This window comes from Pan troglodytes, chromosome 2 (genome assembly GCF_028858775.2).
Source record: "Pan troglodytes isolate AG18354 chromosome 2, NHGRI_mPanTro3-v2.0_pri, whole genome shotgun sequence".
NCBI lineage: Eukaryota > Metazoa > Chordata > Mammalia > Primates > Hominidae > Pan > Pan troglodytes.
In genome coordinates this window covers 92,638,341-92,926,698 of record NC_086015.1, presented here as the reverse complement: position 1 = coordinate 92,926,698, position 288,358 = coordinate 92,638,341, and the positions used below count along the sequence as shown (strand labels likewise).

The 288,358-nt window shown below is 35.4% G+C and overlaps 1 protein-coding gene and 1 pseudogene across 2 annotated transcripts; both read right to left on the bottom strand.

Annotated features, from left to right (window-relative positions):
* Positions 1-127: 127 nt before the first annotated feature.
* LOC100610815 (NADH dehydrogenase [ubiquinone] 1 alpha subcomplex subunit 5-like) lies at positions 128-467 on the bottom strand (annotated as a pseudogene).
* A 138,630-nt stretch (positions 468-139,097) lies between these two features.
* On the bottom strand, positions 139,098-273,755 carry CSNKA2IP (casein kinase 2 subunit alpha' interacting protein). 2 transcript variants are annotated; one of them, XM_054680818.2, is made up of 3 exons: positions 273,507-273,742; positions 206,684-206,894; positions 139,098-141,601 (listed from the first exon to the last, which is right to left on the bottom strand). In XM_054680818.2, the coding sequence occupies exon 3, from the start codon at positions 141,329-141,331 to the stop codon at positions 139,130-139,132; it is 2,202 nt and encodes a 733-aa protein (XP_054536793.1). In that variant the 5' UTR covers positions 141,332-141,601; positions 206,684-206,894; positions 273,507-273,742; the 3' UTR covers positions 139,098-139,129. The 2 variants fall into 2 exon arrangements, with proteins under 2 accessions (XP_054536793.1, XP_016797009.2); XM_016941520.4 differs by lacking the exon at positions 206,684-206,894 and having other exon boundaries at positions 273,507-273,755.
* Between the last annotated feature and the right edge of the window lie 14,603 nt (positions 273,756-288,358).

The window sequence follows — 288,358 nt, the reverse complement described above, 5'->3', positions numbered from 1 at the left end:
GTCTCCTAAACATTTTCTATATCACTTTTCTTGATTGTAAAATGTCAATAATATGGACATACTCTTAATATAACAGAATATTTAAATTACATCAATTTCCCATCAACCCACCAAAGTCATTCAATAATTATATTGGCCATTTCCACTGATGGGCAGGAGGCTCTTCCACTAATGGCTTCCATGTTTTCCACTGCATCATTTGTCTTGCCAGACTTAGTTCATTTTTACCCAGGAGAATCATCTCTCCTATTTGGCCACCTTCAAGTTGGTCTTCCAATTTTTGAACATCTGATTCCACTTTGATCATAGCCAGCTTCCCATTAGTAATCTGTTCTGTATATGTTCTGTATGCTGCATTTTTAGGGATTTGCTCAAGAACATCAAATATTTGTGTACAATATTCTTGGCTTCTCATGTGGACTCTTGCATACCGCAAGGCCAGTGGTCTTCTTCAGCACACTCGCCATGACAGCCAAAAATGTATATGAAGTTTGATAATCAATCCGGCACCTCTCAAATTACACCATGATAAACTACTTTCTAAAAACCTGAATAATTATAATACTAAGTAATCTTAATAAACAATTAAATGTTAAAATTTAAGAAAATATTCAACTAAACATTATAATCAAAACATTAATATAGAGAAAAAATAGGATATCTAAAGAAATATGCAATAAAATACAGGATAGAACAAAACCAAATTTTTTTAAGTATTAGTAAAATTTGATTTATTTTGGTTCTTAATGTTAATAGCTGTCCAATATTCATGACATGGATCTTATACAACATCAATAGTTTGGAATTATCTTAACAAAGATTTGGTTCAATTATGAGTAGTATAATAGAAAACTCAAAATAACAGTACCTTAAGCAAGATAGAAATTTATATTTCTTATGTAATCCAAACCAGTCTAAATCTAATATGAAAGTTTTATAATCATCAGGGTTTTTCAGATTTCTTTGCTAACATTGTCTTGTGATCCTCCCCATACATCATGTCAAAAGAGCCTACTTGAACTCAACCATCACATATACATTTCAACATATGCATTTTAGCCTAAAAAAAGGAGACAAGGATGAAGAAGAATGTGCATTTCTTTAAAGAATACTTATCAGAAATCACAACATTCTATCGGCTACCACTGAGTCACCTGTACTCACCTAGCCATAAGGGACTCTAAAAATTTTGGTGTTTATTTATTATGTCCAGCAAAAATCAGGATCCTATTACTAAGAAAGAAACTGAAAGTAGTTATTGGGCAACAACTAGCAGTCTCTGCAATAAGGTCATAATCATAAGTTTGATATTTCAACAGAAAATCAATCTTCTAACTTTCTTCAACAAAGGATGGAAATGTCACAATTTAAGCCAAGGTCAGAGAATGACTTCTAGAATTTGAGTGAGATCTACAAGATAGGAACTGGGTTTATCTTCAGAACATAAGAACTGGACTTATGTTCTGGACTTTCGTCATGCTCTTAGCCTGAAGCCAGTAGGGCAACTGGTCAGAGCCTGACAACAGGGCCAATGGAGAACCAACATATTGATCTAGTAATGTCGCCTGAAATTTGAATCAAATTGTGCCTGGAGCCATTTCTATTTATATGTGTCAGTAAATGTGCTTCTTTGGTATCCAAGAAGAGGTTAAGAGAAATAAATACATAAATGCATAATAAAGAAAGAAAGAAAGAAAGAAAGAAAGAAAGAAAGAAAGAGAGAAAGAAAGAGAGAAAGAAAGAAAGAAAAAAGAGAAAGAAAGAAAGAAAGAAAGAGAGAGAGAAAGAAAGAAAAAAGAGAAAAAGAAAGAAAGAAAGAAGGGAGGGAGGGAGGGAAGGAGGGAGGGAGGAAGGAAGGAAGGAAGGAAAGAAGGAAGGAAAGAGTTTGTTTCCATAATGATAAGTCCATTTTTGTCAATATTTTCAAACTACTGCTAGGCACAATACACACAAGATAGTGCCCTATATTCACAAAGGCAATGCATGTCTGCTTGTTTATTTTAAATACTTTCAAAGTTTTATATATTAAGGTGATACATATTTGCACAATCGCATCAGATCACAGAACATTCACATAAAGAAACATATAATTAATAAAGTTTTAACATTTCATTTATATATTCTAGACGAATGCTGTCTGGTATAAGCACAATGCACACCACAAATGTGAGCCACATGTATAATGTAAATTTTTTTCATTAGTCATATTTTAAAAGGTAAAAAGAGACATAAAATTAAATAATATATTTTATTTACTCAACCTGTCCAAATATTAACATTTCAATCTGTAATCAATACAAAAGTATTAAAAATATATTACATTCTTTTTTTTCATGTCTGCAAAATCCAGTATGTTCTATATGCTTGCAGTTCATCTCAATTCAGACTAGACACATTGCAAGTGCCCTATCCACATGTAGCTAGTGGCTACCATATGGAATGGCACTGCTCCAGGCCAAGTTAATTCATAGGGATAATCCATTACATAAAGAGTAGAAGTAATTCATCTATAAAGCAATTGGATCTTATAAATTTGTGTGTGAAAGAATGGGTACATGTGAAGAAGTGTGATTATACCTCTTTAGGTTTTTGTAAATATATTTTTATAATTTATTTTTTCCTCCATATAGAGCTGAAAATTTATTGGCCAAAAGATCATATAACCTAAAAGATCACTGGAGCTGTTTTGGTTAAAAGTGACTAAAAACCTCATTTTAACTGACTAAGAGGGGAAAAGAAAAGAATGAATTGGATTGTGTAATTATAAAGTCCGTGGGTAGTGTCAGATGCATAAAAGTTAAGATCTAGGAGCTCAACTCTATTATGATCTATGTTGGCTTCACTTTCAATAAAGTAGGCTCTCTTTTTGTGGTAGCTCCACAGAATGCTAGATTTTTGTCCACTTGGTTCAAGTTCAACAGAAAAGAACATGATTTTCCAACTATATCCATAAAACATCCCAGCCTGATCCCTATTGGCCTAAACGGACTCACATGCCCAATTCCTGAAGCAATTATTGGGGCTGACATGGAAATTTGAGTAAATTGAAATGATTTATTATCTTAGGCCCTATGTCAATACCTGGAACTGATGACAGAAACTGTACCACCCTGAACCAAGTGTGGACAATGGGCATTTCTTCAAAGAAAAATTGAAACAGATATAAGAATGAAAAAAACAAGCAGCTGGTATCTGTAGGCTGTTAGCCCTACAGTTCTGGAATCTCAGGGGCAGCCCTACCCCCACAGCTCTACTCTGCATTGCCTTAGTGAGGCTCTTTGTGGTGACTCTGTCCCTGTAGCAAGGGACTGAGCTGTCTAAGATGGACAGCCTCAGGGCCCAGGTAGAGACTTGCTACAGGGAAAACTAGGTGGAGGTAGCATTTGCATTCTGCAAGCCTACATAGTTAGTGCCACATGGACTTTGCCAAAGCTGATAGCTTATGCCCTCTGGAGTGGAGGTTCAAGCTGCACCTGGGTCCATTTGAGCTATTACCAGGGTAGTTAAGAAGCACTACACCAGAAGGCAGAGAGCAAATGTTTGAGAAGACCCTGGGCAGTGAGCATAGATGTTCCTCGTGTGCCCTGGGCCTCTCCCTGGAAATAATTCTGTTCTCTGGAGTCTAGCACTCTGGTCCTGTAATGGGTGGGACAGCCCCAAAAGATCTCTGAAATGCCTTTGGGGTCATTGTCCCATTGTCCTAATAAATAACACGTGGATTCCTTCTATTCATAATAATCTCATTAGCAAATGGTCTCTTGGCCACACCCTTGGCTTTCTCCTCAAAATGCCTTTTTGTTTTCTTTACATGGGTAGGCTGAGAGTTTGACAACATTACATTCTGTTTTCCTCTTAATTTAAAATCTATCTTTAAACTGTTTCTCTCTTCTCGTGTTTCAGAATACACCATTAAGAGAAGACAAGTATGATCCTGATACTTTGCTGCTCCGAAAATTTTTCTACCAAATATCTTAGTTCATGACATTTAAATGCTGCCTTCCACAAAGTCCTGAGATATGGATATAATTGATATAAGTTCCTTGTCACTTTCTAACAAGGGTGGCCTTTCCCCTAGTTTCCAATAAGATATTCCTTATTTCCATCTAAGACCTCATGTCCATATTTCTACTAACATTCTGTTCACAATCACTTAAGTAATCTCTAGGAAGATTCAGCTTTTCCTACAGCTCTCTCCTTCTGAGCCCTCACCATATTCACCCTTAATGTTCATGGCAATACATGCTTTTTCCACTGTTCACTTCAATTTCTACCTATTACAAAGTCTTTACTTATTACCCAGCTCCCAAGCAACTTCCACATATTTAAGTATTTGTCTGGCAATATTCCACTTCTTTGATGCCAGTTCCTATATTAGTCTGTTTGTGCTGCTATAACAGAATACCTAAGACTGGGTAATTTATAAAGAAGCGAAATTTATTTTCTTAGGATTCTGGAGGCTGGGAACTCCAACATAAGGCACCTGCATCTGGTGTCTGGTAAGGGCCTTCTTGCTGTGTCCTCACATGGCAGAAGGGAGAAATATAAGTTAAAAAGCTAGACAAACACCTCATGATGCCTCTCTTAGAAGGGCCTTTTTCCCATTAAGGAAGGGGGAACCCTAATGACCTAATCATCTCTCAAAGGCCCCACTTCTTACTACCATCACATTGGTAATAGTTAAATTTTGGAGAGGACACATTCAAACCATAACACTTGTGGTGTTTTTTTCCAGTTACACCCATAGTTGCCTATAATTTCAGTTGGCAGCAGGAAAGAATTTGAGGACTTTTACTGCTGTGCTGAGTCAGATAATTATTTTTCCCATGTCTGATGTGTCATCCCAAAGTTTGATTTAGCCCTTCTGTTCTGAACATTAACATTAGGATACTGCAATGGCAAATGCTGGAATTAGTTACAAATAGCTATTTTCATGTTCGATTACATTATTTTTATCACATATGTTATTTCTTTGTTCTCTTGATTTTACTAACTTTTTACAATAACCATATATAATGCTATAGCCAGAGAACAGTAAATGTTATTTTTTTTAAAAAATTAAGTACATTCTAAAAACATTTTCAGTTATCCAATAATACAGTCTTAGTTTGTAAATATCCTCTTCTAGGTCTATCATGAGCCTTGTAAGATTTTGTTTTTAAAAAGACTGAAACAAAACAGAACTGCTCTGATTTTTCCTAACCCATGTGTCTGGCCAGGTGTTTGGAAAGGAAGCTTTCATGGGTATTCTTTTCTATAGTCTCTTGCCCAAGGATTGAAATCAATGAATTCAGTGGCCTAAGGTCACAACTAGCCTGCAATTACTTGAATTCTTATTACTCCTTATTTTTATCCTAAAGCTGCACTTTTTATGTTTTGTTTGTATGGCTGATTCAACAAAAAAAAATCACACCTAACATTACTGAAACTAATTATCTAATTAGAAGTCTATGTAGCCTTTACTCCTTCAGTAAGCCAAACAGTCCGTTTTCCAACTGACTTTTTTTTTCTAATGCCTTTTAGCTGGAAGAAAAAGAGCTGTACATGCCATCAGTTAATGGGCTTTATTAAAATAATTCTTACTTACACAAGCATAACGTTTTAGGGATTTTTTTATGTGTCTTTCCTCTTGTGTTTAGGTATCTTATGTGGCCTCTTTTCCTCTCACAGTTTATCAAAGAAAATCTCTTTAAGATACACATTTGATTTTATTTTAAACAATAATCTTTCCTCTTCTGTTGCAAACTAGATTGAGTTTGTAGATCTTTTGAAAGAGTCTATAAAATGGGTGTTCATCCCTCCACTCCTTGAAAAGAACCACAGTTCTACCTAGTTTGAGAAATACCCCATTAGAAACTACCTATATTGACACATGTATCTTTAATTATATATTATGCAAACACAAATCTTAGTTTCACACAGAAGTTATTTCATTTTCTGTGGTAAGAGAAGTAATTCTGGTATCCTTACTATTTTATCCAATAGTAAACTAGCTTAATTTGACTGAGAGAATATTGTTTCATTGGAGATAAATGTTCATTTCTTAAAATCTTTTTATTTAATAGAAATATTTGTACAGTAATAAATAATTTACACCTGATTCACACAGGTTTTCATAGTGCTAAATTTTTATAATTGTACATTTAAAAACACTTGGCATTTTTGTGCTGATTCACTTAATCAGCCATTTAAAGCACTTGGCATTGTGCCAGGTGCTCCCTTAAGTGCTAAAACTTTGCAGTAAAGAAAGCTTTTTTGTCCCCTGCCCACATGGGGCTTAGGGACATGTGACTGAGAAGGATGTTGACTGTATGATTAAGGCAATAACTACGTAATTAAATTTCCTGTAAAGAAAACTCCAAGAACTATTTAAAAAGTAATAGGAGGACTAACTTGGAAGTTACACTTAAGCTGAGATCATAAGAATGAGTAGGGATTGTCTAAGATAATGAGAAGCAAGAATATTCTTGATTAAAGGAATGGCACGTGCAAAGGGCATGGGGCAAGAAGAAGCATGACTTGATTGAGAAATTGAAAGAAGGGCCAAGTCACTGAAACTCATTAAGTACTAGGAGAAATGGTGTGAAATAAAATAAGATCATACTTCCTAAAGCTAAATGTCTTGCTCCCAAGATTGCCTTCCACAGTTGTATTTTCTTACTGACTCCTGATATCTCAACCTCTAAAGAATCATTAACCAATGTACCTATACATATATAAAGCTCATCTTGCCATCACACCTTCTATCATGTACCTAAGTATTCTCAGTTCTTCCCTTTCCCTCTCATCTGACCCTGAGTGCTGTCCATCTTCTAGGGAACAAAATCCTCTGCAAAATCCAGGCCAGACCCACAGCAGGATGAAGAAGTTTTCTGATATCTTATCCCTCTCCTTAGGCCTGCTATTGCTTTATTGCTCTGTCAGGTTTTAAAACTACATAAATTTTTAACTCTATGCAGCTCACTCTCTTCTTATCTTCAGAAAATGATGCCGTTTGTAACAGAAAAGATAACACACACCAGAAATAGTTGTTTTTGGTCTCCAGAAATCAATACAGAAAGTCTCCACATGAAAAGAGTGAGGATGTCACTGAAAAATATAAGCAACTATGTATTGTAAGCATATGCTTCAAAAATCATTTACCTAAATTCTTGGCTTCCACCAGACTAGTTCTTTGGCAATATTTTGGACTGTCTAATCATTCATGGCTTGGAGTAGACATTTTATTCATTGCTCATGATTAAATCTCCCTTGGAATCTGTTCTCATACCCTATTAATTTTTTTTTTTTTTTTTGAGAAGGAGTCTTGCTCTTTTACCCAGGCTGGAGTGCAGTGGTGCAATCTTGGCTCACTGCAACTTCCGCCTCCCAGGTTCAAGCAATTCTCCTGCCTCAGCCTCCCGAGTAGCTGGGATTACAGGCACATGCCACCATGCCCGGCTAAATTTTGTATTTTTTTAGTGGAGACGGGGGTCTCACCAAGTTGGCCAGGCTGGTCTCGAACTCCTGACCTTGTGATCGGCCTGCCTCAGCCTCCCAAAGTGCTGGGATTACAGGTGTGAGCCACCATGCCCGGCCCTCATACTCTATTATTTCTTTCAAATGGGCTGTACCATCTGATTTTACTACTACCCTTTGAAATCTTTCTATTCTCTGATGGACAAACTACCTAGTTCTTTACCCTCCTCCCAGAACATTCTCATTGTCCACTGGCCTTAAGTAAAACCTGGCTCTTCACTGGGGATATAACTTCACCTTGTCAAATACAAACTGCTCACTCTCCACATGCCTTACCCTGCAGTGAGAGTGACGTCGCATCCTCCTCTCTTCCCACTAAGATGGACAGATCCAAATTTCTCCACCCTGTTAACTAGAAGCCCTTTGCCTCCTTTGCGCTGACATGACCTCTCATCAGGCCCCTTCATCTGTCAGCTGCTTTGCACTTGCTCCCAGATTTCCTCACCCTAAATCCTGCAATGATCATGGATTACTCACTGTCCAGAAGGTTGTTGAATTTGACATTCCAGTCTCTCACTTTCCTACTTGCTCAACTATGGCTTTCACCACTTCCCACTATCTGCTAATCCCTTTTATGAGCCACTTCTTTGTTCATCCAATTCAAATCCCATTGTCCATAATTTTAAACCATTCTTTTATCTATTTCCACAACTTTTTTCACTCCTCTTTCTGACAAAACCTATCTGGGAAATCTTAACCCTTGATAAATTCAACCTCACCCAGCTTACTGGGTAGAGATGAAAAGAAAAATTTAACTGTGCAGATTAGGGCTACTATAGCTTCATGATCTTCAAATTCATTCATGTCTGGCCATGCTGTGATCTTTGTCTGATCTGCTTACTACCTCACTTTCCAGGGTGATTATTCTAAGTTGCTTTTTTTACTCAAACCTCTGAGTATAACTACTTCTCTATTTTGTCCTATAACTTTGCTTTCTGCTTCAAAACAAAGTAAAATCTATTAGCAAAGAACTGACAAACTTGCAACTATAACTGTGTCTGCACCTGTTATTTCTTCCTTAGTTTCTCTTGTAATAAAACCTCTATGGCTCTTTCTCTCACCTGTGCTCTGTATCCATTCCCTTCCTACATGCCCCATGAGCTTGTCCAATCAACTACCCTTATGCCTGCATCTTCAACCCTCACAGCTGAAATATGAAAAACTTTCTTCTGTCTCATGTTCCCCACCAGCTTCTCACTGTCTCTCCCCTTCCCTGTACAACAAAAAGCACTCTGTCTTACAACAAAAGTACTCTGTCTTCATTGTCTTTATTGTCTTCAATTCTTAACATATTATTTATTCCTAAAACAGAGTAACCTTATTTTCTCCTACAACACCCAAAATTTCTTAAAATTGTTGTCTCCAAATTCACCTGATGCCCTTGCCCCAGTCAAGTGGAGAATTCTTAGGTCTTAATTTATTCAACTATTCTTTCTTTTTTTTTTTTTTTTTTTAGTTTTTTTTAATTTAATATGAAAAACATTAAAAGTTCATTCACTGCTTAAAAAACAAACAAACAAACAAACAAAGCCAGTACTAGTCACTATTGCATTTAGAAGTAGCTTGAAATCAGATAAACCCAAGCTTCAGTCCCAGCTCTAGCCTAAGGACTGGGTGGTATGACCAACTTCTGAAATGGGGCAACAGTTCTTCTCTTTGTGGCTTTTTGTTAAGCTTAGTTAAGGTGAATAAAGCATATAGCTCTGTGACCGGAACATAGTAGGAGGCTCAAAAAATGTTAACTATAATATCAACCTTGCCATCATTCATATTCAATTTTCTGCTTTGGGTGGAAAAAAGGAAGAGGCTGAGTGGCAGACACAGGAGAGGATGGGGGTACCAGAAGCCTGGAGGAACAGAGGGAAGGTTTGACTGATGCCACGGATGCTGTTTGCTCATCTTCCTGGCCCAGTTACAGGCCCCATTTCTTCATCATTATTCTTTGACACACCAGCTAACTTTCTGGCAACCCCTTTTTGATCTGTGTTAATAGCTTTCCTGGTATGACTTTCAAAAGTAAAAGTCAATTTTTAAATTTTTAAATTTTTTTAGTGACAGGGTCTTGTTCTGTCTCTCAGGCTGGAGTGCAGTGGCATAAACTCCAGGGCTCATGCAATCCTACCACCTGAGTAGCTGGGACTACAGGTGCATGCCACCATGGCCGGCTAATTTTTTTTTTCTTTTTTTTTTCTTTCTTTTTTTTTTTTTAATTATACTTTAAGTTTTAGGGTACATGTGCACATTGTGCAGGTTAGTTACATATGTATACATGTGCCATGCTGGTGCGCTGCACCCACTAACTCGTCATCTAGCATTAGGTATATCTCCCAATGCTATCCCTCCCACCTCCCCCCTCCCCACCACAGTCCCCAGAGTATGATATTCCCCTTCCTGTGTCCATGTGATCTCATTGTTCAATTCCCACCTATGAGTGAGAATATGCGGTGTTTGGTTTTTTGTTCTTGCGATAGTTTACGGAGAATGATGGTTTCCAATTTCATCCATGTCCCTACAAAGGATATGAACTCATCATTTTTTATGGCTGCATAGTATTCCATGGTGTATATGTGCCACATTTTCTTAATCCAGTCTATCATTGTTGGACATTTGGGTTGGTTCCAAGTCTTTGCTATTGTGAATAATGCCGCAATAAACATACGTGTGCATGTGTCTTTATAGCAGCATGATTTCTAGTCCTTTGGGTATATACCCAGTAATGGGATGGCTGGGTCAAATGGTATTTCTAGTTCTAGATCCCTGAGGAATCGCCACACTGACTTCCACAATGGTTGAACTAGTTTACAGTCCCACCAACAGTGTAAAAGTGTTCCTATTTCTCCACATCCTCTCCAGCACCTGTTGTTTCCTGACTTTTGAATGATTGCCATTCTAACTGGTGTGAGATGATATCTCATAGTGGTTTTGATTTGCATATCTCTGATGGCCAGTGATGATGAGCATTTTTTCATGTGTTTTTTGGCTGCATAAATGTCTTCTTTTGAGAAGTGCCTGTTCATGTCCTTTGCCCACTTTTTGATGGGGTTGTTTGTTTTTTTCTTGTAAATTTGTTTGAGTTCACTGTAGATTCTGGATATTAGCCCTTTGTCAGATGAGTAGGTTGCGAAAATTTTCTCCCATGTTGTAGGTTGCCTATTCACTCTGATGGTAGTTTCTTTTGCTGTGCAGAAGCTCTTTAGTTTAATTAGATCCCATTTGTCAATTTTGGCTTTTGTTGCCATTGCTTTTGGTGTTTTGGACATGAAGTCCTTGCCCACGCCTATGTCCTGAATGGTAATGCCTAGGTTTTCTTCTAGGGTTTTTATGGTTTTAGGTCTAACGTTTAAATCTTTAATCCATCTTGAATTGATTTTTGTATAAGGTGTAAGGAAGGGATCCAGTTTCAGCTTTCTACATATGGCTAGCCAGTTTTCCCAGCACCATTTATTAAATAGGGAATCCTTTCCCCATTGCTTGTTTTTCTCAGGTTTGTCAAAGATCAGATAGTTGTAGGTAAGCGGCGTTATTTCTGAGGGCTCTGTTCTGTTCCATTGATCTATATTTCTGTTTTGGTACCAGTACCATGCTGTTTTGGTTACTGTAGCCTTGTAGTATAGTTTGAAGTCAGGTAGTGTGATGCCTCCAGCTTTGTTCTTTTGGCTTAGGATTGACTTGGCAATGCGGGCTCTCTTTTGGTTCCATATGAACTTTAAAGTAGTTTTTTCCAATTCTGTGAAGAAAGTCATTGGTAGCTTGATGGGGATGGCATTGAATCTGTAAATTACCTTGGGCAGTATGGCCATTTTCACGATATTGATTCTTCCTACCCATGAGCAAGGAATGTTCTTCCATTTGTTTGTATCCTCTTTTATTTCCTTGAGCAGTGGTTTGTAGTTCTCCTTGAAGAGGTGCTTCACATCCCTTGTAGGTTGGATTCCTAGGTATTTTATTCTCTTTGAAGCAATTGTGAATGGGAGTTCACTCATGATTTGGCTCTCTGTTTGTCTGTTATTGGTGTATAAGAATGCTTGTGATTTTTGTACATTGATTTTGTATCCTGAGACTTTGCTGAAGTTGCTTATCAGCTTAAGGAGATTTTGGGCTGAGACAATGGGGTTTTCTAGATAAACAATCATGTCGTCTGCAAACAGGGACAATTTGACTTCCTCTTTTCCTAATTGAATACCCTTTATTTCCTTCTCCTGCCTGATTGCCCTGGCCAGAACTTCCAACACTATGTTGAATAGGAGCGGTGAGAGAGGGCATCCCTGTCTTGTGCCAGTTTTCAAAGGGAATGCTTCCAGTTTTTGCCCATTCAGTATGATATTGGCTGTGGGTTTGTCATAGATAGCTCTTATTATTTTGAAATATGTCCCATCAATACCTAATTTATTGAGAGTTTTTAGCATGAAGGGTTGTTGAATTTTGTCAAAGGCTTTTTCTGCATCTATTGAGATAATCATGTGGTTTTTGTCTTTGGCTCTGTTTATATGCTGGATTACATTTATTGATTTGCGTATGTTGAACCAGCCTTGCATCCCAGGGATGAAGCCCACTTGATCATGGTGGATAAGCTTTTTGATGTGCTGCTGGATTCGGTTTGCCAGTATTTTATTGAGGATTTTTGCATCAATGTTCATCAAGGATATTGGTCTAAAATTCTCTTTTTTGGTTGTGTCTCTGCCAGGCTTTGGTATCAGAATGATGCTGGCCTCATAAAATGAGTTAGGGAGGATTCCCTCTTTTTCTATTGATTGGAATAGTTTCAGAAGGAATGGTACCAGTTCCTCCTTGTACCTCTGGTAGAATTCGGCTGTGAATCCATCTGGTCCTGGACTCTTTTTGGTTGGTAAACTATTGATTATTGCCACAATTTCAGCTCCTGTTATTGGTCTATTCAGAGATTCAACTTCTTCCTGGTTTAGTCTTGGGAGAGTGTATGTGTCCAGGAATTTATCCATTTCTTCTAGATTTTCTAGTTTATTTGCGTAGAGGTGTTTGTAGTATTCTCTGATGGTAGTTTGTATTTCTGTGGGATCGGTGGTGATATCCCCTTTATCATTTTTTATTGCGTCTATTTGATTCTTCTGTCTTTTTTTCTTTATTAGTCTTGCTAGCGGTCTATCAATTTTGTTGATCCTTTCAAAAAACCAGCTCCTGGATTCATTAATTTTTTGAAGGGTTTTTTGTGTCTCTATTTCCTTCAGTTCTGCTCTGATTTTAGTTATTTCTTGCCTTCTGCTAGCTTTTGAATGTGTTTGCTCTTGCTTTTCTAGTTCTTTTAATTGTGATGTTAGGGTGTCAATTTTGGATCTTTCCTGCTTTCTCTTGTGGGCATTTAGTGCTATAAATTTCCCTCTGCACACTGCTTTGAATGCGTCCCAGAGATTCTGGTATGTTGTGTCTTTGTTCTCGTTGGTTTCAAAGAATATCTTTATTTCTGCCTTCATTTCGTTATGTACCCAGTAGTCATTCAGGAGCAGGTTGTTCAGTTTCCATGTAGTTGAGCGGCTTTGAGTGAGATTCTTAATCCTGAGTCCTAGTTTGATTGCACTGTGTTCTGAGAGATAGTTTGTTATAATTTCTGTTCTTTTACATTTGCTGAGGAGAGCTTTACTTCCAACTATGTGGTCAATTTTGGAATAGGTGTGGTGTGGTGCTGAAAAAAATGTATATTCTGTTGAATTGGGGTGGAGAGTTCTGTAGATGTCTATTAGGTCCGCTTGGTGCAGAGCTGAGTTCAATTCCTGGGTATCCTTGTTGACTTTCTGTCTCGTTGATGTGTCTAATGTTGACAGTGGGGTGTTAAAGTCTCCCATTATTAATGTGTGGGAGTCTAAGTCTCTTTGTAGGTCACTCAGGACTTGCTTTATGAATCTGGGTGCTCCTGTATTGGGTGCATAAATATTTAGGATAGTTAGCTCCTCTTGTTGAATTGATCCCGTTACCATTATGTAATGGCCTTCTTTGTCTCTTTTGATCTTTGTTGGTTTAAAGTCTGTTTTATCAGAGACTAGGATTGCAACCCCTGCCTTTTTTTGTTTTCCATTTGCTTGGTAGATCTTCCTCCATCCTTTTATTTTGAGCCTATGTGTGTCTCTGCACGTGAGATGGGTTTCCTGAATACAGCACACTGATGGGTCTTGACTCTTTATCCAACTTGCCAGTCTGTGTCTTTTAATTGGAGAATTTAGTCCATTTAAATTTAAAGTTAATATTGTTATGTGTGAATTTGATCCTGTCATTATGATGTTAGCTGGTGATTTTGCTCGTTAGTTGATGCAGTTTCTTCCTAGTCTTGATGGTCTTTACATTTTGGTATGATTTTGCAGCGGCTGGTACCGGTTGTTCCTTTCCATGTTTAGCGCTTCCTTCAGGAGCTCTTTTAGGGCAGGCCTGGTGGTGACAAAATCTCTCAGCATTTGCTTGTCTGTAAAGTATTTTATTTCTCCTTCACTTATGAAGCTTAGTTTGGCTGGATATGAAATTCTGGGTTGAAAATTCTTTTCTTTAAGAATGTTGAATATTGGCCCCCACTCTCTTCTGGCTTGTAGGGTTTCTGCCGAGAGATCCGCTGTTAGTCTGATGGGCTTCCCTTTGAGGGTAACCCGACCTTTCTGTCTGGCTGCCCTTAACATTTTTTCCTTCATTTCAACTTTGGTGAATCTGACAATTATGTGTCTTGGAGTTGCTCTTCTCGAGGAGTATCTTTGTGGCGTTCTCTGTATTTCCTGAATCTGAATGTTGGCCTGCCTTGCTAGATTGGGGAAGTTCTCCTGGATAATATCCTGCAGAGTGTTTTCCAACTTGGTTTCATTCTCCGCATCACTTTCAGGTACACCAATCAGACGTAGATTTGGTCTTTTCACATAGTCCCATATTTCTTGGAGGCTTTGCTCATTTCTTTTTATTCTTTTTTCTCTAGACTTCCCTTCTCGCTTCGTTTCATTCATTTCATCTTCCATTGCTGATACCCTTTCTTCCAGTTGATCGCATCGGCTCCTGAGGCTTCTGCATTCTTCACGTAGTTCTCGAGCCTTGGTTTTCAGCTCCATCAGCTCCTTTAAGCACTTCTCTGTGTTGGTTATTCTAGTTATACATTCTTCTAAATTTTTTTCAAAGTTTTCAACTTCTTTGCCTTTGGTTTGAATGTCCTCCCGTAGCTCAGAGTAATTTGATCGTCTGAAGCCTTCTTCTCTCAGCTCGTCAAAATCATTCTCCATCCAGCTTTGTTCCATTGCTGGTGAGGAACTGCGTTCCTTTGGAGGAGGAGAGGCGCTCTGCATTTTAGAGTTTCCTGTTTTTCTGTTCTGTTTTTTCCCCATCTTTGTGGTTTTATCTACTTTTGGTCTTTGATGATGGTGATGTACAGATGGGTTTTCGGTGTGGATGTCCTTTCTGTTTGTTAGTTTTCCTTCTAACAGACAGGACCCTCAGCTGCAGGTCTGTTGGAATACCCTGCCGTGTGAGGTGTCAGTGTGCCCCTGCTTGGGGGTGCCTCCCAGTTAGGCTGCTCGGGGGTCAGGGGTCAGGGACCCACTTGAGGAGGCAGTCTGCCCGTTCTCAGATCTCCAGCTGCATGCTGGGAGAACCACTGCTCTCTTCAAAGCTGTCAGACAGGGACATTTAAGTCTGCAGAGGTTACTGCTGTCTTTTTGTTTGTCTGTGCCCTGCCCCCAGAGGTGGAGCCTACAGAGGCAGGCAGGCCTCCTTGAGCTGTGGTGGGCTCCGCCCAGTTCGAGCTTCCCGGCTGCTTTGTTTACCTAAGCAAGCCTGGGCAATGGCGGGCGCCCCTCCCCCAGCCTCGCTGCCGCCTTGCAGTTTGATCTCAGACTGCTGTGCTAGCAATCAGCGAGATTCCGAGGGCGTAGGACCCTCCGAGCCAGGTGTGGGATATAGTCTCGTGGTGCGCCGTTTTTTAAGCCGGTCTGAAAAGCGCAATATTCGGGTGGGAGTGACCCGATTTTCCAGGTGCGTCCGTCACCCCTTTCTTTGACTCAGAAAGGGAACTCCCTGACCCCTTGCGCTTCCCAGGTGAGGCAATGCCTCGCCCTGCTTCGGCTCGTGAACGGTGCGCGCACCCACTGACCTGCGCCCACTGTCTGGCACTCCCTAGTGAGATGAACCCGGTACCTCAGATGGAAATGCAGAAATCACCGTCTTCTGCATCGCTCACGCTGGGAGCTGTAGACCGGAGCTGTTCCTATTCGGCCATCTTGGCTCCTCCCCCTCAACTATTCTTTCTTATCGCAGTCATTTCCATTGACTTCCATAACATGAAACTTCCCTGGGTGCCTTCAATTTGCTGTTATTGTTGTCTTATTATACAATTGATTAATCTCGGTAAAATTTACCATATTCACTAGGCCTTGTAAATAAAATATCTATATATCAATATTCAATATAATATTTAATAAATAGCAATACATCCATATTATTCATTTTTGATATCTATTTTATTATTAACTTCATTTCTTTTTTCTTTAAGTTTAATTTATTTTACTTATGTCTAGCTTCTTGTATTTAACACACTTGTCAGATATATTTTTAGCTGTTCATTTTGTACTTCAACGCTATAGGTTACCCTCAGTTTGCCACCTTTTAATGCATCCTCAGGCTTTGATGACAGATATGTTCATTGTAATTGACATTTTGTAGTAAGTATTCATTATTTTCTTTTTTAAAACGTTTATTTTAAGTTTAATGGTACTAGTGCAGGTTTGTTACACAGGTAGACTTGTGTCATGGACATTTTTTATACAGATTATTTCATTGCCCAGATATTAAACCTAGTACTTATGAGTTATTTTTGCTGATCCTCTCCTTCCTCCTACCCTCCACCCTCCACCCTCCAATAAGCCCCAGTGTGTGTTGTTCCCCTCTATGTGTCCATGTGTTCTCATCATTTAGCTCCAACTTCTAAGTAAGAACAAGCAGTATTTGGTTTTCTGTTCCTGTGTTAGTTTGCTGAGGATAATGGCTTCAAAAAGTCCATAACAGATGCTGGTGAGGTTGTGGAGAAAAAGGAACGTTTATACGCTGTTGGTGGGAGTGTAAATTAGTTCAGGCTTTGTGGAAGACAGTGTGACGATTCCTCAAAGACCTAAAGACAGAAATATCATTCAACCCAGCAATCCCATTTCTGGGTATATACCCAAAGGACTATAAATCATTCTGTTATAAAGACACATGTATGTGTATGTTCATTGCAGCACTCTTCACAATATCAAATATTCATTAGTTTCAATCTTATTTTCTTTCTTGCTTAAGGGTTAACTATAACTATGCTTTTTAAGTGTCCCCAATATATGAGGAAAGTAATTATTTTTATTTTTGTGGCTGAAATTAATTTAATTTCAAACGTCTTTTCCTGTTTTCTTCCTATTTCTCTGTTCGCTTCTCTTCAAATGCATCTGAAAACTACTTCTTCATCTTCTCATTTTCATTTATACTCTCTTTGAAATATTGGACTTTGGCATGTGTGTGTTTATCTGTAGACTTCCCCTGAACAATATATTCATTTTCATATCTCCATTAATTATTTCTGAATAAATAAAATCTTTACAATATTAAACTCTGAAATGGTTGAAAAAATCCCTAGACACAGAGAGATTGACAACACTTTAGTCACTGAACTGTTATTTATTCAAGAATTCAAATATTCAAACATTATATTAATTTTAGTCCTTATTTTGATGGCACAATTTTAAAAGTCAGCACAATTATTTCTTAAATATTCAAATTATGGCACCTTAAATTTAAAAAAATGGCAAAATTAATACCCTCAATGGGCTATGGCTGAAAACAAAATTTTGGCTATACCTTTTTGAAATCATATTATACAATTTTTTGCCTGAACTACAAAATGCAAAATTGTGGTAACTTAGAACTATGCCATACAGCTCAGGAATGAAAAGAACACATTTGGCATATAAAAAGAATTAGATCATTTGTCTCAAAGTGTTTTCAAGGGAAATCTCACATCATCTGAGGTGATTTTAAAAAACACAGATTCTAGATGCCAACTAGACTAACATAATAGAGACAGCTGGGGATGGGAGATGGATGGTGGAGGATGGGGATGGGGATTGGAATGGGGATGGGGTCCCAAGACTGCATTTTATAAACTCAATGGTTATTCTCATGCATCTTTACTTTAAGAACCAATAAAATAAATAAATGATTATCTGGTGAGACAAATGTGCTCATTTATGTTTCCAGAACACATACACTGTTCAAGTCTTTGATTGCTTTATAGGAGCTCTTTTTATGTTGTAAGGAAAAAATTTAACAGAAAAAGCAAATGTCTACAACTTAATGAATGGTCACTGGTTTCTATATAAGAAGGAATATTATGAAAAAAAATTCTGGTTTCAAAAGCATACTAATTCTAAATACTTAGAGTTTGTTTAAGTATTAGAGAGCAGTGCTCTCCAAACTCAGTAAGTAGAAAATTCATCTATGAAATGTATGAATATGCAGATTCAAAAGGACTGGGACAGGAAGGAGATTTTGAATTTCTAAAATGTTTCCAGGTGAGGACACACTGTGAGTAACAAGATTATAGGAAAGAGCTGGCTCATGATGACAGTCATAACAGTTGGTCAAGTTTCTGTATCATTGCCCTTTCTTTTAAAATATTCTTCAATTATTTCCATTCAGCAAGATTAAAAAAATAGAATCTTTCATTCAAACAAAAAATACCAATGAGGTGTTCCTGAAATTCTTCTTGATTTTGAAAACCTCATTGACATCATCTTACTTTTACAAAAAGATGCCCTTCTCTACTTATGATGTAATGCAATATAATTGATTACTCAGCAATGAATATCACTATAATATTACTGAGAACAAAAACTTCAGGAACAAAGCGCAATACACAGAATTGTTTTAAATAATTTTGCCTGTAAGGGGTAATATTTTTTAATAGTGTAATCAGAGAAAATGCACAGCAAAAGTGAATACATTTCTGAGGAGTCAAATGAAAGAAAGCACTTTTTAAAAATGAATCATAAAAAATAATCTTACTGCCTAAGAAGTATTACCCTCACAATATAAAAGTTTAAGATACAAACATAAAAACTGAATAATTTTGGAGTTTGAATTTTATTCCAAATGGACAAAAGTGGCTAACATATGGGAGTGTTCAGATTTGAGAGTAGTTCAGGCTATTTGTGAGAGCTGAAGTCTCAGAGATTCCAACTACAGTAGCTGGGGCTGTGTTTGGAGTAACCAGAGGGATTGGCTATTATTCAAACTAATGACACTTTTAAAGGGTAAAGGCCCTGAAAACCCAGTAATGCTGACTCATAAGCATACATTTGTTCTGGGCTTCTAAGGGAATTAGACATGCAATTCCCATTAACATTAACAGGAGACAGAAGTTCTATATCTAATTTCCCTCTCAGCGGGCTGGAAACAAACCCCATAATTTGAAGGATTTGCAGCTTTACGCAAGCTACATTGTGATCAAAAATTGCATATGATGAAATGGAAATGATGGGAAAAAATGCCTTATCCCTAATTTTAAATGACCTTGTGTTTCTCAAACCATCTCAGGCACAAATTAAAATAAAGAACAGTTGTACTGGAGAGTAGCCTTTATTCTTAAACATGAGAGTTACAGCCCTAGTGCCTTTATCTATTAAAAATGGTGAATTCAGCTTGTTGAAATGCCACTTTGAAAGTCCGTTTTGTGTGAACTGTACAATTTTGTCAGTAAAACCCAGTTCAATCTGGGTTTACTGCCTAGAGTGGAATTTAATGATTAAAAGAATTGCAATGCTTCTCTTAGAAAGGGAAAGGCCATATGTATATAAAAATACTGAAGATTCATTGCTAGCCTTAGTATTTTAATTGACATCTGTGGTCCTACTTTTGCAGTTACATCACAATAGAGGGGAGTTTTTCTTCCTTGTTGACATGGATAACAATTATAAAAAATGCACAGGAGTCATTGAAAAATAGTGTTAAGGCAAAAATTAATATTATTCTTACATAATTATGTGAGCCGAAAAGAAAGCTTGTCACTGGAAAAAAATTGAGATACTTGTCCCCTTAACTCCATTGTTTAATAATAAATAAATTAATTAAAAGCTATTCATTAGTTTGAAGAATAGTGTGTCGGAAAATTGGAGTTCGATGCCAACTACCTAAGATTACACAATCAAATGGCACAAATTACAACTGTAACTTAAATGTTTTTCTATGCACAAAAGAATTCCCAACATAATATATTGGAGGAAGGGGTGGAAAGGGATAAGATTAAGAGATACTGACAATAAAACAGACAAAATCCAAAAAAGGGGTATTTCAAGAAGGGAGTGGTATAACATGTTGACTACTGAGATTTTGCCAAATTCTGGAGTTGTTTTTTTTTTCTCACTTCTCATCCTTACTAATTTCTTATCTTCCTCTTCACTCACTCATCACTCTTACAAGTAGATATGATTTTTGTTTCTGCGTTTATTTCCCCCCTGTATTTTCTTATTGTTGTTGTTTTCCTTGAAGAAGTGATGAGCCTTCCAGATTGAATCCTAATTGATATGGCTCTTTGGGGCAGTCAAGTGTGTTTCATGTGCTCATTTTCTTTCTCCCACAATCTGATCTGGCAATTACTCAGACAGGAGGTTTTGGAATTATAATTACAAGAACGTCCCAACTAGTTCTCTCTGCCTTCATTTTCTTTCTGTTCCAATATTTTACCTACTAGACTTATTTTTTAAAACAGTACTTTGATCAAGACATTTGCTTTTTCAGAATGCTTCTACTCCTGGCCATTGACTAACGGCATACCATAAACTAATTAACCTGGCCTTTGTGTCATATCACAATGGGATCATCTGTAGCCTTTCTAAGTGAATTTTCCATGATCATGCACACACATCTCCTACTTCAGACAAAGTGGACTATTCCTGCAAAAGTGCTCATGGTTTCTCTCATTCTGAGCTTTTGCCGTTGTCCAAAGCCTTCCCGTTTTCTTGAGTCTGATGTGACTCCTCCTGAATCTTGTTGCACTCAATTTTTACTTTCATTTCAAGGCATATTTTTCATTATATTATGTGTATTAAGTTAACTGCTTTATTCCTCCTGTTAGAGTCTATGTTTACATAAGGCAGAGATGGCTGCCTGGTATTGATATTCTCTGATTTTTCTAATACAAAGCCTGGTAAATCGTATCCACTTAAAGGTACTTTTGATTTTATAAATAAGGCTAAATACTTAAAAGTTATTTATTAGATAGGTTTATGTAAAACTGTATATTTTATGTAAAAATATAATGATTTATATAAAAATATAAATGATGCATTTGGAAAATCATCACTGAACTCTTGGTTCCAAGAAGAGCACCTGGTGTATAGCAGGCATACAATTAAAATTTATTAAATCACTAAATGAATATATGATTAATACCCACTTCATTCCCAATAGACCCTATTTTATATCACTCACAATTTGTGCCTCTTATTTCCAAATACATAATTCTGGCCAGTCTGATTAAAACATCTAAGCATATATGTGAGCCTTCCTGACACATAAAATCTAAACAGCATGAAAAAAACAAAGGATGAGAAAATTTAAAAGGAATGGTATTTCTGTTTGTTACTATGTGGACCATTTGTTAGTAATACTAAAAATTTTGATGATGTTGATAATTATATTATCACCATTTCTAAATTTAATTTTAACTAAAACAGGTTTATCAAAGTGTTCAATAAAAATTTTAATAGTGAGGAACATGTGAAGAAAGCATTTTTTTAAATCATATCAAATGCTGTAAGACCACCAAATTATAAAGTATATTATTTTCTATGAAAAAAATGTCCATTGTATGAAATGTTTTTATGTAACACATCTGGAGATAAGTATACACTGGGTGGGGTGAAATTTCCTATAACTTCCAGCAGTGAACACCAGTTGACACCATGTCACTGGGACTCTACAGATATTCTGAAGATGACCTCGTGGCTAGAAGCAGTCAAGAGAGAATTTTTTTGTTATCACCCTTTCATGCTTTGAAATGCAACAGATTTATTAAAACTCTTAGATAGAGCCATAAAAGAACTTCATATTATTTTACTAGAGTCACAGAAAAGGAATCTAAAAATAAAATTTCCTCTCTGCTCCTGGGGTCTAGCCACTTCATGTAGCTTTGTGATTTGACATCACAAGAAATTCCAAGGGAGGCTGTGCAAGCAGGGAGGAAGCTGAGGTCAAGGAGCAGCAGGTTCTGGACCTGTGCTTGACTTACTTTGATGATCTTATTTGTTATATCAAATGGAGCAGAGAAAAAGAGGCTCTCCAATGAGCATAAGAAGCTACTCTTGGTTTTAATTCACTCTCTTTGATTTCCCTCAGCAAAACAGATTAAAGATGGGTCTTTCTTTCTCTTGGTGTTTCTCACTGTGGTACTCACTAGGAGAAAGAAAGAGCTGGCTTTAAAGGGTTCTTTGTCCAGCGTGGTCTCTTTAACTACCGAAACATCTTCCAGGATGGAGTGCTGAGGTGTTTGATGTTGGCTGAACTAGAAATCACTTTCTGTCAATCAAATGCAAGCCCAGTAACTGGCAGCCTAGTTATGAAAATCAGTCAAAATGATATAGAAAGAAAAAAAAAAGCTTCGCATTTTAAATTCAATTTTGAACTACCTTACTTCATTCATTTACATAAATATTTAAGTGCCAACTGGAAGAAATCATTAAAACAGCTCAACTGAAATGAAAAGGATTGTTATCAAGGGCTAGTCTCTAGCGCCCGGAGCACACACCTCCCAGGGCGCACAATGCTTAGAGTGCAGAAGTCATGACCCATTCACCTATTAGTTGATAATGAATGTTATGACTGATGTTTCCAAATCAGCAACCATTGCCGGCCCACAAGGGTAAACATGTTTTAAACATATGTTTTACATGGTACAATCACTCCATAAACAACTAGTGTATCTAATGCCATGTATGTGGTATTAATACAACCTAAGAGTTGTGCTACAGAGAGATAACACATTTCCCAGCTCATTGGAGGCTCTAATTCACCCCTTATGCCTCACAGCACTTTCCAAGGAGTGTGTTATCTGGAAGTAACACACCCTTGGCTTATGCCTTATTGCTTAATTGTAATCCAAAAATGTCAGCTCCAAATAATTACCAACCCAATTTGCCAGTACCCATTGTAGGCTTTCTTACTTAAGTGAGCATTTTTAAAATATGTTATAGTTTTATTGACCTAGAAGAAAGAGATTCCTTTACTCCTTCTTTTTCATGATTATCCATGGTGAGCAGAGAGTACTTGGGAAGAAAAGCAGAGAATCAAGGAATTCGACATTTCTACACTTTTTGTTTTTAATGTAGTCCAGCTTCACATCTTTACCTACATTTCAGAGTTTACATTTTCTGCTATATCAAATGAGGCTAGCAATGCATATTGTTAGCACTATATTTGACAAAGTAGAGTGTTTTTGCCTTTTACTGGCAGATGACAAGACTGAGCCAACTTGATAGGCTATACCCCTAGGAAGCAATTTTGTCTTTCATCTACCCTTTTGTACATATTTGTACTAACTGCTTTGGTACACCTTACAGTGCGATCCTCCCTCACCACCCCCCAAAATGAGTAAGACATCTCTTAATGCCTTGGCTTAGCAGTATTACTTCTCTGTTTTGCCCAAAGCAGAGTTTCGTAACTAGATTCTCTGCTGCAAGTAGTTTTCTCTGCCTCTTATCCTACCTACAACTGCCGGTCATTGTTAGAAGCACAGTTCTGTGTCATTTGGATTCTTAAAAAAAAAAAAAAAAAAAAAAAGTCTTAGGCTGCTATTCTTCTTAGAATCAATGTCTTAAGTCTTTATCTAGAATTAGAAGTTCTAAACTATAGGACCTCAATCAATTTCCTCAAATGGCTTCCAGTGCATCACCCTCACTTACCTCATGATTAAACTAAACTCAAAAAACGTGCTGCACTCGCCCTTTGCTTTCCCACATCTGTGTTTTCTTGGGCTGTTTCCACTTGCATGAATTCCTCTCCCCAAGGCTTTGAATCCAAATTGCATTCCATTTCTCATTTTTTAAATCCAGTTTCACGTATTTCTAAGATTTCTAGACTCCTATCTGATTTGTTCTCTACCTCCACACTGTCAGACTCTATTGGATGCTCATGTGAGCAAATGAATTGAAGTAATTTAACATTTCACATGAAAATGTTTACAGTTTGAGAAGTGCTATAATAGCAGTTTGAGAAGTGCTATAATAGAGGCAGCACAGGGGCAATACGTGCCCAGATGAGGGTTACGTAACTCAACCTCTGTAGTCAAGGAAGGCTTCCTAAAGGAGGTAAACCTTGAGCAACAATTGAAGGAAGAGTTTGAAGGAGAAATGGTAAGGGCTTTCCAGGTGGAGTGAACACTGTGCACTGCTGGTCCCAGATTATTTCTGTATGTGGTGTCATTGGTTCTGCTCAGAAACTACCTATCTCTTACCTGGATTCCCTTGACACTCTTCCTAAAGCCATTCCAGCGGCCACATTACAATCAGAGAGCTTTTCATGGAGGTTGAACACAATTACTTTAAGCTCCAGTTCCTGGACCTTTTCAAGCTTCCCTACACCCATTGGAAGCATTCATGCCTCAGTGGCATGTGCATTTTGTTTCATCTGAATGACATATCCTTGCCCCGATTTTTCATCTAATTTTATGTAGCTCCTTCCTGTACTTCACAAAGCAAAATTAGTTAATCCCTACTCTGTGTTCTTATGCAAGCTGTTCATCCTTAGATCATAACTATTCCCATTTTATAGCCAGATGGAAATATTTCTTTATGCACCTCCAGTGGCTGTCAGGTTGTCATTTCATGTGTTGTCTGGCTCACAAAACATTCATTTCCATATTTTCAAACTCTGCTAAGAGAACTCAATTCCATGATTTTTATTTTTCTCTTTTAACAGTGTGGCATGATAGCTAAATAAATTTTTAGATAATATTTCAATTCTTTATCAGTTTAAGGAGAAAAATTATCTGACTTGCAAGCTACTATGATGTCTCCACTTCTCTCTCTCACACACACACATACACACACACATAGACACACATTTGCACACACACATGCACACACACACACCACCACCACTGTCACCACCAACAACAATATTAATAGCAGAGACAAATGCTAAGAGGACATTATTTGACAGATATGGTAAAAGGCATAGGGATTAAGAACCTCATCTAAGGATAAGCAGCTTGTGAAAGATAAAACCAATGTATAAATTCAGGTCTGTCCTTCCCCAAGGCCACTGCCCTTGCCTTACAGCTCACAATATTTTAAAAGTTATTTTTATTAGTGTTCTATTTTATAATATATGTGGCATTCTTATTGTGTCTTACCTTCCTTATTTCAAAAACATATCCACTCCTCCTTACTGTAGACAGGAGAACTTCCATGCCACCCATATTATGAAAGGGAGGGGGAAGCCTCTCTTTGTGTTCTTCAACTTTATCATGAAACTCATCACCTTATAATTAAAGAACAGTTTTATTTCTTGTAAAAGTTTTGGATATTTGAAGTAGTCTGTTTCAAGTTTGATATAGAACAGATTTTTATCCAGTTTGTTTAACTTTGAATGGCAATTTCAGCCCCAACTCAAATCATGACCTCTGTTAGTTAGGGTAACACAAACTCCTATAACACATAAACCCAAAATTTCAAAGGCTTAAAAGAATAGAGATTTACTTCTTGCTCACAAAGGGTGTTCATACTGTCAGTGGAGTAGTGAATCTCTGTGCCATAGAATCATTTAGGCTGATGAATGCCCTAGGCATTAGTATCCATCCAACAGAAAGAATAACAACATGAAGAAGCACAATTTATTTCTTAAAATCCCAGGCTAAAAATTATAAATACACTTTTGTTTGCCATCCTTTGATGAGAACTAGTCATGTACCCTTATCTGGATGTAAAAGGGGGCTGCAATTTTCAAATACTGCAGGTTCTGATGCTTATAAAATACTAGAGCTTCCTTCTGATGTAAAAAAAAAGATACAAATTATTAATACAAAATGAGATATAAAGCTTTGGAAGAGCGTTTTGCAGTGAGGGACCTTAAGACTTAAGCATTACTAGTATAACAGCTAGTCAGCATCTAGAGGCTAAAAAAGTACAGCCTCTGGCTTGGCACCTACCACCTAATGATAACCCCTCTATAAAAGGAGAGAACAAGAACTTGGTTATTGCACTTGTTATAAGACAGTTATTTTTCTCTGCCTTACAAATTAAGTGACAGTCCCTAGCAAGGTAAGATATGATGTCAAATAATATCTTTTATCATCTATTATTTATTAAGCAAATCTAATAACGTAACAGTTTCTAAACATCTATAATCAAGATTCTAGAATTTCCTAAAGCTAATTGAGCTCTGGTCAATCTGATTTTATTATGTAAAGTAAATTATCTAAACAGAGTGTTCATTCTTTGTTTATTTGTTTGATGCTAACATTATTTTGAGAGCCCAGAGCTTTCTCTGACATATATTCTAAAAAGGAGATTGGATGCTGAATTTTAGTCAGAACTACTATGTCCACAGAAGTACAGTGCACCATCACTTAAATGTATGTTCAGTAAATATTACACACTAAGTAGTCATTCTAACCTGTTTGCATTTATAGCTTATTAAGGGGTGTGTGTGTGTGTGTGAGAGAGAGAGAGAGAGAGACTTAATAAGATATTTCAGATAGTAATTTTACTGCAGTGACACAAGTATTTGAATTATGTAAATCAGCCTGGACTGTGAGTGAAAAAAGCCCAGGTTTCTTCTCTGGCTCTGCTTTTCCTTGTGGTGAAATGTTACTTACTTGCCCTCTGTCTGTAAAATGGGAACATTAATATTTACCCTGTTCACTTGAAAGGTTTCTATACAAACCAAACACATTGCTGTGTGAAAAAGCATTTAGTGGTGATAAGGTACTCCACAGATGTGATATATTACTGGTTATGATAGTCATGATCATAAAAATGATAAAATACTAACCTTGTTAGGCAAATTACATACATAATGTACAAGTCAGATATTCGTGTGAAAGTTCTCCACTCACTAATTATGAGATTTTGAACAAGATACATAATTTTTTCATGCCTCAGGCTTCTCTTTAAGAGGATCATTATATATTGTACTATCTGCCCCACAGAGATGATATGAGGATTAAAGGAGAATATAAAGAGTTTAAAACAGTACCTGTATATTCATTAGATCAAAAACTTATTTTGAATACAAACTTGTTTTCTTTCAAAATCACCTAATTTTTTTAAAGACAGGTAAAATCCAAATTTTATGATGCTAACTCTATCGACACATCTACTTTAAACCATCTCTTATTTTCTACTAAATTTGATTCGTTGCTAAGATAAACACTAGCCGTATTTCTTTGGGAGGATGAGTACAATTTGGAATGTGTTTAGTTATATACTGAAGAATGTGGATTCTGTGGTTTTTGAGTGTGAGAGTGAAGTGAATACAACTTCAAAGTATCTTTATTACTAGTCCCGTGTAACTGTCTCTCTATATCCATTTATTCTGGTTTCTGAAGCACTGATTTTTTAAAACAAGGCTTTCTCTATCAAACCTCACAAAGTGTTTTTAGAGAGCATTATAAATTCCATAATTGTTTTGAAAGTATGTCAATAATAGCCAAGGCAATTGTCCCACCTATGTTCAAATTCTCTTGCTAGAAAGTTGTTTTCTCGTTTGATTTAGGCTTGTCTTTTGTTATTTCATGTTTTAGAATCTCTAATATCCTCATTATTCTTTGAATCTTTTCAGCATGTTTCTATTATTGGACAGTAGAAATGCCTGAATGTTATTATTTTGTGAATTATTAATTCAGGGTCTTCACATTGCATTTGAGATATAGCAGAGTGATATAGGAGAGTATGTTATCATCTTGTTCCCATATTTACAAGTAGGAACAACTGAGAAAAAATTGCACCTAAACAAATTCAGGTTATGGTTGTAGGAAAAGCTGCAACTCCTTCATTTTGTTTCTATTTATATATTGATATTTTATTAAACACTGACAAATATACATTGTAGTTAATTTGATTTATATTCTGAAACACATTATGAAATGCACTTCAGAGCTCAAGCTATTGATTGCTTGTTTTATATTCTTGTCTTTTAAATTACTTTCTAAAAGGTACATTTCATTATCAGTCACAGTAAGTGAATTAAACAATGTGTAAAGGCGTTCCTCTGTGTATTTTTATCTATAAAAATGTTTACACCATTTTAAATTTGAGTCAAGTTCATGGATCTATCTCTTCTATTGCTTCCTTATTGTACAGTCATAAGAACAATACTTTTTTTAGTGTACCGTTGAGGATTACTTGACATAACACCCTTAGCATAGGGAATGGAAGAGTCAATGTTCCATAACTTTTTTTGCGGTGGGGCAAGTGGTGGGGGACAGAGTCTGTCTCTGTTGCCCTGACCGGAGTCCAGTGGTGCCATCTCGGCTCACTGAAATCTTCACCTCCTGGGCTCAAGCAATTCTTGTGCCTCAGCCTCCCGAGTAGCTGAGGCTACAGGTGCACACCACCACACCCAGCTAATTTTTGTATTTTTTGTAAAGATGGAGTTTCACCATGTTGGCCAGGCTGACCTGGAACCCCTGGGCTCAAGGGATCCACCTGCCTCAGCCTCCCAAACTGGCAGGATTACAGGAGTGAGCCACCATACCCAGCCTATTTTTTATTTTAATAATTATCAATACTGTTGTAATTTTAAAACTTCATATTGAGGTAAGTACTCCAGGAATTTTATTTTAGGAGAACCTAAGAACTAAATAAAGAATGTGGTTGCAGCAAACCTTAAATTGTCTTGTTTTTTCTGTGTTCTTTCCATAATAAAAAGTACTAATCTTTGATGTCATAACATATACTAAGAACTCTGTTCAGTGCTTCACTACCTTAGTTTATTTAACCCTTTTGAGAGACTGTGAGGAGGTATTATGCCCATAGAATAAATCTGAAAACTGAGTTACAGACTGGTTTGTAACAATAAGTGACAATTCTTAGTAACAGAAATAACCAGACAAATTATTTGTAATAATTAGCTATACACTTAGCAAATGGTAAAACATGGATTTGCAATCATGTGTACCTAATTTTAATGTTCTACTTACTTCCCTTTGACTATAGCATAATTATAGCTATTTCTTATATGACCTTCATGTAACTGATTATCAATAATGTCTTCATGTCATCTTTTTATATGTGCAACATTCATAAATTATAATCTCTTGGTGGGCAGGCTTCATTTCATGTATTTTCATACACAGCAAATAATTTAACAAAGTGACATAAATATATTTCCAGAGGAATATATAAATTATCATCAAACAAATGAAAATATCCTAAATTTGCTATGGGGGAGAAAGTAGGAATAAATTTTTCATCTTTGTCTTCGATGCTAAAGTATTTCCCTAATCATCATGACTGGCAGTGACAAGACCTTGATAGACCATCAAATTTGGGGCTCCCAGTTGGTCCTATTTAACCAGCTTCCCCTGGGGCAGTTTTTCTCCTTCAGTCTTATTCCCATTAAAGGTAACTCTTAGGCACCTTCTGATACTCAAGCAGTTTATTCTAGCAAGGATCTTACAAGACGGACAGCAGGAACAGGCCCAGTGACCTGGGCCAGACACAGTCAAGGGTCAGTTGACTGACTTACTGGGAGGATCTCCCTTTGGAGACTTTTCTGAGAGTTTGAGGGATTCTTTCCTCTTTCCTATGTCTATATTCAGTCCAGGTCAGTTACTAGGTGCTTCTTTCATAAAGGGACTTTAGCTATTCTTGTAAGGGCAAGCTTTGTTACAAGGTTCATGAAAGTTGCATCTATCCTGAGGTGGCCTTGTCTCTAAGGCAACCAGGGCTTTTAGGTCCCATTGTTAAACAGACTCTGTAGTCCCCAGTCCAGTTTGTATTGTACTGCTAAGTGACACTTAGTGAAAGCTCTGCAAAATGTTTGTGTGGGCCTTATGGCTATTGTTAATCTAACAGGTACAATATGTCTCTTATAATTACTATACTGATTTCAATAGAAACTACACATGATTAAGCCTTGCTAAGCTACAAATATTTTAAGAGTGATCCATATTTACATTTATCCTATTCAGAAACAAGACAAATGATTGAGAGTCCATCTATCTCAAATAAATATATATGACAATAGCTGAAATAGAACTTTGACTCAGGATGCTGTGCAGTTTCCTGAATAAGAAATTTATATATATATATAAAAAATATATATATAATTAGGGATATATATATAAAATTAGGATATATGTATACATATAGATATATATGTATAATTATATATATCCTAATTATATGTATATACATATATGTATATATAGATTTATATGTATATATAGATATATATGTATATATGTATATATAGATTTATATGTATATATAGATATATATGTATAATTAAATATGTATAATTAGGATATATGTATATATATAGATATATATGTATAATTATATATATATCCTAATTGTATGTATACACATATATATGTATATATATAGATATGTATGTGTAATTATATATATATCCTAATTTTATATATATATCCCTAATTATATATATATTATATATATATATATATATATATATAAATTTCTTATTCAGGAAGCTGCACAGCATCCTGAGTCAAAGTTCTATTTCAGCTATTGTCATATATATTTATTTGGGATACATGGACTCTCAATCATTTGTCTTGTTTCTGAATAGGATAAATGTAAATACGGATCACTCTTAAAATATTTGTAGCTTAGCAAGGCTTAATTATGTGTGGTTTCTACTGAAATCAGTATAGTAATTATAAGAGACATATTGTACCTGTAAGATGAACAATAGCCATAAGGCCCACACAAACATACATATATATGTATATATATACCTAATTTAAGCCAAAAAATACAATAGCAGCTGCAAATACAATAGCATGTACAATGTCAGTTTCTTGATGTCAACATCTGATTTTTTTCTGAAGACATAATAACTACATTTGGTTTATTAAGATCCAGTCTGGCTTTTTCTTCTAGTTTAAGCAGACTCTCCATTTGATCCCATGTTGTTGTTCCTCTTTACTTCTGCTAAAATTGATCAATTTCTTAATCAGTGACCTTTCTTAGTCCTTGTAGATAGCCTGAGATATGGCTAATCTAATTCTCAAAGTTTGCTTCAAATATCAAGTCTTTAATGATGCTTTCTTCAGAGGCTTGCTTTTGTTGATAAATTGCAAAATGCCTACTGTTATTAACCACAAGGTCTTCCCCTGTCTATCCTGAGTGCCCCTAGTAAGATCTATATGCCTTCCTTTTAGGTTCTGTCTGAATTCTGCTGTTTTCTGGAGATACATTGCTTCCCTTAGTGGAAAATTTACTCTAATTCAGATCAGAAAAGCAAATGAATTTCCATTCATTGAACAGAAACATGAGTCTCCAACAACATACTTTTTCCTTTCTAAAGCATGAAGGTTTGGAGTGCATTTTTATTTAATGATATAATGCCTAAGCTTATGCTGGCTACCGCTGGAACACTTAAGTCATGAAAATATTCCTTAACTAGAGCATTTCAGACCAACGAGGGTCCAGAATTTACTCCCCTCCTCAGCTCTGTCAATTGATGTGATTCTGCTAAGAGTATCAGCCTTCTACCAGGAAACTTACAGGAACAATTTGTCAGCAAATGATAGCGACCTTCATGAAAGGTACTAAAATATACCTAATTTGGAAATAGCTCATTAAATATTTCTGATTACCCATAAATATAAGCATCAGGTTTTGGCCAAATAAGACCTTCAAAGATAAAGCAAACGGTACCATTTTTGAATGATTGTTTCTAATCTGTAACACACTATAAGAAATATGTTAAAAAAAAAAAACTCGATTATTATTTTGGAAAATAAAAAGATCTGTTAATATGACTTAATTTGTGAGTATGTCAAAATTTCTCCTTTGCTAAAGCATCAACTCTCTTCAATTTAGCTGCATTGGAAATCTCAATTGAGGAGTTATCACTCGTTTTCTCATTTTTCATTTATAGGCAAGCTGTCAAGTCATGCGGGGTACCATTGTTCCACAATACCCAGACTTTGGATTTTGCATGTGTTGACTAATATTCAAAATGATGACATAATTGTAGTTTTCCTATTCTTTAGAAGAAAGTAAAAACTAAACAAAGGTACAATATTTTGCCAATTATTGGGACTTATTATATTTTTTGACTTGAAATGATTTCTACTATTTTGTTTCCTTTCATATGAACTATTAAAATAATAACACCATCTGGAGAGTTAACTGAAATAGAACTGAAGTGCTCAGTGTATGAAATTATGTGACTGTGGGTAGTATAGGCCTAAATAATTTATGCTCAAGTACAGCAAAGAAAGCTTCAAAGTGTATTCCTGTGCTCCATCACAAAGTTATACCCCATTTTTGGAACCACCTGAAAACTATTATTCTGTGGAAAAGTTAAAGTACCCCTTTTTCTAAAACATATATCTGAATTGTTTTTAATACATCAGTTGCTTCTCATGGAAAATTAAAGAAACTAAACACTACTCTACAAACGTCAGAGATTATGTAATGGGACCACTTCATTTGATATGAAAACTGAGAAAGATCACTGGTCTCTCCTGCCTCGGGTCCTGGAACTTACTGTTCTCTCTGCTTGGAACATTCTTCCCCTTCTCTCTTTGTAAATCTTGACTTTGACTCTTTCAAATTTTGGCTCAAATGTCGTATGTCAAAGAGGTCTAATATGACCACAGTATTAAAATAGTACCATTTTCTATTCATCCCATCTATCTCTCTATCTTATTGCCCTGCCTTTTTGTCTCTTTGAAGTTCATTCTACTTGATATTTATGTACCTTTCCGTGTACTCATTGATTTCCTGTCTCCCTATACTAAAATATTAATTTCATGAAAAACAAAAACATTATTTTTTATAGTTCTGTGTTTCCAGTGCCTAAAATACATCCTGGCTGATAGTAGGACCTCAACAGATGTTTGTTATTAAAAGAAATAAATAAGTGAATAAATGGATAAATAAATGAATGAACTGAAAAAAATCTTAATTATATATACCATGTTTTATAAGAACCTCTCAGGATAAGTTAATGGTTATTTTTTATTTACCAACTTCACTGCATGGCTCACTTCCCTCCCTACTCTATATACACATAAAACCATAAATAATTTCTAATTTTTTAACTTAACTGGTGTTTAGAACCTCAGCGTTCCTACCAATTTCTCAGTATGGAATACTTTTCCTACCATTCCCCACCCCAATTCCAACTATAGGCATTCTGATCATCTTTCAAAGTCCAGATTAAAAGGTATTTTCTTCACAAAGCTATATTTCTAGTAATAATGAATTAATTATAGTTTTCCCCTCTATTGCCACTGCTGTATTTCTCTTATAATTCTTACTTTAGTTTTGTTTCTGGCTGTGCCCAGGAAGATACTAGAATTTAAATTCTTGATTAGTAAAGGAATTAATTTATCTCTCAATACCATGAGGTATACAACACAGTGCATTGTCTGTTTAAGTTACTTAAAATATTTTGTGGTGGAAAAGAAAGAATAAATTAATCTGATTCAATGTGTTTAGTAAATGTCCACAATAATATTGAGGCTTAGAGAGACTGATGCTAAATGTATCTCAAATTCTATTTAATTAATTTGATCTACCTTTTAAAACCATGAAGTCAATTTAGTTGATCAGCTTACGTAGAATTTTTTTTTAAATCAGCAAAATTGTCTCTTCCCTCCAAAAAGTATCTATCTATATATGAATTTGGGGAAAGTATGTTTACAGACTGAATGAGGACTACTCTAAACAGCAAAATAAATAAAAAATCTATGTAATCTGCAGAAATTGACAGCCAGATGTTTCTGTAGCTATAGTAATTCATGCGTATTAGAAAATGTTGAAGCTATTACATGTAGTCCTTAGTTTGCCATTGCATTTATTCAAAAATAGACACTCAATATCTAAGACAAGAATACATTTCGACTGTATGTCTAATATATATACACACACATTACAGTTAGTCTGGTGATAATAAAACTTCATGAAAAAAGCTGTGAGGCTGTTCTTTTCATCCAGTCCTTCCAGGTTTCTAAAGATGTTTCCTGATGGGTGGACAGCCAATAAGTATCAGCACTGCCAACAACCTGACAAAGCATCTGATCCTGCTCTTTGTGGCCATTTCTTAGCATTAGTGGGAAGCAGCACATATTGACACTGAAATCTATTTAAAAGCGAGGTTCCTGACAACTGAACTTCAAGAAGGCAGAGACTTAAAAAATGCACATAGACACATTGTGTTGACAGCAGGCGCTATTGACTTTTCCCGCGGTACAATCCCACGCCAAGGGCTCAGTAAAGGCACAGAAGCCCAAGGGAGAAAAGGAGCTGGTTTTTCTTAAAAACTACCTGCTGTCAGTCAGTTTGGCATCATTTGGGACAGCGGGTGCTCTATAGATAAAACGAAAGATTGTTAGAGATTTTTTCTTTTTTTTTTCTGTTTTATGACAACTCATTGATGGTAGGACCTAGTTGTGATAAAAGTTCAGTTTATCTTAACAAGATAGCTTTTTCTCCAGTCTATTAACCCGATCACTGGCCTGTGACAGATTAAGGAGAGGAAAAACATAGAAATTTGACTTTCCCTGTCTCCTCTTTTTTTTTTTTTTTTTTTTCCACACACAAGCTGGATAGAGATAAACCACGCCTGCATTTCAAACACAACTTCCCCAAACCAATTACAATGCAAGTGCCTTATATTTGTTGTGTTTTTAAAATCTGTCCCTTTTGACATCTCTGATCTACAGGAAGATTATATTTTGCACAGTGTTACCAAGCCATACTGTATGAGGTGAATGAACTGATTGTAAGGTCAGTAGATTGAATGCAGGTGACTCCGTGTTATAGGATTGGTCATAATTTATCAACAGGAAATACTAACAGTGTTCAATGTCAAAATTTCAAAACTAGAATTCCTATTCTGTGACGATAATATAAGGCTGCTTTGTGTCTGATTAAGAAGAAAAATTATATGGCTATCTATCGAGAGGGCACAGAAAAGTCTATGGAAGATGCTAAAGCTGATGGAATGTCAAATGTTACAGGAAACAGTGGGCAAACCACGGATGTGTTTGATAAATGCATTTGAACATTATAGATTAAAAAATAAAACAGATGACGGGGGCATTTGTTTTAAGCAATGAATTAATTTTGAGTCAAAGCTGTCACGATTGCAACTGAAGAAAGAAGAGAAAAACTTCAAAATGCTCTTGTAAAAAGTGAATTAACAAAGAAAAGGAAAGCAAGGAACCATATGCAACAAGCACAATTTTAAAAAATTAAATTTAAAATCTAACTTTTATTCATTTAATTAGGTTCACACATAAATATGTAATTAGAATGAGAAAAATGATTTACTGTAAATTATTAAATGTAAAACTGATGGATACTACAAATAAAATTAAAATCAACATGGCATAATATTCTGAACAATTAATTTCCTAATACTTTTTTCTACACTGTTGGATTACATTGTCCTTGCTCAGCCTCCCCATGACAATGATTTTTGTAATGTCTGCTTCTACAGAGAGAATAGAAAACTAGTTCAGACATTCCTCTAGCAGAGTTGATCAAAACTTGTTCTTTAGAATCAATAGTTTAGAAAATATTCCTTCATATTCCTTCAGCTTCACAACTCATTGGTAATGACATGCCAAGACTTGATCTGGCCTGGTGACATGCATAAAACATGCAGCTTCACACGCAGGCATCCTCAGCATTTGTCATGCTGCTGCAAGGTTGTGCTCTGCAAACGGAGGTCCTGCATACTTCCCAGCCTAAAAGAAAGCAAATGTATGGTGCACTTTTAATTCTTTACAATCATAATTAGAAACATTCCTCAGGAACATTTAATGCTAATATTAAATATTAATTTAATATTAAATTATTAAATATGTAATTAATATTAGTCAAATATTCCTGAAGAATATTCCCCACAGGAAAATACCTTTGACCAGGCATTCATGAGTACAAAATTATTCACTAAATTGTCTAATAATTTAAAGAAATTTTTAAAACTTTTGTGGATACGTAGCAGGTGTATATATTTATGAGGTGACATATTTTGATACAGGCATACAGGGTAAATGGAGTATCCATTGCCTCAAGCATTTATCCTTTACTTTGTGCATACAAACAATTCAATTGTACTCTTTAGTTATTTTTGTTTTTTATTTTTTAATTTTTATATATTTTTTGAGATAGAGTCTCACTCTGTCGCCCAGGCTGGAGTGCAGTAACGTAATCTTGGCTCACTGCAACCTCCGCCTCCTGGGTTCAAGTGATTCTCCTGCCTCAGCCTCCCAGGTAGCTGGGATTACAGGCACTTGCCATCACGCCTGTCTAACTTTTGTATTTTTTTAGTAGTGAAGGGGTTTCACCACGTTGGCCAGGCTGGTCTCAAACTACTGGTCTCCAGTGATCCGTTCACCTTGGCCTCCCAAAGTGCTGAGATTACAGGCATGAGCCATCGGGCTGTCTTTCAGTTTTTTTAAATGCACAATAAATCATTGTTGACGGGACTAACCCTTTTGTGCTATTAAATACTATATCTTATTCATTCTAACTATATTTTTAAACCCATTAACCATCTTCATTTCCCCTCCTACCCCCCACCTACCCTCATCATTCTTCTCTATCTCCAAAGGTTCACTTGTTTTAGTTTTCAGCTCTCTCAGATAAGTGAGAATATGGGAAGTTTGTCTTTCTGTGCCTGGCCCAACTTACTTAACATAAAGTCCTCCAGTTCCAGTCATGTTGCAAATGACAGATCTCATTCTTTTTTGTGACTGAATAGTGCTCCATTGTTATATGAATCACATTTTCTTTATGCATTTGTCTGTTGATTGACACCTAGATTGCTTCCTACGTAGGCTATTGTGTATAGTGCTGCAAGAAACATGGGAGTGCAGATATCTCTTTCTATACTCATTTCCTTTATTTTGGGTCTCTACCTGGCAGTGAGATTGCTAGATCATATGGTAGCTCTATTTTTTTAGTTTTTGGAGGAACCTCAGTACCAATTCCCATAGTAATTGCACTAATTTATATCCCCACCAACAGTGTACAAGCATTCTCTTTTCTCCACATCTTCACTAGTATTTGTTATTAGTTGTCTTTTGAATAAAAGCTCTTTTAACTGGGATGAGATGATATCTCATTGTAGTTTGGATTTGTACTTCTCTGACAATCATTGATGTTGAACATCTTTTCATATATCTGCTTGCCATTTGTATGTTTTTGTTGAGAAATGTCTATTCAGATTTTTGCCCATTTTTAATCAAATTATTAGTTTTTTCGCTATTGAGTTTTTGAGTTCCTTGTACGTCCTGGTTATTAATCCCTTATCAGATGGATAGTTTAAAAATATTTCACCCATTTTGTAGGTCATCTCTTAGCTTTGTTGATTGTTTCCTTTACTGTGCAGGAGCTTTTTAAATTAATGTGATCTCATTCACTCATTTTTGCTTTGGTTGCCTGGGCTTATGGCATATATATGGCATAAGAAATATTTGTGAAGATTTCTTAGTTTGGGGTTTTAGATTTAAGTTTTTAATCCATTTTGATTTGATTTCTGTATATGGTCAGAAATAAGGAGTCTCATTATTCTGCATATGAATATCCAGTTTCCCCAGCACTGTTTATTGAAGAGACTGTCCTTTTCCCAGTGTATATCTTAGCACATTTGTCAAAAATGAGTTCACTGTAGATGTATGAATTTGTTTCTGGGTTCTTTATTCTATTCCATTCATTTGTGTGTCTTTTTGTATACCAGTACCATACTGTTTTGGTTACTATAGCTCCATAGTATAATTTGAAATCAGGTAATTTGATTCCTCCAGTTTTGTTCTTTTTGCTCAGCATAGCTTTGGATATTCTGGGTCTTTTGTGGTTTCATATAAATTTTAGGATTTTTTTTATTTCTGTGAAGAATGTAATCACTATTTTAACAGGGATTGCATTGAACCTGTAGATTGCTTTGGGTAGTATGGACATTTTAACAATATTGATTTTTCAAATCCATGAACATGGAATATTTTCTCATTTTTGTATCATCTTCAATTTATTACACGAATGTTTTATAGTTTTTATTGTAGAGAACTTTCACTTCTTTGGTTAAGTTTATTCCTAAGTATTTAATTTTATTTGTAGCTATTATAAATGGGATTACTTTCTTGATTTCTTTTACAGATTGTTTGTTGTTGGCATAAAGAAATGCTAGATTTTTCTATGTTGATTTTATATCCTGCAACTTTAGTGAATTTGTTTATCAGTTCTAATAGTTTTCTGGTGACATCTTTAAGTTATTCCCAATATAAGATTATATCATCTGCAAACAAGGATAATTTGACTTCTTCCTTTACAACTTGGATGCCCTTTATTTCTTTCTCTTGTCTGATTGCTGAATCTAGAACTTCTATTACTCTGGTGAAAGTGGGCTGTTGTGTTCTGGATTTAGAGGAAAGGCTTTCAGTTTTTCCCCATTCAATGTGATATTAGCTGTGGATCTGTCATATACAGCTTTTATTGTGTTGAGGTATGTTCCTTCTCTACCTAGTTTTTTCAGGCTTTTATCATGAAGAAACGTTAAGTTTTATCAAATGATTTTCAGCATCAATTGAAATGACCATATGGCTTTCATCCTTAATTCTGTTGATAGGATGTATCACATTGATTGATTTGCATATGTTGAACCATCCTTGCATCCCTGGGATAAATCCCACTTGGTCATGAAGAATGATATTTTTAATGTGTTGTTGAATTTGGTTTTCTTGCATTTTATTAATGATTTTGCATCAACGTTCCTCATGGATGTTGGTCTGTAGTTTTCTTTTTTTTTTTTTTTTTTTTTTTTGATGTGTCTTTGTCTGGTTTGGAGATCAGGATAACACTCGTCTTGTAGAATCAGTTTGGAAGTATTCATTTCTCCTCTGTTTCTTGGAACAGTTTGAGTAAGATTGGGATTATTATAGCTCTTCTTTAAATATTTGGTAAAATTCAGCAGTGAAACCACTGGGTTCTAGGCTTATCTTTGCTGGGAGATTTTTGTTATAGCTTCAATCTCTTTACTTGTTAGTGGTCTGTTCAGGTTTTTTTATTTGTTCATGGCTCAATCTTGGTAGGTTGTATGTGCCTAGGAATGTATCTGTTTCTTCTAGGTTTTCCAATTTATTGGCATATAATTGCTCATAGTAGCCTTTAATGATCCTTTCAGTTTCTCTCTTATCAGTAATAATGTTTCCTTTTTCATCTCTGATTTTGTTTATTTGAGTTTTCTCTCTTTTTATCTCAGTTAGTCTAGCTAAAGGATTGTCATTTATTTATCATTTCAAAAGTCCAACTTTTCATTTTATGGATCTTTTGTATTTTTTATTTTAGTTTTATTTATTTCTACTCTGATTATTTCTTTTCTTCTACTAATTTTGGGTTTGGTTTGCTCTTGCTTTTCTAATTCTTAAAGATGCATCTTTAAGTTGTTTATTTGAAGTTTTGTTTTTTTTTTTTTTTAACTTTTTTGATGTAAGTGCTATTGCTACAAACTTTCCTCTTAGTACAGCTTTCACTTTTTTGGTATGTAGTATTTCCATTTTTATTTGATTCATTTTTTAAAAATTTCCTTCTTAATTTCTTCATTGACCCACTGACTATTCATATGCATATTGTTTAATTTCCATGTCTTTGTAAAGTTTCTAAAGTTTCTCTTGTTATTGATTTCTAGTTTTAGTCTATTGTAGTCAGAAGATACTTGATATAATTTCAATTCTTTTGAAGTTTTTAAGACCTTCAAAACTTTTGTGGCATAATGTATGGTATATCCTTGAGAATGACCCATGTGCTAAAAAGAAGAATGTGTATACTGCAGCTGCTGGATGAAATGTTCTCTAGATATCTGTTAGTTCCATTTGGTCTATAGTGCAGGTTAAATCCAAAGTTTCTTTTTTGATTCTCTGTCTGGATGGTCTGTCCAATGTTCAAAGTGGGGTTTTGAAGTCTCCAGCTATTATTATATTGAAGTCTATCTCACTGTTTAGTTCTAATGGTATTTCCTTCATAGAACTGGGTGATCCAGTGTTGGATTCATGTATATTTACAATAGTTACATTCTGTTGCTGAATTAATCTTTTTAGCATTATATAATGACCTTCTTTGTCTGTTTTTATATAGCTTTTGTCCTGAAATCTATTTTACCTTATATAAGTATAGCTATTCCTGCTCTTTTTTAGTTTCCATTTGCGTAGAGTATCTTTTTCCATTCCTTTATTTTCAGTCTCTGTGTCTTCACAGATGAGGTGTGTTTCTTGTAGGCAACACATTGTTCATCCTTGTTTATTCATTCAGCCACTCTATGCCTTTAGATTAAAGAGCTTAGTCCATTTACATTTAATATTATTATTAATAAGTAAGGACTTACTTCTGACATTTTGTTATTTGTTTTCTGGTTGTTTAGAGGTCTTCTGTTCCTTCTCTCCTTCCTTCCTGTCTAATTGGAAGAATTTTTAACAGACCAGTTTCTGTCTCTGTGTATGTGCTGGCAATGTAGAAGCGGCAGGCTGTCCAATTTTCTTGGGCTCCAGACTAGTAGACTCCAAGGTCAAGCTGAGGAGTTGTCCTTATTATAGCAGCAGTAGACTGATTAAAAGGCTGTTTATTTTGTTTTGATCTGTATGTTTTTTAAACAGCTTTATTGAAACATAATTTATATACAATACAGCACACCCATTTAAAGTTTACAATTTCTTGGATTTTTTAATACATTTAGCATTGTGCAATCATCACCACAATTTAGTGTGAAAATATAATATCCCCCCAAAATGTCCATATCTTTTAGGAATCACTCCTAACTTCCCTTCTCCCAGCCACTGACAATCACTAATCTAACTTCTGTCTGTATGTGTCTATTCTAAACATTTCATACAAATAAAGTAATATTATATTATTCTTTTGTGTCTGGCTTCTTTCAATTACAATAATGTTTTCAGGGTCCATTCATGTTGTACTTCATTCTATCTTTTTGCTGAATAATATTCCATTATATGGATATATCCTGTTTCATTCATTCATTCACAATTCATTCACAATTTGCATTGTTTCCATTTTGTGGCTATTATGAATTTTGTGTAGACATGGGTTTTCAGTCATCTTATGTAACTGTTAAGAAGCCAAATTGCTAGCTCGTACGGAAACTTTATATTTAACATTTTAGGGAATTGCCAGATTGTTTTCCAAAGCAGTTATACCATTTTACCTTCTCACCAAAGAACATCGGGTTTACAATTTCTCCACATTCTCCCTGAATGTTTTGTTATCTGTCTTTTTAATTGTAGTCATCCTAATGCATGTGAAATATGGTCTTATTATGGTTTTGATTTGCATTTCCCTAACGACTAATTCTCATTTTTTCATGTGCATATTGATCATTTGTATATCTTCTTTGAAGAAGTGTCTATTCAATATCTTTGCCCATTTTCATAAGTGAATATACACATGTGGTATATAACTTATATATAATATAATGTACAAATCATAAGTGTTATGTTGAGTAAGGATGGGTAATTTTACACATCCATGTTAATACCATGCTAACCAACATATGGAATATTGCCATAATCTCTGAAAATTCAATAATGTTCCTTTCCCATAAATTCCTCTCACCTAACCAGGTAAAACCTCTGATTTCTATCAGCATAGATTGTATACCTTTTCTTGTATTTTACATACATGAATCATCAAATATATGCCCACTTCTCTTTGTACTTTTTCACTCAATATTATGTTTTTGAGACTAATTCATGTTGTTGCAAGCCTCTGAAAATTTGGGGATTTTATTACTAAGTAATATTCCACTGTAAAAATATAGTACAATTTCTATAGTATTCATTCTCCTTTAGTAGACAATGGAGTTATTTACTATGAATAAGACTGTTATGAACATTGTTTGTAGGTCTTTTCATGGGAATATGTTTTCATTTTTCTGGAAATGGAATTGTTTGGTCATTGCACAGATGCATGATTAGCTTTTTCAAAAATTATCAAACAGGTCTCCTAAGCAGTTTTAACACTTTTGCACCTCCATCAGCGATATATGAGCTTTCAGCTGCTCCACATTCTCAACATTTCATGTTTAGTCTTTATGGTTTGAGTCATCGTAGTGATTGTGAGTTAATAATCAAAATAAGCTAGTGGTAGCTTATTGTGATTTCAATATGTATTTTCTCTGAGTACAATGATGTGCTTGTTGAACACCATATATCTTTTTTTTTTTTTTTTTTGACGGAGTCTCGCTCTGTCATCCAGGCTGGAGTGAAATGGCACTATCTCGGCTTACTGCAAGCTCCGCTTCCTGGGTTCACACCATTCTCCTGCCTCAGCCTCCCAAGTAGCTGGGACTACAGGTGCCCACCACCACGCCAGGCTAATTTTTTTGTATTTTTAGTAGAGACAGGGTTTCACCGTGTTAGCCAGGATGGTCTTGATCTCCTGACCTCAGGATCTGCCCATCTCGGCCTCCCAAAGTGCTGGGATTACAGGTTTGAGCCACCGTGCACAGCCTGTATATCTTTTTTTAATGAAGTGTGTATTAAGTCTCGTGCCCACTTACATTGGGTTCTTTTTTTTTCTCTGTGTATTAAGGAAACAAGTATTTTCTCGTGTGTGTGTATGCACATGTGTGTGTAATACTTTCTTCTGGTCTATCATTATCACTAGCCTACAAAGTTTGTCAATGTCTTTTGAGGGGCAGATGTTGTCAATTTGATGAAATCTAATTTATCATATTTTTCTTTTGATGACCAAAGAAATTTATGCAAAAGTAAATGATATTTTTAAAAGAAGCCAAGGAATGCTGGTAATCTTTAAAAACTGGAAAAGGCAAGGAAATGGATTCTCCCTTGGAGCCTCCAAAAGAGAAAACAACCCTGTCAACATCTTGACTTTTAGTCCATCGAGATCTGCATTGAATTGCTAACCTACAGAAACTTAGGTTGATAAATCTGTATTGTTTTAAGTTGCTAAAGTTGTGATAATTTGTTACAGTAGCAATAGGAAATTAACACAATAAGAAAGTGTGTTAAAGTAAATAACAGGTATTATGAAAATGGCGTTGCTAATAGAAGGATTGCTTACCTATTTGAAAAATCAGACACAATATAAATGGTCAAGAATAGGAGATTCCTTAGATAATGGGTTATCCAAATTGTTTAATAATAAACAATCATTTTTAAAAGTAGTCATATAACTACAAGTCTTTAAAACTGGGAAAATACTTTTATAATAGCTTCTGAAGAAAAAACTGAGTTAAGCTCATTATTAGTTTGTTCACTTTTTGTAAAACTGAATTTATTTACATATGTACATATTAGAATGCCTATCAAAATAGTAACTATCACATTCTTTATCCATGCTATTTAAAGTGACTTTTATTTTTTTTCCTTTTTAGTTATCTGTGTTTTCTAGCTTCCAAGAAGAAAACCTTTGACCAGCCTGTTACCATCAGAGATTCTGTGAGAAGACATTATAAAAGCTACTTCCCGTATGCATAATATTTATTATTTGCCTAAGTATTTCCTCCAAATATTAATGTAATCTGCTTGCCTCATAAAAAGAACAAATGCCAAATACTTCTTTTATTATTTTAGCTTACATCCTATCCTGGCAACAGACATGGTTAACTAGGTTATTTCTATGCCCTTTCCTCTGAGTCCCACCTTGAGCATAATTGACGGCCTTTATGGTGCTACTTGAATTAAAGGATGTCAAAGACAGAACAAATAGCAAGAATGTTGATTCTTTTACTTCTTCCAATGCACTTTGTATATTTTATGACTGTATTGTTCCTTTCAGTAGAGGTATATTTTAATATTAAAATGAAAAATAAGAAAGTTATATAGCCAATTGAGAAAATAACAAATAGAACCCAGGTGTTTGCTCTTCTCTGTACCTTTTTCTAATCTAGTAATCACATACTGAAAAAATAATAATTTGTTTTAGTAGTTTTGTTTTCAAGGAAAGATATGGAAGGTTGTTTTCTGATTCAATTCTGTTTCAATTCAGTTCAAGAAATATGAGAATGTTAATAAGTATTTCCTTGGAAAGATAGAATTTGACATTGATTTATAGAATTGACAGGATTTGAATGAGTGTTCTCACTATTTTCTTCATTTTTTTCTGCCTTCATAACTTTTTGCCGCATTCCTGAATCTAAAGTTATACATCTTGAAAATTTCATGTATTTATTGGAGGTAAGTGCAGAGCTTGCAATGTATTTATTCAACTGTATAAAAGGAGTAATTTATTTTGTCTGCTTTATGTATGTTAAAAACCAGAATGTCTACAGCTTTCTTAATTCTAATTCTTTGGTTGTTTGAAAGATAAAAGTATGCAAAATAATGAGAAAAAATGGTGCAGAGGTTTTTAGCACAGAAATTTGCATAAGTAAAAAGAAGCAGAATGTTAATAGCCAAGAGAGTGGGCAAAATATCTCCAGGACACTTCAGAGATCTTCAAGGCAGCCCCTCCAATCACAGGCCCAGAGGCAAAGGAGGGAAAAATGGTTTCATGGGCCAGACCCAGGGCCCTGCTGCTCTATGCAGCCTTAAGACATGGCACCTTGTGTCCCAGCTGCTCCAGATCCAGCCATGGCTAAAAAAGGCCAAGGTACAGCTTGGGCAGCTTCAGAGGGTGCAAGCCCCAAGCCTTGGTGGCTTCCATTTGGTGTTCCCAGAAGACAAGAGCTGAGGTTTGGGAACCTCTAACTAGATTTCAGAGGATGTATGGAAACCCCTGGATGTACAGGCAGAAGTCTGCTGCAGTGATGGAGCCCTCATGGCAAACCTCTACTAGGGCAATGCAGGAGAGAAGTATGGCGATGGATCCCTCACACAGAGTTCCCACTAGGGCACTGCTTTTTGGAGCTGTGAGAAGAGAGCCATCATCCTCCGGCCCCCTAAGTGGTAGAGCCACCTACATCTTGCACCATGCATCTGGAAAAGCTGCAGGCACTCTTTGCTAGCCTGTGAAAGCAGGCTATTACCCTGTAGAGCCACAGGGGCAGAGCTGCCCAAGGCCTTGGGAGCCCACCTCTTGCATCAGCATGCACTGGATGTGAGACATGAAGTCAAAGGAGATTATTTTGGAGCTATTTTGGAGATTATTTAATGAGTGCCTCACTGGGTTTTGGACTTGCATGGGGCCTGCAACCCCTTTGTTTTATGTTTACTTTCAATACTGACACAACACAAAAGCATAATGAAGAAAAAAATTAAGTAGATATTTAATTTATATTACTTTAAGTTTGGCCTCTTCCAGTTGGGTCTCTCTCATAAGCCAGCACAAAAAAGCTATAACTAGTCATTGTTTTAAAAGCACAATTTTGATCAATACCTTATTGTTACACTGTGGATTTAAACATACTGCAAATTATATCTATCGTCTAATACTATTTGAGATCTGTTTTCTTCAAGTTTTTTTTGCCATTAAAATTTAAGAACTGACAATTATCTAGATCAGGGACAGTCACACTGTGGCCCATAAGTCAAATTCAGCTGTAAATAAAGTTTTTTTAACACACCCGTGCCCATTCATTTACATATTGTTATGGATGCTTTTGCACTAGATAAAGTTGAGTAGTTGCAACAGAAATTCTATGATGTGCAAAGCCTAAAATATTTATCATCTAGCCTCAAAAAAGAGCTTGTTGATTCCTGCTTTAGCTGGAAAAGAAACATAAATGTTGTAAAAGTATTTTACCAGTGGACATCCATCAACTTAAGTAAGTGGAGACAGCAAAGTGAATAATGAGTGGAGAGTTTTCATTAGGAAAAGTTGTCAATAGCTGGATAGTAAATTGTACTTTATTCAATCATTGGATTATTGACTATTAACAGATTTTGTTGGAATAACATTTTCAAAATACTTAAATTATGTATTTATAATGTAGAGCTATATAATGTAACATCAATCAAAATCAAGTCACCACAATGATAATTAAAATCTGTCACTTGGTTTATTATTCAGCATTATGATGATCACCCTTGTTAATACAGTTGTTTCGAAAGCATGTATTGCCATTTTCTACTCTACCTAAATTGGTGTGTGGTTAGCTTAACACATATTGACTTATTTAAGAAGAAATCAAATATCCTGGGTCAATTCTCTATGAAAATATAATGAACTCATCAAAATTACTGGTGTTTATTTACTCAAATGAAGGATGTGCTTATGCCAACAAGGGTTCTATTTGCAGGAAAACTGTTATACTAGCTCTTATTTGTTTCTAGCAATCACTACACATACATATTTATGTGGATTTACATTTGACAACTTGTATAGGCTACTCCACTATATATTTGTATGGGCTTCATTTCATTTTATTTTTCAAATTCACTAATGCTTATGAGTTATAGTGGAATATTATTTTACTGCTTCCTTAAAGTAAGTTCCCACCTTTCTTTAGAACTTAATTAGATTTAGTACCATCTTCCAGCTGAGTAAATTTTAATGATTATATTTGCTTCCTAACTTATGGAGATGTTAAAAAAATCAGACTTAACTTTGATCCCAATGAAATTTTGCTAGATAATTACAGGTATATATCTATCTATCATTACAAATCAGTCAATTATTTATCCAGTTGGCATCTTCTGTGCAATTAATTTGAAGTACCAGTGAAGCAGTGGAAAATATTCTTAAATCATAATGCTATACACCTGATAACCTTTTTGGAAACAAAATAGTGACAACAATAAACTTAAAAGCAAATAAATTTATGTTAATTTTAGGTCTAATGCTATCTATCTTCTCTTATTTTGAAAATATATGAATATATATGTTTACCACTATGTGATTATTTGTTTTAACTGTTTTTAGATTTTTGAAATTTTCCTATGATTCTGAATCTCGTGTACAAATGTAGACAGCAATACTTAACTGTCTTAAGGTTGTGGAAACATTAAATCAGATAGTATTTATCAACTATAAAGCAAAAAGAAAAAGCTATTATTTGGGCAGTTTGTGACCTTCACATTACACCCATAATTACTTCTAGTAATGCAGTAGTTGTTAAATTCTAGTACTAAGTTATTATTATTTAATTAAGGAAAGCTTTTACTGTTCATTATATCAGAAAGAAAAAGTATATACATGTAGGAGAATTAACAAGTTTTCTGAATATCTACTCTGCCAGGCATAAGTTTGGTGCAGTATAGAAAAAATTAAAATTTCCTCAATTCTTTTTTTTTAAATATTTATAGCATTAAACATATATATATATATATATATACACACACATATATATATACACACATATATTTTTTATTATACTTTAAGTTTTAGGGTACATGTGCACAACGTGCAGGTTTGTTACATATGTATACATGTGCCATGTTAGTGCGCTGCACACATTAACTCGTCATTTAACATTAGGTATATCTCCTAATGCTATCCCTCCCCCTTCCCCCCACCCCACAACAGGCCCCAGTGTGTGATATTCCTCTTCCTGGGTCCATGTGTTCTCATTGTTCAATTCCCACCTATGAGTGAGAACATGCAGTGTTTGGTTTTTTGTCCTGCGATAGTTTGCTGAGAACAATGGTTTCCAGCTTCATCCATGTCCCTACAAAGGACATGAACTCATCATTTTTTATGGCTGCATAGTATTCCATGGTGTATATATGACACATTTCCTTAGTTCTTAATAGCTTGTGCCTATACAACTAATGCCATAGTAACCATTAAATCTCAAGTCAAAATGTCCTTCTATGCAGGAACTCCAGACCCATGAAAAATGTTCTATTTGTTTACATAGATATTTTGGCTATTTCCAAGGAGTGTCTTTGTTATGCTTATAAATTCTCCTGACTTGGGAAATTTCATTAGCATCTCTATTGAACAAAGGTTGTGCTGAGCAGAGATTCTGCAAACCCGGGAATCTACAGCCAGGAGTAAAATTCAAGCTACAGATTTGCCAGCGTAATACACTCGACCCTCAGGGGACACAAGCTAAAAAAAGTAGTTTCCTAGGTAAGATGTCTTGAGCCTGGGAAATTTCTGTCAAATCAGATGACACATGGTGACACAAGGATGGGTCAGACCAGCTCCAAAAGTGAGCCTTTTAACTGCAACTGGAACCTCTATATCCTACTGACCTACTGGCCTTCTACCTGAGTCCAGCTCATGAGATAATTAATTCTTGAGACTATGAGGTTTGGGGTGTTCCATATCACACTAAAACTTATCTGTTTGCAAACTTCTTAGCACCACACCATTCCTTCAAACATGTACATGTATATCTTCGTCAACTCTAAGAGTGACCATTATTTTTGTTCCCTGACAAGAATGAAGTTATTCTGATCCACCAAGTAAATCATGACAAAGAAAGAAATGCTTCCAACACTATGTTGAATAGGAGTGGTGAGAGAGGGCATCCCTGTCTTACACCAGTTTTCAAAGGGAATGCTACCAGTTTTTGCCCATTCAGTATGATATTAGCTGTGGGTTTGTCATAAATAGCTCTTATTATTTTGAGATACGTCCCATCAATACCTAATTTATTGAGAGTTTTTAGCATGAAGGGCTGTTGAATTTTGTCAAAGGCCTTTTCTGCATCTATTGAGATAATCATGTGGTTTTTGTTGTTGGTTCTGTTTATGTGCCAGATTACATTTATTGATTTGCATATGTTGAACCAGCCTTGCATCCCAGGGATGAAGCCCACTTGATCATGATGGATAAGCTTTTGGATGTGCTGCTGGATTCAGTTTGCCAGTATTTTATTGAGGATTTTTGCATCAATGTTCATCAGGGATATTGGTCTAAAATTCTCTTTTTTTGTTGTGTCTCTGCCAGGCTTTGGTATCAGGATGATGCTGGCCTCATAAAATGAGTTAGGAAAGATTCCCTCTTCTTCTATTGATTGGACAGTTTCAGAAGGAATGGTACCAGCTCCTCCTTGTACATCTGGTAGAATTTAGCTGTGAATCCATCTGGTCCTGGACTTTTTTCGGTTGGTAAGCTATTAATTATTGCCTCAATTTCAGAGCCTGTTATTGGTCTACTCAGAGATTCAACTTCTTCCTGGTTTAGGCTTGGGAGAGTGTACGTGTCAAGGAATTTATCCATTTCTTCCAGATTTTCTAATTTATTTGCGTAGAGCTGTTTATAGTATTCTCTGATGGTAGTTGGTATTTCTGTGGGATTGGTGGTGATATCCCCTTTATCATTTTTTATTGTGTCTATTTGATTCTTCTCTCTTTTCTTCTTTATTAGTCTTGCTAGGGGTCTATCAATTTTGTTGTTCTTTTCAAAAAACCAGCTCCTGGATCCATTGATTTTTTGAAGGGTTTTTTGTGTCTCTATTTCCTTTAGTTCTGCTCTGATCTTAGTTATTTCTTGCCTTCTGCTAGCTTTTGAATGTGTTTGCTCTTGCTTCTCTAGTTCTTTTAATAATTGTGATGTTAGGGTGTCAATTTTAGATCTTTCCTGCTTTCTCTTGTGTGCATTTAGTGCTATAAATTTCCCTCTACACACTGCTTTAAATGTGTCCCAGAGATTCTGGTATGTTGTGTCTTTGTTCTCACTGGTTTCAAAGAACATCTTTATTTCTTCCTTCATTTCGTTATGTACCCTGTAGTCATTCAGGAGCAGGTTGTTCAGTTTCCATGTAGTTGAGCGGTTTTGAGTGAGTTTCTTAATCCTGAGTTCTAGTTTGGTTGCACCGTGGTCTGAGACACAGTTTGTTATAATTTCTCTCTTTTACATTTGCTGAGGAGTGCTTTACTTCCAACTATGTGGTCAATTTTGGAATAGGTGTGGTGCGGTGCTGAAAAGAATGTATATTCTGTTGATTTAGGGTGGACAGTTCTGTAGATGTCTATTAGGTCCACTTGGTGCAGAGCTGAGTTCAATTCCTGGATATCCTTGTTAACTTTCTGTCTCGTTGATCTGTCTAACGTTGACAGTGGGGTGTCAAAGTCTCCCGTTATTATTGTGTCGGAGTGTAAGTCTCTTTGTAGGTCTCTAAGGACTTGCTTTATGAATCTGGGTGCTCCTGTATTGGGTGCATATATATTTAGGACATTTAGCTCTTTTGTTGAATTGATCCCTTTACCATTATGTAATGGCCTTCTTTATCTATTTTGATATTTGTTGGTTTAAAGTCTGTTTTATCAGAGACTAGGATTACAACCCCTGCCTTTTTTTGTTTTTCATTTGCTTGGTAGATCTTTCTGCATCCCTTTAATTTGAGCCTGTGTGTGTCACTGCACGTGAGATGGGATTCCTGAATACAGCACACTGATGGGTCTTGACTCTTTATCCAATTTTCCAGTCTGTGCCTTTTAATTGAAGCATTTAGCCCATTTACATTTAAGGTTAATATTGTTATGTATGAATTTGATCCTGCCATTATGATGTCAGCTCGTTACTTGCTCGTTAGTTGATGCAGTTTCTTCCTAGCCTCAATGATCTTTACAATTTGGCATGTTTTTGCAGTGGCTGGTACTACTTGTTCCTTTCCATGTTTAGTGCTTCCTTCAGGAGCTGTTTTAGGGCAGGCCTGGTGGTGACAAAATCTCTCAGCGTTTGCTTGTTTGTAAAGTATTTTATTTCTCCTTCACTTATGAAGCCTGGTTTGTCTGGATATGAAATTTTGGGTTGAAAATTCTTTTTTAAAGAATGTTGAATATTGGCTCCCACTCTCTTTTGGCTTGCAGAGTTTCTGCCGAGAGATCAGCTGTTAGTACGATGGGCTTCCCTTTGTGGATAACCTGACCTTTCTCTCTGGCTGCCTTTAACATTTTTTCCTCCATTTCAACTTTGTTGAATCTGACAATTATGTGTCTTCGAGTTGCTCTTCTCGAGGAGTATCTTTGTGGCATTCTCTGTATTTCCTGCATTTGAATGTTGGCCTGTCTTGCTAGCTTGGGGAAGTTCTCCTGGCTAATATCCTGCAGAGTGTTTTCCAACTAGGTTCCATTCTCCCCATCGCTTTCAGGTACACCAATCAGACATAGATTTGGTCTTTTCACATAGTCCCATATTTCTAAGAAACCCCATCATCTCAGCCCAAAATCTCCTTAAGCTGATAAGCAACTTCAGCAAAGTCTCAGGATACAAAATCAACGTGCAGAAACAACAAGCATTCTTATACACCAATAACAGACAAACAGAGAGCCAAATCATGAGTGAACTCCCATTCGCAATTGCTTCAAGATAATAAAATACCTAGGAATCCAACTTACAAGGGATGTGAAGGACCTCTTCAAGGAGCACTACAAAACACTGCTCAATGAAATAAAAGAGGATACAAAGAAATGGAAGAACATTCCATGCTCATGGGTAGGAAGAATCAACATTGTGAAAATGACCATACTGCCCAAGGTAATTTATAGATTCAATGCCATTCCCATCAAGCTACCAATGAGTTTCCTCACAGAATTGGAAAAAACTTCTTTAAAGTTCATATGGAACCAAAAAAGAGCCCACATCACCAAGTCAATCCTAAGCCAATAGAACAAAGCCGGAGGCATCATGCTACCTGACTTCAAACTATACTACAAGGCTACAGTAAACAAAACAGCATGGTACTGGTACCAAAACAGAGATATAGACCAATGGAACAGAACAGAGCCCTCAGAAATAATGCCACGTATCTACAACTATCTGATCTTTGACAAAACTGACAAAAACAAGAAATGGGGAAAGGATTCCCTATTTAATAAATGATGCTGGGAAAACTGGCTAGCCATATGTAGAAAGCTGAAACTGGATCCCATCCTTACACCTTATGCAAAAATTAATTCAAGATGAATTAAGGACTTAAATGTTAAACCTAAAACCATCAAAACCCTAGAAAAAAACCTAGGCAATACCATTCAGGACATAGGCATGGGCAAGGACATCATGTCTAAAACACCAAAAGCAATGGCAATAAAAGCCAAAATTGACAAACGGGATCTAATTTAACTAAAGAACTTCTGCACAGCAAAAGAAACTACCATCAGAGTGAACAGGCAACCTAAAGAATGGGAGAAAATTTTTGCCATCTACTCATCTGACAAAGGGCTAATATCCAGAATCTGCAAAGAATTCAAACAAATTTACAAGAAAAAAAAAACAACCCCATCAAAAAGTGGGCGAAGGATATGAACAGACACTTCTCAAAAGAAGACATTGATGCAGCCAAAAGACATATGAAAAAATGCTCATCATCACTGGCCATCAGAGAAATGCAAATCAAAACCACAATGAGATACCATCTCACACCAGTTAGAATGGTGATCATTAAAAAGTCAGGAAACAACAAGTGCTGGAGATGATATGGAGAAATAGGAACACTTTCACACTGTTGGTGGGACTGTAAACTAGTTCAACCATTGTGGAAGTCAGTGTGGTGATTCCTCAGGGATCTAGAACTAGAAATATCATGACCCAGCCATCCCATTACTGGGTATATACCCAAAGGATTATAAATCATGCTGCTATAAAGACACATGCACATGTATGTTTATTGTGGCACTATTCAAAATAGCAAAGACTTGGAACCAACCCAAATGTCCAACAATGATAGACTGGATTAAGAAAATGTGGCACATATACACCATGGAATACTATGCAGCCATAAAAAATGATGAGTTCATGTCCTTTGTAGGGACATGGATGAAGCTGGAAACCATCATTCTCAGCAAACTATCGCAAGGACAAAAAACCGAACACCACATGTTCTCACTCATAGGTGGGAATTGAACAATGAGAACACATGGACCCAGGAAGAGGAACATCACACACCGGGGCCTGTTGTGGGGTGGGAGAAAGGGGGAGGGATAGCATTAGGAGATATACCTAATGTTAAATGATGAGTTAATGGGTGCAGCACACCAACATGGCACATGTATACATATGTAACTAACCTTCACGTTGTGAACATGTACACTAAAACTTAAAGTATAATTAAAAAAAAAGAAAGAAGGAAATTCTTGATCTGTTCTCAAAGGGGTTGGAGAGTGCTTTAGGGAAGAGTATCACCAAAGCAAACATATCAAATATATCTCTGTCTCAAGTCTCATTTAAATATGAATTATGCAGTTTTATCACTATAACACACCCATTAAGTAAGTCCAGTGTAATTGCTATTTTACAGATAATGAAATTGGATCTCAGAAATCTGTAAGTCGAGTTCAATCACATCGCACAGGGGTTAATTAGGATTCTAACTCAGGCCTATGTAAATCTAATATCTCTGCTTATTTTTTTGACAGAAAATTATAACATGCTATATATCATACATATGTATAACATATATAAATACATATAGCATTAGACATACAGTATTTTTATAACATCACTAGCAAACATAGTGAGCACTGAGTCTGTCTGTTCCTTCCCCACTGATTTTCTTGAGTACTTTGAGGTTGGTGAGTGGATGGGTGTGCATATAGCTCTCTCCTTGGCCAGGTGTGTTTATTTGCAGCAAGTGAGACAGGAGAGGGAGAGGGTGCCGAAAGATAGGTGCTAACGTTTCAGGGAAAAAGAGAGTTTATAGAATGCCACAGGGTGGCTCATTCCTAAACTTTACCTCCACCTCTTCAGCCTAATTATATTATGTAGAAGTTCAGGTTAATACCTGAAATCTTCCCTTGAATTGTTCTAATGCTATATATCCAGCATCAAGAATTGACCTTTTTAAGAGTGTCTGGGCTGTGTTATTTTAAGTTTTTATTTCTGTAGGTTTTTGAGGAACAGGTGGTATTTGCCTACACGAGTAAGTTCTTCAGTGGTGATTTGTGAGATTTTCGTGCACCCAACACCCAAGCACTATAAAGGAAACCCAATTTGTAGTCTTTTACCCCTCTCCCCTTCCCACTCTTTCCCCCAAGTCCCCAAAGTTCATTATATCATTCTCATGCCTTTGCATCCTCATAGCTTAGCTCCCACTTATAAGTGAGAATGTATGATGTTTGGTTTTCCATTCCTGAGTTACTTCACTTAGAATGATAGTCTCTAATCTTAACCAAGTTGATATGAATGCCGTTAATTCATTTGTTTTTATGTCTCAGTAGTAGTTATATATATATATATATTTATCTACTCATTGATGGATGGGCATTTGAGTTGGTTCTGTATTTTTGCAATCGCGAATTGTGATGCTATAAACATGCACGTACAAGTACCTTTTTCATATAATAACTTATTTTCCTCTGGATAGATACCGTGTTGTGGGATTGCTGGATCAAATGGGAGAACTACTTTTAGTACTTTAAGGAATCTCCAAACTGTTTTCCATAGTGGTTGTACTATTTTACATTCTCACCAGCAGTGGAGAAATGCTCCCTTTCACCACATCCATGCCAACATCTTTTTTTTTTTATTTTATTTTTTGATTATAGCCATTCTAGCAGGAGTAAGGTGGTATTGCATTGTGGATTTAGTTTGCATTTCCCTGATCGTTAGTTATGTTGAGCATTTTTAATATGTTTATTGGCCATTTGTATATCTACTTTTGAGAATTGTCTATTCATGTCCTTAGCCTACTTTTTGATAGGAGATTGTTTGTTTTCTTTTCTTGCTAATTTGTTTGAGTTCCTTATAGATTCTGAACATTAGTCTTTTGTTGGATGTATAGACAGTGAAGATTTTCTCCCACTCTGTCAATTGTGTATTTACTTGGTTGAGTGTTCCTTTTGCCATGCAAAACTCTTTAATTAATTTTAATTAAGTCCCACTTATTTATCTTTGTTTTTGCTGCATTTGCTTTTGGGTTCTTGGTCATGAAATAGTTGACTAAGCCAATATCTAGAAGGGTTTTTCTGATGTTATCTTCTAGAATTTTTATAGTTTCAAGTCTTAGATTTAAGTCTTTGATCCATCTTAAGTTGATTTTTGTATAAGGTAAGTGATGAGAATCCAGTTTCATTTGCCTACATGTGGCTTGCCAATTATCCCAGCACCACCGATTGAATAGAGTGTCCTTTTCCAACTTTATGTTTTTGTTTGCTTTGTCAAAGTTCAGTTGGCTGTAAGTATTTGGCTTTATTTCTGGGTTCTCTCATCTTTTCCATTAGTCTATGTGCCTATTTTTATACCAGTCCCATGTTGTTTTGTTGGCCTTATAATATAGTTTGATTTTTATGTGATGCCTCCAGATTTGTTCTTTTTGCTTACTTTTGCTTTGGCTATGCAAGCTCTTTTTTGGTTCTATATGAATTTTAGAATTTTTTTTCTATTTCTATGAAGAATGATGGTGGTATTTTAATGGGAGTTGCATTGAATTTGTAGATTGCTTTTGTCACTATGATCATTTTCACAATATTCTTTCTACCCATCCATGAGCATGGAACGTGTTTCCATTTGTTTGTGTCATCTATGATTTCTTTCAGCAGTGTTTTGAGGTTTTCCTTGTAGAGGTCTTTCACCTCCTTGGTTAGGTATATTCCGAAGTATTTTATTTTTTGCATCTAAAAGTTTGGAAAACATATTTAGGGGAATAATCAAAGAAAACTTTCCCAGCCTTACTAGAGATTAAAGTCAAGATGAAGAAAGAATCTTACTAGCTGTGAGGCAACAGCAACAGGTAATCTATAAAGGAAAATCTATCAGATTAACAGCAGATTACTCAGCAGAAACCCTACAAGTTAGAAGGGATTGAAGCCCTATCTTTAGCCTCCATAAACAAAACAATGATAAGCCAAGAATTTTGTATCCAGAAAAACTAAGCTTTATAAATGAAGGAAACATAGTCTTTTCCTGACAAAGACTGAGAGAATTCATCACTAACAAGCCAGCACTATAAGAACTGCTAAAAGGAGCTCTAAATCTTGAAACAATTCCTGGAAACACATCAAAACATAAACCCTTTAAAATCTCATAGGACCTATAAAACAAAAATACAATTAAAAAACCCAAGGTATACAGGCAACAAATAGCACAATGAATGGGACAGTACTTCACATCTCAATACTAACATTGAATGTAAATGGCCTGAATGCTCCACTTAAATGATACAGAATTGCAGAATAGATAAGAGTTCACCAACCAAGTATCTGCTGCCTTCAAGAGACTCACCTAACAAATAAGAACTCACATACACTTAACATAAAGAGGTGGAAAAAGACATTTCATGCAAATGGACATCAAAAGCAAGCAGGAGTAGCTATTCTTATATGAGACAAAACAAACTAAAGCAACAGCAGTTAAAAAGACAAAGAGAAACATTATATAATGATAGAGGGCCTTGTCCAAAGGAACATATCACTCTTAAATATATATGATCTAACACTGGAGCCCCCAAATTTATAAAACAATTACTACTAGACCTAAGAAATGAGATAGATTGCAACACAATAACAGTGGGGGAGTTCAATATTATGCTAACAGCATTAGACAGGTCATCAAGACAGGAAGTCAACAAATAAACAATGGATTAAATTATACCCTAGAACAAGTGGACTTAACAAATATTTACAGAACATTCTACACAGTAGTCGGGGAATATAAATTCTATTCATCAGTGCATGGAACTTTATCCAAGGTAGACCATATGATAGGCCACAAAACAAGTCTCAGTAAATATAAGAAAATTGAAATTATATCAAGTATCAGACCACAGTGGAATAAAATTGGAAATCAACTCCAAAAGGAACCCTCAAAACCATGCAAATACATGGAAATTAAATAACTTACTCTTGAATTATCATTGGGTCAACAATGAAATCAAGCTAGAAATTAAAAAATTCTTTTGCCAAGTGCTGTGGCTCATGTCTGTAATCCAAGCAGTTTAGGAGGCAGACGTGGGTGGATCACAAGGTCAAGAGATGGAGACCATCCTGCATCCTGGCCAACATGGTGAAATCTGGTCTCTACTAAAAATACAAAAAAATTAGCTGGGTGTGGTGGCACGTGCCTGTAGTCCCAGCTACTCAGGAGGCTGAGGCGCGGTGGCTCATGCCTATAATCCCAGCACTTTGGGAGGCTGAGGTGGGCAGATCATGAGGTCAAGAGATCGAGACCATCCTGGCCAACATGGTGAAACCCCATCTCTTCTAAAACCACAAAAAAATTAGCTGGGCATGGTGGCGTGTGCCTGTAGTCTCAGCTAGTTGGGAGGCTGAGGCAGGAGAATCGCTTGAACCTGGGTGGCAGAAGTTGCAGTGAGCCAAGATCATGCCACTGCACTCCAGCCTGGTGACAGAGTGAGACTCTGTCTAAAAAAAAAAAAAAAAAAATACTATTTTAACTGAATGATAATGGTAACACAATCTATCAAAACCTCTGGGAAACAGTAGAGTTATTGCTAAGAGGAAAATTCATAGCCTTAAGTGCCTACACCTGGACTGTTTTTAATATACAAAGTGCATTATAGCAGAATTTTTTCTGAAAAATATAAATTTGCCCTAAAATAATTTTTTTAAATAGAAAATCAACCTCATAAAGTGTCTGAGATATCTTCAAACCTAAGGAAACTGTCAGGTTATCAACAGGAATTTTATAAATCTTCATTGAATCCTTAGTAACACAACACAAAATTTTACAAATCTTCATCAAATTCTCAGCAGCAAAACACAAAATTGCACAGGGATTACCTACCATGATATACCATAATGTAGGTCAACAACATTATCATAGCTTCTAAGGAAAGCATATGTTATATGTGTGCATGTGGGTGATATCTGTCATAATATTTTGCCACGTTTATTAATAATCGAGTCCTAGACTGACTTCACATATCTAAGTTAAGACAGGCCTGGAATCTAAGCATTCTAGTGGATTATGTGATTTGACCCATGGGCAAATAATATAAATGCTGTCTCCATTCAACTCTCAAGCAAGTAGATTTCATCACTCACAGGACCAGTGACCACTGGGTTAAAATTGGCAAGTGTGCTTTCAAGCCTATTAACATATTGCCATAGGAGCTTTTTGTTTGTTTGTTTGTTTGTTTGTTTGTTTGTTTGTTTCATTGCAAGAAGCTATGTTGTAAAGGACACTCATTCACCTTCAAGCAGCCCTATTTCCCACAGTGATTTTCAATCTTCCAATTCCTACAATTATACACCACCTCAGAAATATAAAATTAAGTACATCTGTCCTGAAGATGTTTTGCCTATACTTCTTCATTAAAAACAATATAGAACATAAAACAGTCTGCCAAAGATTACCAGTAATAATAAATCTTATTGACTTTGTTATAATAATCAGAGAAAAAAAGGAGAAATTAGAAAAATATAGCTATAGTTAGAATAAATTAAATTACTATAAGATTTTAATTTATATGTTCTTTGTGTGTTGTTTAAACATAAATATTCTTACAAATAAAAATGTATGACACTCCATTGTGTTTTTTCTAATCATGTATTCCTCTTTATTTTTTATAAAAAATGGTATATTAGGGACATATACTTTAAAGTAATACATTCAGAACACCTGGAGAAACTGTCACAACATAGATTCTAATTAAGTTGTGCTGGGTGGGTGCTGATATTTTGCATAATGCTGCTACCTTTAGTCTGGGATCGTATTTTAAGCAGTAAGGTTATAGTAAGGAGCATAGAAATTTGTACCTACTCCAGATAAACAATATCTGTCTGACCAAAAGATCGTAAATATGTGTAAATGAGATAAGTCACTGCAAAGTAGTTCTTAATCTAGAAATATATAATGTAAAAATTTATTTTGATGAACAATTTCATTATGTCATTTATTCAGTAGTGAAATTTCTACCCTATTCAATTAACTAATTTATTTAACAAATTCTTATATAATCCTCAAATGATTATATAATGCATAAGCCCGTCCCTTCTCCACATATTTTGTGGTCATGAACTTTATTCTTTTTTACAGTAACCCTATAATGTTGTTGCCATTTTTATCTTTACTTTCCCAGTGAGGAAACTAAAATGTAGAGTAATTGCATAACTTATGTCACAAAATCCATTAATTGTAGCATTCCAGTGACTAGAATATTTCTAGATTTTCATTACAGGGTTACAAATTACACTATGCTAAGGTTTTCTCATATCATTTGCTAAATTCGTCCAGGATAGTCATATATAACATTATGTATTTATCACCTAATATGTGCCTCATATTCTGTGTAGAGTTTTGTTTGTTCTTATTGAATTTTCTTATTAACCCTATGAGACATCTGCTATTATCACCAGTTTGCAGGTAAAGCTGCAAAGACCTAAACAAGTAAAGTAATTTAAGTTGTAAATTCTGGGCAGCCCCAGCATTCATATCTACAGCATTCGAGTTAGCCTTTAAAAAAGTGTTTGTCGGCCGGGCACGGTGGCTTACGCCTGTAATCCCAGCACTTTGGGAGGCCAAGGTGGGCAGATCACGAGGTCAGGAGATTGAGACCATCCTGGCTAACACAGTGAAAGCCCATCTCTACTAAAAATACACAAAATTAGCCAGGCATGGTGGCACACATCTGTAGCTACTCAGGAGGCTGAGGCAGGAGAATCAATTGAACCCGGGAGGCAGAGGTTGCAGTAAGCCGAGGTCAGACCATTGCACTCCAGCCTGGGCGACAGAGTGAGACTCCATCTCAAAAAAAAAAAAAAAAAAAAAAACCAAAAAAGTGTTTGTTGGCTGGGCGCAATGGCTCATGCCTGTTATCCCAGCACTTTGGGAGACCAAGGTGGGTGGATCACGAGGTCAGGAGTTGGAGACCAGCCTGACCAACATGGTGAAACCCCGTCTATACTAAAAATACAAAAATTTAGCCGGGCGTGGTGGTGCATGCCTGTAATCCCAGCTACTCAGGAGGCTGAGGGAGGAGAATCGCTTGAACCCAGGAGGCAGAGGTGACCGTGAGCCAAGATCGTGCCACTGCACTCCAGTCTGGGCGACAGAGCAAGACTCCATCTCAAAAAAAAAAAAAAAGTGTCTGTCATGTTGTTTCCCCAAAATAAAAATCACCTGAGAATGATAAAAAAAAAAAAAAATGAAAAAATAGAATTCCTCCTAAAAATTGGAAATTTCTATAAACTATATGGAACATATAATTTTTGTTTTGAGACAGGATCTTGCTCTGTCATCCAGGCTGCAGTGCAGTGGCACAATTATGGCTTGCTGAAATGTCAACCTCCCATGCTCAAGTGATCCTCCTACCCACCCTTTCCCAGTAGCGAGAATCACAGTCGTGCACCACTGTATTAGTCCGTTTTCACACTGCTAATAAAGACATACCCAAGACTGGGCAATTTACAAAAGAAAGAGGTTTAATGGACTTACAGTTCCATGTGGCTGGAGAAGCCTCACAATCATGGTGGAAGGCAAGGAAGAGCAAGTCATGTCTTACATGGATAGCAACAGGCAAAGTGAGAGAGCATGTGCAGGGGCCTCCCATGTTTAAAACCATCAGATCTCATGACACTTATTCACTATCATGAGAACAGCACAGGAAAGACCTGCCCCCATGATTCAATTACCTCCCACTGGGTACCTCCCACAACACATGGGAATTCAAGATGAGATTTGGGTGGGGGCACAGCCAAACCACATCATTCCACCAGTGGCCCCTCCCAAATCTCATGTCCTCTCATTTCAAAACCTATTATGCCTTCCCTAAAGTCCTCCAAAGTCTTAACTCATTTCAACATTAACTCTAAAGTCCAGAGTCCAAAGACTCATCTGAGACAAGGCAAGAATCTTCCACCTGTGAGCCTGTAAAATCAAAAGCAGTTTAGTTACTTCCCAGATACAATGGGGGTACAGGCATGAGGTAAATACAGCCATTCCAAATGGGAGAAATTGGCCAAAACAAAGAAGCTACAGGACCCATGCAAGTCTGAAATCCAGTGGGGCAGTCAAATCTTAAGGTTTCAAAATGATCTCCTTTGACTCCATGTCTCACATAAGGGTCATGCTGATGCAAGAGGTGGGCTCCCACTGTCTTTGGCAGCTCCACCTGTGGCTTTGCAGGGTACAGCCTTCTTCCTTGTTGCCTTCACAGGCTGGTGTTGAGTGTCTGCAGCTTTTCCAGGTGCATGGTGCAAGCTGTCAGGGATCTACCATTTTGGGGTCTGGAGAATGGTGTCCCTCTTCTCACAACTCCACTAGGCAGTGCCCCACTGGGGACTCTGTGTGGGGGCTCTGACCCCACATTCCCTTCCACACTGCCCTAGCAGAGGTTCTCCATGAGGGTATCACCCCTGCAGCAAACTTCTGCCTGGGCATCCAGCTATTTCCATAGCTCTTCTGAAATCTAGGTGGAGGTTCCCTAACCTCAATTCTTGACTTCTGTGCACTCACAGGCTCAACACCACGTGGAAGCTGCCAAAGCTTGGGGCTTGCACCCTCTGAAGTCATAGCCCAAGCTGTACCTTGGCCCCTTTTAGCCAAAGCTAGAGTGGCTGGAACACAGGGCACCAAGTCTCTAGGCTGCACACAGCAGGAAGTCCCTTGACCCTACCCACAAAACTATTTTTACCTCCTAGGCCTCCAGGCCTGTGATAGGAGGGGCTGATGCAAAGGTCTCTGACATGTCCTGGAGACATTTTCCCCATTGTTTTGGTGATTGACATTTGACTTACCATTACTTATGCAAAGTTTTGTAGCCAGCTTTAATTTCTGGTCAGAAAAAGAGATTTTTCTTTTCTATTGCATTGTCAGGCTGCAAATTTTCCTAACTTTTATGCTCTGTTTCCCTTTCCCTTTGGTGCCTTAAACAGCACCAAAGTCACCTCTTGAATGCTTTCTTGCTTAGAAATTTCTTCTGCGAGACACCCCAAATTATCTCTCTCAAGTTCAAAGTTCCACAAATCTCTAGGGCAGGGGCAAAATGCCATCAGTCTCTTTGATAAAACATAAAAAGAATCACCTTGCTCCAGTTCCCAACCAGTTCCTCATTTCCATCTGAGACCACCTCAGCCTAGACTTTATTGTCCACATTGCTATCAGCATTTTGGGCAAAGGCATTCAGCAAGTCTCTAGGAAGTTCCAAACTTTCCCACATTTCCTGTCTTCTGAGCCCTCCAAACTGTTTCAACCACTGCCTGTTAGCCAGTTCCAAAGTCACTTCCACATTTTTGGGTATCTTTTCAGCAACACCCCACTCTACTAGTACCAATTTACTGTATTAGTCCATTTGCATGCTGCTGATAAAGGCATACCCAAGACTGGTCAATTTACAAAAGAAAGAGGTTTAATGGATTCACAGTTCCACATGGCTGGGGAGGCCTCAAAAACATGGCAGAAGGCAGAGAGGAGCAAGTCACATGTTACATGGATGTCAGCAGGCAAAGAGAGAGAGCATGTGCAGGGAAATTCCCATTTTTAAAACCATCAGATCTCATGAGACTTATTCACTATCATGAGAATAGCACTAGAAGGACGGGCCCCGTGATTCAATCATCCCCCACTGGGTCCCTCCCACACATGTGGGAATTCAAGATGATATTTGGGTGGGAACACAGCAAAACCATATCAACCACCATGCCCAACTAAATTTTTATTTTTAGGAACAGTGTCTGCCTACGTTGCCCAGGCTGGTCTCGAACTCCTGAGTTCAAACGATTCTCTCACCTTGGCCTCCCAATGTGCTGGGATTACAGGCATGAGATATGACACCCAGACTATCGTTTCACATTTTTTATTTTGCCCAGTTTAAAAAAGCTGACATTTTTTATTTGTACTAGTTAAACAATACATAGCTCAATGTCCAATAATTATTTAATGTATTCTTCTTAAAAAGATAATTATTTGCTGATAATTATATAAGATAAAAACCATAATAATTTTGAAGATAGGGATATTACTTCAAATTAACAAAATGCTTATAAATAACTAAATTAATTGTCAGTTTAATGAAAAAATCATATTTGGGGGATTAAACTGATGTTTTCTTTTTAGGGGACTATTCAGGATGCTCTTGATATTGATTTAATCAAATACAGTGAAATATAGCTGTGTTGCTCACTACTGATTTAATTATCAAAGTTTTCTGAGAAATATCAGAGGGAAGAGACACTAGGACGCAGTAACTAAAAAAAAATAATGACCATTTCATCCTAAAAATGTAATAGTATAAATAAAATTGTATCCATAAACACAGAAAGTAAGAGGAGACAAAACCCTGGGAAAGCCAGTGACACTAGAGAACAGGCAGAGTGAGTAGGTGCAGCTGCTACATGTCATTTACTCAGAGATGGTATTACTATAGCAGACAAACCAATCTGCAACTGCCAGTCAAAGACATAACCTTCACAGTCACCTTTTGCAAATTATCAGGACCATATCCTCCTAATAATGGGGACACATGAAATGGATATGTATTGGGAGTGACACCTGGCTTAAAAGGTTAACCCACATTTTAAAGTAAATGTCTCCATACTGACAGTGTACAAAAAATTAATCACTTTGGATTTTACTACTTTTTTAATACTTCTTTCCAGCATAAATGTTGGAACATTGATCTCATTCATTGTTTTCTCTCTGTTCCTCCCCTCTTCTTGTCCTTGCCTCTTCCACTTTTTGTTTCCTTTTTCATCTTTTTCACTTCCCACAGGGTCCCAGTTCCCAACCAGTTCCTCATTTCCATCTGAGTCCACCTCAGTTCCAGGTCAGGGTACAGATTAAACAAAAGCCAGAGGACTTCCAACCAAGTTGACAATGTTAGGGCTTTGGCAAACGAATGAATTGTGTATATTTTCCCATTTCTGTGTGAGACTTAGGAGCAATTGACTTTCTCTCTATAAAAACTAAAAGCCTCTTTATTGGTCTCTTCATGTTCTTAACACCTCCTGCTCCCACCACCACCCCAACACACACACACACAAAGCTCCACATCACAAGAACCAGCAGCAATCCATAGAGATTTTACCTAATATATTATAAAAGACCTAAAAGGAATTTACTAACAAAACACACACTTTTGGTTTTGTTTTTTAACGATCCTCTTACTCTCTATTCTTAGCCTACAGCCATCAATCTCTGCTTTCTCTGTTTCTTTCTCCAACACTAAGCCTTCTGGGCTCCCTATTCCTCCTTCTTTGATCTCACCTGCTCTGGGGATTCTCAATTCTTTTCTTTTTGTCCCCATCTTAATCTCTATACTTGAATGTACACATTGTTACTTAATACTATTTTAAAGTATGTCAAAACCAGTAGATCAGGCACCATTTCCCAAGTGTACCAGCCATATACCTGCCTGCAGTTCAATTATAGAGACCTCTTCCATCACAGTCAGAGCACAGATTCACCCTTACTGGAATAGACACACATATTCTATATTTGCATTGTCTTTTCTGCATTTTCTGTCTTTGCAATCGCCAGCATTTGTGGATTTCAAATGCCTCTCATGGCATTCCATGTCACATTTTTTCTCATCAAGAAATTCACTTTACATAAAAGAAAATTCAGCAATGCACTCCTGCCCATGGAATTATCTAGTTTCACCACATACTTCACTACCTGGGAATGTTTTGCCTGAGTTTGGAAAAACTAATTACACACTCTGTATAGGAGTTGTATGTTCAAAAAATGAATATGTTATATTCATGCAAATGATTTTTCAAAGACAAAAATATTACATTGGTTTAAAAGGGTCAGTATTTTAAAATAAAAACAAAATTCAAAAAAAATATGTATTTAAGCCAGGCACAGTGGCTCATGCCTGTAACCACAGCACTTTGTGAGGCCAAGTGGGGGGTGGATCACCTGAGGTCAGGAGTTCAAGACCAGCCTGGCCAACATGGTGAAATCCCGTCCCTACTAAAAATACGAAAATTAGCCAGTCGTGGTGGTGCGCACCCATAATTACAGCTACTCTGGAGGCTGAGTCAGGAGAATTATTTGAACACCGGAGGTGGAGAGGTTGCACTGAACCAAGATTGCGCCACTGCACTCCAGCCTTGGGCAACAGAGCAAAAAACTCTGTCTCAAAAATAAATAAATAAATAATAAAAATATATATTTAAAAATCATTATACACCAAATATCTTTGCATTAAGTTACACAAAAAGAAAGTTGGTAGAAATAACAAAAATTGATATAAACTCAGTTTTACTGGGATATATAACATTCTGATTCTAAAAACTTACCAAAGATAAATAGAATAATCAAGAACTTAAAATAATTCAGTTAATCAATAGGTTTTTAATTAGTTATATATTGAACATTAAACAACACACAGGAATTATATATCCTTGTAAGATACCCATGAAATAGTAACCCAAGAATTTCACATTGTAGATCCCAAATACAAACACAATAAATTATCCAAATTAAAAATGAACCAATCGCACACAAATCACAATGCAGTAAAATTAAAAACCCAAAATAAGTCACATCTTTATGTTACTCTGAATTCAAGGCAAGTACATTGATTAAATTCATATACTAAACAATAAAGATTATAAGAAAGTATAAGTTTACCTTATTTCAAGAAGAGCAAAAATGCTTTTTTCCATAATACTAAAGTAAGAAACCTTGAAGAAAAGAATAAGATAAATATTCTAGTCAAAAACAAAGGAAAAAACATGAATATGTAATCCATATAGGAAAAAAATGGTCAATACACATACAGAAAAATATCTATCTCAGTGATGATATTTACAAAAGCAATGAGATATTTCTTTTCAATTTCCATATTGTTCAAGATTTAAAGTTGTGATTATAAACAAGTTGGCAAATACAGGGAAATACGTTCTGATACCTTCTGCCAGAGGGTATGTAAGTTGGTGTAATCTGAAGGCCAATTAGAAAAGTGACCTTTTTGTTTTAATGGTATAGGATGTTCTTTCTAATGGCATGCAGAAGCAGATTGACCGAGAAGCTAATGACGCTGACACCTGATAGCCCTGCACCATCCTGAGCCTCCTCCAAGACTGGGAGGATCCTAACAATGTGTTCACATGGTCCATATGTTTTTCAAAAATTTGCAAAAGTGCGGGGATTTTTGTTTTTACCCATGAAAAATGCCTACTCCAATAAATTAGGTGTCAACGTAGGTTTCTCAAGTGTAAAACTTGTACACATCTGGCAGAGGATATTGATAATGGGAAAGGCTACAAGTGTGTGGAAGCAGGGGCCATAAGGGAAATGTCCGTAGCTTCCTCCTAGTTTTACTGTGAACCTAAAACTGCTCTAAGTAATAAAATGTATTCTTGTAAGTGCCCATCTTGCAAAACTGTATCCGTCTAGGCCCCACAAAACTGAATCTAACCTAAAGGTATATTCTTATTTAAAAAACAAAGTGGAGGGAAAAGAAATAAATATTCAATTAGAAATTTCTCAATGTAATTATGTTTAACAGATTTTATGAATATTTGAGAAGCAGATACAGTACCTTCTGTAAATCTTATAATGTAGTTTTCCTTTTATATAGCTTAACTTTTTTTGCGTTACTTCTACCATATCAGCATTTATTTTTTAAATTCATTTGGCCCCTTCTTTACAATGCAATAGAACTGTTCCTACATATGCTAAATTAAAAAAAGAAAAAGTCAACATGTAAATGATAATCAGGTATCCTGAATTTACATGGAGATTCTTTCTATTCTATGAAGAAAGAGATAGAGGATTTCTCTGGAAATCCAGAATGTTAACAATATCAGTATTCATGGAAGCACATGTGAAGGTATGATGAGAACATAAGGATGCTTTGCCTTCTGTTGGAAAAAAATGTCACTTAACTATGTCCATAAAACAGATTAATTTAGCACAAACGAGTTTATGAATCGCATGAAAAATCAGTCTTGCTATTCTAAATGGTAGTCTAAACATCTTATGGAATATCAGGCACTACATTAATTTTATAAGATGGTTTTAAAATCTAGCATACAAATTTGTTAAAAGTTTGGTCTCATTTTCTAAATAAATATTCATAACAGTTTCTCATGGGCTTGCTATAAAATCAGTGGCTTCTCATAATTAACAAATGGCCACATGACGTTAAGTTGAACTGCCAAGGCACCCAGCCTTTGGAGACAGCAGATGAACCTGGAGGAGGGTTTCTCCGCATTGCAGGAGATTGTACATCCCAGAATACTGATTCCTCCAGTCTTTTACACTGACCTCTCGGGCTGCAGGCTGGGTTTAGGAAAACAATTCCTTTCTTCTTTTCCCTTCAAGACTGTACCTGATTAAAAAACAAATAAATAAAACTAATTTTACTAGTATAAGGGTAGTAAGCATAAAGGGGGAAAGTATAATCTACACTGGAATCTATATTTCTCAGAAATTGCTTTAGTATCATACAAATAACAGACAACCTTCCCATTCTTTTAAAAATGTGGATTGTATCCCACACTACCAAACCCACGTGGGTAGAAAAATCTTGATAGATTGAGAGGCACATTAATGAAAGTTACTATTTTAAACCAAACTCCTATGTTTAATGTATTTTTCTTTGTGCTGTCCAGTTATATTCTATATTACTTTGGTTTTCTATTATTTACAATATTCAGGTAGATTTTAACAACTACCTAAGATTATTATTTTTGTATATTAAAGCTGTAAATTAATGATACCCAGCCCAGAAGTTTGAGGCGGCAGTGAGTTATGACCGCACCATTGCACCCTAGCCTAAGCGATGGAGTGAGACTCTGCCTCTGGAAAAATTTAATTTTAAAAAAAGATAGCAAGAGATCAAAAAGCAATCCATAGAGCAAAAAATAAATGTGTTTTTATTATATGCTTTTTATACAGGTAGCAAATTATTATGAAAGGACATATTTTTCAAAACAGATCCATAATATTTCTAAAAGTGCAACAGAAGTTTTGAATTCTTACAATTCCTGTTTAGGCAAATATTGTACCTTTTGAATAGAAAAAACTAAAAGCAAAAAAAAAAAACTGAGTGTACATATTAAGCCTGTGCCTATTCTAGATATAAAATCTGTAGTTTTGGGAATCTTTCCCAGAATAAAACATGGTAACAACTTATATTAAATTACCACAAAATAAATAATAGAAAGGCAAATCATAATATAGGATAAGAACAGTTATATTGAAAAGGATCAGATGAAAATATAATTATCTCCCAGTGAACACACACATTCACAAAAGAAATACAAATCCACATCACCTGCCAGATCATTTTTCGTTTTTATGAAACAGGAAATTTAAAACACACAATTTATTCTACCTGTTGAAGTAATGTAAATGAAGGTGGGTTTAGTCTGATAACTCCACTCCTCTTTAGGTTTACCAAATGGAAAATAGGCCACTGGAGCATATATGCTATCAAATCAGGTTGACATTCAATCAAAATCTTATAAAATATCATGTGTCATAGGAAGAGAAACATAATTCAGCAACTATAATAGCAAAATAATGAATTATGAAAGTTTGAATGTTTTAACTTTCCTGAAATAAGAAGGAAATATATACACATATAGTTTTAGTGTTTGTGGCAAGCTAGATGACTTAGTCATTCTAAAAGTCAGTTTCTACATCTGCAAAATGGATTTAATAGTATTACCTACCTATTTATAAAAATACTATAAGATGATGATTGTAAAGAACTTATCTTGGTCCCTGAAACGAAACGTGATATGCATATATAAACATTAATTGTTATGGTTTGGTAAATTAGTTTGCTCAAACACAAAGCCAGGTCTTCCTGTCCCCAAATCCATAGTTTTTGTTGCTGCTCTCTGTTCGTATACAACTGATTAAAGATATACCTCATTTTGCTTTCTCTAAATTCAGATAATGAAAAATAAACCTGAGCCTAATTAGGGTAATCCCGTTATCAATACCTTCTGAAATTGAAATAAACTGCCTCTCCATTAATCCGCATATTTTGGTTTTATCTCCACTGCCTGTGTTTCTACATTTATTGAAATATATAGAGGAAACTTAGAGTTAATAATCCAGAAGTAGCTTGTCCTATCTGAAGCAAATCTTAACAGATATATCTATCAATTTATTCCAAAAAGCACTATTGAGCACCTACTAACTACAAAACACTCTGTGAGGCATTACATGTCAATAATCCTAAAATCTGATAACACACTGTAATTGGCGAATGTGTGGGGAACTATGAGCTCTCATCCTTTACTGAGTATAAGTAGGTATAACTTCCATGAAGGCCAACTTGACCACATCTGTGAAAATTTTAGATGAAAATACCCTTTGAAACAGATTTATCTTTTTTTACACTAGAGATATTGAAAGATTGCAGCATTACTTGTAATAGTAGATGTGGCAACATACTAAATATATATCAAAAAGGAATAAGACGCCAATTTTATTGCAAATATGCAACTCAATATAAGGTAACTGTAAAAAAGAAGGAAACTATACTGTATGTAGTAATAGAAAAATTTCTCTAAAGTTCAGATTTATTGCTTAAACTAGTGTGATATTTATGCAAAAAATAAATATAAAATATGCCCAAAAAACTACATTTATATTTGCCAATAAATTCAAAAAAAATGTTAAAGAATACATAAGATCTAAGAAGAAGGATACTTACGGGGAAAGGAGTAGGAACTAGGCAAATGAGAGATCAACTTTTCACTATATACCACTTTTCTATTTTCTGCATTTAAAGTGGTAAATATTTTACCATTGCAAAATAATATTTGTGGATACTGACTACTCTGACTTCTACTAGCTGCTACTAGAAAATAAATTGTAAGAGAACAAAGTAGGCAGCAAAGACATCAGTTAGGGTGCTATTGCAAAGATTCAGGCAACAGAGAGTACAGTTGATCCTGGATATATTTCAAAGATATAGCAAAAAAGATTCGGCGAGATTGAATATGGAGTTTAAAACAAAGGGGAGTGTCAAAAAACACATACTAGATGATATCACAGAAGATATGATTTGTGAAAAAAATTTAAAGAATTGCTTTATTAGGGGAACATGTGATGCTAGGAATACAAAGAACTGAAATCAAGATGACATCGGTGTGTAAAAAGGATTAGGTAAGTTAGAGACTAGAGATAGTGGGAGCAATTAAAGACTATTTTATGTTCTATAATTAGTCCATCCTCAATAGTGTGGTAAAAAATGCAATGGAAAGACAAAAATTAGATGAAAGAGACATAAATTTGAAGTTATAGAATTATTTGTTCATCTATCCTTTATGTAATTATTTATTATAGTTGTTTGCTTACTTGTCACAAACTGTGAAGAAAGTATCTCATGCTTCCACAGTTTGAATTTGTCTCGGGGATATTGTCTGTTGGTTGGTTTGGAGTTCTAAAATGCTATTGTAAAATAATTTCAATTTGAATGTCTTTGGATAGGTGTATTAGTTTGTTCTCACACTGCTATAAGGACATATCCAAGACTGGGTAACTTACAAAGAAAAGAGGTTTAATTGACACAGTTCCACATGGCTGGGGAGGCCTCAGGAAACTTACAATTAGGGCAGAAGGCACCTCTTCACAGGGTGGCAGGAAACAGAATGAGTGCCCAGCGAATGGGGAAGCCTTTTATAAAACCATCAGATCTTGTGAGAACTCACTCACTATCATGAGAATAGGATGGAATAGGATGGGAGAGACTGCCCCCATGATTCAATTTTCTCCACCTGGTGCGTCCCATGACACATGAGTATTATGGAAACTACAATCCGAGATGAGATTTGGGTGGGGATACAGCTAAACCATATCAATAGGGAAGTATCCTTTTGTTCCCATGGGGCCTTCCTCTTCTCATTTTCTTATACTGCTAGTGTTTATGCATTGATGTTTCTGTCTTCTGTAGGCCTGAGTTGCCTTTCCCCCAAAATTAAGAACATCATAAAAAGATATATATGCATCTATATATTCTGCAATGAAAAAATAATAAAATTAAGGAAAACTAAAAAGAAGAGTAGGAAAATTTCTATAAAGCCTCCTTCTAAAAATACATTCCATATGGCAGAACACAAATTTGGCTTTGAGCTTTGCCAGCTACCAGTGAGAGGGAGAAATTCCCTGATTCACAGAGCCCAGATGATAAAAACAAATGAATTGCTATGGGAAAAATAATTTAAAAGTAAGGAGAGGAGAGCAGCAGAAGAGATGAAAGCAGAGAGGTGGAAAGAGTAAGGGAGGGAAGGAGGGAGAAGGAGACAAAAATACCTTTTCGTAAGCTATTTAGATCGTTCTCCAATAAGCCTTTATAAATATCTGTAATAACATCTCTGAATTTACCATCAGTCCAATAAAACATTTGGATAAGCTTAGTTCTTAAGATATCTTTTAGTGCAGAGAGATGTTAAAATGAAATCCCCATATGAAATTATGTAAATAAGTTGCTAGAATAATATGTCATAATAGTTTTTAAAAACATAATATTGTATATACTGAAAAGTCTTTAGAAATGTATTAATAGAAACTATTATTGGAATCACACTTTTATTAAGTTTGGGATTACAAACCCTTTTAAATGTTTCTGAAACCATTTGTAGGTTAAGGGAAGATTTCAAATTTTTTTAAAGGCAGCATGCTAGATGAAAAAAATGCTAGAGACAGGCAAGAAACCTCCTATAAAAGAAGGAAATAACACGTCACCTCTGCAGGAGATGGCTTAGAAAAATAATCTGGATCTGCTTCAATTTGCTGAAAAATCCAATGGATAATTAAGGTTCTCAAATCCCACATGACATAGTGGTATTAATCAAAGTATTGTAACAACATGATGCATTACTGTTAATCTTGCAGTCTGATGTAAGTCATTTGTTAAAAATATAAAGTATGAAAGCTTGTGAATGGTTTATGAGAGAGTAAATTTTTATATAATTTACTTTTTTGTAAATTTAACATTAACACTTCAGTACAGTTAACTAGCTGAAGTTTTCAAACAGCATGATATTTCCATCCCCCCATAGCACCCACCACCCCCAAATTTGCCCTTCGTCATCATGTGTATGTTATTGTTTCTCTTAAAATAGAAAAAATTTAGCTATACCTATGTCTTTATTCTAAAAGAGAAAACAAATGATAGAAATAGAGGGTCATGTGATCCAAGAAAAATAGAGTAGGCATAATTTTTTGTTTAATACACGTGTAATGAAGCACTTTCACCCATTTGCATTGACTACCTGATTCCCAGAGGCATTTGAATTTGTCTACAAAACTTCCTGGGCAAAGGAAGGACATAGCTAAAAAGAATGTCATGTGGCTGGGCACTAGTGGATGAAGGCAAGAAGTGTCAAAAAGGCGAAAAAAAAAAGAAAAGAAAATCTCTAGTTTTATGAACTCATAACCATTAAATTGTATCTTAAATCATCATCACAGCAAAAATGTGATCAACAAATCAGCTTTGATTTAAGATTACACCAAGTCTTTAAGGAAGCCTCTAGAAAATTGTTCTAGAAATTCTTTCTTATAGAGCCTAATGCTTGTAGAATACCCAGCATCAAAATGGCCTTGCAGTGCTAAAGATGGTGAGTGACAATTAAGCAGCTCACATTAATCTGGGTTTTCCAGAGAGGTATTAGTCAGGGTTCTCCAGAGAAACAGAACCAATAGGATATGTGTATATATAGAAAGATATTTATTTCAAGGAATTGGCTTGCATGATTAGGGATGGCAAGTCTAAACTTTGCAGGGTGGGCCTACAGGCTAGAGACCCAGGAAGAGTTGATGTTACAATTCATTTCAAAAGGCCAGTGATGGCAGAAGGCCCTCTTGCCCGTCTTTGTTCCATTTAGGCCTTTGACTGATTAGATGAGGTCCAACCACATTGTGGAAGGCAACCTGCTTTACTCCAAGTCTACAGATTTTTAAAGTTAATCTTATCCAGAAACACCCTTACAGAAACATCCAGAGTAATGTTGGACCACATATCTGGGCATGAAGGCCCAGCTAAGTTGACATTAAATTTAACCATCACATGATTATCTTAGTAAATTCTATGTCAGTCAACAGTTACAATCTAATAGAAATTCACACATATTCCTTTATAAGAAATTCATTTCTTTTTTTTACTAAGCAATATGAAGAAAAACAGTCAACATAGAAAATTGTAAAGCATCCAGAAATAGTTAATTAGGACCTCCCATAGTAAATTTAAAGAAATATAAAAATTTGTTCATTTATTTAGCTCGTTGTGATTTTCAGAGCATGTGCTTAGTGGTTATAAAAGCAGCAAAATGACATCAATTTATGAATTTATCATTTCTATTAATATTTACTTTGCAAGACTATCAGGGAGCAGTAGTTCCAAATTATATCTACATATCTAATTATATCAGTAGTTACAGCCTGTCTTCCTGACCCAGTTCATAACATGTAAAAAATTTGCCAGGTGGTGTGAAATGAGGATTTGTACAAACCAAATCAATTTTACTGTGAGTTTCAGAGATGTTAGCATTACCATCAGTGCCTGTTTTGTTTTAAAGCTAATCATGCTTACAAATATCTCTCATAAAGTTATGCTGTGTGATAATCGTTAGCTGTGCTAACTTTAGACTATGTCACTTGAATAAAATTGTTGCTCTTCTGTTTAGAGACTTGGATCTAGTGGAGTACTTGCTTCTAACTTTCAGAAGTTAGAGAAGTGCTGGCAAGAGTGAGTTTGTTTCCAATTACTTTTGGATATAGTAAACAATGTGTAAAAGTATCTGTATTATTTAGAATAGCAATATTATTGACAAGTAGCATTATCATTCTTTTTAATTTGAGAGATGATGGGATTTCTGAAAGATTATTATGCATAAGTTTTATGGCTGATTCAGTTAACTTTTTGGATAGAAAAAAACCACATGGGTTCTATTTAAACCATTCAGCAGAGAAAGATTATTAAATGAATACATTTTTAAAGCAGGCTAGTGCAAAGGGGATCTCCAAAAGCACTCTAAGAGGGTTATTTAACTTGTCTACCGGGATGTAATATATAATTATTAATAGTAGTTTCCACAAATTTTTTAAAAATTGGAACTGCTATTACTGATTGCTATTTTTCCATGGATGTATTTACCTAAAAGGACTCTAAGAAGGTAAATCACTCAAATATTTTTCTAATATATTTTTTCATGTATTTGCCTCATGTTATGGTTTCCTTGCTATGAGCAATTTTATAGCATATGATAGATTCATGAGCATCACATTCATGAACATCACATCATAAGCTTATTGATATAAGGCTTAAGTTTCCAAAGAATATTCTTTTAAAGAAGAGTTGTTTCCCTTTAATACAATACTAAGCTTTCCTTTTAATTTTTTACATTAAGAATTAGATTTCCCATTTCATTAAAACCGAGTTTCCTTTTGGATCTAATTAGTGTTTCATGTTAAAATATTTATAGAAATATTCTTAACATGGTGTAAGTCAAAATGTCAATTCAGATTTTCATTGCATAAATATTTTGTGGTCTAGAGTGCAGTGGATGCTAAAAAGTTAGAGACATATACTTACCAATTTATCAGTCTCAATTACATTCAAAAAGAGTAAAACTATACTTGAGAAATCTTTTTTTATTCTGCTGATGCCTAATATTTCATTTTTCATTACTTTTGTCAATTAATTATCAATAATAAGTTAATTAATAAATATTCAAAGGCAGAGCATCTGAAAATAAAAAGAATTCGGATAAGTGAAAATGTCCTCAGTCTTTTTAAAGCCAAGGAAAATTCACCACTGTCTGTGAAAGGTATATTAAAGCTCATTGTGTTGCAAATAATAATAATAATAATAGCCATAGTGAATTTTCAATCTAAACAGTCATTTTCATATTTTATTGCCCAATCCAGTGGCTATTTTAAACTGACTTCTAAGTGCATATGCAAGTCTTTGCATATCTGACTCCTAGTAGTGTACATACTTTTTTAGGTAAGGTTTTCTTTGACTTTATTACTTAGCATATAATGATATTTTTGCATGTAATTATTTAAGGCAGTGATTTGATTAACACATCTGGATAGCTTGAATACCTGTCATCTTTTCTATCAATAGTAAACCCAGGGATTTTTTTTTAAGATAAATTAGTACATATATATTTTTTTTCTCTTGAAAACTATGTTTATGATTGTATTGTTTAAGTTTATCAAGAATACATTAAAAGGTTTTATTACAAAGACTTGCAAAGAATCTTTTAAAAACTAATATTTCTGTTGTCAAAATGCTCATTGCTTTTAGTGCCTGAACTCCATCTAATTAAAGGTTTTCCATATGAGTTACTCAGTTTGTGTCTTATGAAGCCAATGAGAACTAAATAACAGTATGGAAATTAACAAAGTATTACAGTTTGACTTATGTATGGTTTGAATTGAATATTCAAGGTCATATGAACTACCAATTTGAATAATTTATCTTACACAAATGTAGAGGAAGCTAAATATGCATCAACTTCATATGGATGAAGGAGCAATTCCCACTGAAATTCATGCTAAAACTTTTAAGCCACAACTTTTTCCCTGAAAATGCACCTTGAAACATATGAAAAAATTATTAGAAAATATGAGTCTATATCCAAATCATTTTGAAGCATCTTAAATGGAATGTACCTTTTCCTTGGAGCATAACATATATATTTAAGTAAAGTAAAAATGTATTTACAATAAAAAATAGTTACAATTTCACTTAATGATTCAAATTATATTTTTGATTACCTGCATTCTTTCATATTCTTCACTAGATGAAGAGCTACATTCAAGTTAGTGGCTTCCTCCCTTGGAGTAAATGCAAGAAATTTCAGGAAAATATAACAAATATCAGAAAATAAATATCAAGATTAAGGAGATGAAAGCATGATGATATTGTGTAGTAGGAGGCAAAAATAGTAGTACTTATAACCTTTAACACCTTCATGAGGAAAAATATTAATGCAACAAGTTAGGAATAGATATCAGTTGCAGAGAATAGAGCTCATTTAAGAAACTAGTGTACCAAAGTTTTTGATAGCATTTCAACAAATAAAAATTAATTTTACTTACAAGCCAGACTGTAAAAATTCTAAATGTCTTAGCCAACCAAATCTTCAATGTATTAAAATGTAATTAATCATGTCAAATAGAGTTTATTGCAGAAGCATAAGGATGGTATAACTTTATAAAATTAAATTAATGAAATTTCTCTTATTTTGGCAAATGAAGAGAAGTTGTATCTAGAAATTAAATATAGAGGCAGCAGGAGATTTTAGGACTATCTACACCATGTGTAATAAAGTATCTTAAAATATTAGAATGAGGCAAGAAATCTCTTAGCCTATAAAGATTATTTCAGAAAAACCTGCAGCAAATATACACTTAATATAATTCTAAACATTAGAAGCATTTCCTTAAGATAAGGACTAAAACAGATATCCACTATATGTGCTACTCTTCAACTTTGAACTAAAGTTCTGGCTAAGAAAATCACACAGGAAAAAATAAGTAACACTCATAGAAACAGTATTTAAATTAACGTGAAGTTCAGAAAGATAACTAGATAAATGGATGAACAAGGGCAAGCAATAGTTTTCCTATAATAGAATAGTCAATTTGGGAATATAATAGATGAGAAGTTACCATTGGATAAAATTTGTAATCATAACAAAAAAATAAAATGCACATAGGTATTTATGGCCACACATGCATAAAAGCTTACATAGATAATTTCAAAATGTCTTTATATGGCACAAAGAAGATGTGCATAAATAATATATTTAGTCTATCAACTGATTTAAAATTTCAGATGATTAATATATTATTTTTGTACTAACTTATAAATTTCATGTATTCTAATAAAAGATCCAGCATTAATTTTGCAGATTTTGATGAAAAACTCTATACTATATAAGAAAAACTTTTGATACTTAAGATAATTTTAAAATCACAAAAAAGACGTTCAGTGTGTCACCTTATCAATATGAAAAATTAAAAATTATTGCAGTAGATGTAGACACAAGAACAGATAGACTATATATAGTCTATCTATATATAGAACAGATAGACTATATATAGTCTATCTATATATAGAACAGATAGACTATATATAGTCTATCTATATATAGAACAGATATATATATATAAGTTTCTGGCTGTTCTCAGGCTTCTTGAGAGCCTACATAGGAAGCTGTCTATTTTCCAGATTAAGTAATATACTATTACACGCTTCTGAAACTGGAGTAGGCACAGCCTCAATTCTGTGCAGGAAAGATGCACAAGAGCAGAACACCCATGATCCATCTTTTCAGAACATCAATTTTACTGCAGGATTTGGAAAAAACAAATTTAGTTGATTTCCAAACTTTGTTAAAACAAACTTACATAAAGAAATAGAGCAATGTCCCAGAGAAGAGCCAAGATAGCTGAATATATGTAGCCAGGAAGAGCATCTCCCATTGAGAGAACAGACCACTAAGAAGACTAGCATACTCTAGCATCTTTTTGGAGGGAAGGCATTCAGAATGGATGAAGGGAGAGACCCTGGCTAAAAGAGGAAAAAGATCAGAGCCCTACACAGGGCTGCCAAGCACCAGGACTCATTCCTGGCCCCAAGCAGCTCCTGGGAAAGGGGTGTGCTAATAGGTAAGGAATGATTTACTCTCACGATAGGTCTCTGGAATCCTAGCTTCAATTAAGACCTCACTACTGCCATGGACATTTGAGTTGACAGTGAGAGCTACTTGGAGAGATGCAAGGAAGGGAGTCCAGCCTGTGTGGAGCCCAGAGGGCTTGGCACAGGAACAGCTGTAATGGAGCATGCCCAGGGATACCCATCCTCCAAGTCTCACCATGCTCCTCTAGGTGGCTTTGGCTTTGATTGACTATTGAACCTAGACAGAGCAAGTCTGTCTTGTCTGTGGGATGGGACCAGTCAGATCAAAGTACCCTCCTGTCTGCTGGCCTCTCCTAGGGTCACTACCTTGCTGTACTCACTTGCCATGTAGTCTTGCATGCCCAACCAGGGCCCTCCTAAGCAGCTGCTACCAGAGCTTCACCAGCAAACCCTGCTTATCAGAGAGGTCCAGCAGATGGACCCCTGCTGACACACACCCACCCACCTATGGCCTCCCTCTACCTCTTTGTTATCATGCACTCACCTCCCCCCTCCCCCTACTGCTTTGCTAGTATGCGCATGTAGACCTCACAACCTCACTGCCAACAAGGCAGATGCACATAGAACTTGCCTGCCCCTGCCAGCACATGTGTGTGTACATACCCTGCCATGCCACACCATCAGTGGCACACGCTACCCACCATCTCGAATGCCCTGATGCCACTAGCATGTATGCACACACACACAGGCACCACCACACAGTTGCTGCCATGGAACATGTGCATATGGACACTGCCATGCTGCCATCTCACCACCAGTGGCTCATGTGTGGGAGCACAGACCACACTGCCACTGCCCTGACAAAGCACTTTTTTCACCACCATCCATCACAGATTGTTGCCAGCAGGCTAGTGACACCTTGGCCCCTCCAGTAGGTTCTTAACCTCAAGGAGCTAGAGAACAAAGCCGTGGACATGGTCCCAGTACCTCCTCCCCTACCCAGAGTAAGAGCACACAGTCCAGGAGTGCTGAGCTGAGACTTGGCCCCCTGAAATTATGCAGAATTTAAGCCAGTCAACTGAACCCAATTTACAGCACAGTCAAACCCTCAGGGAGATCAAATAATACAAAAGCAAAAAGCCTCATCCAAAGGACAGCAACTTCAAAGATTAAATGATAATCAGCTCACACAGATGAGAAAGAACAAGTGAAAGTACCTTGGTAACTCAAAAGCCAAGGAATCTTCTTACCTCCAAATGACCTCACTAGCTCTTCAGCAATGATTCTTCACCCAGCTGAAATTATTGAAATTACAGACATAGAACTCAGAATCCAGATAGCAATGGAGATCATTAAGATTCAAAAGAAAGTTGAAATACAAACCAAGCAATCTAAAGAATATGGTAAAATGATACAAGTGTTGAAAGACAAAATAGCCATTTTAGGAAAGAACCAAACTGATCTGATACAGCTGAAAAACTTACCATAATAATTTCATAATACAATCAGAAGTATTAACAGCAGAATAGAACAAGATGAAGAAACAATCTCAGAGCTCAAAGACCAGTTCTTCAAATCATCTGAGTCAGACAAAAATAAAAAAGAACAAAGAAGAATAAACAAAACCTCTGAGAAATATGGAATCATGTAAGAAAACCAAACCTACAACTCATTGGCATTCCTGAAAGAGGGAGAGAGCAAGTAATTTGGAAAACACATCTGAGGATACTGTTCATGCAAATTTCCCCAACTTTGCTAGAGTGGTCAACATTCAATTTCAGGAAATTCAGAGAACCCCTGTGAGATACTATACAAGAAGACCATCCTCAAGACACATAGTCATTAGATTCTCATCAACATGAAAGTAAAAATATTGAAGATTAATATTGATATTTGTGCACTTGATTATGTCATCATGTTGTTGGCATGCTACAGAGAAGGGGCAGGTCACCTACAAAGGGAACCCTATTAGGCTAAAAGCAGAACTTTTAGTAGAAACTCTACAACCCAGAAGATATTGGGGGCCTATATTCAGCATCCTTAAAGAAAAGAAAGTCCAACAAAGGACTTCATATCCAGCCAAACCAAATTTCATAAGTGAAGGAGAAATAAACTCCTTTTCAGACAAGCAAATGCTAAGGGAATCTATTACCACCATACCTGCCTTACAAGAGGTCTTTAAAGGAGTGCTAAACATGAAAACAAAAGACCATTATTGGCACCAAAAACAAAACAAAACAAAACAAACCACATTTAAGTACACAGACAATTGACACTATAAAGCAGCCTCACAATCAAGTCTGCATAACAACCAGCTAACAATATGATGATAGAATCAAGAGTGCACATATCAAAATTAACCTTCAACATAAACAGTCTAAATGCTCCACTTCAAAGATACAGAATGGCAAGTTGGTTAAAGAAACAAGATCCAACTGTATGTTGTCTTCAAGAGTCCCATCTCACATTCAAGGACACTCATAGGCTCAAAGTAAGAGAATGGAGAAAAATCTACCAAGTAAATAGAAAACAGAAAAGAGCATCAGTTGCTACTGTAATTTAAGACAAACAAGACTTTAAACAAACAATGATCAAAAAAGACAAAGGATGGCATTACCTAATTATTAAGTGCTCAATTCAACAAGAAGACTTAACCATCTTAAATATATATGTACCCAACACTGAAGCACCTACATTCATAAAACAAGTTCATAGAGACCTACGAAGAGAATTAGGTAACCACACAATTATAGTGGAAGAATTCGATACGCCACTGACACTATTAAGTCATTAAGGCAGAAACCTAACAAAGATATTCAAGACCTAAACCTGACACTTGACCAAATGGACCTAATACATACCTAAGAAATTTCCACCCTACAACAGCAGAATTGTACCTCTTTCTCATCTGCATGTGGAACATACCCTAAAGTTGACCACATGCTCAGCCATCAAACAATTCTCAACAAATTCAAGAAAACCAAACTCATGCCAACCATATTCTTTGATCACAGTGCAATAAAAATAGAATTCAATACTAAAAAAACTCTCAAAACCATACAATTACATGGAAATTAAATAATTTGCTCCAGAATGACTTTTAAGTAAACAATAAAATTAGGGCAGAAATCAGTAAGTTATTTAAATCTAATGAAAACAATGCTACAACATACCAGAATTTCTGGGACATAGCTAAGGTACTGTTAAGAGGCAAGTTCTCGTGCTGAATACCCACATCAAAAAGTTAAAAAGGAGAAAGATGGCAGGTAGCAAGGAGGACTAACTTGCAGCTCCCACTTGGACAGACAGAGCAATGTGTGGAGACACATATTGTGAATTTTTGCTCCAAGAACTACCAGAGGAAGATACCAGGAAAGCTGAGAGAATCCACCAACTCTTTAAAGGAGGTTGATTGCCACTTCAGCCTCTGTAGGACAACCAAGGAACTCCAAAGACAAATGACATAACCTTTTTGGAGCTCTATGGCCCCATCCACACCCGATAATCCCTATACTACTGCAGCTAATGTGCTCTTGAAAGTGCCACCTCCTGGCTGGAGGCCAACCAACACAAAACCAGCACACTTAACAAATATAAAACCAAGGACCTTGACAGAGTCCACTTCACTCCTCTGCTACCTTCATTGGTGCAGATGCTGGTATCCACAGCTGAAAGACATGAAGATAGATCACGTCACAGGACTCTGCAGACACTCCCCAAGACCAGAGCCTGGTAGCTCTACTGGGTGGCTAGATCCAGAGAAGAAACAACAGTCACTGCAGTTAGGCTCTCAGGAAGCTCCATGACAAGAGAAAAAGGGAGAGCACCACATCAAAGGAGCACCCTGTGGGATCAAATAATCTGAACAGCAGTTCTTGAGTTCCAGAACTTCTCTCTGACATAGTCTACCCAAATGAGAAGGAATCAGAAAAACAATTCTGGTAACATGACAAAATAAGATTTTTTTAACATGGCCAAAAGATCACACTAGCTCACCAACCATGTATCCAAACCACAACAGAACTCTGAATTGTCAGAAAAAGAATTCATGAAGTCAACTATTAAGCCTGTTAAGGAGGTACCAGGAAAAGGTGAAGTCCAACTTAAAGAAATTTATACAGGATATGAATGAAGAAATCTTCAGTGAAATAGAAGGCATAAATTTAAAAATAATCACAACTTCTGAAAATGAAGGACACACTTAGAGAAATGCTAAATGCACTGGAAAGTCTCAGCAATACAATTAAACAAGTAGAAGAAAGAACTTCAGAGTTCGAAGACAAGACTTTTATGTTAACCCAATTTGACAAAGACAAAGACAAAAAATATTTTTTAAATGAGCAAAGCCTCCAAGAAGTCTGAAATCATGTTAAATGACCAAACCTAAGAAAAATTGGTGTTCCCAAGGCAGAATGTAAACCTAAAAGTTTATATTTATCTACATATTTGAGAGAATAATCAATGAAAACTTCTCTGGTCTTGCTAAAGGTCTAGACATTCAAATACAAGAAGTTCAAAGAACACCTGGGAAATTCACCACAAAAGGATCATCACATCTGCACATAGTTATCTGGTTATCTAAAGTCAAGACAAATGAAAGAATCTTAAGAACTGTGAGGCAAAAGCATCAGGTAATCTATAAAGGAAAACCTATCAGATTAACAGTAGGTTTCTCAGAAGAAACCCTACAATCCCAGAAGAGATTGAGGCCCTATCTTTAACTTCCTTAAACAAAACAATTATCAGCCAAGAATTTTGTATCCAGCAAAACTAAGCTTTATAAATGAAGAAAAAAATACAGTCTTTTTCAGAAAAACAAATCCTGAGAGAATTCACCACTACCAAGCCAGCACTACAAGAACTGCCAAACTGAGCTCTAAATCTTGAAACAAATCCTCAAAATACACCAAAATAGAATGTTCTTACAGCATAAATCTAACAGGACCTATAGAACGACAACACAATGAAAAAAAAACAAGGTATTCAGACAACAAATGGCACAATGAATAGAATAGTACCTCACATCTCAATACTAATGCTGAGTGTAAATGGCCTCAATGCCCTCATATAAAAGATATAGAATGGCAGAATGGAGAAGAATTCACCAACCAAACTGTCTTGAAGAGACTCACTTGACACATAAGGACTCACATAAACTTAAGGTAAAGGGGCCGAAAGAGATAATCCATGCAAATGGACACCAAAAGCAGAGGAGTAGCTATTCCTATACCAGATTAAAAAAAAAAAAAACTTTAAAGCAACAGTAGCTAAAAAAGACAAAGAGGGACATTATATAATGATAAAAGGACTAGTCCAACAGAAAAATATCACAAACTTAAATATATATGCACCTACCCCTGGAGTTCCCAAATTTATAAAACAATGACTGCTTCTAAGAAATGAGATACATGGCAACACAAAAATGATGGGGAATTTCAATACTCCACTGACAGAACTAGACAGAAAGACAGAAAGTCAACAAAAAAAACTTAATCTATACCCTACAATTAATAGACTGAACAGATATTATATTTACAGAACATTCTACCCAACAACTGCAGAAAATATATTCTATTCATCAGCACATAGAACATTCTCCAAGATGGACCATATGAGAGGCCACAAACCAAGTTTCAACAAATTTAAGAAAACTGAAATTATATCAAGTTCTCTCTTGGACCACAGTGGAATAAAATTGGAAATCAACTCCAAAAGGTACCTTTGTAACCGTGCAAATACATAGAAATTAAATAACCTGATCCTGAATGCTCACTGGGTCAAAAATAAAACCAAGATGGAAATTTAAAAATTCTTTGAACTGAACAAAGTAATTGCACAACTTATCAAATTTTCTGGTATACGACAAAGGCAGTGCTAAGAGAAAAGTTCATAGCATTAAATGCCTACCTCAAAAAGTATGAAAGAGCACAAATAGACAATCTAAGGTCACACTTCATGGAACTGTAGAAGCAAGAACAATCCAAACCCAAACCCAGCAGAAGAAAAGAAATAACGAATGTCAGAGCAGAACTAAATGAAATTGAAATGAAAAAAAAATACAAAAGAAAAAGGAAACAAAAAACTGCTTCTTTGAAATAGACCATTAATGAGATTAACCAAGAAAAGAATAGAGAAGATCCAAATAAGCTCAATTAGAAACAAAATGGGAAAAACTACAACTGATACCACAGAAATACAAAAGATTATTCAAGGCTACTATGAACACCTTTATGCACATACACTAGCAAACCTAGAAGAGATTAATAAATTTTTAGAAATATACAACTTTGCTAGATTAAACCAAAAAGATAGAGGATCTCTGAACAGACCAATAACAAGCAGAAAGATTAAAATGGTAATTTAAAAAATTATCCACCCCCAAAAAATGTCCAAAACCAGATGGATTCATGGCTGAATTCAATCAGACATTCAAAGAGTTGATTCCAATACTATTGACACTATTCCAAAAGATGGAGAAAGAATGAATTCTCTCTAAATAATTTTATGAAGCCAGTATAACCCTAATATCAAAACCAGAAAAGGATATAACAAAAAAAGAAAACTACAGATCAATATTCCTGATGAGCATAGATGTAAAAATTCTCAACAAAATACTACCAAAACGATTCCAACAGCATATCAAAAAGATAAGCCACCATGATCAAGTGGGTTTCATACCCAGGACACAGGGATGGTTTAACATATGTAAGTCAATAAATGTGATACACCACATAAACAGAATTAGAAACAAAAATCACATGATCATGTCAATAGATGCAGAACAAGAGTTTGACAAAATCCAGCACCTCTTTATGATTAAAACCCTCAGCAAAATCAGCATAGAAGGGACATACCTTAAGGTAATAAAAGCCGTCTATGAAAACCCCACAGCCAACATTGTACTGAATGGGGAAAAGTTGAAAGCATTCCACCTGAAAACTGAAACAAAACAAGGATGCTCAGTTTCACCACCTCTATTCAACATAGTACTGGAAGTCCTGGCCAGAGCAATCAGACAAGAGAAAGAAATAAAGGTAATCCAAATCGGTAATGAATTCAAACTGTTGCTGTTTGCTGATGATACAATCGTATACCTAGAAAACCCTAAAGACTCATCCAAAAAACCCTTAGAACTGGTAAATCAGTTCAACAAAGTTTCAGGATGCAAAATTAATGTACACAAATCAGTAGCTCTGTTATACACCAACAGCAATGAAACTGAGAATCAAATCAAGAACTCAACCCCAATAGCTGAAACAAAAACAAAAACAAAAACACTTAGGAATTTACCTAACCAAGGATGTGAAAGACCTCAACAAGGAAAACTGCAAAACACTGCTGAACAAAATCAGATAACACAAACAAATGGAAACACATCCCATGCTCATAAATGAGTAGAATCAATATTGTGAAAATTACCATGCTGCCAAAAGCAATATACAAGTTCAATGCAATTCACATCAAACTACCACCATCATTCTTGAAAGAACTTGAAAAAAACAGTCCTAAAATTCATATGGAACCAAAAAATAGCTCAAAAAACAACCAAAGCAAGACTACGCAAGAAGAACAAATCTGGAGGCATCACATTATCTGACTTCAAACTATACTATAAGGCCATAGTCATCAACACAGCATGGTTCTGGTATAAAAATAGGCATGTAGACCAATGGCACAGAATAGAGAACCCATAAATAAAACCAAATACAGCCAACTGATCTTCAACAAAGCAAACAAACACATAAAGGTGAGAAAGGACACCCTATTCAACAAATGGTGCTGGGATAATTGGCAAGTCACATGTGGAGGAATGAAACTGGATTCTCATCTCTCACCTTAAACCAAAATCTATGAAAATAGAACAAAGACTTAACTCTAAGACCTGAAACCATAAACATTCTAGAAGACAACAATGGAAAAAACCTTCTACTCGAGAAGATAACATTGGAAAAACCCTTCTGGGCGTTGGCTTAGGCAAAGACTCCATGACCAAGAACCCAAAAGCAAACACAACAAAACAAAGATAAGTAAATGGGACTTAATTAAACTAAAAAGTTTATGCACAGCCAAAGAAATAGTCAGAAGAGCTAACAGACAACTCACAGAGTGGGAGAAAAATCTTCACAATCTATATATCTGACAAAGGACTAATATCCAGAATCTACAAGAACTCAAAGAAATCAGCAATCAAAAAACAAACAATACCATCAAAAAGTGGGCTAAGGACATGAGTAGAAAATTCTAAAAAGAAGATGTACAAGTGGCCAAAAACATATCAAAATGTTTAACTTCACTATTTATCAGGGAAATGCAAATGAAAACCAAAATGCAATACTACTTTACTCCTGCCAGAATGGCTATAATAAAGAAAATAATACACTTTGGCGCAGATGTGGTGAAAAAAGGAAAACTTTTACACTGTTGGAGGGAATGTAAACTAGTATAACACTATGGAAACCAGTGTAGAGATTCCTTAAAGAACTAAAATAAGATCTACCATTTAATCCAGCATCCCACTCCTGGGTATGTACCCAGAGGAAAGGAAGTCATTATATGAAAACGATACTTGCACATGCATGTTTATAGCAGCACAATTTACAATTGCAAAAATATGGAACCAGCACAAATGTCCATCAATCAAAAAGTAAATAAAGAAAATATGATATATATATACACAATTATATAAATATTTGTGTATATATATATTTGTATATATATATACACACACACACAAACATCATGAAGTCCTACTCAGGCATAAAAAGGAATGAAATAATGGCATTTGTAGCAAGCTTAATAGAATTGGAGACCATTATTCTAAGTGAAGTAACTAGACAATGGAAATCCAAACATGGTAAGTCCTCAGTCATACCTTGGAGCTAAGCTATGAGGACATGAAGGTGTAAGAATGATACAATGGACTTTGGGGACATGGGGGAAAGGGCGGGAGGGGAATGAGGGATAAAATACTACACAATGGGTACAGTATACACTGCTTGGGTGATAGGTGCACCAAAATCTCAGAAATCACTACTAAAGAAGTTATTCATGTAATCAAATACCACCTGATCCCAATAAACCTATTGAAATTTTTAAAAAATATTAAAAAGACCTCAAATTGACAACCTAACATCACACTTAGAGCAACTAAAAAAATAAGGACAAACCAACCACAAAGCTAGCAGAAGAAAAGAAATAACCAAAATCAGAGATTAACTGAATGCAATAGAGAGGTAAAAAAACCACACAAAAAATCAATGAAACCAAAAGCTGGGTTTTTTATGGAAAAATAAATAATATTGATAGGCCACTAGGAGACTAATAAAGAAAAAAAAGGAGAAGCTACATAGAAAGCAATCAGAAATGGCAAAGAGAACATTACCACTGACCCCATAAGAATGCAAAAATTCTGCAGAGACAATTATGAATACCTATATGCACACAAACTAGAAAACCTAGAAGAAACTAATAAATTCCTGGAAACATATGACCTCCCAAGATTGAACCAGGAAGAAACTGAAACTCTGAACAGACCAATAACAAGTTCCAAAATTGAATCAGTAATAAAACCAGAAAAAGCCTACTAACCAGAAAAGCCAGGACTAAACAAATTCACAGCCAAATTCTACCAAATATACAAAGAAGAACTAGTACCAATCCTACTGAAATTATTCCAAAAAATTAAGGAGGAGAGATTTTCCCTAACCCACTCAATGAGGCCAGCATTATCCTGATACCCAAACCTGGCAGAGAAACAACAAATACAGAAAACTTCAGGCCACCATCCCTGATGACCACAGATATGAAAATCCTCAACAAAATACTAGCAAAGGAAATCCAGCAGCACATCAAAAAGCTAATCTACTGTGAACAAATAGGCTTTATTTCTGGGGTGCAAGGTTGGTTCAACATACACAAATAAATAAATGTGATTCATCATGATATGGTTTGGCTCTCTGTCCCCACCCAAATCTCACCTTGAATTGTAATAATCCCCATGTGTCAAGGGCAGGACCAGGTGCAGATAATGGAATCATACATATGGTTTCCTTCATGCTGTTCTGATGATAGTGAGTGAGTTCTCATGAAATCTGATGGTTTTGTAAGGGTTTTATAAGAGTGCCCCCTTTGCAGCCAGCTGTGGTGGCTCATGCCTGTAATTCCAGAACTTTGGGAGGCCAAGGTGGGGGGATCATCTGAGGTCGGGAGTTCGAGACCAGCCTGACCAATATGGAGAAACTTCGTCTCTACTAAAAATACAAAATTAGTCAGGCGTGGTGGCGCATGCCTGTAATCCCAGCCACTGGAGAGGCTGAGGGAGGAGAATCACTTGGAACCAGGAGCCAGACGTTGTGGTGAGCCGAGGTCGTGCCATTGCACTCCAGCCTGGGCAACAAGAGTGAAACTCCATCTCAAAAAAAAAAAAAAAAAAAAAAAAAGAGTGTCCCCTTCACTCGGCACTCACTCTCTCTCTCCTCCTGCTCTGTGAAGAGGTGCCTTCTGCCATGATTGTAAGTTTCCTGAGGGCTCCCTAGGTACACAGATCTGTCAGTCAATTAAACCTCCTTTCTTTATAAATTAGCCAGTCTTGGGTATTTCTTTGTAGCAGCATGAGAACAGACACATCACATAAACAGAACTAAAAACAAAAACCACATGATTACCTCAATATATGCAGAAATGGCTTTCAATAAAATTCAATATATCTTTGTGTTAAACCCTCAACAAAACAGGCATCAAAGAAAAATACCTCAACATATTAAGAACTATCTATGATAAACCCACAGCTAATGTTATACTAAATGAGGAAAAACTGGAAGCATTCCCTTGGAACTAGAATAAAACAAGGATGTCCATTACGACTCCTATTCAATATAGTACCAGAAGTCTTAGCCACAGCAATCCAGCAAGAGAAAGAAATAAAAGGCATGTAAATAGGAAGAGAATAGTTATATTATCTCTTTTCACAGAATATTATTTCATACCTAAAAAACACCGTAGCCCTGCCCAAAAGCTCCTAGATCTGATAAACAACTTCAAAATTTCAGAATTCAGTAGCATTTCTGAAAAACCAACAACATCCAAGCTGAGAGATGAATCAAGAACACGGTCCCATTCATGATAGCCAGAAAAAGAATAAAATACCTAGGAATACAGCCAACCAGTAAGGTGAAAAATCTCTACAATGAGAATTATAAAACATGGCTCAAATAAGCACAAATAAATAAATAAATATTCCATGCTCATGGATAGAAAAAAATCAATATTGTTAAAATGGCCATACTACCCAAAGCAGATTCAATGTTGTCTCCATCAAACTACCAAAGACATTTTTCACAGACTTAGAAAAACCTATTCTAAAATTCATAAGAAACCAAAAAAGAGCCTGAATAGCCAAAGCAATCCTAAGAAAAAAGAACAAAGACAGAGACATCACACTACCCAACTTCCAACACTACAAGGCTATAGTAACTAAAACATCATAGTACTGGTACCAAAACAGACACATAGACCAATGGAATGGGTTAGAGAATCCAGAAGTAGAGCCACACACCTATAACATATGATCTTTGACGAAGTAGACAGTAACAACCAATGGGGAAAGAACTCCTTATTCATTAAATGCTGCAGGGATAACTGGTAAGCCACATGCAGAAGATTGAAACTCAACCCTTCCTTTCACCATATACAAAATCAACTCAAGGTGGATTAAGGACTTAAAACCTAAGACTATAAAAACTCTAGAAGGAAACCTAGGAAATGCCATTCTAGACATTGGCCCTGGCAAAGATTTCGTTACACAGACACCAAAAGCAATTGCAACAAAAGCAAAAATTGGAACATGGGACTTAATAAAACTAAAGAGCTTCTGCAGAGCAAAAGAAACTATCAACAAAGTAAACAGACAACCTACAGAATGGGAAAAAATATTCGCAAAGGATGTTCCCACAAAGTTCTATAACCCAGAATCTATAAGGAACTTAAGCAAACTAACAAGCAAAAAAATAACATCAATAAAAAATGGGCAAAGGACCTGAACAGCCACTTCTCAAAAGAAGACATACACATGGCCGAAAAGCATATGAAAACTGTTCAACTTCACTAGCCATTAAAGAAATGCAAATGAACACCACAATGAGATGTACCTCTAACACCAGTGAAGATGCTGGTGAGGTTGTGGAGAAAACTGATTGATTATACACTACTAGTGGTAATGTAAATTAGTTCAGCCACCATGGAAAGTAGTCTGGAGATTTCTCAAAGAACTAAGAGTTGAACTACCATTCAACCCAGCAATCCCATTACTGGGTATAAACCCAAAGGAATGTAAATCATTCTACCATAAAGACATGTGCATGTACATGTTCATTGCAGCACTATTGACAATAGCAGAGACATGGAGTCAACCTAGATGCCCATCAATAGTGTACTGAATAAAGAAAATGTGGTACATAGATCCCATGGAATACTACATAGCCATAAAAAGGAAAGAGGTCATGTCCTTTGGAGGAACATGGATGGAGCTGGAGGCCATTATCCTAAGTGAATTAATGCAGAAGCCAAAAACCAAATACCACATGTTCTCACTTTTAAGTGGGAGCTAAATGATGAAAATACATGGACACAAAGAAAGAAACAATAATTACTGGGTCCTGCTTGAGGGTGGAGGGCAGGAGAAGTGTAAGATTTCAAAATGTTTATTACACAGGTGAGGAAACCCCCCCACACAACACACAATTTACCCATGTAACACACATGCACATGTACCCCTGAGCTTAAAATAAAAGTTAGACAAAAAAAGGAAATAACTATAAATACAAAAGTTAACTCTTTCTCTCTATGTATGTACATATAAATATATATGTGAATTCCAATACAAATATTTTGAAAGTCAACAATAAAATGCAGAAACACAATAGAAAAATAAAATGAGTATGAAACACATAAAAAGCAAAATTTTAAAAGATAATACAAATATAAAGAGATTATCAGCATCATTTTAAGCAAACAAAAGTAAAAATTCTAAAACATGCTCATTTTTACTGTCTAATTAGCAAAATTTAATAGTGAATTATTACCAGGAGCTGATGAGGATGTAATGACAAGAATAGCCCCTTAGGCACTGCCAATGATGGCATGGAAACTAGTCAGGCATTTTGTAGTAGTTTGGAGGCATGCATTGGATATGAATAAACAGTACAGTCCTGCAATTCCACCCCCACATTATACTTTTAGAGATTTCTCTCAGCGTTGAATAAGTAGCCATGGGGATGATAATCTTTGCTGCATTATTTTAGTAACAAAGAGTTGGAAACGTCAATGTCAACTCAGCAAAGTGGCTAGATAAATGTGGTAGCTTCAAATAATGAAATTATGAAAGACAATTTAAAATGAATGGTATTTATCATTCTGGAAGAATTTGTAAAACATAATAAAGAAAGAAGAAACAAGAGAATACTTAGCACCTATATAAATTAAATAAGCAAGAGTTGGAAATGGAGGGGAAGATAATAAGATTAGGGAGAAGGAAATAAAAGAAACAAAAGTAAAACAAAATGAAAACACAAAAGAGATAATGCATGGATTCATAGCATGTCCAAACTAAACTATTTCTCATTAAACCTTCTAGAAATATATTTTTCATCTACCAGTACATTATATGTACTTTTTGTGTAAAGAGGATCATATTTTATATAATTTTCTGAGCCTTGTTTTTTTTAACATGTTATAGATAGCTTTCTCTATCTGAGCATAGAGAATTTTGTCGTTTTCTAAGGAACTGTATTTCTTTCCACTATACAGACTAATCAAAATTTACTTAATAATTCCCTTAGTGGTGGACATTTAGATTATTTGTTCCTTTTCAAAACAATGCTATGATGAACATTTTATAATATTTTTGTAAATGTATGAAACATAACTGTACTTTGCTTACTTAAATAAATATAACTGTAGAATAAATGCCTAAACTTTGAATTGCTGAGTTTAAAATTATTTAAATTCTAATTTTGGCAAATTTTACCAAATTATTCCATAAGTTTTATATCACATGGAAAAGATCTTTTTATTTGAAAATTGTGAAGAAACTTTTCTATTTCTTTGGCACATTTATGGTTTCTTTTTTATATTTAAATCTCTGAGCCATCTGGAATTTATTTTAGTATAAAGAAAGAAGTTGAGATATAACTTTATTGGGGTAGCCAGTTGCCCCAGCTAGGACTAAATAAACAACATTTTCCCACATTTTCTATCTATTACATCTTTCTCTGGATTTTAGTCTCTCATTTATTATCCTTCTCTCAACACAGAACTTAATATTATAACTTTATGTTGTGTATCTAAATGTGGTTGTTCTAGTTCTGTCTCATAAATATTATTTGTATAGTTTCCCTTATATTTTTCTCATGACTGTTTTTCCTGATGAATATAGCATAATTGTATCACATTTGAGAAAAACTTTGTTAGTATGTGGATCACATTTTATTTGGATCACATTTTATGTGGAGCACATTTTATTTATTGACTACTACACAAATAATTTAAACAAAAAATACTGAATATTTTCAAACAAGAAAAAGATATGCATTACATATTTTCATCTTCTTTTATATCCTGAAACAGTTGTAAAATTTCTTCACCTAAATATTTTAAAGTTCTTGTTAGGTTTATTTCTAGATATTTTATCTTTTAATTATTTTTATAAATAACATTGTTCCATTGTATTTCTAAATGGTTGTTGTATAATAAGAAAGATAGTTTTTATATATTTATTTTGAGAACAACTAACTTACCAAATATTTATAATATCTCATAAATTTTCCAGTCATACAATCATATGTACTAAGAATAATAATTTTACATTTTTCTTCCAATTTTGATATTTATTATATCTTTATTTTGACAATTGACATTGGCAAGAATTTTTAAAACAATGTTAACTAGTAACAGTGGTAGGGAATACTCCAATTATTCATTGTTATATAATAAACCACCTGAAAAGTGTGTATAAAACACCATCATTGGTTTTCCCTCACAGTTGTGTCGGTTTTCTCAGCTTGATGGGAAGTTCTGCTTGTGTTACTTAAGGTTGCTCATGCAGTTGCCCTCAAATTGTAGTTGGAGCTGGAGTTGTCTGGAGACCTGATGGGGATACTATAGCAGTGGGTTTCTCTTGTATCCATGTATTCATAAGCCCTTTCCACTGGCCATATTCTCGCAACATATTCCCTCCTGCAGTGATGTTATACTTCTTACGTGGTGGCTCAAAGCTCTCCAAAGTGCAAAAGTAAAAGTGGCCTAGATCTTCTTAAGACTTAAGCCTGCAACTGGCTAAGAATTACTTCTATCACCTTCTATTAGGTAAACAGTCACCGGGTCACCCAGATTCGATTGACGGTAAAATAAACTTGACCACTCAAGGCAGAAGAATATGCTGTCATCTTTAAACCTATTAGTCAGCCTTTTGCCTACAATTATTTATACTCCTGTCCCATGTAAAGTACACTGACCTCCCTCTAGGACCCTGAACAATTTTATCAGATGTTCTAACTTCAAGAAATCATTAAAATGAGATATGAATGTGGCTCAGGCTCCTGAGAAGGAGTTACTCTTGAACTATGATCCTTAGAATTAAGAGGTACATTTTTATCTTCGTGTACCCAGGATGCAGCTTTCTTGTGCATCAGGTATAATCTACTCAAGCAGACAAAAGTCACACCTACGTAGCTTTTTCATTTAGGCCCCACTCTCCCTTGAACTGAGAGTCGAAGTACTGTAGAACCACACCACTAGGATTCTTAGAAGCCCTATTGTCTAGCAGACAGAGGCTGATAAGCGGCATCTTATATTTCTTATATTATTCTGAAGTACTAATAGAGCCTTATATCTGCAAGCTCCATATCCGAATTCACAGTTTTTTCTTTCCAGTGCCATAAATTTGATCTTTTCTTGAAATTATTTTTGTTTTATTATTATTATACTTTAAGTTCTGGGATACATGTGTAGAACATGCAGGTTTGTTACATAGGTATACACATGCCATTGTGGTTTGCTGCAGCCATCAACTCGTCATCTACATTAGGTATTTCTCCTAATGTTATCCCTCCCCTAGCCCCCGACCCCCAGACAGGCCTCACTGTGTGATGTTCCCCTCCCTGTGTCCATGTGCTCTTGTTGTTCAAGTCCCTTATGAGTGACATGTGGTGTTTCGTTTTCTGTTCCTGTGTTAGTTTGCTGAGAATGATGTCTAGCTTCATCCATGTCCCTGCAAAGGACATGAACTCATCCTTTTTTATGGCTTCATAGTATTCCATGGCGTATCCATGGAATACTATCATTGATGGGCATTTGGGTTGGTTCCAGTCTATCATTGATGGGCATTTGGGTTGGTTCCAAGTCTTTGCTATTGTGAATAGTGCTGCAATAAACATACATGTGTGTGTGTCTTTATAGTATATCCTTTGGGTATATGCGAAGTAATGGGATTGCGGGATCAATTGGTATTTCTGGTTCTAGATCCTTGAGGAATTGCCACACTGTTTCCCACAATGGTTGAACTGATTTATACTCCCATGGTAGTTCTATTTTAAACATTTTGAGGAAACTCCATATTGTTTTCCATAATGTCTGTAATAATTTACATTCCCATGATTAGTGTGTAAAATGTTTTCTTTTGTCTGCATCCTCACCAGCACTCATTATTTTTTGTTTTTTAGATAGTAGTCATTCTAACTGGTATGAGGTGATATCTCATTATGGCTTTGATTTGCCTTCCCTAGTGAAATTGAATACTGTTTAATATGCCTGTTGGCTATTTCCAGATTTTTTATTTTGAAAAATATTTATTCAGATTCTTTGCCCGTTTTTTAATTGGGTTGTTTTTTGCTATCATTTGGAGTTCCTTATATAGTTTGGATATTGATCTCTTACCAGATACAAGGCTTGCACATATTTTCTCCCATTCCAAAGGTTCCTTTTTTACTCTGCTAATTGCTTCTTTTGCTGTGCAGAATATTTTTATTTGAGGTAGTTCTATTTAATCTACTTTTACTTTCATTTCCCATGATTTTAGTGGTATAGATAAAAACATCATTGCCCAGACAACCGTTAATAAGCTTTTTCCCTGTGCTATCTTCTAGTAGTTTGCTGTTTCGTGTCTCACATTTAAGTCTTAAATCCATTTTAAGTTTATTTTTGTGCACAGTGTGAGATAAGTATCCAATATCATTCTCTTGTGCATAGTGTGAGATAAGTATCCAATATCATTCCAATATCATGTGAATATCCCATTTTCCCTATACTATTTATTGAAGAGATCATTCTTTCCCCACTGTGTGTTCTTGGCACCTTTGTTAAACATCAGTTGACTATAAGTGTGTGGATTTACTTCTTGTGGTGTTTTATCTGAATTTGGTATCAGAGTGATGATGGTGTCAAATGAGTTTGGAAGTGTTTACTCTTCTGTTTATTTTTGTAATAGTTTAAGAAAAAATGATATTAATTATTCTTTGAAGGTTTGGTAGAATTCACCAGTGAAGCCATCTGGTACTGGGTTTTTATTTGTTGGAATGTTTTTGGTTACTGATTCAATCTTTGCATTTGCTACTTCATTTTTTGAGACAGAGTCTTGCTCTGTCGCCCAGGCTGGAGTGCAGTGGCGCGATCTCGGCTCACTGCAACCTCCGCCTCCCGGGTTCACGCCATTCTCCTGTCTTAGCCTCCCAAGTAGCTGGGACTACAGGCACCCACCACCACGCCTGGCTAACTTTTTGTATTTTTAGTGGAGACGGGTTTTCACCGTGTTAGCCAGGATGGTCTCGATCTCCTGACCTCTTGATCCGCCCGCCTTGACCTCCCAAAGTGCTGGGATTACAGGCGTGAGCCATCGCATCTGGCCTGACTAATTTTTTATATTTTTTTGTGGAGACAGGGTTTCATCATGTTTCCCAGGCTAGTCTTGAGCTCCTACTCTCAAGCAATCGGTCCATGTTGGTCTCCCAAAGTGCTGGGATTACAGGGATGTGCCACCATGCCTGTTAGTCTTGAGAGTTTTAAAAAATTCTTTTTGATTTTCTCTTTGACCCAATGGTTGTTAAAAAATGTATTGTTTAGTTTCCATATATTTGTGAAATTTCCTGTTTACTTATTGTTACTGATTTCTAGTTTCATTCAATTGTGGTTGTAAAAGATACTTGAAATGATTTTGATCTTAAATGTTGTTAAGTCTTGTTTTGTAACCTAATTATTAATCTATCCTGAAGAATGTTTTCTGTGTTGTTAGAAGAATGCGTATTCTAATGCTTTTGGGTGGAAAGTTCTGTATATGTCTATTTGTTTTATTTGGCCCATAGTTTTGTTCAAGTTAATGGTTTATTGATTTCTGTCTGGATGTTATATACATCATCTAAAGTAAAGTACTGAGTCTCCCACTAGTCGATTTTTCCCTTTGGATCTTGCTTTATATATTTAGGTTCTCTAATGTTAGGTGTGAATATGATTATAATTATTTTATCTCCCTGTTGAATTGACCCTTTTATCATCATATTATGACCTTATTTGTCTCTATAAAGTTTTTGCTTAAATTCTATTTTGTCTGATATAAAAGTAGATACTCTTGATTTCCTTTGATTACCATTTTCATGGGATATCTTTTTCCATCCTTCACTTTCAGTGTGTGTGTGTCCTTAAATATATAGTGAGTCTTCTGAGACAGCATATCACTGCTTATTGCCTTGTTTTGTTTTCTTAATCCTTTCTGCCACTTTATGCCTTTTGATTGGAGAGTTTTATCCATTTATATTTAAAGTAATTATTTCTCACAGCTCTGAAGGCTGGATAGTCCAAGATTAAGGTGCTGGCAAGATAGGTTCATTTTGAGACATCTTTTGGCTCATAGGCAGGTGTCATCTCTATGTGCTCACATAGCCTTTCCCCTGTGTGTAAATGCATGAAGAGAGAGGGAAACGTCTTTTCCTGTTTCTTCTTACAAACTCACCTACCTTATCAGGTTAGGGTCCCACTTTTATGATCTCATTTAACTTTATTTCCTTATAAACTGCATCCAACTACAGTCATATTGGGAAATTGGGGCTTCAACAAATGAATTTGGAGAGTCGAGAGATTCAGTCCACAGCATATTAAATAATGCACAAAGCTGAAGGTTTGTGCCCTAATATAATAATATAATAAAGAAGACACATCCATATAACTAACAACTTGCCAAAAATTAGAACATTACCAGTTCCTCAGATATCCCTTTGAGCCAATTCTGAAGCTATCCACCATTCTCCCCAAAGGAAACCACAATCTTGATTCTAACACCAAAGATTAGTTTTCTCAATGTTCATATTCTTTCTATCTCGCTTTATTTTTCCTCAATATTATACTGATTTGATATATTCGTAATGTTGCTGAAACAATATGATGTTATTTTAGTGTTGTTTAGTGATCCATCATTAGAAGAAACAAAATCACAAGATATAACTTTGGATTTATTGTGTGGTCAATATTTGCCATTCACTCTCCCCAAGACTGTTGAATTTTAAGATAGTAATCAAGTCTAACTTTACATATTTTATCTCCAGACCTTTGTATTCTGATTGGTCCACAGTTGACACTGGATGAGTATTTGGTGAATGAAGAATCAATTAACTCTCTTTGGGAGATAGGATAGGATAGACGTCTATGGTTTCAATTGTCAGATCCATGTGTATTTCTATGTGCTTGAATCTTCATTTTGCCAAATGAGAAGGAAACTCCAAGAGGAATAGTACAGGGAATAGGGATGCCTTTAAAGCTGTAGAGTTGCTTTCATTTCCCAGTTGGATGTTTGCTTAGGCAATGGCTTATCAGATCAGACTCTGTGCTACCTGAGCAGGAAGGAAAGGAATTAGGCAGGTGGCGGGGATGAGAGAATGGCATGCAGTGGAGCAGTGCACATTCTCATCATGTGCTGTGATCAGCATGTGAGAGTTTCCTTTTATTCAAGGAACACAACCAAAGATACCCAAACATCAGCTTCGGTAACTATACTTCACAATAGAGTACCAGTCAGTGGGTAGAGGGAACCTGGTGAATCTTGCATAACTAGTCAGGTATAAGTTGAATCCCATTTGAGGTGGGCTTCAGGGCTTTCCAGATAACTCAAAAGTGAAACAACCACCAGCTATTTGATGCTTGACATTCACAGAAGGTACTGATGAACAGGTTAGTGTAGATGCAGCAATACAGTAATGACCAACACTGAAGGTTAAAAAAAAAAAAAATGATCCTGCAGCCCTGAGAAGTAGGTTCTTAAAGAAGGGGTGTTCCTGTGAATCAAAGTAATAGCATGATCACTTTGTCTATATTAAAGCAACCATGGGTCACTGCAAACCTGAAATTGAGATTGAAATTAAAACTTCCAACTGGACTACAGTTTTAATAACTATAAGAATGCAAAACATTATAGATGATTCCAGAGGTGATGGTACAGAAAAAAAATATTCAGCAGTTATGGTTAAAAATCAATCACTAGGCGGAGGAGCCAAGATGGCCGAATAGGAACAGCTCAGGTCTACAGCTCCCAGCGTGAGCAACGCAGAAGATGGGTGATTTCTGCATTTCCATCTGAGGTACCGAGTTCATCTCACTAGGGAGTGCCAGACAGTGGGCGCAGGTCAGTGGGTGCGTGCACCGTGCGCCAGCCGAAGCAGGGCAAGGCATTGCCTCACTTGGGAAGCGCAAGGGGTCAGGGAGTTCCCTTTCTCAAAGAAAGGGGTGACAGACGGCACCTGGAAAATCGGGTCACTCCCACCCGAATACTGCGCTTTTCCGATGGGCTTAAAAAACGGCGCACCACGAGATTATATCCCACACCTGGCTCGGAGGGTCCTACGCCCACGGAGTCTCCCTGATTGCGAGAACAGCAGTCTGAGATCAAACTGCAAGGCGGCAGCGAGGCTGGGGGAGGGGCGCCTGCCATTGCCCAGGCTTGCTTAGGTAAACAAAGCAGCCGGGAAGCTCCAACTGGGTGGAGCCCACCACAGTTCAAGGAGGCCTGACTGCCTCTGTAGGCTCCACCTCTGGGGGCAGGGCACAGACAAACAAAAAGACAGCAGTAACCTCTGCAGACTTAAATGTCCCAGTCTGACAGCTTTGAAGAGAGCAGTGGTTCTCCCAGCACGCAGCTGGAGATCTGAGAACGGGCAGACTGCCTCCTCAAGTGGGTCCCTGACCCCTGACCCCCAAGCAGCCTAACTGGGAGGCACCCCCCAGCAGGGGCACACTGACACCTCACACGGCAAGGTACTCCAACAGACCTGCAGCTGAGGGTCCTCTCTGTTAGAAGGAAAACTAACAAACAGAAAGGACATCCATGCCAAAAACCCATCTGTACATCACCATCATCAAAGACCAAAAGTAGATAAAACCACAAAGATGGGGAAAAAACAGAACAGAAAAATTGGAAACTCTAAAAAGCAGAGCACCTTTCCTCCTCCAAAGGAACGCAGTTCCTCACCAGCAATGGAACAAAGCTGGATGGAGAATGATTTTGACGAGCTGAGAGAAGAAGGCTTCAGACGATCAAATTACTCTGAGCTACAGGAGGACATTCAAACCAAAGGCAAAGAAGTTGAAAACTTTGAAAAAAATTTAGAAGAATGTATAACTAGAATAACCAATACAGAGAAGCGCTTAAAGGAGCTGATGGAGCTGAAAACCAACACTCGAGAACTATGTGAAGAATGCAGAAGCCTCAGGAGCCGATGCGATCAACTGGAAGAAAGGGTGTCAGCAATGGAAGATGAAATGAATGAAATGAAGCGAGAAGGGAAGTTTAGAGAAAAAAGAATAAAAAGAAATGAGCAAAGCCTCCAAGAAATATGGGACTATGTGAAAAGACCAAATCTACGTCTGATTGGTGTACCTGAAAGTGATGGGGAGAATGGAACCAAGTTGGAAAACACTCTGCAGGATATTATCCAGGAGAACTTCCCCAAACTAGCAAGGCAGGCCAACGTTCAGATTCAGGAAATACAGAGAATGCCACAAAGATACTCCTCGAGAAGAGCAACTCCAAGACACATAATTGTCAGATTCACCAAAGTTGAAATGAAGGAAAAAATGTTAAGGGCAGCCAGACAGAAAGGTCGGGTTACCCTCAAAGGGAAGCCCATCAGACTAACAGCAGATCTCTCGGCAGAAACCCTACAAGCCAGAAGAGAGTGGGGGCCAATATTCAACATTCTTAAAGAAAAGAATTTTCAACCCAGAATTTCATATCCAGACAAACTAAGCTTCACAAGTGAAGGAGAAATAAAATACTTTACAGACAAGCAAATGCTGAGAGATTTTGTCACCACCAGGCCTGCCTTACAAGAGCTCCTGAAGGAAGCACTAAACATGGAAAGGAACAACTGGTACCAGCAGCTGCAAAATCATGCCAAAATGTAAAGACCATCCAGACTAGGAAGAAACTGCATCAACTAACGAGCAAAATAACCAGCTAACTTCATAATGACAGGATCAAATTCACACATAACAATATTAACTTTAAATGTAAATGGACTAAATGCTCCAATTAAAAGACACAGACTGGAAAATTGGATAAAGAGTCAAGACCCATCAGTGTGCTGCATTAAGGAAACCCATCTCACATGCAGAGACACACATAGGCTCAAAATAAAAGGATGGAGGAAGATCTACCAAACCAATGGAAAACAAAAAAATGCAGGGGTTGCAATCCTAGTCTCTGATAAAACAGACTTTAAACCAACAAAGATCAAAAGAGACAAAGAAGGCCATTACATAATGGTAAAGGGATCAATTCAGCAAGAAGAGCTAACTATCCTAAATATATATGCACCCAATACAGGAGCACCAAGATTCATAAAGCAAGTCCTGAGTGACCTACAAAGAGACTTAGACTCCCACACATTAATAATGGGAGACTTTAACACCCCACTGTCAACATTAGACAAATCAACGAGACAGAAAGTCAACAAGGATACCCAGGAATTGAACTCAGCTCTGCACCAAGTGGACCTAATAGACATCTACAGAACTCTCCACCCCAAATCAACAGAATATACATCTTTTTCAGCACCACACCACACCTATTCCAAAATTGACCACATACTGGGAAGTAAAGGTCTCCTCAGCAAATGTAAAAGAACAGAAATTATAACAAACTATCTCTCAGACCACAGTGCAATCAAACTAGAACTCAGGATTAAGAATCTCACTCAAAACCGCTCAACTACATGGAAACTGAACAACCTGCTCCTAAATGACTACTGGGTACATAACGAAATGAAGGCAGAAATAAAGATGTTCTTTGAAACCAACGAGAACAAAGACACAACACACCAGAATCTCTGGGACGCATTCAAAGCAGTGTGTAGAGGGAAATTTATAGCACTAAATGCCCACAAGAGAAAGCAGGAAAGATCCAAAATTGACACCCTAACATCACAATTAAAAGAACTAGAAAAGCAAGAGCAAACACATTCAAAAGCTAGCAGAAGGCAAGAAATAACTAAAATCAGAGCAGAACTGAAGGAAATAGAGACACAAAAAGCCTTCAAAAAATTAATGAACCCAGGAGCTGGTTTTTTGAAAGGATCAACAAAATTGATAGACCTCTAGCAAGACTAATAAAGAAAAAAAGAGAGAAGAATCAAATAGACGCAATAAAAAATGATAAAGGGGATATCACTACCGATCCCACAGAAATACAAACTACCATCAGAGAATAATACTACAAACACCTCTACGCAAATAAACTAGAAAATCTAGAAGAAATGGATAAATTCCTGGACACATACACTCTCCCAAGACTAAACCAGGAAGAAGTTGAATCTCTGAATAGACCAATAACAGGAGCTGAAATTGTGGCAATAATTAATAGCTTACCAACCAAAAAGAGTCCATGACCAGATGGATTCACAGCCGAATTCTACCAGAGGTACAAGGAGGAACTGGTACCATTCCTTCTGAAACTATTCCAATCAATAGAAAAAGAGTGAATCCTCCCTAACTCATTTTATGAGGCCAGCATCATTCTGATACCAAAGCCAGGCAGAGACACAACCAAAAAAGAGAATTTTAGACCAATATCCTTGATGAACATTGATGCAAAAATCCTCAATAAAATACTGGCAAAATGAATCCAGCAGCAATCAAAAAGCTTATCCACCACGACCAACGGGGCTTCATCCCTGGGATGCAAGGCTGGTTCAATATATGCAAATCAGTAAATGTAATCCAGCATATAAACAGAGCCAAAGACAGAAACCACATGATTATCTCAATAGATGCAGAAAAAGCCTTTGACAAAATTCAACAACCCTTCATGCTAAAAACTCTCAATAAATTAGGTATTGATGGGACGTATTTCAAAATAATAAGAGCTATCTATGACAAACCCACAGCCAATATCATACTGAATGGGCAAAAACTGGAAGCATTCCCTTTAAAAACTGGCACAAGACAGGGATGCCCTCCCTCACCACTCCTATTCAACATAGTGTTGGAAGTTCTGACCAGGGCAATTAGGCAGGAGAAGGAAATAAAGGGTATTCAATTAGGAAAAGAGGAAGTCAAATTGTCCCTGTTTGCAGATGACATGCTTGTATATCTAGAAAACCCCATTGTCTCAGCCCAAAATCTCCTTAAGCTGATAAGAAACTTCAGCAAAGTCTCAGGATACAAAATCAATGTACAAAAATCACAGGCATTCTTATACACCAATAACAGACAAACAGAGAGCCAAATCATGAGTGAACTCCCATTCACAATTGCTTCAAAGAGAATAAAATACCTAGGAATCCAACTTACAAGGGATGTGAAGCACCTCTTCAAGGAGAACTACAAACCACTGCTGAAGGAAATCAAAGAGGATACAAACAAATGGAAGAACATTCCATGCTCATGGGTAGGAAGAATCAATATCGTGAAACTGGCCATAATGCCCAAGGTAATTTACAGATTCAATGCCATCCCCATCAAGCTACCAATGACTTTCTTCACAGAATTGGGAAAAACTACTTTAAAGTTCATATGGAACCAAAAAACAGCCCGCATCGCCAAGTCAATCCTAAGCCAAAAGAACAAAGCTGGAGGCATCACACTACCTGACTTCAAACCATACTACAAGGCTACAGTAACCAAAACAGCATGGTACTGGTACCAAAACAGAGATATAGATCAATGGAACAGAACAGAGCCCTCAGAAATAACGCCGCATATCTACAACTATCTGATCTTTGACAAACCTGAGAAAAACAAGCAATGGGGAAAAGATTCCTTATTTAATAAATGGTGCTGGGAAAACTGGCTAGCCATATGTAGAAAGCTGAAACTGGATCCCTTCCTTACACCTTATACAAAAATCAATTCAAGATGGATTAAAGACTTAAACGTTAGACCTAAAACCATAAAAACCCTAGAAGAAAACCTAGGCATTACCATTCAGGACATAGGCATGGGCAAGGACTTCATGTATAAAACACCAAAAGCAATGGCAACAAAAGCCAAAATTGACAAATGGGATCTAATTAAACTAAAGAGCTTCTGCACAGCAAAAGAAGCTACCATCAGAGTGAACAGGCAACCTACAAAATGGGAGAAAATTTTTGCAACCTGCTCATCTGACAAAGGGCTAATATCCAGAATCTACAATGAACTCAAACAAATTTACAAGAAAAAAACAAACAACCCCATCAAAAAGTGGGCAAAGGACATGAACAGACACTTCTCAAAAGAAGACATTTATGCAGCCAAAAAACACATGAAAAAATGCTCATCATCACTGGCCATCAGAGAAATGCAAATCAAAACCACAATGAGATACCATCTCACACCAGTTAGAATGGCAATCATTCAAAAGTCAGGAAACAACAGGGGCTGGAGAGGATGTGGAGAAATAGGAACACTTTTACACTGTTGGTGGGACTGTAAACTAGTTCAACCATTGTGGAAGTCAGTGTGGCGATTCCTCAGGGATCTAGAACTAGAAATACCATTTGACCCAGCCATCCCATTACTGGGTATATACCTGAAGGACTATAAATCATGCTGCTATAAACAAACATGCACACGTATGTTTATTGCGGCATTATTCACAATAGCAAAGACTTGGAACCAACCCAAGTGTCCAACAATGATAGACTGGATTAAGAAAATGTGGCACGTATACACCATAGAATACTATGCAGCCATAAAAAATGATGAGTTCATGTCCTTTGTAGGGACATGGATGAAATTGGAAATCATCATTCTCAGTAAACTATCGCAAGAACAAAAAACCAAACACCGCATATTCTCACTCACAGGTGGGAATTGAACAATGAGATCACATGGACACAGGAAGGGGAATATCACACTCTGGGGACTGTGGTGGGGTTGGGGGAAGGGGGAGGGATAGCATCGGGAGATATAACTAATGCTAGATGACGAGTTAGTGGGTGCAGTGCACCAGCATGGCACATGTATACATATGTAACTAACCTGCACAATGTGCACATGTACCCTAAAACTTAAAGTATAATAAAAAAATCAATCACTATAAAGATTTTAATATATTATTTTGAGTTGTAATTTTGCAATAACCATTGTCATGTACTTCTGACTTTTAAAAATACTATCATACATGTCTTCCCATTTGATCTTCAAAAGAATCCTGTGAAGTTGGTGGGTACATCAGATTAAATAGTAAGTTTAGGGTCAAATGTCATTGGGCCAGTTATTTGGGTTAAGTAGAGTTTTGTGCTGTTGAGGCTAATGTAAGATGTTAAAATCTCTCAGAGAAAATGTGTTTTTGTCTTAGACTACTATCATAGCCTTTGAGATGATGTGAGATATGGCAAGCATGTGAGTGAAAATATTTTATTGTATTGTATTTCAGCAATTCAGAATAAAAATTGTTTGCTTAGTAGCATCTTTATGTCACTGGCAGGAGCTACTTATCTACGAACAGATTATCTAGAAAATGTATAAGACATAAATCTCAATGAAATCATTCCAGCATACATGTACAAGGTAAGTAACTTGGTTTTAAATTGTTCAGTCTAATGGAGAAAGCACTTGTTTTGCCAAAAAGAAGGTGTGCTTTAAAGAAAATAAGATGTTGTATTTATAATGTCCACAGTCATTGTAATTAGTTGTTTCTCTAATCAAGACATTTTTAAGAAAGTTAATCTGATTGTTACACCGAAATAGAATGCAGATTGTTAAGAAATGTTTTATTATTTATGATTCCATTTATTATTTTATCACATGAACCTTACATTTCAAAATAACCTATTCTTACATTTTAAAAATTTTGAATAATTTTTCTCCTTTTCTGTTAATCAAAACACCAAAAATGTACTTTGAAAATGAAGGTCTATAAATCGAAAGTCAGAAATTAGATGTTGGAGTTAGTCTATAAAGCCATATTGCTGGAAAAAATACATATATATGTATATATATGTATGTGTATATACATATATATATATTTATTACTACTTTAAAAAAAGCTAGTGGAGTCCTGTGAGTAAATCCATGGACTTGCAAGCTGGGATCCCATTTGGGGAAATAACAATTTTACCACTTTAATAATGTCGTGGTTTTCTTGATTCAACTTTGGCTGATTCTAATTTTTTATCTCTTCATATTAATTTCATTTTATGGGGAAATAATTTTTTAATGTACAAAAAAATAGAGAATTTTCCATGTGCTAAATTCACAATTTATCAGACTTCAAAAATAATGCCTAAACTTGGCCCAGGCAGGCCAGAGATTGAACTAAAGTTAGAACTCTACAGAGAAAATTAACATGGCTCCTATGCAAAGATAAAAATTCATAAACTATTTTTTATTTTTTATTGTTTCTGACTCTCTAATTCTGGATTGGAAGTCCTTTCTAGATGTTATCTTAAAAACTGTACTCTCTATACTGTGGCATTTCCCAAACTATACTGTAAGCTTAAGCTTATTTTATTATAACTTTCCTACTATATTTTAAGTTCCATACAAGGACAGACAGTAATCATCTTACTTAACATTGTATTTCCAGCAAATTAGCACAGACTTTGGCACAACCTGAGTTCTTGTTTACACATAAAGAGCTAAATGAATGAAGAAATAAAATAAGAAGTGTCCTAAGACAATAATGGAAAATGTTAAATGAAAATGAATATATTTTAGGAAATATTTTCTAAAATCCTTTTCTTTTATAATCAAATCCTCTCCTCACTACTAACATAAGTAAATATAGAAATCGATTGGGAAACCAAGGGTGAATACATATGACAGAAGGAAGAGTTTTTACCGTAGTGATTTAAATAAAATCAGCAATAGATTTTGGCATGATTATAGACTGGAGACCAGATGTACATGTTGAACTCTGGGTTTCTCATATTTTTCTTATTTAATTAATGTAGCTAAATTATCATGCTCGTTTTAGTGAATACTCAATTATATACTTTAAATATTGTTAATAATTTTGGAATACGATAGTAAATTTGAAATTTACTTTGTTTATCCCTTTGAGACAGAATTCTAATATAACAATAGCATTTAAAAAGTAAACATTTTACTAAATGGCAGAAATTTCAAAGTTGACTTAAGTTGAACTTTAAAAGTCAAATGTAAAAAATATAATTAGATAATGATCAGAACAAAAATCAGTTACTTTAATTCAAAATATTTGGTTCATTAATATATATTTACTGATAAAATAAAATGTTAGCTATCCCTAAAATAGAAATAATACAATTACATGAAGAATTTGGCTTTAGGTTAAATATTACGGAGTAATGCATTTTAATTCCATTTTTTTCTTCTAAAACTCATAAGAAACAAGAGAAAACAAAAGTAACAGAGAGAAAAATATGGTTTTCAGCGAAACAGAAATACCTGTAACCTCAGATCCTTAACTGAGAATGAATATGTGTCAATTACATATAATTGGGGCCAAATGAGAAAAAGTATTTATAATCGATTAGATATTAAGATCTTTGGCTAACTTCTGTTTTGTACGTGTGATAGACCTGAAAATTTTCTATATACCATTTCCCCATTCTTCTATATAAATATAGCCTGAAGTGAGCCTGAGTTAGGGTAGAAGGACTTTCTGTTAATTTGATCATACCTCCCTTCTCTCTTTTATAATATGAGCATCTTGGTCCACTGTATGTGATTATGATTCTGTTATTTAAACTTACTTATTTTTCACACAACATAGTCTCTACATTCAAACCCATATTTCATCTGGTGCTCAGGGAAACACAAATCTCTTCCAATGCAGCAAGAAAACTTCGCTTCATTGGATTTACTGAGAAATGGTATGCTGGGCTTCAAGTCGCACATTGCCCCCCAATTTTTTCACAGTAGATTTCCTATTCCAGATTTTTACTCCATGAAATTATGAATGATGAGATTATTTTGTAGATAAACTGTTTCCTAATATAATCAAAAGTGGAAGAAAGCCAACATGTACAAAATTATAGTTTGGAATAGGTAAGTTTTTCAAGCTCAGAGAAATTTAAAGAATATTTGCTCAATTTTCTATAAACTTTTTTGGACGTATGTAATTTTCTTGGGAAATAAAAATTAGGAAATCAATACAGGTGAAAAAAATTAAAACCAATAGAGCAATAACTATAGAATAAAACAAGAAAAATTTTTGGAGAGTTTAAACATGTAAAAAATAACAGGCCATCCCAGATGGGTTCACAGATGATCTGCTTTGCAATTCCATGGAATATTAAGAATGAATTTACACTCTTCCAGACCAGAGGACAAAAAAGGAACTCTTCCAAAATATTTTGCACAAAGCTAGAATTATAGTGGTACCCAAACTTGACATGTATAATACACACTCACATATAACTACACAATGGCCTCGTGTTCAATTACTGATGCAGAAATACTTAAAAAATCAAAAAATCCACAATACACTGAAGAAGTTTATGAATTGACCACAACATTTTACTCTAGAAATTCAAGGATGGTTCAGTATAGGAGCATGCATTTATAACTTTACCATATTCATATATAAAAGGAGAAAAATACAGTGTTATCTTAATAGAAACTAAATAACATTTGTAAAATGTGCAATATCCATTTCTGATAGTAACTCACAACAAGAGGAGAAAAAATAGAATTTCCCATAGCCTGACTTTGAAAAGCCCACAAAACCCTTTAATTCCGAATTTTAAAAAATCCTGCTTAATGCTGAAATATGCAAATTTATACTGAAGTGAAAAATGAGGCAAGGATATACTGTTTGATATAAAATGGCCACAAATTTTGTTTCATTCTGTCATTAAGAGCTAAAGCTTATTTTATTTTTCTTAGTCTTGCTCTGTGACTGTTTATCAGTAGAAGTAGTGGCAGTTTCAAGAGAAACCTTAAAAAAGGCCAGACAGCTTTTGCTTTTGAGGAGCTCTGCCATGTGAGAAATATGACCAGCCTGCTAGAGAGACCACATAAAGAGACCAAGTGGAAAAACTTGGAACTTTTTTTTGTTTTTGAGACTTGATCTGCCACTGTCACCCAGGTTGGAGTGCATTGGCACAGTCTCAGCTCACTGCATTCTCCGCCACCTGGGTTCAAGCCATTCTCCTGCTTCAGCCTCCCAAGTAGCTGGGATTAGAGGTGCGTGCCACCACAGCCAGCTAATTTTTGTATTTTTATGAGTCACGGGGTTTCACCATGTTGGCGTGGTTGGTCTCGAACTCCTGACCTCAGATGGAGTCTTGCTCTGTCGTCCAAGCTCGAGTGCAGTGGTGCGATCTCGGCTCACTGCAACCTCTGCCACCTGGGTTCCAGCAATTCTCCTGTCTCAGCCTCCCAAGTAGCTGGGATTACAGGAGCTCACCAGCATGCACGGCTAATTTTTGTATTTTTATTTTTCATTTTTTTTCCTTTTTTAACTTTTATTTTGAGTTCAGGAGTATGTATGCAGGTTTGTTACATAGGTAAAATTTTTGTATTTTTAGTAAAGACGAGGTTTCTTCTGTTGGCCAGGCTGGTCTGGAACTCCTAACCTCAGGTGGTCTGCCCATCTTGGCCTCCCAAAGTGCTGGGATTACAGGTATGAGCCACCACACCTGGCCAGTAGAAGCTTTGAGACTACATGGAGCGGCCATCTCAGCAACCCACCTGAACCCCCAACTGTTGCCACCTGGGTGCAACTGCAGGACAGAACCTAGGCAAGACCAGCACATGAACCCCCAGTTGAGCCAATGTGACCAATGTATCTATAAGACATGGAAAAGAATTTTTGTTTTGAGCCTCTATGAGTTGAAGTAGATCATTATAGAGTAAACAATAGCTGAAAAAGAACTGTTACTTTGAAGTCGCTCCTGTAATACAACACTAACACACGTGGCATTGGCTTTGGGGTCTAGTGGTGAGCAGAAGCCGGAGGATTCCAAGAGGCACATTAGTACAGATTAGAAGGACAGAGAAACAATTGGTTTCGGAGGCTGGAAAAAGACAACTTGTGCTATGAAGTGCTGGAAAGTTTGGCATCAGGGTTACTGGGGGTTCTGTGAAAATTGTATATATAGTTGATCCTGATTATTCATGGATTCTGTGTTTGTAAGTTTGCCTATTTGGTAAAATATTTGTAATCCCCAAATCAATACTTGTGGCACTGTCATTTGTAGACATGTGCATAGCAGTGAGAAATCTGAGTCACCCAACACTACGGTCCAGCTGAGGTGAACAGGGCAGTTCTCCTTGCGTTTCAGCTCCGTTACTGTCTGTGAATGTTCTTTTTGCAGTCTATTTAGTGCCGCAATTTTTACATTTTTGTGCTTTTTATTGGTGATTTCACTGTCTAAAAATGACCCCAAAGCATATTGGCGAAATGCTATCTAATGTTCTAAAGTGCTAAAAGACTGTAATGTGCCTTATGGAGAAAATACATGTTAGATAAGCTTTGTTCAAGCGTGAACATAGGAATGTTGGCTGTGAGGTTTGATGTTAATTAAATCAAAAGTACATATTAACTAAAGTTGCTTTATACAGAAATGCACATTAAACAAGGTCATGCATTAGTCAATTGACAAAAATACTGTAAATAGAGGCTCATGGGAATCTAACCCTGTATTTCCCTTGGGCCAATGATTCAGTATCCACTAATTCAGTGTTCACCAGAAACTTGTAACATTACTACCTCAAATAAGGAGAAATGGCTTACATGTAAATACATACCTGTAGACACTGACAAGGAGATTTCCAGACAGAAGGTTGGTAATGCTAACTGATTTCATCTACACGAGCATAAGAAAGGAAAAAAATAGTATTCAAGTAAAACCTAAAAAAGTATTTCCAACCTGTGGCTTGCAGTTTGGAAAATAAACTCCTTCTTAGTCTCAGATTATCCAGGCATCAAAATACTATTAAAACATAATTTCTTTGTAGCAGTTGAGAATGGGAGTTCACTCATGCTTTGGCTCTCTGTTTGTCTATTATTGATGTATAGGAATGCTTGTGATTTTTGCACATTGATTTTGTATCCTGAGACTTTGCTGAAGTTGCTCATCAGTTTAAGGAATCTGGGGCTGAGACGATGGGGTTTTCAAAATATACAATCATGTCATCTGCAAACAGAGACAATTTGACTTCCTCTCTTCCTATTTGAATACCCTTCATTTCTTCCTCTTGGCTGATTGCCCTGGCCAAAACTTCCAATTTGAAGTTCTGTGTCCTATGTTGAATAGGAGTGGTGAGAGAGGGTATCCTTGTCTTGTGCCGGTTTTTAAAGGGAATGCTTCCAGCTTTTGCCCATTCAGTATGATATTGGCTGTGGGTTTGTCATAAATAGCTCTTATTATTTTGAGATAACGTTCCATCAATACCTAGTTTATTGAGAGTTTTTAGCATGAACAGGTGTCGAATTTTATCAAAGGCCTTTTCTACATCTATTGAGATAATCATGTGGTTTTTGTCATTGGTTCTGTTTATATGATGGGTTATGTTTATTGATTTGCATATGATGAACCAGCCTTGCATCCCAGGGATGAAGCCAACTTCATCATGGTGGAGAAGTTTTTGATGTGCTGCTGGATTCTGTTTGCCAGTGTTTTATTAAGGATTTTCGCTTCGATGCTCATCAGGGATATTGGCCTGAAATTTTCTTTTTTTGTTGTGTCTCTGCCAGGTTTTGGTATCAGGATGATGGCTAGCCTCATAAAATGAGTTAGGGAGGAGTCCCTCTTTTTCTATTGTTTGGAAGAGTTTAAGAAGGAATGGTACAAGCTCCTCTTTGTCTGTCTAGTAGATATTGGTTGGGAATCCATCTGGTCCTGGGCTTTTTTTGGTTGGTAGGCTATTAATTACTGCCTCAATTTCAGAACTTGTTATTGGTCTATTCAGGGAATATAACTTACAAGGGATGTGAAGGACCTCTTCAAAGAGAACTACAAACCACTGCTCAAGGCAAGAAGCGAGGACACAAACAACTGGAAAAGCATTCCATGCTCATGGATAGGAAGAATCAATGTCATGAAAAAGGCCATAACACCCAAAGTAGTTTATAGATTCAATGCTATTCCCATAAAGCTACCACTGACTTTCTTCACGGAATTAGAAAAAAATTACTTTAAATTTCACATGGAACCAAAAAACAGCCCGTATAGCCAAGACAATCCTAAGCAAAAAGAGCAAAGCTGGAGGCGTCAGGCTACCTGACTTCAAACTATACTACAAGGCTACAGTAACCAAATCAGCATGGTACTGGTACCAAAAGAGATATATAGACCAGTGGAACAGAACAGAGGCCTCAGAAATGACATCACACTTCTACAACCATCTGATCTTTGACAAACCTGACAAAAACAAGCAATGGGGAAAGGATTCCCTATTTAATAAATGATGTTAGGAAAACTGGCTAGCCATATGCAGAAAACAAACTGGACCCCTCATTTTATCTTATACAAAGGTAACTCAAGATGGATTAAAGACTTAAATGTAAGACCTAAAACCATAAAAACCATAGAAGAAAACCTAGATAATACCATTCAGAAGATAGGCATGGGCAAAGACTTCATGTCCAAAACACCAAAAACAGTGGCAACAAAAGCCAAAATTGACAAATGGGATCTAATTAAACTAAAGAGCTTCTGCACAGCAAAAGATACTATCATCACAGTGAACAGGCAAACCACAGAATGGGGAACATTTTTGCAATCTATCCATCTGAAAAAGGGTTAATATTCAGAATCTACAATGAACTCAAACAAATTTACAAGAAAAAAACAAGCAACCCCATGAAAAAGTGGGTGAAAGATATGAACAGACAGTTCTCAAAAGAAGACATTTATGCAGCCAACAGACACATGAAAAAATGCTCGTCATCACTGGCCATCAGAGAAATGCAAATCAAAACCACAATGAGATACCATCTCACACCAGTTAGAATAGCAATCATTAAAAAGTCAGGAAACAACAGGTGCTGGAGAGGATGTGGAGAAATAGGAATGATTTTACACTGTTGGTGGGAGTGTAAACTAGTTCAACCATTGTGGCGGACAGAGTGGCGATTCCTCAAGGATCTTGAACTAGAAATACCATTTGACTCAGTGATCCCATTACTGCGTATATACCCAAGGATTATAAATCATGCTACTATAAGGACTCATGCTCTCACTCTTAGGTGGGAATTGAACAATGAGAACACTTGGACACAGGAAGGGGAACATCACACACCAGGGCCTGTCCTGGGGGGGGGGGATGGGGGAGGGATAGCATTAGGAGATATGCCTAATGTAAATGACGAGTTAATGGGTGCAGCACACAAACACAGCACATTTATACATATGTAACAAACCTGCACGTGTGCACACGTACCCTAGAACTTAAAGTATAATTTTTAAAAAGACACATGCACATGTATGTTTATTGCAGCACTATTCAAAATAGCAAAGACTTGGAACCAACCCAAATGTCCATCAATGATAGACTGGATTAAGAAAATGTGGCACATATATACCATGGAATACTGCGTAGTCATAAAAAAGGATGAGTTCATGTCCTTTGTAGCAACATGGATGAAGCTGGAAACCATCATTCTGAGCAAACTATCACAAAGACAGAAAACCAAACACCGCGTGTTCTCACTTATAGGTGGGAATTGAACAATGAGAACACTTGGACTGAGGGCAGGGAATATCACACACCAGGGCCTGTTGTGGGGTTGGGGGAGTGGGGAGGGATAGCATTAGGAGATATACTTAATGTAAATGATGAGTTAATGGGAGCAGTAAATCAACACGGCACATGTATACATGTGTAGCAAACCTGTACTTTGTGCCCATGTACCCTAGAACTTAAAGTATAATAATAATAAATAATAATAAAAATAAAGGAAATCCTGCCATTTGCAAAAAACATGGATGAACCTAGAGGACATTATGCTAAGTGAAATAAGTCAGGCAAAGACAAATATTGCATGATACCACTTTTGTGTGGAATGTGAAATAGTCAAACTCATACAAGCAGAAAGTAGAATGGTAGTTGTCAGGGCTGGGGGCAGGGAAAAATGAAGAAGTTTTGGTCACAGGCTACTAAGTTTCAGTTTGCAAGATGATTAAATTCTGAAAATCCAATGAACTATAGTTATCGATACTGTATGGTGTACTTAAAATTTGCAAGGAAGATGGATCTTAAGCGTATTCATCATATGAAAAAAAAGCAAAAGAAAGAAATGGTAACTTATTGAAGTGATGAATATGTTTATTAGCTTTACTGTGGTGATTATTTCACAGTGCATGTATGTATCAAAACATCAAGTTGTACATCTTAAATATAAACATACAATTTTTATTCAATTATACCTCAATAAAGCTGATGGGGGAAGCTAATATAGTGAAGAGAACAGCAGAAAGATGCCAGTCTGATTAGGTCAATGACTGATCTGGAAGTTAGGAAATAGTGACAGACAGCAGAGACAAATTCTTTCAGGAGTTTAAATTTTAGGAGATTAACAAGAATAATGGAAGTGGAGTGTCCAATGAGACTGTTTTCTTGTTTTCTTATTTGTTTTAATGGGAGAGTACTAAAGGAAACCAAAACAAGATTTATTAAAATGGGAGCTTAATATATAGGAGAAAGAAAGTATAATCTTTTATGTAAATTCCCTGCAGTGAAGTTGACATCCTAAACACCAGTGGTAGCATCCCTCTTATATGAAAGGAGGACATTGCCTTGACATTGTTAGTAGCAGGAAAATATAGGATGTGGACAGATGTAAGTCTGTGTGTATATTTGGTATCATCAGGTTGAGAGAGTTATCCTCTGGCAAATCCTTTTTTTCAGTTAATCAGAAGGTGAATAATTACTGAAACTGATTGAGGACGATGAGAAAATTGAAAATTTCAGTAGAGTGGAGAAGGTTTGAAGAGGGCATTCTTTAAATGGAATTATGGTCCATTTTTCAAAGTCGTGTACTAATACTTCTGAGCAATGTTGAGGGGCTCATTTAAGATCAGTGATCATACATTTTCAGTGAAACCAGGCCTTAGTAGCTAACTCCTTGCTATACTGCTGGACTACTTGGGTTCAAGTACAAAGAAATTGTATGATAGGTTTCTTTCAGGATAGGGATTTTGTCAAATGGATACAATTGAAAAAGAGAGTCAAGAAAGTTTGTGATATTGGAAAGATAATTCTTGGAAATATGACCCAATTAATCTAAGCTGAATAACAAGAACATGAAAAAAAGGAGATGGCCAATGTATTAAGATAAAAAATTTCAATAGACTACAGTTTGATTGCAGTGAAAAATTATAGTGGGAGTACTTAAATAAACAAAATATGAGAGAAACCTGTGGACACAGTGGGCTGCTGAAGATAGTAGGGCAGATAAAATGGAGTAGGAAGTTGAAAGAGAATAAATGCGGATGACTCTGGTGATAAGAAGGTCAAGTACTACATGTGAGGTTAAATAAACTACTTGAGCATTGAAGTGACCCAAGAAGACAGCAATGCTTCTGTTCTTAAGGAGAGTCCGTAAAATATATGTTGAAATCTTTTAAAGATTAGAGAGAATTATCTGGAAGCCATCAAATGACAAGAACAAGGAGGGATTAGGTGATATATATGAAGGTCTTAGCTATGTTTTGGTTTCAGTTTTGTGAAACACTGGATGACAATGATCTGGATTTAACAGTGAGGCGAGGAATAACATAATTCTCATCTTATGTCCTTGAAGTTTGAAAAAAGAAACAGGCACTTCTTGAAAACATTATGCCCGATAAATTTCCACATGAAAGAGGGGGTTTCACTTAAGATAAGGACATTAAGAAAACATTCTTAGAAAAGTTTGCAAATTGAAGGGATTTTGCTAGTTATGAAACTGTGATTCTGGTGGGCACAGTGAAAGGATTTCTGCAATAAAGCAGCAGATTAAGAGTGGGGGCTGAATCAGTACAACAAAGAATTTAGGTGATGTTTTTGGAGAATTTATGATGCAGGACTTCCATGTTTTTGCTGAAAACAGAAAGGGAAAAGGAAAACATGTATTAATTTAGTCTGAAAATTTGATTTAAGGAGAGTGAACATTAAATGGTTGTTTTCTCTTTTGGCAAAAGTGATGGTAAATACAAGGGTCACGTATTTCTCCTGCTAGCATGCTCACTCTAAGAGGATCCAGAATTCAGACTCACATTCTTCGTAGGTTGGATTGTTAGTGGTGAATGCAAACATTATCAGCAGCATTAGTATGAGTAGTACAACACATACTATGTGCCAAGGCAATACTACCATAGTATATTATAAATACTAAGATTATTTAGACTTATTTCGATCACTCAACAACTCTAGGACGTAGTGCCTACTATCATTACTATTATATGAGGGAGAAAACTGGAGAATGCAGGGATTAAGTCACTTCCTAGGATCCCAAAGCTAATAAATGGTGAAGCTGAGATTTGAAATCTGGCAGTGTGGCTATATTTATTCTTTTTAAAGACAGGATAGGATTCAGAATGCTTAAATATTGATTAAAAGAAGTTAATATAAAAGGTGAGGTTGTAGAGACAGGAGAAAGAAGGCAGATATACAGGAGCCAAGATGGCTAATCACAATCAATATCTGTCCTCTCTTTATTCTTTAAAATAATTCAAATTTTATTCCAGATGATGATGTTACCATTAAAATATTTTATTTCCCAGCCTTCTTTGTATTAGACATTACAACATGACTTTGTTCTCCCCAAGAGTAGAGTGTAGAGTAGTAAGAAGTCAGCTTACTCATTTGAAATGAAGATCACTTTTGCCCTCTTATCTGTCTCCTTCTTCTGACTTTCAATGTAGACATAATAGCTGGAGCTCCAATAGCCACATTGGACCAAAGGTACCTTGAGGGATGGCACTGCAAAGTAGGGTCCTAGATCCTCAATAATACCCTGAGGCTGCCAGATTGCGCTGCACTTCCTAACTTCAGAACTATTTTGTATGAGAACAAAATATATGTTTTGTTTTAACCATTGTTTCAATACTTTTCTGTTAAATGCAGTAAATTATTAAGTAAAGCCAAGAAGATGTGGTGTTCTGAAGCCAGTGAAAAATACTATTTTTAAAGTGAGAAAAATGCTGGTACTTTATTAGAGAGGAAGTAAGACAATGACTGAAATATGCTTATTGGATAAGCCCATTTATGCCTAGTGTTCCATTATTGGAACGCTAAGCTTGTGGGAATTATTTATATCCTACTGCTCTAGATAATCACCAAGGTCTGATTTTTCACCAAAAAAGAAAAAATTGCAACCTCAGGCATAAATAGGTTAAACAAAAGGAGGCCATTGATGACTTTAGCAAAAATAGTTTCAGAAGTATATAACTTCAGGTAAAGACAATAGTGATTGTAGAAGTAGTACATAATAGCAAATAGTAGCAAATAGAAGATAAGAAAATAAAGACAATTTGAGTATATAATGTACTAGAAAATTGTCTCTGAAGGAGAATATAGAGATAGGTTGGTAAATGCAGGGAGTATAGGACCTAAAAAGGTCTATGTTTTTGGTTTGTTGGTTTCATTTTGTATTAAGAGAAAGAATAAACGAGGACATAGTTGACTTATTTTCGAAATTAAAATCCAGTGTATTTTCTTTCTGACATGGTAGAAATTACAAATACATATAATTTAAATATATATGGGGGAGCAAGAGAGAGAGAAACAGGGAGAGACAGAGACAAAGTGAGAGGTATTTTTAAATGGTGCAAATTTCTATTATTTGTGATGCTATGGGTGAAATTTCCAAATAAAGTAAAATTAATTTAAGAAGACCTTCAAATGAAATAAATAAACATAATAATTAAAGAGAGATAAGTGCCACATATTATAGCACAGGATGTAAGTTTGCACTTTCATAGCCTTAATTTGCAAACTCTTGTTAGTTATTGCTAATTATGTCAGAATATTTTTAATAAAATATGTTTATCCTTGTGATTCAGCTCACTTTAGTATGTCACTTGATTTCCAACTTCTAAATAAGAGTTATTCTGTGAGAATATTTTAACAGTGAAATATCTGAAATTGAAACAGAATTTCATGCTGCATTTGAGAAGAAAGATTTCAAGATTTCTATAGCAAATAGTTTAGCTGTCACTACATTTTCCAATAGATATTTCACCAGTCTGCTGAAATTTCATCCAAGAAAAATAGTATATGGAATAAATTTATCTCATGTTCTGTTTTCCCTCAAAATAGTAGTTTAAAAAAACCTACAAATTTTTACCATGTGCTCCTTATAACATCTTTATACCTAAGACCCAGAAAAGTATGAAACGTTTGTTTGGAAGAAACAAGCAACCTACACATTAAATTATTTGCAGAATTAAGTTAATATATTTGTATTTTAAACTTATGTAGAAAATACATTATGCATTCTATATTGAGACCCTACTGGGTGCATTATCAGAGTTATAATAAGCAATAACATGATTTCATATGCTTAAAGATTAAAAATGTTTTGAAGTATGAAATAGTTTTGGAGCAAATAAAATCACTCTTTTTTACTGGTCTATCAATCTTCTAACAATGAATCTTCAATAAAGTTTTAGAAGTCTTTCCAAAACACTATATTATCACACTTACACATGGAGGGATGCATGTGAGGCAGAAATTCTGCTATATCCTTGTTATGCTCATTTATCTGTCTTATTAAGCTCATTACAATAAAAATGGACAAGGTAATGTATCTAGTGATGTCCAAAATTAGATATAATTTTAATTTTCCAATATCCAATACACATTCCCACTTCAAACAATATTCCTCCTAAGATAATATTTAGTAAAAAGAAATATATATATGAAATTATGTCAATTGATTTTTCAAAAGGCATTTTCGTTTATACCCTAAAAATATTTCATGAAAGATACTTCTTTTTATGGCTTATTTATTTATTTTATTTTATTATACTTTAAGTTCTGGGATACATGTGCAGAACATGCAGGTTTGTTACATAGGTATACACGTGCCATGGTGGTTTGTTGCACCCATCAACCCATCATCTACATTAGGTATTTCTCCTAATGCTTTCCCTCCCCTAGTCCCCCACCCCGTGATAGGCCCTTCCTGTTCCCCTCCCTGTGTCCATGTGCTCTCATTGATCCACTCCCACTTACGAGTGAGAACATGCGGTGTTTGATTTTCTGTTCTTGTGTTAGTTTGCTGAGAATGATGGTTTCCAGCGTCATCCATGTCCCTGGAAACATATTTCTTTTTTATTTACCTTGTTAAAATTATTGCCATCTTAAAACTATGCCAAATCATCACCAACATGTAAGAACTGAGGAAAGATAAGAATGTAAGACTTCTATGTATGTATTTATTTATAGTTATTTCAGTAGATAATATGCACAATGTGGTTTCCAAAAATTGTAAACTATACAAATGGGAATATGAAAAATCTGTTTCTTACATCTTAGTCCTTAATTTTCCCAGAGGCAACCATTGTTAGTAGTTTATTATTTATTATTGCAGAGACGATTTGTGAATATATAAATGAATCAATATGGAAAGAGAAAGAGAATCTTTCTAACAAATGCAAAAGGTAGCATATTTCTATGAATGGTCGAACTGGCATTTTGCTGTATTTAATGAAACCTTACTCCAAAACCTTAGATAAAACATCACTCCCCACTATTCCCCCGACCCCAGCCAAAGCCAAAGCAGTACCCATAACCACTTTGGGTCACTTTACATTGTTTTATCTTCTCTACAGTAGTTCACTGTATTTTAGATTATCTTTTACAATAATTATTTTGCTTACATTTTTGTTGCCTGTCTTTTACTATTAGAAGATAAGTGACTTAAGGCAAGGGACTCTATCTCATTCACTATTGAAATCGCTAGTGTCTATAACAGGACCTAACAAACACTAAGGACTGAAGTTTTTGTGTTTTGTTTCTTTGACTCAACAATATATCTCAAATATCATTCAATCTCATAGAAAATAATTTTACTTGACTATGTAGCATTTCATTGTACGAATACACTACAGTTTATTTTAATAGCTACCTAATAATAGACATCTACTTTGTTTCTATTATTTTGCTAAGGCAAATAATGCTGCAATAAATACATTGGCATATATATAGTTCACATGTAAAAGTAAAACTCTTGGATAAATTCCTAGAGTAGAATTGCTGAATCAAATTATATGTATTTTTTTATATTGATATAGTTTGCCAAATTACTCTCTCAAGAGATTGTTCCAATTTAAATTCTCTACACAATTTATGACAATGAATGTTTCTCATTCTCAAAGATTCTCATCAATACATTGTGGGTAAATGGTGTTGTTTTCATTGCTATTTTTATTATTATGATTGAATTTGAGCATATTTTTACACATTTAAAAATCAATGTAATGTTTTGTTGTTGAATAGTTCTTTACACATAATTTTATCAGAAGTTTATTGGTTTATGAGCACTCGTTAAGTAAATAAAATATCCTATGTTCTCTTTTGACTACATTTTAGTCTTTTTCTATACACCCACAATTCTAATTTTTGCACATCAGATCTAGCATATTTCTCTTTTAAGACTGTTTTTTACTTTTGTGTTTACAGAAGCTATCCCATTTCAAGATCATAAAAAGTATCCATACTTTCTGTTATTTATTTATATGGTTTCATGTTTTATACAATAATTGTGAGTCATCTGAAATTTATTTACTTGTGAGAAATAAACTATAATACAGGTTTTTTCCATATGGCTAGCCAGTAATCCCAGTTCTATTTATTAAATAATACTTCTCTTCCAACCAGTGTGGAACTTCATCTTCATTATGAACTAAACAATTTAGGTTCAATATCTGGATTCTCTATTCTGTTCTGTTTACATGTTGTCTATGTATGCTTTGATTACCACGGAGATAAAATATTTTTTAATTTCTCATGGAGTTGGTCACCTCTCATTACATTGTTTTACAGGTTTTCCAACTATATTTGCAATTTTGGACTTAAAAGGTAATTTGGCTAGGTCCAGGAAAATCTTAACATTTTATTGCATATATTTAAATGTATAATGTAGATATAATTAAAATTATAATTTTAAAACATACTGTACAAGAATAAAGTATACTATTCCATAAAACTTGTCCCCTTAATATTATTTGAAAAAAAGTTATTTTACCCTTTTCTTCCATTTATCTTTACTTTTCATTACTTCCTTTTGCCATTGTGAGACCATTTATTCCATTATACTTTTGAATTGCTTCTCATTTGTATATAGGAAGGTCACCGATTTGTATATATTCATTTATATTCACAAACACTATATTCTTTTATTGTTTAACAGTTTTTTAGTGATCCATATAATTCCTTTTACTTTTTTATCTCAATCTTTTAAAAGGTGTAAAGAAGTAGGAAGTCATGACTGCTAGAACAATTTAAAGATGACATCAAGAAAGATGGTTCTGTCTTCATGCTCTGTCACCCTAATGTGGGATGTTTATCCTTGTGATCTCAAATATGACATCTCTACCTCCACATATCATGTTACTTATTCAGGGAGAAATAATAGGAATGTCCCCAGGACTTTCTCCTTACAAGGTGTACATGAGCTGAGAAGCTCTCACCCAAAACTAACATTATCATCTCAACGACTAGAAAGGTCACAATGTAGCTCTAAAGGAGTCTGAGAAATTATTTTCTCAATATAATCTGTAGTTAAACAAAAAAAAAAGCTAAGGGGGGAAAGGTTTTTTTTCTAGTGACTGTTCAATGATCCAGCCTATGATCACTCTGACTCTGTTCTCTCTGGTTCCTTGTTTCACTAAGACTGGATTTATTCTCTTATCTCATACAAGCATTATTATTTCCCATTACCATGTTTCAGCCATGTAGGCCTATTTCTAGACTAAGAGTTCAGTAGGTCTGTGGCTTCAGACCTCTTAATCACTTTTCTTTTCTATTTCTCATCCATAAGGACATTTTTATATTTTGGAAACCCAGTGTTATGATTTACCATTTCACTTCTAATATTTTACCTATCACTTTAATGGCCTTAGAGTAATGAGAGGGATGACCACAACATATTCTTACAATAATGTCTTGATTACTAGCATACATCACTGAAATCTTTTATTTTGAGATAATTTAGACATACATAATAGTTTTTAAAATAATGTAACAATTATCAGCTATCATTTAAGTTAATACCATACAAAACCTTAATCAAACATCGATTGAGAAATTAACTTTGAAGCAATACCATTAAACAAAATTTGTTCAGATCCACCTTTTTTTCACTGTGTTCTTTTTCTGTCCCGGGATGCGATTCAAGATCCCACATTGCATTGTCCTATCTCTTTAGTCTCCTCCAAACAGTACCTTAGTCTTTTCTCTTGTCTTTCACAAGGACACTTGTCAGTTACTTGATAGACTGTCTCTCAAATTGTGCTTGTCTGATGTTTTCACATTTTTAGGTTGAAGCAATGTGTAGTTGGGAAGAATACCACAGAGGTGATGTGTTCTCCATGCATCCTTTCAGGACACACGATGTCCATAAGGATTGCTGGTAATGTTAGCCTTAATCACATGGCATCTTAATCATAGTGCTGCCTGCCAGGATTCTCCACTGTAAAGTTAGTTTTCCCCTTAGTAATTATAGAATATTTGGGAAAAGTCTGTGTAAATAGCATGTTTCTGTTTAAACTTTCACCCCCTAATTTTAGTGTCTATCAGTGGATCTTGCCTGCAGCAATTATTACTATGGTGATTTTTTTTATTTTGCTTTTTTTCATCTAAATTTATTAATTGAAATTCTTCTGTAAGGAAAAGCTGCCTCTACTCCCCAGTCACTCTGTTATTTATTTACATATGTATAGATTTATTTTACTTTTTAAATTTTGAGTTATAATCTAATATCATAGTTATTTTTTCTGTTGCTCCAGCTGTTTCAGTTTGGGTCATTGGGACCTCTTCCATAAGGGATCCTGGACTCTTTTTTTCTTCTTTTTAAGCACTTTCTTGTTTCTTGGAATTACAAAATTCTCCAGTGTCAACTGAAAATTCTGCATTTTTATCCAATTTCATTCAGTAATTCCCTATCTCAGATCTGAATTAGCTAGGTCTACAAGAGCCTTATATACTTTCATTGGAGAAAAGTATTTAGAAACCATATTCTGGGTACTGGCTTTGCTAATTGCTACTTGGGTGTCACTGTTTCTATACCTTGTTAGTAGGTATATGTCTGTAGACCAACCCTGAGCATACACATTCACACATACATACACACATCTGTAGCTATCTCTGTATCTATCTGTATTTATAATTATTTTTAAGTGCATATTGATTTCTCTGACTCCCATCCAGCACCATAGACTTTATTCCAGCCTATTTGTAACTTCTCAGACCATGAAAAATCTGGTTCTCATTATCTACTTGTTTAATTCCAGTGTTCAATTAAGTGGCTTCAGAATTACTAACATTTATCCCAGAGAGAAACAAATGTATCAACTAGAGTTCCTTATTTATCTAGTGTCCACTAGTCCTACAGTATCCACTGAAAGCCATTTCAAAGTTATTTCCGACAACTCCCTTTTCCCTCATCCCCTTTAGTGTCATTATGTCATGTATTCATAACATATTGTCACAAAGCAATGTGGGATCTTGAATTGCATCCTGGAACACAATCAATATTCCATCCATCCTCCACTCCCATATACTGGTTGCATTCTTTAAAAATTCATTCTTTATGATGTGCAGTTCCATGCAGTTTGACAAATGCATAAATTGTCTATCCAAAACCACAATTTAACACAGAACCGTTTCAATACCCCCAAAATTCGCTCCTACGGTCCCTTTGTGGTAAACCACTGCCACGGCCCCAAGATCCCGGCACCCTATTGTCTGTTTCCTGTCTCTATATGCTTGCATTTTCTTAGTGTCAGATAAATAAAATCATGGTTTATAAGGCTTATGATGTCTGTGAAAGTGCATTTAAGATCCATGTTGCTCTGTGAATCAGTAGTTTTTCCCTTGTTATTGCTGAGTGGTATTCCACCATGGAGTTGAACCACAGTTTATTTACCCATACATCTATTGAATGGTGCCAGAGTTATTCCCAATTTTTGGAGGACACGAATAATGTTATTATAAATATTCAAATACAGATGAATGTGTGAACATATTTTCAGATACCTAGGAGTAGGATTACTAGATGTGTGATAGATGTATATTTAAATATTTATTACCTTTACCTCCAGCATTGTGTGAGAGTTCTATGTGCTCCACCTCCTAGACAGTTATCAGTATTGCCAGTTTGGAGGTTTGTTTTGTTTTTGTTTTTAGTTTTAGCAGTGTATAGTGATAAACATTGAGTTTGAACTTTGATCCACTACACACTGGCTTTAAAACCTTGGGCAAGTTATGTAATCTCTCTGCTTCAGTCCCCTAAATTGTCAAAAATGGTTAATAATACTGCCTACCTCAAAGGCTTTTGATAATTAAATGAGATAAAGAGCATAAAATCCTTAATGCTGTCTGATACATATATTTCAAAAATATTAGTTTTTAATTCTTTACCCTCTTTCTCCTCTTATCACCTTTGAATTTACTCCCTAACTCATCAAATGTATTAAACATGTATTTTATAACAAAACAACATTTCCAGGTAAATTTAATAATTTATACCTGGACTCATAAGTTTTAAAGTCTTTATTCGAAATTGTTGGTTTCTTCTTTTTAACTTTAATAACTTCGATAGCACTTCTGTGTCTCTCTGAAATATCTTTTTTTTGCCTTTGATTCAAATTCTAAATTTCATCCAACTCTAGTTGTAAATTCCGCCTTTCCTGTTGCTGACATATTTAAAGCCATTTCAAGCCAAAGACTGTGCCTTTCTCTAACTTTCTATGTATTCTCAAAATTAATGAAAATACTTTCAGAATTATATTGAGAACTTTTTCACGATAGACATGTTTACTTCCAATTACTTGATGTAGTCTCTTGTGATCAGTGTAGGTATTTTGAAAAAGTAATCAAAGTGACTCAAATGCATCCCCTCTCAACTAGCTCACAAACCATGATTTAGGACATAAATACCTTAATAAATATATCATCCTAATTTTTTAGGTATCTAAACATAAGGTGCAATGACCTTTCTCATTCTCAAAACTATTTTTTGCTAGCCTTAACAATTCCAAGAGATGTATTTCCAAGCTGCTTTTCCAAATTCCCAGATGACCTGAAAATTATTTTATGACTCCATTTGGGTTTGAAATGTTCGAATATATGTCCCTTAGTGTTTTCTGGTAGACTCTAATTGATCCAATACTGAGAAAATTAAGGAAAAGAAAATGTTTAGCATACTCTTTAATGCACAGAGGAATAAGATGATTTAAATTCTCTCATTTTTTGAAGATATATTTAAAAACAAATGAGAGATGGGTTCCCTCTATTGAATAGCTTTTCTAAGAAACCTGAGTCACTTAATTTGTTCAACGGAAGTGCTTCTAAATTGTCAGCAATAATAATAATAGTAATTGAGCCAAATTTTTTAAATTTCAATATTACCATTCACAATGACAAAAAGAATTATAATACTGGAAATAATCTTTAAAAGAACCTGTGCTTTTTGATTTTTAAACAAAATTGCAACTCTGCCAATTCTTCACAGCTTAGTCTAGGAGAACAGAGTTGCTCTTGGCTGAGACGAGGAAGACATTAGAAGGAGCAAAGTTTAGGGATTGGGCAGTGATATAATAAGAGAGGTAGGAAGATTGTTTTGTAACCTATTGAGTTTGAGATGACAAATGCCACTGGTAGATAATAAGTAAAAAGTTTGGAGTCATAATATCTGGACTAGAGGTTCAAGTTCAGAAATCATCAGTAAGTAAGCAGCATTGAAAGCCACTCTGTGGAAATTGAATTTAACTAGAATTGTGGTTTTGCCAGATAATTTCAACAAAAGGAGAATGTGGCAAGAGATTTGAGGGTGTATGCAATATAATTTTTATAATGGACCAATTTAAGCTACTATAAGAAGCATCTAAGAGGCAAAGGGCACTTAAATATTTGTAAAGTGAATGAATTATGGTCCATGGTTGGATCAACATATTGTCAGAATAAGAGAAACTAAAGGAAATGTGTGAGATGCTTTAAAATGAGATTTTAGAGTATTTGACAGTGAGAAGGTCTGGATTATGATCATGGTTTTAAAGTGAAAAGAGACAACTAGGACAAAGAAATTATAAAAATGAGAACTCAGGATGTTAAAAGGATCTTAGTTTTAATATGAGTAGTATTGAGGAGGATGAAAGTAAGCCTGGATCCAAATGAGACTGTCATGAAGTTCAGAAAATGACATAAACCAATAAATAAGATAGTTGGTGACACAATACAGCCTGATAACATGACATCTAAGCCTGGGGAAGGAAGTCAGGGATTAGAGAGGGAGAAACAGCCATAAGAATCAAGGAGGAAAATTCCCTTTATGACAAAAAGACTGGTATATATCACTTTGAAGGAAAAACTTGAGGGTTCCAGTTTCCTCAAAAAAAGCATAGCTGCCAACCAATCAGCTTATTGAGAAGGGAATGATTAGAAAAGAGCTGAACATGTCATATAGGAAATTTTGCTAAAGGCTGGTTAGAGTATAAGGCTTAGAAGAAGAATTTCAGTATTTGGGTAGGAGTTAAGATGTAGGGCTAAAAATGGATAAGTGTGCTGGCCAAGGGTGATGATTAAAGTCAAGGACTTTTCTCCACTGCTAACTGAAAGAGCAAATGAGATTAATACTACATATCAAGGCAGATATACACAAAGGACAGGTCCTTTATATGTACAGCATGATCCCACATCCAAAAAAAAAACGAGTACATGTTTGAATTTGCAAAGGCAAAATATGGGAAAATAATAAAACCTAAGTATTACTTCCTAGGAGGGGAACAATTTTGTATTTCTATAAGATACATTAAGTTATTGTCAGAATTCTTTTAAGTGTGCACTATTTCCATGAGCAAAATTAATAAAAATATAATATGAGCAGAAAACATTAAAGTGTTTTATATAATGCCAATTATGTTTTTTAAAATGCTGGGAATGGAGTGAAAGCTGTGACTAATTCAAAATGATATGCGAAGTTATTAACAGTAAGTAGTTCTCTCTCAGGAGTGACATCACCAGACAGCTACGAAACTTTCCAACTTTTGAATTTTTCATGACAATCATTTTGATGAGAAAAAAAAGAGAGACTAAGGGGGAGGGAGGAAGGGAGTGGAAGAGAGAGAAACAGGGACATAAAGAGAGAGAAAACGTTTCTCTGCTTACAAATCCCATACAATTTCTACTAGAAAGAGAGCTAACATGGTGGGGACGTTTCATTTAAGCATATATTTTAGCTACCATATTTTTAACTGCCATATGCCAGGTATATTTCTCTCAGGCCTGGAGAAACAGTAGTTTTCAAGACAGTCAACATCCCTGCCTTATGGGAACTTATATTCTAGAAATCAGTACTTCCCATAGAAATGTAAGTAAGCCACATTTGTAGTTTAAAATTTTCTAGAAGCCATACTAAAAAAGTAAAAAAAAAAAAAAGTAAAATTACCACTAGCGACATAGTTTATTTAACCTCATATATCCAATCATGATCCATTATCATTTCAATATATAATTATGCACCCAAAATATTGATGGGACAGTCTGTAGCATAATGCATGATTCATCTAAAGCTAAAGAAAAGTATTTTTAAGTTTTCTAATTTTTTTATAAGTTGATACGTTATTTTGATTGGAAGTTTTTTATTTAGAGTCATTGGTGGCTTTATTGAAGATTATTTCACTTTAAAAATATGTAGTTTTTAGTATTTCCTCATAATTCTGTAACAAATTTTATGTAACTGAAATAACTGTTACTATCTCTCCATATAAAACTGGTTTTCTTTATTGTGCTAGAATCCAAGCCATCTTAGAGTCTGCCAATATTATAAATTCAAATTTTTCTAAAAAAAAATGTTTTAAATCTCTGTTAGATATTCCATTTGATTTCAGGCAACTAATGTGCTGACTCTTTTTCATTTTTTGATAGAAATCAAAATCACTACATGGCTGCTGAAAATGTTTCTGAATATTGTCTACTCTATTATACTTAACTTTTAACACAATGCCCAAATAAGTTTTCTGTGTTTCTCTGATGCAGCACATTTCAATTGCCATTTGTCATAAATTTTTGACAAACCTTCCACTTTTTTTGTATCTTTCATCATATTGTAAGCTTTTGCATCTTCATTCCATTCTGCACAGTACTGTGGTTTTGTCTTAAATTTTAAAATGTGTAGATACTTACTTGTAAGCTAAAAATGTCAGTTAATTATATTATAATCAGAACTATCTTATGTATTTTATCTTAATTTCCAACTACAAGCTACATAAATGTTACTATAACTGATGTTTTCTGCATAAAATAGTCAATCACAAATTACATCAGTGTGCAAAGAAAAATCATTCAAAAGGTATGAATCCATTGATATCAACTAGATCTGTGATTTGCTTGTGATAATACTGGAAATGCACACTACAGTAAAACAAAAATATCTTAAAGTGATGCAATATTTAAGGGAAATGTAGTCCTACCAAAACAATAATGATGTTTATCGGAAAAACGTTTACACTGCTTCAGTTTTTAATTTTAAAATGTGGCCTTAACCACATTTCAAGTGTTCAGTAGTCACATTTGACTAATGGTCATTGTATTGGAAAGTGCAGTTCTAGCCATTAAAAAAAAATATTTCACCTACATGTAGACTATATAGTATTAGACTAAGCCCTTTTCTGGAAATCCATTTCTTCTTTGGTAAAACTAGAATTATGAAATACTTCCAACTTCATAGAATATTATGCAACTGTAGGGAAGATCACACATTGGAGAAGATAATTGTAAAAATGTTATTTATTTCTTTAACTCTCTAAACAATTTCCTAAAAATCCTTTCAATAGTTTTTCATATCTAAGACAGTGATATGATCTATTCAGAATTATAGATTTATAGTAAATATATCAAGGTATTTTATATGGGACAGAATTTGAAGGTGCAAAATATAATCTCCAGTGAAGGGAAGATTTTTCTCCCCCAAACAAATGGTTTTTGTATTTTATTATTGAAAATAAAGAAATAATAAATGAAATGTTTCCTCTAACAGACAATTCGATGAAATTGCAAATTGTGAAGCAACAAGGGCTAATTTAGAGTTGAGTTATGAATAAGAATACCAAGTACAAATACTATGATGGCACTTCATGTTACAGATTTCAATAGCTTTCTTTTTATCATAAATGATATGCTACGGTCTCAATCTTTTAAAAATTAAATCACTTTCAATTTATTATGTATCTCTGACATGTTATACCTTTTTGATGAAAAGTGTGTTGTTATACTATATTTCATATTCTGAAGTAATGCAATTAACACTTCTTTAGTGAAAGAGTCTAACACTCCAGTGTTACTTTCTCAAACACTTCTTACTTCTTTGTAGTGTAAGCCTGGCACAAATCCCAGAATGTGATTCTAACACACCATTTTCCTCACTGTAGAATTAATACAAGCTTTAGGAAAGCCATTTTCTTAAGTAAAAGAAATTGTTCTTAGCCCAACTCCTTATACTTCCTACCTAGAACCAAATACTCATTTAAATATTTATTGGCAAGGCATTTGATGAGGGCAAGACACTATACAATGTGAAGTAAGAAAGGAAAGAAAATGTGCTACAATTTCTTAGATTTTAGGGCCCTTACAATCTCATAGGTGAAATGGGAATTAATAAATCAAAAGGATTTATTTGTAAATATAATTAAAGAACCCCAGGCCAGATGCATAGAAATGCAAAGCAAGAAGAATCTCTGACCTAGAGTGATAGACAAGAATGTTGCTATATTGTTAATAGAGTGGAGCTCAAGTAATGGATAACGTATTAAAGTAGTTGGATATGGAAGTGGGGTGTTCTGAATTGGGCTAGGCAACATGAACAAGATCTGAGAGGCAAAAAAAAATTGGGAATATTTGAGAAATTGCAAGATGCAAAAATTAAATGGAGTTTGAAGTACACTATAGATGGAGTACACTGAGAGAGTAGTTGTGAGTGAAAGAGAATTTGCTATAGACAAGATTGTGGGGGACCCTATGTAGCAGGCTGAGCAGTCTGGACTTTGCTCAATGAACAATAGGCAGCCTTGACCTGGGTAGTGACGGTCAAAGTAGAATATAAAGATTTACAGGTAGAAGAGGGACTGCCAAGGAATCTTGTAATTAATGCTTTGAATATGGATCTCAGGTCATTATTATTCTAAATCATCAAAAAATGGATAAATTGTGTAACCAAACTGTAATTTTTAAAGCCCCATGGATCAATAAATATTTGAAAATGTAACAAAATATTAATAAATTAAAGAATGATGCTATTTATTTCAGAATTACTGTGTGCCAAATTCTCACCATCTATTATCCCTCCTTATTGAGGGAACGGATTTTCACAGTGATTAAATACTTTCCAAAGCTGCGCAGTTAGTGACAGAACCAGAATGTGAGTGTGTCTGAGCCTAAGAGTGCAAAGCGCATGATTGCTATCCCTTAATGTTAAAGTGAACTTCTATGTTTTCAAACTGGAAGAGAAATGATTATGCAGACCTGAGAGATAATATAACTGAGAGATAATATAACATGTGAATGTTTGTGTCCCTCCAAAATGCATATGTCAAAACCTATTCTCCAATGTGACAATTAGGAGGTGGAGTTTGGGGGAGCTGATTAAGTCATGAATGGATTAATACCTTTATAAGCAGCTAAAGAGAGGAGAGCCATGTGAGGACACAATGAGAAGGTTCCTCTAGAACTAAGAAGTGGATCCTGACCGACACTGAATCTGCCAGCACTTTGATCTTGGACTTAGTCTCCTGTAAGAAATACATTTCTGTTGTCTATAAGCCACTACTTTATGGTATCTTGTTACAGCAGCCCAAATGACTAAGACAATAATTAAATCCATTTCTTTTTTTATGAAAGGCGTTAAGGGACAGATAATTTAAATGATTTTCAGAGATTGCAGAGTTTTCTTGGGAAGTGACTTGTATAAAATGAACAATGTATTTTATGTAACTGAAAGAATAGAGAAATGAGCCTAATTCCACTTTCATTCTTTTTTTTTTTTTTATCTTATGCATCTCATATGGTTCATTAATTTAAATAATCCTTAATGTGAGTGGCGGTTAAGACCATGTAAATGGGCCAGGTGTGGTGGCTCACGCCGGTAATCCCAGCACTTTGGGAGGCCAAGGCTGGCAGATCACGGGGTCAGGAGATGGAGACCATCCTGGCTAATGTGGTGAAATCGCGTCTCTACTAAAAATACAAAAATTTAGCCGGGTGTGGTGTCAGGCGCTTGTAGTCCCAGCTACTCGGGAGGCTGAGGCAGGAGAATGGAGTGAACCGAGGAGGCGGAGCTTGCAGCGAGCCGAGATCGCTCCACTGCACTCCAACCTGGGCTGCAGAGCGAGACTCCGTCTCAAAAAATAAAAATAAAACAAAATAAAATAAAAAAACCACATGTAAATGGGTCTTATTATATTAACACATGATCAATTAATATAACAGAATAGTCACTAGGCAGAGTTATTACAAGGATATGAAATGATGTAAGCAAAAGCAGGAAGAAAAGAACTTACATACTATGTGATCAAGTGGGATTTAGCTATCATTTTGAATTTAAGGACATTCTACGAAAGAGCATGAAAGAATCCTAGAAAATGTAAACTTAAACTCTTTTTCCTTACAGATACATAAACTGAAATTTTCAAAAGGCTAAGTTACTGCCAATGATCCTCTAGCTTGTGAGTGTGAAAAGCAGGTTCAGTGTCTTACACAGGAAATTCACCAATTCACGCGTTCTGTGGGGCCGGGGGTGGGATGGTGGTAGAGAGGGGCTGAAGTTGTTGGGGAGAGACTGGAAAACTAAATGCAGTTTGACGTTGAACCATAATAAAAGATGAATTTGCAAATTTTCCTAAAGAAAGGGAAAAGCCAATAAAAGAGGTTTAAGCTGAGCATTTTTTTCTGAAGCATCTATTTGACAAATAATTTATATAGATTACTCCAGATCGGAAGGAAAATAAGCAGGAGGAGGTAGAGGAAAAGCAGAATGATAAGGTAAGAAAAAAGAGACAAATATCACCTCATTACAATAAATCTCAACAACTTGAAAAATAGTTTTGAACGAAGAAAGTCAATTCAGATGGCAGAGAAGCAAAATTTTAGTATAGAGCCTGAAGAGAGAAAGACAGGGAGACCAAGAATCTAGTCCACTAGCCCGTCCCAAACTCTGCTCCACTCTCATTGAGCGTACTCCCTTGTTCTTTGCTAATCCTCCAGGCACACAACTGTCAATCATTTCCCTTGGTGAATCATTTTCTTCAGCTATATTAAACTAAAAATTGGTAAAATAGTTTAAAAGTTAATCAAATGAATTAATAATCATTTGTATATTTAGAAGTTTTAAATTCAACAGATTTGGAAAACAAAACAAATATATAAATATCACACTAAGATTTACATATTGATACAAGGTTTTTGACCCTATTAACGTTTTTGACTGGATAATTATTTGGTTACGGGATATCCTGTGCGTCGTATAATATTTAGCCATATCCCTGGCCTTTACCTACTCATGACCTAGAATATGTAGAATATCTATCCAGTTATAACAATCAAAAATATCTTCAGACGTTACTACATAGCGCTGGAAATAAAATCAACATTGGTTGAGAACCCTCTTAATTACATATTGAAATGGAAAACTGTTTGATATATGGTGTAAAGTAAAATGTATTACTAAAATTAATTTTACCTTTTTTAACTTTTTAATGTAGCTATAAGAAATTTTTTAATTATATATAACTCATGTTAAATTTGTATTGGGAAGCACTGTGGCAACCATCATTCCTCTCTGTTTTATACTCTAAAGCAGTGTTTCTCAAACTCTTAATGTGCATAAAACTTACCTAAAGATCTTATAAAAATTCAAATTAAAATTCAGTACATTTGAGGTGGGGTGAGATTCTGTATTTATAAGATCCTTGGTGATACTGATACTCCTAACCCATGGATCAAATGTTGCACAGCAGAACTCTTGGGAACTTTCCATATGTATGCAAAACAGGACATAAAAACAAATGTCAATGCAGCACTGTTTGTCATAATAAAAATATGTAAACACTGTTCACTCAAAAGTGAATATATAAATTGTAATAAATTCACACTACAGTTATATAATACATATTTATATGTGTATATGTGTGTGTACACATACATAACCAGTAAAAAATGAACATGAACTATGTCATACCAGGATAAATCTCAAAAACATAATCCAGATCAAAAACCACATATTTCAACATGTTAAGTACATTATGATAAAATATATTCAAAGTTAAAAACTTGCAAAAACATAGATTGTTATGGACTCATTAATATTTACTAAATTTCTTAGACAAATATGATTCACAGCAAGTTCATAACAATGGTTATTTCTGGGGAGTAAAAGATATTGGGATCCTGGATGTTTATACACACTGGAGTTGGCACATGTATCAATAATGTTTTATTTCTTTAACACATGAAGTAAATGAAACCAGTGAGGTTTGGGAACCTCCACCTAGAGGCAGAAAAAATGGAGGAAAAAATGGATGGTTTCATGGGCCAGGCCCATGGCCCTACTGCTGTGTGCAGCCTAGGGAGTTGGTGCCCTGTGTCCCAGCCACTCTAGCCATAGCTAAAAGGGGCCAAGGTACAGCTCAGGCCATAACTTCAGAGGGTGCAAGCCCCAAACTTTGGCAGCTTCCACATGGTGTTGAGCCTGTGGGTGCATATTTTTTCCTCCTAGGCCGTGGAGCCTGTGATGGGAGGGGCTACTGTGAAGGTCTCTGACGTGCCCGGGAGACAGTCTTCCCATTTTCTTGGTGATTAACATTTGGACCCTCGTTCCTTATGCAAATTTCTGCAGCTAGCTTGAATTTCTCCTCAGAAAATGGGATTATCTTTTCTATCGCATAGTCAGGCTGCAAAGTTTCCAAACTTTTATGCTCTGCTTCCCTTTTAAAACTGAATGCTTCTAACAGCATCCAAGTCACCTCTTGAACGCTTTGCTGCTTAGAAATTTCTTCCACCAGATACCCTAAAGCATCTGTCTAAAGTTCAAAGTTCCATAAATCTTAGGCAGGGGCAAAATCCCCCAAGTCTTTTTGCTAAAACATAATAAGACTCACCTTTACTCCAGTTCCCAGCAAGTACCTCATCTCCATTTGAGACCACCTCAGCTTGGATTTCATTGTCCATATCATTATCAGCATTTTAGTCAAAGCCATTCAACAAATCTCTAGGAAGTTCCAAACTTTCCCACACTTTTCTATCTTTTTCTGAGCCCTCCAAACTGTTCCAACCTCTGCCAGTTACCCAGCTCCAAAGTCACTTCCACATTTTCAGGTATCTTTACAGCAGCACCCCACTCTACCAGTGCCAGTTTACTGTGTTAGTCAGTTTTCATGCTGCTGATAAAGACATACCCAAGACTGGGTAATTTATAAAGAAAAAGAGATTTAATGGATTCCCAGTTTCACATTGCTGAGGAGGCCTCACAATCATGGAGGAAGGTGAAAGGTACATCTTACATAGCAGCAGACAAGAGAAGGAATGAGAACCATCAGATCACTTGAAACTTATTCACTACCACGAGAACAGTATGGGGGAAACTACCCCCATGATTCAATTATCTCACACTGTGTGCCTCCCACAACACATGGGAATTATAAGAGCTATAATTCAAGATGAGATTTGGGTGGGGACACAGCCAAACTATCACCCAGTAATAACCACTTTTTTCAACATTTGGTATTTTACTTCCAGTCATTTCATCTTTGTCATGTATATGAAACAGATATTACACAAGTGCACACATAGACACACATAATTTTAATGTTTTACAAGGTAGGATCATATATAAACTATACTTGATCTATCTTATAATTTGATATTTTCTCACTTAAATCATAAATGATATAACCTCCTTGTTTTTCTCTGCTGTCCCTTATCTAAAGCTTCTGTTCAAAACTTAGATACAGTTGTTTAGCTATCTCCTCTTTGTTTCATTTTCTTCTTCCATCACGTGCTCAGGATCACTAGCCAGGCCCGAGCATTCTCACGAAATATTTTCCTAAAATAGATAGTTCTATTCCTAAAATAAATATTGGTGCAATACTTAAAATAACAAATATTTTTGCTAGGAAAAATATCACCTGTACAGATTATAGTCTACTTAAATACGTTTCTATAAATGAACAATTTCTCACAATTATAAGCAAACAGTGATGGTTACTTATTTATATAACTCGACATTGTCACAATAATTTCTTTAAAATAAATTCCAAGGAGGAAGACCATATGGAAAATAGTTATGTATATTATAAAATCTTTGATATTATTGTCAAATTATTATCCACATGTTTCCTAACATTTTACCTTAACTGGTATGACTGAATGTGAAAACTCATAGGATCTACTTTCTGTCTCTTGACTGTTATGTAGTGTGTTCTCATGTCCAGCCCTTTCTATTTAAGGCAAAAAGCATTATTAAGGTGCTATTAAATTTTTTCTATTATATTTTAAATAATTTTTCCGTCAAATGTAGTAAATTGTGAGTCCTTCTCCCCTTCCTTACATATTTTTCATCTGTAAAACATTTGACAGAAATTTACTGACCTTTCTGGCACTAACACATGTTGTTCCCTATGTTGGAATTTTCCTGGTATCTCAATAGAAGCTGGAGGAGAGACAGTTGAATATGTGTTGCTTGTATAAACATTTTTACCTATAAACTTCATCCAGTTTTATTTACAAATTAAAATATCAGAAAAATATAGGTTAAAGGATTCTCTGGGAAAAAAACTTGAAAGTAGATACTGTTAGAATTAAGAAAAAGATAAATAACTTCCTATAGCATGGAAAAGTTCAGAGCGACAAAATCGTAGTCCGTAAAATAAAGGAAAGAAGTAAAAAGATGCTACAATGAAACACAAAGTTTAGAAAACAAGCTAAAAGGTGAAAAATTAAACAGTAAGTTGCATCAATAAATAAAAATCAGTTGAACTACTCAGTTTAAACTAATTCAACAAATATTTATAGAGTATTTAGTATGATCCAGGTATCACCAAGTCCTGAGGAGTTAGTGGTGAACAAAATACACACAGGACCTCTACTCATGAAATTTAGTCTAGTACAGAAGATATTAAACAATTACAAGTTATGAGCTTCATCAGAGAGTAGTTCAAGATGAATATAATGTGTCAAAATGGTTTTCTAAAGAGGTTGCAGTAAGCCTTGATCTCATACATCAGTTCTTCCTCATCATTAGTGATCTGCTGTACATAAGCTAGCATTATATTTGATACTAAGATGCTATAAAGAAACACCTTTGATGTAAGAAATAAGACAAAGACGATTACCATTATCAGTAATATTCTTGTATAAGTTCTCACCAAGACAACAGGTAGTGAGAATAATTCACATTAATCTTATGAGAAAGATGCAGAACAATAAAACATTATTTATTTCAAAGAATTTAAAAAGAGGGATATCTGGGATACATGTGCAGAGTGTGCAGGTTTGTTACATAGGTATACATGTGCCATGGCTGTTTTCTGCACCTATCAACCTGTCATCTAGGTTTTAAGCCCCACATGCATTTGGTGTGTGTCCTAATGCTCTCCCTCTCCTTGCCCCCTTTCCCTGGACCACCTCCCGCAAAAAGGCCCCGGTGTGTGATGTTCCCCTCCGTGTGTCCATGTGCTCTTCTTGTTCAAGTCCCACTTATGAGTGAGAACAAGTAGTGTTTGGTTTTCTGTTCCTGTGTTAGTTTGCTGAGGATGATGGCTTTCGGCTTCATTCATGTCCCTAGAATGGACATGATCACATTCTTTTTTATGGCTGCATAGTATTCCATGGTGTATATGTGTCACATTTTCTTTATTCAGTCTATCATTGATGAGCATTTGGGTTGGTTCCAAGTCTTTGCTATTGTAAATAATACTGCAATAAACATATATGCCCATGTGTCTTTATAGTAGAATGATTCATATACCTTTGGGTGTATACCCAGCAATGGGATTGCTGAGTCAAATGGTATTTCTGGTTCTAGATCCTTGAAGAATCACCACACTGCCTTCCACAATGGTTGAACTAATTTACACTCCCACCAACAAGTGTAAAGGCATTCCTATTTCTCCACAGCCTCACCAGCATCTATTGTTTCCTGACTTTTTAATAATCACCATTCTTACTTGCTTAAGATGATATCTCATTGTGGTTTTGATTTGCAACTTAAAGTAAAATTGTATTTTATATATATGTGTATATATATATATACACACACACATATGTGTGTATATATATGTGTGTATATATATATACACACACACATATGTGTGTATATATATGTGTGTGTGTGTATATATATATATATATATACACATACACATTTTTTAAAGGATCCTGAAATAAGAGGGCCAGGTGATGACACATAATCCCACAAGCAAGGTGGGCCCAATTGTCATAATGAACAGCAAAGTTGGAGTAGCAGCCATAAGGTCATGAAAACAAAGGTGCTGAGAAGTTGGTTAAAAGAATGCTGTGGTAAAATACATGAACAGCAAATAAGAGACTTAGTTACCCTACACAATCAAAAGAAATTATGGTCTCCAGATATTTGAAAATTAAATAATATATTTCTAAATAACTAATGGATCAAAGAAGAAATCAAAAAAGTATAAAATATTTTAACTGAATTAAAATGGAAACACAACTTACTGATAAAAAGAATGAACTGTTGATGGAAGAAACAACATGAATAAATCTCAAAATAATTACTCTATTTTTTCTTTTTTTGTTCAAAATAATTATTCTATGTATAAGAAGAAGATAGAAAAGAATACATACTGCACAATTCCATTTACGTGAAACTCTAGATTATACAGACTAACATATAGTGACAAAATGCAGATCAGCAGTTGCTTGGAGGGCAGGAAGGATAGAAGAGAGATTACAAAGTGGCACAAGAAAATGTTTGAATGTCATCATCAGTTTTTTTATCTTTATGTATAATTATCTTGATTGTGATGATGTTTTCATGGTTGTTTACATTTGTCTAAACTTATAAAATTGCGTATTTTAAACATGTACGGTTTACTGCATGTCAATTATATCTCAGTAAGACTATTAAAAAATAAAGGCTCAATAACTCTAAAAAAAGGAAGAACTTCAATAGCATTAACTCAATATCAATATCAACACACACTTTAGGACATTTACTCTGTTCCCAAAGACTAGGCATAGAAAATAAAAAACAGGTAAAATATGCTGAACAAAGTCTTCAGTCTAGCAAGTGAAGAGAGATAAGAAATGGTTGCAAGATAGCGTGGTTAAGAGCAGTACAACGAGTGAACACAGAATTTCATGGCAAGAGGAAGGCCAACTAACCCCTTTGTAAGTGAATCAGGAAAAGGCTTCCCTTAAGATGTTAACACAAAGCAGAGCCCTAGAGGATAAAAATGGATAAATGGAAAGATCTTTCTAGACAGCAAAATTGTTTATTTAAAATGTTAAGATGTAAGAGAAGGCTTGACACATTCTATGCATTATAAAGAAACCAGCATGCATGAAGCATTGGTAGGAGGCTGGAATAGAAGAGGAAATCCATTTTTATCTTTGTTCAATCAGAAAAGGAATTTAGACTTTTCCCAGAAAACAACAGGCAGTGATTAAAGGATTATAAGCAGCACAGTGGCTGCTTATAACCACAGCCGCACCACAATTGTGCTATGACCACAAGTAGCAGGGTGGCAAAAGGGATGGAAAAAAAGGGCTGGATTCTAGAAACTAATAAGGCCATACAATTCATGAAGTTAGAGAGGGACAAGCAATGAGAAAAACATCATGACACCATGGTGACCAATTTATGTCTCAGAAATATGTTCAAAAGTCAACGTGTATGTTTACAAGTTGTATTAGTTAGAGTTCTTTAAAGGGACAGAACTAATAGGATAGATGAACATATGAAGGGAGTTTATTAGGAGAATTGACTCACACAATCACAAGGTTAAGTCCCACAATAGGCTTTCTGCAAGCTGAGGAGCAAGGAAGCCAGTTGGAGTCTCAAAACCACAAAAGTAGGGAAGCCGACAGTACAGCCTTTAGTCTGTGGCCGAAGATTGGCAAATCACTGATGTAAGTCCAAGATTCCAAAAGCTGAAGAACTTGGAGTCCGATGTTCGAGGGCAGGAAGCATCCAGCACAGGAGAAAGATGGAGACAAGAAGTCTCAGCAAGTCTGCTCTTTCCACCTTCTTCTGCCTGCTGTATTCTAGCCACACCGGCAGCTGATTAGATGATGTCCACCCACATTGAGGGTGAGTATGCCTCTCCCAGTCCACTGACACCCTCACAGACACAACCAGGAACAATACTTTGCATCCTCAATCCAATCAAGTTGACATTTAATATTAACCATCACACAAGTTATTGCCACATCTAAGTGATAAATGGCTATGACCACAACTAGCAGGGTGGCAATGAGGATGGAAAAAAAAAGAGCTGGATTCTAGAAGTAATAATGCCATAGAATTAATGAAGTTAGAGAGGAACAAGCAATGAGAAAAACACCATAACATTATGATGACAAATCACAGGGAATACAGGAGCCGATAATTATAGATTCAAAGATGTAAACTCTAAGTGTAAAGATGATGAATTCTGGCTTGGCCATGTGGAGCTTGAGATGCCTGTATCATGCTCCAACTGGAAATGTCCAATATGCAGTCCAGTGACCAGAAAAGATGTGGAGTGGAGAAGTGGGATTGTAAGTCATTAGTGTATGTAACTGATGCAAATTCTAGCCACTGGAGATAGAAATTAACACTTAAGGTGAGTAAGTAAGGCAACTCCCTCTCTTCCCACTACCAGTAGACCCAGTGGAACAAAAACATTTTTAAAACATTTTTTATTAACTCATTTCATTTGTGTAGATAGCCATGATGAACAGGTGACTTAAGAGCCCATAATTAAAATATCAACACAGTCAGCATTAAGTAGGATTATTTGTAACAGTAGTTATTCTTTCTTCATATTTATTAACTAAAGTTGAATAAATCATTGGACTTCAGAGTGTAGGATATTGACATAGAAGAATTTTCTCTACAAACAAATAATTGAAAGGATTTCTCTTTATAGATTTTCTTACCCATTGAACATGATCTGACTTTTCTTTAAACATAGGGAAACAGATTAGCATAGATTGGCTTCTGAGGAAAGGGAATATTAATGAGCTAGATACATTTAGGGTAAGACAGATGAAGTATTTCTGGTCTATGGCCAACTATGTTAAATTCACTCAACAATAATTACAAAGTGGCTACTATAAGCCAGACATTCAGTCAAAAACATAGGATTCAGTTTTGGGCTTCTAGAAGATCACAGTCCATTATTTAACTAGAAAATAGACCTTAGGATAATAGTTCCCTGGAAATCAAACACTAGTCTCAAAGAACTAAGAGATCAATGCCTTCAAACAGACTAAACGTTAATTTAATCACAATTTCTCATTTTGTCCGGAAAAATTTGAACAGTGTGTTTGCTCCCTTTCTCCATTTTACTGTATTGTTGTTCCTCACAGGCTTTGTTTTAAGAGATGATGATTGGCTTCGATTTGGTTTTCTGGGATGCAGCTGGTAATCTTTGCTATATATAAACTCAAGCCAGGAGACCCCTGCAGGCAACCGATGGTAGCTAAGTACCTTACGGAATACAGGACGTGAGAGACTGAGGGTCATAAACTCTTTGGAAGGAGAGGAAGAGGATGAGATGGAAAAGGAAGAGGAGGAAGAAGATGAAGAAGAGGAGTCAGAAGAGGCAGAGGCAACAGAGGAGGAGGAGGTGGTGGAGGAGGAGGAAGTGGAGGAGGAGGAGGATGGGAGCAGGGATTGTGGCTGAGAATTATTTTTTTTAACATAAAACAGCCAGTCAATAGCCTGGGGCTGTTGGCCTATAACTTTGTTTTCGGGGGCTACCGCCCACCATATTTGCTTCATATTAAGTCCCTGGATATCCCGTTCAGATGTGGGGAAAAACTGCTGTATCTTCTCTACTCCTTCAAGGTTGTCTTCAGGGGCTTCATTAGGCTGGTTTTCTTTCATAGGGAATGGGAGACAAGATGAGAAAGTCTCTGGTAGAGAAAGGATAAGAACTAATTTCACTTCTATTTTGCCCTCAGAATTGGCCTCAGGTGTTGGTATGACAGAAAGTGTTGCACAATGAGGATTTTTCTTTCCTCTAAGATGGTTACATGGAGATTTTAGGCAGGAAGCACAAGCTAAGCAAACCACATAATTTGATGACAAGCGAGGACCAGGATGAGGATTTGGCCTTCCCCTCATCCTTCTAAACAAAATCTGCCTACAGAGATCCCTCTGTATTCTGGTATTCGAGATAGAATTGACAATTTTATTTACAACATCATCAGGGACAGTTCCACCTTTAACAATGCAGGGCTGACTATACTTTAAAGTCCAAGGAATTTCTTTATTTGATTCTGTCTTTGGAGAAAACTGAAAGCTGCTTTTACTCTGGAGTCTGAAACCTAATGTTGAAGCAGCTGTGTTCCTGGTGCAGTGTTTGGAGCTTGATAATAATTGACCTGAGATGTTTGTTTTTGGATGGGGTGATGGTAGATGTGTGACTCTGTGTTTGCCATTTGGTGAAGTGGTATTCTGAAACTTGGAGTGACAGACAGGTGAATTCGTGGTCTGGAAGTTACAATCAAGCATAAACATTGACTGAGAATTGAGCTGAAACAATGGTAAATTCTCAGATGGGTGGACAAAATATGATGATGCTGATTGCCTTGCTTTTGAATGGGACACTGGTAAGCCTCCAGTAGTGGGGTTAGAGTTCAATATAGGTGTTTTCTGAAGCCTAGAGTCAAGTAATGGAGAGGTAAGAGCCATTTGATTGGGTTTGAAAGAAGGTGATGTCCAAAATAAGTCACTTGTTTGAAGTTTTGTGTTGAGTGATGGTGAACTCAAAGATCTTTGATTGCGCTGCAATGAAGATGTCCAAAGGTAGTCCAATGAGGATGTTTTCTGAGGTTTGGATTGAAGCAATGTCGAGCTAAGGGCTTTTCGTTTGGGTCCCAAGGAAGATGATGTCCAAATGATGTTTATGGAAGGTATTTCTTGATTTTGGAGGCGAAATAATGATGAACTTGAGACTCTTTGATGAGACTTCAATGAAAGTGATCTCCAGCAAACATCTAGGCTTGAAGATGTTGTTTGAGGTTTACAGAAGGGTAGTTGTAAACTCAGGGCTGTTTGTTTGAGCTCCAGTGATGATGTCATGTTGAGGTCAGATGAAGACGTTGTTTGAGCTTTGGAGTGCAACAAATGAGAGTTCAGGGCTCTTTGAGCAGGCCACAATGAACTTCTCCAGTGGAGGCCTATTGAAGGTGTGTTCTGATGCTTGGCATGGAACAATGGTGAATTCAGAATCCTATCACAGAAGCTCTGTGAAATTTTGTCCTGATATTTGGGAGAAGGCAATACTGAGCATCTCTGGACCTTCTTATTGGAGCCCAGTGGAGGTGCTGCAAAGTGATTGCTATGGGATTGCACTTTGGCCATAGGTTGGTTATTGAACTGATTTAGTTTTTCACCTGTATGTTGATGTGTTAATGTATTGGCTGAGGACAGTTGGTAGAAGTAGTCTAATGGCACAAAGTGTTGACCATAATATGCTAGTGGCACCATCTTGTGTTGTAGTAGAGGTCTTTTTAAAAGCAGTTGGCTTGTGGGGATGATTTAGTAACTGTTAGTCTTTTAGCGGGAATCCATGGAAAATGGATACTTTTACATAACAGTTGCTAGCTTTTATCTTGCAATATTTCTGTTAATTCTCAAATATTATAGACTATTCCAAAATTGAAGTGTAGATGAGATTGAAAAAGATTGTCACCATTTGAGATTATCTTCAGTATTTTCTTTAGTTTCCTATACTTTTTTCTCCTGAGTAAATAATGCCTGTTAACAAAATAGTAAGGAGAGGTCAGAAGAGGTCCTGATAGAAATATTAATTTTCTTAAGTACTTTCTTGTAGTGACTACAGCACAGGTGTTATATCAAATTCCAGCCACTACATGTGCTGCAGCCACTCAGTGCATCACTATGCATATCTTTTGAATTAAACTTTCAAAACCCCCATTCATCATCTGTAAAATAGACAAATATGATATTTAACTTATTGGGCTAAAGAATAAACAAACATATATATATTCTAACAGTGCCAAGATATTAGAGATGCTCAATAAAATGCAGTAGTTATCACTGGTGCTCTTTTAATTATTGCATTTGTAAAACAAACAAACAAAAATCTGTGATAAGTTTTTGTGTAAAAAAAAAACTCAGAGAAAAATAAAAAGAAAACTTCAAATGTTTCTTTTCAGTTCAGATTCAGTTACCCATGACTATCATCTTTTAGTTTACTTCCAAAAGTCTATCGCATATTTTTAGTTCTTATTTGTCACCACTGCAGCATTGAAACTTTTGACTATACCCTTTTAAAACTCCTGTTTCATTGTTATCCATTATTTCTCCACACTCTGATTCTCTACCCTTATCCTCTTATTTTTTTTCCAAGTCTTCACTGAATTTATTTCTTTTGCTCTCACCCTAATATAGTTCTAAGAGTTATATTACCAGGTCTCTTCTCTTTTCAGTTTATTCTTAAGTAATCACATCCCTGATGTTTAGGATTTTTTTCTTTATATATATATATATTTTATTATTATTATACCTTACGTTTTAGGGTACATGTGCACAACATGCAGGTTTGTTACATATTTATACATGTGCCATGTTGGTGTGCTGCACCCATTAACTCATCATTTACATTAGGCATATCTCCTAATGCTATCCCTCCCCCCTCCCCCCACCCCACAACAGGCCCCAGTGTGTGATGTTCCCCTTCCTGTGTCCATGTGTTCTCATTGTTCAATTCCCACCTATGAGTGAGAACATGTGGTGTTTGGTTTTTTGTCCTTGCAATAGTTTGCTGAGAATGATGGTTTCCAGCTTCATCCATGTCCCTACAAAGGACATGAACTCATCATTTTTTATGGCTGCATAATATTCCATGGTGTATATGTGCCACATTTTCTTAATCCAGTCTATCATTGTTGGACATTTGGGTTGTTTCCAAGTCTTTGCTATTGTGAATAGTGCTGCAATAAACATACGTGTGCATGTGTCTTTATAGCAGCATGATTTATAATCCTTTGGGTATATACCCAGTAATGGGATGGCTGGGTCAAATGGTATTTCTAGTTCTAGATCCCTGAGGAATCACCACACCAACTTCCACAATGGTTGAACTAGTTTACAGTCCCACCAACAGTGTAAAAGTGTTTCTATTTCTTCACATCCTCTCCAACACCTGTTGTTTCCTGACTTTTTAATGATCGCCATTCTAACTGGTGTGGGATGGTATCTCATTGTGGTTTTGATTTGCATTTCTCTGATGTCCAGTGATGATGAGCATTTTTTCATGTGTTTTTTGGCTGCATAAATGTCTTCTTTTGAGAAGTGTCTGTTATTACAACCCCATCAAAAAGTGGGCGATGTTTACGATTTTTAAATGAACCATAGAAGCTTCCTAAAAAGACAGAACCTTGTAGCTGGCCTAAAGTGATACAAGCATCTATCACTCAACAAAGCGACCTATGCTACTTCTTAAAGGCAATTCATAGAGTGTCATGCCACACAATTTCATTTTTCAGGGTCCAAGGTTGGTTCTTCAGGTTTTAAATAAAGATACATGATACAAAAAAAAAAAAAAAACTAAAGTGATCACAACAGATTCTGAAATCAGTCAATTAAGTCGTTGGCCTGAGGCCCTGGAAGAATGAGAAGTTCCATGACTCTTTCTATGTTTCCATGACTTACCAACCCAATTTCTGATGGACAAATTTATTTCTTATACATGCCAACTTACCCAATTAATTTACTATCAACTCTATCATTGCTAGAAATTTCTCTTTATGTCAAGGTGACTTTTCACATAGTAACTTTTTCTTTGCATTTATTTTTAAAGTATATCTTATTAGTACCATAATTCACTTGTTTTTCAAGCCTTACATCATTCTTTTTGGAATTTTCCAGGTACCAACAATATTAGTTACATATCATTAACTTCTTAATTTTTTGCTTCTAGTCCTGGCTTATCTCTTGAGGTTCCAAACAGTATTTCCAAATAATCAAGCTTCATTATCCAAAAGTTCCAAAGACAATTCAAACACAAAACAATAAAAATTTAATAAAGTTATTTCTCTTTCCAGAGAAGTCTTTTTCTATATCTTCTGTCTCAGTTCCAAACACTTAGTCATTTAATTTAGATTCTTTGAAATCATCCCTGGCAGCTTCACCCTCCCAAGCCATTTAGACACCAAGACCTCTTGATTTGATCACTTCCATATCTTAATTCACTGTTTTCTGTAGAATGCCACCATTACAGGCACATCTTATCTAGACTGTATAATTATAGGAATTTCTGTATATCTTTCCAACATGATCTCACTCTCTCTCTTCCCCTTCTTTCCTGTGAGACATATAAAAGCAAACTCTTACTGGTGAGACACCACAGCTGCTCACTCAAATATTTTCCTTGCTTTGCATACGCCTGTGTGAGTAATAAACACTGAGGTTTCTCGTGCTTGTTGGACCTGGGGTGAGGGAAGAAAATGCACATGCTACAATATACTACAGACTATTCTACCAAGCTTCTAGATGGCAAAATGAAATAACTTAATGGATTTGGAGCATGCAAAGATTTCTTAAACAGAGCATACAAACTAGTAGCCATTAAGAGTTGATAAACTTAAGACCTCCCAATAACCAAAAGACATCATATTAGAAAGAATAAAGGCAAATCACAGAATGTAAAAAAATTTACAATACATATATATATATATATATATATATAAAACTTATCTCCATGATAATCTGCATATTACTAGGTTAAAAAAAGGCAATGGAATTAGGATGGGCAAAACATGAACAACCACTTCACAAACAAGGATATCCAAATGGCTAACACATATATGAAAAAAAACCTCGGCTTCATTAAAATCAATGGTGTCCAGCCTGGGCAATGTGGCAAAATCCTGTCTCTACAAAAAAAAACAAATTAGCTGGGCATATTGATTCGCACCTGTAGTCTCAGCTACTCAGAGCCCAGGGAATGGAGGCTGCAGTGAGCCATGACAATGCCATTGCACCCCAGCTTGGGTGACAGAATTGGACACTGTCTCGTAAAAATAAAAAATCAATAAAGTGCATATTTAAACAACAGAGAAATATTGCTACACATTATCAGAATGTGACTAACATAAAATTAAAACTAAAAAAAGCAATAATTGGTGAGTATACAGATTAAATAAAATACCAAGAAACTGCTGGTGAAAATGTTAAGTTGATACAACTCCTTTGGAAAATTTCTTAGCTTTACCATTAAATTAGTATTTTTTATTTTATTTTATTTTTGAAAGAGTCTCGCTCTGTCGCCCAGGCTGGAGTGCAGTGGCTTGATCTCGGCTCACTGCAAGCTCCGCCTCCCAGGTTCACCCCATTCTCCTGCTTCAGCCTCCCAATTAGCTGGGACTACAGGCACCCGCCACCACGCCCAGCTAATTTTTTGTATTTTTAGTAGAGACGGGGTTTCACCGTGTTAGCCAGAATGGTCTCGATCTCCTGACCTCATGATCCACCCACCTCGGCCTCCCAAACTGCTGGGATTACAGGCGTGAGCCACTGTACCTGACCTAAATTAGTATTTTTTATACATTTTAAAAAGTTTATATTCCAAACTGTAATCAACTGTCAATCAATAGCAGAATATGTAAATAAATCGTAATATAGTTCTTCAGTAATTACGAAACAACAATGAAAATTAACAGAATATATAGCACAATACAACTACAAAGTAATGTTTCTTTTTTTTTTTTGAGACAGAGTTTCACTCTTGTTGCCCATGTCGGAGTGCAATGGTGCAATCTTGGCTCACTGCAACCTCTGCCACCTGGGTTCCAGCAATTCTCCTGCCTCAGCCTCCCAAGCAGCTGGGATTACAGGCATGCACCACCACGCCCAGCTAATTTTTTGTATTTAGTAGGGATGGGATTTTGCCATGTTGGTCAGGTTGGTCTTGAACTCCTGACTTTGGGTGATCTACCCGCCTTGGCCTCCCAAAGTGCTGGGATTACAGGTGTGAGCCATGGCGTCCAGCCTCAAAATGTTGAATGAAAAGAATCATACACACAAAAAAATACTTCCTAATTTTATAGTCAGGATAATAATACACTTGAGGAGGTAGAGAGTTGGAGATACTGGTAATGTTCTGTTTCCTGATCTGGATGAAGATTGCATGGATGAATTCACTTAGTGATAATGGAGCTTTAACACTTACACTATGTGTATTTTTGTTTGTTGCTTTACTTCAATAAAAAGTATAAAAAATGATGATGATGCTAATTTAAAAAGACACATCTGAAACAAAATTGCACTGAAAGGTGAAACATTAAAGAGTAAACCAAGATGTGGTATTCAGATGTGATGAAAACTTAACGAGAGAGAGTTGGAGAGTGAGGTGGGGGCAGGTAGTGAAGAATGTAATGTTTAAATCCTGCTATCATATAAAGAGGAATAATCAAATTCAAAACAAATAGAACTAACAAGAGCCTATTTGAGACAGAAACCAGAGAAAAATAGCATTTCTGAATGTGTCCCAGTTTCAGACTTAGCAAAATGACACTTCCATTTCAAAGAAAGTGTTTTGCTAGAAGCATGTAAATATTACATACAGATAACTAAAAAATGGGAGAAAATTCAATGAGGCTATAAACATGGGAGAAAAAAAATACCACCACAAAAGAATTAACTGAAATAGTCCAAATTATTTTTATAATTGAGTTCCTTCAAACTTTGAATAAACAGATATTTATAATGTTATATGAACATTTTCAGAGTAACATAAATATAGAAAAACTACCCATTTGTTCTATGAAACTGCTGTATGTCATTCGGACATTAAAACATGATAAAAATAGTTCAATGTTTAAAAGGAATAGAGAAATTCACTTAGTTCATTCGCAGAAATTCCCAAATAAAATAAAACACTAAATTTAACAGTATAATAAAATAGTCTATTGTGACCCAAGTTGATCTTAAAAAAAACAATGATGTTATATTATTAGGAAGCACTATACTTTGTCATTTTCATAATTCACAAATAAATCTTAATAGATGTTTTAAACACTCATTTGATAAAATCCAACCTCCATTTCTCATAAAACTCTGTAAACTACTAAGAAAAACTAGTTACTTAATGATAACAAACATATGAAAGCAAAAACAAACTATTCACATGGTAGTTAAATGTGAGCTAGTCCCACTACAAGTTGATAAAAGATTAGCATATTTACTATAACTACTACATTTAACATTGTTTAGGAAAATCTGGCCAATGTATTAAAGAAGAAAACAAAACAAAACAAAACAAAAAATGAGACATAACCTTTGAAAAGGCAGAAATTAAATTCCCTCTACATGCATATTATATTATTAAAACCCCAATTTAGAATATAGAAAACTTAATAGAATCAATAATATATTAAAATTCAGGAAATGAAGTCATTGCTTACTGAGTAAATACGTATGGGTCACAAATTTTCTTCAATACCGATATTTAACAGGATTTATGATAATCATGGATACTTCATATATAATTATCTCTAAAAATTCAATAAAAACACAGGCATCCTATTGCAAATATGAGAGGTTACTTGAAAGTTTTGAGGAGAAGAGATAAATGCCTAGTAATCCAGGAAAGGCCACAGTTTTCTATGTCTAGTTCTTTTGTATTTTTTACTTCCCTGCTAATGCACAGATGATCCTTGCTACTTCATCCTACTTCCTTTTTCAAGACATATTCCTAATAAATAGAAAACTTATCATTGGAAATTGCAATAACTCTTTTTCATTAATAAATAGGAATAAGCAGGAAATCAGTAAGGGTATATAAAATTTCAAAAATGCCATCAACTAACTTGAGCTAACTGATATTCATAGAATATTCAACTCCAAATTGTTCTTTTAAGTGGACATGGAATATTCACAGCAATATTGTAAACCATACAACAAGTGTCAATAAATTTAAGTGAGTTCAAATAATGCACAGTATGGTCTCAGATTTAGCAATGACATTAAATAATAAATTAATACCAGAAATATCTGTGAATATGTTTCATATTTATACTACATATACATTTTATACGGTGTATCAAGAATGTGTGGGATGTTCCTGAAGCTGAACATAGGAAGGGGAGCTATCTGTAGCAATAAATGACAGTATCAAAAAGGCAGGAAGTTCTCAAATTAATGACATTAGCTTCCTCCTTAAGAAAAAAAAAAAAAAGAAGAGCACATTAAACTAAAATTAAGTAGAAGAAAGAAAATAGAGATTAAAGGAGAAGCCAATGAGATGGAAACTAGATAATCAAGTATATTGATAGGTGGTTCTTTCAGAAAATAAATAAAATTGAAAACATTTGGCCATACAGATAAAGAATTAAAAACAAAGAGGGCCGGGCATGGTGTCTTACGCCTGTAGTCTCAACATTTTGGAAGGCCAAGGCAAGAGGATCACTTGAGATAAGGAGTTCGAGACCGGCCTGGCCAACATGGCAAAACCCCATCTCTACTAAAAACACAAAAATTAGCCAGGCGTGGTGGCACATGCCTGTAATCCCAGCTACTCAGATGCCTGAGGCAGGAGAATTGCTTGAACTCAAGAGGCAGAGGAGGCAGTGAGCCAAGATCAAGCCACTGCACTCAAGCCTGGGTGACAGAGCAAGACTCCATCTCAAAAAAAAAAAAAAAAAGACACAATTACAAATATCAGGATTAAGAGAGGTGATGTTACTGAAGACACTACACACTACTGATATTAAAAAGGATAACCAAGAAAACATGAAGAATATTATGCCAATAAATGAGACAACTCATATGAAAGAGAGATATTTCTTGAAAGACACAAATTTCCAAAGCTCACTCAAGAACAAATAGAAAACCTAAAATCCCCTATCTCTAGTAAATAAGTTGAATTTGAGTTTAAAGGCTTCCCATAAAAGAAATTTCAGAGTCTGATGACTTCGTTGATGACCCTATCAAGTCTTTAAGAAAGAAATAATGCCAATTCTACACAAACTATTTCAGAAAATTAAAATGGAGGATTTATTTTCAGCTCAATGTATGTTAAAAACTACTAGATTTTATTTTATTTTATTTTATTTTGAGACTGAGTCTCACTCTTTCACCCAGGCTAGAGTGCAATAGCACGATCTCGGCTCACTGCAACCTCTGCCTCCCAGTTCAAGCGATTCTCCTGCCTCAGCCTCCTGAGTAGCTGGGATCACAGGAGACTGACACCATGCCCAGCTAATTTTTTATATTTTTAGTAGAGACTGGGTTTCACCATGTTTGCCAGGCTTGTCTCAAATGCCTGACCTCAGGTGATCCATCCACCTCGGCCTCCCAAAGTGCTGGGATTACAGGGGTGAGCCACCATACCCAGTCGATTTTTTAAAAAGCAACTATGCATCAATATTTCTTATAAATATAGATAAAAAAACGGAAGCCAAATTTTAGCCAGTCAAATCCAACAATATGTAAAAGGTAAAATACACTTCCCCCAAATTCATAAACCCAGTCTTTTCATAGGAAAACACCAGACAAGACCAAATTTGACAAAATATTTTAACAGTACTCTTTAAAAGTGTCAAAGTTAGTAAAAATTAAGGAAACAGAATATTCACAGATTGGAGAAATTTAAACCTAATGACTAAATGCAAAATGGTATTCTATATTGAATCCTCGCTCAGTAAAAAGCCTTTCATAGAAAAAAAAATGGTAAAATGCTATTAAAGTCTGTTAAGGATATTGTACCCCTGTTATTTATTTTTTTAATAAACATACCCTGGTATGTTAGATGTTTAGATGTTAATGTAAGAAAAATCTGGGTGAAGGGTTGGAATGCAAAAAAGTTTGAATATCTATTCAAGAAAACTTTGTAAAGGAAAAAAGCTGAAAGACCAACAATTACCTGATGTCAAGTCTTATTAAAAAACAGCAATAGCCAAAACAGTCTAGTATTAGCATAAAGGTAGACAAACAAGTAAATGGAACAAAATACAAAGTTGGGAAAAAGACACATGTATTAAAACAGCAGATTTTTTGACAAAAGTGTATAAGCAATTCAGTGGAGAAAAAAATCAGTATTTTCAAATGGTTCTATAAGAATTGGATGCACATCTGCAAAAAAAAAATGGAAAGGAAGAAGTAAAATTGTCTCTGCAGATAACATAATCATACATAGAAAACCCTAAAGCCCACCCCAAAAACTATTAGAACAAGCAAATTCAGTAAAGTTGTAGGATACAAAATAAACATACAAAAATCAGCTGCATTTTTATACATTAACAGCAAACAGTCCAAAAAAGAAATAAAGAAAAACAACAGCATTTACAATAGCATGAAACAGAATAAAATACTTACAAAAAAAATTAACCAAGGAGATGAAAGTTCTACTCACTGAAAAGTATAAAACAACTGATAAAAGAATTGGTGAAAACTCAAATAAGTGGAAAAATATCTCATGTTCATGGATTGAAAGAAGGAATATTGTTAAAATGTTCAAACTACCCAAAAAATCTACAAATCCACTGGAACCCATATCAAAATTCCAATAGTATTGCTTGCAGATATAGAAAAAGCAATTGCAAAATTCATGGAAACATAAAATATCCTGATAGCTAAAGCAATCTTGAACAGAAGTAATTGGAGTAAGCACACTTCCTGATTTCATACTATATTACAAATCTACAGTAATCAAAACAGTATGGTACCAGCATAAAATTAGACACATAAGCCAATGGAACAGATTGGAAAGCCCAGAAATAAACCCATACATATGCAGTCAATCAATTTTCAACAAAGGTACTAAGAATATGGGGAAATAATGGACTCTTAAATAAATAATGTTATGAAAACTGGATATCCACACGCAAAAAAAAAAAAATCATTACATAGGACCCTTCTCTTAGACCGTACACAAAAATCAATTAATTCATAATGGATTAAAGACTTAAATGTACCTGAAACCATAAAACTCCTACAAAAATACATAGAAAAAATCTCCATGATGTTAGTTTTAGTAATGATTTTTTTATATGATGCCAAAGGCACAGATGACAAAAGCAAAACTAAATAAGTAGGACTACAGCAAACTGAAAAATTCATGCATAACAAAGGAAATAATCAATAAAATGAAAAGGTAGCTCACAGAATAAGAGAAAATATGTGCAAACCATATATCCGATAAACAGTTAATATCCAAAATACATAAGAAACTTACACAACTCAATAGAAAAAAAATAGCCAATTGAAAAATAGGCAAAGGACCTGAATAAACGTTTCTCAAAAGAAAATATACATATAGTCAGCAGGTATATGAAAAGATGTTCAACATCACTAATCATCAGGGAAATGAAAATCAAAAACTACAATGAGATAACACCTGTCACCTGTTAGAATGGCTTTTATCAAACAGTCAAAAGACAAATGTTGGCAAGGATGTGGGGAAAAAAGAACCTACTGGTATGTATATAAATTGATACAGCCATTGTAGAAAATAGTATGGAGGTTCCTAAAAAATTTAAGAACAGAAATATCATATGATCAAGCAATTCCACTTCTAGGTATATACCAAAATAAATTAAATTGGCATCTCCAAGAGATTGCAGCGTTATGTATAATAGCCAAGATATGAAAACCATTCTGAGTCAGTCAGTAGATGAATGTATAGAGAAAATGTGATGTGTGTGTGTGTACAAACAATGGAATATTATTCAGCCCTAAAAAAGAAGGAAATCCTTCCATTTGCAACAACATGGATAAGGCCAGAAGACATTACACTAAGTGAAATAAGACAGACTCAGCAAGACAAATATGCATGATCTCACTTATATGTGAAACCTAATAAAAGGTCAAACACACAGTAACAGAGTAGAATGACAGATACAAAGGACTAAGGGATAAGGGAAAATGGGAGATATTGGTCAAAGGGTATAAGAGGTTAATAATAATGCACTGTATAGTTGAAATTTGAAAGGAAGTAGTTCTGATGTGTTCTCACCACACACACACAAAATAATGGTAACTATGAGTTGATAGATATGCTAATTAGCTTTGTTACTGTAATTACTTCACAATGTATACATATATCAAAATATTACATTGTAGACCCTAAATACATATAACTTTATCAATTATACATCAATAAAACTGGAAAAAAGACACATGTATAAAAAAGAAATGTGATTCATACCTCAAAGTAAATATAAAAATCAATTCATAATGAGATCATGGATCTACTGTAAAACCTAAAACTATATAAGTTCTGGAACAAACATTTTTTTAAAGTTTGTGATTTGGGGTTGAGCATAGATTTTTAGATGTGAAACCAAAAGCTCAATCAGTAAAAGAACAAACAAATAAATTGAACTTTATCAAAATTTAAAACTTCTTCTCTTCATAAGACACTGTTAAGAAAATGAAAAAAACATAAAAATAGAGTAATATTTGCAAAGCATTATCTAATAAAGACTTGTATCAAGCATATATAGAGAAAACTCTCAAATTTCAATAGGAAAGCAAGCAATCAAATAAAAAATTAGCTAAATATTTGAACAGTTCTCCAAAGATGATTTGGAATGGGATGTAAGTACATGAAAAGATGTCAATATCATTATTCTTCAGAGGAATCCAAATTAAAATCACATGAGATACCACTAAATAACTTCTTGAATAACTAAAATTTAAAATGTTGACCAAACTAAGTGTTACAAAGATGTGGAGGAACTGAAACTCTCATACACTGCTGGTGGGAGTACAAAATAGTACTAGAAGTTTGGAAAACACTTTATCCTTTCTTTAAAAGTTAAATATACATGTACCATATAATCTAGCCATTCCACTCCTTGTATTTACCCAAATGAAAGCATATGCTCATATAAAGACTTAAAAAATATGTTCTTCGCAGCTTTTTTGAATGGTCAAAAACTGTAATTAATCTACTATCCATCAGTAGACAAATGAATCAACCAATTGTAGTAGTTCCATGTAAGGGAGTATACCTGCCACTAATTTCAGGAATCCCATCTGCAGTCAAGTGTCTGGGAGCAAAATGCTTACAAATCAATAGACATAAAGCTGGTATAAAACAGAGTCCCACCAGTCAAACTCAGCTAATGTTTCAAAGTAAGACTTTCTGAACAGTACAGGGTACAATGAGGCAAATGCTTTGTTTTCTCAATAAACCATCAAAACAAAAATAGGTGGACCTTCCAAGTTCAAAAGAAATCTAAGATATAGTCCTTCAGGGAACCCATACAATAAAAATACAAATAATGTATAGATGTCTTAAATATCAGTGAAGATGCATTTAGTATTTATATATGTTCAATATTCTTGTTGTATGTACAGATTTAATTTTCTAGCAGCTTCTACTTAACTTAATACTCAGAATATGCAATATAAAATTGTTTCTTTTTATTTCAGTCCAGAGAAACCTAGCATTGTTTGTTTTAAACTGTGACCATATCAACCCCTGCCTGCCAAATTCTCAATATCTAAAATACCATTAGGCCTATATTAATTTTTTATAACTCAAGAGATTTCAATTTAGAGATTTTCTTAGATTTAATTCTTAGTGCACTAAGTTCAGAGATTGATCATTCTAAGAGAATAACTCTCTTTTGGGAACCAACTTCATAAGTTTCTCCAGTTCAGTTATACAGAAGGCTTCAGAAGAAACCTCTGATCTGAGGCTTATCTTGTAGCTTGACTTGAGTACTTGACATAAGTACCCGAAATTTCTACCTCGTCAAGCTCAGGTATTCAGCTCTCACTTTTATACAAATATAAACCCACAAGAATATCTCTCAGATTTATACTTTAAGACTACCTTCTCCAAACCTTTTATCTGTCATACATGCACAAACATGCAAACTAATTGATATGTATTCCTACACATAAAAGAGCCTCTCACCAAGAGAAGTTTTATGAAAACTAAAACACTGGCTATTTCAATGACTGTTAGAGATAGAAATGTGAGCAAATTTAATGCTAACCAATCTTGTAGGCTATGTGCCTTTTTTATTCCCTGAAAAAAAGTAATCCTGAGAGGACTATGTTCTAATGCAGACAAAAACAAAAATAAACATAATTCCTAGGCTACTATTTCCAGAACTGAGCTCTACAATTCTCTATTCCAAATAAGGGATTTGAGTAAATTCTGCCATTTTCACCTGTAATTGAGTCGTCAACCGAATGTACAGACATGTTACTGTAGTGAACTTGAAGAAACTCTATCCATGAGCTCTGTAGGAATCCATCCAGAAGCCAAACAGCATCACCTTGCAGCTGTATTCAAAAGATGTCTATATTCTCTATCCTCACCTTGACAAGCTCAGTAACTGTGGGCTTAGCATGTGGAGTGCTGAGTCAGCCTAACTTGGCCACGCTTTGAATATGTTCCACATATTGGATTTGTTTAACAAAACTACAGAATATTATGCTTTGTAAAAATCCATTGATTTTCATGCTTCTGTATAATTTTTTCGCTTTTAATTTCAGGAAAATTTTCTCAGAAATAACTTTAAAATAGGAACCTTCCACAGATAAAGCCTCATACCTGCTCTCTTCCCTTATGACAGGGGCATAGGATGCAGAGGAAGTAAAAAAAAAAAAATCTAAACCGAGTTCAAAATATGAGAAAGATTGGAGATTAGGAGCAAGGGGTGGAAACCTGACATGGTATGAAACAGGGTAAATTGTTAGCAATTATTCTTTCCTCTCACAGTATCCCACTGTTGTCACCACTTTTTAGAGAATATTCCAGAGCAGTTCATCCAGAAAAGCAATTTGGAGTCAAAAAAGATAGTTTTCTAAAATCTTAAAGGCACAGGAGAAGGAAGAATAGGAAATTCAATTCAAAAAATTATTGTAAAGCCAATTATTACAGGTATAAAATTATAAAGATTATTAAGGCATTTGCAGTCCAAACTTAAGGAAGGGAATGAAAGACAAAGAGAAAACTAAACAGACCACAAGAAGCAAAATAAGGAAGAAAGTGTTCTGGAAATTAAGAATAAATATAAATTCAGTAACTGAAGTAGAAAGTGGTAAAAAAAAAAAAAAAAAAGAGACAGAGAGATTAAGAGTGTAATATATAAAAAAATTTTAACTCACAGTTGGAAGGAAGAAGAGAAGGAGGAGAGGGAGAAGAACCAATGAAAGGTACAATACAGGAACAACAAAAGAAACAAAGATGAAAAAAATTATAAATGTCTAGGGAACATTTTTAAGGAACATTAGGTAGAATCAAATTATAATTATTTCAAGGGTGATGACTGAGGTTATTGAGTTCATTGCTGTCTTACTCAAGAGGACAGTTCATATTTAAAATTTGTAATGAACTCACACAACTCAATAGCAGAAAAAAAAACCCTGATTTTAAAATAGGCAAAACTCTTAATAGACATTTCTCCAAAGAAGACATAAAAATGGCCAATAGGTATATTAAAAGGCAATCAACATTGTTAATCTCAAGAAAATGCAAATTAAAACCACTATAATTTCACATATAGCTGAGATCATGCAATATTTGTCTTTCTTGCCTAGCTTATTTCACTTAGCATAATGTTCTCCAGGTTCACTCTATACTGTCAAATATGACATAATTTCCCCCTTTTTTAGGACTGAATACATCAAAACATCACACTGCACACTATAAATATATACAATTATTTGTCAATTAAAATAAACTTCAATAAATAATAAATATTTTTCAAAAACCTTCTTTGATATAACACCCTTACATTTGTTAAGATGGATATTATCAAAAAGTCAAAAGATTGAACAAATGTTGGCAAAGCTGGGAAATAAAGGAAATTTTTTTGCACTATTGGAAATGTAGATTGACACAGTCAGTATAAAAAACAATACGGAGATTTCTAAAGAAATTAAAAATAGAACTACAATATAACTGAGCAATTCCTCTTCTGGATGTAAACCCAGAGGAAATGAAATCACTATCTCATAAAGATACCTACCTGCTTATGTTCATTGCAGCATTATTTACAATAGCAAAGCTGTGAAAATGACCTACTCGTTGATGAAGGGATGAATGGATAAAGAAACTGTACTCCACATGTACCCTAAAACTTAAAGTATAATAATAATTAAAAACAAAAAAAGAAACTGTACTGTATATATACACAACATAATACTAGTCAGTCCTAAAAAAGAACCCGATCTTGCTATTTGCCACCACAGGGATGAGCCTGAAGGACATTATGCTGAGTGAAATAACCCAAACACAGAAAGAAAATTATTGTATGATCTCCTTTATATGTAGAATGTTTTTTTAAAAAGGTCAACTACGCAGAGATGGAGAACAAAACAGTGGTTACCAGGAGGAGGCAGAAAGGGTGGAGATCAGAAGAGATAAGTATGTTGGATTAGCAAGTCTACAAATCTAAAGTACAACATGAGAATTATAAGTAACGAAACTGTGCTGTATGGAGGATTCATGTTAAATGAGTAGATTTTAGCTGCTCTTGCCAAAAAAAGTAACTATGTGAGATTATAGTCATGTTAATTTGCTCACTATAGTACCTTTCTTATTATCTAATGTTTCCTATAACATCATGTTGTATACCTTAAATATGCACAATAAAATTTATTATTTAAAAAATATTAGGCTGGGTGTGGTGGATCACATCCATAATCCCAGCACATTGGGAGGCTGAGGCGGGAGGATCACTTGAGGTCAGGAGTTCAAGAACAGCCTGGCCAACATGATGAAACCCTGTCTCTACAAAAATACAAAACAGTTAGCCAGGCGTGGTCATGCGAGCCTGTAGTCCCAGCTACTTGGGAGGCTGAGGCAGGAGAATTGCTTGAACCCAGGAGGCGGAGGTTGCAGTGAACTGAGATCGTACCACTGCACTCCAGCCTGGGCAACAGAGCGAGACTCTCTCTCTCTCTCTCTCTATATATATATATATATATGTGTGTGTGTGTGTGTGTGTGTGTGTGTGTGTGTGTGTGTGTGTGTGTATAAAAAAATAACTTTTTTCCAAATATACCTTTTTTTCTCTTCACGATTGTGAAGAGAAAAAAAGGTATATTTGGAAAAAAGTTATCACTGAGGAAAGTGTGGAGTGTGGTTGATTTCATTAGAATAGAGACACACTTAGGTAGATTGTTTGATGGAAAAGAACCACACAGGACATGGGGGATTGCAGGGGAAATAGCATGCACCACAATCCAAATAACAGGAGGATTAGTTGAGCAAACACATGAAGTGGAAGATATGAAAACAAAGCACTGATAAAAATTCAAGCTTTAGAATAAAGAATTTTTTTCATTTTTCCTAAAACCTATGAGAAAGAAAATGGATAGGAAAGAAGATACAGGGACTTTGAAGTGAAAAAGATTAAAGACTGTTGACAACAACTGGTCTTGTAAATTAGCAAACAAGGTTATTTTCCGAGAGAAGGAATGTTAATAATCTGAAAGCATTTATTTTGCACACTTGTCATGTTTAAAATCATGAGCATTCACAGAAAATAACATGCTAACATATATCTTAGTGAATCAAGAAAATGATCTTGTTACTGTATATGTAAATAAAAGGAAAATGTTTGGTTTTGCCCATGCTTTGAAGAATTGAAATGAAAATAATTCGGGAAGTTAAAACAAAATAAGTTCACCAAATAAAAACAAAAATAGTTTATCTTTTTTCTCATACAACATGTATGTTAAAAATAAGGAAATAAGGGAGGCAGGGAGGGAGAGAAGGGAAGGAGGAAGGAGAGAAGAAGAAAGGGAGAGAGAGGGCAAGCCCCAAAGAATATTCTCTCTTTTAGGACATTTTCAGGAAGTATATAGCTTGTCAATGATTAAACGCTACCTACCAGTCAAAGGAGGAGAAAGACCACTATTGCAAAAACATTCATAAACAGAATTTATATATGTCAAAATCATAAACAGTATCATAACAGTTACACAGCCAGCTCAGTTCTCACTCACCTATGAAGTCATGAATAATACCTTATACATTAGAAACTATTTCATGTCATTTGATTTGCCAGGCAAAACCTCAGACTTGCCACAATGACTCTAAATTTACAGATAGGCTGCAGGTTCGCTGTGAGTAGACTAACACCTCCAAGTGGCAAAAGCTGGAGTTTAGTATGTCTGTGTGTGAAAAGAGTTAGGGAGTGGGAAATCCTTAATAATGCTACACAAAACATTTAGGTCCAAATAGGAGTTGCTCCTAAGCTCCATTCAGGAATTTCAGACTATAGCAATACATATGGCCTATCTGCCATAAACAGAAGGGATTCCCTATATACTTTAAAAGAAACTATGGGACATAGGTTTTCCAGACTTGTCTCTTGATAGAGCAACCACAGGCAAACTAGGATCTAGGGGTTACCTAGGACAAATTATTAATTGGTTTAGATAGAGATAGAGATAAAGGTATAAATACATAGTTACAGATACACAAATACACATAAAGATATAGATACAGACATTGACCAAGACAGACATTGACATAGACATTCTATTGCAAGACTTTCTGCCAATAAAGCCTCTTTGTTCCTCTTTGCATAGGAATCAAACATTTGTCAAGGTGTAGGATCCAGGATCTCAGGATCACAAATACAAAAGAAGGCTCAAATGTTGTAATGCTCAAAAAGACTGCTTCCATCCTATCCAATTAACATTCTTCCTCTTCAAGTCCAATAATCTTCCAATAAATGCCCTCCACCAGGTTCCTTATTGAGACACTGGTAAGTACTGGAAATGCGGAAAACATACAATTGACCCTAGACAATATTTTAGGTATAAAGAAAATTATTTCAAATATAGTTCTTCTATGTTTTTGAAATTAACGTTTTAGAAATCAAATTAGTTATGCACTATTTTAGCCTATCTACTTAATTAAGAAAATACCAAATACCTCTTCTAATAGAGTTGTGTGGTAATATAAATTCTTAAAATAAAATTGTATATTTTTGTTCTATGAAACATAGAATTAGCTAACCACTTGGGTGATTCATAATTTAAGTATTCTGATGGTAAGTGTAATATTCATAGTAGAAGACATAGAAAATAAAGAAAAATATATCATCAAGAAAACAAAAATAACTCAGTTACTGCCTATGTATCATTCTATTGTTACTATGTATCTGCATTTTTATACAAATACGAGATTGTACTACTAAGTTTTTCTTTATTGAATGAAATAATAGATATGTTCAGGTTATTAAATATATTCTTTTCAAATAACATTATAATCAATGTCCATAGTCCATAATTTTCCATTATTTAAAAGCAAGGCTCTGAAGATTGTTATCATAACCAATATTTTTGTACATTTTCCTTTCTTTGGATTAGTTTCTACAATTAGAATTATTTTTAAAAATTTATATTTTTAAGAGTTTTACACATATTCCTAAATTTCTCTTCAGTAAATTATTAAAACAACCAAACATTCCCATCAGTAATATATGAGTGACATTTAGCTCCCTTGCAAACACTTGCTCTAAAATATTTGTAACATTTATTTCTTCGCTTCCCTGTATCCCATGGCCTCTTGCTTTAACATTCATAACTTGAATATCAGCTAAATTTTGGCCATTTATGTTTCTCTGCTGTTAACTACTTGGTCATTTTTATTTACCCATGTTTCAATAGATGTGTTTATCTCTTTGTTAATGAGTGTAAGTACTCGTTATATATAATAATTTATAGCTTTAGTCACATATACTGCAAGTATTTTCCCTTGGTCATTTACCAAAATAATTCATCATGCCTGAGAAATTGGCTGATTCATCCGATGTGATAATTTTATCAAGATTTATATTTTTAAACAGCTTTTACTTGTGCTGTGTGTGAGAACATATACAGGAGTTCTAATAAAGTTAATAGAGAAATCTACAAGATGCCAGATCCTATGAGTAAATAGAAAACAATGTCTTATAATAATGATTATGTTAATTATAAGGACCATCAACTTTTCAACATAAAAGCACAGTTAAAAAGCTTGAGTCTCTTCTCTGTGTTACTCTCAAATAGCTGAAGTGTATGTGTGCGAATGTGTGTATATCGTCAAATCAAGAATTCATCGCATTCTCACATTCACCATCTCATAAGTGGTGTGACCTTCTCTCTCAACTGACAAGTCCAGAAATGCTTCAAAGAGGAAATGACCAGTGAATTGCTTTGAAGGATCATTTCACCATTAAGTATTAGGGAAAAGTCATCCTATGAAAAACAAAAAAGCATGAAAGAAAAGCATTCACTGTGGCAGTAACTAACTCTGGACCCTAAAAAAGGAAGGGCAGGTGTTGACTATTGGAAAAATTCAGTTGGAAACAAAGAATGGTCTCCTATACAGTTACAGAAAATGTAGAGCTTACCCTGAGGGTAACTGAAGATCTGGGAAAACAGTCAACTAGAAACTGAGATCAGGTCAGGCACGGTGGCTCATGCCTGTAATCCTAGCACTTTGGGAGGCTGAGGTGGGCAGATCACAAGGTCAGGAGTTGGAGACCAGCCTGGCCAACATGGTGAAACTCAATCTCTACTAAAGATACCAAAAATTAGCTGGGCGTGGTGGCATGCGCCTGTAATCCCAGCTACTCGGGAGGCTGAGGCATGAGGCAGAGGTTGCAGTGAGCCAAGATTGTGCCATTGCACTCCAGCCTGGGTAATAGAGTGGGACAAGAAAGAAAGAAAGAAAGAAAAAGAAGAAAGAAAAAAGAAAGAAAGGAAGAAAGAAAGAAAGAAAGAAAGAAAGAAAGAAAGAAAGGAGAAAGAAAGAAAGAAAGAAAGAAAGAAAGAAAGAAAGAAAGAAAGAAAGAGAGAGAGAGAGAGGGAGGGAGGGAGGGAGGGAGAGAGAGAGAAAGAAAGAAAGAAAGAGAAAGAAAGAAAGAAAGAAAGAAAGAAAGAAAGAAAGAAAGAAAGAGAAAGAAAGAAAGAAACCATTAAAATGAACAAGACTGTAAACATCCTAGGTAGAAACCAAGTAGCACAGTGTCTTGCTAATCAGTTTCTTGTGCAGTATGATTGTTTGAGACTGGGAGTTCAAGACCAGGCTAGGGAAGACCCCATCCCTACAAAACAACAAAAACATTTAGCTAGGCATGGCATCGTACACTTGTAATCCCAGTTACTCAGGATGCTGGGACAGGAGGATCAATTGACCCCAGGAGTTCAAGGCTGCAGTGAGCTATCATCACCCCAATGCACTCCAGCCTGGATGACAGAGTGAGACTCTGTCTGTAAAAGAAAAAAATAATAATAAGATATCTTTTCAAAGCCATTAAATCAATCTGCAAATGCATTTGCCCCTTGACATAATAGTTCTAACAAAATGGTTGAAAGAAACTACCTTTTATTTTATTTTATATTTTTTTGATACAGAGTTTCATTTTGTCACCCGGGCTAGAGTGCAGTGATTTGATCTTGGCTCACTATGCCTCCCGAGCTCAAGCAATTCTCCTGCCTTCATCTCCCAAGTAGCTGGGACTACAGGTGCATGTCACCAAGCCTGGCTAATTTTTTATTTTTTTATTTTTTTATTTTTACTAGAGACAGGGTTTCACCATGTTGGCCAGGCTGGTCTTGAACTCCTGACCTCAAGTGATTCTCCCGCCTCAGCGTCCCAAAGTGCAGAAACCACATTTTAGAATATTGTAGATTATATTATCTCTGGCTTAAAATTTGCAAATATAACATTTCTTACTCGTTAACGAAGTCACAATTTAACAGCATCTCAGACAATCTAAACATCTTAACTATAGGAAAATGGAAACTATCCATGATAATGAAATAGTGTATCAAATTATCATAAGATCAAACATTTACACAAAGTAACTTTCTTCCAGGAAATGGTCACTAGGTTTAAAACAGCAGTGACAAGAATTTAAGTGAAATGTGATACACAAGTCTCTAGAAAGCAGCTGTGCAAACAAAGGGAAGAACCTTATAGAAAACCATGACATATTAAGGGACCTGTTGATTACACTGCATGTCCAATTCAAGATATTTTGCTTATATAAAATCAAGAACATAGCCTCCAATGGATAATTTGGTAGGTTACACATTGCCTTCATATTGTTTGATTCATGTTTTCCACTTAACAGAACACCCCTAGCCGTCTGAAATGAAAATGATTAGATTTCAGTAATGCAGATTTTGTTCCAAATGCATTAAACTAGTTAACGCATATACATAACATTTCTGGATCACAGTGTATTTGATAATAGCCAAATGCCAATTATTTTAGGATAAGAATGAAATAAAATACCTTAAAATATCATCTTTGGCAAATAACTAGCAATATTAAACTTCTAAATGCAGGATATTAGTTTTCTTGTTATGACAACAAACCAAAATATTGTCATAATGACAGGAAACATTTCAGTTTTCTGCAATTTGCTGAGTATAAGCATTACATAACCTTTCGCTTATTAGAAAATAAGCTTTAGAACTTTTTGACGTAAACTCTTGTTAATATCTTCACCTAAATTTTCGCTAGGTTAGGTCATCTTTTAAGAGGTCTTCAATTTTAAAGATAAATGTAATTTTTGTAGCCTTTATTTTATAATTTAAAAGTTTTTTGTTTAAGCTCCAGTGTTGTTCTTTGTAGCACATTTCTTTAAGTCATCCCAAGAAAAAGCAAACTAATTATGAACAGAGGTACATTAACTTTTGGTTATCTTTTTTACCTATTCAGTATTTTCTGTTTTAAAATGTACAAATCGAAAAATTTTTCTATAAAAGACAGCCATGCAATATTTTCTTTTAAAAATATTATCTGTGACTATAAAGAATTTTGCCATATGTTGTTTCTAAAAATTATATTGATAATAAAAAGAAAAAAAATTAAATCTACTTAGATCTTTGCATCACAAATATCTCAAATCAGGATGATTCCATTACACTTTTATTATTTTTTTATTACTCTAATTTCCAAATGCTTTTACTCAGAGAAAACTGGGGAGTGGCAAAGGAAATAATATCAAAATAATAATGATAAAGACATGCATTTATTCAGTCCTTGCTATGTGCATTAATTCCTCTGCTATTCTGCAACAACCCTTTTCAGTAGATATTAACAATAATGACATCTTTGTGAAGAGCAATGAGCTGGCCCTGCAGTCTACACCCACTGAGTGTGTCTTCATGGTTTCTCTCTTCAAAGGTGGATAAGAAGAGTCCTTTTTGGACTTCCCCTCTGGACATAAAAGGCCATCTAATTTCTATTTCTCTATCTTTAAAGAATAAATAACCTTCAGAACCACCATCTCCTCTCCTCGGCTCTCTCCTGACTGTTGCTGGCATCTGTTTTCAGTCATCCTCTACATACCTTCCAAGACTTTCTCTTCATCTACCTGACCTTTACTCTTTGACCCAGATCTCTGCACCTCTTTTCTCAATTTGCACTCCTTTTTCCTAATTCCTACTCCTAAACCTTTCTTCTTTTTCATATCAAGCTCATCGTTTTTGTTTTCTCACTTCTAATACTATCAAAAATTGCAGTCAACAATTTTAAGTATTTGAGGTAAAATCCAGATGTTTATAATGAGCAGCAGTGCCAAACACAAGACAGTTAATATAAACAATATGTTTACAGACTTCCTTGTACTGGCTAGAATATTCTTAACTCATATAACTAAACTGAGTACTGAATGTGCATAAGAAAGAAGAAAGCATTAAAATCATTAAATTTGAAAGCTCATACATCTGTGTTATTTTCATAACTTTTTCAGACTGGAGTACCTAAGGTAGGGAATTTGGATTTTAGCATTTTTCTTTAAAAGCAAACATACATTTTTATTTCAATTTTAACACTATCTAAACACTAATTATTAAAGCAATTAGACTTAAATGTAAAGTTTATATTGTAAAAAATTACAATGAAAATATTTCAAATTTAACTTAATTAATTATAATAATTTTTTATTATAGCCAGTCTTCTTTATATTAAGGGACATAACAAAATTCTATAAGAACTCATTATGATCAGGAAAGGCACTGTAAAACAGGGATGCAAGAATTGTCATATTCTGATTTTTTTTTTAATCTAGATTAGCTAGACCAAAATTACAAGCTCAACTCTGTTGTTTTCTAGCTCTATGATCTTGGGAAGATGATTTAACTTCTGTAAGCCTCAGTTTCCTTATCTGTAAAATAAGGACAACAATAGTATGTGTCTCAAGTTTGCTCTGAGAAATAATTGTAAAAATGTAAATAAAGTGTTTGGTATAATGTTCAATAATGCATACATGATCAGTAAATTACTATTCTTATTATTATAAAACAACTACCACTGCCTCATATAGTACCAACTCTAGTTATGTGGATTCCTCTCTCATAACTCTATTCAGTCTATTTTTGTTTGTATCTTCTTGTCTATGAGAACCTATATTGGCATCCCTTAGTTATGTAATTGTGAGGAGAAAAAAAATATTGAGATGTATTTGAGTATTTGATAAAAATTTCAAGCTAGGCGCAGTGGTTTGTGCTCGTGATCCCAGCTCACAAGGAAATTGAGGCAGGAGCATCACTTGAGGCCAGGAGTTGGAGACCAGCCTGAACAACCTAGTGAGACCCTGTCTCTAAAAAGAAAAAATTAAAAAAAATTCATAGGCCAAATAGAAATTAATGGTACCTAATTAGTGTTTGTGTGCATGTGTGTCTTATATATTGAAATTATACACACACACAAATTCTAATCCAGAATGACAAGTGTATATGAGATAAATGGATTTTGGCCTTCTAAATCTGGTATTTCCTTTAATGTAAAGCTATTCATTTTTTAAAGTTTCTCAAAAACTATAAAATTTTTTTAAAACCTCCCAAATTACTTTTTTAAAGTTTGTCTAAACTTTGCTTCTGTTTTTAAGTAAGACAGTCCTTTTTCACCGGGATCTCTATCATATTTTATAAAAATGGTAACAAGAAGCAAAACTCTAGCTGGAGAAAATGTCTGTAAAACATAGACACTCATATTTCATTGTGATTAGTTTCTTAAAGAATGCATTTGGATAAAAATATAAGGTGCATGTATAAACAATCAGTTTAAAATGAATAAAAAAGGAAGACTTTACATCTAAATCACAACTATTATATCTAGAAATGGCATGATAATTTCACCCTAAGTCTAACACAATTCTACCTAACTACACAAGGAAAAAAATGTATTCTCTGTCTATAAGATTACCTTCTAATTTATATCACATTTTCAAAATGCATAAGAATGTTCAATAAAATACCAAGCTATTGAAACTGAAGACTCTGATAAGAAAACAACTCTACATTTAAGTATTTAAGTATTTAATGCAACATATAATCAATCATGGAAATGTACTGTATAACTTTTTTATTGCCTTTTTTTTCTTGGTACAACAGCTGAAGGAAGGCATAACCTCAAAATCAGTTAATGTAGGAAACTAAGAAATATATTCAATTTAATCCCTATGTTTCTTTATTTTTCTTCCCACAGTAATAAAACTTTCTTCTCTGGAGAAGCTATATTATTTGAGTAGAAATATGCAGTAGGCAAGTTTCAGACACACTTGTCTTCCAGACCCAGACCCTGAATAACAACAAACTTTAATCATTTTCTTGGCAACAGTTAAAAAACAAGCAAATATACCTTAGAAAGGAAAAACAGGTTTACACCTTTCTGATGTTAAGTGATTAGTTAATAGGAGTTACTTTTGCTAATATAGAGTACTATTCCTTCCCTAAAGGACTCATAAACTTCTCCAGGCAACACCTAGTTAAATTAGCCACTTATTAAATTCTACTATCCTTTTAATTCACCTCTGAACTCTTTGAACAGGTTATTAAATGAGGCAGCCAAAGTTTCCTTTTGCACCTGCAAATAACAATTGAATCTACAATTAAGGATCATTTCCTCTTTTTTGAAATTCTAATAATGGCGTTAAAACAGAGTGTAATATTTTTATCTGCATCTGGTCAGCCTATTTCCTGGCATTTGTGATGAGGTAACCGGATGAATGTATTAAAATGCTACAGAAAGATGCTGAGATAATCTCTAGATGACTTCTGAAATTCAGGCAACTTCTAGACACTGGAGTATACAAGGATGTAAACAGACTACACACCTCAAAAGTCACTTTAAGGGGGAAAAAAAAGCTTTAATTTCTACATGAAAACAGAAACAATTCCAACGTTTAATTTGGATGAAACACATTTAAGAAAATATTATTTCTAGTACTCTTAAAGTTGATTATCCAAAAAGTACTTTTTTCTTTTCCAAAAAGTTTTAAAACATTTAAGACAATTTACCTTTCCCAAAACAGTCACATATCCTTTTCCCATATCCACTTTCCTATATATATTCTTTGGAGCAGTTCCCATTTTTTATCTGCCAGAGTTCTAGACACTTCCAAAGCCTTTCCCACACAACTCCTCTTTGAAGCCTGAAGATTATATTCAATATATGTATTAATCTATAATAAGCTATTGTATGTTACCAATTACTCAATTTGTATTGTTACTCAATTCTTTTTAATCTAAAAAAAACTCAACTCCAAAAAATAGTTCTAAATTTTAGCATTTTCTAGAAAAGTTCTTTGCCACTAACATTCTCTGCATTCGTATCCCTAAACTAAAAAATGCAAAATACATGGTAAAATATTTATAAGAAAATTTTACAAATGTTCAATATCATTGTATATTTCATAGCACAAACTATTTAACTTATTTTACAAATTTTAGAGCCAGAAGAAATCACAAATATTTAGTTTAAACTTGCCATCTGTGGATGGGGAAACTGAGTCCCCAAATAATGAAGCATCTTGCCTAACATTACACAGTCAGTTAATGGAATGAAGTTCTACCAGGATTGTCCTGGTTTAATTATAGTGAGCCTGTTCTCTCTCAAAACTATCTCAGTTTGGAAAATAAAGCATTAGCTCACCCTAGTTAATGTGACTAATCAGGTGTAAACCGGAGGTCAGCTTCCAGTTTAGAACTTTTTCTCCTCGTCTCCTCAAAACAAAATTTTTTAAAGTACTGAATCCTAATCCCTATGCAATTATTGGTAGAGATAACTCTTCGATGATTTTTTTTTTTTTTTTTTTTTTTTTTTTTTTGAGACAGAGTCTCACTCTGTCGCTAGGCTGGAGTGCTGTGGCATGATCTCGGCTCACTGCAACCTCCGACTCCCTGGTTCAAGCAATTCTCCTGCCTCAGCCTCCTGAGTATCTGGGATCACAGGCGCGCACCACCATGCTCAGATAATTTCTGTATTTTTAGTAGAGACAGGGTTTCACCATTTTGGCCAGGATGGTCTCCATCTCCTGACCTCATGATCTGCCTGCCTCAGCCTCCCAAAGTGCCGGGATTACAGGCGTGAGCCACCACGCCTGGCCAACTCTTCCATGATCTTCAAAAGTAACTAAACTGAAACCAAACCAATCCATAAAAAACCTAAAAAGGATTACAGAGGAATACATATTATACTTTTTTTTGTTGTTGTTTTATTAGACTGTAAATTTATCTACAAGGGAGATCAAAATAAGTTTTATAGGAAAGGAAGCACCACAGAAACACATGGGGGACAATTTTGAGGCATTTATATTCAACTTATTAACAAGGAATCACATTATTCAAATGAAAGATGTGCAGTAATACTGGTAACAAGGCAGTGGCTGGAAAGTCAATGAAAAGTGAGGCATTTAAGTTTTGGAAATTGAGGAAATTTGAAAGGTAGAGGGTGCAGACAGATTAGAAAAGATTTCATGGAAAAGATGTCATATCTCGGAGAGGACTTTGAGGACAGGCATGATTTCGGGAACCACAATGCTAGACACGCAATCAGGCTAGAGAAAAAAGCTTAAGCATGCTCAGGGAATGCAAAGTAGGTGAGACAGGCTGAAGACAATTTGATGGCTTTGGGAGCGGTGATACATTAGTTTGAAGACAATATGGAGATGTAGGGGCAGAAAAAAATGTGGTATCTTTCCCCACCCATCATAAGGTTCATGACCAACACTCTTAATAAGAAAAGACAACTCAACAAGGGAAAAACACAACATATTTATTTAATCAGAGTCTTACGTGACACAGGATCCTTCAGAATGAAGACTGAAGGGAACACTGTCTAGTTTTACGCTTAGATTTGGTAAAGAGTGAACAGTGTGTGGAAATGTGATTGGACACAAAGGGAATGCTCTAACAGTTACAGAATTAGTGGAGAAGCCTGGTGAGGCCTGTCTGGATTCTTGGCTTCTCTGTGTGGTCTTCCTTCATCGTAGATATAAGGCAGAACCCCTTCTGGAATGAGGGTCTTATGATCTACTTTCACACAAGGTAGGTCAGAAAATTTTTTTAGGGGAAGCACTTACACAGAAAGGTGGGGTTAGAGTTATATCCCTAGCTTTTATGGCTGGCTCTATGCCATAAAATGTGACCCACCTCAGGGAAGAGGCATCCTTGTTTCTAAGGCCTAGCTTGGGGGAGAAAGGTAAACAGGAGAAAGAAGGGTCAGAAAAGAGGCTTTGCTTCTAAGGCCCTTCGAGGGTCCTACAGTTCAAAGTTCTCAGCATACCAAACAACCATACTTTAAAGTATTATCTTTTGAGCCCCAACAAATAGGAATATGAATGCATGGATGATTATTTTATGTAATCCAGTAGCCAGTAGGAAACTAGTAAACATTTCAGAGAAGTTGACAATAAGTAAATTATTGTGATAATCTGATAGAAATCTGTAAATTTACAGTATGATTTTAGAAAGTTGTTGCAAATCTTTAGCTGTAAAGAGTAGGATCAATAAGAACATGAATTTGCAAATTAATAAGATTTGAGGTTGAAATACAGTCTCTACCCTTTGTTGAGTGTTTTGAATAATTTTTTCAGCCTTTGTAGATTCCTTTCCAGATTTCTCCTTTGTAATCTAGGATAATAGAGAGTTCAGTATTGTTATGAGGATAAATAAAAATTAACATATTTAACTCTGTAAATATTAAATGAAATTGGTAATAATAAATGAATAATGATGGTGGGAGTAGGAATGGAAAAGCAGAGATAAATTGTGAGAAACACTACAGAGATAGTCTATCCAACTAGGACTCCTGAATAAAACACCTGTTTTTAACACTGGGCTGAGCTAGATGAACAATCAGTCCTTAATGACAGTAATTAAATTTCATTTGCTTTTATGCCAAGATTTTTTTAATTGGTATTTCTCATTTTAGGAAATGATTATGACTTGGAAAAAAAGTTGCTAATTTGTAATTTTTTACAAATATATAGCAGGCATACAACAGGAGATCAGATTAAAAGTGTTTAAGAATAGTTTTACAATAATATGACTGAAGAGTCTCTTCTTGGTCTATAATCATAATGAAGGTATTGCACCATATTCTACTTACTGCTCAACTTTAAGTCAAACTTAAAATACAGTCACTTTCATTTAATTGAGGGCAGTATGCCATGAATTCTGAAACATCTGCCACAAATTGAGCAGGACCATTAATGGGATTTGAATTTGGTCTAACTCTGTTAATGGCCCTCCAGTAAGATAAATTCTTAGGTACCTTCAATGTGGGTTGAGACTGTGGAAGAGGTAAACAGATAGCTGGCTGCAGACATTAGCATCATTAGTATTATGTTAGTCAGACACCAGTGTAAAAATGAAAATGTACATAAGTGTGAAAAACTACACTGGCATTGACTTGAAATTTTGAGAGAGCAGTTATGGCCTGATAATGAAAGGACAACAATTTTTTTCTGTAATTAATAGTACATTTATTGATTTAAGCAGTAGATTTCAGAAAACACCTATAAGAATTTCAAGCATATTGGACTTTATTTTAATGTAGAATAAATTTTTCCTAGTCATGAACACTAAGAATTTTGACTAGAAGACAATGTTGCTCACGTTTTCCTATTAAAAATTCAGTAAACACACATATATACAATTATAAACAGGTTTGCCCCCAAATTTTAAATACTGGCCATTTTAGGAAGCTGATTAAGATTTTCAGTTTAGCAACAGTATGAATATCATCAATTCGAGTTTGTTTGTGTTCTTGTGGTTGCAATGCAATAGGTAACTATCCAACAAACTCAATGCCAACCAAAATTTTATATACTAACAGGATCATATGAAGATCTTCCTCCTTCCTGAATAATCAGATAGCATTTGCTAGAGCTATAGCTCATCAGCTTCAAACAGTCCAGTGCTGCTTTAATGATTTTAATTATGAACTTATGTAGTATTTCTTTCCTTTTAAAAGTCTGTACACTTTTGTATTTTAATTAAATTTAGATTTTGTTTGAATTTCATGAAAAGATTATGCTTAATGAAAAAGACATCCTGTTAGCATGATATAACTCAACCATCAGTTTGACTAAGGAATATGGCCAGAAGTGCCTTATAGGATCAAAAGATATTTCTCACAAAAAAAATTAATTTATATTTCCTTTCAATACCTATCAGCTTTTCTGAATCCTGAAATTATCTTGGTAGTATGTCAATCAACCTGTTCTATTTTGAAATCTCCCTTAATGACTTTGATTTTAAAATTTCACTTAATTCAGCATTACAGTGCAAAAAAATTGATTAATCTTTCATTCCTTCAAATATGTTACCACTTAAAATTCACAAAATATTTGATACTTGGTAATGCATATTATATGAGGTGTTTATAATGTTTAAAATATAATGTATTTCACCTTGTTAATTTGAATAAAGTAATTCAGGTAAAGAACATCATACAGTAAATATGACTGTCTTTTCTTCCTTCTCTTGCATTATGACTGTCCCTTCTCCTTTCTCTTGCATTCTCTTGCCTTCTCTTCTCTGCAATTTGTTTTCTTCCTGTCTTTCTCTTTACCCTTTTCCTGAAATATATATAATGCACACATAATGTGCATTATATATATAATGCATATATAATGCACATTAAAATTTATCTCAAAACATCTTTCATTAATCATAAGTTTAAAAATATTCTGCTGATTCAGATCTATAATCTATAAGAGACAGATCTTCTTATTTAGCTAAGAGAAAACTCATATTAAGTTACTACAAATCCTCACCATGTAACAATGATTCTGTTTGACTTTAAGCTGTGATCATGTTGTACTCTATGTGCCATTAGAATGTTCAGTTAGGATATTTTTAAAGGCCACAAGTAATAGAAAAGAGGAAATACTTCATACAGCTTTCAATCCAGGAAGATGGTTTAAGTGAAGGTAACCTCTGAATTCCCTTCTCCATAAACCTCGGTATTGGCTCTGCCTCTCTCTTCATCTTGGCTTCAACCTCAGTTTGGTTAACAGATAACTACAGAAATTCTTAGAAGATCATATAGACACACTTGGAAACTTTCAGAGACGGCCAAGAGACCATTTTCTTCTTGTGCCTCTTTCTTAAGAATAATTAAATTTTTCTCAAAAGCCCACCAGTGAACTTCTTCTCATATTTTCCTGGCCATAATCAGTTCACTTGCCCATTCCTAAATGAATTTCTGTGAAGAGTGCTGAGATGACGAAAACAGAAGTAAATATTCAACTTCCAACCCAGGGAGTGGAGGACAAAATAGGTATCCCCAGAGGCATCTGGGAAGGTGGGGGAGGAATGGATACTTCAACAATATGGGGAATATTTCACAATTTACATTTAGAAAGTAGGAAATGGGATGGAATGGTATTTGCAGGCAAACAACAGAAACTGCTTGGTATTTTGCTTTCTCATGTGGACTCTCCTGCCCATCACCCTTCAAAGACCCTGGATTTGTCCTCCTAGGCCACATCTGACATGGGACCAAGGAGCTCTAAGAGCCTTTGCAGGGGCAGGGGAGAGTGAAGCTTGGTGATAAATTCTGATAAAATTTGCCTTAGGTATTGAACTTTTTAGATTATCATCACTCAGCCTTGGGATCTCTTTTTGACAATACAGCAATCCATCAGTACCTTTATCAGTCTTTTGGTCTTCCCCTAATTCCAAGAGCTAGTATGGATGATCAAAGTAATTATCATAGTTTTGAATCTTTAAATGTCCATGCCCCACCATACAGGTACTTCTGTGAGTGGCTTCATTTTCTGACTGTCCTGACTCTACCTTGAAATAACTGTTAAAGTAGCACTGGGTGGGGAAACTATAAATGCAACCTGCTTTGCATTATAACTGGTTTTCATAGCAACCCTGATTTTTGTTTTGGTTTGGTTTGGATTTTTTCTGGGAAGAGAATGATTAAGAGAAGATGCTTGGTCGAGGCCTAGGAATTTAGGGTTGTTTGTTTTTGGTTTTGGTTTTGTTTTCTAGCTAAGTTTCCTATTTTTCTGACTTTGCCTATCCTAACTTTAGCTTGGAATTCAGCTTTCTCCATTTTGGCAGACTGGTGGACACAAAGTTAGCTCAGATGTAGACAATAGGTAGAGAGATCCTCTCTGAGGAAGACAAATATTTTATTTCTTTTTCGGCATTTGGATGGACCACCTCACTTAATCTCTTTACCAGACCTACAAAGACTGAAAAATACTAATACACCATAATACCCTACTTTTTCTTTCTGCTCCAGTATTGTTAGACAGGTAGTTTGTATAGCCAAACGCAGCAGGAAACAGTGCACTCAAATACTTCATGTCACTTTGTGATGGCCATCAACTTCCACATTGCAAACAAAGGATCCTTACTACCCAATCTCCTCCATGCCCCCAAGTCTACATTTTAGGTCTGTTATTTGGAACATCTCATTTTTTTATCTACATTTTGTTCCTGTTGAGATATTTTTGGCTTGAAATAACAAAAAATCTGGGCTCAAAAATGACTCAAAAATAACACATTTTTAAACAGCGTGATATATAGTAAGTTCTAGACATGAGTAAATGACCAGTCCTGATCACAAACTAAGATTTTGTACTGAACTAATCCATAGGAACTGGAGAGTACCCAGTCCAGTGGAGACAGCAGCAACAGAAGCAACAATTTCTGTGGGCAGAGGCAACAGCTATAAGTAATCAAGATCAGCATCCAAGCCTAGCAGTGGCAGGTGGTACAGGATGTGTCTGCTCTGTTTTTAGCAACAGAAAGCACAACGTCCCCAAGGGAGAAGTATGTGATATTTTCACTGTGATGCTAGCTGCAGCCACAGCTCTTTTATTCCTGATTCTTTTCCAATTCTAGTTCTGCTGCCTTTTCAGAAATCAATAAATTTATTTCCTGCTCAAATCAATGTATTTTACTTGCTTGCAACCAAGAATAAGACCCTAAAGTTGTGCTATTTAAATTTGACTTTCATATGGATTTAAATTATAAAAATAGAAAAACTGAACACCTCAAAATTAACTAGATATTGAGACAGAAGGAACTTATGTGTACAAAACATGTAAGAAGTAACAAAAATGGTTACTTAAAAATCAAAACTATCTCAGGTTAAAAATATTGTAAATAATATTTAAAACAACTTAGTAATTGAAATTAAATGTCACCAAAAAATTATCTGTGCTATATATAGGATGTACAAATCAAAAAGAAAACCATACAACTAAATAACAGAAAAAAACAGAACAAAGGCATAAATAGCAATTAAAAGAATGCAATTTTTAAAATACTTATTAAGTCGGGATCAGTAAGTAATAAAATAAAAAAGTGACCACTAAATTTATAAAAGAAAACAGCTATCTTTTACCATTTTAAGTTTAACAAATTTACCTTTTCGAAATAATAGTCAATTCTTATGAAGGTCTACAGGGACCAAATCTTTATAACCTTGGATAATAGTATAATTCAGTATACAATTTTTAAAATACTGTCTAGCCAATACATACAGCCTGATATTTGTTTGTACTCAGACTCGTTCTGCTTCCAGGTATTAGCATTAATCAAAAATATGAGGAGAAAGATATATGAGCTGTGAAACAGAACTCTTATTCTTAATAGTATTAAAGTTTTAGAAGCAACCTAAATATGTAATGACCAGGGAATCACTGAATCCAAGCTCATTTACAGGATTTATATTATAATATTATAAAGCAATTAATTATTTTAATATCATTAATATAACACCATATAATATTATAATATCTTTTTTAAATTATTGCTAAGATTTCAAGAGTTTCTTTTTACTTTAAATGTTTTTATTCCTAAATTAGTTTGTATGTATTTTGAAAAAAATTATTCAATTGTTTTTATAGCTATTTTGTTGTATATATTTAAAGTTTGCAGCATGTTTTGATATACTTATCTTCATATATATGCACACAGTGAAGTGATTACTACAGTTAAGCAAGTTAACAGTTGCTTAACATATAGTTGCCTCTCCTTTTTGTGTTAGTAAGAGTATCTAAAATGTACTCTCTTGGCAAATTACCAGTATACAATACAATATTACTAAATATAGTCTTCATGTTGTACATTAGATACTTTATGCCATAGATTTCAGATAGATGATAGATTTCAAATTTTTATTTCTGCTTATATGTATTATATATTTAATAACTCTTTTTGAGTAAAATAGATATCAATTGATATATGGGATTAAATAATTACTGAAACTTAGATAACTGTTTATAATTAAAATTATTTCCTAAAACATTCCTTTCATTAAAACAATTGTGAAAATATTAACTGGTAGGTGTTACTAATATATACTTTTTAATTATTCATTCAGTAAATGAGCATAGTTCAATTTTTCTACAAAAATAACATAGTAAGGAATCTCATAAAAATGAAAAGCCAGCTCAAGTGTCTAAAAAACAAACTACAAGAATAAAATATAGATATTTTAAGGAAACTGAAACAGAAATGTTTTAACACAATCAAAATATCTTATAAAAATAACATACTTTACAGGAAAAAAACAACATTACATCATGGGAAAATGGCTGGAGCCTTATCTATTATAAATCCAAAACCATTTCACATAAATTTAGACTATCAATAGGACCTGTTCTTTTTCCTGAGTCATATAACCAGTATATAGCTGCTTAATTTTTCTAAAAGTATGCCACATTTTTACTTGCTTCACTTTGGGAATATTTTTTACAGCTTTATCTTTTCCAGAAGTTCAAATTAGTTTTCTTTTTTGTTGCTGTTGGCAGAAGACCTGTGCCCACAACTCTTCAAGAATTTCTAGATTCTTATCCATGTAATTTATGTAACGGCTTCTAACTTTATTTTAAAACCCCAAACTTAATATTTTTTAATAAATTAGTCTTTTTTCATTTTACTTCCATAGTTTATTGGGGAACAGGTGAAGTTTGGTTACATGAGTAAGTTCCTTAGTGGTGATTTGCGAGATTTTGGTGCACCCATCAGCTGGGTAGTATACACTGTACCCTGTTTGTAGTCTTTTATCCTTCACCCCCTTCCAACCCTTTCCCCATGAATCCCCGAAGTCCATTGTGTCATTCTTATGCCTTTGCATCCTCGTAGCTTAGCTCCCACCTATGAGTGAGAACATACAATGTTTGGTTTTCCATTCCTGAGTTACCTCACTTAAAATAATAGTCTCCAATATTCTTTTTTTAAGACTATCAAGTGCAGTAGTGAGAAGAAGGGAAAAAGGAAAGAGTAGAACAAGGAGCTCAATCTGTAACTGACTGTGAACAATTGACTGAGATAATTCACTACCTTCAGACCAGCCCCAAACTTAATATTCTAACTTGAACCAATTCCCTACAACCTTCTGTATTTGCTGTTATCCTGGAGTTTAATTTTTTATATTCCAGGCTTTCTTCCACTAATTCTGAAGTACAATTGTTCATTTATCTCAAATTTTATGTTGCTTTAGTAGAATGCATCTTAAAATAACTTCCCAAATTTTGAAGTCTTAGTTTTATTATCTTCTGCCATTTAGTATTGCTAATTTGAAGTCTAAACAGACTTTAAATAAAGTCATCCCTATATTTAGAAGACAGCTCATTTGTTTTTGTTTTCTGGAAGTTTTTGGATTTTCTCTTAAGCCTTGAAGATCTGCAATGTCACCATTTCAGTGGATGGGGTGTATGTGGATGAGGAAGGGGGAAGGATGGTGTCTATATGTGTAAGGTTTTTTTTTTCCATGTTGTTTTTGAACATTGTTGTTACTACTTCATTTTAGTTGTTCCTTTGCATTAGATTGACTCTTCTAAAAATCTGAAAATTTATCTTACATATACTTTCCTCTTCTAGCTTTATTTTCTCCTTCTAAAATTTTTACTAGCCTGATATTGGATACTCCATAACTGGTCTCCAGGTCTCTTACATTTTCTCATTTTCCATTTCTTTGTCTCATCAGTATGCTGGTAAATATTCTCAAATGGATCAATTTATCCTATGGATGACTAATAGATTTTTCAGCCCTCCTACTGAATATGACTCTTCAGCAACTTCCATTTTAACTTTAGGAGCATTATCTTGTTATATGTATAGTATATATAATGAAAATATATAAATGCTCATATATATTTCTATTTTATACAATAAGATAAGCAGCAGCAAAGGCTGCTGTTTATATAATACACATATGTATGTATAGATTTGAGAAGATATTCCATCTATAGAACAAGAAAATGGCAGCCTTTTCTTGTTCTATAGATGCAATATCCTATCAAATCTTTCTTTCAGGAATAATTAACAATATTTAGAAGGTACAGTGCTGAATAGTGAGGAGTCCCTCCATCCTTGGTTGAAACATTCATCATGCATGTAAAGCAATAGCCAAGGAAGCAATAGCCAAGGAAGATGTCAAGCTGCCACCTATTATTTAAAAAGGTCTTAAAAAATGTTCCTACTCGGCTGGGCGCAGTGGCTCACGCCTGTACTCCCAGCACTTTGGGAGGCTGAGGCAGGAGGATCACGAGGTCAGGAGATCGAGACCATCCTGACTAACATGGTGAAACCCCTTCTCTACTAAAAATACAAAAAAAAAAATTAGCCTGGCGTGGTGGCGAGCGCCTGTAGTCCCAGCTACTCGGAAGGCTGAGGCAGGAGAATGGCGTGAACCCGGGAGGCGGAGCTTGCAGTGAGCTGAGATCAGGGCACTGCCCTCCAGCCTGGGCGACAGAACGAGACTCCGTCTCAAAAAACAAAACAAAACAACAACAACAACAAAAAAATGCTCCTACTCAGGAAAGAGTTTAGAGATCAATTTAGAAGAATACCAAGGTCTAAAGGGTTTCACATATTTCTTGACATCGTCAATAAAAACTTCCTGGAAAAGCTGTAATCCAGGCCCATCTGATAATGAAAGGTATAGAGAACATAGCCTCGATCAGACAGCCAGCTATTTAGCTAGTCTGAATAACAAGTAATTTTGAGGCTTACAAACGATGAATTTTCTGCTCTAAATTAAAGTCAGTGTAGACCACGTTAGAGAGATTAAAAAGCAGAACGTGAGATATGATTTGGGACAGAGAAGAGCCACAGAATTGGGAAAAGGGAAACTCTCCCAGGTACTTCCCAGGCATCCTTTTGGATACCTTAAATATGTGCTGTGGGGCACTGGTTGCCTAATAAAGTAAATAACATCTATATGAAAACTCATTTCTGGGAAAGAGCCTGGAGGCAAATAACCCATTCTCATCTCTAGCTCATTGCGTAGTAGGAAGAAGACACAAGAAGTGAAGGGAAATGCAATGACCAAAGTGCCAAGACTCATGCTGGAAATGCTGGAAATCTTCTAGGTGAAGACTAGATTGGAGAATCATGTTTGGACATGAACTGTGGTATTGGTTAATACCATAATATCCAACAATACAAGTAAATCAATAGCTTACTGAGATTGTTAAAAGAATTGTGTTACCAATGAAACCCCATATCTAAAATCAAGGGCCAATATTTGCTAAAATTTTAACAGATGTTCTGACCCAAGGGGAAATAAGCTGGACCACACTTATTTCAAAGAAGTTAATTGTTTTATAAATCACTTAACTGCACATAAATATTATAAATATCTGTAGATATCATTAGTCAATTATATACCAATAAGAAAAATAAATGCAAGTAAGAAATGGAAACAAGTTAGGAACATCTAGTCTAATTCTCATGTCTTACAAATGAAGATGCTAAGTCTCATTTGGTTATCTTCTTTGCCAAAGAACATACAGCTACTAAATAGTTGCATATTCAGCCCTCAAACTGTTTTCTCAATATCCAGTATAGTTTTAGACCATACTACTTCTAATAAATCCATAATTTATCCTCTTATTACCTATACGGCCTACCACTAGATATCATGAGAACTCACTATCACGAGAACAGCATGAGGGCAAATGCCCCCATGATTAAATTACCTCCAACTGAGTCCCTCCCGCAACATGTGGGGATTATGGGAACTACAATTCAAGGTAAGATCTGGGTGGGGACACAGAGCCAAACCATATCATTCTACCTCTGGCCCCTCCCAAATCTCATGTCCTCACATTTTAAAACACAATCATGCCCTTTTAACAGTCCCCCAAAGTCCTAACTCATTCCAGCATTAACCCAAAAGTCCCAGTCCAAAGTCTCATCTGAGACAAGGCAAGTCCCTTCAACCTATGAGCCTGTAAAATCAAAAGCAAGTTAATTGCTTCCTAGATACACTGGAGGTACAGGCATTGGGTAAATACAGCCATTCCAAATGGGAGAAATTAGCTAAAACAAAGGGGCTATAGGACCCATGCAAGTTTAAAATCCAGCAGGGCAGCCAAATCTTAAAGCTCTGAAATGATCTCCTTTGACTCCATGTCTCACATCCAGGGAATGCTGATGCAAAAGATGGGCTCCCACAGTCTTATGCAGCTCTACCCCTGTGGCTTTGCAACCCACAGCCCCCCTTCTGGCTGCTTTTACAGGCTGGCAGTGAGTGTCTGCAGCTTTTCCAGGCGCATGGTGCAAGCTCTCAGTGAATATACCATTCTGGGGTCTGGGGGATGGTGGCCCTCCTCTCACAGCTCCACTAGGCAGTGACCAAGTGGGTACTCTGTGTGGAGGTTCTGACCCCAGATTTCCCTTCTGCACTGCCCTAGCAGAGGTTCTCCATGAGAGCTCCACCCCTGCACCAAACTTCTGCCTGGACATACAGGTATAAAACCGGACGTCCTCTGAAATCTAGGCGGAGGTTCCCAAACCTCAGTTCTTGACTTCCATGCACCCACAGGCCCAATACCATGTTGAAGGCATCAAGGCTTGGGGCTTGAACCCACTGAAGCAATGCCCTGAGCTGTACATTGGCCCCTTTTGGCCACCACTGGGACACAGAGGACCAAGTCCCAAGACTAAGCAAAGCATCAGTGCCCTGAGCATGGCCCACGAAACTATTTTTACCTCTTATGCCCCCAGGCCTGTGATGGGAGGGGCTGCCATAGAAGTCTCTGATACGCCCTGGAGACATTTTCCCCCTTGTCCTGATGACTAACATTTGGCTCCTTGTTACTTATGCAAATTTCTGCAGCCAGCTTGACTTTCTCCTCAGAAAATGGGTTTTTCTTTCCTATTGCATTGTCAGGCTGCAAATTTTCCAAACTTTTTACTCTGCTTCCTCTTGAACGCTTTGCAGCTTAGAAATTGCTTCTGCCAGATATCCTAAATCATCTCTCTTGAGTTCAAATTTCCACAGATCTCTAGGGCAAGTGCAGCCTCTTTGCTAAAGCATAACAAGAGTCACCTTTACTCCAGTTTCCAACAAGTTCTTCATCTCCATCTGAGACCACCTGAGCCTGGACTTCATTGTCCATATCACTATCAGCATTTTAGTCAAAGCCATTCAACAAGTCTCTAAGAAGTTTCAAACTTTCCCACATCTTTCTGTCTTCTGAGCCCTCTAAGTCTCTAGGAATTTCCAAAATTTCCCACATTTTTCTTTCTTCTTCTGAGCCCTCCAAACTGTTCCAATCTCTGCCTGTTACCCAGTTCCAAAGCCGCTTCCACATTTTCAGGTATTTTTACAGTAGCACACCCCACCGCCCCTCCCCATCCCCCGTGGTATCAATTTACTCTATTAGTCTATTCTCACTCTGCTAATAAAGCAATACCTGAGATTGGGTAATGTATAAAGGAAAGAGCTTTAATTGAGTCACAGTTCCATAGGACTGGGGAGGCCTCAGGAAACTTACAATCATGGCGAAGGCAAAGCAAACTCATCCTTCTTCACATGATGGCAGGAAGGAAAGCTGCTGAGCAAAAGGGGAGAAAGTCCCTTATAAAGCCACCAGATCTCATGAGAACTCACTCACTATCACAAGATCAACATAAGGGTAATTGCCCCCCCATGATTAAATTACCTCCCACTGGGTCCCTCCTACAACATGTGGGGATTATGGGAACTACAATTCAGGGTGAGATTTGGGTGCGAACACAGAGCCAAACCATAACAGGGCTAGTGCATTATTAGCATAGGAATTATTTTGTTAAAATACAGATTCTGATTCAGTAAGGCTGGAGAAGGACCTGAAAGTCTGCATTTTTATCTAGCACCTACTTGCTATTGATCGCTAGTTCTTGGATCACATATTAACTCCAAAGGCTATGGAGTATTCATTCTTCCTTATATCTAAACAGACACTTGCCATGGACCATTAGAATGTCACTTTTAACTCTTGGCATTAAGGCAATATTTAATAAATTACAATGTCTAACAAATACTCCAGTAACCTTATATCAAAAAAGCAAAAACAAGATTTTAAATATTCATGGTTTTCATAATTTTGCATGAATATCAAAAACAATGTTTTATAAATTCCTTTGGGTTTTTTAATTTTTGTGGAAAAGACTATTTTTACTTAAAATGGGCATTTGTTATGTGAAAATATTTAGAATGCTTACCATGAAACTGTAGCTGATATATTCTTGTTCCTTTGCAGCAACTAGCAAATTGCCACAAATTATGTATGTAGAATAAATGAATTTTAGTGAATGCCTCACTGACTTCCCATGATTTCAGCTTCTTCATTGGATAAAATCAAGACTATTAAACCTTGCCTACTACCGCCAACAACATCTAGCATAATACAAAGAATGTAAATATGAAGGTCAGAAAACTCGTTTGGAGTTCTACCAAATAATCTTGGTGGAAAAGCACACTTTTCATAAATGAGATAAGGAATACGTCAAAATATGTCAATATTTTTGTATAACTTAAAGTTATACCAATGCTTATTACTTGCTACCACTAATACTGCTCCCACTACTACCACTAGTATTACTACCATTTTATAGAAAGTAAAGAACATTCATTATGTCTGGGCATTTACACTATTTAACACAGTTAGAATTATTGCAGAGAAAAGATATTTTCTTCAGTCAAGTTTGTATATTAGTTATACAATTGACAAGAAAACAGAATTCACCAAATAAAGTCCATCTCAATTTATATTTAAGCTATGATAGTAGAGATATAAATATTTAAAAATAGAATTTAAAGGATTAAAGTATAACATGTTAACTAAAACTGATATTTATTTTTATTACTCTTATGTAGGTTAGCAAAAGTCTTAACTTTTGAAAAGGAAAAATACAATTTGGTTTGCTTTTAAAGCATGCTGATGCAAGAAAGAGAAGCATGGATTATCCAGAATACTAAATGTCACAGAAAGCTAACTACAATTTATTTAAACAACATTTACAAAATATTTTCAAATATAAGTCAACCTTATTATTTATATTGTAATATAGTTGTTGCTCTTCTCTAGAAAATGTGATTTTTCTGATTATGATTGTGTTATATACAATTTTTCTGAATTAATTACATAATAGTTAAGATTATTTAGAAGGATAATTTTAGAAAAAACTAGAGTAACATTTCTAAAATGATATGTTAATGATGTGACTCATATATACAAATTTTCATAAGTTTGTGTTTGTAATTCTAGATTTATTCCAAAAAGAAATTAAACAAACATGAGTTTGAAACCAAAATCTGCAGTTCTGTCAACCTCTTTAGATTCATTCCTTAGGCTGTCAATATTATTCAATTATCCATTAATAACTTGTTTCTTAAAATATTATATAATTACACTTAGGTTTATGTCACAAGATTTTCACATTCAAAAGAAAAAAAAAGCTTTGTTAAAAGTTGCTACGGGAAATAATTTATAAAGGCATAACTGGTAAACGGGCAGACATTACTTTTTCACAGACCAAATGTTGCAAGCCATCTTCTGAAATTGTTTGTTCCTGAATTTACCTTACTTCACTAACAAGAGCTGAATTATCGATATCAGCACTTGATGGGTGGCTTCTTACAGACATAGAAATCTTTCCATGTAAAAGCTGATGACAGAGCCTTGCACAGTTTGCAGTAATTGTGTTAAGGAAATGATTGCTTTTCTTTTTATGTTTTTAAAGCATTTATCACTAGATAAAATTATAAATTTTTAGAACTTATTTAAAACTGTCTATTTCTCCCAAATACCATATCTCTTTTGAGTTGCCCTCAGACACCTTCATAAAGAATAAAATATGGTTTGTACAACGTCACATTATACCGGACCTTGAAACTAGCTTCCTTCTACAGCAGATCTTAACTCAAGCTCATCGATAACAGGCAAAAAGGTAACTAGAGTTGTTTCTATAGAATGTGTCACATGAATACATAGGCCAACTAATGCTATGCCAATTTAACATGAGAAAAATATTTTTTCAGAGCACAACTCTTCTACAAAGATTATGAGTTCAATTAGCAGACAGATGTTTATTTTATAGGAAAAATTAGGCCTGGAACTGAGTTTAGAAGTAGGGACAAGTAAGAGTTGAGATTCCCTGAATATCAGATGAGAAATAATTTAAAGGAAGATTTGGGCAAGTATATCCGAGTTGAAATACGGAGAGAAGAACCATCAAGATGGTGACAGGAGCCAGATTTGTGTAGCCTAATTTTTAAATATCTCCTATATTAAGTAGACAAAAGGGTTTTAGAGATTTCTAGTATGTGATTTTTAAGTTTGCTCATTTTTTGCTGGAAACATTGTATGCAATCCCTTTTCCTGGGATTACTTCACCAAGATGCTTGTCAGGTTAAAACTCACTTGAAATATCCCAGTAGGAAATTAATTGTGATGCTACTCTTCTACATTCTGGAAGAACAAAATCCACCTTCTATCTAAACTGACTCCTTTTTTAAATCGGCACTTGAAACATCATTTTCTTTGGAGGAGAGGAAACAACGAGTGCAAGGTAAGAGTGGGGACTGAAGGATCAGACTCGTGTTCAGCTCCCTAGGCATGGAAACTTGATCAGGTTTTCTTCACATATTAGTGCCTCAAATTCCTCATCTATGAAATGGGCTTTTTCCATGCTACAAGGACCTGTTCTGCTTCTGGAGTCCATTTCATCTACTCCTCTCTCCCAGACATAGCTCCCTGATCTGTCCCATAGTTTCCAAAGTCTGTGCATTGAGACAGAGGAGACTTCTAACTCCTTGTAATCTTGACGCTTCCTTCATCACAACTTCTAAAAGACCAGAAAAACAGAAGGGAGAAAAACAAATGTACCCAGCAGTCTCCTTTTCTTCTGCTCCTTAATATAGATGATCAATTTCTCTATTCTATCTGTACAAACATCAATTATGTTTTTGTGCTTATATTTCCTGTGAATATTACATTATCTGCTACATAGGGACAATGAATGAAAAAAATGATAAATGAAGATGTTCATCAATCTATCACAAATTTACCAACAGTTCTCTTAGGATTGCTCAACTGATGTCAGAAGAATAGAAATCTGGACATAACATCTAAGAAAACCTCAAACACTGTGACACGGTAAGTTGAGCACCTCTCAAGTATTCCATGCTGGACAACATCACAGATTCTCACCAGGCTTCTTCAAGGATCAGGAGGATGAGAATTTAAATAGGTTATCTCAAAAGTTATGTTGTCTTCTTCAAAATTCATTTTTTCAGAAAGCAACAATCTCAGTTACAAAAAAAATAAATATACTAAAACTGTACACAGTAATGTGAAATCACATTTCTGTTTTTAGAGAAAACAACTGAGAAAATAAGATTAAAACATGAAGACATAATAAGAAAAAAGTAAATATTTTTAAAGGGAGTAGGATTCATTCTATAAAAAGGAAACGAGGAGGTAAAACAGAGAACCTCTGCTCACTAGGGCTTCTAGTAATTTACTCAAACACTTTGTGTTTCTATTAGGAGAATGAAAAGAAACCTATTTATTTGAGAAATTTTCAAATTGACAATGAAACTATACCATCAGAAAGGCTTTTAAAAGCTTAGTTACATGTGCCTCCTCTTATTCAATGTCATTTTTATAGTTAACTATATTAAGACCCTACAATAGAAAGCTGAGATATAACTCATAATTGTTTTGGACCACAAGTGTTAGACTTGAGATTATTACTCAAATTCTAAAATTTTTCTGTGGGTGGTATCTTAAAGCTCAAAGAGCAAATCACTTTTTAAATGTCTGAATATATCTAACAAATACTTACTGAGTATTCACTATGTACCAGGCCCTGTGATAGGCACCAGATAATAAGCAGTAAGTCACACAGATGGTATCTCCTCTATCCTCATGAAGTTTGCTGTTTAAACTCATCAAACAGTTCTAATATTTAAACCCAAATCAAATATATTACATTTCCATCCTAGAAGTTAAGGAATAGATGGGATTTTAAATGCATTATTTTATTATTTGTTTTAGAATTTACTTACAAATGGATACACATCATTACAAAGTTACTTACAAAAAAAAGTCTAATAAAAGTTTTTTGCCAATGTTTTCATTTTAAAAGGAACATAGATCAGAATGAGACAGAGAGATCCACAGAAACACATGGACTGTCAGATGTAGCAAAAGATGGACAATATTTTGCTAATTTGACAAGTTAAATAGCACATAGATTCATAGTGTAGCTGTGTTATTAAATTTATATTCAAAATGCTGTGGAAATAATATGAATATTTATTCCAAAAGCGTCTAGACCCTTTGAAGAAAATTGTTTCTAGAATAGTTTCTGGTAACAGTCATCCTTATGGATAAGCTTACAACACTGCTAAGAGTAAATCCAGATGGCTTTTGGGAGCTGTACTGTGTTGGTGGAGGTGTTTCTTGATAAAAGGAGGGAAATGCCATCCTTATGTAAAATAAAAATAATTTAAAAATACTACAAGGCCAGGCACGGTGGCTCATGCCTGTAATCCCAGCACTTTGAGAGGCTGAGGTGGGTGGATCATCTGAGGTCAGGAGTTCGAGACCAGACTGGCCAACATAGTAAAACCCCATCTCCACTAAAAAATACAAAAAGTTAGCCAGGCGTGGTGGCATGCACCTGTAATAACAACTACTCGAGGCTGAGGTAGGAGAATTGCTTGAACCCGGAAGGTGGAGGTTGCAGTGAGCTGAGACCGTGCCACTGCCCTCTAGCCTGGGCAACAGAGTGAGACTCCATCTCAAATAAATAAATTACTATAAATATAAAAGAAAATCATACAAACTAATAGGAAACCTTAATTGTAGCAAGATAATGGTTGCTGCATATGGGAGGCAGTGCTGCCTTGTGGAGTTATGGGGGAACTAGACGGCCTTAGTAGAGAGGTCTCCTATATACATACGTATCTTCAATATATGAAGAAGCCAAGACATGGACATAATAAATAATAATCATAAATCATAAAAGTGCCTTCTCTCAATGATTATCAATATAAGTTATAGAGAAATAAAGTTTGGAAGGGTTTTTTAAAGAATGTTATGCAAACCTGGTGGATCTAATGCTAAAAAAGAAGGTGAAAACAAGAAGCTAAGACATCTCTCTTCGGAGACGGGAGGAGGAAGAAAGGACATGATAGTGAGATAGGTTCTAAATATATCCTGCATGAATTCCCCCTGCATATATTCTCTGTAAATGTATCTCTTAGTGTTTAAATTTGGAAATTTAAATAATAATTTTATTAAATATTTCAATCTATATCTCAGACTGTTAGAGTTTCCCCAACTCCCATTACATGAGTTAAATCGATCCTATGTAAATGAACCCAATATCATTTCTGATTGGACCAAACCAGCATGATTCATCAGCCTCTACAAAGTCATATTGCATTCTTCTTAATTCTTTTTTCCTAGCTGTCATATACTTATATGTCATAAACCAAATAACATACATTCCCAAAGACATAACCCTTAGTCTGAGCCCTGAATATAATTTGAATGTTGATTGGTCTTGCTTTTCCAGAATTTACATTTTACTCATCTTCTAAATTATCTTGTCTTCCTCATGAATGAATCTACTGCCGATTAAACATTTTTATGTTGTAGGATCATATAAATGTTAATCTTAATTTATTTTATAATAACAAAAATATAGCTTATTATACATATTATAATCAGAAAACACATAAGATTTTATAAATCTTATTTAAAAAGTCTTTCTCAAGAGATCCCCCATGCTTTAACTTTTGTGCAAAGATGGGATATTAATATCATTTCACATGACAACAAAGTACTAACATAGGGAAGACAGATTTGCCATTCAGTCTTACTGGCAAGTACTAGCCAGATGCAAGATAAATGGGTATAGTATTAAGCTAACCATTTAGTAGCCAACAATAATATTTTTCTTGGAACTGACAGAGCACCACAACTAGTTAGAAACAGTGAGACACACCTCTATGATAGTTCCTAATTCAAGTGCTAAGCCTGCCAAGTATAAGTTTTACATTTATGCTGTTCTAGAGTAGACCAGCTATTCCGATCCTTAGCTACACACTGGAATCACCTGGAGAGATATTGAAAAATACCAATATCCAAGCCCTATCTCAGACCAATAAAATCATAATTTCTCTGGTAGGGGCCTGGGCATTATCATTTTGTTGCAATATCTTCCCAGGTGATTCTATGTGGTGGGAATAGGAGTGTGAATGTATTGGTTTTTTTCCTCTTTGCTGATTCTTCGTAACTCCCTTAGAGCCTTCTGGATCTAAGAATATCCTTCTCTAAAGGAAATATCAAACAAGACTTTCAAAGGACTGGCTTGACACTTAAAGCAAATGGTTTTTTATAATGTTTGTTTTATAATTGGGATTTATAAATTTATAATTGGTATTCTCTTTGTCATTAAATCTTCGTATTCAAGAGAACAAATTTCAAAGCAGAAAGTGACAATAATAATGAACCAAATGCCTAATCTCAAATAACATTACTCTTAAAATTTTACTTCCTTTTCTCAAAGAACTTGAAACAGAACTACCATTCAACCCAGCAATCCCATTACTGAGTATATACCCAAAGAAATATAAACCATTCTGCTGTAAAGAAACATGCACGTGTATGTTCATCACAGCATGATTCACAATAGCAAACACATGGAATTAACCTAGATGCCCATCAATGGTGAACTGGATAAAGAAAATATGGTACAAATATACCATGGAATACTACACCTCCATAAAAAATAATGAAATCATGTCCTTTGCAGCAGCATGAATGAAGCTGGAGGCCATACTCCTGAGTAAATTAATGCAGGAACAGAAAATCAAATATTGCATGTTCTCATAAGTGGGAGCTAAACATTGAGTACACATGGACACAAATAAGGGAACAAAGGTGCCCTTTTGGCACCAGGGACAAGTTTTGTAGAAGACAATTTTTCCACAGACCGGGGGGTGGGAGAATAGTTTCAGGATGATTCAAGCACATTACATTTATTGTGCACTTTATGTCTATTATTATTACATTGTAATATATAATGAAATAATTATACAACTCACCTTACTGTAGACTCATGGGAGCCCTGAGCTTGTTTTCCTGAAACTAGACAGTCCCATCTGGGGGTGATGGGAGACAGTGACAGATCATCAGGTATTAGATTCTCATAAAGAACCATGCAACCTAGATCCCCTACATGCGCAGTTCACAATAGGGTTGGCACTGCTAGTAGAATCTAAAGCCACTGCTGATCTGACAGCAGGCAGAGCTCAAGTGATAACGTGAGCCATGATGTGAAAAACTGTAAATACAGATGGCTCTCTTGCCTGTGGCTCACCTCCTGCTGTGTGGCCCAGTTCCTAACAGGCCACAGACCAGTACCAGACAGTGGCCTAGGTGTTGGGGACCCTTGACCTATCAGGTACTATGTTCATTAACTGGATGATGAAATAATCTATACAGCAAAACCCACAACATGCAATTTATCTATATGACAAACCTGCACATGTACCCTCTGAACCAAAAATAAAAGTTGGAAAGAAAAAACTAAATGTATAAATAAAAATAAAATTATTTTAATAAAAGGGTTTTACTTTTCTTTCCCCTTACCTCCTGTCAATGGCTAAGGCTAATTGTAAGTAGTAAAATATGATTTTATGCCAGGCTAAATGCTGCTGAAGAATAGAGGAGAAAGTCACACCCACAAGAGAGAACACACGCCCACGCGCGTGTGCGTGCACACACACACACTGACATTCAGTTCCCTGTAGACATTTGGAAGTTGTAAGCAGTAGCATAAAGACAGTCCTAATTATTAAAATTACTCTTGTGTGGAGAGTGCTTTAGAATAAGATGCCGGCAGGCATGCAATATGTTCACTGCACCATGATCTTTTTCTTTTTTAAAAAAAAGAAAACTTTTATGAGTATTCCACTGGCTTTCATCAAAATACCTCTCCCCACCTCAGTGACATATACCCTCTCAAACATTCCAATGAAATTACCAATAAATTCTGATTCCATAAGGAATCTAATACCCTAAAGATACCTTTTATTATTGAGTTTGTTCGATGGATTTTCTTATACGTACAACTATAAAATTTACTACAGTCCCAATTCCTCATAATGTTCATACATAATCACATTTTTACCATTACTTGAATACAGTATCATAAAGATGCTGTGATTAAATATACACTTTAAAATATTTTTCAAAGCAGATTTCTTTTAGGTCCCAAGTACAGTTAACTAGCTAGATCTTGCTCTACCAGAAATGATTTTATGGTTTATATTCTAATACACATATGTACATACAGAATTGTCACAGGCAATTCAAGTCAAAATATCACATAGTCTAACATTAACCTCTATGGATCATAGAAAATATCAAATAGGCAGGAGAGCTACAGTGTAGAAAAAAGAAAGAGCTGATTATATTGCTTCAGGAAGAAGAACCAGGACCTACAGTTGACAGTAAATAGAAGCAAATTTGCAATCAATATGAAACAAAATGAGCAATCAGGTCTTACTAAAAAATGTGGGCCACTTTGTTTAGATTGCCTGTCATACTCATAGTTGGTTCTTAGTGGGTCCAACCTGGGAACTCACCATCTTTGAAAATAATAAAGCTACAAAACAGTAGGTTACAGAAAACTGATTAGTTCTCAGCCTGCTTCACAATCCATGAAGGGAGTGTCAAACATTCATTCTCAGACACACTGAACCACCAGCCCAAACACAAGCACCCTTGTCCCTGTAAACTACGGGATGCCTCCTCAACCAGGCCAGGAGAGGTAATTAAATATTTGGGTTTTAAAATGCCTGCCCTTCCAGCTCCCAGGCGACCTTCTGTTGGATCCAGATAAACATGAGGAAAGCACATGCTCAAATCTTTATCTCAAGGCACAGAGGCAGTAAAAAAAGGATGAATAAATAATAAACATTAAATACTAACAAATGTGGATATTGTGTAAATAAACTAAATTGCCTTCCCATTTTTCTCTCATCACATTTTCCCCTGTGTGTCTATCAACGCAGTATATAAACTAAAAGCAGGACATTTTAGTAAAAAAAAAAATTCATGTTATCTCATCAGTGTCTAGTAATCTTATATAATGCTAAGTAGTTTTGATCTCATTTGCAAGAAAAATATTTATTTGATAAAAATATATTGAATAATATATATAATATTTAATAATGCAGTGAACTGGGGATAATTCAGAGAGACACTCATAGTGCTCTAAATTATTTTCATGCCATAATATTGCATATGAGCCTATCCACTAAAAATTGTTAGCACGTGCAATTAAAAGAAAAAGAAATACTATCTAATTTGAAAACTAAACAAATAGACATAAAGGTGCTTTTATGTCAAATGACAAAATCTCAGCCCTTTGGTCAAGCAGCTTGAATTTCAGGAATATTTCTTGAAAAGAAAGTAAATTAATGGGGTAGGATTTATAGATATGTTGTCTTGATCTGAGCATCATTCCATCTATGCTCAGAAGCTTCTGACAATGAGTGAATGTATTAAGGGTGATAAATGTCTATGATTCCGTGGTATGGTATAGCAAGTGTTTCAGGAGCGAAGACTTTGTAGAAGTATAATAATTTCCATTCAGCCTCAAAGCTATAACAATGCATTACTGATCTCTCACTGCCTCTTAATTTTAATGTCATCTGATCTGTTTATCTGAAGGTTCAAAATGCTATTGGGTCTGGGTCTCCTTATCTCAACTACGTGCTAAACTCAGGCCTATGAATCTGTAGGGAACATCCTGACTCTGTAGAAAGATGCAAAAGCTATAAACAAAAAGCAAAGGCAAGTGGCATTTTTGTGAATCCCCTTGATTTCTATTCCTTTGGCTAACTGAAACTTCTATCACCCTTTTCCTTTTCTTTTCTTTTCTTTTTTTTTTTTAATAGGGAGTCTCACTCTGTCACCCAGGCTGGAGTGCAGTGGCCGATCTCGGCTCACTGCAACCTCTCCATCTCCCAGGTTCAAGCGTTTCTCCTGCCTCAGCCTCCTGAGTAGCTAGGACTACAGGCGCGTGCCACCACACCAGGCTAATTTTTCTATTTTTAGTAGAGACGGGGTTTCACCATGTTGGCCAGGATGGTCTCCATCTCCTGACCTCAAGTCATCCTCCTGCCTCGGCCTCCCAAAGTGCTGGGATTACAGGTGTGAGCCGCTGCACCTGGCTCACCCTTTTTCATTTAAGCCTTCTAGAGAACAAAGAGGCTAACTTTGGCTTCTTTGTTTCTGAATTTTGACAAAGATTCACTTTAGGACATCTCAATAGAACTTAAGGTCTAATGGAGAAATGTTATACTCTCAGGTCAAACTGCCAAAATTATTCTCTTCAGGTTGCAGGGACAAAGAAAACATTACACCTCCAGAATCTGGCTTTAGGGCTTGTAAAGGGGGCTCTGTGCACCAATGTGGTTCTGGAAGTCAGATGGACTTTGCAAGGAATTATACCCAGAACACCTCATTGGTATGTGAGGATTAAATGAGATCATGTATGTAAACTGAATAATTTAAAGTTTGGCACAGCAGATAGTGGCTTCTCTCTCTTTCCCGCCCCCTCCCCACTCTTATAGTTTCATTTAACAATCACAGTACCCTTACTTAGGTGTTATTATTCTCAGTATAAAAATGGGTGGGAAAATGGAAATTTCAAAAGATTAAAAACTTAAATCATACCATGAAGAACGTCAAAATCAGTTTCTACCCAAGCCTATCTGATTCCGCTACACCAGTCTATTTCTATAATGTGTGATATCATCCTCATTGTTTTAACCCTGCAGATTGCTTCTTCTGAATAGGAAGACACCCTCAAATAATTCTAAAGTCCTGCTATATCAGAGCCTTGAATTTATCTTCATTATAAATTTTCTCTTAATACTCTGCATTGTGAAATAAAAATCATATTCTATTTTCAGAGAATAATGTTACTTGCAAAAGTTTGGTTATTTTTTATTTGAGTTTGGGGGTTTTAAGTCAATAAATGAAATACTCGTGAAGAATTTAGGGAGAAAAAGAAAAAAGAACATTACCATTGTTTATGATTCCACCCTCTGAAGAACTGCTATTACTGTTTTGCTATGTGGCTTTTTATGCTCTTACATGAATGTAAATTTAAATATTTGTGTGTGTGTGTGTGGTTTTTTTTACATTACTGTCATACTAAAGTTTTTGGTAACCTGACATTTTATTTTAAAATACCAGTTAGAAATCTTTGAGCACATAGCTTTTAATAAATTCATAGTTTTCTGTTGAATAGCATATAATTTATTTACCTAATCCACATTAGACTCTATGCTCATCTTTCCTATTTAACTAACATACCGTACAGTCCTAATCCCCACTGGAGTCTATGTTAGTCATTTCGATTTGATTAACATACTGTACTGTCTACTATGCATTCATCATCTCATTTAATCCTATTAATTTTGCAGTCATTCTGTCATTATTTAGTACTTGCAACACCACCCCACCAAGATGTAGGCATTTTAAAAATTGTATACTCTAAGTACGAGGAAACATACCCTGGAATCTATCATGTTCTGCCTTTTTAAAAATCCTGTTAAAAAATCTTTGTTGGGCTAGGTGCTGTGGCTCATGCCTGTAACCCTAGCACTTTGGGAGGTAAAGGCAGGTGGATCATGAAGTCAGGAGATCGAGAGCAGCCTGGCCAACATGGTGAAACCCTGTCTCTACTAAAATTACTAAAATTAGCTGGGCGTGTTGGGGCACACCTGTAGTCCCAGCTACTAGGGAGGCTGAGGCAGGAGTATCGCTTGAACCCAGGAGGCGGAGGTTACAGTGAGCAGAGGTCATGGCTTTTCACTCCAGCCTGGCAACAGAGTGAGACTCCATCTCAAAAAAAAAAAAAAAAAAAAAACTTTGTTGGTACAATTTTGCTGATATTTTAGGTTTTCTTAGGATATGTTAATACAAATTTATATATATATATATGTTACTCGTTACAAATTTACAAATAACGTTTGTAAGGTATTGTACTTTTATCAGTAGTTTAAGAGATTGTCTGTTTCCCTAGACTGTAATATTATTTATAATTGTAAAATATTGTACTAAAGAAAATGCAAAATTTCTACCTTGGCATTGTATATAAGTTCCTGCCTGTGATTATCAGTGTTAAATATTTTAATATCTTTATTTACTTAATTTGTCTTTATTCTTTCTTGATAACCTACTCATGTTATTTGGCTATTCTTCTTTTAAGGAAATTATCTTTTTCTTATTGCTCTTAAGATTTTCTAACAAACTGGTTTGATTAACCATTTTTCATGTATGTTGCAAGTATTTGTCACTTATATGTTGGGGTTTTGCATTATTAATTAATCACACTTCTCATCCCCATGCCACATATACATAAAAATACCTATGCATATTTTTTTTATTTTGAAAAATATTAAAAACACTGAAAGTCTGAAAGGGCAGTACAGAAAAACCTATGATTTTTTAACAGCTCTGCAATACCTATTGCCTATCTACATATGTAAGCATGCACACACACACATACACACACACATACTCACCTTTTGTCAAACCTTCCAAAAGTAGGCGTGAATGTACTTCTAAAAGTATACATCACTCCTAAATACTTCAGCATGCATCTCCCAAGAAGGAAAATATTATTTCCAATGAAACCACATCATTACCACACCCAAGAATATTAACAATCATAGTATTATTTAATACACAGTTCATATACAAATTCTCCCAATCCTCCTCAAAATGTTTTTTCAAGATTCAAGATTCAATTATGTATAGCATTTGAATCTTTAGTTCTCTTAGTGTATAAGAGTTACACCTTCTCCTAGGTCTTTCTTGATACTGACTTCTCTAAGGGTCCAGGTTAATCAGCCTATACACCATCCTGCTTTCCAGATATATCTGATGTTTTTTCAACATTAGATTCAGGTCAAACATACCTGACAAGAACACAACATAGGCGAGTAGGCATATTTCCCAATGCATTATATCATGAGTTTATGCCTACTGAATTAAAAATTAAATTAAAGTCACAGGAGGCAGATGGCATTAATATACTAATTCAACTTTCACCGGAAAAAATAAAAAACTTAGCAATAAAAAATTTAGCTTCTGAAAGCCAAAATAGGGATACCTACTTCTATCCATTAAAACTTACCATTAAACCTTTCACCATATCATGTGTGTGGCTGAAAAATGACAATTCATATATAGCCACGTGCTGCATAACATTTTAGGCAACAATGGACTGCATATGTAACTGTGGTTCCAAAAAATTATAATTCTGTATTTTTACTGTATCTTTTCTATATTTAGATACAGAAATACCGGTGTGGTACTATCTCCTTTCACTATTAAAAACAGTAACATGCTGTACAGATTTGTAGCCTAGGAGTAATAGGCTACACCTTATGCTTTAGGTATGTAATGTGCTCTGCCATCTAGATGTGTGTTAGTACACTCAACGAAGTGCTCCTGACAATGAAAGCACCTAACTACACATTTCTCAAAATGTATCTCTATCACATTTTGTCTAGTGGCACAAGACTGTGCTCCTATTCCCATTAACCACAAAAATTTCACAAATGTGCAGTTTAAAAAGTACATGTGAGTACCCAAGCATACTTAAATCACTCCCAATAACTGAAACTTATTACAAAACAGGAATGAAGAAAAGCAATGTACTCTGTCAAGGAGAGAGAGATCAGGTTTGATACAGTCACAAGAATGGGATGAGCCTCTCCTTGTCCAGGGAAGAAATAAAGGTCCAGAAGAATGATCCCAATGCTATCCACTGCAGAGAATTGAGTAGAAGGCCTTTCCCCTCCATGGAAGGCAAGAGGAGCTTCTGTGGAAACATTGTGAACTGTTGCTTTTTAATTTTACTCATGATGGATTCTTAAAGTATACATATAGAAACCCACAAAGTCAGTAATTTTATATAGTCAAAGCTATAAATATATTATATTTATTCCTTTTCCCTAGTACTAATGAAACTATTAACCCTTCAAAAATAAAGTGAGTACCTATCATAGTTGTTTATGACTTATTTTTCACACCAAACTCTCCTAATTCATTTCAAATTTATTTTTATATGTAGGGCATATTATATTACCCTTTCTCTTGGGGTATTCTTCTAACAGTGTTGTCAAATAGAAATACAATGCAAGCCACATAAGTAAGTTCAAACTTTCTAGTCAGCACATTTTAAAAAGTAAAGAAAAACAGGTGAAATTGATTTTAATGACATTTTTTATTCAAGCTGACCTTTCTAAAATATTTTCTTGTTATATGTTGAAATATATTTAATAATATAAAATAAAATATTAATTAGATATTTCACATGTTTATAATATTTGAAATCTGTAATGTATTTCTCACAAAACATCTCAATTCAGACACTAAATTTTCATCAGCAGTATTTAGCATATATTTAGATTTAATAAATGTACCACTGAAAAAGTAGATACCCATATCTAAGTTGTTTCAAACAAACTTAAAAATTTTTCACAAACTGAATTATCAGCTTTAAAATTAAACTTAAATGAATTAAATAACTTTTTTCTACAAAATCCGTATCTGTTTAGTTGCTGATTTAGTGGCTGAGCAGAGATTCAATTAGGTGAGAATCTTTAAAACACTACCATATATTTAATGCAATAAACTTATAATCCAAGCTTATAAGATCTTATTCATTATGTAGGTAGATGAGGCAGAGACAGGTCAGTTAGATGGATGGATGGATAGATAGATAGATAGATAGATAGATAGATAGATAGATAGAGTGAGTGAGCTAAATTTATGGTAAATTTTATGTCACGTGTAGACACTGTAGAATGTCTCAAGTAGGAAGAAACAAGATGGCCTCCGTTGCTTCAAAATTAGAAGAAAACAGATTTGTTCTGTGCCCACAAACAACTATACCTTGAAAATGCATTTTAATTTAATCACATTCTTTGATGTTCTCATTAGTGTTAATAAAGAAGAAAATGTTATTCTAATCAAGATAAAGTTATTTTCATATTCACTTTACAATGACTAATATAAAATTCAACTGTATTTATAAGGAAATTTACAGTGCATACTTAATTTAAAGGTAAAAAGCTAATTATCCCACACTACAAAACAAACATTTGTAATTTTAAATACCAAATATTTCTTACTCAATCAGCAGTTAAAATGAGAAATCACTTTATATTTTGGTGACAACATTAACATTGTATTCAATTGGTGTTTGTTTTGCTCCCGCTCTCTCTATATATAACAAAAGTCTTTACTTTAAAGAGTAATTTTGGATACCCAACGTCAAGTTTTTATCATCAGAATTCATACAATAAACCACCACTGTGATAAGAACTCACTGTGAAGTTGATTTCTTGTCATTAGAGCAAGGAAGTAATCAAATGGCACCATTTAACAATCGTTAAATTCATATTGGATTTCATGTTACAATAATGAGAATAGAAACTAGAATAAGAAAAAGATGACTAAACTTTAGGAGATTATTTATATTTAACCTGAAAAGACAAGTTTTAAAGATAATAACCAAAGTCTATAATCTTATAAACAATCATTTTGAAGATTTGTTGAACCATTGTCAATCAGATGACCACAAAAGATAAGCTGCTTTAAAAGACTTCCGTGGCAGGAGAGCTTCCGGAGTGGATGAGTGGTTCACATGGCAACAAATGAGAAAAAGAAGCCAGAAGTTTCAGAGATCTTTATAAACATATGAGTCCCAGTGATCTCAAGCATGAATGCAGGTTGTCACATACCTTAAGGAACAGACTCTTTCTATGAATAGCTATAGAAATAAATCACTCTATAAAAAAAGCTCTCCCAATTTTGGAAATATGTGGAGGTGGGTCATCTTCAGGATATTCTAAGCTTTGGGATTTGATTAAAGTTATCGCCCCATGTAGTTTTCATGATTTCATGCACAGAGCCTTCTTTTTGAGCTCAGTGAGCCACATTTTCCTGTAAAATAAAATGAAACCCCCATATGTTTTTAGTCATTTTGTAACAAAATTTGGAATCTTTCTATTGAAGACTTCAGAGTTTTCTGATGTATTGATTTAGTCCAGCTAGGATTTCTCAGCTACTGTTGGGTGAAAGGTCTCTTGTAACACACAATGATCCTAATTCAGGCACAGACAATGGCCTTAGAGTAGTTAAAAATATGTCACCCTGATGCATTTGTTACGGAAGTTAAATATTATCATTGCTTTCATAACTGTTCCTGTAGTAAAGCATAATTTGAGTTTTTATTGTTTCATTTTACAAGTCACCAATAAAATAAATCATATATATCCTGATAGAAAATTAAAGACAATATCACTGACTTTACTAGGAGACGGAGCAAAAATAGAAATAGAAAAGAATCTGAAGAAAACAAAATAAACAAAATGATCTTGTGACTAAATAACTTGCTTCTTAAATCATATACAACTCGCAAATAGTACTGTGCATGTGTGCTATAATTTGTCCTAAGAATATTTTTTGTCCCTATACATTCTGTTAAATAAACTATTTTTTTCTATTTGCCTCACTCTCTATAATTTGATTCTCAGATAATTAAGAAAAAATATTCTATTTACAGCAAAATTTTCTTCTGTACCTGATCACCTAGACATTTTCCCCCCAAACTTTGAAGAAAGAAATCATTTTCGCATGTAACAGAGGCTGCTGGTTTAACAGGGAATGCTATCATGGCTTAGCCCATCCTGATTCTGGGCAGCTAATTTGAATAGCTAGGTAAATTCTGCAAGCAGCCTCTTCCATTTTCTCAGAAAATGTGAGGAAGCTTGGAATAGGACAGAAGACAGAACAGAGGACAGAACAGAAGTAGGGAAAGAGAAGCAAAAACGGAAATAGAAAGTAACTGCTGAGGCATGGCTAATCAGAAAGGACACTTCATGCATATTATAGACCCATTGTGATAATAAAATTGGAATCAAATTGCCTACACAAACCACTTGAGACACTCTGCATCTTTAATTTTTAAAGTTATGAAGACACTTGACACTGAAGGGGATCAATTATCACTAGTTTTCGTGCAAATACTTACTTAAGCAATGCTGTGGGTCAGAGTCAGTAGGAAAATTGCAGGCTTGCAGCCACGTAATAGCAACTAATTACACTATTCCTGGGCCCCTTTTCAATGGTCTCAGTTGGCAATAGTGGTCGTGGCTGAATTATTTTGATTAAATTTCAAGGAGTCTAAAGTTATGATAAATGTGTGTATTTGCTAAAACTGGTTTGGATCATGAAATCACCAAAAAAAACACATTAAAACAAAAGGGAATCCCCCAGTTAAGTTGTTAGGTACTCAAATCCTTGAGATGCGCAGTGTGGTGCCATTTAATAATGGAATAGAGGTTTTCAGTATGGCATAGAAGCAGCTCCCAGATCACAGTGGCCCCCCTTTCAATGGGCAATCTTGAACATATACATTTAGAAAGATGGGAATTTATACTGCTCCACGCTATATGGGACAGTTAATAGAGTACTTTATGTTAATAAAGTAAATGGAATGCTTTACTTTCTGTTAGTAACAGTTTTGAGAGCCTGGTCAGGCACTGGCTTTATTCTGAATTGTCAAGCCTACTTCAAGTTTTCTTTTTTATTATACTAAGGTTAATCAGCTACTTTAATAGAAACATCTCTACTCTCCTTTTTGGTTCCACCCCGCAAAGTATTGAGAGATAAATATTATCTCCATAACGAAAAGTCTGTCAACAAAACAGCTAGTCTAATAGACAAGGAGACTGAACTTCATTTTTGAGTTCAGGAAAACAAACCATTAGAAACTAAATGAGGGTTGTCAGACTTGCGGTAACAATAAAAATAAACAAACCTCATTTGTTGCCTCTATTGCCTTCATCTCCTTTACTCTGTCACCTTTATGAAAACTGCCTAAGTAGACATGACATTGAACACTGAGCATTTCTTCCTTTCTTACTTCTATTTCTTTTCTCTGGGCAATTTGCCCTTAATAAGTGAATTAAGTACTGGTGAATAAATTTATTTCTGTTCAACTGAATATACTGCTTTATTGTATATTTTAAAATTAATTTATTACATATAAAAATAAATTGATTGCAGCCAGGCACAGTGGCTTATGCCTGTAATCCTAGCACTTTGGGAGGTCGAGGTGGGTGGATCACCGGAGCTCAGGAGTTCAAGACCAGCCTGGCCAACATGGTGAAACCCCGTCTCTATTAAAAATACAAAAATTAGCCAGACATCATGGCAGGTGTCTGTAATCCCAGCTACTCGGGAGGCTGAGATGGGAGAATTACTTGAACCTGGGAGGCGGAGGTTGCAGTGAGCCGAGATCGTGCCACTGCACTCCACCCTGGGTGGCTGAGCAAGACTCCATTTCAAATAAATAAATAAATAAATTGCATACTATTTTCTTCAATCTCTTCCAAAGAATGTCACCTTTACAGTAAATAAAGCTTTGCTTGTGAAAGAAGCTCTAAGCCATTTAAAAAAGTAAAATGTGTGTTCTCAGCCTATATGGCCACCTGTCACCACTTGCCTGGAGGGTAGGCATGACACACTGACCTCCATTAGATGCAGTGACTATGATTCCAAAAGTGAAAAGAGGTTATTTTCAGCGCTACATATGCCGCCAAGAAGCTGACATTTTGATGTCCACTCCTCATTTTGCTAGCTTGAATCTACTAGCATAATATTGTTTTGTATCAATCCATAAAAACATAAAAACATATTCACACATTTAACATACTAAATGTTACAAGATATGCATAAATATGCAATCAGACCCTCCCTCTCCTTTTTTTTTTTTTTTTTTTGGACTTTTCTGAAGATTTTATTTCTTTCTAAAACATATATTAGGAAAAGAATATTTGCACAATGCCAGGTAATACCTGGTACATGATAGAGTAAGTAATTCCACTCTGGCGCCCCCAAATCCGCACAGAGTCTGAGGAGGTAGGATTGAAAAGCTACTGTTTTCTATTGATACTGAGCCAATATGGTTAGTAGAAGAAGAAGTTTTCTTTCTTCTCTCTGCTTTGTGGTCTACTTGAGGGTGGGAGGCTGTTAGCAGTGTGATAGGAACTAACAGCATTACATGCTACAAAAAGCAATTGCCTGAGCAATTTTCCTAAGCCAGAGCCAAAGCAAAGCAAATGGAATACTCCCCCTCACCTCCGTGTCGGCCACATGAGAGTGGGGCTACACCGTGATATCCACAGGGCAAATTCCATGGCAGAATCTGGATTCTGTGGCCAATTGTATGGCTACATCGGTCTGCCGCAAGAATGGAATTTAAATATTGAATACTACGTACATTTTTTTTCTTTCCAGAGACCAACAAAAATAAAGAATTTTAACTACACAGGTGCATTTGCTTCATTTCATTGAAAGAAAACACCTTCTAGCCAAAGAAAGATGCACAATTTTATTTGGAAACACTAGTATCATGTTTTGGTATTTTAATATGAAGTCCAATGGAACAGTCGCCAAAAATCCCAACTTAAAATCATTCAATCAGTGTTATACCCTTTAGCTGAAATAGGAACAAAGCATTCCCTAAGATTTGATCATTGAATGTTGAGTGTTTCTTCCCCCGTTTTAGAATGTTATTTATTTCTAAAAATTATCTCCTCACTTCTAGAGAGATAAGAGAAAAACGAAATGAAAAAGCTCAACTGCCAGCTAAGGCTTTTATAGATAACATTTAAAGCAACTGCGCTTCCAGTAGCCCATGCCTAAAAATATAACTGAATTGTATTCATTGAATTCTAAAGGTTCAAAGTACATATAACCATTATGCATTAAGAAAGTAACTACCTGCCCTTAACTTTCTTATTTTGCTTCTAGTTTTGGATAAAATTTTATTGTTTCAATTTCAATTTCAAAGCAACATAATCATGATAGCCATTTATTTTGGTTTTTAATATAAAATTAGCATTTTTATATCTTGAAATCATTCAGGTTTATTTTCTTCTATTTGAATTGTTTATATATAATACAAAAGCATAGGCTAGAGTTGACCAATGAGGTTAGTTAAAAGATTATATATTTTTTATTTTATGAAATTATAGAGTCTTAAAACCAGAAGATAATCTTAGTGATTATCTAATATAGCTCCACTCATTTTTTTTAGATGAAAAAAACTTAGGTTCAGAGGAAATGAATGATTTACTTAGAATCACATGGCTAGTACATGGCAAAGTTGATATTAGAATGCTTAGACTTTTCATCCTAAAATATTTTTGTTCTGCAAGCTCCCTAATGGAATAAAGAATGAAACAGAGTGCTAATCACGTGATAGGCAAGTGGGGGCCTAGGACAAATCAGGGAAAAGTGAAATAAAGGAAAAGTGCCTTAAAATGGTTGTTTTGGTCAGGGTTCCAACAGGAAATATACGACATGCTCAAATTGAAATAATTGGAAGAGAGTTTAATAAATGCACTACTTATCAAGGTAGGGCAGGGTATAAAGAAATCACAAGAGATATTGCTAGAGTCCAGGGCTAGAAATCACTAAGCTATTATTATTCCTAGGCCTAACCCAAAGAAGATAATAGGGTTTCTGAAAGCCAAAGAGAGGGCTCTGTAGAGAACTCTACTTTGACAAGCTTTCTGACTTTTGATCAAGATGCAGAGTTAACATGAGGTGATCCTACAGGGAAGGAGGCAGGGGAATGAACTCAATGACCTTTTTCCCCTTCCTCTGATCTCCTGTAGCAAACATCCTGCCCAAGCTCACCGGAGGTTAAAAGAACCTCTTGATACACAGATCAGTCTCCCTGAATAAGTAGCAGGGTGAAGGGCAAAGGATAGATCCTGTTAAAGAAAAAATTATTCAGGACATATTAAAGATGATAAGACCAACTTTATTCAAAGAGTTGGGTGAACATGGTGATAGGTATAGAGACCACTGCAATGAGATTTTGCATTGCGGGAAAGAGATTGGACTCGACTCCAAATACAGCATGGGCAAGTGGAATTTATAGTGAAAGAACTGGGTGGGGGTTATGGATGGAAAATTACTAAGAGGAAACATTAAGGTAAAGGTGGATTCTAGCTAAACCAACCTAGCAGGACTCTTGTTGAAAGTAGGCTAGGTCAATCAAACGTCACCAAAGAATGGTGGAGGATGAAGAGCCTGATCAGATATTGAGGGTGATCCAAATATCAGGAACAGGGGGTTCTTATTAAACTGACTTAGCAAGGTTCTTGCTAAAACTGGATTTTAGAAAGAAGTAAACAGACTGGTAGAAGGTTCAGAAGCTTTAAGAAACTTTAGTCACACAAAGAATTTTTTTCAATCTAAAGGAATAAATGAAGGCAGAGAGCGGTGATGTTTGGACAAAGGAAGAAATAGAATAAAAGTTCGAAGAGAAAAAGACATCAACTTAAGAATTAGGGGCAAATAAGTATTAACACAGCACAAGAGGAAGAACAACTCAGAATGATGGAGTTGCATGGATAATAATAGGTTATAAAGTCGTGTTTCTACAAAGAGAGAAAAAAAGAGTAAATGGAGAGGAAAAGGAAAGACTGAGGCTTAAAGAGGGCAGGTTGAAGGACTGAGGTGTTAAACAGATTAAAGTTTAAATTAAAAAGTACTATTTTCATGTAAACTTATTCCAATTGGGCCTGGGCTAGAGGAAGAGTTTTCTTGGACAGCACTGATCTAACATGTAACATATATATTGTATTAACCATATAAGCTGCTTGTGAATATTGAGGATTTTCTTATTACCGCAGTCTCTGAAATGTATTCACTTTTAATCTGAAATCCTTTTATTTTGCGGGGTGGGCACAGGAAAATTTTGCAGCATTTCCATTGGTGTTAAGTTATCTGACTTTCCCAACATTTCACTGTGTTTCTGTGTTGACTCTGTCTACTAGCAGCCCCACACCTTTCCTGGACAATTGTCTATGGGCTTCTTCCCCAAAACTATCTGTTACACATGCTGTGCACATTCTAAACCATCCCTCCTTCAACTTTTTTTTTTCTGATATTGCTGTTGCTTGTTTCTAGCTACTTAAAAATTCATTTCTTCCAAAGAGACCCTCAAGTTATATGCAAACCAAGAAAAGAAATATACCAAGTATGTGGAACTTGTCTCCCCCTCTTATCAGAAAAGAATTGAATCTAATTCCATCTGCTAGAAGACTTCATGTATGTCTCAGCCCTTGTGTCATACCCAGCAGCCCTCCCTTTTCACCAGCAAGTATCAATTTCCAGATTTCTTTGCCAAAGCATTGACTTCTTTCACTAGGACATTAACAAAACTCCAAATGAAATAATTTCCTTTAAAACAATTTAGAATTATGCTATCATTTGCCTACAGTTCTTATATTCTTTGAAATTTCATTGATCCCTCTAAGCCTGAGCTCCTTAACCTAGAAAAAGTAAATAACAGCTTCTTTATCATAGGTTGCTAAAATCATACAAGATAATGCATGTAAAGTGCTGATCACAGTGCTGCAAATAATAAAAGCTCTTTAAATGTTAACTATTGTTATTATTGCTTTCTAAATGGCTGTCTGTGATGGGCTGATGATTTATTGTGAAAGATGTTAATGAAGCAAGCTAAGGGGTCAAGGCTGCTCTACCACGGATGAAAATAAAAGAACAAAGCTGCCCCATTACAATCCCTTGGTATCAATGAGTAAGATATTCTCTAATGACAAGCTGGTCTTTTTCTCAGAAATGGAACATATTTATCTCCATAAATCAAATTAGCCAGTCTAGAATAAAGTTACATTTTTCAATGGTGACCTTATTTTTCTAGAATTTGTATTTAATGAATCATATTTGGGGGCATTTAATTTAATCTTGAACAAAAAACCTAATAAAAATATTGCAGAGTCTAGTTTTATAGGTATTTTGAAATACTTGAGAAATAGTTTTGCAAATGGATCACCAAAATGATGGCCTTGGAAAGCCTTCCTGTGCTATAAGCATACAATCTAGGTAAGAATATAGGTAAATTGTCTGAAGTGAAAAATATGATTCTGAGACTGAACTAGGATTGACAGAACCACAAAAAATAAGCCAAATTAAAACCACTATAGATTATGCATGAGATCATTAGGACATAGGGTTAAATAATTAAAGATGGCCCTTTAATTTTAAATTGGTTTGAATTTGAAAATATGCAGAAGCAATCTCACAAACACCTTGTACCCACCACTCAGATTTAATAAACATTTTAATATATTTTCTTTAGATAATTGTGAGAAGACATCAAAAAATGAAGGTTTGATCAAAGTCCTTTTTGAGCAACCTAATTGATTCTATTCCGTGCAATCATCCCCCTTACATTCTGGATATAATCACTGTTCTGAAGTTGAAGTGCACACTTCCCATCCTTGTTTTTATACTCTTTATGTACAAATATATGGTATACTCTTTACGTGCAAATATATATGTGTGTGTCTACACATAGCATATATTATTTTATGTTTCCAAATTTGAAATAACAGGTAACATATTGTATAAATTCTTAAGAGATTGCCTTTTTCTCTCAACATTTTTGTATTGATTTTCTTTATTCATTGTGACTGCTGTATATAAACATATCCAATTTTAGTAATAGATATTTAGGTTGTTTCTAGGTTTTTACCATAAACAACAATGTAATATTGAATAGTTCTGCATATTTTCTTGTGCACATATGCAAGAGTTTTTCTGAAGTAAATTCTGAAGCACTTAGAATCAGAATGCTGGATCCTGGTCAATTTAACTAGATATTGCCAAATTGCTCTCAAAACTTGCATCAATTTATACAACCACTACCAACATATAAGGGTTCCCTTTATTCTATATTCTCACAAGCACATGGTGCTGCCAGAATTTTCTAAATGTTCATTGTTTTGGTGAACATAAAATCAAATAACATTGTTTAGATTTTATTTAAAAGCCAAAGTTAAAATAAATTTTCAAATAAATGTCTTCCAAGCAGTCAGTTACTGGGTTATGAATGTGATGTAGCTTGCCAAATTTCCATTTAACCTATTTTGTACCTATGTGGAATGTTATGATGTATGATATCTACAAGCTGCCAAAAGAATGGCAAAAAAAAAAAAAAAGACATAGCAGATTGCCCCTCTTTCAAAAGCGAGGAAAGACAGTTCCCCCATCCCATTTTTCTCATGGCCAAAAGTAACCAGACACTCAACAAGAGCTCACTTAATAAATCAGATTTTTAAGCTAATTTACACTTTCATAAATATTAGCTTCCTTGGTAATCCTTCTGTTTGCTTCTTCATTCTCTCCTCCTCTCCTGCATATCCTTTTTTTCCCTGTGTTCTTCTTTTTTCCTTCTTAAGAAAAGCCCATTTAAATATACTCAGTTGCAAAGTTGGACTAGTTAGCTACTTAAGGCATGGCAAAGATTATAACTTCCCACTGAGATTTTGCAAGTGAGTCTTTTTCATTAATAGAGCAGCAGGATTTGAGGATTTTATTAACTCTCCATTTAGAGCCTGATAATCCTAATAAACCTATCTTTCTCCTAAAAGACTTGTTTTATCTACTCATTCATATTTCCATGGTAGTAGCAGCACAACCTGTTCCAAATTAAATTTTCTGCAAGGGGTATCTTAGCTTCTAAGGTTAGTCCCTAGAAGGTAAGTTTTTGTTTTATAATTTAATGAAAATTTCTATAAGATACTATACACTTGCTGCATGAACTGAAGACTATTAACTAACAGGCTTCTGTTTCATTGTTATTGTTGCTATTCAAATAATCATAGGTTATGTATGCATATGGTCATAATTTTATCTAAATAATGATAGTTCCCCAGAGTTAATCTTATTTTGAAAATTATAAAGAAGACATAAGATCTTGTGAAATTATCAGAATTAATTCTTTAAGTAAGCAGTCTATATTATTATTCATTTTATAAGGCCTTATATTTGACTTTTGTGAATTATGTTTTAATGACTGCTCAAAAAACAAAGAACAATAGTCTTAAATGCTTTGCCTAATATTTGAAGACAAATGATATACTGCTCAATAACATATGATAACTTCATATCATTTTCCGTCATAAAAAATTGCATGTATTTCAAGGCCTTAACCTAAATAACCTAACTCAACCTATTTATACTAATTCATCTTCTGTTATTCTTCTACACACACCCTACACCTCAGTCAAATTTCTTACTGATTCCTTAACTTCTATTCATCACATTGTTCCATGCTTTTCTCCCTCTGCATCCTGAACCATACTATCTTTATATGAACACTTTTACATTAGTTTCTTGTTGCTTATATAACAATGTGCCACAAATTTAGTGTCTTAGGATAACACAAATTTATTATCTTCCATTTTTGTAGGCTAGAAGTCTAACACAGGTTTCACTGGGCTAAAATCAACGTGTATTTAGAGCTGTGCTCCTTTTTCAGCTTCTAAGGGCCACCTATAATTCCTAGTTTGTGGTTCCATTCTGTCATCGTCAAAGCCTTCAATGTTACAGCTTGCTGACCATTCTTCCATAGTTATATCTCCCTGTCTCTTACCACACTAGAAAATGATCTCCAATTTTAAAGACCTATACAATTAGATTAGGTCCACTATGATAATCCAGGATAATCTTATCTCAAGGTTCTTAATGTAATCACATCTGCAAAGTTCCTTTTGCCATATATGATAATATACTCATGGGTTTGAGAAATTAGCACATGGAAACCTTTGCGGGCCATGATTCTGCCTACCACCCCTTTCTCCTGTTCCTCCCACCTACCAAAATTTCCCGCAGCATTAGATTATGTAGTGGGTGGCTCAAACTAAAAAGGATCATTCAGCTCAACCTTCCATTTTAGAAGTAAGGCCACCAGTCTCATTACTGGCAGGGAGTCAATTCTTGGCAAATATTTGTTAAATACTGAATGAAATAACTTGCCCTTCTCTGCCTGGCTCAGAAACTAACATTTCTCTGAAGTCTCAATTATGCCATCTTGAATAGATTTCTCACTCAAGACTTCTCTAGTATTTATTTACCTTGCCACTAATATGTAATCTACCATTTGTTTTAAACAAGGACAGATGTTACTTTTCTACTCTCAAATATCATACTCATTATATGCTTCATTTTATGATGCTTCTATTACGTGATATTCATTATATGATAATGTTTTATACTTTTTGCTTTTTGATTCCTCAAGTATTCATTCTATTGTGCATTGTCTGTAATTTCTGTGCCATATTTTACTAATCTGGGTCAGTTCTATGCCTCAAGGCAAGATTCAGGTTCCCCGGTTCATTTTTCTTTCTGAACTCGCCTTTGTAATTCGCTTCACTGGAAAACGCATGAGGTTAGGATACCTCATTTAGGGGCAGGTTTTCCATCTCTCCTTTCTTGTTCAGCTTCGCTAATTGTAGTTGGAGTGGCAGCTCAGTTGGATTAGCACCCTGGGGCTCGCTGTCTTTAATTTGCGGAGGAAGAAGTAGGAAGCCATACTCCAGTCTCAGGCCTGTGTGCCTGCCATATTTCTGCCAGGAAGAATCAGTTTTATTTATCACTTCCTGCCCAATGTCCAGCACCTTACCAGCATATAGTAAGCACTTAATAAACATTTATCAAATGAATAAATGTAAGGATGAATGAAAGATTGACATAAAAGTTAAACTCTTATTGGTCTGTATTTTTGAGTCTGACCTTTGGATGCAGGAGCAGAGTGAGTGAGGCGTTTGGCTACCCTAGTTCTTTTCAACTGATCCTGGATAATCACTTCTAAATATTTCTTATATTGGTGACATATATATTTTTTAGAAGGTAGATGATGTATTTTTTAAATGTTTAAGTCAATAAATTGTATTCAAAATGTTAATAAAGCCTCAGACAACCATTTTGCTCTAAGAATGAAATAATAAAATCTTTCGTAATAGAATTCACAATAACATAATATTTGCAAACGAATTCCAAAATGCTTTCAGTCTTTATGCTATTGTTGAGGAATGCATCCCTCAAAAATGGCCTCATTAAAAAACACCACCTATATCAATGTTCATGTCCTATTAAGTTAATATTTTATTAAAATTATATCTTTTTGTTTGTCTTTCTACTCTGACAGACCTCCTTATGTGCATCTGATTCATCTTTGTATCCTTAAACCCAAGATAGTTACTATTTCTATAAAAAATCATTTATGAATAAGTGAGTGGATATTTTGTTTAATATTGTTTCTTCCTCAGATATCTATTGAGCATTAATATGTGCAAGAGACTGTGAAAGCTACACAAATTTTAGCACTGAGCAAGACATAAATATTCCCTGCCATCAAAGCGTAAGAATGAAAAACAGCTACAAATAATGAATTATCTGTCTACCTATATAAGGCTCCTGATGAAGATAAATCAAGATATCTTTATAGTATCTCAAGACTTCATGGCCAGAATAGCTTTCAACTTTTAATTGTTAAATAAAGCCTCCTCACTTTCATATCTGACATCTATGCTTTCTCTTCACTGTCAAGATGGGACCTTTCTCTATTTCTACAAATAAGCCCAGCAGAGTGGAAAGAGTTTCATTAGTTAAGATGGAACATATACTTTGGTATATACAGCATTTAAGAATTTTTAAGTATATACGCACCCAATTTATTTTAGGATTAATTTATCTAACTGGTGTGTGGATTTAAATGATTTTTGTTAATTACAAAGTTTTTGCGTTCATATTAGTGGGGTCCTTCAGCATTAATATTCTTTATAATTTAAGAGTTCAAGGGCAGAGAGAAAGTATATTTTTCTTTCTTGTTCACATGATAAAACAGAAGCATGGAATTTTTAAGTATCTTATTCTAAGTCATATAATGAGTCTTGATTAAAATCACTGCTAGAAATCAAAGCTTTTTGTTCAATGGGTTCAACAATGGGCCATTCATCTTCCATAGACATTTTGCATAAGTAATAGCAGCTCAAGTTTAAGAACAATTCCAGTGGCCATAACATCTATATTCATTCTACATTAGAGCATTTAATTTTCTGTTTATGAATTCAGCATATTTCTCTGAGTTGGACGTAGTTCAATGTTTTATTATAGGAAATCATATTTTTTCCTGTAGGTTGTCAGGAAACAGTTACCCAATTTTACTTAGTTAGAACAATGGTTCCTATCCAAAAAGCTGCTATAAGTAATGAAAATGAAATCAATTTACTGGCTCAGCTCCCAGATTAAGGATTGCTTTATGAATAAATAAAATAGTAGATGGCACCTAGAAGGGGAATGAACAATTTATGTATTATCAGGACACTTCTTACTGTTCACTTTTAGTAAAATGAAACACTTACTATTTGGACTTAAAATGCCTCAAACTATGATGTTATTTTGAAAAAAAAAAGAGATAGGAGATATCCTAGTAATAACAATAAATAATTTAAAGGCTGATTTTCCACAATAATATTATATATGCTAAACAGTTTTAATATTTTATGAATATAAATACTATAACACATCACCCCTATTTCATTTTCAATTTTTCTTCCTCAGTCTATTAAATTAAGGCAAACTCTTTCATATTTTATATCTTTCTAGTGATACACTACAAAGTAAATATGACTGCTCAGATGCTTGTTCAATAAATCTCTGTTATTTGTCAATTTTGTAGTGTTACATGAGGGATTATCAGCATTGTGACAAATTATTCTCTATCATTATTCTTGTTAATAATAGTAATTTTATAGAACTTGACAAAACTAATAAAAGATGAATAATGTTACAAGTGCATCATCTCAAGTATACTATTGTAAAGGTAGCACAAACATAAGAAATCAAAGTAGAAAACTGACAAAACTGGAAACTTCAGGAGGAAAAGACAAGATGCACAGGATAGTCTTGACATACTTCTAGCTGAAATACACTTGAAGTAGAAAGAGGAAGAACAAGAATTGAGAGTGGCCCTTTCTCCCTTTCTGTAATTCTCACTAAAATCATTGTATCTTCACCTAAGATTTCACCTGACAGCTATTCCCTATTGGGCAGTAAATGTTTATCTTCTACTCAGACCTATTTACTGAGCACCAAGCACACTTATCATATATCTATTTCACATGCCCTCTTGATTTTCTTAAAAATATCACTGTCATACGTTTGGCATACTGACGCCATCCCTCAACTCCTCCCTTTTCCTTACCTGCCATATTCAAGCTATCACTAACTCTGTTAGTATTTTTTCTCTAAATTACCTCCTGAATATATCCAATTCTCTCCATTTCCAATTCACCATGCTAGTTCAAGCCACCACTTTGGACTATTGCTGTACCCGCTTAACTGTCCTCTCTAATTCGACTATGGCTTTACTCCAATCCACTCTTCACATGGCAGCCATACTGATCTTTTTAAAATGTAACTATTGGTGCGAGGAGGAGCCAAGATGGCCGAATAGGAACAGCTCCGGTCTACAGCTCCCAGCGTGAGCGACGCAGAAGACGGTGATTTCTGCATTTCCATCTGAGGTACCGGGTTCATCTCACTAGGGAGTGCCAGACAGTGGGCGCAGGCCAGTGGGTGCGCGCACCGTGCGTGAGCCGAAGCAGGGCGAGGCATTGCCTCACCTGGGAAACACAAGGGGTCAGGGAGTTCCCTTTCTGAGTCAAAGAAAGGGGTGACGGACGCACCTGGAAAATCGGGTCACTCCCACCCGAATATTGCGCTTTTCAGACCGGCTTAAAAAACGGCGCACCACGAGACTATATCCCACACCTGGCTCGGAGGGTCCTACGCCCACGGAATCTCGCTGATTGCTAGCACAGCAGTCAGATCAAACTGCAGGGCGGCAGCGAGGCTGGGGGAGGGGCGCCCGCCATTGCCCAGGCTTGCTTAGGTAAACAAAGCAGCCGGGAAGCTCGAACTGGGTGGAGCCCACCACAGCTCAAGGAGGCCTGCCTGCCTCTGTAGGCTCCACCTCTGGGGGCAGGGCACAGACAAACAAAAAGACAGCAGTAACCTCTGCAGACTTAAATGTCCCTGTCTGACAGCTTTGAAGAGAGCAGTGGTTCTCCCAGCATGCAGCTGGAGATCTGAGAACGGGCAGACTGCCTCCTCAAGTGGGTCCCTGACCCCTGACCCCCAAGCAGCCTAACTGGGAGGCACCTCCCAGCAGGGGCACACTGACACCTCACACGGCAGGGTATTCCAACAGACCTGCAGCTGAGGGTCCTGTCTGTTAGAAGGAAAACTAACAAACAGAAAGGACATCCACACCGAAAACCCATCTGTACATCACCATCATCAAAGACCAAAAGTAGATAAAACCACAAAGATGGGGAAAAAACAGAACAGAAAAACAGGAAACTCTAAAATGCAGAGTGCCTCTCCTCCTCCAAAGGAAAGCAGTTCCTCACCAGCAACGGAACAAAGCTGGATGGAGAATGATTTTGACGAGCTGAGAGAAGAAGGCTTCAGACGATCAAATTACTCTGAGCTACGGGAGGACATTCAAACCAAAGGCAAAGAAGTTGAAAACTTTGAAAAAAATTTAGAAGAATGTATAACTAGAATAACCAATACAGAGAAGTGCTTAAAGGAGCTGATGGAGCTGAAAACCAAGGCTCGAGAACTACATGAAGAATGCAGAAGCCTCAGGAGCCGATGCGATCAACTGGAAGAAAGGGTATCAGCAATGGAAGATGAAATGAATGAAATGAAGCGAGAAGGGAAGTCTAGAGAAAAAAGAATAAAAAGAAATGAGCAAAGCCTCCAAGAAATATGGGACTATGTGAAAAGACCAAATCTACGTCTGATTGGTGTACCTGAAAGTGATGCGGAGAATGAAACCAAGTTGGAAAACACTCTGCAGGATATTATCCAGGAGAACTTCCCCAATCTAGCAAGGCAGGCCAATGTTCAGATTCAGGAAATACAGAGAACGCCACAAAGATACTCCTCGAGAAGAGCAACTCCAAGACACATAATTGTCAGATTCACCAAAGTTGAAATGAAGGAAAAAATGTTAAGGGCAGCCAGACAGAAAGGTCGGGTTACCCTCAAAGGGAAGCCCATCAGACTAACAGCAGATCTCTCGGCAGAAACCCTACAAGCCAGAAGAGAGTGGGGGCCAATATTCAACATTCTTAAAGAAAAGAATTTTCAACCCAGAATTTCATATCCAGCCAAACTAAGCTTCATAAGTGAAGGAGAAATAAAATACTTTACAGACAAGCAAATGCTGACCGATTTTGTCACCACCAGGCCTGCCCTAAAAGAGCTCCTGAAGGAAGCGCTAAACATGGAAAGGAACAACCGGTACCAGCCGCTGCAAAATCATGCCAAAATGTAAAGCCCATTGAGACTAGGAAGAAACTGCATCAACTAACGAGCAAAATCACCAGCTAACATCATAATGACAGGATCAAATTCACACATAACAATATTAACTTTAAATGTAAATGGACTAAATTCTCCAATTAAAAGACACAGACTGGCAAGTTGGATAAAGAGTCAAGACCCATCAGTGTGCTGTATTCAGGAAACCCATCTCACGTGCAGAGACACACATAGGCTCAAAATAAAAGGATGGAGGAAGATCTACCAAGCAAATGGAAAACAAAAAAAGGCAGGGGTTGCAATCCTAGTCTCTGATAAAACAGACTTTAAACCAACAAAGATCAAAAGAGACAAAGAAGGCCATTACATAATGGTAAAGGGATCAATTCAACAAGAGGAGCTAACTATCCTAAATATATATGCACCCAATACAGGAGCACCCAGATTCATAAAGCAAGTCCTGAGTGACCTACAAAGAGACTTAGACTCCCACACATTAATAATGGGAGACTTTAACACCCCACTGTCAACATTAGACAGATCAACGAGACAGAAAGTCAACAAGGATACCCAGGAATTGAACTCAGCTCTGCACCAAGCAGACCTAATAGACATCTACAGAACTCTCCACCCCAAATCAACAGAATATACATTTTTTTCAGCACCACACCACACCTATTCCAAAATTGACCACATAGTTGGAAGTAAAACTCTCCTCAGCAAATGTAAAAGAACAGAAATTATAACAAACTATCTCTCAGACCACAGTGCAATCAAACTAGAACTCAGGATTAAGAATCTCACTCAAAGCAGCTCAACTACATGGAAACTGAACAACCTGCTCCTGAATGACTACTGGGTACATAACGAAATGAAGGCAGAAATAAAGATGTTCTTTGAAACCAACGAGAACAAAGACACAACATACCAGAATCTCTGGGACGCATTCAAAGTAGTGTGTAGAGGGAAATTTATAGCACTAAATGCCCACAAGAGAAAGCAGGAAAGATCCAAAATTGACACCCTAACATCACAATTAAAAGAACTAGAAAAGCAAGAGCAAACACATTCAAAAGCTAGCAGAAGGCAAGAAATAACTAAAATCAGAGCAGAACTGAAGGAAATAGAGACACAAAAAACCCTTCAAAAAATCAATGAATCCAGGAGCTGGTTTTTTGAAAGGATCAACAAAATTGATAGACCGCTAGCAAGACTAATAAAGAAAAAAAGAGAGAAGAATCAAATAGACGCAATAAAAAATGATAAAGGGGATATCACCACCGATCCCACAGAATTACAAACTACCATCAGAGAATACTACAAACACCTCTACGCAAATAAACTAGAAAATCTAGAAGAAATGGATGCATTCCTCGACACATACACTCTCCCAAGACTAAACCAGGAAGAAGTTGAATCTCTGAATAGACCAATAACAGGATCTGAAATTGTGGCAATAATCAACAGCTTACCAACCAAAAAGAGTCCAGGACCAGATGGATTCACAGCCGAATTCTACCAGAGGTACAAGGAGGAACTGGTACCATTCCTTCTGAAACTATTCCAATCAATAGAAAAGAGGGAATCCTCCCTAACTCATTTTATGAGGCCAGCATCATTCTGATACCAAAGCCGGGCAGAGACACAACCGAAAAAGAGAATTTTAGACCAATATCCTTGATGAACATTGATGCAAAAATCCTCAATAAAATACTGGCAAACCGAATCCAGCAGCACATCAAAAAGCTTATCCACCATGATCAAGTGGGCTTCATCCCTGGGATGCAAGGCTGGTTCAATATACGCAAATCAATAAATGTAATCCAGCATATAAACAGAGCCAAAGACAAAAACCACATGATTATCTCAATAGATGCAGAAAAAGCCTTTGACAAAATTCAACAACCCTTCATGGTAAAAACTCTCAATAAATTAGGTATTGATGGGACGTATTTCAAAATAATAAGAGCTATCTATGACAAACCCACAGCCAATATCATACTGAATGGGCAAAAACTGGAAGCATTCCCTTTGAAAACTGGCACAAGACAGGGATGCCCTCTCTCACCGCTCCTATTTAACATAGTGTTGGAAGTTCTGGCCAGGGCAATCAGGCAGGAGAAGGAAATAAAGAGCATTCAATTAGGAAAAGAGGAAGTCAAATTGTCCCTGTTTGCAGACGACATGATTGTTTATCTAGAAAACCCCATTGTCTCAGCCCAAAATCTCCTTAAGCTGATAAGCAACTTCAGCAAAGTCTCAGGATACAAAATCAATGTACAAAAATCACAAGCATTCCTATACACCAACAACAGACAAACAGAGAGCCAAATCATGAGTGAACTCCCATTCACAATTGCTTCAAAGAGAATAAAATACCTAGGAATCCAACTTACAAGGGATGTGAAGCACCTCTTCAAGGAGAACTACAAACCACTGCTCAAGGAAATAAAAGAGGATACAAACAAATGGAAGAACATTCCATGCTCATGGGTAGGAAGAATCAATATCGTGAAAATGGCCATACTGCCCAAGGTAATTTACAGATTCAATGCCATCCCCATCAAGCTACCAATGACTTTCTTCACAGAATTGGAAAAAACTACTTTAAAGTTCATATGGAACCAAAAGAGAGCCCGCATCGCCAAGTCAATCCTAAGCCAAAAGAACAAAGCTGGAGGCATCACACTACCTGACTTCAAACTATACTATAAGGCTACAGTAACCAAAACAGCATGGTACTGGTACCAAAACAGAGATATAGATCAATGGAACAGAACAGAGCCCTCAGAAATAATGCCACTTACCTACAACTATCTGATCTTTGACAAACCTGAGAAAAACAAGCAATGGGGAAAGGATTCCCTATTTAATAAATGGTGCTGGGAAAACTGGCTAGCCATATGTAGAAAGCTGAAACTGGATCCCTTCCTTACACCTTATACAAAAATCAATTCAAGATGGATTAAAGATTTAAACGTTAGACCTAAAACCATAAAAACCCTAGAAGAAAACCTAGGCATTACCATTCAGGACATAGGTGTGGGCAAGGACTTCATGTCCAAAACACCAAAAGCAATGGCAACAAAAGCCAAAATTGACAAATGGGATCTAATTAAACTAAAGAGCTTCTGCACAGCAAAAGAAACTACCATCAGAGTCAATAGGCAACCTACAACATGGGAGAAAATTTTCGCAACCTACTCATCTGACAAAGGGCTAATATCCAGAATCTACAGTGAACTCAAACAAATTTACAAGAAAAAAACAAACAACCCCATCAAAAAGTGGGCGAAGGACATGAACAGACACTTCTCAAAAGAAGACATTTATGCAGCCAAAAAACACATGAAAAAATGCTCATCATCACTGGCCATCAGAGAAATGCAAATCAAAACCACTATGAGATATCATCTCACACCAGTTAGAATGGCAATCATTAAAAAGTCAGGAAACAACAGGTGCTGGAGAGGATGTGGAGAAATAGGAACACTTTTACACTGTTGGTGGGACTGTAAACTAGTTCAACCATTGTGGAAGTCAGTGTGGCGATTCCTCAGGGATTTAGAACTAGAAATACCATTTGACCCAGCCATCCCATTACTGGGTATATATCCAAATGACTATAAATCATGCTGCTATAAAGACACATGCACACGTATGTTTATTGCGGCATTATTCACAATAGCAAAGACTTGGAACCAACCCAAATGTCCAACAATGATAGACTGGATTAAGAAAATGTGGCACATACACACCATGGAATACTATGCAGCCATAAAAAATGATGAGTTCATGTCCTTTGTAGGGACATGGATGAAATTGGAAACCATCATTCTCAGTAAACTATCGCAAGAACAAAAAACCAAACACCGCATATTCTCACTCATAGGTGGGAATTGAACAATGAGATCACATGGACACAGGAAGGGGAATATCACACTCTGGGGACTGTGGTGGGGAGGGGGGAGGGGGGAGGGATAGCATTGGGAGATATACCTAATGCTAGATGACGAGTTAGTGGGTGCAGCGCACCAGCATGGCACATGTATACATATGTAACTAACCTGCACAATGTGCACATGTACCCTAAAACTTAAAGTATAATTAAAAAAAAAAAAAAAGATAAAAATAAATGTCAAAAAGAAAATCAGAAAAAAATAAAATAAAATAAAATAAATAAATAAAATAAATAAATAAATAAATAAAATTTAACTATTATAATCTTATGCTCCTGCATAAAGCCATTTAGAATAGAGATTTGGCTTCAAGATCATTATCTAGCCACTAAGGTATCTCTCCAGCAAAATCTAACATTGCGCTTCTCCTCGCTCTCTCCTAACTACCATGATCGTCTCTCAGAACCATAACCTCACTGTGTTTCCTCCCACCACAGGTTGTTTCTCATGTTCCTTGTTGTGGATAGAATGTGCTTCACTCCTCGCTAACCTAGTCAATGCTTGTTCCGGCTTCAGACTTCAACACCTTGCATTTTCACAGGAAAACTTTCTGTACTCTCCTCCTAAGGTCAAGTTACTTGATTATATCCCTTAAAGAAGTAGGTAGTCCTCTTTTATTGCACTTAATGTGTGACTCTTTTATCAATGTCTCTTTCTTCCCCTAGATCGTAAACTCATAGTCAGAGAAGGCCTATGATTTTACTAATCATGGTAACTCCAGGATAAAACAAGCAACTACATATAGCAGATACTCAAAAAATATTAGTTCAATATAGCCACCAATTAAAGTAACTAATTGTAATAAATGATTATAAAATAAAAATTGTAAACAATACTATCTTGAATAACATAAAAATGTGAAACAGGAGTATACTTAACAAAATGTGAAAGACATGTACATTGAAAACTCACAGAAAATTTATGAGACAAAAAGAAATAAATAATTCGAGCTATACACCATTTCAGTTTATTGGTAGACTCAGTATTGTTAAAATGTTGATTCTTCCCAAATTTTTCTGCAGTTTCAGTTCAATCCCAATTACAATTCCAGCAAGCTTTTCTTTGTAGAAATGGATAAGCTGATTTTATCATTAATATAAAAATGCAAAAGATTTTAAATAGCTGAAATAATTTTGAAAAAGAAAAAGCAAATTTATGTTATCTGAAAGTGCATCTAGAACACTGGCTGAGAAGAGAGAGTTCTAAATTAGATGTACAGGTAAGATCAGTTTATGTTCACAAATGTAGTAAGGTCATTAAACAAAATGAAAGATAATGTTTTCACCAAATGGTGTTGGAGTAACTGGAAATCATTACAGAAAACATTAAATTTGACCCTTATTTCATATCATTCTCAAAAATTACCTGAAATGGATCATAGAATTAAGTGTAATGCTAACACTATAAACTTTTAGAAAAAAAGGAGAAATTTTTCATGATTATTGGATAAACAAAGATGTCTTAGGAAACACCATAAAAATTGATAATTGGAATTCATAAAAATCTAAAACTTCTACTCTTCAAATTACACCATTAACAAAAACTAGGAGAAAATTTTACGTGTATGTGTATATATGTCTGCATATGAGTATGAGTGTGTATACTTAAACACACATACACACAAATGAGTACATATGCGTAAACAGAACAAAGGACTTTTTTAACTTTTATTTTAGGTTTGAGGGTACATTTGAAGGTTTACTATATAGGTAAACATATGTCACCGGGGTTTGTAGTTTGTAGTTTATCACCCAGATGTTAAGCCCAGTACTCAATTGCAGTCTTTTCTGCTCCTCTCCCTCCTCCCACCCTCTCCTCTCTCAAGTAGACCCCAGTGTCTGTTGTTTCCTTTTAGAACAAAGGGCTTGTATCCAGAATATATAAACAACAATTACAACTCAATAAGAAAATAATCCAATCAACACTCCGGACAAAGGACTTAAAGTTTTCACGAAAGGCAAATATATAGTCAATAAATGGGTGAAGCAGTGCCATCTTAGAAATGCAGTGCCATCATTAGCCATCTTAGAAATGCAAATTAAGGCTGTGTGTGCTGGCTCAGGCCTGTAATCCCAGTGCTTTGGGAGGCCAAGGTGGGTGGATCACCTAAGGTCAAGAGTTCGAGGCCAGCCTAGCCAAAGTGGTGAAACCCCGTTTCTACTAAAAAATATAAAAATTAGCTGGCCGTGGTGGCGGATGCCTGTAATCCCAGCTACTCGGGAGGCTGAGGCAGGATAATCACTTGAACCCAGGAGGCAGAGGTTTCAGTGAACTGAGATCATGCCATTGCACTCCAGTCTGGGCAACAAGAGCAAAACTCCATCTCAAAAAACAAAATTTTTTTAGAAAAGAAATGCAAATTAAAACTGAGACACCCCCATCCATTGCTAAAACTTAAAAACACCAAATATTGGTGATGATATGGATAAAATTAAACTTTCATAAATGTATTTAGTAACAGAATATGGTACATTCACTTTGGAAAATAGCTTAGCAGTTTGCTACAAAGGTGAACATACACATATCATTATATGTACCCAATATCCCAGATAAATAAGATAAGTGTCTGCACTTGTCTTTATACACAGTTTATGTTGTTAAATTTTTACTGAATGCTCTCTACACCTTCTAACTTTAAATGTAAACTACTTATCTACTGAGAACACCATATCCCTCACATTTCTCTCAAGCAAAGGCCACACATTGCCCCTCACACCACACGAAATTATGTAGAATTGGGTCTTTGTCATCATTGTCCCCTAGCGCTGCTTTCAGACCATTACCCTTGCTCATCTGTGGCCTGTCATTTCAGCTCTCCAACCCTCCTCATCCTCTGTACTATCTGCCAGTCTCTTGGTCATTTTTTCTTATTCACTAATAACCTTGGCACCCAGACCACATTGTTCCTTTCTGGTCAAACTGCACTATCAGCTTTAAATTCTACATTTTGAATTTTACATCTCAAATTCTACGTCTCCAGTGACATTCTCCACCATTTTATTTTAACTACACACTTGTCTAACCATAAAGTAAACGAAGCAATCACATAAAACTTGCTTCAGAAATTTCACTGTTTGACCACAATCTCCTAAAATTCTGTATATGTCACTCTGCTATTGCACTTACACTTTGTCTTTAAAATATTGTTGAATCTATGGCACCATTACCCTAAGTACATATATATGTGTATGTGTATGTACACATCCATTTATTTATCTATATCGATCCACTCTGTCTATATTATTTATTTATATCAACTTCACATCTGTTTATATTCCCCCTTATTTTGATTCAACAAATTATCTACTACTCTCCTTCCATTCCTAAAATTACTTTTCCCATGCACACATGCCAAATCCCTATCTCTAGGTGAATACACTAAGCACTTTCTCCGTACTTATAGTCTAGGTTGAGAAATATCTAACTATTACACAAGCTGACATCAAAAAATGTAATAGTCTTCAGTTGGGCAGTTTTAAAATTTCTGAAGACTGAGTAAGTTTACCTGAAATGCTTTCTTCCATATTCCACATAATGACTATATCAAACCTTCTCTTATCTGCTTAAACTTAAATCCTTCAACTTACCTCACAGTATCTGCAGATATATGAGAAATGTCCTTCGATTGTCACTACAGAAGATATCATGTCACATACAGCTATACCCATTCTTCCTCCTTTCCTCCTGATACAAAGGGCAAAATCCCTTTTATCCCTTTCAAGGCCAATCCTCCCCTTTATTCTCCAGATAGATTCCAGTTGTTTCACCCTTCCCTAAACCTTGTGCTATTAATTATCTATCTCTCAACTAACACAACTGCATTTTTAACCTCCATCCCACCTGCTTTAAAGTGTGTTCATATTGCCCTATTTTAATAAAATTAAATAAAACAAAAGCATCTTTCCTCAACCCAATAGCCCAGTTAACTATCCTATTTCTCTTCTCTCCACCCAAACTTACGTAATGTGTTGATTGCTCTTTTTTCCAGTCCATCACATTTTTTATTTCCAGTTTATTCCAACCTTGTTTAAACTTACATAAATACAGGGAAACTGCTTTTATCAAAGTCACTAATGTCTTATCCACTCAAAAATTCAATTGCAATGTGTTTATTGTACCTTACTTTAATTTTTGAAAGAATTTGAACTGCTGGCTGCTTCCTCCTTTTTGGAACTCTCTCTTTACTAAATTTTCATGTCACATATTCTCTTAGCTTTTTGAATATTTCTCTGGCCATTCCTTCTTAGTTTTCTTTACTTGTTCTTTCTTTTCCATCAATGAATTTCTCAACTTTTCTCCTACATCTCCTTGTCTTCTCTAGCTATTCTCTATCCCTATAGATATCTAATTCCTTTCATTGGGCTTTAATAGCTATTTTGGGGTGTGTAAAAATTTACCTACATCCAGACCACATATATCTCCTGAATTCTCTCCTGAATTCTGAACCACATATCCAACTGCCTACTTGATTCTAACACATTCACAAATTCCAGTTGGAAACAATATGTATTATCTTCTATGCTTCAGTTTGCCCTGTACTACCTACTCCTTTTCTGTGTTTTCTATTTGTTAAAATGGCACCCCAGCCTCTGGTGATCCATCCAGAAATCTGGGGCATGTTCCTAGCTATTCCCTGGTTTTCACTCCTTCTCACATCCAACTAACTACAAATTCTTTTGATTCTACATCCTAAAGTTCTTGGTTCTACCTATTTTCTTCCATTAAAGCGCTCATCAATGCACCGTCATTTCTTTAACAAACTTCTGCAATCACCTCCTCACTATTCTCACTGCAACCACTCAGCTGCCTTCCTCCACCTCATTATCTAATTTCAGAGTCATCTTTCCTGAAATGCATATATGATCATGTTACTCTTGCCATAAATTATTACAATGACTTCCCAAGCTACGATCTCCAACAAGGCTTACCAGATTGTACACAGTCTCATGACTTTCTACCTCTACAACATCAAATGCAGTTAGTTCCCCTTTACTGCTTCCACTCCAAAGATGATGAGTTTATTAGTTTCTCAAACAAATTATTATTTTTCTTGCCTCTGGTTCTTGGCCCCTGCTGTACCTTCTGCCTAGAGAATGTTTTCTTTCTTCACTCTTCATCTGGCTATGACCATAATCATGAAGTTATATCTTAAATATAACTTTAAGAACAACAAAGGATGAAACAAAATAACTATTGCAGCTTAGATTTGCCTTGGTATATACACGTTTAGAAACTTATTTCACTTTGCAGGTTTGCATTTGCTTTTCAAATATTCTAACTACTTTTATGTTTTCTATTGTAATATCTATGAATAAAGGTATTATGTCCATTTAGGTTGCAGCTATATGCCTAATACCCAGCACGTTGTGTAGCACAGAGTAGGTTGTTAATATTTGTTGCAGGAATAAATGAGTAAACAGTATAATTCAACAGTGCAAAAAAAAACAAAAATAATAGTTTGAAAAACTATCCTCAAGAATGGCAAAAGCTAACATTTTTAGTTCTTATCATGAATTAGGTATTAATATCAGGGTATCTACAAATCTCTATATCTATATGTACATATCTACACATCACAGAAATAGACATAAACATAGGCTCTTCACTTGGTCTTTGCAGCTCCCTATTAAGTATTATTTTCCTCATTTTGCCTAAGCAGAAACTGAGCATACAAAGACTAAGTAATTTGCCCCAATCACACTGCTAGAAAATAGCTGAAAGTGACCACAGGGAAGTTTGATTCTAGAACACAAATTCTTAATCATATGGGAAGATTTCCTTTTAAATAAGCACCAATGTTTTTAATTTTTATCTTTTAGGTAGGATCTATAAAATAAAATAATTGTATTAATACCATCATAAATATAGTCATCAGATTTCTTCAGTATACTACATATGCAACACTATCAAAAGCAAAATACATGATGCAGAAACCTAAATTTTCCAAGACCTTAAAATAATCCATGGCAAAAATATTTGGATACTTATATTGCTGCACTAATTATTTCAGACTGCTCAAGAACTCCTCAGTTAATACTCCATGAAATAAGTGCAATCTTCACACCTAATAGAATTAATGTACCTACAAAGCATACAACTTTTAATCAGAGAATTAGAGTGAAATTAAGAAATGCCCACTCGATTTAGTTATTTATTCTTTTGCTATATTTTTTCTCATCAAATATTTGTGCCTGGTACATCCTTCAGAGAAGACCTCTCATTGGATGTGACGTTGAGTTATCGGCTTAATGAGGTATGACAAAGCTTCATGACTAACTCTTTTGTTTCCTATACATGCCATCATTTTCTCAACAGTTCCAGGTCAGTGTCACTATGCCAGAGAATGTTCCAGCAGTACCTTTATCCTGGGTTGGATAGAGCTTTTATCTTTAAAATCTCATGACCTGATGTTTAACCTTTACCAAAATTCTTAATGCTTAATCCAAAAATGCTACATGTACGGTTTTCTGTAAGGGAGACTTTTGGTCTGTTTGCCAGCCTCATTTGATTCCAATCAAGTGTATCAGGTCTATTGTAACAATTTTGAGCTTATCCTTATCCAAATTTATCACACCATCCTCCACAGACACAAACCACCCTCCTCCCCAAGAAGCTTTTCAAGCTTCTTGTGTCCATGGCATAGATGAAGGGGCTCTAAAGTCCCGTCCACCTTCAGAGCTAAGCCTATTCTCTGATTCTGACGAGCCGTTTTTACATTCTGTTCCCCAGTGAGGGTACTTGTTTCACACAAGCTATTCTGGTGATTTTCTTGGAAGAAAGGAAGTATACTAACATGGTTTCTTTCCAATGAACAGAACCCAGCCATTACTTTTATAGAACACTTGTGCTGCTTAGGAGAAAAAAAAATGCCTCCCCAATTAAAAAAAAAAAAAAGTACAGGGTTTTTAGTCTCTTTACTTCCACCACCATGCACTCCAATGTGTATTTTTGTAATACATTGCCACTGTTGGCTCTGTCCTTAAAATACATTCAGAATCCGACCTCTCCTTACCATCTTTACCCCCAATACACTAGTGCAAGCCACGAGAAGCTCCAACCTGGATTATTTCATCTCTGCTAACTGTACTCCTTGCTTCTACCCTGAACCTCCGTGCAGTCTATTCTCAGCAGAGTGTCTTTTTTAAAACTATGTCAGATATTCTTATTTCTCTGCTTACTCATTTCCTATATCAACAAGGAGAAAAGCCAGCGTCCTTACGATGGCCTATAAGTCCCTCCATGAGCTGGCACCCCTGAAGTCTCCAACCTCATTCTCCTCTGCTCTCATCCTGCCTCACTTCTCTCCGTCCACATCAGCTTCCTCAAGCACAGCCAGACAAGGTCCAGCCTTAGGGCTTTTACACCTGCTGCTCCTTCTTCCAGGGATAATCTTCCTCCTGATGAAGCATTGTAATACCTCATCAAGCCAATAACTAACATCCTCATTTTCTCACATTGGCAGAGTTTTTTTTTTAATTAAATGTTACTGTCTCATTGAGCTCCTTCCTGAACCCCCTATTTTAAATTGTAGCTTTACCCAATTACTCCTAATTTTCCTATTTGGTGCTCTCTTATTGTTCTATGGAACACTAATTATCATCTAATATCGTTATATAACTTATTTATTTCATTGTGTATCTCCTCGCAGTAAAATATAAGCAAATGAGGGCACGGCTTTTGGGTGGTTTGGGGTTTACGGTTTTTGTGGAGGTTTTTGGTCTGTTTGGTTCATTGTTATATCCTCATTTTCTAAAGCAGCACAAAGGAGACAATAGATAATTACTGAATATTTGTTAAATGAATGAGTCAATTGGTGCTATTATTTGGTATTAAACCAAGCAGAAGGTGGAAATAATATAATATAGACAGTAGCTATAACTTCCATGGAAGACCTCATTGTGGCTAAACAGGCAGCCTTAATTCGACAGATGTTCAAGTAACCAAAAATTGAAGCAGACAGCTTGACTAACTAGAAAATGTTTGTATCTATACAGGGATATGAAGGTTTTCCAGAACAGCAAAGGGAGGATGAATAAGATGGCAAAGAACTGGACAGCCAATCTTATATCTGACTACTGTTAATAAACCAACTTTTTTCACTTCCTGACTTGGATGCATTTATATTCTCTATCCTAACATTGAATTACAGACTTGCATTTAATTAGATAATAGATTCTGTACATTTGCACTTCCTGTAAAATAAAAAACCCTCATTTTGACCTTTTTAATTGACTTAATCTGCCAAGATTCTGACCAAAGACTGTAACATTTTGACACTATATTTTGCAAAAAAGCTTTTATATATTGAAGCTTGATCAAATTGAATAATATATGTGCAGAAACTGGAAATATGTACTTTGCTCAATATAGTCTAATTAACATAATTGGCCTAGCACCAAAAATGACTAGAAGAGTTATATATTTTTACAGATATTAAACAGACCACTGTTTCATGTAAGACAATAATAGTATGTGAGTGTTTTTGTGTGTATGATTTAATCATAAATTTATATGAAACATAGTAATCAGCAAAGAAGTCATGGAATTGTTAGAAACTAAAATAGAAATGACAACAGAGGAAGTCAAATAATAGAACTGCCATCAGAAAGAAAAAATAAAGAGTTCTGTGCACAAAGAAGCAGGAAAGACTTAATTAAGCAGCCAAATTTGGGGAAACACTATGGGAAAGGAGGATTATAATAATGTTTATTTCCCAGCACTTTGGGAGGCTGAGGCAGGAGGATCATTTGAGGCCAAGAGTTAGAAATCAACCTGGGCAACACAGCGAGACCACGTCTCTACAGACAAATTTTTAAAATTAGTTGGGTGTGGTGTCATGAGCCTGTAGTCCTGGCTATTAGGAGGCTGAGACAGAAGGATCCCTTGGGCTCAGGAGTTCAAGGCTGCAGTGAGCTGTGATCATGCCGCTGCACTCTAGCCTGGGCAAAAGAGCAAGATTCTATCTTTAAATAATAATTGTATGTTTACAGTTTATCTGGAAACATATTATTTTTGATATATGCTAGAAATATACTTAAAATATTTTTAAAGGCAGTTCCAGGTGGAAGAAAAGGAAAAGAAATAAAATTCACATACCAATACCATCCCATAGATTATTATGGTAATGATGAGCTACATACAAAATTGTAACACACTACCATAAAAAATATGGTATAAAAGTTAAAGGCAATCATGCAAGCACATAACTGTAAGGAAGATAGATTAGTAAAAACATGTGTTTGGCCGGGCACAGTAGCTCATGCCTGTAATGCAGCATTTTGGGAGTCTGAGGTGGGTGGATCACGAGGTCAAGAGACAGAGACCATCCGGGCCAACATGGTGAAACCCCATCTCTACGAAAAATACAAAAATTAGCTGGGTGTGGTGGCACGTGCCTGTAATCCCAGTAATCTTAGCTACTTGGGGGGCTGAGGCAGGAGAATCACTTGAACCCAGGAGGCGGAGGCTGCAATGAGCCAAGATCCTGAAACTGCACTCCAGCCTGGTGACAGAGCAAGACTGCATCTCAAAAAAAAAAAAAAAAAAAAAAGCATGTGTTTGCAGTCAGGCATATTTAAAGGATAGTGGTTGTTGCAATGCTGAAATTAACAACAAAAGTATAAAATGACTAGATTGAGAATAGAGTCCATGTTTCCTATTCACTTTCATCTTCATGTTTCCTGTTGACTTGTATCTCCATGTGACTTGTCATCCACTGTTTATTGGTGGAAGATTTCACTTTTGTTTCACTGCATTTCCATCCCAGATCTCCCATCCATCTCAATGCATGACTTTATTAGTGGTGACATCTTTATTCATGTGAATTGCCCATCTAACAACTGATCTCTCAGCTCCTTGACTTCCTCACTTATGACCATCTTTTTCTTCTTCCCCATATCAGCTACCCACTTACATTGTCAAACTCTGGTCTTTGTCATTACCAATAACTATACTGTATTAAAACTCTCCATTTAACATTTCGTTCACTGACCACCACATGTTTTTCTTCTATTCCACTATCAGTTGTATCCCCCCAATAACATCCAACATGCGTATGATTAACCCCACCAATTTGCCTCAATTCTGGTACTCTGTTCTTCCCCACTTTCTATATTTACACTCTGCTTTCCCAGTTTAGAGAACAAGTTTGATCATTATAGTCACTCCCTGAAAATGGCCTCAATTATTTTGTTGCCTCTCTGGCATACTTTCCTGACCAAACCTCAAAGCTGGCTTAACCAAATCATCTGCTTTCTCTGTGGTTTCTTTATGAGAAATTGAGTATTGCGGCTGGGTACGCTGGCTCATGCAGGTAATCCCAGCATTTTGAGAGGCCGAGGCAGGTGGATCACCTGAGGTCAGGTGTTTGAGACTGGCCCAGCCAACATGGTGAAACCCTGTCTCTACTAAAAATACAAAAAATTAGCTGGGCCTGGTGGCGGGTGCCTGTAATCCCAGCAACTTGGGAGACTGAGGCGGGAGAATCACTTGAACCTGGGAGATGGAGGTTGCAGTAAACCGAGATCACGCCATTGCAGTCCAGCCTGGGCAATAAGAGTGAAACTCCGTCTCAAAAAAAGAAAAAAAAAATAGCGTAGAAAAGAAATTGAGTATTACTGCAAAAATATTTCACAAATGGACTGCCATATTTCTCAGTTTTACATCTCCCAAATGAATCAATTTTCTTACTCTCTGGCTTATATTTCACATATTTTCCACTATCTTCAAACAAACCCAAATGACCTCAGACTTGCAGAGTCTTCATGTTTCTTGTTCACTTTCACCTTCCTGTTTCCTATTGACTTTTATATTTATGTGACTTCTCACCCATTGTTTTTTGAGAAAGTAGAAGCCATAAAAGATAATTCCCTCATCCTTTCACCTTCAAGTCTTAAAAAAATCACCTTATAAATTCATCTTGTATTTTTCCTGCTAGAATGGAATAGACATTCCGTGACTCTCTAAAGGTAAGTCAGCTAAAGCCACAGATTTCAACGGTTCTCGTCTTCTTGAGGATTTCATTCCATCAGCTGCATTTCCCTTGCTTGCTTTACCAATTTCTCCCTTTCTTTTTATTTTTTCCCAATAAACCTATAAATATGTTCTAGTAGTATCTATCTTAAAAATAAACATTTTTGAACCTACATTATCTTCCAGGTACTATCTCATTTCAAATCATTTAGAAAAGAAGAAAAACAAAAAAAAAAGTTATTTCATAGTTGTTTACTACTGTCATCTTCAGTTTCACTTACTCCAACTACTCTTCTACTTCTTCCGATCTGGTTTCCACCTGCCCAGCATAACTTATATTCCTCATTTCAAGGTCACAAAAGACCTAAATGTTTGCAAAATTCAATTGAATCTCTTTGTTTTATTCTTACATAATGACTCAGCAGCATTAGCTCACCACACCTCCTCCCTGAAACCCTCTCCTCTCTCACCTTCCATATCACTACACACGCCCAGTTTTCCTCCCGCCTCACCACTCTTTCATTTTCAGTCTCCTTTGCTAACTATTCGTCCTGCGACCAATGTGAAGTTACTGGATTGCATCAGGATTCTACCTTGAGTCACTTTTTCTCTTTGTCTTATACTCTCTCCCGAGGTGATTTAATGCTATGGAATATCTTTATGCTATTTCCAAATCTTCATCTCCATCTAACATCTTTCCCCAGTTCTAAACTTCTATATCTAACTGCCCACTTCATATCTCCAACTTGGATGTCTTAGGTTAGTTTCCTCCAACATATGTCATCTCAAAAATAATTTTTGATCCCTCTTCTCATGTCTCCCCAATCTTTGTCATCTCAGAAATTGACAAACTATTTTCTCATTTCCTTCATTTCCCTCACTGCCTTCAACCAGTCTATTGTGCTGCCGTTTCAATTCTACCCCCAAATATATACCAATCTGCCCACTTCTCTTGTTTCTATTGTCTCTGTCTTAGTTAAGCTATCAACATCTTCCACCTGAAAAACAGCATGTCTCTATCTTGACTCCCTCCTTCCATTCTTCTCTCACTCTAGGCCATTTTCTATAGCCACAAAAATTGTTCACTTTTAAAACATAAGTTGAGTAATATCACTTCCTTGTATGAAGTGGTTTCAGGAGTCCCTATTGCTCTTTGGGGAAAAATGGCTCCTGCCAGGATCTTTTCATCCCATAATGCACCACTCTTCCCTTCTATTGCATGTCACTATACAACAGCCACACCAGCTTCCTTTTTTCTCCTCACTCCTGCCATGTTCTTTCCAGCCTCAGAGCCTTTTACTTGCATCCCCATGGCTGGCAAGTCTCTTTCCCTGGCTCTTCAGATGGCTAGTGTTTTTTGTTTTTTTGGTTTTTTTTTTAATTTTGGGTTTCAGAAAAAGAAAGGAGAGAGAGAGAGGGAGAGAGAAAGTCAGTCAGTCCCTTACCACCCAATCAAAAAGTGGCCCTTTTCTACTTTCAGTAATTCTAGATGCATATACTCTTTCTTTCTTAGCATTTTTCACAATGTTTATCTTGTTTTATGTATTTGTTTCCAGGTTTGCTGTGCAAAGTAATTTTCATGGGGGCAGGGACTTATCTATCTTATTTACCATAGTATACCCTATCCAAAGTAGATCCTACACAAGGTAGCCACTCTGGAAAATGTTTCTGTGCAAAATTTATTAATGAATGCACTACTATATAGAGACTAATTAGAAAAAGTTATTATATTCTATATTCTATACCAATCTGCAGGGTCAAAAACAGAACTAAAGAATAAGAAGAAGCCCGGCGCAGTGGCTTATGCCTGTAATCCCAGCATTTTGGGAGGCCGAGGCAGGCAGATCACAAGGTCAGGAGATCGAGACCATCCTGGCTAACACGGTGAACCCTGTCTCTACTAAAAATACAAAAAAATTAGCGGGGTGTGGTGGCGGGCACCTGTAGTCCCAGCTACTCTGGAGGCTGAAGCAGGAGAATGGCATGAACCGGGGAGGCGGAGGTTGCAGTGAGCTGAGATCGCGCCACTGCGCTCTACACTCAAGCCTGTGTGACAGAGCAAGACTCCGTCCCCCCCCCCCCAAAAAAAAGAAAGAAAAGAAACAGGTTTCCATAGGCTATTCAAAATGATGAATAATTCCCAGGATCTAGCCTATGACTAACAAAGCACAAGAAACGTCACTTAGGCCATATGCTGATGAGTACACAGTAAACTGGCTCCCTGGGTATCCATCTGGAAAGAGAGCTAAAAATAATGAAGACTTGACTCTGCACCAAACATTGTGCTATGTATTTTATGTATATTACCTTTATTAATACTCACATCACTGTGAAGTGTGCATTGTCATCATCATTTTATAGATTAAAAATTCTGACCTCAGAAAGATATAAAATTGCCTAACATTTCACAAACAGTGAACGATGGATTTTAGATTAGAGATTATGTCTGCCCAACTCCAATGTCCATAATGTTTCTACAATGCTGCATAATCTCTTATATTTTTTATTTTAAGAAATTTGTTAGTGCCCATTGGATTTGAGAGTTAAGGGGTAGGCCCAGAAAAGGCCTTTGGGAGCCCTATTTTTAATCTTCTACAGGACCTCCAAAAGAGAAGAAGAAGATGAAGACAAAGACAAAAAAAAATAAGTAGAGGGAAGAGAGGGGAGGAGGAAGAAAAGGAGAAGGAGAAGAAACCTGAGATTAGTTTGTTGGCCTACAATGTAAACTGTTGTACAATGCCACAGAGTTAACCAGTAGGAAATGTGAGATTAGAAACTGGCTTCCAAATCTTATCCAGTACTTTCGTTCAAACAATTCACTCTAATAGAAAATTGAAACTCAGAGCTAAATAATAATCTACTCAAAAAGGTTAGATTTGCATCGTGCACAAGTGAACCAAGTCAGCAATCAAATTTTTACTTTATTTAAAAATAAGATTGATATCATACTTCTTGGATATGAACTTCCAAAGGCCAGAGTTGCTTCAATCAGGGGGACAGATCTCCTAGGAGCATTGATAAGCCTATGATTAATATCTTCTGCATCTTTCTTATTCAAATCTTTAACACTGGGCCCAATGCCCTGCTTCCAACCAGCTATGGGTTTGTTTTTGTCCAGAAATATTTTCTTGATGGAAAAAGAAGCTGCTAAGCAGGCCTGCAAGATAGAAACCACAACAGCAAAAAATAAGAAAACAAAAATCCTTCTTAGGAAAAATCAGAACTCCTTTGGAATTTTGTATATGTATTTTTCAGATTAATATATTTAGATTGCTCATTCAGAAGTACCATAATATTCTCAGTGCTTGAGGTCTCCACAGGTCTTAATTAAGCCCCATCTATTGGCAGCTTCTGCCTAGCCCTCCCCATTCTGTTAGGGAGGAGGCAGTGTCACTCTTCTGACTGTATCACAAACTCATGTCACAGATTTATTGGGACCATCTGCCCTTCATTTCCTCAATACTGATGTCCTGACTATAGAGGATTGTACCAAGGATCACCTTCTATCTCAAAGGTAGCCATTCTTTGTAAAAAGGCAACTCTGAAATGGCTTAGTCTAAGAATCATATTCGGAAGAAATATCCTACACCAAGTAGTGGCTAACTGAACAAGTTAGATTGAAAAGGATATAGAGAAACTCTTCATGCTGCAGGAAAATTGGGTGAAGAATCAGATTGGGAGAGAGCAAAGAATACGCCTACAGTAAAAGTGGTTGCCTGTGGTCACTTTCCTTGGAATGAGTAGAACTCATAGTTGATCTCCTGGTCAGAACAAGTTATCTTCTAAGTTCTTTTTTAGAAAAACAGTTTATTGAGGTATGATTGACACATGAAAAGGTGTGGATATTTAATGTCTATAACTTGATACATTTTTAGATCAGCATATACCCATGAAACCATCATGACAATTAATGCCATAAACATATCCATCACTTCCAAACAGTTCCTCTTGCTCTATTCTGAAACCAATCTTATAGGAATCTCACACCTGGTCTTCCTTTACTGTCATTATCTCTCAGCGTTAAATTGTGTCGCTGCTGAAATTGCTTTTCTCAATCTTGTAAATGTTTATTTTATCTGCCAAGGTAGCCACAGTGGGTCTCCATGCTTGGAGTCTGAAGATACACCCTCTTGAGAACCACTCACTTATTCCAGCAGCTGTTTCCCACATAACAGCATCAAGGCTAGGCCATGAATGCCTTCCCACCATAGCCTCATGCTTTGTTATAACCAGTAAGACCTCACCACCACCTACCTCCAACAGTAACAGTAATAGTTAGTACCTTATATTCAATCTAAAGAGCCAGCCCATGCTATTCCGTTCCTACAGGAAATTTTATTTCAGGAGCCTCATTGCCCCTCCCTGTCTATGGGCTTTGACCAATACCATTCAGAATCATTCTGCTTGATTTTCCAAATTGCAGTTTCAAGGAGGAATATCCAAGTTACTAATTGTCCTCTGCCCTTTGAGAAGACCTCAGGTCTTTATTTACAAACAGATGTTATTTTTCTCTCAAGGAACACATTTTTTGGCTAGGAACATTTAAGAGTGGTAACCTTCATGAACAAACCTTCTGCCACACCCTAATCTCAGGACGGGGACCAGATCCCAGCCCTAACTTGGCATAAGTGCAGGCCACTGAGGTTTTTCCCTGCTTCAGGGGCTTTTTCTCCACTAAACATAAGCAAGAGCCTGGCATTTTAAGTAACCTCTTTCATGGAGAACCCATTTAATCTCCAATTTGACTGGCACCCTGTTTACACATGTATAAAGAATATACATCATCCCAAACTCTCTAATATCTAGGCTCCTTGGCAGGAATAAACTAAACACTTAGCTGGAAGATATTAGTTTTGATAGATCAACATGTGAAAGAAATAAAAATAAACCTATGAATGATTTGCCTCCTAAAAACTTTATCATTAGATAATTGGTCTACACCCTTTACTCTCTTTTTCTGACACAATATTTTCACTTATTTTTTTTTCTGTTTCTTATAGTTATTATGTTCCTTTCTTGTCTTAATTCTGACTCATATTTTAGGTCAGTATTCTACTTTACTCTGTTTTACATGGGGCAATTCCAGTCAACAAAAGTATAATTCTATAGCCTTAATGTCTAAATAGTGCTATCTAGAAATAGCTGTTTTTTCTATAACAGTTTTATGAATAGGTTTTAGTGTTATTTAAATAAATATTTTCTAAAATTGCTACCGATCTAGTGATCTTAATAAATGATATTCTAAGATAATCAAATACACTATTTAAGAAATATTAAATATAATCTAAGATAATATTTAAGAAAATTAAACATTAAAACATAGTTTGTGCCCTTGAAATAAGATCCTTTTTGTGAGCCACTAATATTTATTGATATAATCTGATATTCTCTTTGGCTAGTTCTTTTGACTCTTAAATTGCAAACACTTGATTTCTTTCAACATTGGTACTTTAGTCATCCTGGCCTATTATCTGTATTTGTGGTTTGGCCTAAATGGAGTGATTTACCTTTTCTAAGTAAAAATTATTTTTGCTTTTTTTTAAATAGTTTTTTAGCCTTATAGTTTATTTCTATTAATTCTTTTCCCAATAAAAATTCATACCTATCACATTTATAACAATGGAGAATTGCATTAGTTTTTAAAGCATGTATGCTTTTGTCAACCTTTTCACAAATTGATATTCTATACATTTACAACATTTTTAGTTTTACTTAAATGTTTTACAGATTGAAATGGAATCTTACAAATATAATATAACGTTTAATATAGTGGCCATAATAAATTATACTTAACATTAAATTAGATGACGAGAATCACTTCTGCGGAAGTTGTTTGATATCTGCATGAGATAGCCTTAGCATGTTAAAAAATAAAATCTTCCTGAAAAATAAAAACAATAGCCTGCACTACAAAGCAATGACAACAAGTGCAACTAAATGCTGAAGAACTTTTAATACACAAAAAATCAAATGTTGTCATGATTGGCCTAACAATGCCAGGACCTGCCCTAACAAATTTAGGGGCAATAATTAAGGTAATCTCATATATGACCTTTTCCCCTGTTTTCTTTAAACTGAGTGGGTTTGTACATTATCTTTTGTATTTTTCAGTCAATATTAATTCACAGGACTAAAGGGGGAAAACCTAGAGGGTGGAGTTGAAGAAGACTCAAATAATTCAGACCCTACAAAAATAAAATTTTATCTGTCAGCTTGAAAGAACTTTCAGGACATTATGATATGAAGCAGAATTATCACTACTATTAATTGCACAAGCATATTAAAAGGACTCCAGAAAGTGACCTCCTCTAAAACAGAGAATGCCTGTAGAAAATATGTCTTAATCTTCTCTTCTGCACTTAGATAAATGTCCAGTATGTCTACCGCCTCAATTAACCATAGAAATAAGCTGTCACAATCTAATTCTTTTTTTGACAAGGCGTTTATTCTGAAACCAGCAGAGGGAGGAACAGGCAGTTCCATTAGAAAGAAACAAATGTCACAAAGGTCTGTGCCACACGGGGAGCTTTCCATGTGCAAAATGCTGATTAGAGCTATGGTGAATCTAGGCTAACACATTCAGGGTTTGTTGACTGAGCTCTAGTAAAACCAGAGCTCTGTGGTCACATTGACTTTGGAGCGAAGATCATTAACAAAAAAAAAGATGATTTTCGTGTCTAGCAATGCCAAGCAAAACATGAATGAATTAATGAAATGAAAGCATTTTACCTTAAGGTATCATATAGTCATTTGCAAAGATGAGGGCAAGTTTTTATGATAAGCATTTATTTTATGTTTGTTATTATCTTGAAAAAAATTATGGAGCAGCTTTTGAAACCACTAATACTAACACAATCAAACAAAGTTAACAGATGGTCATCCATTCATTCAGTTACATAACACATATTTATTGTATTGTGTACTTTTAAACAAAGATAAATGTGCAAGATGCATTAGGATACACAGAAAAATTATAAAATGCCAATTCTTTCCCTTAGAATATTATAAACAGTAACAAAGAAAAGATAGGTGTATGCTACCGTAATATAAATTTTAAGAATAAGTTGGTCATTCAGCAATACCAATGTATTCATTGATAGTTTAGAGCTGTATTATTCAGTACCGAAGCCATTAGCCATACGTATCTATTTAAATTTTAATTTTAATTAATTGAAATTAAATTACACTAAAAGTTTAATTCTTTAGTCTCACTAGCCAGATTTCAAGTGCTCAATAACCACATGTGGCCACCAGTTACAGTATCGAACAGTTCATTTTCTTCATTGTGAAGAGTTTTACTGGAAAGCACTGGTTTAGAATATAGAAATCTATCAAGTCACAGCAATATACAACTGAGTTGAGTCTTCGTGAGTGGAAAAGACAGAATTTTGATGTATTCAGAAGTTCAGTTCATGCTATTCAAAAGGAGATAGCATAAACAAAATTGAAAAAAAATCCAGAAGGAGTGAAGTATATAGAGGAAAGAGGAACTGCATTTACTCATCTATAATTTATTCATTTATTTACTTTTACTGATGAGACAATAAAGGGTAAAAGTGGGGGAAAGTTACATATCTAAGTTAAAATTGCATCATTAATAAATCTGAATGACAAAACAATTGCATAGCAGCATAACAATTATAACTGTTTTGCAGGCAAGCATGTCTTGAAATATGGTATGCAATATGATTTTGTCATAAACTGGTAACATTTTTTAGTTTGATGGCTATATATGTAGTTTTGGGGTATGTGAAAAATGGAAAATCATATCTCATTAGCACATAAAATCTATTATATCATTGATATTGCTTAAACAAGGCTGAATTTTTTTCAATTACAAAAGAGTGAATTAAACAAAAGTCACATATGGTCACTGTGTAGACCTTAAGAGTTTTTTCAGGTTTTATGACCAATGCAGTTCTGTGTGTTGGTTAAAATCATCAAATACCAGATGTAACACTGCCCAACTGTGTGATCTTGGGATTATTACTTACACACCTTTTTTATTCTTCAGTTTTCTCTTCCACAAATGAAGATATTAAGAGTGACTGTGTTATAAGATTTGTATGAGGGCTAATTATAAAGTACTTAAATGAGTGCTTAGCATGCAGTAAACAATAATTTTTCACTATTATTACTATTAATATTTACAACATGATCAATAGTGTGTTTTAAGAAAGTTAAGCCATCAACAGAATGCAACATGGTTGAAAGGAGACATTACAATCTGAAAAAAAAAAGCAATTGTAATACAGATTCAATCATTTATAGGTCAAACAGTACTGTGTCTGAACATAGCAGTACTGATAGAAATGTAGAGAAGCAGATAAATGTTATAGACGTAACAGAGCTAGAATAAACAGGGTTTAACAAATAATTTAATATGAAAATAAAGAAAAGATAGAGATAAAAGAAAATACCAAAGTTCACAAATCTAGGTAGGGGGCACCAGTATATAGTGAGAAGGAGAAGTTTGGGAAGAATGATGATGGGTTTCGTTTCAGAAATATTGACTTTGAGGTTATGCCAAGGACTTCAGGTTAAGAACTTCAGCAGTGGAAATAAGGGTCTGGATCTCTGCAGAAAGTCAAACTACAGATTTATAAATCACCAACCCATTGCTAATTGTTAAAACCAAGATATCAAGTGAGTTGGCCATTGGAAGGAGGGTGGAGAATGGGATTTTTAAGGAACGCCTTCTTTTTGTAGGTAAAATGAAGAAACTGAGACAATGATTGAGATTTAGAGAATTCAGAGATGTGGATGGCAAATCAGAACACTGTACCATAGAAACCAACTTACAAAAGAGTTGCAAAAAAGAAAAGACCAACAAGAGTATTGAGTGCTGCAGAGTGGTTAAAGAGGATAAGAATTCAGAAAAGTCATTGGGTTTAATAACTAGGAATTGCTGGTAACCTTAGAATAAAAAGTTTGGTAAATGCCAGAATCACTGCTTGAGCTTAACATAAAGGTCAAATGTTGAGGCTCTTTCAATAAGTGTAGCCACAAAAAGAATGAGGGAAACTATGATAGCATGAGAAAATGGCAGGAACAAGGGAAAGATCTTATTTGTTTTTTATTTGAATATATTTGTAGGCTGAAAAAAAATAGTGAATGTAAACAGTAACTGAAACTAAGATAGAATATAATTCAAAGAGCTATATCTTGAAGCTAATGAAATAAGAACACATGGAGGAAATACGAGAAGAACTCAGCCTTGGAGTGGGAGGGGAATTTTTCTCTTAGAAGAAAAGAATGATGAAGATAGGTGAAGATCTGTAGCAAGTTAAAGACTGAAATTAGCCATTTTAAGGAACTAAGATCAAAAGTCCTCAGTATTCATTCACCTCACTCAAAAAAAATATATATTTGCTGAGTGCCTACAATGTACCAGATATGCACTATTCTAGAGCTGACTATACGGAAATAAATAAGAAAGGCAGGAAATTGATTTGAATAATTAATATATTTTAGAGTGGAAGAGGAGTACAATGAAAAAATAGAAGAAAACTGAGGTCAAATCACAGAGCACACCAATATTTAGAAATATAGAAAAGTGGGGAAAAGAGGAAATAATGTGGCAATGAATGATAAAAATAATTTTAAATAATGAAATGGCTTTGGAGAAAATTAAATCATACAATAGGACAGAGTAAGATGAAAAGAATAGATTTTGGTCAGCCAGGGAGGGAAGGGAAGGCTCTCTGGGTTTGGGTAATACAAGCTGAAATCTGAATAGGATTGAGCACACTGTAAGGAGGTCAGCGGAAGGAACTCCCCAGAAAGAGGAAGTAACAACTAATGGGGATGACACAAAATGGGGTTGATTTTAGCCTGGAGAGATAGGAAAGGGACAGAGTGGCCATTGCACAGTCCAGTTGAAAAAGAGAGCATGGTGTCTTGAGTGAATATGTGGGTCAGGAGTTAGGTTTTGAGTTTTTGTGAGAATAATTTTGGAAAAGTTATTGAGAAATAAAGAATATTGAACATAGAGTAACATCATTTGCTTCCTTCTCTTGTTCATGTAAGCTTCTAAAATACTAGTAGGCTCCCTTTCCCCACTGTTTGCTGTAGTTTGGGTTTTTAGGCCCTTTCTGGGCTATAGAGTTATTTCCAGGTTATTTTACATACATTTGAAGGGGTATCAACACTTTTCCTCTGGGATCCAAAGAACGAGGGAGATGCTTAGAGCTGTGACTAGCTCACTGACAGACCTATCACAAATCTTAACCCAACATTGATCCCAGAGTCTTCACAAGTGCTCACAACCAGAGGCCTCTCATAACTTCTCCTCTAAAATACTAATATAGCTTTGTAATCTGACTCTCAACCCTAGTACCAAATTCCCTTCCCTTCTACCATAAGGTTCACCCAACAACAGGATAGAAGAGAACAAATCTTCCGGGAGATCAGCGATGGCTTGCCTTATAAGAGGAGAGTAGTAAGGACATGTTATCTGTTCAAAAAAGGATGGTAAAACTGAGATACTTTTTATTGAACAGATTTTCTCAGTTTGAAAGAGAACTAACGGACACTGGGCTTACAGAAAGTCATTCAGAATAGAGCAATAAGTGAACCATTCAAATGTGGCTGCAGTTTGTGTATCACAAATGAGATCCTTCTGAGAATACTAGAATAGAGAATTATGAGAGTGAGGTGACTTAGCCTTAAACCTTATTCCTTTACTTTTCTTTCTTGCTGGTAATTTTATGCATGAGGTTGTGGAGGCTACTCTATGATAGTATAGACTATATACTGATAATTTTGATAACCTATGATGAGTTCTGTGATGTCTTTTTCTTCTTGTATCTTTTCCTTCCTACCCTGATACCAGTCGTCATCCATTGGGAATCTGTATAGTTGGAATATATTTGAATAACTTCTATATACTTTAGCTCTACTTTTTATTTGACCCAAAGAAGCAACAGTGGATCCCAAGTGTTTCCCATGTGTTTTAGAAGCCTAAAGTCAGTGAGATGAATTCTAACCTCAAGAATTTAAAGCAAAGTAACTTGTGAGGAAATAATGTAAAGAAAATATTGGGTAGTCTGGCTGTAGCACAATTAATTAAATTTTCTGGGTTTCAAAAATTTCAATTGCAATAAAAGTACATTTGGATATGCCGTTTTTACAATTTTCATTAGCAAATAAATGTATGTAGAGAGAAACAATATAATGGATATATTGGGAAAAAATACTGGTAGACTTTTAAGAAGGTGTCCATATCAGTATTTACTCTTCCATCTACACCTATTGCCTAGATGATCTCATTCAGTTCCTTGGTAAAATTTGTTTGTATGTTGATGACTCCCAAATCCATATCTTCAGCCTGGAACTCTCCACTAAAGACAATACCATTCCATCAATCGTCCAGCTGGCAACTCCACTTGATTATCTCAGAAGCATCTCGAATTCAACACGTACAAACTAGAATTCTTCATTACTGCCTCGCACCGAAATATACAGCTCTTCCTCCAAAATATGTCCTTAGTTAAACCACAATGGCCAATTTCACTGCTACAACCTTAATTTAATTCACCACCAACTTAATGTGCACTATTTTAATAGGATCTTAACCAGCCTTCCTGCTTCAACCCTTGCTTCTGTGTAATCTGTTCTCCATCCAACAGCTAAGTGATCCTTTCCTAAAGGAATCTGTATAGAATTGGTATTGTTTATTCCTTAAATATTTGATAGGATTTACCAAAGAAGCCATATATACCTAGAGTTCCTTGATAAAATGGATTTAAATTACAAATTTCAATAATTCACTATTTATTAATACAGGACTATTAGGTTATCTCTTTTATCTCAAATCATTTTTATCTTTCAAGAATTTCATCTTATTAATTTTTGTAATGTATTAGCATAAAGCTGTTCATAAGAGTCTCTAATCTTTCGAATATGTTTATTCTGATAGCTCATCTTTTATTTTTTATATTGGTAATCTGTGTTTTCTTATTTTTGCTTGCTCTGTCAAGTTATCAAGTTTTTTTATTTTTGAAAATAATTAACTTTTGGCTTTATTGCATTTCTCCATTTTATTCATTTCTAAAAAATTAAAATTTCTATTTCAGTAATTTCTGCTCTTAACTTCATTATTTCTTTTTTTTTTTACTTTCATTACATTTAATTTGTTATTCTTTTTCCAGCCTGTGAAAGCAGAAGCTTTGACTTTCAATCTCTCTTCTTTTGTGGGGGAAGAATTTATTGTTACAAATTTTTCTCTAAACACCACTTTACTATATCCCAAAAAAATTGATATTTTAAATTTTGTGATTTCAATTTCATTCACTTCAAAATTTCTTGAATTTTCTTTTATTTCTTCTTTAATCCATTGATTATTTTTAGAGTTTATTAGTTGACTTTCAAACACATGTGATTTTCCATATTTCTTTACTATTAATTTTTAATCTGGTTCCACTGTGGTCAGATAATATACTTTTGGTGAGTTCAATCCTTTTGAATGTATTAATACAGTGTTTTATTGCTCAGAATATAGTCTAATTTGCTAAATGTCCCATGTTCTTCTGAAGAGAAATATATTCTACTGTTGCTGGCTAGAGTATTTTATAAATAACAATTAGCTCAAATCATCTGAGAGTATTGTTTAATTTTTCTATATTTTTACTGAATTTCTGTAAACTTGTTCTATCAATTACTGAAGAGAAACATAATTTACAGCTGTAATTGTTAATTTGTCTATTATTTCTTGTAGTTCCATCCAAGTTTTTCTTCAAGTATTTTGCAGGTCTCTTAGTAGATGAATTCGCATTTATAATTGTTATATCTTTCTGTTGTATCAAAACTTTTATTAGGAAATATCCACCTCTGTCTCTAGTGATAATCCTTGTGTTAAATCTATTTAATGTGATGTTACTGTAGCCACTTCAGCTCTCATATGCTTACCATTTGCACATTATGGTTTTTCTATTTTTTTACTTTCAACATACTTATATTTAAAATGCAATATAAAAAATTAAACAAAATACATCTCTCGTAGGCAAGATATATGTGGGTCTTGCTTTTTTTATCTATTGTGACAATCTCTATTGATTGAAGTTTGTTTACATTTAAGGTAATTAATCAATATGCCTGGACTTATTTCTGCCATTTTGCTATTCATCATTTGTTTGCCTCACTTGTATTTTGTTCCCTTCTTCCTCCCTTCTTTGGGTTAAACAAATTTTTTGTCATATAACTTAACTTTTCTTGTGTATTATTAGCTAAATTTCTTTACGTTTTTTAATGATTGCTCTAGGATATTAACACTAATCTTTAAATTATTTCAATATATTTAAATATTGACATTTTTGGTGATATATAGGAAGCTTGTAACAATATAGTTTCATTTAATGCCCTCGTCCTTTGTGTTATCATTTTCATACATAATATTAGATTGGTGCAAAGGTAATTGCAGTTTTTGCCATTAAAAGTAATTGCCAAAACTTATGCATAGAAGTAATGGCAAAAAACACAATTACTTTTGCACCAACCTAATACATCAATGTGTGTTATAAACTTAACCATATAGTGTTATAAATTTGGCTTTACATAGCCATAGGTCTTTTAAAAAATTGAAAATTAAGAGATAGCTATAAATATCTATTTATATATTGGCAATAATGTATAATATCTGGCCCTTTTTGTTCTTTCCTTTATGACTGATTACTTTTCAGCCTGAAGGTCTTGTTTTCACTGGTGCAACAAACTATCTCAACTTTTGTTTATTGGAAACTCATTTTGAGAGACAGCTTGGCTGGGTATAGAAATCTCTGTTAATCTTTTTGTCATTGTTGTTCTTTAAGCACTTTGAATATGTCATTCTAATACCTCGTGGCCTCTATTATTTCTGATAAGAAGCCAGCTTATAATTTTATCATAGTCCCCTGTATGTAATTGATTTATCTTTCCTTTGCTGCTTTCAATGTATTCCATTTAATGTTTGATTCTCAACATTTTAACTATAATATGTGTAGATGTGGTTTTCATTATTTTGCAATTTGGGACACACTGAGCCTCCTGTAGGTATAAGTTCATATTTGTCTTCAAATATCAGAAGTTTTCTGCTATCATCTCTGGAAATATTTTTCTGTCCCTTTCTTTCTTTTGTTCCTTTTTGACTCCAATTACGCATGTGTTGAACTAGATGATACTTTTCCACCAGCCTTTGAAGAAGCTTTGTTCATTTTTCTTTATTTTTATTTCTGCCCTTTGTGTTGGATATTGAACTATGTTCATGTTAACTGACTTATTCTCTGCCATCTCCAGTCTACTTTTGAACCCATCTAAGGTATTTTTGTTTTCAGTTATGGTAATCTTCAATTTTAAAATTTCCATTTGGTTATATTTTAGTTTTAGTTTTCATTTCTCTATTAAATTCCCTGTTTACTCTGCAATAACTCATTTCCCTTCTATCTTTGAATGTATTTTTCTTTATTGAAAACTTATAATAGCTGCTTTGATGTCTGTGTTAATTTGACATTCTGACCCACTTGCAATCAGTTTGCATTGCTGGATGGGTTTCTTCCTGCATATGCATCACACTTTCCATTTTATTTCATATTTCTTATTTCTATGGCTAGTAATTTCTTGTTGCAAACTTGTCATGACCGTTTGCTCAGGCTGCCATAACCAAATACCACAGAGTGGTTGGTTTAAACAACATAAATTTATTTTCTCATTTCTGAAAGCTAAAAGTCAGAGAGGAAGGTGCTGGCTGATTCAGTATCTAGTGTCTCTTCCTGGCTTTCAGAGGGCTACTTTCTCATTATGTTCTTACCTGTCCTTTTCTCTATGTGCGTGCAAGGAGAAAGAGAGCAAGAATTCTCCAGTGTCTCTTCTCATAAAGAAAATAATCTTATCAAATCAAGGCTCCACTTTTGCAACCTCATTTAAATTTAATTAGTTCCTTGGGACTAATTGGTTCCATCTCCAAATACAGTCACATTGGGGGTTAGGGCTTTAACATATAAATCTGGGGGGACACAAATATTCAATCCATAACAGATATGAAAGTTGCAGAATCAAAATGGATTTACTTGTGTTTTTTCAAAAAATGAAGAAAGAAAGAAAGAAAGAGAAAGAAAGAAAGAAGAGAGAGAGAAAAGAAAGAAAGAAAGAAAAGAAAGAAGAAAGAAAGAAAGAAAGAAAAGAAAGAAGAAAGAAAGGAAAGAAAGAAAGAAAGAAGGAAAGAAAGAAAGAAAGAAAGAAAGAAAGAAAGAAAGAAAGAAAGAAAGAAAGAAAGAAAAGGAGAAAGAAAGAAAGACAGAGAAAGAAAGAAAGAAAGTGAGAAAAATGGAGCCAGGGAAGGCCATGAAGTGTCCCTTCATGGAAGGGAGGGTTCTCATGTGTGAATGGTGAATAACAAAAACTATCATGAAAAGCTACAAAAAAACATAACTTTGCACAGAAGTCATTGAGATCTTACGCAAAAATTACTTCTGTGAATATATCTGTCTAGCCACTGCTGGTCCAACCTTTGACTGATGTCACTTTTGTTATTGATCCTTGTATTCAAGGATAATTATCTCAAAATAATCATGTAATGTTTCTAATTTTTCCTTTTAAAACCTCAGTCTTTTCTTTATCTCCCTGAATATGCATATAGTTTACTATGGCACCTGTATCCCATTGCAATGCCCATTCCAAATAAATATTATTTTCTTTCATAGTGTCTTCTGTCGGTTATTTAGGCTGGCACAGCTGGTGTGTTATAGTGGCTCTGAAATCTCCTTTCTTCTTCATAGGATTGCTAGGTTTTGGTTCCATAAGCCACTAACTTGCCTGGAATCAAACTGAAATTTGTCTCCCCCGTGGTGTGAAGAAGCTGATATACTGCCAAGTGTTCTTGGATTCCAGTTGCTGCTTTTTCAGCCTAGGCCCCTGGTGGCCTCTGCCTTGTCTATTTTGTTTAGGAGTCTGCCAAATCTGAGTTTATGCTCAGATTTAAAGGCTCACCGTTTTGGTGGTTTCTTGCCTCTAGGTCCCCCTAGTAAACTTCCAGTTGCTCTTCTTATGCCAGAATTCTACCTTGTAACAAATCAATCTAATAAGGCTTCTGTTTTCTGCCACCCAAACTGTGTGTGGCCAGGGAATGTACTCAATCAAAGACAGGACAAACTCCAGTATCTCACCAGAAGCAATTCTGTCTTTCAGGAACAGGCCCACCTCTACTCTCTCCCTGCTTTGTCAACAAACTCCCTGGGTTTATCCAGAAATTTTGCAAAATTTTTGCTCATTTCAGCTTTTTGGTGGTGCTCCTCCTTCTAGAATTTTCCCTTAGGTATTCAGCAATTCTTCTGCCCTGAAACTGAGTCATGTAGGCTGAGGTTTTGCAATAACAAGCCACAATGTTACACTTTCTACCTGACGCTGTAGCAGTCTTTCAGTAATAAACTCTTCTGAAGTTTTTGTCTTCCTTTGGTTATTTTCCAGTGCCTTCAAATTACTGTTTTTAATGATTTTCCAGTTCCTGTAATTGTTTTCTGCAAGAAAAATAGTCTGAATTTGTCACACAACACACAAACACACACACACAAACTTGCAAATCCAAAAATTTATTTTTCTTTCAACTACAGCAGAATACAAAGTCAATATCCTACAAGGCTGTTCATTCTCTAACCTCTGCCTAAACAGCTTGTCTCATTTCTTTTCACTCTTCTTTTTGTTCACTATGCTATAGCCATAGTAGCTGTAGCTGATAATCAATAGGTTGCCTAACCAGTAATTTCCCCAATCCTTGCCCTCCAAAAATAAATTTTATTTCATGTCCTTCTTTTTGCCATGAAGGTTATGTGTCTCAGGATTGTGGGGAGTATAGGGTTCCTCTTCGCAGTCATACCTAGATGTGGGCCTGATTTACCTAAGGGTAGATCTTTCCCCCACCAGTGATTATTTCAGGATTGATCATTTGGAAGATTTGCGGAACATGTGAGGAGAGGTTTACAGAGCTTGTGAGAAAGTTCCTCCCCACTCTTCTAAGAGACTTTCTGGAATCAACTTTCTTGCCCTCTAAACTTGAATGAGGAAGATCTCTTAGCTACTGGCATCCACCCTAAAATCACAAAGTGAACTGCCCTTCAAGGGGTACAGATCAAAGGTCAATGCAAACACATTGGGAAAGAAAATAAAAGAAGAAATAAACTCTGGATTCCGAATGATGGGATCAAACAATCCTGAAAACAACCTGACCTTTGCAGTTCTAGTTATATGAGTGAAAAAGTATCCTAATTACTTAAACCTATAGGAATTTTTTGTTTGTTTGTTTCTTGTGGAGGAAATCATACTGGCATTCTTTCCACCACAGAAATGCCAAACTTGTTTCTGATTTAAGATATTTTCAATTATTACTACTACTTCTTAAGGTCTCTTTCTCCAAATCTTAATTTGTCTGTCTCTATGGCATTGAAACCTCAATTCAAATGCCTCTTCAGACAGTGTTTTTCCAACCAGCCTAACTAAAATAGTCTCTCGATCACTCTCTAGCCAACTTTTCTATTTTGAACTTATCATTATGTGATATTATATAACTTCAATTTTCCCTTTGTTTTGTCCATCTTTTCCAGCAAAAATGTCACCTGCTTGAAGGCAAACGCTCTGTCTTGTTACTACTGTATCCCCAGTGCCTAGAAGAGGACCTGGCAACTAGTAGGCCCTCAATAAATGATTATTAACTGAAAAACATCTCAATTTGGCTGCAAACAGTTTTAACAATGAAACTCATTCCCTATTAGAATAGAATTCCTTCAAACTTATATTATAAAACTAGTTTACTTATAAGAGAAAATGTTAATGACATTGTCTGAAGTCCACATTGTTTAGCTCATACTTTTTGATCCCCATAATTCTTTGGAAATTTATACCTCCAAAATATTGGTATATTCATTTTCACAACAGAACGCTCACTGCTACTTTAAAACTAGGATTAAAGGTCAAATTCCTGATAACAAATATTTTTTCTTGAAAAATAAACCAAATACTATCCCCTTAACCATTACTCAAAAGATTTGCATTTTTAGTAAGTGTGTTCCAAATGAGGTTTAGTTCAACCAGCCTTTGCAAATTAGCAATGGTTCATATGCCCAAAGAACAAATTATTTAGATAACACAGGAGTTCTGTTCAGCAGTATCAGATGGATCATTCCTAAGTGTTGAAAAAGGCCATGTGCGTTTTGTTGGTGTGAACGGCTTGCATTAACCTGTTCAGACTTAGGGATCTGTTTTCCAAAGCACTGTCTTCAACAAAGTTAAAGGCCAGTTTTGAAAACACAGATTTCTGAGTGTTAAGGAAGTGTATATGTACAATGTGGAGACCCCTTATAACTTCTTTTTTGTTGTTGTTCTTATCTCCAAAATCTTTTTTTATCTTAATTACAAATATTGTAGGACAATAATGCATGAAAAATAAAACATCATGTGTTAAGCCACTCTCATAATCTCAAGCATTATCTTTACTGCTTTCTTTCCCCAATTTCCTTGTCTCTGACCCTATGACACCTTCTGTACCTCAGCCTTAAATAACCAGTGCCCTCATACATAATTAAGGATTGCTCTGAGAATGACTTTCACAAATGAAGCTTTGGCTTCCCCCAAAACTATTTGACTCTTTTTTTTCACTTTTATTTCATTTTCTATTTGTGTATATCAGGAAGTTCCTTTGATAACAATGAGGGAGCAGGTTCAACCACAAGTTAAGTTTCTGAAAATAAAATTTCAACTTACAATATTGATTATGCCCTGATATGGTTTGGCTGTGTCCCCACCCAAATCTCATCTTAAATTGTAGTTCCCCATAATTCCCATGTATTGTGGGAGGGACCCTGTGGGAGACAATTGAGTCATGGTAGCGGTTTCCCCTATACTCTTCTCATGGTAGTGAATAAGTCTCAAGAGATCGGATGATTTTATAAGTGGCTTTTCCTTTCACTTGGCTCTCATTCTGTCTTGCTGCTGCCATGTAAGAAGTGCCTTTCGCCTTCAGCCATGATTGTGAGGCCTCCCCAGCCATGTGGAACTGTGAGTTCATTAAACCTCTTTTTCTTTATAAATTACCAAGTCTCAGTTAGGTCTTTTTCAGCAGTGTGAAAACAGACTAATACATGCCCCTATTTAAGAAAGATTTCCTTGTCCTTTGCATTCACTCCAATTATATATTTTGCCCTTACTTTGCCTTGCCTTCCCCCTCCTTCAATATAACCACTACCTGTTTCTCTTTCTTAATCCTAGAAATTGGTTGTAACTTTAACACTCCAATTAAAGTTATCCTATATGTATCCATTCTCTGCTAAAATATAAACATGATAGGGGACACAGAATTATAGCTTGAGGATATAAAGTATTCTGTTTTAACTTCAAGAATCATTTGCAAATCAAACTTAAGTATTTGTTGACATGAAAATTTCAAATCTCTTTTAGAAAAATAAATTTTTCTCTCATAATTTGCCTTATAGGTTGATTTTAAGTCTTCCCAGCTTCATCTGGTTTTCAGTTGACTCACTCCAGAATATGATGACAACAAGATACCCACATACAACTGTGGCTTAGCCATTGTACAAACTGCCTAAACTGGAATGCCAGTGTTGCCTTGTCACTCCTGTGCTCTGAAGCATTTTAATCATGGAACTGGCCACAAATGAAAATCTACGACCTGGCACAAGTCTGTAGGTCTGTGGGACCTCAAAGCGCTGGAGTTTAAAATCCTCTGCCAAGGACCAAATGCTACAGAGCAGGAAAGCCACACTAAACAAAATCAGATGAAAGAGAATATTGCCAAAATGCAGTAACGTTTGGACAGATTTTCACATTATAATCTCGTTGGGTACAGTATACATTGATGATGATCTCCTTTCTTAGTCTGAAATTGGCACCACCTTTTCATTCAATCCTCATCAGAAAATTTAAGTAAATAATAACCCCCTTAAAAGAGTACATCATTAAAATGATAATAATAATATGTTTCCCTGAGTTAAAATGGTATTACAGGGCTGATCTTCCATGAGATTATCACATAAATATTAAATCAACAGCCAAGAAACTTGGGGATTCCACAGGCATTGGCCCTTTGATATAGACTCATTCTCGTACATTCCTCTATTACAAGAAGAAGCTTCAGGTGACCCTATACCTAGAAGGTATTGGAGTTCCTCTCTATCACTGGTGAAGGAACTAGCCAAAGAAGCCAAAAGGGGCACTGCATAAAGATTAAGTTCTAAACAATGATATAAGGATCTTTTCTTGGGAAGGGATACATGACCAAGACCCAGATTACTTTAGGAGTGATGACAAGTAATGAGCTCCAGAAAAGCGAATCCATCCATTTATTAGATTTTCTGATGGCAGGCTGAGGACCTGGGAATGTTTCCTTACCCATAAAATGAGGTGTCCCTCAACTTCTTAAATTTTCCTTAAGGCCCAAAGAAACTCATTCAATATGACAAAGTACAAAAAATTCCCATAGTCTTACCCTCCACCTCCATTTCAGCCAATATCATGGGTGATTTGAATGTTCATAAATATGAATGATCAAAAATCCTGCCTAAAAGTTATTAATTTACCTCAGTTCTAACTACATTCACTTCAATTCTACTTCATTTAGATTTAAAATTACTCAAAGCTGTTCTTTCCCTGGTATTGTTAACAGTAATGTTCTGCTTTCTGACCATATCCTCGAATCCTTCCAGCTGTCTTGTATATTTTGATCTATTTCTATTTTAAACTCGTTGGCAATATAGTCAGTGATTAAGTGTGTGGGCTCTTAAATCAGGCTGCTTGGATCCACATCCTGGATCAGACACTTCCTAGCTGTGTAAACTTGGGCAAGGCCTCAATTTCCTTATCTAAAGAAATTGGAATTATATTTAATCTAGCAGATACTCATAACTGCATACTAAATTTGTTACGAAAATAAAATGAGATAATCTGGAACAGTTAGCAGAGTGTAGGTGTGGCACATTGTAGGTGCTAAATAAATGTTAGCTATTTTTCACTCATTTATTCCTAAATTTGTTAATTTTCTTATAATATCTTCCATATCCAGTCTAAAATCTGTGCTTCATTGTATTTTCCACATAGATAAATTTAGCCAACTAACTTCTCTGCTCCACAAGTCTGCTGGAAACTGGTGGAAAAATTATATAACTCAGGGAATTAATACAATCATTAATTTCAGGCCTTAAAATAGCAACTGTTCTATGGTATGGTTCAGTAAGCCTTTTACAAGTCATCAATCAACAATATCTCTAAATATCGACAACATGTATTACCAGTTTTTAACCCACTCTTCCAACATCCTATATTATCTCTTTTCTATAAAAATTTTAAAAGATAATAATTCTTTATTATTACTTACATTATCTCTCTTTTTCCCTTATATTTTTATACTCCTGTCTCACATTATTTTATGTCTGCCCTAACATTTGTTGAATCCACGGCAATAGTACAAATGGAAGCCCCCATGCAATATTTTTAAATATTTAAAAGTTATATTTTATAATCTCCTGATTTCACCCAAGATGAAGTAACAATAACTAGATTTACCATCCCACCTGAAGCAATACGCCCTCCAAAATAAAAAAACAGACAAAACATATAAAATGATGTTTTTCAGAACACTGGACACAAGTCAACAAATTACAAGGATCCCCGAGAGATGGGAGACATATGAAGTGAAATTTACACTTGATTTCATTTACTACCCTGAGGGAATTCTTGGACCATGGCATGATGAGAGAGAATTCAGGAGGATCCCAGTGAAATCCCTGAGTTGAAGAGACAGAGCTGAGAGTGCAGGGAAGACAGGCTACTAGACTGCAAAAGACAGACTATCAGAGAAGAGAGTATTGCACAGAAGCAGGACCCGGGAAATCCACAAAGGATCTCCCCAAGTATCATGCGGAGAGATGATCAATGTGAGATAACTATCCAAAGCCAGGGGAAGAAAACCTCAGGAACAATGCCCTAGCACTAACACAGGGTTAGGAAGCATGCCTTTTCCTACCAGCTAGACTCAGAACATTTATTATATACAGGTGATTTGGTGGAATACTCCGAAAGGTCTTGCATCAGTGGTGAGGAAAAATTAACTTATAGCACTAAACTGAAACCCAGTGAACAAGTCATAAAAGGAAAACCAGAAAGGATATAACTGTTTCCAAGTAACTTAACTGCATCCTGGAATGACATTCAAGAATATTTATAGAAATACAAAACATATCTAGCACTCAGAAAGGTAAAACTAGTGATGCATGACATCCCATCAAAGTTTATGAAACATGCAAATCAATGATTATCAAGTATGAAAGCAAAGATACTAAGCAAGAAGAGAAAAATCAGTAAAATGAAACTGATCCCCAAAATTACACAATTATTAGAAGTAGCAGAAAGTAATAAAATGGTTATACTAACTGTATTCAATTAAAATTAAGTAGAGACATGAAAGATACTTTTTAAAGGCCCAAATCTAACTTCCAGAGATGAGAACTTTAAGACTGAAGGGAAATACACTGAATAGGATTAATGGTAGATTAGACATTGCAGAAGAAAAGATTAGTAAATTTGAGAATATAAGTATAGGAAATATTAAAAATGAAATACACAGAGAAAAAATATGAAAAATTAAAGAGCATCTAAATGTTCTAGTTTAACATATAACAAGAAAAGAAGCCTTGAAGAGGATAGCAAGGAAAGTCTTGTATTGCTTATACTGCCCATCCCCGCTCTGCAGGCAGTGCAGCTCAAAGAGAAAATTTTTGTGCTTGAGGGAGGGAGAGTAAAAGTGTTGTGGGACTTTGCTTTGGAACTCATTGCCACCCTGTCAAAATGGAGCATGACTCTGGACACAATTCCACTGATGCCCACAGAGGGAGCATTTAGACCAGCCTTGGGCCAGAGGGAAAAATGTTAGCTGCAGTGGCTGCAGGAGTGTGGGTGTCACTTCTCCCCCAACTCCAGGTAGTGCAGTGCAGAGAGGAGTCTTAGGGAAAAGAGAGGGAAGAGTACAAAGGACTTTGTCTTGCAACTTTGGTGCCAGCTCAGCCACGTTAAAATAAAGCACTAGGCAGATTCCTGAAGCTCCTTATTCCAGGTCTTTGCTCCTGAACATCATTTCTAGATCCACCTAAACTGAAAAGGAATCTGCCACCTTAGCGTGGTGGAGCCAGCCCCAGTAGGATTTACTACCTGCTGACTAATGTGACCTTTGGCTTTGAATAAACATCAGGAGCAGCCAGGCAGTAGCAGCCATGGGCCTTGGGCAAGCCCCAGTACTGTGCTGGTCTAAGAGGTCACAGGCATTATGTATCAGTGTGGAGTCAGCTGTGGTGGCTACAGGAGTATCTATGCCACCCCTCCCTCAACTCCAGGCTGCTCAGTGCAGGGAAAGTCTCCTTTTCTTTGGGGAAGAGTGAGGGAAGAAAGAGCAAGACTTCACCTGGAAATCCAAGGAATTCTCCCTTATCTTCCCCAAACCCACCAAGGCTTTCTATCTAGAAGTCTGCAAGAATCACAGCATTGCTGGGTTTAGATCACTCCCTAGTGATGAAAAAGCTGCAGTGAGCAAGGGTTTAGATAATAACCCCCAATCTTTATTAAATTCTCTGAAAGCTCTCTTAAGAAGGACAGGTATAAACAAGCCCAGACTGTGAAGATCGGAAAAAATGCCTAACTCTTCAATGACCAGATATCAATGAATGTCCAGCACCAAGAACAGCCAGAAAAAACATGACCTCTCCAAACAGACTACATTTGTCACCTGTGATCAAGCCTTCAGTGACAGAGATATATGACTTCTCAGATAAGAAATTTAAAATAGCTGTCAACTGTCTTGAGGAAGCTCAACAGACTTCAAAATAACATAGAAAAGGAATTCAGAGCTCTATCAGAAAAAGTTAAAACAGAGATTGAAATAATTTTTAAAACTTCTTGAGCTGAAAACTTTAATTGACTAACTGAGAAATGCAACAGAGTCTCTGAACAACAGAACTCATCAAGCAGAAGAAAGAATTAGTGAGCTTTGAAGACAGGCTGTAAGAAAATACACAGAGGAGAAAAAAAGAAAAATGAAATATACTTACAAGGTTTAGAAGAAGGGCAAAGTAAAAATTATTGGCCTAACAGAGGAGGTAAAGTAAAAGATCAGAGTAGAAAATTTATTTAAAGAAATATTGACAAAGAACTTTCCAAACCTAGAGAAAAATATAGATATCTAGGCATAAAGAATGTCAAAGAACACCAAGCAGATTTGACTCAAATAAGACTACCTCAAGGCATGTAATAATCAAACTCTTAAAGGGTAAGGACAAAGAAAATATTTTAAAAGCAGCAAGACAAAGGAAGAAAATGACACATAAAATGGTTTCAATCCTATGTTTAGCAGCAGGCTTCTCAGTGGAAAACCTACAGGCCAGAAGTAAGTGGAATGACATATTCAAAGTGCTGAAGAGGAAAAAAACTTCCAACCCAGAATATTATATCTGGCAAAGTTATTTTTCAAAAAGGAAGGAAAAATAAAGACTTTCCCAGACAAACAAAAGCTGAGGAGTTTCACCAAAACCAGCCCTATCTTACAAGAAATGCTAAAAGGTGTTCTTCAGTCTGAAAGAAGAGAGCACTAACAAGTAAAAAGAAATTATCTGAAGGTATAACACACTAACTGGTAAAAAGTAAATACACAGACGAATACAGAATACTCTATCACTGTAATTTCCATGTCTAAACAACTCATAAATTTAGTATGAAAACTAAAAGACAAATCTACCAAAAATAATAACTATGACAATTATATTTTAAGAGATAGAAAACATAAAAAGATAAGTAAAGACAACAAAATATCAAAAAGTGGAGTGGGGAATGGATTTAAACTGTAGAGAGTCTTAGTTTTCTCTTTGCTTTTTTTTGTTGTTGTTGTTTGTTTGTTTATTGTGATAAGATCTAAGTTGTCATCAGTTTAAAATAATTGGTTATAAGTGTTATTTGTAATTCTCATGGTAACCGCAAAGCCAAACCTACAATGAAAACGTTAAAAATAGAAAAACAAAAAATTAAAACATACTACCAGAGAAATCCACTTATACACAACAAAAGACATGAAGAAAGGAAGAAGGTAGACAAACGAAACAACCAGAAAGCAAATAGCAAAATGGAAGTAGTAAGTTCTTGCCTATTATTAATAACATTGAATATAAATTGAACTAAATTATCCAATCGAAAGTTTTCTTATTCATTCAGAGTACCTGAATGAATAAGAAAACAAGACCCAACTACAGGCTGCCTACAAGTAACTCACTTGACCTGTAAATACATGCATGAACTGAAAATTAAAAGATGGAAAAAGATATTCTATGCAAATGGAAACCAAAAAAAAAGAGCATAAGTAACTATACTTACATGAGATAAAATGGATTTCAAGACAAAAACTCTTGGCCAGGCGCGGTGGCTCACGCCTATAATCCCAGCACTTTGGGAGGCCGAGGCGGGTGGATCACGAGGTCAGGAGATCGAGACCATCCTGGCTAACACGGTGAAACCCCGTCTCTACTAAAAATACAAAAAAATAGCCGGGCGTCGTGGTGGGCGCCTATAGTCCCAGCTACTCGGGAGGCTGAGGCAGGAGAATGGCGTGAACCTGGAGGCAGAGTTGCGGTGAGCCGAGATCGCGCCACTGCACTCCAGCCTGGGCAACAGAGTGAGACTCCATCTCAAAAAAAAAAAAAGACAAAAACTCTTTAAAAAGACAAAGAAAGTCATTGTGTCATTGCAAAGGGGTCAATTCAAAAGGACATAGCAATTATAAATATATATACACCAAACACTGAAGCACACATATGTATAAAGCAAATTTTATTGGAGATAGAGAGATTCACCCCTAAACAATAATAGTTGGGGACTTCAATACCCAACTTTCAGCAATGGACAGATCATCTAGACAGAAAATCAACAAAGAAACAGACTTAACCTGCACTATAGACCAGTTGGATCTAATAAGTATTTACAGAATATTTCATCCAACAGCCACAGAATACACATTATTCTTCTCAGCACAAGGAACATTCTCAAGGACATACCATAAGATAGGCCACAAAAAACATCTTAAAAAAATTATAAAAATTGAAATCATGCCAAGTATCTTTTCTGATCACAATGGAACAAAACTAGAAATTAATAACAAGAACTTTGGAAACTATACAAACACTTAGAAATTAAACAATATGCTTCTGAATGACCATTGGGTCTTTAAATAGATTAAGAAGAAAACTTAACATTTACTGAAACAAATGAAAATGGAAATACAACATACCAAGCTATTGAATACAGCCAAAGCAGTACTAACAGGAAAGTTTATAGCAATAAATGCCTACCTTAAAAAATAGAAAGACTTCAAAAAAAACAACCAAATGATGTATCTTTAAGAACTAGAAATGCAAAAGCCTACCAAACCCAAAATTAGTAGAAGAAAAAAATAATAAAAGATCAGAGCAGAAATAAATCAAAACCAAAAAAATACAAAAGATAAACAAATGAATTTTGTTTTTTGAAAAGATAAACAAAATCAACAAGCTTTAGCCAGACTAAGAAGAAAAAAGAAGCAAATAAAGAAAACTAGAGGTGAAAAAAGAGACATTACAACTGATGCCACAGAAATTAAGAGGAGCAATAGAGACTATTATAAGCAACTATATGCCAATAAACTAGGAAACCTGGAAGAAATGAATGAACTTCTAGATATGAAAAATACGAACCTGAAAAGACTAATAACAAGTAATGAGATAGAAAAGAAGGAAGCATAAGTAACTATACTTACAAAAAAAAGAGCACGAGTAAATGTACTTACATAAGATAAAAATTGATTTTAAGACAAAAAAGTCTCCCAGAAAAAAAAAAAATCCAGGAGCCGACAACCTCACTGCTGAATTCTACCAACGTTTAAAGTGGAACAAATACCAATCCTATTCAAGCTATTCCAAAAAATCCAGGAGGAGGAAATACTTTCAAACTCATTCTACAAAGCTAGAATTACCCTGACACCAAAATCAGACAAAGACACAACAACAACAAAAACTGCTGGCCAGTATTTCTGATGAACGCACGTGCAAAATTTTCAACAAAATCCTAGCAAGTCAAATTCAACAACACAGTAAAAAGATTCATTATCATCAAGTGGGATTCATCACAGAGATGCAAGGATGGTTCAACATGCACAAATCAATGAACACAATGCATCACATCAATAGAATAAAAGACAAAAACCATCTGACAATTTCAACAAATGTTAGAAAAAGCATTCAATATATATCTTTGTTTGCAGACGATATGATTTTATATTTTGAAAATCCTAAGGACTCCACCAAAAAACTATTAGAACTTTTAAATGCATTCAGTAAGGTTCAAAGATACAAAATCAACATACAAAAATCGTAGCATTTCTATATGCCAATAGTAAACAATCTGGAAAGGAAAGCAAGAAAGTAATCCCATTTACAATAGCTATAATTAAAGTAAAATACCTGGGAATAAACTTAACCAAAGAAGTGAAAAATCTCTACAATGAAAATTATAAAACACTGATGGACTGGGAGCAGTGGCTCAAGCATTTTGGGAGGCAGAGGTGGGCAGAACACTTGAGCTTAGGAATTTGAATCTAGCCTGGGCAACATGGTGAAACCCCATCTCTACCAAAAATACAAAAAAAATTAGCTAATTGGGTGGCTGAGGTGGGAGGATCGCTTAATCCTGGGAGGTAGAAGTTGCAGTGAGCCAAGATCATGCCACTGCACTCCAGCCTGGGTGACAGAGCCAGACCCCATCTCAAAAAAAAACCATTGATGAAAGAAATTGAACAGGACACAAAACATAAAAGATATTTTATGTTCATTAATTGGAAGAATCAATATTGTTAAATTGTCCATACTACCCAAAGAAATCTACAGATTCAATGCAATCCTTATCAAAATAACAATGATGTTCTTCACATAAATCAAAAAATAATAATCCTAAAATTTATGTGGAACCACAAAAGACCCAGAATAGTCAAAGCAATCTTGAGCAAAAGGAACAAAGTTGGAGATCACACTATCTGACTTCAAATAATACTACAAAGCTATAGTAAGCAAAACAGCATTATACTGGCACAAAAGCAGACACAAAATAGAACCCAGCAACACTAATGGCACAGAACCCATGAATAAAATAATGCATTTAAAGTCAACTTATTTTTAGCAAAAGTGCCAAGAACATACACTGCTAAGAAAATTGGATATCCATATGCAAGAGAATGAAACTAAACCCCTATCTCACATCATATAAAAAAATTGAAATGGATTAAATACTTAAATTTAAAATCAAAAACTGTGAAATCCTAGAAGAAAACATTGGAGAAACATTCCAGGACATTCAGCTGGGCAAAGATTTCTCTTAAAACCTCAAAAACACAGGCAAATAAAGAAAAAATAGATAATGAGATCACAAAAAGCTAAAAAGATTTTGCACAACAAAGGAAACAATTAACAAAATTAAGAGACAACCCACAAAACAGGAGAAAATATTTGCAAACTATTCAACTGACAAAGGATTAATAACCAAAATATAAAAGAAACTCAAACAACACACTAGAAAAGTAATTATCAGCATCACCATCATCATCTAATTGAAAAATGAATAAAATACCTGAATAGACATTTCTCAAAAGAGGACATACAAAAGGCCAACAGATATAAGAAAAATGCTCAATACCATTAGTCATCAGAGAAATTCACATCAAAAGCACAATGAAATATTATGTCAGCCCAGTTAAAATGGCCTTTATCAAAAAGACAAAAAATAACGAATGTTGGCGAGGATGTGAAAAAAAAGGGGAACACTCCTACACTGTTGATGTGAATGTAAGTTAGTATAGCCACTAGAGAAAACAGTATGGAGGCTCCTCAAAAAAGTAAAAATAGAACTCTCTTATGATCCAGAAATCTCACTGCTAGGTATATATCCAAAATAAAGGAAGCCAGCATATTGAGATATGTACCCTTGCATTTTTATTACAGCTTTATTTACAATAGTCAAGATATGGAATCAACCTAATTGTTCATTAACAGAAGAATAGATAAAGAAAATGTGGTACAAATACACCATGGAATATTATTCAGCCATAAAAGGAATGAAATACTGTCATTTGCAGCAACATGGATGGAACTAGAGGTCATTATGCTAAGTGAAATAAGCCAGGTAGAGAAAAACAAATATCACATACTCTCACTCATATGTGGGAGCTAAAAAATATTGAATCCATGAAAATAGAGAATAAATGATGGTGGTTACCAAAGGCAGGAAATGGTGGTGGGCAGGCAGGGGTTAAAAAAGGATTAATTAATGGTTACAAAAATACAGTTAGATAGACGAAATAAGTTCTAGTGTTTAGTAGCATGATAGGGAGACTATGGTAAACAATAACTTATTGTATATTTCAAAGTAACTAAAAGAGTGGATTGGAACATTCCTAACATAAAGAAATGACAAATGTTTAAGGTGTTAGATTTCCCAATAACCTTTATTTGATCATTATACATTGTACACTTGCATCAAAATATCACATGTACCCCATATGTATGTACAACTACAATATATCCATAAAAATTAAAAATTAAAAAAATTAAAGAGCATCAGTTAACTATGGGACAATTTCAAGCAACATAATATACAAATATAAAAAGATTATTTCTGAAACACTCCTCCAACATCAGAAATCACATATTTTTCAAGAGCAAACAGACCATTTGCCCACACAAGACCATAGTCTAGGGCCTAAAACAAGTCGTCATTAATTCAAAGGCATTCTAGTCATAAAAAGTATGTTCTCTAACAACAGTGGAACTAAATTAAAAATCATTGAGAAAGATCCCTGGAAATTCCTCAAATATTTAAATAATAATAACATACTTCTTAATAATTAATGGGTTAAATGGAAAGATAAATTAGAAAGTATTTTAACTGAAAAAAAAACAATTTTGAAACTACATATCAGAAAGCAATATTAATGGGAAAATGTACAGAAGTCTGTACAGGTTCTAGAGGTGTGACCAAAGACATTTAGACCCAGAATTCTCAAGTCTTTCAGTAGGATGTGTCCCTTTGGAATGCAGATTTTTTTTGCTTTGGATACATATGTGGCCAAAAGACCAGAGGAGATCATTTTATAGTGCAGACTCTGGGCAGGAGCTCCATTTGCCTGGGTGTAAGGGAAACACTCAGAACATACATAAGTCTCTCCCATTTCAAAACAAAAAAACTTTCTTCATTCTATGTACCCAATTATCCTCTATTATTTATCCAAACTTTTTGAAATTATAGTCTAAACTCAATCTACTCTACTTCTGCACCACCATCAGCCTTTCTCATTTATTTCTTGAAATCTGCCTTTAACTTCCACCAGTCTTAAGTTCTTCCATGCAGACCAACGATAGCTTCCTGATTCTCCAATGACATAAAGACTCTTAAGATAGTATCTTACTTTGCATTGCTGGCATGTTTCACAGGGTTGATCATGCCCTGCTCACATTCTCCCCTACCTTGGCATCCATGATAGCCAAGGTTCTTGGTTCCTATCTTTCTTTTCCTCTCTGCCCTTTTTATTCTCCCCAAGAACACTTTGCTTTATGTAGTAGCCCTTTGAATGTTATCAATACCTAGGCTTCCATTCCTAGCCTTGACATCAAGAGATCTCTCTTTGTGAAGTTACACACATCCTTAGTTTTAATTATGATTAGTATAGTATATGCACACATTTCTTACTTGGAAGACTTTAGTATATCTTTAGAGCTATTTCTGTTTCCAATCTCATGGGGTTTCTTTTCTAATCTCTTTTCCATGCTGCAGCTTTTATGATTTTTCTAAAATGTTCATTTGCTATTAAAACATTTAATACTTCTCTACTACCATCAGGGTAATTACTACTTCCAAGCCATGGTGGACAGGTGAATTTTCTTTCAGTTCTTGCCTACTTTTCCAGCTTCACTTGTCACCACTCACCTGCGTACTATGCATAACATCTCTCACCTAAAATATTCACCCATCCTTCTGCCTACAATGCCTGTTTTACAGTTTATTAACTACACAGTTTCTCAACCTTTATGCTTCTGTTCAGCATTCCTTAAATTTTGTTGTATGAGTACTACCCATTCTATGCCACATACAGATTTAAAAAATAGTAATAGTAATGGCAACTACCTCTTATTGAGTGCTTATCATGCAGCTCATCTAATTACTACAACCACCCTATGAGATAGATAATAGCACTCTTACCCATATTCTATACTATTGAAAGTGGATTGTATTAGTCTATTTTGTGTTGCCATAAAAGAATACCTAAGGCTGGGTATTTATAAAGAAAAGAAGTTTATTTAGTTCACAGTTCTGCAAGATATGCAAGAAGGGTAGCATCAGCAACTGCTTCTGGTGAGGGCCTCAGGAAACTTCCAGTCATCATGAAAGATGGAGAGCAGGATGTCACATGATGAGAGATGGAGCAAGAGAGAGAGATGGAGGTGTCAGGCCTCTTTAACAATCAGATTTCCTGGTAACTGATAGAGCAAGGGCTCACTCATTTCTACAAGGACTGCAACAACCTGTGATGAGGTATCCACCCACATGACCCAAACACCTCCCACACTGGGGATCAAATTTTAACATAAGAGTTGGAGGGGATGAATATCCAAACTATATCACAGGCTTAGAAAGTTTAATGACTTACATACAGCTAAAAATACAAAAGTCAAGATTTCAACTCAAGGCTCTCTGACTCCTAAGCCTGATCTCACCAACTTCTTAAAATTCTTTCCTTAGTCCTTCCATCACATAAAGCATATTTTTATAATAGATATGATTAGAGTGTAATTGAAATACTTCATTATTATCTCTACTTCACTGAATTAAGGGGATCTTGAAAGCAAGGATTTTCTGTCAAGATAAGCTAAGTTAAGCCCCAATAAAACCACTAAAATCTCAGTAGTTTAATACTCTCATCCTACTTTTCCAACATTGGCCAGGAGAATAGCTGTGTTTATTGCGGTTGCTCAGAGACTCAGGCTCCCTCTTGACATATGCTTCCATGGCAGGGACGTGAAAGGCCTGAAGAGTCAGGCACAAGCAATTAAATTTTAACAAGCAAGTAACAAATTCATATCTAATGGTAAGGAGATGGACAAATCCAATTTAATAATACCATCCACTTATAAACAGAAAATGAGAATATTGTGAATAGCTCTAATGAGTATCACAAATTTTGGTTTTTTATATTCATTTCCTCTGTGACTTGCACAGTTTTAGTGCAAAGTAGCAGTTGACTCAATAAGTACAAATTTGTTGAATGAATAAATGAGTGAATGCCTTTCCAGAATCCAGAGATATGTGGGGCTGAAAGACTAGGGGAAGTTGGGGGAGTTGAAGCTAAATCATCTGAGTAACTTTCCCTAAAAAAAGAAGTATGATACGCAAAGCAGTATCCATCCAGATAACAAAGGGAAGTATTTCTCAAGAGAGTTTGCCCTTATTTTTTTAGAAAACAAGTATTGTAAGATTTCTTAAGAGAAGCTTGAGGGGAATTTATCCTTAGTCTGAGTTTACTAAGCTGGTAGAATTTATTAGAATTGGCCCTTGGCATGTGTCCCTCAATTTCTGAAGGAAGTTTAGGATAAATTTGTTTTACACCTCAATATCATATTGAGTAAAGAGTAATAAACTGTCAAGAAACCTGCCTAATTTGAACTCACCCTGTAAATGCCTATGAAACTTGAGAGGGTTGTTTGCCCTCTTAGTCTCACTATTTCTTCATTTTTAAAATACAATAATTAAGCTGGGTGTGATATCACAAGCCTGTGGTCCCGGCTACTCAAGAAGCTGAGGCAGGAGGATCATTAGAGCCTGGGAGGTTGAGGCCGCAGTGAGCTGTGATCATGCCACTGCACTCCATCCTGGGTGATGGAGCGAGACCCTATCTCAATAATAAATAAATAAATTAATTAATCTATAAAATTATTTTCAGATTCAATATTTCTTTTTTTAATCTTCTGATTTTCTAATTGTGGAGTATAAAATGCTTGTATTGAGCATTAAACAAAAACCTCAAATATATATTTCACATGATCTTGCCATTTTCTTTACTATAATTTATATGACCAAAAATAAGATAAATTTCTTTTTCCCAAAATGACACCTCAAAAAATGAGTTAGTTTAAAATCAATTTTTTCAAAGGGTGCATTCTCAATTCCTTTGTCTTGAGTAGCATTTCAGGGATTGAACAAACACATTAGCCCAAAATTGCCTTCACCAATGTGAGTTTTATGTCTGCATGTATTCAGATAGATAGATAGATAGATAGATGAGAGAGAGAGTTAACATGAACTCACTAACAATAAAACATTTAGTAAAAACTAAAACATTTTTATCATTTTAGTTTACATGACTAAAACAGTAAAAAAATGGAATTACAAAAATTAGCATATATTTAATAGTGATTCCTGGAGTCTGACCACACAATATTCAACTGTTGGCTACTGTGGTAAACAAGATTCCTTTAAAAGCAATATGATAAATGGTTGTATTGTGGAGATTAACAAAAATAATAAACGTTTTAATGCTATGTAAATGGATACTTATGGCTTGGGACAAAATTTCCAGTAACAGCATCACAAAATTATAAATGATGAACTCTGAAAATCTGGTGACTTAAAAGAATGTTTCCTTTGATGAAAAACCAATGTTTCATGGAATATGGAATGTTTTAATATTAAAGTTTCAACATAAATTTGATATGAAAATCTGTGGTATTAAATACATCTTTGTAGCTAAATAAATTGGCTTTCTCATAGGAAAATGGGGAGTTATCTTACATTTAGTGTTGCTTTGTGTTGGACATAAAAGATTTAATAGATCATAATATTTGGCATGGGAAATGACTACATATTGTTAAGTGAAATTTTTTATTAGACAGAATACGGTGTGACATCATTCTTGTAAAAATGTCTACCTACACGAAGTTACATCTTGGTAAGATGTTCACCAACATATTGACTATGGTTATCACTAGATAGTGGGATGGGATCAAGGATAACTTTTTTGTTTTGGGCTTTTGCCTCTGTCTGAATTTTCTACAATATATATTATAATAATTTTGAATTTAGGAAAAAAGAAATTAACATCGTCTTTGAAGCCATGTCTACTTCATACCTCATTATTTGATCTACAAAAACAGATGTATTTATCTAGCAAGCTGTCATTCATTTGTAGCAGTCCTCTCTGGTATATTATTTTTAATTTCCATCTCTAGTCTATACTTTTTAATATGAATGAGGTTTTCTCTCTCCGAATTTGTTATTAAAGGATAAGAAAAATTATGTATTTATTATATATGTTCAAGTAATAAAATACATTTAGTGAGGCAAGCGAATCCAGTGATGAGTATTTCTTCATTTTCTAATATTAGAGAATTAACTCAGTTTTAGTCCTTGCCTCATTTCTAATTCATCAGTGTTAAAGGTGCTCTTAGTCCTCAAATGAGAATCCAGAATTCTGTGTTGAGGATTAGCAGGAAAAAGTTTCAAATTACATTGTCTATCTTGCTCTTCTGCCTGACAGAAAATCAAGCTCAGCTCTCTTCTTTGGATCCTAAAAATGTGAGTGTGCTTGTCTACTGGGGGTGAGAGTTGGGAAAGTGAAGTACAGTGACCAACAGATCACGGGAGCGTAGAGACTTCTAGCAGCAGCAGCCCTCTATAGTAAAGAAACATACTGACAAGGGCTGTCTGGATATGTCTTCTGTTTTGAAATCTGTAGCTTTACCTTTTCACTCAGTGCCCTTTATGGTTTCTTTATGTTTATTTTGGTTATTTGTTGTAATTTGTCCCTTAAAGATGAAAGGTGAAAGATAGTCTGATACGCTTCTCTTTCAACATCTGGTGTTTACTACAGCTCTGTGAAGCTGTTTTTTTTTTTTTTTCATCATCTTTGAATTTAGTGTATTTGTTCCCTTAAGACTAACAATTGCACAGACAGTGCAATAAAATAAGCTTCTCATTTTCCTTATTTTCTCTTTTGCCCCTCTCATCTTTTCACCCCCTTCCCATCCCAATAAACAAGAACACAGTCCTAGCAATGAATTCCTCAATGAAGGCATGCTAATTAAGCAACCAGATTATACTTATGGTTGAGCCACTCTACAAAAAAGCTTTCCTTCACAAGGAGATTAAGTCTTCATGAGGGGTTAAAACCAGTTTAGGAAACAATTAAGGTATAAACTAAAACTGAATTGGTAACTCAGAGAAAGGGAAAAATGAAAAAGAAGAAAGCACCATGGAGAATCTGGCCTTTCAAGAAAGGAAATGAGTTTCATGAGAAAGGGACAGTTACCAGAATGTCCTTGGCTGAAGAAAGAGCATGGGGAGAGGGTAAACGTACATGTATTGGGATGGAGTGAACAATTCTGCCTAGAAAAGGCTGTGTTTAGATACTGAAAATGAAAGCACTTGATGAAAGGAAAATCATATTATTCATTTTATTGAGCAGTGGTGACAAGAAGGTGCATAGGGGTTATGGATGATCCTGAAGACCAGAAACAAAAGTGCAGCCTTGTATAATAAACTTGAACTACCAAAGTATTGTAAGAAGTCATGCATCAAATTAAATTGCCATTTTCTGCTCAACATCACTAATCATCAGGGAAATGCAAATTAAAACCACAATGAGATACCACTTTACTCCTGCAAGAATGGCTATAATTTAAAACACACACACAAAAAAAATAGATGTTGGCATGGATGTGGTGAAAAGAGAACATTTTGACACTTCTGGTCGAAACATGAATTAGTAAACCAGTATGGAAAACAGTATGGAGACTCATTAAAGAGTAAGAGTAAATTTACCATTCAATTCAGCAATCCCACTACTGGGCAACTACCCCCCAAAAAAGAAGTCATTATATGAAAATGATACATGCACACACATGTTTATAGCAGCTCAATTTGCAATTGCAAGAATTATGGAACTAACCTAAATGCCCATCAACCAATGAATGGATAAAGAAAATCCAGTATATATACACCATAGAATATTATTCAGCCATAAAAAAAGAATGAAATAATGTCTTTTGCGGAAACTTGGATGGAACTGGAAGCCGTTATTCTAAGCGAAGTAAATCAAGAATGGAAAACCAAATGCCATATGTTCTCACTTATAAGTGGGAGCTAAGCTGTGAAGACACAAAGACATACAGAGCAATATAGTGGACTGTGGAGACTCAGGAGGGCAAGTTGGGAGTGGGGAGAAGGACAAAAGACAACATATTGAGTACAGTGCACACTTCTTGGGTGAGGGGTGCACTAAAATCTCAGAACTCACCACTAAAGAACTCATCCGTGTAACCAAAAACCACCTGCACCCCCAAAACTATTGAAATAAAAAGGCAAAAAAATAAAATTATTATTTGTATTAGATTGGCAATGAACTGCAAAAAGAATGGAAAGGGGGAGAGAAACATCAAGAAAACTTGGAAAATCGATGCAGTAATCTGGGTTTGAAGAAATAGAGCCTGGATTAGGGTGGTAATGATAATGAAGCAAAAAGAGTATCTCAATAAAACAATTCAGGAATAAAAATAATAATGGTGACATATTGGGAAAGGGCAGAAAGAAAAAAGCATAAAAGAGTTGGATATATCCACAAGCATAAAAGGACTGTGGTACAAGTCACAGCAATAGAAACATTGAGATGGGGCTCATTTCACAGGATTTGTACTTGTCCATATTCTTCTTACTATTTTTTGATTCTCTAAGTAGCTGACAGCTAGTAAAAAGGACTTTGTTGTACTGACTTGAATGTGATGCCCAAAAAAGGGCTTTTCTGGCCCCTTACTGATTAAGAGAGTGTTTACACAAAAGAATACAAAAGGGTTTTCAGGAAACTCTAAAATGGTATTTTCCAATACAGAGAGCTGAATGTTCTCACTACTCTTTAGTTATATCTGTTAAGTCAAATGTTAGCTTTTCTGTCTTACTTAGATGACATTTAGATTTATCATATGTTTCACTTAACTTAGAATAAAAAACAAATATACATATTTTCTATAGTGTCTTCTGGATTACCTGTACATCCTCTGAGTTTTGACAGCCCTTTTGAAGTCTAAGTAGAATAGGCAATACACTGTGTTCACTGATACCGTTTTGAAACTGTCTGACCCATTATTACATAAAGATGAGTGTCTCACTTGATAAAGCCTTAGAGTAACACAATTTGTTACACCATAATTAAAGATGGACACATCTGTTCTATTTTAATTCAAACCCCTTTGAACATAATTACATAAAGCTGCAAGAGCAGAAATTCTCAGTCTTAGATATTTACAATAAAAAAAATCATTCTGTCTACAGAAACTACATGGTCAGAGGACAATTTGTAAAACGAAGTCAAATAGATGTCTCTCAGTCTGTATCAAAGCATGAAATAAAGCGAAGGCCCCAGATTAAAGTACTGTCCTCATATAAAACCTGTAATTAGTTAAGGAAACCCAGGTGAAAGAAAGTCTTTATAGAAAGCATTAGCATTCCATCTTTGTGGAGAGGTACTATTTCTTTATATTCTCTTAGCCCATAGAGAGATAAAAGAGGAACAAAATACTAAGAATAAAGGGAAAAACAAATACAGGAGATACTCAACATGTATCTCCTGTATTTCAACTTCCTAATAAACTCTGTATTTCAACTTCCTAATAAATTCTAAATTTTCAGTCACATTAAATGGATAGAAGATATACAAAACAGTAAATCATCTTGAAAAGGTCTTTATATCCAAAATACAGGTATACCTTGGAGACACTGCCTATTTTGTTCCTGACCACTGCAACAAAGCAAATATTACAATAAAGTTAGTCAAAATAATGTTTTGGTTTCTCAGTACATACAAAAATTATGTTTACACTGTAGTCTATTAATTGTGCAATAGCATTATGTCTAGAAAAGTGTACATACTTTCATCTAAAACACTTTATTGCTAAAAAATGCTAACAATCATCTGAGCATTCCATGAATGGGAATGTTTTTGCTGATGGAGGCTCTTGCCTCAATGTGAATGGCTGCTGACTGATCAGGGTAATGGTTGCTGAAGTTTGGGATGACTGGCAATTCCTTAAATAAGGCAAACAGTAACGTTTGTTGCATTGATTTCATGAAAGACTTCTCTGTAGCATGCAGTGTTGTTTGATAGCATTTTACCCACATTAGAACTTCTTCCAAAATTAAAATGAATCCTCTCAAACCCTGCTACTGCTTTATCAACTAAGTTAATGTAATATTCTAAATCCTTCATTGTCCTTTCAGCCATGTTCCTAGCATCTTCACCAGGAGTAGACAAGAAACCACTTTCTTTGCTCATCCATAAGAAGCAACTCCTCACCCATTCAAGTTTTATAATGAAATTGCAGCAATTCAGTCATATCTTCAGGCTCCATTTCTATTCTAGTTTCTTGCTATTTCCACTACGTCTGCAATTACTTCTTCCACTGAAGTCTTGAATTTCTCAATGCGGGTTGGAATCAACTCTTTCCATTTCCTGTTAATAGTGATATCTGACCTCTTTCCATAAATCATGAATGTTCTCAATGACATCTAGAATGATGAATCCTTTCAAAAAGGTTTTTAATTTAACTTTCCTAGACCCACCAGAGGAATCAATATCTATGGCAGCTATAGCCTCACAAAATATATTCCTTAAAAAATAAAATTACTCCTTAATCTATGTGCTGCAGAATGGATGTTGTGTAAGCAGCCTTAACAACATTAATCTCCTTGTACAGTTCCATCAGAGCTCCTGAGTGACCAGATGCATTGTTAATAAATGGTAATATTTTCAAACATTTTGAAAATATTGTGAAAAATATCGAAATTTTTTTCTGAGCTGTAGTTCTCAACATTGGGATTAAAATATTCAATAAATCACCCTGTAAACAGATTGTTGTCATCCAGTTCTTTGTTGTTCCATTTCTAGTGCACAGGAGGAGTACATTTAGCATAATTATTAAGGGCTCTACAATTTTTGAAATGGTAAAGGAGCCCTGGCTTCACCGAAGGTCACCAGCTGCATTCACCTCTAACAAGAGTCAGCCTGTCCTTTGAAGCTTTGAAGCCAGACATTGACTTCTCCTTTGTAGATATGAAAGCCCTGGATGGATTATTTTTCCACTATGAAGCTGTTTCATTTACATTGAAAATCTGTTTAGTGTAGCCACATTCATCAGTGATCTTAGCCAGATCTAGAAAACTTGCTGCAGCTTCTCCATTGACACTTGCTGCTTAGCCTTGCACTTTCATGTTATGGAGATGGCTTCTTTCCTTGAATCTTATAACCAACCTCTTCTAGCTTTCAACTTTTCTTCTGCAGCTTCCTCACCTCTTCCAGTCTTCGTAGAATTGAAGAGAGTTAGAAGCCTTGCTCTGGATTTGGCTTTGGCTTGAGGGAATGTTGTCTATCCAGACCACCAAATTTTTCTCCATATCAGCAATAAGGCTGTTTCACTTTATTATTTGTGTAGGCATTGGAGTATCACTTTTAATTTCCTTCAAGAACCTGTTGTTTGCATTCTCCAGTTGGCTGTTTGCTGCAAGAGGCCTAACTTTCAACCTGCCTCAGCTTTCAACATACCTTTCTCTCTAAACTTAATCATGTTTAGTTTTTTATTTAAAGTGAGAGACGTGCAGCTCTTCCTTTCATTTGAACACTTTAGAGGTCATTGTAGGGCTATTAAATGACCTTATTTCAACAATATTCTGTCTTGGGGAATAGGGAGATCTAAAGAAAAAGAGAGAGACGGGGGAATGGCCAGTTGATGGAGAAGTCAAGAACACATACAACATTTATCTAGCTCACTGTCTTATGTGAGTGCAGTTTGTGGCATCCCAAAACAATTATAACAGTAACATCAAAGAGGCCTAATCACAGATCACCAGGACATATAATAATAATGGAAAAGTTTGAAATGTTGTGAGAATTACCAAAGTGCCACACAGTGGCATGAAGTGAGCATGTGGTGACAAAAAAATGGCACTGATAGACTTCTCAATGCTGAGTTGCCACAAACCTTCAATTTATAAAAATGTAATATCTGTGAAGGTCAGTAAAGCAAAGCACAATAAACGAGGTATGCCTGTAATTTTTAGATTAATAATAATCAAATGTATAATTAAAGAAAGCAGAGGTAAAGGAAACCCTGTGATTTTAGAATGAATTCTGAGAATTTAATAACATGAATTAAGTGGCAAGCCATGTACACAAATATCCCTGAAATGTAGGTTGTTCATCTGTTTTATTTAAGTTTCCATATCCTGAAGATGGCTTAATGAGGGGATGCAATCAGGATTAGCTAAGCAGTGAGAACTTGGAGAGATCAGGGTGGCAGTTAGATTTATATAAATATTTGCAGAGACTGGGAAGAGCAGATGCTCATATAATCCAGACAATGTGTGTGCACTTGATTTTAAAATAAAAAACAGTTGAAAGCCAAAATATAATTAATCAGAGGAAATGCTTTAATCAACATCTTCCAAATCCTTAAGCACTGCTGAAAAGATTAAAGAAACATAAAAGAAATTAAAACATGATATTCAAAAGGAAACCAGAATTAGTCTATTTCTGGCATTTTTCTTTTATTTCAGATGTGGGATGGAGTACACAATTAATTTGCATTTCCAATTGCTGTCAACTAGTGAAATTTCCTGGGTGTTTAAGGTACTAAATAAATTACCTGAGACTTACTGTATAATTTACAATGTGGTAGTGATATCTGTCCCTTTATTATTAGTTTATTACAAGAAATATGTACACTTGCCCTTATTTCCTGTAGTTCTAAACAGAGATCCTTCCAATGGAATGGGAGATAGCAAATTTAAATGACTGTCAGTTTTATATTAATAGGTTAACTACATAGACTTTTAAAAAGTTGCATATCAAGAAGAAATTGGTACATCAAATCCATATAGTTATCCAATTTCTATCATGTAAACTCAAAATAAGAGCAATTAGCTTTGAACTCTGTCTGGGGCTCAGTTCTTCTAAAGTCAATAGCTCTTGCTATTATTTCTGTTGTTTTCTCCCAATATTTGATGAGCTTCTCAATATGAACCTGTAGTTATTACTAAAGTTCAGAGAATAACAATATAAATGGAAAATTTTAAAACAATATATGGAGGAAATAAAAGACACATGCCTTCATTGCAAGTCTCAAAAAATATAAACATTTAAAGCTCAAAGCATTCATTTTTTTCTAAAAAGAAAATTTTGTTGGTAATGGAAACGACCACATATGTCTCGCCAGAGTATTATTAACAGTTTGTAAAAGGAAGGTGAGCCTCTACAGATAGTTAACAGCTTGCTACTCTGTTAATTTCAAGAATATCTTTAAGTAGAATGGGAGCCTGTTTGCAATTTCTGGCAGAAATCTTATCAGCATCTACTAAAATTCTACCACAAAGCTTTTAGCACTAAAATCTTCGAAAGTTTATTCCTGCAAAAACATTGTAGAAATATTCTTATTTAAATGATAGGTGTCAGAATTTCTCATTATGTGCCATCCTATAAATAAATCTTAAGAGTAGGGAAAACTATTTGAATAACCTAGATGATTTATTGTGAAATATTGATTGAAAAATAAAAGCAGCTATGTGGCATTTTTTTGTGTTCTACCATAATCAAGTTAACTTTGAAGAGCACATTGCACTAATTTGCTTATATATTAACGGTTTGATATTTTCTGCTAATAAGAGAAACAAATCTGGATTTAAATGAATGAAAGACATACAGATTTTTGTGTCAGTCTCCCAACGACTTTCGTTTAGTGATTTATGTGCAATGGCCCTTTGATCCCCATATCACTAACCTTATGTACTTCATTTATAATAAGTTTACTACTATTAAAATAATTTATATTTTATTATCAGAAAATAATTCTGAAAAGTAGCCCTGTTTGATTCCTATACCAATGTCATTCTTTATCAAATGGCATTGTGTTACTCAAATTAGTGACTTTCACATAACAAGATAACTAATGACTCATAACCACGCCTAGTAATAATGCTGAATAAGAATATGGCCATTTCTGTCAACAGACTCACTGGAGTGATAAGGAGCAAAGACTAGTCATAAGAATGCTCCCTTGTTTCTGTCTCCTTTTTCTCAGTTCTTATCACTGTACCACAAAAAGGGACATAGTGTTTAATTATTATGGTTGTTGAATACCATTATCACCATCTTACCAAGCTCATCACTTGTCAAAAGGAAATGAAAAATTAAGTTCTGTTGGCGACTCTGAGACAGGGACACAATATCTGGAGATCTGAACATCATCTCTGCCATTATGTTGCTTTGTACTCTTCTCCTTGGGCCATTTCTGCAAGATGAAGGGGTTGGTTAAGGGATACGCACTCCAAGGCACTTGTGTTCTGGGCATTGTCAGCAGCAACCCATGGCGTAAATGTAACCATATATGAAAATGGCTCATGAATCTGGAAATATGCTGTCCTGGATTATGTCTCCCACCCTTAGGTGGCTATTTAAGTGTAAGAATTAAGAAATTAATAGTAAATATTTAAAATTCAGTTTCTCAGTAATACAAGCCAAATAGCAAGTGCTCATAGCCCCATGTGGCTATTGGCTACCAAGAAAAGAGAAAATTCTACATAAGTAACTATGCTATGTGTATTATTTTCTGGAAGCAGAGGTAATACACACGAAAATTATCAACCTACAAAAGTATTAATTTGTTTCCAAGGAGTAATGGAGGTGGTAGAGTCATGTATATACAGTTTTGCATTTTGGGTTTTTTTTTTAACCTTGCTCAGATCCTTTTATTTTTTTTTCTGACAATAGAGACATGTGCAAATCCCTTGCTTTCTTTTTGACAAAAAAAGTTCTGAGTATTGCTAAAAGAAAACTTCAGCTGAATTACATTTAAAGGAGTTTAATTGACCAATAAATGATCCGTTAATCGGGCAGACCTCAGAATCACAACAGATTCAAGAGAGACACCAGCAACAGCCACATGGTGGGAGAAGATTTATGGACAGCAAAAGGAAAGTGACCTACAGAAAATGGAAGTGAGACACAGAAACAGATGGATTGGTTACAGCTCAGCATTTGCCTTATTTGAACATGGTTCAAACAGCTGGCTACATTTTATTGGCCAAAACTCAGTGACTGGCACAGGTGTGGGCCATGATAGGTTTACACCCCGACTTGTTATAATTCACGATGTACAGAAAAGCTTTTAGGCCAAACTTAATATGTAAGGAGGCAGCTTTAGGCTAACTTTGATGTAACAGAATATATGAGTTCCTGAATTCTGAAGCATTTCTTAATAGTCATACCGAACTCTGAAGGCATATACCTATACAATATTGTAGCAAAGATTTGTTTTGAATATTATTTACTATACCAGACTACTTGCTAACACTAAAAAAAGACATACACACATACAAATAAAAACCATCAAACAAAAACACTTAAAAAAATTTATACCAGTATATATGTCAGCAATCTGGGAATGATCCATTTCATGACTTAGATTTAATAATACCTATTGACATTTAATTTTCTATAATCCTCTGCTTATCAAGAGACAAAACACTAAGTAAAAACACATCAATATATGAGTGATTATAGACCATCACCATTGTTTTCAAACATACCAAAATGTATACATTCAAATACATTTTGACTTTCTCAACTAGTTACTTTTCAGAAAAATGAACTCCCTTCAGATTCTCCAAAAGTTTATTTTAAATAGCATTAATGTTATCAGATATTAATACTTCAGGAGCATAATTTTGTGTCTGAAAATAGTTCAAGGTCATCTAAAGCCAAATCTGGATCATAATTCTGGATACAATCAAAGTGACACTAAAAGTAGTAAGACTTTTTTTTTCCTGTGGGAATAATAATGAGATAGCATTTATTGAGTATCCATGAACTATCAAGAAATGTTTACTGTTTAACATAATTATTCTTGTCTTCATCATTATTTTCCGTCTTACAGATGAGGAAACAGCTGCTCACAGAAGTCTCATAACTTACCTAAAGTTACATGTCAGGCACATTTTAGAACAAGAATTCATACACAGAAATATCTAGCTAGTCTAAATCTAGGATGCTAAGGTTAATTCTCAATGAGACATTTTAAAATTCACTTCTTGTATATAATCATTTTTACCTTTACAATTTCTATTATAAAAATGCATATATTAATAATGATTCAGGTCAATATTGATTATACATTTTATGATTTTGGTTTTTGAAAGAAAATAGCCCCTGAACCTAATTATTCCTCCAGATATATCTTGATTATTTTTTATATAGAATAGCAATAAAACCCTAAAATGAAAATAAAAGTCTTCAAATACTTATAAATTCAATTATTTTGTAACATTTTCATATTATTTCACATAAAAACTTGAATTTTAATTGAAAAGTAAATATGCATTTGCATAAATTTGAAACGTGGAAAAAATATGAACCATAATTTGGATGCATATGTTTTAGTACGTTTACAAAAGACTAACAAAATTTGACATAAAATAATATTTGTTCAGGTCTGGAACACAAACATTGATTCTAATGTATTTGTTTATGAAGTTGGAATACAGCTTTAAAATATGACTTAGAATGGTTATCTCACATGCAGTTCAGTAAGACAAAGGCTCATATAAATATCATGTACCATTGAACACTATCAATTAAGTATGTAAACCCAAGATAAAGCTGTTCAGGTGGCATACCAGACTAAGTGGAATTATTACAGACAGTTTGTATCAATTAAGAAAGTTCAAGCAGTTATTTAAATACTTGAGGCTATTCATTAGCCCTTAAAGCTCAAAGAAATCACCGAAGTGTAATTATATCCAGCCTAGTGATTGGCACTTAAGTTTATAAGAGGTTAAGAAAGCCCCACAGGTCATGATTGAACAAATAGCTCCCGATCACAGCACCAGTGATATCTTAGAGGAACACAATGACAGGGGAGAGATCTTGGTACTAAAGAATACGCAGTTTCTGAAAAGTGAGGAATTTTAATTAACTATTATTTGAGAAACTTACCAGTGAATTAGCATAAAATATATCATTACGAATAATTCAGTTCATCTCTAACACCATGTACATAAACTACAGGCAATTTTTTAAAAATTTTAAGTGCTATAAATCCTAAATTCAATCACAGAAGCAGTGCTAACAAGTACATTCCTTCTTGGAGGTTTCCTTTCTCTAGATGTGTCTTAACCAATTTAATCATGCTCCTAAATACTACCTCATGGCAGGCAATTAAGACTCTGTAAGACTCAGAATATACACCTCCGTACCCATTTCTTTTGAAAAAAGGAAAGAAAATTACTTAGCTATAAGCATACTCTCAACGAGTCATAATCACAATGACTCTAAACATTTTAAACCCAAGCTCTTTCTTGGTACGTATAGAAAATATTTTATCCAGGAAGTTTAAAGTCATTCCGTGTCCTTGCAAATAGGCAACTGTACATCCAGTTCTTAAGGACCAATGCATATCTAAAAACATTAGCTTTACAATTTTAGATAGGTAGAAAATTGTGAATGGAGACAGTTATAATAATGACCCAGAAGAACAACAAAGAAAAGAAAACAAAAACTACTTCAATAGGTCTTAAAAAGGTGTCTCTCCACTTGACACAACCATAAGTTCTCACCCCCATAATTGCTGCTCTGGTTAACATTTTTTCACACAAAAATTATATGGTTTGCCAATGTTCAAAGATTTACAAAGAGTACTTATTAAATCTATGCTGAAAATAATTTAACTTTGAATGATTCCGAATTTTCTTCAGAATTCTTTTCCTGTCCCAAGTGTCATCATTACATACATACACCAGTTATCACTGAACAATCTTGTAGTTACAGAATGCATTGGAAATGGACTTTTCCTGTACATACCTTAAAATATATGTGAGTGCTGGGTATAAAGCTTAAAGAAAAGAAATCAACATATCAAAGAGGTATCTGCACTCCCATGTTTATTACAGCACTACTCACAATAGCCAAGGTATGGAAACAACCTATGTGTTCATCAGTGGACAAATAGATCAAGAAAATGTGGCACATATACACAATGGAATGTTATTCAGCCATAAAAAGGAATGAAGTCATGTCGTTTGCAACATGGATAGAACTGGAGGACATTATGTTAAGTGAAATTAGTCAGGCACAGAAAGATATTATCACACAAATATGGGAGCTAAAAAAAAAAATGAACTCATGAAGATGGAGTGGAATGATGGTTACCAGAGGCTGGGAAGGGTAATGGGAACTGGGGGATAAAGTGAGGATTGCTAATGGGTACGAAAATGCAGTCAATAGAAGAAATAAGATCTAGTGTTCTATAGCACAATAGAATGACTATAGTTAACACTAATTTAATGTGTATTTTTAAATAATTGAAAGAGTGGAATTAGAATGTTCTAAAATAATAATAATGGTTTGAGATGATGGCTACCCCAATTACCCTGGTTTGAACATTACACATTGTATGCCTGTATCTAAACATCACATGTACCGCATACATACAGGCAACTATTATGTACCCATAATAATATATTTTAAAAATTAAATTAAAAAAATAAATAAAACATAACTGGGAATAAATCTGCTTTTAGTTTATTTAAGGCCACCTCTTAATAGCAGATATCTGAACAAAAGTTTATTCACTGACATTTTTTAGATGTTGGGTTTACAGGTTAACAAGACTTCAGCATATACTGAAAAAAATAGCCCACCAATTTGCTCATACATACATATGCACACATAAGCTTATACAACACAAAAGGACTTTAGCACACTCTTGTACAGAAGCAGCCATGTAGCCAGGAACTCACCACCACACTCTAGCTGCTGAAATGTCCTTCTCATCCCCATAGCTGTAGTGATTCCTGGGTCTTCATTTAATTTTCACTGGTGAGGAAACAAATGTCTAGAGTCTCCATTAATCCATTGCCTTGATCCTTGATGACATGAGAACCTTAATAGTCTACCCTCACTGCTGGAAGATGAGGGTGTGGAGTGTGAACAAGAGGCTCTGTTTCCACTCCCATTCTGAGGCCCACTTCATAATGGGAGATGTGTTCCAGAATCTTGGGTTGGAAATTAGAATAAGTTTCACCATAGAAATAAAAATCTGAAGACCTGAAACTTCCCAGATAATCAGTAATACAATTCAGCTACTTTATACAATTTTATGAACTAACCAGAATAAACTACTTCATATAATAAAAACATTATTAGAAAAATGCATTCTGAGCTTTTTAAAACTAAAAAAATAGTTTTTGAAATAGATCCTATTCACTGTTTAAAGAATGTTCACAAATTAAAATCACAAAAGAACAAATCAGTTACTACTCTCCAAAATGATAAAATTTTACATAATTTTTAATAGACATACTTTTCAAATATTACCTTAAAAAATGACCAAGCTGCAAATAGTAAAGGCTAGGAAGCAAAGGACTTTGTGCAATATATAGGGGAAATGATAATTCAAATTACATATTTTTGTGTACAATTTTTTTATTCTAGTTCAACTGGCTGTTTTATCTTTTCTTCTACAGACCTGATAAACTGGGTAATTCTCCCTTTTTATCCTGTATTTTCACTTTTGTCTTGCTGTTTACTGGATTATGCTAACTAGCATGCTAACAAAAGAAAATCTTCTCTTGATCCTACTCTCTACATTGACTAGTACTCCATTTCATTTCTCCCTATGAAAAGTAAAACTCTTTGAGTTGCCTTTACTTACTATTTCCAATTTTTTTTCTCATTTTCTCCTAAACTCACTGCAACCAAGCTTTAAGCCACTCCACCAAAACTGTTCCTGCTGCAATTATTATTTACTTCTGCATTGCTCAATCCAATGGTCAGTGTTCTGCCCTTGGTCCAATAGCAGCATTTGACACTTTTGATCATTCTCTCCTTTTAGATACATTTTCCAGGACACCTCCCATTCTTGGTCTTTCTTTTCTCTCTGATCACGTCTACGTAATTGCTCAGTTCTTCTTCTCTATCTCCTCCCTTAGTGATCTTACCTCGTTCCATGACTTATGTTAGCACTTTAAAGACATTATTCCAAAATCTTCGGGTGTCTATGGTTTCTAATTAGAAGTCAGTGTCTTTGTGAATCATTGTTTCCCTGTAGGTAATGAGTCACTTTTCTCTTGCTGCTTTCAAGATTTTCTCTTTACCTTTGGTTTTCAAAAGTTTGACTATAATGTGATCAGGCATAGTTTGGGTTATGTTTACCTTGATCTGCGTTTGCTTAGGTCTTTGAATCTGTAATATTGAGTCTTTCACCAAATCAGAGAAATGTTCAGCCATTTTTATTTCAACTAATTTTTCTGGCTCATTCTCTTTCTGCTCTTCTGGACTCCAATTACAGTTGTGTTGGACCTTTTAATGTTAGATTCTTAAATTTCTGTTCAAATTTCTGAATCTTTATTTTCTAGCTTTCCCAGATTGGATAATTTCTTTTGATCTTTCTTAAAGTACACTGACTCTTTCCTATTTATCTCCATGCTACTGTTCAGCCTACCCATTGAATTCTTTAATTCAGATGCTGTGTTTCTTAGTTACAGAAATTTCATTTGATTCTTTTTTATGTTTTCTGTTTTTCTGTTGAGAATTTCTGTATATTCATCCATTATAGGCATCTTTAGTTTTCCTCATTGAGCACTGATATGGTTTAGCTCCAAATCTCACCTTGAGTTGTAATAATCCCCACATGTTGTGGGAAGGACCCAAGGGAGGTAACCGAATCATAAGGGTGGGTTTTTCTTGTGCTCTTCTTGTAATAGTAAATAAGTCTTATGAGATCGGATGGTTTTATAAAGGGGAGTTCCCCTGCACATACTTTCTTGCCTACTGCCATGCAAGATATGACTTCACTTTGTGGAAGCGACTTTAGAACTGGGTAGCAGGAAGAAGTTGGAACAGTTTGGAGGGCTCAGAAGAAGATAGAAAAATGTGGGAAAGTTTGGAACTTCCTAAAGACTTGTTGAATGGCTTTGACAAAAATGCTGATAGTGATACGGAACTTGTTGGGAACTGGAGCAAAGGAGACTCTTGCTGTGCTTTAGCAAAGACTGGTGGCATTTTGCCCCTGCCCTAGAGATATATGGAACTTTGAACTTCAGAGAGATAATTTGGGGTATCTGGAAGGAGAAATTTTTAATCAGCAACATTCAAGAGGAAGCAGAACATAGAAGTTTGGAAAATTTGCAGCCTGATGATATGACAGAAAAAAAAAGCATTTTCTGAGGAGAAATTTAAGCTGGCTGCAGAAATTTGCATAAGTAATGAGGAGTGCAGTGTTAATCACCAAGACAATGAGGAAAATGTCTCCAGGGCACATCAGAGACCTTCATAGCAGACCCTCCCATCACAGGCCTGGAGGCCTAGGAGGAAAAAATAATTTCCTGAGATTGGGTCCAAGGCCCCCCCACCGGCTGCCCTGCTGTATGCAGCCTACGGACTTGGTGCTCTGTGTCCCAACTGCTCCAGTAATAGCTAGAAATGGCCAAGGCACAGCTCAGGCCATGGCTTCAGAGGGTGCAAGCCCCAAATCTTGGCAGTTCCACATGGTGTTGAGCCTGCAGGTGCACAGAAGTCAAGAATTGAGGTTTGGGAACCTCCACCTAGATTTCAGAGGATGTATGGAAATGCCTGGATGTCCAGGCAGAGGTGTGCTGCAGGGACAGAGCCCTCATGGAGAACCTCTGCTAGTGCAGTGCAGAAGGGAAATGTGGTGTTGGAACACTCACACAAAGTCCCCACTGGGGCAAAGCCCAGTGGAGGTATGAGAAGAAAGCCACCATCCTCCAGACCCCAGAATGATAGATCCACCAACAGCTTGCACTGTGGGCTTGGAAAAGCAACAGACACTCAATACCAGCCCAAGAAAGCAGCAAGGAGGGAAGCTGTACCCTGCAAAGCCACAGTGGCAGAGCTGACCAAGCCATGGGAGCCCACCTCTCACATCAGCGTGACCTAGATATGAGACATGGAGTCATAGATCATTTTGGAGCTTTAAGATTTGACTGTCCTGCTGGATTTCAGACTTGCATGGGGCCTGTAGCCCCTTCATTTTCGCTAATTTCTCCCATTTGGAACAGCTGTATTTTCTCAATGCCTGTGCCCCCATTGTATCTAGGAAGTAACTAACTTGCTTTTGATTTTTCAGGTTCAAAGTCAGAAGAAACTTGCCTTGTCTCAGATGAAACTTTGGACATGGACTTTTGGGTTAATGCTGGAATGAGTTAAAACTTTGCAGAACTATTGGAAGGCATGATTGATTTTGAAATGTGAAGACATTAGATTTGGGAGGGGCCAGAACTGGAATGATATGGTTTGCTTCTGTGTACCCATCCAAATCTCACCTTGAGTTGTTATAATCCCCATGTGTCATAGGAGGGACCAAGTGGGAGGTAATTGAATCATGGGGGCGAGTTTTTCCCATGTTGTTCTAGTAATAGTGAATAAATCTCATGAGATTGAATGGTTTTATAAAGGGGAGTTCTCCTGCACAAGCTTTCTTGCCTGCCACATGTAAGACATGACTTTGCTCCTCATTTGCCTTCCACCGTGATTGTGAGGCCTCCTCAGCCATCTGGAACTGTGTGTGAATTAAACCTCTTTCTTTTATAAGTTACCCAGTCTCAGGTATGTCTTTATTAGCAGTGTGAGAACAGACTAATACAAGCACAGTTAAAACGGCAACTTTAAAATCCTTGCCCAGTAATTCCAACAATGAGTCATCTCAGGGTTGGCCTCCACTGCTTATTTCTCTTGAGAATGGTCACATTTTCCTGATTTTTTCATATGTTAAGATTATATCCAGAACATTGCAAATGTTGTGTTGTAGAGACTCTATATTCTATTTTATTCCTCCAAAGAATGGAATTTTTGTTTTATTAGTTAATTTAATTGGACTCAAACTGCAAAATCGTTCTCTCTAGAGGTAGCTCAAATGTCAGTTCACTTTTGCTGTTCTTAGCCGAAGTCTTTCCCACACATGAATGGTGTAAGTGTCAGCTAGAGACTTGATAGAGTTTATTCACAGAGATTAGGCCTCCCTCTTCTGGCTCTCTGTTTCCCATTCACTTTCTACTATCCGTGGTTGCCCCAAACTCTGTCTTCTAATTCTTCAGGCCAAAAAACTTTGAGGTTTTCCACTAGAGTTTAGAGACTCTTTGCAGAAACTACTGAAGATGATGTTCAGGACAAAATCTACAAAATGAGAATCTCGCCCAAGCTTTTTACACATTTTAATTTTCCTCCATAATCGGCCTGGCTTATAAACTCCCATAGCCTTTAAGTCATTCTTTTGGTATTTTATCTAGAACTTATGGTTGTTATTTGGAAGATGGTCGGTTATTCAAACATATTAATGGGAAACCAGCCCTCAGTTTGGACCATGACTTTAAATCTCTATGCTGAAAACTTCTTAATTTCCAATTGGATGTTCCAAAGTTAACATGCTCAAGATTAATCTCCTGATCTTTTCTCCAACCCCAACCTGCCTCACAGCCAACCTTCTTCATCTCAGGGGATCTCAACTACATTCTTTCAGTAACTCCAGACAGAAAACTTTGAAGTTCTCTTGACTCCTCCTTTCTCTCATATCCTTTATCCAGTCCTGTAGGAAAATGTGTTGTCTCCACCTTTAAAATAAACCCAAAATCTGACCACTGTGCTCACTTACACTGTGGCTATTATCACCTCTTGCAAGGGTTGTAGCAATAACCTCCTAACTGATCTCATTGTAACCATTTTGTCCCCTTGGTCTATTACATTCATGGCAGCAGACAGAATCATCCTTTACAAAGGCAAATCAGATCATTCTCCTTTTATTAACACTCAGATGGAGTTGTCTTCTACCCAAAATAACAGCCAAATTCCGTCAAATGAGCTGCAAGCCACAAAGATGTGCCCCCATTACCTCTGTGTCCTCTTCTACTACTACTAATCCCCTAGTCTTCTTTCCCTTAAATGTGCCTAGTGTGCTTTTGCCCTAGGGCTTTGACTCCACCTGTTCCCTCTCACCTGGAATGCTCTTTCTCCAAATCCCAGATTAGCTAACCACCTCACCTCTATCAAGAGTCTGCTTAATCTTACCTCCAAAATGAGGCTGATTTTGACCCTCATATGTAATACTGCAACTTTCCCACTCTCTTTCCTCTGTCACCCTGCCAGAATACAAGATTCATGAGGTCATAGCCTTCTGTCCTCAGTATTTCTCAAGTATCTATAACAGTGGCTGGCTCATAGCAATTGGTCAATAAATATGTTGAACAAATGAATGGTAAGCCCCATCCTATCTGATCACAGAAGAAAGAATTTTAGTCATTCTGTGCTATTCTTGTTCATTTCAAGTTTAAATGTTTTTCATTCAAAATGTTCCTTTTTCTTTCTCTCAACCTGGTACCTAATTTTTTCAGGGGCTTATATGGAGAGGAAGGAGGCTCGGAGAGGATGTCTGTCGGTGACTTCCCTCTGAAATACATGGTCATTTGTTGAGATGGCTTTTTCCTTTCCTGGCCTCTGTTCTTGCATCTATTCCTATTGCCAGTCTCTGGCATGTGTATTATTACTCCGTGATCTGCAACAGCATCAAACAACCAAAACTGAGAAATCAGTTTAGTCTACTGGTTCTTTCCAATTATGCCCCCTCTTTGAAGGCAGCAGAAAGTTTTAGCTATGTTTCTATGTTTCTCTGGAGTCCAAAAACCCCTAACTCTTTTTTTTGTTCTTAAAGACAGGACCTCACTCTGTCACCCAGGCTGGATTGCAGTGGTACAATCCTAGCTCAGTATAACCTCAAACTCCTGGGCTCAAGCTATCCTCCCACCTCAGCCCTCTGAGTAGCAAGGGCTACAATTGTACATCACCACGTCTAGCAAAATTCTTTTAAATTTTGCTAGAAATGGGGGTCTTGTTATGTTGTGCAGGCTGACTTCCAACTGCTGACCTCAAGCGATCCTCTTACCTTGGCCTCCCAAAGCACTAAAATTACAGACTTACACCACCACGCCCAGCCAAACCTGAAATCTTTATCAGGACTTTATTATCTTGGACATCACAAAATGCCATCAGGACTCACGCCCTTGTCAACATACGAAATACCTACAAGAATAGAGTTTGAGGAATTCCCAAAACTGGTTTCCTCTGCTTTTGGATATCCCAACTCCTCTTGGGATTTTTTTTTTAATCAATACCCCCTTTATCTGCTTTGGGTACAGAATAGAGGCAAACCCCTAAGCAGGTTTAACCATTTTGCTTCCTGTCTTCTTCTATTCCCCTCCACAGTTCAGAGGAGCTCTTGGCAGGAGTGGAGAGTTCAGAACTGGATAACAAATATTCTTTGTAAATATTTTTTTCTTGCATAAGAAGTGAAGATTTTGAGTTTAAAAGCCAAGGATTTGACACTTTTTTCCTTGGGTTTTTTTTCCTCCCCAGTTTTTTGTATACATCTGTGAACCTTGAAAATCTGAGACAAGTCTCAGTTAATTTAGAAAGTTTATTTTGCCAAAGTTGAGGATGCACACCTGTGACACAGACTCAGAAGGTCATGATAACATGTGCCCAAGGTGGTCAGGGCACAGTTTAGTTTTATACATTCTAGGGAGACATGAGACATCAATCAGCATATGCAAGATGAACATTGGTTTGGTCTAGAAAGGCGGGACAACTCGAAGCAAAGTTTGGGAAGACTTCAAGTAGGAAGGGGGCTTCCAGGTCCTAAGTAGAGAAGAGACAAATGGTTGTATTCTTTTGAGTTTCTGATTAGCCTCTCCAAAGGAGGCAGCCAGATATGCATTCATCTCAGTGAGCAGAGAGGTGACTTTAAATAGAATGAGAGGCAGGTTTGCCCTAAGCAGTTCCTAGCTTGACTTTTCCCTTTAGCCTAGTGATTTGGGGGCCCAAGATATTTTCCTTTCATACATCCCATGACTAATTTCTAGATGCCTGCACTGGAAAGAAGGGTTTCAAGGCCCAGGAAAAGAAAATGAAAGAAGTTTAAATGTGGGGGAATAAAAGCAGGCAAGAAAAGGGGGAAGTGACAGTGAGATTTCAGTTGACACTTCAAAATATTCATAATTTTTATCTCTAATCTTTATCACTTGAACAACTTCTTATACCTGACTTAGCTTTCTGTTAAAAAAAAAAGTAACAAGAATAAATGAAGATGAGAAAACTCAATTAATCTTTTCTCACAAGGTAGATTTCCAGAATAATACTAAATTTACCCAGTGCTTTTAAGACACTAAAGAACAAGCCATATGCTGACTCTTAAGGTCTGATGAATTAAGGGAAAAAAATTCAGATTGGATAAGAGTGTAAATGCCCGCTGAGCCTAAGTATCACTTAGAGATTCAGGCACACATAAGTGAAGAAAGAAAAAGAATTATCCCCTTTGACATAAAGTATTGGGAAACCCAATATTAGCGTTCTATAAAGCCAAAATCTAAATGAAGAAATTCTTAGCCTTAATGAAGGTCATATGTAAACATACAGAGAATGCCACACTAGTTTTACAAGGAAACTTGGGAAATTAACTTCCACACATGATGAACTTTGAGGCTTTTAGAGGAAAGTAACTGCCTATATCCCAAATAATATGTAAAATGTAGTTTCTTTTGCAATTAATGAAGTAATTGAAAGTGGTTACCTTTTTATTGCAAAAGAATAATTTTTTTAAAAAAATTAGATCCTCAGGATGTTTGTACATACTTTTCCTTTGGCCAGGCACAATACCCCTAGCCCGAGTCTCTGCTGCAGCTGAAATAGCACTTACTCAGAGAGGCCTTCCCAGATACACTGAACAAAAAGGTCAATTCCACCTCAGCTGTATTATCCACTGACTCTATAGTCTGTTCATATAATTTTGTAACTGTATGTTTGTTTATGTATTTACTCCTATATCATTGGCATTCTACATCAAATTATAAACTCTAAAATACAAGCTGTGTCTCTACTGAATTCTTCAAAGTGTATCTATCACTTAGCATCATGTTTAGTAGATAGCAAGTAACATGGTTTGGATCTGTGTCCCTGCCCAAATCTCATATCAAATTGTACTCCCCAGTGTTGGAGGTGGAGCCTAGTGGGAGGTGATTGGATCATGAAGGCGTTTCTCATGAATAGTGTAGCACCATCAACTTGGTGCTATTCTCATGATAGTGAGTGAGTTCTCACAAGATCTGGCAGTTTAAAAGTGTGTGTCACCTCTACCCTCACTCTTGTTTCTTATCCCTCCAAGTAAGAGATGTTGCTCACCATTTGCCTTCCACCATGATTGGAAGCCTGAGGCTTCCAATCCCCAGAAGCAGAAGCCATTATATTTCCTTTACAACCTGCAGAACCATGAGCCCAGCCACTTTTCTTTATAAATTACTCAGTCTCGGGTATTTATTTATAGCAATGTGAGAATAGACTAATATAGCAAGTAATTGATTAAACATCTATTAAATGAATGAAAGAAAAAATAGATTAAAAATGTGAGTTAATTGCTCTGAGAATTTTTTAACTGATTGATAGTTTTCCAAATGACAAGTATTCTAGTACTTATTAAATGTAACAACCTTTTCCATTTTTACCTTTTTTCAAAACTTCATTAGTTCTGAAACTGTTGTGTAATAGTGTGCTGGTTAACAACCTGCTCTCTAAATAAAAAGAAATTTATGTATATATGTAACTAACTTTATGGTAAAGGTACTGACATGAAGGATATGTGTTATACAATTTACCATATTCTTTACTGAAAATTTCGTGTAGCCAATTAGTTCTCACAGAATATTTTTGTGGATTCTTTCTAAACTCTTGTATCTATAGTCAATCTATATTTGAAATTGACAAATGAGTTTATTTCTAAGGTAGGTATCAGTTGACATTTTTACTTATGTTATTGAATACAATAAAAATAACAAAACAGAGATATGTCAGAACTTTACATATCTGTCAGTGGTGTGAGCAACATTTGCTGAATCAGGTAATAGTTTTCAAATACTAAAATAATTTTCTCAAATTTTATGGTCTTCACAATGTAACACCTGTACGTGGAGCACGTTTTAAAGTTTAATCTGCAGTATTAATATGTTTTCCACCGCTTTCTTATGTGAGGTCAAGAGTAGAGAAATTTTTCTTCACTCAGATAGTAAATAGTGAGGCCTTACAGGATAGGTAGTCTCTGCTACAATTACTTCTTTCTGCCTTTGTAATCTAAAAGTATTTATGGACAATGTAAACAAATGAGTGTGTCTGTCTTCCAACAAAACTTTATGTACCAAAACAAGCAGTGAGCTGGATTTTGCCCAAGGGCTACAGTTTGTCACCTCTTATACTTAGATAATTAACACAACCACAAATCGGGCCTGATTTTTAGCATATGCCATTTTCATGGTGCAAATATTCTCACCATTACTAATTTTAAGTTAGCAACGTAACATCATCGCATGCCAAATTAGAAAGAGATGGGAAATAAAACACCATTATCTAGTATTTCCACATCATAAATAACATATATAAATAACCTAAGGAGTATGGATAGTAGGAACAGGTAGTAAAATAATTAGAAATTGATGAGTTTTTGAGTATTTATTAACTTAGTTGTTAACATGTTTTATTTACTTGGAAACGTATATAATTAATTTAATTTATTTAATTGCTGTGCTTAAAAAGTGATGCATAAAATTCCTGAAAACTTAAGAATCTGTTTTCTTGAGCTGATAATAGGTTTGGGTTCCTGCATATCATAGCCATAGCTGTATCTCTTTCTTGAAACCCTCTCTACTCTCTGCATCTCCTACTTTAATCTGGTTTCTTCTTCCTTCTTTGAATTTCCTTTACTTATTCTCAGGCAGCTTATTTTCCTATTCTCATTTTCAATTTGAAGAGTTCAGTGTGACTCTCTTCTTCCACCTTAACATAATCTGCCAGCAAGCTACCCTGGCATAAATTCAATTACTGCTACATTGCTGGTTATGTTCAAAAATATATATTTAGCTCTGCATTACCATTCACACTTCTAAATGGCCTGCTGATTTTTTAAAAATATTTTCATTGCATGTTTTGATTCTTTACTGTCATTTCAAATTTAATGAGATTAAAACAAGACATCAAATTTTCCAAGTTCTTCTCCTTCATGCCTTAATTGTTCAAGGTTATGCCACCAGATCAGCTTGAAATTTTGAATTCAACATCTTCTTTGGCTATGCTTAGTCTCATCAATACTTTCTGCTAAATATCTTCTATTTACATCTCTCTACATTCACATTTCTACCATATAGCTCACACTGAATTATAGCAACAGCCTCCAGTTGATCCCCCTGTCTTCAGCCTTATCATTCAGTGGTTTCTTATAATGGAGTGAGATTCATTTATTCTAAATCCTGAGTTTATCATACTTAAACCCTTGATTAAGACCTAAAATTTCCCAGCATGATGGCTCATGCCTGCAATCTCAACACTTTGGGAGACCGAGGCAGAGGATCGCTTGAGGCCAAGAGTTTGTGAACATCCTGGGCAACATAGTGAGACCCTACAAAACAAAAACAAGAAAACAGTTAGTCCCAGCTACTCAGGAGGGTGAATGGAGGATCACCTGAGCACGGGAGTTGGAGATTGCTGTGAGCTATGATCATGGCACTGCCCTCCAGCCTGGGTGATAGAGCAAGACCCTGTAGGAAAAAAAAAAAAAAAAAAACTTAAAATTGATTTTATTGCTTACCTCATGAAACCTAAATTTCATGCCTCATTTCAAGGGTTTAAGAAATTTAAATGAGTATGTCTTTAGTAATCATTGTCATTATTCAATATCTCCTCAAGTAGATAAATGTTTTAGGTTTTGTAACTTGTATTTCATTTTTATATGAGTAGCCAATAAATAACTTCTTGATTAATTTTTAAACTGCTGATGTATTTTTAAACAATTGGACTTGCATTAGGAAACTCAAAAGCTGTGTTTCTATTTAGGCAATAAAAATACAATAATTTTAAAAACTGCAGATATTCTAAAAATGCTTTACATGGAAAAACATATCATTCATTGATTTATTCAACAGATTGGTTAAATAAGCCAAGTCCTAGGAATTCTACTAAGAGCTAAAAATACTAGAATGAATAAGATGTACTTTCTGGCCCCAGAAAGCTGCAATCTACTCAAATAATATTATAATCAATGTACTTTTAAAATAGTGTTGTTTCAGAAAGTTTGCACATTTGAGGAAAAGGGTATTATTAAAAACTAAAAACCCATGTGTCATTTAAAGGGCTATTTAAAGAAAGAATCCTTTGTTGGAGAATATTTTCTTCGTTAGGCTAATTAAATAAACCATTTAGCAATATATTTTTATAACTAACTTTTTAAATATATATTTAATTCTAGGCAATAATAAATGTTGTGAAGATATTTGAAAACAGTTTATCTCATGGGATAAAATAAAAATTTAGATTTTCATGGCTCAAACATTTGATTTAATATACATTTTTAGAAAATAAAAAGATTTACATTTATTGTTCAAAGCAATTTTTGGTTATAATATATTTTACACAGCAAATCAATAACACTATTCCCACAACATAGATTTTTACACATGGCATAAAAGAATCTTTAGTTTTACTGATCCAGTAAAAAGTCTTTAGTTAAAAGAAAATTGAAGTTTTACCATGAACAACTGTCAAAATTTTAGAACTATTTATTATAAAGCTGTTGGACAGACAATACAAACAGGCTTTTAACTCAGTTATAGTACAGTATAACACAGACAATATTTCTACATCATAAAAATAATAGCAAAGAACAATGATTAAAATCCAGAATATTTAAATCCTTATTTATATTTTTAAATAAAATTAAAACACATTTAGGGAAAGTACATACATACTTTTAAGGATATAATATTGATATCATTTATCCACCTGGATTTTGTGAAATTCTTACTCTTCATTGTCATATTAAGCCTTAAAAATTAGCTTTCTTTATTTCAGGGGGATTAAGTAGAAATCTGTCTTCACTGTTTCATTCGCTCTAGTGGTAGACATTAAATCTCCTTCTTGGAATTAAATGTCTTACGAATATGTAAAAACAGAAAAAAATATTTTTGGTGAACATTTTCTTGAATAACTTTGTGTTTCTAATGTAATAATCTGTATGTTATCTTTAAACCACTTGAAAGTATCTTTGGGCTGAAAAAGGAAGATGGACAAAGATCTGTTTCAGTTCTGAAATGCTATGATATCACACTTCAAGTCTTTTTCTTAAATAGCCTTAAGAGCTCTTAACATACTTTTTTCCCTAAAGTCAATGGAGATGTGATATCTTTTATCCATTGAGAATGTTTTTAAATTACCCACTAGTCATCCAATACCAAACTTTATGCTAATTGTCAGTAACCAATTCATTGTCAATTTTAGACACATATGATGTGAGAAAACATGAAATAAAACTCTTCTTCCAGGCCTCATAATCTGCCTTTAAAGGCAAATGCTGAGGGTGCTCTAAATTTGTTTTGTAAAAAGTAATATTATTGGAATATTCACACAAAGTTACTTCTTTAAAGACAAAAAAAATTAGCATGGTCTATAAATTATGTACATTTGTTAAAATAAATATTGCCGCTGTAGAAAGAAGGTAGAATCACTAGTGGAAACAAGGGTGAGAAAGAACACAGGAGAAAGAAAGAGAGAAATCTGCACTGCATTCAAAACCCAATTCTACAACCTAATAGTTGCCTTACCTCAGAAAGTTCCATACCTTTCAAGCATCATTCTTCTCTCATATATTTGTTGTGAGAATGACAAAGAAACATATGAAAAACACATATTATTACTGGGTTCTTTTACCTTAACACTGAAATAAACAATAATACTGATCCCATTTTTATTGAAGCTTACTACATACACACATTTTCAGGGTTGTTTGTGTTTTTTTTTTTTTTTTCAGTTTTTAAATTCTTTATAAAGAAGCTACATGGACTCATCTGTTTAGCAGCCAGTACCTAGAAAGTTGGTCATGTATCTTGAGTATGGGTTACTTTCTGTGCTAGTGAATCATAAATCTATATTAAAGTGAGTCCAAAGTAAAAACTGTCAGTATAAATGTACTGGTTAAAGATTTACAAAGTTTTGGGGAGAGCCGCCTCCATACGGTTTTGATTCTCCACTTCTTTATGTCTATGCCTCTCCGTGGAGCTTGCCCTCGTCTTCCTTCAAAACTCACCAAAGTGAAAATAAATCTCCCTTCTGAAACTGTAAGATCGCACTGAGCAAAACTCAGCTAGTGACTTTGAAACAAACTGGTACCAAGTCATTTAAGGAGGTAGGTCACAGATTTGTGTTGAGCTATCTCCTGTTTCTGCTGCATGACCCAGCCGGATCTAATAGTTCTGCTGCTTCTAAGCCATGCTTAGGGGCCATAGGAATCTTTGTTGACACTGCTCTTGATCCCTCCTGCCAAGCCATTCTACCCTTTGATCTTGCAAACTCTCCAGCAATGCTAATTGATACAAAGAGTAGATTGTTGCAAATCTCACTACCTTGAAATTTCTTCCTCAGCTCCTTCCCCAAACTTCTAAATAATGGGGAAATTTTTCCAGTGTGGAAGGGAAACACCACTCTACAGCACAATGTGTTCAACATATTTTGTCTATACCCTTGAATCACCTTTTTTTTTTTAACTCTTCCATCATTTCTTCAAATTCTTCTAGACTTCAGCTTTCAGAAAACAAAATCCAGACAGACTTGGAGTCTCCTTTGCATTCTGTCCATACCTGGTCTGGTGTCCACAGTGGAAAAATGCCTCCTAAACAGACCAAAGTAAAAGGAAAATAGAACATAGAAAAACATACACAGATTAACATTGTAAAATTGTATTAATCCACAAAGGTATCATTGCACCTTTTTAAAATTTCACTGAAATCATTGGAAGTATATGAAGCCTCTTAAGAACTCCTTACTGTTCTTATCCCAATGTATTGTTTTTGCTTTTGTAAGTAATTATTTTAGAACCAGCTGTGATACCCTTTATTAAAGTCTGTGATAAAAATGGCCCCTGGCTTAGCTGTTTTTGCTTTACCAAATTCCACATTACAGAAAACTGGATAGAGAAGCAAATAACACGGTGAGAAAAGCCTGCCTTCTGCCTCAACTAGTCTTACCTCAAATAGAACTGCAAAGGATGCTCAATCCATTCTTTACTTGAAGTTCAAATTGTATATAATTCCTATACTTACAAGCCCATGGGTTTCACCTATTTCCACACCTAAGTATATTACTGTACATTGTGACTGTTCCTCCTGTATCTTCAACCCCTCTTTTTCCCCTGATTCCCTCTGTTTAGTATGTGAACTTGAAGTACAAGTCTTCCCTTCACCCTTAAGCCCTGTATTAGTCCATTTTGACACTGATATAATGATACTATCTGATACTGTGAAATTTATAAACAAAAGATGTTTATTTGACTCACAGTTCCACATGACTGGAGAGACCTCAAAAAACTTACAATCATGGTAGAGGCGAAGCAGAAGCAGGCACCTTCTTCACAAGGTGGCAGGAGAGAGAGTGAAGGCAGAACTGCCAAACACTTTGAAAGCCATCAGCTCTCATGAGAACTCACTTGCTATCATGAGAACAGCATGGGTGAAACCATCCCCATGTTCCAATCACCTCCCACCAGGTTCCCCTTCGA

Excerpts from the sequence above, each read along its gene's own strand:
- CSNKA2IP (XM_016941520.4), bottom strand. The coding sequence starts at position 141,331 with ATGGTGCCACTAGCATATTATGGTCAACACTTTGTGCCATTAGACTAC.